The 271202-nt window shown below is 37.7% G+C and overlaps 40 protein-coding genes, 2 long non-coding RNA genes, 1 other non-coding gene and 1 pseudogene across 73 annotated transcripts; 19 read left to right on the top strand and 25 right to left on the bottom strand.

The window, feature by feature from the left end:
* The first annotated feature begins 5330 nt into the window (after window positions 1-5330).
* On the top strand, window positions 5331-14659 carry LOC140006797 (kinesin-like protein KIN-14F; annotated as a pseudogene).
* A 756-nt stretch (window positions 14660-15415) lies between these two features.
* On the top strand, window positions 15416-16550 carry LOC113688198 (uncharacterized). The gene has a single exon (XM_027205938.2). It carries the CDS (start codon window positions 15510-15512, stop codon window positions 16458-16460), a length of 951 nt encoding a protein of 316 aa, XP_027061739.2. The 5' UTR covers window positions 15416-15509; the 3' UTR covers window positions 16461-16550.
* Window positions 16551-16913: 363 nt separating this feature from the next.
* LOC140006796 (uncharacterized) lies at window positions 16914-19239 on the top strand. The gene is made up of 3 exons (XM_072049395.1): window positions 16914-17309; window positions 17497-18514; window positions 18635-19239. Exons 1-2 carry the CDS (start codon window positions 17206-17208, stop codon window positions 18458-18460), a joined length of 1068 nt encoding a protein of 355 aa, XP_071905496.1. The 5' UTR covers window positions 16914-17205; the 3' UTR covers window positions 18461-18514; window positions 18635-19239.
* Window positions 19240-22325: 3086 nt separating this feature from the next.
* On the top strand, window positions 22326-26961 carry LOC113688193 (uncharacterized). Of its 3 annotated transcripts, none has more exons than XR_003447884.2 (6): window positions 22326-23335; window positions 23523-24580; window positions 24668-24830; window positions 25245-25420; window positions 25570-25657; window positions 26357-26470. XR_003447884.2 is itself a non-coding variant. In XM_027205920.2 (6 exons), the coding sequence occupies exons 1-6, from the start codon at window positions 23232-23234 to the stop codon at window positions 26636-26638; spliced, it is 1788 nt and encodes a 595-aa protein (XP_027061721.2). In that variant the 5' UTR covers window positions 22329-23231; the 3' UTR covers window positions 26639-26961. The 3 variants fall into 3 exon arrangements, 1 of the variants encoding a protein (XP_027061721.2); XR_003447885.2 differs by having other exon boundaries at window positions 25544-25657; XM_027205920.2 differs by having other exon boundaries at window positions 22329-23335; window positions 25245-25337; window positions 26357-26961.
* A 1047-nt stretch (window positions 26962-28008) lies between these two features.
* LOC113688080 (uncharacterized) lies at window positions 28009-31829 on the bottom strand. Its single transcript, XM_027205727.2, has 2 exons — window positions 28812-31829; window positions 28009-28702 (listed from the first exon to the last, which is right to left on the bottom strand). The coding sequence occupies exons 1-2, from the start codon at window positions 31642-31644 to the stop codon at window positions 28248-28250; spliced, it is 3288 nt and encodes a 1095-aa protein (XP_027061528.2). The 5' UTR covers window positions 31645-31829; the 3' UTR covers window positions 28009-28247.
* Window positions 31830-39743: 7914 nt separating this feature from the next.
* Window positions 39744-44653, bottom strand: LOC140006795 (uncharacterized). Its single transcript, XM_072049394.1, has 4 exons — window positions 43635-44653; window positions 41023-41290; window positions 40816-40920; window positions 39744-40681 (listed from the first exon to the last, which is right to left on the bottom strand). The coding sequence occupies exons 1-4, from the start codon at window positions 43844-43846 to the stop codon at window positions 40571-40573; spliced, it is 696 nt and encodes a 231-aa protein (XP_071905495.1). The 5' UTR covers window positions 43847-44653; the 3' UTR covers window positions 39744-40570.
* A 151-nt stretch (window positions 44654-44804) lies between these two features.
* LOC113687915 (peptidyl-prolyl cis-trans isomerase FKBP16-1, chloroplastic-like) lies at window positions 44805-47555 on the bottom strand. Of its 3 annotated transcripts, none has more exons than XM_027205445.2 (8): window positions 47370-47555; window positions 46743-46931; window positions 46569-46603; window positions 45967-46060; window positions 45784-45844; window positions 45331-45376; window positions 45125-45195; window positions 44805-44996 (listed from the first exon to the last, which is right to left on the bottom strand). In XM_027205445.2, exons 1-8 carry the CDS (start codon window positions 47426-47428, stop codon window positions 44919-44921), a joined length of 633 nt encoding a protein of 210 aa, XP_027061246.1. In that variant the 5' UTR covers window positions 47429-47555; the 3' UTR covers window positions 44805-44918. The 3 variants fall into 3 exon arrangements, with proteins under 3 accessions (XP_027061246.1, XP_027061247.1, XP_027061248.1); XM_027205446.2 differs by having other exon boundaries at window positions 45967-46048; XM_027205447.2 differs by having other exon boundaries at window positions 46743-46912; window positions 47370-47529.
* Window positions 47556-49714: 2159 nt separating this feature from the next.
* On the top strand, window positions 49715-53189 carry LOC113687912 (heat shock cognate protein 80). Its single transcript, XM_027205439.2, has 3 exons — window positions 49715-49972; window positions 50785-50926; window positions 51021-53189. The coding sequence occupies exons 1-3, from the start codon at window positions 49850-49852 to the stop codon at window positions 52853-52855; spliced, it is 2100 nt and encodes a 699-aa protein (XP_027061240.1). The 5' UTR covers window positions 49715-49849; the 3' UTR covers window positions 52856-53189.
* A 1005-nt stretch (window positions 53190-54194) lies between these two features.
* On the top strand, window positions 54195-56828 carry LOC113687931 (GDSL esterase/lipase At5g03980-like). 2 transcript variants are annotated; one of them, XM_072049393.1, is made up of 6 exons: window positions 54195-54440; window positions 54678-54840; window positions 55439-55645; window positions 55774-55934; window positions 56036-56312; window positions 56430-56828. In XM_072049393.1, exons 2-6 carry the CDS (start codon window positions 54825-54827, stop codon window positions 56636-56638), a joined length of 870 nt encoding a protein of 289 aa, XP_071905494.1. In that variant the 5' UTR covers window positions 54195-54440; window positions 54678-54824; the 3' UTR covers window positions 56639-56828. The 2 variants fall into 2 exon arrangements, with proteins under 2 accessions (XP_071905494.1, XP_027061269.1); XM_027205468.2 differs by lacking the exon at window positions 54195-54440 and having other exon boundaries at window positions 54480-54840.
* Window positions 56829-56916: 88 nt separating this feature from the next.
* Window positions 56917-61516, bottom strand: LOC113687933 (calcineurin B-like protein 3). The gene is made up of 10 exons (XM_027205469.2): window positions 61304-61516; window positions 60461-60534; window positions 60218-60372; window positions 59474-59556; window positions 59259-59318; window positions 58811-58919; window positions 58665-58717; window positions 58392-58472; window positions 57561-57673; window positions 56917-57141 (listed from the first exon to the last, which is right to left on the bottom strand). Exons 3-10 carry the CDS (start codon window positions 60339-60341, stop codon window positions 57084-57086), a joined length of 681 nt encoding a protein of 226 aa, XP_027061270.1. The 5' UTR covers window positions 60342-60372; window positions 60461-60534; window positions 61304-61516; the 3' UTR covers window positions 56917-57083.
* A 1096-nt stretch (window positions 61517-62612) lies between these two features.
* Window positions 62613-70160, top strand: LOC140006793 (uncharacterized). 3 transcript variants are annotated; one of them, XM_072049390.1, is made up of 10 exons: window positions 62613-62839; window positions 63892-63984; window positions 64540-64661; window positions 66447-67168; window positions 67395-68698; window positions 68814-68893; window positions 68982-69074; window positions 69149-69222; window positions 69485-69617; window positions 69901-70160. In XM_072049390.1, exons 1-10 carry the CDS (start codon window positions 62755-62757, stop codon window positions 69982-69984), a joined length of 2790 nt encoding a protein of 929 aa, XP_071905491.1. In that variant the 5' UTR covers window positions 62613-62754; the 3' UTR covers window positions 69985-70160. The 3 variants fall into 3 exon arrangements, with proteins under 3 accessions (XP_071905491.1, XP_071905492.1, XP_071905493.1); XM_072049391.1 differs by lacking the exons at window positions 62613-62839; window positions 63892-63984 and adding an exon at window positions 64149-64286; XM_072049392.1 differs by lacking the exons at window positions 62613-62839; window positions 63892-63984 and adding an exon at window positions 64292-64428.
* Window positions 70161-71325: 1165 nt separating this feature from the next.
* On the bottom strand, window positions 71326-75189 carry LOC113743208 (farnesyl pyrophosphate synthase). The gene is made up of 12 exons (XM_027271163.2): window positions 74899-75189; window positions 74015-74039; window positions 73785-73900; window positions 73604-73690; window positions 73380-73496; window positions 73190-73278; window positions 73034-73085; window positions 72647-72742; window positions 72427-72471; window positions 72242-72331; window positions 72072-72143; window positions 71326-71912 (listed from the first exon to the last, which is right to left on the bottom strand). Exons 1-12 carry the CDS (start codon window positions 75007-75009, stop codon window positions 71784-71786), a joined length of 1029 nt encoding a protein of 342 aa, XP_027126964.1. The 5' UTR covers window positions 75010-75189; the 3' UTR covers window positions 71326-71783.
* A 1013-nt stretch (window positions 75190-76202) lies between these two features.
* LOC113687719 (E3 ubiquitin-protein ligase At4g11680) lies at window positions 76203-78894 on the bottom strand. The gene is made up of 3 exons (XM_027205261.2): window positions 77625-78894; window positions 76862-77228; window positions 76203-76776 (listed from the first exon to the last, which is right to left on the bottom strand). The coding sequence occupies exons 1-3, from the start codon at window positions 78137-78139 to the stop codon at window positions 76630-76632; spliced, it is 1029 nt and encodes a 342-aa protein (XP_027061062.1). The 5' UTR covers window positions 78140-78894; the 3' UTR covers window positions 76203-76629.
* Window positions 78895-81485: 2591 nt separating this feature from the next.
* Window positions 81486-84611, top strand: LOC113687925 (uncharacterized). The gene is made up of 8 exons (XM_072049389.1): window positions 81486-81715; window positions 81873-82028; window positions 82765-82856; window positions 82983-83024; window positions 83111-83198; window positions 83551-83647; window positions 84018-84118; window positions 84201-84611. The coding sequence occupies exons 2-8, from the start codon at window positions 81898-81900 to the stop codon at window positions 84322-84324; spliced, it is 675 nt and encodes a 224-aa protein (XP_071905490.1). The 5' UTR covers window positions 81486-81715; window positions 81873-81897; the 3' UTR covers window positions 84325-84611.
* A 90-nt stretch (window positions 84612-84701) lies between these two features.
* LOC113687923 (uncharacterized) lies at window positions 84702-88042 on the bottom strand. Its single transcript, XM_027205459.2, has 2 exons — window positions 85758-88042; window positions 84702-85079 (listed from the first exon to the last, which is right to left on the bottom strand). The coding sequence occupies exons 1-2, from the start codon at window positions 87603-87605 to the stop codon at window positions 84981-84983; spliced, it is 1947 nt and encodes a 648-aa protein (XP_027061260.1). The 5' UTR covers window positions 87606-88042; the 3' UTR covers window positions 84702-84980.
* Window positions 88043-89439: 1397 nt separating this feature from the next.
* On the bottom strand, window positions 89440-93120 carry LOC113689884 (ABC transporter G family member 26-like). Its single transcript, XM_027207683.2, has 9 exons — window positions 92941-93120; window positions 92370-92662; window positions 92120-92275; window positions 91813-91996; window positions 91188-91466; window positions 90792-91076; window positions 90410-90694; window positions 90211-90318; window positions 89440-89879 (listed from the first exon to the last, which is right to left on the bottom strand). The coding sequence occupies exons 1-9, from the start codon at window positions 93118-93120 to the stop codon at window positions 89610-89612; spliced, it is 2040 nt and encodes a 679-aa protein (XP_027063484.1). The 3' UTR covers window positions 89440-89609.
* Window positions 93121-95721: 2601 nt separating this feature from the next.
* LOC113743615 (non-specific lipid transfer protein GPI-anchored 30-like) lies at window positions 95722-96575 on the bottom strand. The gene is made up of 2 exons (XM_027271664.2): window positions 96207-96575; window positions 95722-95928 (listed from the first exon to the last, which is right to left on the bottom strand). The coding sequence occupies exons 1-2, from the start codon at window positions 96529-96531 to the stop codon at window positions 95825-95827; spliced, it is 429 nt and encodes a 142-aa protein (XP_027127465.1). The 5' UTR covers window positions 96532-96575; the 3' UTR covers window positions 95722-95824.
* Window positions 96576-97568: 993 nt separating this feature from the next.
* On the bottom strand, window positions 97569-100038 carry LOC113690908 (ER membrane protein complex subunit 8/9 homolog). The gene is made up of 5 exons (XM_027209033.2): window positions 99596-100038; window positions 99359-99505; window positions 99163-99222; window positions 98002-98159; window positions 97569-97887 (listed from the first exon to the last, which is right to left on the bottom strand). The coding sequence occupies exons 1-5, from the start codon at window positions 99797-99799 to the stop codon at window positions 97857-97859; spliced, it is 600 nt and encodes a 199-aa protein (XP_027064834.1). The 5' UTR covers window positions 99800-100038; the 3' UTR covers window positions 97569-97856.
* An 878-nt stretch (window positions 100039-100916) lies between these two features.
* LOC140006791 (uncharacterized) lies at window positions 100917-103294 on the bottom strand. The gene is made up of 3 exons (XM_072049388.1): window positions 103156-103294; window positions 101778-102150; window positions 100917-101184 (listed from the first exon to the last, which is right to left on the bottom strand). Exons 2-3 carry the CDS (start codon window positions 102058-102060, stop codon window positions 101105-101107), a joined length of 363 nt encoding a protein of 120 aa, XP_071905489.1. The 5' UTR covers window positions 102061-102150; window positions 103156-103294; the 3' UTR covers window positions 100917-101104.
* Window positions 103295-104410: 1116 nt separating this feature from the next.
* Window positions 104411-113468, top strand: LOC113690949 (GBF-interacting protein 1). Of its 6 annotated transcripts, none has more exons than XM_027209089.2 (11): window positions 104411-104609; window positions 104798-104974; window positions 107175-107218; window positions 107879-107984; window positions 108653-108782; window positions 108903-109144; window positions 109223-109558; window positions 110146-110452; window positions 110805-111066; window positions 111347-111820; window positions 112648-113468. In XM_027209089.2, exons 2-11 carry the CDS (start codon window positions 104806-104808, stop codon window positions 112948-112950), a joined length of 2373 nt encoding a protein of 790 aa, XP_027064890.2. In that variant the 5' UTR covers window positions 104411-104609; window positions 104798-104805; the 3' UTR covers window positions 112951-113468. The 6 variants fall into 6 exon arrangements, with proteins under 6 accessions (XP_027064890.2, XP_027064888.2, XP_071905487.1 ...); XM_027209088.2 differs by having other exon boundaries at window positions 104412-104609; window positions 109211-109558; XM_027209087.2 differs by having other exon boundaries at window positions 108903-109558.
* A 546-nt stretch (window positions 113469-114014) lies between these two features.
* On the bottom strand, window positions 114015-117076 carry LOC113690129 (nucleotide-sugar uncharacterized transporter 2-like). 2 transcript variants are annotated; one of them, XM_027207954.2, is made up of 8 exons: window positions 117038-117076; window positions 116832-116953; window positions 115826-115977; window positions 115448-115656; window positions 115247-115340; window positions 114969-115135; window positions 114702-114872; window positions 114015-114567 (listed from the first exon to the last, which is right to left on the bottom strand). In XM_027207954.2, the coding sequence occupies exons 2-8, from the start codon at window positions 116908-116910 to the stop codon at window positions 114279-114281; spliced, it is 1161 nt and encodes a 386-aa protein (XP_027063755.1). In that variant the 5' UTR covers window positions 116911-116953; window positions 117038-117076; the 3' UTR covers window positions 114015-114278. The 2 variants fall into 2 exon arrangements, with proteins under 2 accessions (XP_027063755.1, XP_027063756.1); XM_027207955.2 differs by having other exon boundaries at window positions 114341-114502.
* A 649-nt stretch (window positions 117077-117725) lies between these two features.
* LOC113688332 (uncharacterized) lies at window positions 117726-121145 on the bottom strand. Of its 2 annotated transcripts, none has more exons than XM_027206135.2 (6): window positions 120780-121145; window positions 119973-120356; window positions 119589-119770; window positions 119253-119399; window positions 118439-118663; window positions 117726-118332 (listed from the first exon to the last, which is right to left on the bottom strand). In XM_027206135.2, exons 1-6 carry the CDS (start codon window positions 121044-121046, stop codon window positions 118089-118091), a joined length of 1449 nt encoding a protein of 482 aa, XP_027061936.1. In that variant the 5' UTR covers window positions 121047-121145; the 3' UTR covers window positions 117726-118088. The 2 variants fall into 2 exon arrangements, with proteins under 2 accessions (XP_027061936.1, XP_071905486.1); XM_072049385.1 differs by having other exon boundaries at window positions 117879-118332; window positions 119973-120360; window positions 120780-120932.
* An 829-nt stretch (window positions 121146-121974) lies between these two features.
* On the bottom strand, window positions 121975-125314 carry LOC113687703 (oligopeptide transporter 1-like). The gene is made up of 7 exons (XM_027205247.1): window positions 125236-125314; window positions 124326-124771; window positions 124107-124204; window positions 123334-123906; window positions 122971-123238; window positions 122697-122879; window positions 121975-122607 (listed from the first exon to the last, which is right to left on the bottom strand). The coding sequence occupies exons 1-7, from the start codon at window positions 125312-125314 to the stop codon at window positions 121975-121977; spliced, it is 2280 nt and encodes a 759-aa protein (XP_027061048.1).
* Window positions 125315-131581: 6267 nt separating this feature from the next.
* LOC113689726 (uncharacterized) lies at window positions 131582-135104 on the top strand. 2 transcript variants are annotated; one of them, XM_027207480.2, is made up of 9 exons: window positions 131582-131908; window positions 132025-132210; window positions 132808-132937; window positions 133125-133205; window positions 133340-133539; window positions 133785-133880; window positions 134012-134105; window positions 134222-134338; window positions 134739-135104. In XM_027207480.2, the coding sequence occupies exons 1-9, from the start codon at window positions 131729-131731 to the stop codon at window positions 134840-134842; spliced, it is 1188 nt and encodes a 395-aa protein (XP_027063281.1). In that variant the 5' UTR covers window positions 131582-131728; the 3' UTR covers window positions 134843-135104. The 2 variants fall into 2 exon arrangements, with proteins under 2 accessions (XP_027063281.1, XP_027063282.1); XM_027207481.2 differs by having other exon boundaries at window positions 131772-131908; window positions 132029-132210.
* A 1433-nt stretch (window positions 135105-136537) lies between these two features.
* On the top strand, window positions 136538-141481 carry LOC113743424 (serine/threonine-protein kinase D6PK-like). 4 transcript variants are annotated; one of them, XM_072049384.1, is made up of 3 exons: window positions 136538-136850; window positions 137788-138817; window positions 140373-141481. In XM_072049384.1, exons 2-3 carry the CDS (start codon window positions 137868-137870, stop codon window positions 141244-141246), a joined length of 1824 nt encoding a protein of 607 aa, XP_071905485.1. In that variant the 5' UTR covers window positions 136538-136850; window positions 137788-137867; the 3' UTR covers window positions 141247-141481. The 4 variants fall into 4 exon arrangements, with proteins under 4 accessions (XP_071905485.1, XP_027127223.1, XP_071905484.1 ...); XM_027271422.2 differs by having other exon boundaries at window positions 136541-136850; window positions 137744-138817; XM_072049383.1 differs by lacking the exon at window positions 136538-136850 and adding an exon at window positions 137015-137164 and having other exon boundaries at window positions 137744-138817.
* A 347-nt stretch (window positions 141482-141828) lies between these two features.
* On the bottom strand, window positions 141829-141901 carry TRNAF-GAA (transfer RNA phenylalanine (anticodon GAA)). Its single transcript has one exon. It is a non-coding gene; the product is annotated as a tRNA-Phe (tRNA).
* A 5352-nt stretch (window positions 141902-147253) lies between these two features.
* Window positions 147254-152005, top strand: LOC113688281 (phosphatidylinositol/phosphatidylcholine transfer protein SFH9-like). Its single transcript, XM_027206070.2, has 11 exons — window positions 147254-147586; window positions 147687-147715; window positions 148281-148364; window positions 148467-148520; window positions 149121-149198; window positions 149398-149451; window positions 149543-149602; window positions 149833-149928; window positions 150448-150549; window positions 150673-150753; window positions 151424-152005. The coding sequence occupies exons 1-11, from the start codon at window positions 147532-147534 to the stop codon at window positions 151742-151744; spliced, it is 1014 nt and encodes a 337-aa protein (XP_027061871.1). The 5' UTR covers window positions 147254-147531; the 3' UTR covers window positions 151745-152005.
* A 971-nt stretch (window positions 152006-152976) lies between these two features.
* On the bottom strand, window positions 152977-156529 carry LOC113690935 (uncharacterized). The gene is made up of 6 exons (XM_072049382.1): window positions 155871-156529; window positions 154717-154802; window positions 154336-154641; window positions 154087-154170; window positions 153370-153777; window positions 152977-153269 (listed from the first exon to the last, which is right to left on the bottom strand). Exons 1-6 carry the CDS (start codon window positions 156249-156251, stop codon window positions 153263-153265), a joined length of 1272 nt encoding a protein of 423 aa, XP_071905483.1. The 5' UTR covers window positions 156252-156529; the 3' UTR covers window positions 152977-153262.
* Window positions 156530-157415: 886 nt separating this feature from the next.
* Window positions 157416-162461, bottom strand: LOC113688450 (WEB family protein At5g55860-like). Of its 2 annotated transcripts, XM_072049381.1 has the most exons (4): window positions 161933-162461; window positions 159770-159968; window positions 157648-159438; window positions 157416-157540 (listed from the first exon to the last, which is right to left on the bottom strand). In XM_072049381.1, exons 2-3 carry the CDS (start codon window positions 159962-159964, stop codon window positions 157654-157656), a joined length of 1980 nt encoding a protein of 659 aa, XP_071905482.1. In that variant the 5' UTR covers window positions 159965-159968; window positions 161933-162461; the 3' UTR covers window positions 157416-157540; window positions 157648-157653. The 2 variants fall into 2 exon arrangements, with proteins under 2 accessions (XP_071905482.1, XP_027062067.1); XM_027206266.2 differs by having other exon boundaries at window positions 157416-159438.
* Window positions 162462-170253: 7792 nt separating this feature from the next.
* On the bottom strand, window positions 170254-170670 carry LOC113687702 (protein STRICTOSIDINE SYNTHASE-LIKE 4-like). Its single transcript, XM_027205246.1, has one exon. The coding sequence runs from the start codon at window positions 170668-170670 to the stop codon at window positions 170254-170256; it is 417 nt and encodes a 138-aa protein (XP_027061047.1).
* Window positions 170671-177983: 7313 nt separating this feature from the next.
* On the top strand, window positions 177984-181501 carry LOC113687956 (cellulose synthase-like protein E6). The gene is made up of 8 exons (XM_027205508.2): window positions 177984-178381; window positions 178626-178947; window positions 179113-179253; window positions 179380-179511; window positions 179687-179899; window positions 179982-180206; window positions 180320-180667; window positions 180795-181501. Exons 1-8 carry the CDS (start codon window positions 178080-178082, stop codon window positions 181341-181343), a joined length of 2232 nt encoding a protein of 743 aa, XP_027061309.2. The 5' UTR covers window positions 177984-178079; the 3' UTR covers window positions 181344-181501.
* Window positions 181502-182388: 887 nt separating this feature from the next.
* LOC113743212 (uncharacterized protein At5g39865-like) lies at window positions 182389-183917 on the top strand. Its single transcript, XM_027271167.2, has one exon. It carries the CDS (start codon window positions 182734-182736, stop codon window positions 183571-183573), a length of 840 nt encoding a protein of 279 aa, XP_027126968.1. The 5' UTR covers window positions 182389-182733; the 3' UTR covers window positions 183574-183917.
* A 9313-nt stretch (window positions 183918-193230) lies between these two features.
* On the top strand, window positions 193231-201486 carry LOC113687880 (transmembrane emp24 domain-containing protein p24beta2-like). 2 transcript variants are annotated; one of them, XM_027205404.2, is made up of 12 exons: window positions 193231-193642; window positions 193804-194122; window positions 194974-195108; window positions 195310-195441; window positions 196213-196425; window positions 196617-196838; window positions 196926-197273; window positions 197390-197896; window positions 199096-199293; window positions 200613-200799; window positions 200892-200999; window positions 201170-201486. In XM_027205404.2, the coding sequence occupies exons 1-12, from the start codon at window positions 193356-193358 to the stop codon at window positions 201301-201303; spliced, it is 2790 nt and encodes a 929-aa protein (XP_027061205.2). In that variant the 5' UTR covers window positions 193231-193355; the 3' UTR covers window positions 201304-201486. The 2 variants fall into 2 exon arrangements, with proteins under 2 accessions (XP_027061205.2, XP_027061204.2); XM_027205403.2 differs by lacking the exons at window positions 193231-193642; window positions 193804-194122; window positions 194974-195108; ... (3 more) ...; window positions 196926-197273; window positions 197390-197896 and adding an exon at window positions 198807-199002 and having other exon boundaries at window positions 199093-199293.
* Window positions 201487-202303: 817 nt separating this feature from the next.
* LOC113743193 (protein NOI4-like) lies at window positions 202304-204839 on the bottom strand. Its single transcript, XM_027271145.2, has 3 exons — window positions 204661-204839; window positions 203296-203478; window positions 202304-202740 (listed from the first exon to the last, which is right to left on the bottom strand). Exons 1-3 carry the CDS (start codon window positions 204664-204666, stop codon window positions 202696-202698), a joined length of 234 nt encoding a protein of 77 aa, XP_027126946.2. The 5' UTR covers window positions 204667-204839; the 3' UTR covers window positions 202304-202695.
* Window positions 204840-205786: 947 nt separating this feature from the next.
* On the bottom strand, window positions 205787-211208 carry LOC113688382 (uncharacterized). 3 transcript variants are annotated; one of them, XM_072049372.1, is made up of 7 exons: window positions 211043-211208; window positions 207590-210935; window positions 207370-207475; window positions 206990-207172; window positions 206693-206797; window positions 206326-206547; window positions 205787-206228 (listed from the first exon to the last, which is right to left on the bottom strand). In XM_072049372.1, the coding sequence occupies exons 1-2, from the start codon at window positions 211206-211208 to the stop codon at window positions 207631-207633; spliced, it is 3471 nt and encodes a 1156-aa protein (XP_071905473.1). In that variant the 3' UTR covers window positions 205787-206228; window positions 206326-206547; window positions 206693-206797; window positions 206990-207172; window positions 207370-207475; window positions 207590-207630. The 3 variants fall into 3 exon arrangements, with proteins under 3 accessions (XP_071905473.1, XP_071905474.1, XP_071905472.1); XM_072049373.1 differs by having other exon boundaries at window positions 207061-207172; XM_072049371.1 differs by having other exon boundaries at window positions 206693-207172.
* On the top strand, window positions 206512-208026 carry LOC140006787 (uncharacterized). The gene is made up of 2 exons (XR_011814621.1): window positions 206512-206650; window positions 207805-208026. It is a non-coding gene; the product is annotated as an uncharacterized lncRNA (long non-coding RNA).
* A 935-nt stretch (window positions 211209-212143) lies between the features above and the next one.
* Window positions 212144-228394, bottom strand: LOC113690923 (E3 ubiquitin-protein ligase UPL1). Of its 2 annotated transcripts, none has more exons than XM_027209050.2 (16): window positions 227916-228394; window positions 227153-227248; window positions 226865-227071; window positions 217859-225838; window positions 217475-217792; window positions 217135-217336; window positions 216767-217056; window positions 216363-216655; window positions 214989-216120; window positions 214736-214882; window positions 214580-214660; window positions 214198-214423; window positions 213971-214110; window positions 213300-213406; window positions 213017-213180; window positions 212144-212503 (listed from the first exon to the last, which is right to left on the bottom strand). In XM_027209050.2, exons 1-15 carry the CDS (start codon window positions 227946-227948, stop codon window positions 213078-213080), a joined length of 11355 nt encoding a protein of 3784 aa, XP_027064851.2. In that variant the 5' UTR covers window positions 227949-228394; the 3' UTR covers window positions 212144-212503; window positions 213017-213077. The 2 variants fall into 2 exon arrangements, with proteins under 2 accessions (XP_027064851.2, XP_071905471.1); XM_072049370.1 differs by having other exon boundaries at window positions 213023-213180.
* A 2465-nt stretch (window positions 228395-230859) lies between these two features.
* LOC113688534 (uncharacterized) lies at window positions 230860-233481 on the bottom strand. Of its 3 annotated transcripts, none has more exons than XM_072049378.1 (4): window positions 233225-233481; window positions 232278-233092; window positions 232056-232173; window positions 230860-231976 (listed from the first exon to the last, which is right to left on the bottom strand). In XM_072049378.1, exons 2-4 carry the CDS (start codon window positions 232332-232334, stop codon window positions 231258-231260), a joined length of 894 nt encoding a protein of 297 aa, XP_071905479.1. In that variant the 5' UTR covers window positions 232335-233092; window positions 233225-233481; the 3' UTR covers window positions 230860-231257. The 3 variants fall into 3 exon arrangements, with proteins under 3 accessions (XP_071905479.1, XP_027062178.2, XP_027062179.2); XM_027206377.2 differs by having other exon boundaries at window positions 232278-232345; XM_027206378.2 differs by having other exon boundaries at window positions 230860-231964; window positions 232278-232345; window positions 233225-233480.
* Window positions 233482-233623: 142 nt separating this feature from the next.
* On the top strand, window positions 233624-240939 carry LOC113688037 (uncharacterized). Of its 5 annotated transcripts, none has more exons than XM_072049377.1 (19): window positions 233624-233852; window positions 234032-234094; window positions 234241-234395; window positions 234632-234745; window positions 235036-235101; window positions 235246-235329; window positions 235414-235500; window positions 235908-235999; window positions 236071-236131; window positions 236486-236545; window positions 236962-237022; window positions 237329-237436; window positions 238028-238146; window positions 238278-238349; window positions 238480-238565; window positions 239395-239491; window positions 239888-240103; window positions 240346-240400; window positions 240548-240939. In XM_072049377.1, the coding sequence occupies exons 1-17, from the start codon at window positions 233639-233641 to the stop codon at window positions 240017-240019; spliced, it is 1671 nt and encodes a 556-aa protein (XP_071905478.1). In that variant the 5' UTR covers window positions 233624-233638; the 3' UTR covers window positions 240020-240103; window positions 240346-240400; window positions 240548-240939. The 5 variants fall into 5 exon arrangements, with proteins under 5 accessions (XP_071905478.1, XP_027061430.2, XP_071905477.1 ...); XM_027205629.2 differs by having other exon boundaries at window positions 240264-240400; XM_072049376.1 differs by having other exon boundaries at window positions 239888-240135; window positions 240264-240400.
* A 994-nt stretch (window positions 240940-241933) lies between these two features.
* On the top strand, window positions 241934-246771 carry LOC140006784 (poly(A)-specific ribonuclease PARN-like). Of its 2 annotated transcripts, XM_072049374.1 has the most exons (7): window positions 241935-242684; window positions 243159-243289; window positions 243491-243819; window positions 244471-244581; window positions 244935-245061; window positions 245146-245416; window positions 245730-246771. In XM_072049374.1, the coding sequence occupies exons 1-7, from the start codon at window positions 242260-242262 to the stop codon at window positions 246544-246546; spliced, it is 2211 nt and encodes a 736-aa protein (XP_071905475.1). In that variant the 5' UTR covers window positions 241935-242259; the 3' UTR covers window positions 246547-246771. The 2 variants fall into 2 exon arrangements, with proteins under 2 accessions (XP_071905476.1, XP_071905475.1); XM_072049375.1 differs by lacking the exon at window positions 244471-244581 and having other exon boundaries at window positions 241934-242684.
* A 45-nt stretch (window positions 246772-246816) lies between these two features.
* Window positions 246817-248347, bottom strand: LOC140006786 (early nodulin-like protein 6). The gene is made up of 2 exons (XM_072049379.1): window positions 248124-248347; window positions 246817-247706 (listed from the first exon to the last, which is right to left on the bottom strand). The coding sequence occupies exons 1-2, from the start codon at window positions 248329-248331 to the stop codon at window positions 247309-247311; spliced, it is 606 nt and encodes a 201-aa protein (XP_071905480.1). The 5' UTR covers window positions 248332-248347; the 3' UTR covers window positions 246817-247308.
* A 1335-nt stretch (window positions 248348-249682) lies between these two features.
* On the top strand, window positions 249683-250936 carry LOC113743207 (uncharacterized). The gene is made up of 3 exons (XR_003461039.2): window positions 249683-249813; window positions 249904-250616; window positions 250708-250936. It is a non-coding gene; the product is annotated as an uncharacterized lncRNA (long non-coding RNA).
* A 708-nt stretch (window positions 250937-251644) lies between these two features.
* Window positions 251645-254096, bottom strand: LOC113743754 (probable L-type lectin-domain containing receptor kinase S.7). The gene has a single exon (XM_027271835.2). It carries the CDS (start codon window positions 253909-253911, stop codon window positions 251875-251877), a length of 2037 nt encoding a protein of 678 aa, XP_027127636.2. The 5' UTR covers window positions 253912-254096; the 3' UTR covers window positions 251645-251874.
* A 3475-nt stretch (window positions 254097-257571) lies between these two features.
* On the bottom strand, window positions 257572-266328 carry LOC113743521 (uncharacterized). Its single transcript, XM_027271565.2, has 9 exons — window positions 265862-266328; window positions 263507-265335; window positions 262108-262806; window positions 260431-261796; window positions 259453-259766; window positions 259142-259342; window positions 258444-258601; window positions 258034-258125; window positions 257572-257956 (listed from the first exon to the last, which is right to left on the bottom strand). The coding sequence occupies exons 1-9, from the start codon at window positions 266037-266039 to the stop codon at window positions 257904-257906; spliced, it is 4890 nt and encodes a 1629-aa protein (XP_027127366.2). The 5' UTR covers window positions 266040-266328; the 3' UTR covers window positions 257572-257903.
* Between the last annotated feature and the right edge of the window lie 4874 nt (window positions 266329-271202).

The raw sequence follows: 271202 nt of genomic DNA, 5'->3' as shown, positions 1-271202 counted from the left end.
GGCCACTCCGGACTGGATTGCCAAAAGGGCGCCCCCGTCCATGTGTGAAAATGGATGGTGCAAATGCTGATCAAGATTTTCATGCAGCAGCTTCTTTTTGAACGAAGACAGGACCTGTCTGTTTCCTCTTTGGCTGCTCACAAAAGAAATTTGCCCCGTCTCCCTTGAGTCAGCTGAAGCCTTTTTAAGCCATTAATCTGTTCCGGGACATGGAAAATATTCTCCAGCTGCCTGGCGCCTGCAAAGTAGCACCAATAAAGAAACTAATCAATCAGATCAGCATATAGAGACTCCTATCCTCAATTGAGTGCTCCTTAGAAAACGTCACGAGTTACGGGGAAGATAAAATGGTGAACCAAAAATTACAGATTTTTTTGGTCCAACAAAAACAGAAATGTTTGTCAAGATATCAGGGACATCCGAGTCAGCAACCTATTCCATGCCCAAAATCACGCATCCTAGAAAGACTATGACCCAGAGTTCCAGCGGCCCATCATATAGGTCGGCCCATTCAAGAGTCGTAAAGTTGGGCATTGAGTCAGAATATTTTCATTCAATTCTGCAGTATCTTTTGAAATTTGAAGCATGGCATACGTGTGTTTAATTGAGTTGAAATATTCATATCCTAACCGACTTCATCTGATGTTATGGTCTTTTTTTTTTTTTAATAAAAAAAACGTCATAATTCATTAATCTGTACTAGTGGCGGAAGTTACATCACACATCACACATATGCAGATGCAACAGATATGAAAGAATGTGTACTTATGTATTTGAAGAGTTGATAAGAAAAATTACCCTCGCTTGGCACATATATATATATATATATATATGTGTACTTACTATTCTTAATATATTTTGTAGTGCCGAATTGGTGATAGATAAACTCCATACAAGTTAGTGTAGGCGTAAATGTAAGATGTATGTCAAGAACAAAAATATAAGACGTATAATGTGGTGAACAACTCTTTCTTCGTTTTTCACTCCAAAAAAAAAATGTATATATATATATATATATATATATATATATATATATAAGAGCTGTGAACAAAAGAAATAAGAAGAAAGAAAAAGAAGAAATACCCGAGGCCGAGGGGACGGGAGGCATGCCTGGTAGACGGGCAAAAGAGGGCCCAACTAATAATTTTTGACATGCAAAGGTTAATCTTCTTGTCAAAAAGCTAAAGCAATAGATTTTAAGTAAAGCACACTCATTACCTGTTGGGGGTACTAGAATTAACACTTGTTTCTCAGCTTTTCCCTACGTGATTGAAGCCAAGATATGTTATTATTCCTTGCTTCCCCATAAAATATGAGATGAAGCTGAAAAGCAAAAGCTAGGGAGGAGTAAGTAACCCTTCATTTCCGGGCAACTTCAATTTCCTGTTTGTCATCTCATTCAAAGCCCATTTCTTTTGCCTGTTTGTTTGTTTGTTGCTAGCTAGTAGAATTACAGCCCGAAAATTACCTTTTGTAATCTTGACCATATCCCAATAATTGCATTCAACTCAAAGTTCAATACATTATTGATTCTTGAACTATGGGTACGTACCTCAAATTTGAAACCGATATTCTTCGACTTTATGAGGCTTCTAGTTCAAGTTAATGACACTCAATAGCCACCTCATTATTATAGTCTTCCATGCCAGAATGGATTAAGCTTTACAAAGCTCATACCAGTATATATAGTTGGATGTAAAGCATATATGATTGTGTCTAACAAATGCTGGTCACTTGCAAGAAACAGACGAGTCAATTCAGGTGCTTCTTTTGGTCACCAAATTGACTAGTAGTAGTATAATCTTAGGTCTACAAGGCAGCAATCATTCACTCAAACAATAGAGAGATAGCCACAAGAAAGAAAGGAAAAAAATAAGAGGAACCAGAAAATTTCTACAGTAAGTTGTAGAGAGATAGGTAAAAATTAAAGGAACCCAATATAATAGTGTAAACAAAAAAAAAGGGGGGGGGGGCGTTTTTGCTCGGTTGGTTTGGTCCAATTAATGGGGTACAGAACGTAAAAAAAGATGCAAGGAAAGCTTTTTAGCTCCAAAACCATTCAAAAGAAGTAGTAGTTGATGGGATCCAACGTCTTGAAAATTGACCTTAGAAGAATGGAAGCGAGACACTTTTGAATTTGGCTCTTTCTTCATTTTAAACCTCCAACGTACACTTTTTGCTGTTCAATTTTCACATGATTCCTGATTGATTTCTTTCCATCTTGTCAATGTTCAACCAGGCAACCGCATCGTTTACGGCCTTGACTGGATGAATTAATTAAGCTGACCCTATAAATTTCCAGCACTTTAATCGTGAAAGGGGACTGGGGTGACAATCATGCATTTAGCTTCTTAAAATAGATATATTATTGTTCAGGGTTTAAAAATTACTAGTTGGTTAGCATAAGAAAAGTCATTATTTTTGTTTCATGTTCGCAGGCTGATTCTGAGAGGACTGAGTCATTGTAAGTGACCAATAGAAAACTGGGAATTTGAGTCAAGATTTAAGGAAATCTTTGGGTATTTCAAAGCTCGCATCACTCTTACAGAAAAGCCAGGACAAAAAAAAAAAAAATACCTTTTTTACTTAAGATTTTTTTTTCTCAATTCCTCTTGTTGATAAGGTTAAGGGTAGAGGAAACACAATTTTTTTTTTTTTTATTCAGTGGTAGAAAATTTTTGTTGATTATGCCGAATACATGAGAGTACGTATCAATCAGTATAGATCAGAGACGTCATCAGAAGTTGAATATTGTTCAGTTAAATTTGATTCGTGTAATTTTAACTGTATTTGCTGTGAGCTCGTGTAGTCGTCAACTTAATTATCTAAATGCACATATTTAAATTCATATCCAGCGTATACGAATTTATATAAAGGAATTTGAAGAATTATACAAACGGATTTGAACTAGAGAGACGTCAATCTGTAATTGTAACGGAGTTCCGTCATTTATTGTTGGCCAGACCTTGCCGTCCAGCCCAACGTTCCAAGGGTCCTACGGGAGGTCCACTTGTCACGTACGTACTTAGACTCCATGCTTGCCACGTGGATGATGACCTCAATCCCCAAGTCAAAAGGCAATCTACTAATTCCTAGGACTTCTCTTCCTGAAAATCAGTCCCCTTCCCTGCTCAGCAACCGCCGACCCTCCAAAATCCCCAAGTATAGTTTTATTAGAATTCTAGTAATCATTGACAAAGCATCCTTTTGATCTAGTAAAATTTGTATATGTGTTAATCTTTAGGGATAATTTCAGAAACCTCCCCTGAGATTTCTGACATTTACACTAACATTCTCTGTGGTTTGAACAATTAAACTGACCTCCCCTGAGGTTACTAATCATTTACAAATTTAGTCCAAATGATTAAAATATTATTTTAGAGAGTGAAATTAGAATTTTGTACCTGATTTGTCCTTTGTGCTACATGTCCAATGAATGGCAAAGTATTACAAATTAATTAATAATTAATAAACTTTAAGGAGCGTAGTTTATAGGTAAATACGTATTACTTATTTAAAGTACCAATTCTTTACGAGTATTTTACTTTCAAACATTTACTTTATTATAAATATTTATTCTTAAATACAGATTTGTATTTACTCTCAAATATTTAATTTTTGTTAAATACAAAACCTACCAGTTTTTCTTCCATAGAAATATTAATATAACACTTTTTCAATTTTAGTTAAAAATATTTATGTATTTAACATAAATTAAATGATTCAGGATAAAATACTCATAAAGAGCTAATACTTTACTCATGTAATGGATGAAAATCATAAAAAATTAATATTTTATCGGCCATTTCTTTTTTTTAAAAATATTTAATTTATATTAAATAGATAACCTACTGATTTTCTTTTTGTGAGAATATTACTGTAACACTTTTTAATTTTTAATTACAAACGTTAATATATTTATCATAAATTAAATATTTGAAAATAAAATATCTGTAAAGAGTCGGTACTTTAAATAGGTTATGTGTATTTGCCTATAAACTATACTCTTTAAAGTAAGGAGTGTAGTTTATTGATTTAAGTAAGGAGTGTAGTTTATAAGCAAATACACATAACCTATTTAAAGTACCCGCTCTTTACAGATATTTTATTTTCAAATATTTAATTTATGATAAATATATTAACGTTTGTAATTAAAAATTAAAAAACGTTACAGTAATATTCTCGCAAAAAGAAAATCAGTAGGTTATCTATTTGATATAAATTAAATATTTTTAAAAAAAATAAATGGCCCATAAAACATTAATTTTTTATGATTTTCATCCATTACATGAGTAAAGTATTAGTTCTTTATGAGTATTTTATCCTGAATCATTTAATTTATGCTAAATACATAAATATTTATAACTAAAATTGAAAAAGTGTTATATTAATATTTCTACGGAAGAAAAACTGGTAGGTTTTTTATTTAACGAAAATTAAATATTTGAGAGTAAATACAAATTTGTATTTGAGAATAAATATTTGTAATAAAATAAATGTTTGAAAGTAAAATATCCGTAAAGAGCTGGTACTTTAAATAACTATTACGTATTTGCCTATAAACTACGCTCCTTAAGTTTATTAATTATTAATTAATTTGTAATACTTTGTCATTCATTGGACATGTAGCATAAATGGCAAATCAGGTACAAAATTCTAATTTCACTCTTTAAAACAATATTTTAATCATTTGGACTGAATTTGTAAAGGATTAGTAATCTCAGGGGAGGTCAGTGTAATTGTTCAAACCACAGGGGAGGTGAGTGTAAATGTCAGAAACCTCAGGGGAGGTTTCTGAAATTATCCCTAATCTTTAATACAAGTCTTTTTAATCTCCCCCTCCTTTGTAGTTTAGAATAAAATATATTATATAACTGTTATCATTTTTTTAAGAAAATAATAATATAGATCTAACTCTGAAAATTTACAAAATCACCGTAAAATTCTCCCAATCATTACTTTTCATAGCATGGGAATTCAAAGATTTACACGAGTGTCTAAACAATAGACATGCAAATACCTAAAATTTAAGAATATCGCCCCTTGATGAAATTGGAAATAACATACATAGACAATTATTTTTTTTTCAACAATAGGCATTTACAGGGAAAAAACTAAACTACACTCAGGGCACATCAAAGAGAGTCTCACTCAACCTAAATATAGACAATTATTCAATAACAAAAAGAATATCGCCCCTTGATATTAATACTCGTGGGGAAAAAGAAAAAGAAAAAAAAAAGAGAAGGTTATATTATATGACTCCGTTGATGTCCCCTTGGCTTAAAGTGAAATCTTTTTATTTGAAGATCCAAGAAAGCAAAGACGACCGGACGCATCTTTCTTTCTTTCAGCTTCACAACCTTTCATTTGATTTTAGTTTCATGCATCCATAGCTCTCTCTCTCTCTCTCTCTCTGTCTTTCTTCAAGAAGTACTGACAGCTCTGAGCTCTCTCTCCATCTTGTCTTGCAATAAATGAACCTCCCCTGATTTTAATTTTTTTCGATTGTTGCTTCACAAAGCACGAGAATCTCGTCTCATTTCATTTTCCCCTGTTTAATTACTTCCATCAGATCCACCAACATCGTCTCGATATTTTTATATACTCTCACTCCCACTCGCTGCTCTCTATTCTATTTAACTTCTCCACATTGCCTCCAATCCATACCGGAAATTCAAGAAACTCCCCAGCTGCCGGCAGACTACTCTTCCCCAAACACCAACAGGTAAACAGCACCTTCCTAACTCCTCCTCCTCCGTTTCACTTTTGATGGTCTGAAGCATGTCTTGAACCACATATAATAATGTCTCAGAGCTGATAACTTTTCTCTTAATGCTGCCGCATGTAATTCACAGTCGCACTCTACTCTTCCCCATTTCCAATTTAACAAAGTATGAACGATCACCAAATCGAAGGATTTTTTTTTCTTTCTAAATCTCTGGTTGTACGTATACGTTGTATTGCATATTTATTCTATTACTGCAATGCAAAGCTTTTCAATGTGTAGCCTGCATTCAAGATTTTGGGTAACTGAAGTTGGTTTGATCATTTCAAGGATTTGGGCGGCGCAGGAGAGTGGGAATAAGGAAACTTTAAGTAAAGATGCCCCAAGAAAGCAACTCCAGCGGCTCAATGTTCTTCTCACCAGGCAAGAACTTGAGAGGATTAAAGGGATTGATCTACAACAGTAGTAGTGATGATGCAGTGTATGCTGAGGAGATCATCAACGACCGTGAACTGGCTCAGAGGAAAGCCGGAGAAGCAGGTACACTTTCCAATCTCCATCCATCCTAATTCCTAAGCATGCATTAGTTTTGCCGCCTAGAAAATTATGGAATACGAAAAAGGTAGTAACCCGAAAAAAAAGAAGAAGAGAGGATTCTCCAATAGGGTCCAAAACAAAAGTAGTGATTGTGCCGTTGTACCCAGAAATTTAGTCCCCCCAACCCCACAAACACAAAAAAAGAAAAGAAAAGAAAAGAGAGGAATAAAATAACTAAGACCATGCTAAACAAAAACATCATGATGTATTCTGGTTGGGCCAAGTTGGCGGAATTGTGGTACTCAAGTGTCCTTAAAGTGAAGGGTGCCATTAGCCCTCCTCAGTCATCATACAGGCAAATTAACTGGACCGCCATTAAGAGCATTCGAGTGGAGGTGGGACTATCCTTGTCCGCCGCTGTCCACCCCAGCTTTTACACTAATTTAAACAACAACCACCATTTTAAGGAGTTAGTGAATGCTCTCAAGTCTCAACTCATCATCCCACCAAAGATTTGTATTGTTTCAATGACTCTGCAAGGCACTGCCAATAAAATAAAAGAAGAAGGAAAAAAAAAGCATTAGGGCCATTAGTATTTTCCTAGAGACGAGGAGGAAAAAAAAAGTTGTACTACACATTTGGGATAAGGGCTCAAATCTTCTCATTCGTTTCTACCACTAATCTATGTAGAATACTTGCAAGAAATTATTTAGGACAGATTTTGAATTCAGAATTACACTACTGTACGTTAGGGAAGTATTCAAAAAAATAAAAATAAAAAATCACAAGGGCATTAGATATATGAGATTCATTTATGAGAATATATATGGTTCCGCCTTTATGATTAACCATATTTGTTTAATTATACGCATTGCTAATCAATTTTTGTACGAATCTAAAAGTAGTGTATTTCTTCGTGATTGGTTTCTTTTCTTTTCTGAAAAAAAAAAAAACACCTAACTCACCTAAAATGGTGGCGACAGTGACTGAGAGTAACTGGCAAATGGGAAGGCCAGATGGCCCTCCTCCTCCTCCATTTTCACCGAAGATGTTTCGAATTTCGAATTCAAACCCCATTTATTGCACGCCACCTCCTCTATTTATTTATTCTCTCCATTTTGAGGGAAAAACTTGACCCAAGCCTAATAATTCCAAGTGCATGGTACTTGACAAATTAATCCTTCTGTTGAAGTCTACCCACGCACCCAACGCATTTCAGAGTCAACTGCATTTTCTTTTCTTTTTTCTATATTTCAGAAATAAGGTGGTGTTTGGATTAGAGTTTTCTACTAAAATTTTTCTGTGAATATATTTTTTAAATTTTATATACATCAAATTATTGAGTTACATATTTTTACAAAAACTTTAAAAAATAACAATGCAGACGGCACTTTTGGAAATGAAGGTTAAAAGTCTAAATCAAAAAAAAAAAAAAGAAAAAAGAATCGACCCGTTAAAGTTTGGAAATGACTAGAAAGAACTTTGTCTAAGGCCCCACGGAAAAATGCATGGACCCGACCCCACACGACAACATCCTTTTTCGGGTTTGGGATCCTAATGCTGACGTGGCCGACATTCTCGGCCAGCCGGAATCAGAGGTCCGGTCTGTAGCTAACTATCAAGGAGAGGAGGCATATCAGTTTAATTCTAATTAAATCTGGAAGCCATTTTTTTTTCCATTTTTCTAAAAAAAATTTGTGTACGTAGCAAACTAATGCAAGAAGAGGGTTTTTTTTTTTTTTAAAAAAAATTAAGTAAAAAATGTATATATTAAATAGAAGAAGAATCGAAGAGAAGGGAGCTGGTGATGGGTTTTGTGAAATTTGGAACTAACGGATCTTGATCACAGCTGCAAGGAGGTACCAGGCAGCAGCATGGCTAAGAGAGATGGACCAGGGTGCATCAGAGGTTCTACCAAAAGAACCCACCGAGCAGGAATTTTGCCTGGCCCTCCGCAATGGCTTAATTCTGTGCAATGTCCTCAACAAAGTCAACCCTGGCGCCGTTCACAAGGTACTAGCAGTCTTAGGTGGCATTTATGTGCATGTCACGTATTGCATGCAAAGTTATAGGAGTATTGCATGCAAAGTAAAAATTAAAGCGAGCTGAAACCAAGTCAACAAATTTTATTGACGATGAATTTCACTTCTCAAACAATTTTTCATTCTTGGTGTCCATGTTGAACTCGAGGGCCACCTCTGAAAGTGAGACATTATTGTGTTGTGTCTTATGTAGCCAGCGGTTGGACAGAAATGCTCGACTGTGGCACAATTAGCTTAAATTCTTTCACAAGCGAATGCTTGATGTTGCATTGTCTGTTCTCACGATGGAATAGGTGGTCGAAAATCGGGTGATTGATGTCCAGTTCACCGAGGGTGCAGCTCAGTCTGCTATTCAGTATTTTGAGAACACAAGGAACTTTCTAGTGGCCGTTGGCGAGATGAAGCTTTTGACATTTGAAGCCTCCGATTTGGAAAAGGTTGTCCACTCCTCCCTTAATGAACCCTTCTCTAGACCACTTCGCTTCAGTTCACATCTTTTGCAATTTGCGCAGCGTGAATGGTATTCAGGGTATTAGCCCACTATATTTACTTATAAACATCCTTCGAACCCTTCTTTTTTCATGTCATTTGGAAGAACTGAAATGTAGCCAACTTCTGAAAAAATATGGTAGTTATATACTGAACAAATGCAAGTGCATTTTTTATGTAAAAGAATTTCCACGAATTATCTCCTCCATGCCATGCAAATGCTATCTTCAGATACCTGTTTTAGGACAAAATTCAGTAAATGCACGCGCTTTGGGACTTTCATGAATTTCTATGCCCAGCCATGCAAATGCTGTCTTCAGATACATATTTTGACCCTCTGCATTTTAACTATTAAAGCTTTCATCATGCTCTATTAATCTTTTAAATTAGCAGGGAGGTTCGTCAGGTAAAGTTGTAGACTGCATCCTGTGTTTGAAAGGATATTACGAGTGGAAACAAGCTGGTGGAATTGGAGTTTGGAGATATGGTGGGACTGTAAAAATTGTATCCTTTCCCAAGGGATCTCCATCTTCTTTTGTCAGCAGTGAAAGTGCAGATGAGTCTCTCGATGATTCTGAATCATCACAATTTGAGCAGCTATTGGAATATCTACATTTGTCAAGTGAGGTCTCACTTGAGGAAACCAATGCAGCCAATGCTCTTACTTCACTCTTTGAACATTTTGGTCTTGCCCTTCTACAGGCATATCTCTCCGAAATTAGTGGAGTTGAAGACTTGCCTTTGAATTCAATGGTAGGTAAGATAGTCTGCATTTTTTTTTTTTTTTTGCAAGTGAAATCTTATCCTGGCCATGACAAAAAGAAGGAAAAAAATAGGGAGGAGAGTTAATTTATTCTGTTACTTGAAAAGCAAATCTTTTTGCCAAGATGACCATGAAGACTTCTTAGAGGATTTCAAAAGCTAGCTTAGAGAAACTATGGAGCTGCTACTTTTTCAGAACGAGTTATTTTATAATTATTATAGCCCATTTCTGTAACATTTTGGATTATTAACCGAATCATTAGAAATTTGCAGGTTATTGATATTCTGTTGAGGAAGGTGGTTAAGGATTTCTCCTCTATGCTTATTGCTAAGAGCAATCAGGTAGTAACCCAAGTTCCTGATTGCGGAGACCTTGTTGCAACTTCATTATACAGACTCATCATGTAACTTGCATAGAATTGGCACTATCAGTACTACTGCAACCTAATGCCTTGTTTTGCCACTTACAGGTTGGACTTATTCTGAAGAAAATTTTGAATGATGATGGCATTCCTCGATCAAAGTCTGAAGTTTTAGAAATGATACTGAAGTACCTTGGTCAAAGAAGTAGTCTGGCTTCAAGCAATCTCTCCAAATTTTGCATTTGTGGCCGGAAACGTGAAGACATAGCTCAAACAAACGTTTCCCCTGTGGGCAATGTAGAAGTTCTTGACGTTCAACAGAGGCAGCTAGAGGTGAAACCATCTTCTCATTAGTCTCTTCTATTCAATAGTTCCTCTGGAAATTACAAAAATTAGATTATGAGATCTGACCAAATTTTGTTGCTGCTTCAATATCCTTTGTTCAGGAACTCAAATCCTTTTCTAGGGAGACCAAGAAAGAATTTCAGCTATTTCAGAAAGTTCATGTGGAGGAATTGAAAAGGCTTGGTGAGAGGCTATCATATTATTTATCTTAAGCTTGCACAAGCTGTATTGAGAAAAATCCAGCTTGTGTAGTTACGTCTATTGGAAGCCTTGATCAAACTTTAACTTTACCAAAGCATTTTCTCCCCAGAGCATCATATTAAGGGCCTTGAAGTAGCAGCTTCTTCTTATCACAAAGTTTTGGAGGAAAATCGAATGCTTTACAATCAAGTTCAAGACTTAAAAGGCGAGTTATCCGAAAGTTCAGTCTTTTATTTCTTTCATTATGGCACCCTGGAATATCTGACATCTTATGGTGTCTATCAGGGACTATTAGAGTTTACTGTAGAGTGAGGCCCTTCCTACCTGGGCAGTCAGATGGACAGTCCACGGTTGACTATATTGGGGACAATGGAGATATCATGATTGTCAACCCTCATAAGCAGGGTAAAGATGCAAGGAGGATTTTCACTTTCAACAAGGTGTTTGGCACAAATGCAACTCAACGTATGATTTCTTTCACAATTGAGATTCTCTCCTGTTTTCCATCATTTAATTTCACTTTGGATAAAGAAAAGTTATTTGTAGGAGGAGAAGAGCAACATTGGCCTAAATGTCTCTTTTGCTCAATACATAAAAACAGATAGCCGACCCTTATAGCATGGGATGAAGGCTCTGTTGAGGGAGTAATGAACACCGTGCAACTGGGCTTTGTGATTATCTGACGACATACTATTACTTTCATCTTGCAGAACAAATATATATGGATACACAACCGTTGGTCCGATCGGTTCTTGATGGGTATAACGTTTGTATATTTGCTTATGGACAAACTGGCTCAGGGAAGACATACACAATGGTAATGTAAAGCATTAACTGGTTCAAGTTAGTCGTTTTAACTGTCCTAGTGCATTAACATAATGCAAATCCAAAAGCCTTAGGATTAGATAGGCTTGTGGTAGCATTAGGCGTTCCATCTTGATGACCTTTTCTTCCCCACACGAACTCTCTGACCATTTCATGTTTTTGAATTTTGCATCATCCCCTGCTATGTTGTTTGACAAGTTAATATGGCTTTGTGGAAGAGACCAGGCCAGATTTTTATATAAATTGATCAATAAGACCAGTGGTGTGTAACTATGAAACATTTTATACGCGACAGTGCTTCACATTGATATGCTATTAGAGTGGATGAAAACACCCTCCTTAAGTGTTATTCTAAGCTTAATTGAGATGGAGAAGGCAGCTATAAACTAAGGATGCATGTACTCATAATAACGTTTTTTATGTCTTCCTATGCATACAGAGCGGCCCAGACTTGACAGCAGAGGAGACATGGGGTGTAAATTATCGTGCTTTGCGTGACCTATTTCACATTTCAAAAGAAAGAATGGAATTTATAGAGTACGAAGTTGGAGTCCAAATGATCGAAATATACAATGAACAAGTTAGAGATCTCTTGGTCATTGATGGAACTAATAGGAGATATCCTTTCCAATTTGTTGCATTTCTAGTAGCATGACATCATGCTCGTAAATTTGGTAACTCAAGCTTGATATGTCAATGAGAATTTTTTCCTGTTGTCTAACCTTAACTATCAGCACATTGGATGTAAGAAACAATTCTCAACTCAACGGTCTCAATGTGCCTGATGCGTGTCTAATTCTGGTCAAATGTACCCAAGATGTTCTTGATTTGATGAGAATTGGACAACAAAATCGTGCCGTAGGCGCCACTGCTCTAAATGAAAGGAGTAGCAGATCGCATAGGTAAACTGCTTTTTGCTTTCTTTTTTTTTTAATTAATTTTCTTTTCCCTTTCTTCCGCTCTAGTCTAATGTTGTTTCTTAATGATTTTCGTAATAGACCTTAGTTTTATCACTTTTGGTGTGTGTGGTGTGTGTAGTATCTTAACAGTTCATGTCCGTGGGAAAGAGTTGGTTTCTGGATCCACATTAAAGGGCTGCCTTCACCTGGTGGATCTAGCTGGAAGTGAGAGAGTGGATAAATCTGAAGCCGTTGGCGAGAGACTGAAGGAAGCCCAACATATAAACAGATCTCTTTCTGCACTGGGAGATGTTATTTCCTCTCTTGCTCAGAAGACTTCACATATTCCTTACAGAAATAGCAAGCTCACCCAAGTGTTACAGGATTCTCTAGGTAATATCACGCACTTTGCTGATTTAATTAGTCAACAAATTCACCTCAGAAGTATGCCTAGTGCTACAGAGCTAGTTGTTAGTCAGTTATCTCTGAAGCATTACAGTTGACGGATCAATTTTCATCTTTGACTTAGGTGGCCATGCAAAGACGCTGATGTTTGTGCATATAAATCCCATGGTTAATGCTATAGGAGAGACAGTAAGTACCCTGAAGTTTGCCGAGAGAGTGGCCTCAATAGACCTTGGAGCTGCTCGATCTAATAAGGAAAGTGGGGAAATTCGAGAATTTAAAGATGAGGTTAGCTCTAGTTTGATAACTTATTTAGTTTCAGAGTCAATACGTTTTCTACTAGTGACCAAAACTTATTCTTTCCTTGTTTGTATAAGATCACAAACCTCAAGCTCACATTGGAGAAAAAGGATGCTGAACTACAGCAACTAAGAAGTGGAGCCAGTATAAGAGGTGCTATATCACCTCTTCGTATGCCAAAATCCAATGTTACTGCCAGCATGAAGCCTGAAAATAATCAGCGTAGTACCATTGACGACACTCGAAGCTCCGAGGTACATGACAGAAACCTTTATACCAATTACATACCATACAGAGAGTTGTAGGGTTATGATATTCTAAGGTATTACCTAACTAGCAGTGACCATTGAACATCCTTTTGGAAGTTGGAAGTCTGACTGACTAATGTGCACTTTTTATAATGCACGAAGTCTTAGCCCCCTAAGTCCTGGTTGAACTTAATTTCAGGTAAGAAGCTGTTCTTCAGGCAAGCAGAGGAGGTCCCGGTTCCCGGCTAAGTTCACCGACAAGGATATTGTACCAAAAATTCCTTTCCTTGCTGAAGAGAGATCTGTAGGTTTCAATAAGGCAAGATCACCATCCCCACCTGTTAGAAGATCAGTTTCAACGGATAGGAGTGCTGTCATCAGAAGTAGGATTAAGCCTGAGACACTTGATAACCCACCGGTCATGAGACTACCTTTTCCAGCAAGAGTCCCTACAAACAAATCCATGGTTGCTGTACCTTCAATTGTTCCCTCGACAGATAGTTACACAAGGTCATATCCGGCTTCTCAGGAGCCACCAGTTAAGCAGGATAACATTTCTGAGACACTGCACAGTCTCCAAAGAATTGTCTCCAGAAAAGTTAATGTAGAACATGATGATCAGGAGCAGTTTAAACAGGCACTTAATGTTCGACAAGGTGGTATTAGGAAAACTAAACTTGAGAGTAAGGTTAAGAGCAAGCATCAAAATATTACTAAAAACCAAAAGTCTGACATTGGAGTTACTCTGCTTACTAATGTGGACAACGGTAGAATGATGGAAGAGGCTCAGAAAAGCGAGTTCTTGGAAATAGAAAATGAGCACGGTGATGAACGTGTTGGATCACCAGTTTATGGTAATACCATGAGGTTGAAAAAGCTTCAGAGGAACTTCTCGAGGAACTCTCAAAATGTTGAACCTAGGTATGGATAAACATTTAATCATTGTAACTTTTGAGTATGAGCTCTGTCAACTTCTTAAAGGTTTTCTTTGTATCAGCAAATAAATCTAAAACGCTGCATCTTTTATTGCATTAACCATTGTAACTTACTATTAGATCTAAATGCAGAGAACTGATACAGCCAACGGAGTCTGTCTATGCTGGGAAACATGAAAATAAAATTTCCAATAGCACAATTCAAAATCTCAAGGAAGCAAGCAACTCGTCCACCTCGGAGTTCCGAAGAAGCAGATCTACACCTCGAGGGAAATTTTTTGTTGTTCCTTGAGAAAGGTGTCAGATAAGGTCGTCAGCCGCTAATAATTGTGAAGTCTTTGTACAGCTATTCTTATCTTATTTCGTGTCTACTGTCCTATACTCTCTATCAAGAAAACTATACGAGGATGAATCCCAGTTGGAGAATGTCTAGTTTGTAGGGAACAGAACACGCTGGTGTACCAGAACCATTTTCAGTTTGTTTTGACTATTATTTGTGGATAATCAAATTAAGTTCCTTGACATGTACACGGAAAGTTGCTAAATATAACTGGAGTATTTAGATGGAGTGTTATTTGAAATATTATTTAGAATAATTATTGAAATATTTTTTATAACGTGATATATGTAAAAATAAAAAGATAATTGATAAGATGGAAAAGACGGTGATAAAATGTATTCCCCCCTTCTCTCAGCTCCTACTTCCTACACCTCTGTTTAATCATGGTTTCTAATCCATTTTATTTTTCCCACCGTTCGCTAGGTGAGTCTCGTGTCATCTTACATGCTTTATTCGCAAAGACGTTAGATGGTATGATTATTTTATTCAAGGACACTTAAATTTGGCCACTTGGCATGCTGCCCATACGGATTGTACGTAAATGTTTAAAAATTTTTTTAAAAAAAAAACAAGAAACCGAGTTTTGAAGTATTTGTTACCAAATTATTTGCCAGGTTCGTAGCAGGACCTTCCACATTATCCAAAATCCCATCTTTGCGATCAATTTAGGCTCTGTTAGGGCAAATTGTTGCAGTCATTGGTCTTGGTGTGATGATATTGTATTGACAAAAGAAATGGTGCAAAAACATTGGTAAATCCTTTAACAAGTACGTGTATGTTGTATGGTTATAATCTTCATGCACATCAGCACATGTAGGCATCCACCGGAATTCAATCAGAATTTCCAGGCACGATTTTCATCTTGGAAGGTACAGGCAAATTCTTGCTCTTTTAGTTGGGCCATGGCTGAATATTTTCTTTCTCGGGGAAATTCAACCGCACCCATGAACAGATTTGTGTCTCTAGATGATTGAAGATGATATCAGATATAGAGAAGATTTTGTATTTCCAGAATGAAAATGGGATATGATATCATCCCTGCTTAAGGAACAATGCATGTTCTGTCGTTTTCACTGTCAAAATAGTGAGGGATGCAAATTTCATGCAAAATACTGAAAATGATTGCATTCCCTGTGGAAACTGCATCCTCTTTGGATCCTGAGCAACTTGAGCAGAGACGATTAACGGAGGCCGTGGCAAATGAAAGTATAGAGAATTTTGTAACCTGCATCCACAGGGCCAGACTTGCAGGATTGTCTCGGGACATCATGGTATCATGGTCCAAAAGTTTAATGGGCCACTCCCTTCACATCTTGGTTGAGAACCCTTCTGAGGAAAATCATTCAACATGCAAAATAGATCTCAAAACCTGGCAGTTTTGGGGCAAAAAAGGTCTAAAATCCTTCAAAGTTGGCGAAAGAAGAGTGGATGTCTTTTGGGATTTAAGGACAGCAAAATTTTCCAGCAGCCCGGAACCAGTCTCTGATTACTATGTTGCTTTGGTCTCTGAAAAAGAGCTTGTTTTATTGCTTGGTGATCAAAAGACAGAAGCATATAAAAGAACCAGGTCAAAACCGTCGCCGATGGATGCTGCATTAGTGCATAAGAAAGAGAGTGTTTTTGCCAAGAGGTGTTTTTGCACCAGAACCATGTTAGGCAAAGGTAAAAAGGAACATCACATCATAATCGAGTCTGCTCTATCAGGGCCTTATGATCCTGAAATGTGGATTAGTGTGGATGGCGTTGAGTCGCTACGAATTCCCAACTTGCATTGGAGATTCAGGGGAAATGAAACTCTATTAGTGGATGACGTGCCTGTACAGATTTTCTGGGATGTGCACGATTGGTTATACAATAGCAATGAATCAGGACCTGGGACATTCATTTTCATGCAAGGTACTCTTGAATGTGAATTTGATAACGACTATGGTAGAAGAAATTTAGACCATGATGCTCCAAGTGGTGAAAATTGTGATTTAAGACCGGAAGAATTATCCTGCACTGAATTCTGCCATTTCCTTTATGCTTGGATGACAGAATGAGTGGGATTATTATGGTCTGGAAATTTTTGTAACATGTACTGGTGATTTTCTCCTTGGTTATCAAATAAAGTGTGTCAGGATTTAGTTTTAGTGAAGTGTCATCAAACTGCATACATCTTGGGTAATCATCCAGCACTTTTTTTTAAAAAAAATCTTATTTTGGCTTTCTGATAACATATGATGGTTTATTTTGGAACTCCCCTGATGAAATCAGCAAATGAACTATCACAGAGTCTGAGGACCTTCAAGCATCCATGAATTAGTGGCCTGCTTGATTCTTTCTAGTAAATAAACAAAGAAATTCAACCCCCTAAATTTTGCCTGTTTCTCATCCAAAATTGAAGCCAAAAGTTTCAACACTTCTTTTTTTTATTATACTAGTAAAAGGATCAAGTGGGTGGTATATTACTGTCACGACACCTTTTTTTTTTTTTTTAATTCTTTTTGCCCCCGAAAGCCTTCCATATGTTTCATCAAATAAATTGGAGAACCTACTTTCACAGGTGAAGCAATTGGCATCAGGAAGATAACTGGGGTTCTTCCATGTTCTGCACAGTAGAAGTGGGAGTTCAGTCGTTGGGGTGATTATCACAACTGAAAAACGGCTGAAGCGTGCCCATTTCCGAGTGCTAGTGACACTTTGAGAAGCGGGTTCGCTTTTTGAGACTTCTCTTTAACGCTATCAGGCACGGATAAAACCTCATAATTCCCACAATTACGCTTTGTTGCCTAGGGTTTTAGTTTTATGATTCCACTCTCAAACTCGAAACCAATAATGGCGATTTCATCTGCAAATCTAATCCCCAGAACTGCAATTCAGCTACAGAGGCAAGTCCTTCTGATCCCCTGGTGAGTAATTCTCCCGTTTCCCTTTCTTTTTCTATCGAGAAAAAAAAATATATTAATCCTGGAAATTCTAGTACAAAGTTAAGAGTTTTTGTTCTTATATTTGGAATTGTGGAGAGAACGTAGGCGAAGGTTTTTTCGATGTACAAACTTGATTGTAGTGAAAAGGACTCGAACTTTTACTTGTTAGGGTGAAAAGGAAGATGAAGATAGGAATTATTAGCTGTTCAAGGAGGAGAGACTACAGCAATTCGGTTCCAGTAAGGTACATTCCTAAGAAATTGTTAGAAAATAAAGAACCAGAAGCTTCTTTTTATTCTCCCTCAAATGGATTAGGTGATGTGAAAATACATGGTACTAATAGTTCAGAATCAAATGGCAAAAGATTTGAACTTTCCAAAAGTGAGCAGACTTCATGCAGTACCAGGAGCTTTGTTTTAGGTTCCAAGCTTCGAAATCTAAATGAAAATGCAATTCACAACATAAGCAATGATGTGACATTGGATGGTGGTAGAGTTGTTGAGTCAAATGTACCAAGGATTGGAATTTCGGATAGTGCGCAGACATCTTGCAGTAGCAGGGGCTTTGTTGCTGACACGGAGTTTCAATACCAAAAAGAAAGAGAAAAGCCAGTTACTGGATTGGATACAAGTAAAGTTGTTCAATCAAATCTAGAGGGAATGGAACATTTTAAAGGTGCACAGACTTCTTGCAGTAGCACGAGCTTTGTTGTGGACATGGAGTTTCAAAGTCAAATCGAAAAGCCAACTAACAGTTTGAAAGCTGATGTTGGATTGGATACAATTACAGTTGCTGGATCAAATGAGGACAGACGTGAACTTTCCAAACGTGCTCAGACCTCATGCAGTGGCAGAAGCTTTGTTGTTGGTGCAGAGTTTCTGAATGAGAATGAAAAGCCAATTGATAACTTAGACTGTGATGTTGGCTCAGCTTCAAATAGAGCTGTTCGATCAAATATACAAAGAAGTGAACTTTCCAAGAGTGTGCAGACATCATGCAGCAGTAGGAGCTTTGCGGGGGACACTGAGTTTCAACATCAAAATGAAAACCCAGAGTTGTTCAATCAAATAAACAGAGACTTGAACTTTCCAAAAGTGAACAGACTTCAAGCAGTGGCCAGATTTGTATTGTAGATAACAAGTTTCAAAACCAATATGCAAAAATAATTGATTATGATGCTGGATTGGGTAGGATTTTTGATACACTTATCTCAAACAGATTTTTTAGATTGTTAGAGTTCAATCTTGCATTTTTAGGGACATCTTGCATTTTTGGGGATTGGAGAAGAACTTGATGATCATATGCAGGACGACAGCTACAAGGTCATGGAGGAACTTGAAGGTTTTTCGGAAGAGTAGAGCGATCAAGACCATAGGATTAAAGGATCTCGAATAAAGAAAGATGTTGAGAAGTTGGCCATTGAATTACTTGCTACGAGGTGGTAAAGCTTCACAGGTTTATTGATTTTCTGCTAAGTACGGGCAAACTTATGCACTTCTTATATGAGCAGGAGTAACTTCCGAGACAATTTTCGCCATATGTTAATACTTATTACATGTCCTGAAGTGGACGTTATGTTCGGTCCTGTCATTTGATTCCAGTGTACTATAATAATTCCACTGCAACATGCTACAATGGCCATGAGAATGTGTTCACTACTAGAAAATGAGTATGGCTTCCAATCTCCAATTTAGTTCATGTGGAGAATTTAAAAAGTTGTCTTTTTCTGTTTTTAAAAATATTGCAGTGGATTAGTCCATAGTTAATTTGTTTGGAAATTATAAGATATTCCAGCAATGCACAGTTGTCTTATACTTGATTCCACAAGAGATATTTTATCACCTTAGTGATTTGCTATTTATGGCTTCAATACATGTGCTAACTGGATGGGTGTTTTCGTTGCTTTACATCAGCTTTGCCTTAATGTGATAGTTTTATGCTATCCTCAGATTCAGTACTTAGTATTAAAATTTTAAGTCACTAAATAGTCAAACTCAATCATGCTGCACCATACATGCTGCTGATGAACTTTTGTTACTACTGTGCATTTATCCTTTAGAGCTTATACAGCTGTAGAGCTAAGAAGGAAACTGCTGGGGGAAGGAATTTCCAGTTGGGGTGGTTGATGCAGTGATGACTTTCAGGACAGGTGCATAACTTTAAATTCCTATCTGAAGCTGGATGGGACAACATGAGAGCAACTCATCACTCATTATCCTGTATTGGGTCACAAATCCACCGAATTAACTGCATAAAACATGACCCCACTGCTATAAAATATTACAAGAAAGATCGGGTCTTGTGCCTTCCCACTTAAACATACGCTAAGGGACATCACGGGCTCATTCCAAAACATGAAATAATAGAATTCTAAGAGACGTGCAATCAGGTAACATTTACTAAGAACTAGAGAAAAGAGCTAGAGATAAGAGCTAGTCTAACAAACTTGTTTGGGTTGAGGATTATTTGTCAAAATTTATTTGCTTACATCATCATTACAATTTCCAATACACCTTTTTACATTCTCAATTACTTTTTTATCTCACATACATCACATCACAAAAAGTGCTACAGTAAAAATATCTCAAATAATTTACAATCCAAATAGAGCATTAAAAGTAACGGTGATGTAAGCAAATATATTTGGACAAATAACTTACAATCCAAACACACTCTTTTCTTTTTTCTTGTTCAAGCAGCATAGAAGATATGTGCATTCGGTATTCAAAAAGACATGCATCCTGGTTTTCAGCATCAATTGCTATTGCCAAATTCCTCTTTTAGATTTTACAGGCTGCGCTTAATTTGTTGAGCTAAACTTCTCCGGTGGCTCTACATTTCGGCTGGGGGGTTTGGAAGCTCGGACCTGGACTTTGGCTTGGGCTTCTCCATTGGGCTGCTGCTCGGACCCTTTAATGTATCATCCTCTTTATATTCATAGTAAGAGGGCTCGAACGGAACACCTCCAAGTTCAATCTAATGATTACAAGCGTAAGAGTGAAGTCTTGATTTCTCAAACAGGTTCCCACATTTAGCGCACTCAGCCAATTTTTCCAAATTTTTCTTTGACCGTTTCTTTCCCGAACCGTAATGTTCGTCAAGAACTCGCATATGCCTCCTGGACAGATCAATGAAATAATGCCGTTTCAGTTTCTCCAGAGACGGAGAACACTGAAATCGACAATGATAACACTGAAATACCTGCAAAACAACAAATATTAAAAATTTATTAGAAATTTATTTTTCTATTATAAAAAAAATTAAAAACAATCAAATACAAGTTACCTTTTTTCCAGCTTCCTCTTTTTTTTCATTTTTGGATTCTTGTTCGCTTCTCTGAAGATCTGGGTTTGTTTGGATAGAGGATTATTTGCCAAAATTTATTTGTTTATATCATCATTACAATTTCCAACACACCTTTTTATCTCACATACATCACATCACAAAAAGTGCTACAGTAAAAATATCTCAAATAATTTACAATCCAAACAGAGCCTCAGCCTTCTTCAGCCTTTCCCTACAAATAACACAACAAAAAAGTAACGGTGATGTAAGCAAATATATTTGGACAAATAACTTACAATCCAAACACACTCTTTTCTTTTTTCTTGTTCAAGCAGCAGAGAAGATATGTGCATTCGGTATTCAAAAAGACATGCATCCTGGTTTTCAGCATCAATTGCTATTGCCAAATTCCTCTTTTAGATTTTACAGGCTGCGCTTAATTTGTTGAGCTAAACTTGCAAGTTATGTATAGTCCGCATCACAAAAAAAGTAGTAAGAAACCAAGGCCTAAAAGTAACTCAATATCGTTCTATTGATTTTATGTCTGCCCTGGATCATTCTGTTCCTCTTTTTTCTTGGTAAACTTTTCTTGCCCCCCAACAATAAAGAGGGGACATGACAGTATAATGATCAAGCACACTCATTAATATGTTGTTACCTTTCTTTTCTTTTTTCTTGTTCAAGCAGCAGAGAAGATATGTGCATTCGGTATTCAAAAAGACATGCATCCTGGTTTTCAGCATCAATTGCTTTTGCCAAATTCCTCTTTTAGATTTTACAGACTGCGCTTAATTTGTTGAGCTAAACTTGCAAGTTATGTATAGTCCGCATCATAAAAAAAGTAATAAGAAACCAAGGCCTAGAAGTAACTCAATATCGTTCTATTGATTTTATGTCCGCCCTCGATCATTCTGTTCCTCTTTTTTCTTGGTAAACTTTTCTTGGCCCCCAACAATAAAGAGGGGACATGACAGTATAATGATCAAGTATCTTAAAAAATGTGAATGACTTCAAAACCAAGAGCACCAGATAAGTCTAGCTATCTTTAGTTGTGCAAGTACCATCTTTATATTGTACCATATAATTTAATTTAAATAACATTAACGTACTAACCTGCCCTTCTTCAAATGCAGATTCTCCGTCCCCCCCTTATGCAGACGGCAAAATGGGGGGATAGCAGACCCTTGAAAAAAAATCAACAAATATTAAAACAAAAAAAATCAACAAATATTAAACCTAAAAAACTAAAAACTGAAAGGAATAAACCAATATTAGATCTCCATAAAAAAGAAATCACAATAAATTAAAAAAATTATTACAATCTCCTCCATAAAAATAAAATAAAAAAATAAATACCAATACCTTTAGCATCAGCATCAGGTGCAAGTGCAGATAACAACGGCAATCTGGGAAAACCTACACAGCAAAAAATGACATTAAAAATCCAAAAATGACATGAAAACATGAGAGGGAAAAAGGGCAAAAAGGAGGCGTACATAGCATAGTTAGACTTCTGCAGAGGATTCTATTTGGTCTCATTTCATATTTATAATGACGGATAGGGTTAACAATTTTTATAATGGGCTCAAAAACTTATTAATCTATGGGCCAAAGTTCCAGATCTGATCACAAAAATTGTAGGCAAGATGGTGGACAAATGTTACCATCCAAATGTTCTGAATTAGTACCATCCAAATGTTACCATCCAAAAAGAGAGAAAATGCAGTCTTCTGAATTAGTACATCCATCACAAAAAACTTGTATATTTTTTGGATCCAAATGTTACAGAGCCCAAAACAAATGATCACAAAAATAGTGGGCAAAAATGGTGGAAAAATGTTCGTCTTCTGACTTAGTACATCCATCACAAAAAACTTAAATATTTTTTGGGTCCAAAAGTGAGAGCCCAAAACAAATGTTTGTTTTGGGTTCTATCACGAATAGGCCCAAAACAATATTTCATTTTTTGGGCTCAAAAAATTAGGGTGAGTCAAAATAATTTTTAAACAAAACAATTTCAAAAAAAAATTCAAGAAAAAGGACAATCGCACTTACCACAAATTATCAAAAAAAATTACAGGCGAAATCCGTTTTGGGTAAAGATAGGAAAAATACAAGACAAGAAGATTTGTTAAAGATCAAATCTTGGATTGGTAAATAGAAGAGGTATCCGTTTTCGGTTAAAGATGGAATATTGAATCGGAATGGTAGACGGAAGAGGTATCTGGTTAAAAATAAAATCTTGATTCGTACACAAGTGCGAACCTTGTTCTCTGTGAGGGTGTTTGCCTGATTTGTGACCATCTTCCCCGTCTTCATACCAATTAAAGCCATCTGAAGGTGAAGATGTCACTGGAGCGACTAACACCCTCACAGAGCGACGGTTTTGGCATCAGGAAGATAACTGGGGTTCTTCCATGTTCTGCACAGTAGAAGTGGGAGTTCAGTCGTTGGGGTGATTATCACAACTGAAAAACGGCTGAAGCGTGCCCATTTCCGAGTGCTAGTGACACTTTGAGAAGCGGGTTCGCTTTTTGAGACTACTCTTTAACGCTATCAGGCACGGATAAAACCTCATAATTCCCACAATTACGCTTTGTTGCCTAGGGTTTTAGTTTTATGATTCCACTCTCAAACTCGAAACCAATAATGGCGATTTCATCTGCAAATCTAATCCCCAGAACTGCAATTCAGCTACAGAGGCAAGTCCTTCTGATCCCCTGGTGAGTAATTCTCCCGTTTCCCTTTCTTTTTCTATCGAGAAAAAAAAATATATTAATCCTGGAAATTCTAGTACAAAGTTAAGAGTTTTTGTTCTTATATTTGGAATTGTGGAGAGAACGTAGGCGAAGGTTTTTTCGATGTACAAACTTGATTGTAGTGAAAAGGACTCGAACTTTTACTTGTTAGGGTGAAAAGGAAGATGAAGATAGGAATTATTAGCTGTTCAAGGAGGAGAGACTACAGCAATTCGGTTCCAGTAAGGTACATTCCTAAGAAATTGTTAGAAAATAAAGAACCAGAAGCTTCTTTTTATTCTCCCTCAAATGGATTAGGTGATGTGAAAATACATGGTACTAATAGTTCAGAATCAAATGGCAAAAGATTTGAACTTTCCAAAAGTGAGCAGACTTCATGCAGTACCAGGAGCTTTGTTTTAGGTTCCAAGCTTCGAAATCTAAATGAAAATGCAATTCACAACATAAGCAATGATGTGACATTGGATGGTGGTAGAGTTGTTGAGTCAAATGTACCAAGGATTGGAATTTCGGATAGTGCGCAGACATCTTGCAGTAGCAGGGGCTTTGTTGCTGACACGGAGTTTCAATACCAAAAAGAAAGAGAAAAGCCAGTTACTGGATTGGATACCAGTAAAGTTGTTCAATCAAATCTAGAGGGAATGGAACATTTTAAAGGTGCACAGACTTCTTGCAGTAGCACGAGCTTTGTTGTGGACATGGAGTTTCAAAGTCAAATCGAAAAGCCAACTAACAGTTTGAAAGCTGATGTTGGATTGGATACAATTACAGTTGCTGGATCAAATGAGGACAGACGTGAACTTTCCAAACGTGCTCAGACCTCATGCAGTGGCAGAAGCTTTGTTGTTGGTGCAGAGTTTCTGAATGAGAATGAAAAGCCAATTGATAACTTAGACTGTGATGTTGGTTCAGCTTCAAATAGAGCTGTTCGATCAAATATGCAAAGAAGTGAACTTTCCAAGAGTGTGCAGACATCATGCAGCAGCAGGAGCTTTGTGGGGGACACTGAGTTTCAAGATCAAAATGAAAACCCAATTAACAGCATAAAAAATAATATTGGATTTGGTACAAGTAGAGTTGTTCAATCAAATGAACAGAGACGTGATCTTTCCAAAAGTGCACAGACTTCAAGCTGTGGCCAGATTTGTATTGTAGATAACAAGTTTCAAAGCCAATATGCAAAAAGAATTGATTATCATGCTGGATTGGGTAGGACTTTTGATACGCTTATCTCATATATATTTTTTAGATTGGTAGAGTTCAATTGAGATACGTAGCAACATCTTCCATTTTTAGGGATTGGAGAAGAACTTGATGATCATATGCAGTATGACAGCTACGAGGTCATGGAGGAACTCGAAGGTTTTTCGGAAGAGGAGAGCAATCAAGACCATAGGATTCAAGGATCTCGAATAAAGAAAGATGTTGAGAAGTTGGCCATTGAATTACTTGCTACGAGGTGGTAAAGCTTCACAGGTTTATTGATTTTCTGCTAAGTATGGGCAACCTTATGCATTTCTTATATGAGCAGGAGTAACTTCTGAGACAATTTTCGCCATGTTAATACTTATTACATGTCCTGAAGTGGACCTTATGTTTGGTCCTGTCATTTGATTCCAGCGTACTATAATAATTCCACTGCAACATGCTACAATGGCCATGAGAATGTGTTCACTACTCGAAAATGAGTATGGCTTCCAATTTAGTTCATGTGGAGAATTTAAAAAGTTTTGTCTTTTTCTGTTTTTATTCTATCCTCAGATTCATTACTTAGTAATAAAATTTTAAGTCACTAAATAGTCAAACTCGATCTTGCTACACAATATATGCCACTGATGAACTTTTGTTACTAAACTGTGCATTTATCCTTTAGAGCTTATACAGCTGTGGAGCTAAGAAAGAAACTGCTGGGGAAGGAATTTCCAGTTTGGGTTGTTGATGCAGTAATAACTGACTTTCAGACCAGGTGCATAACTTGAAATTCTCTGTCTGCTGCTTATCTGAGTACAAAAACGAACCAAAAAATCTTACATGGATGCACAATTTCTGGTAAAGAACCTTGATGGTCTTTATACTAGTTGCTGTAATGATTTCATGGCTTTTCGTTAGAAAATACCAACCATGCTACCCCAAATTTCACATAAATAACCTAAAGTTCATGTTTTCTGCAAGTCTTCAATGTTTGTAGCTTACTGCAGAGGCTTTATCAATGATGGCTTGTATGCGGAAACATTTTCCCGTTCTAGATGGTCGTCCTCAACTTGGGGTCCGAGGCGAATAAAAAAGGTAAATTGTGCTCTTCTTTAAATCACTTTTCCTGTTTAGATGTTGAGGCAAAATGCCATATTGATATGCTTTTGAAGTAATGTATTCAAGATTTTGCTAATATTACCCTTTTCCCATATTCAGACCTCTATTGCTGGAAAGTTGGCCACTAAAATTGCCATTCAAAATGTGAGAAACCTCCTATGGACCCTAATATCTAAACAGTGGATAGGCTTAAGAAGACTTCTTCATCCTGTTTATTGTTATTAATACACTGGGCATGATCTGTGGTCTCTAATGTTAAGGAGTGGATAGGCTCAAGAAGACTTCTTTATCCTGTTAATTTTTATCAAGCATTGGGCATGCTGTTTTGGTATTTCAGCATCTGCCGGTCTATCCACATAGGCCACTGACACCTCCGATAATCTGTTAAATCCCAAAGGACCCTTTCTTTTATCTAGTTATTAGAGAAGGTTTGGTTTAGAGGTAGCTTTATCTTTGTTCTTTAACCTTTTTTATTTGCTGCATACAAAAGAAAAAATGGTGGTATAAGAGATCAGATGTATGATGTTTATCATTTGACTGAGATGCTACCAATGTTGATGTGACTCAGAATTCCAGTCTATTCATATTTAGGAAAGGACCAAGTCATTAGTTTACTTGATGTGGAAGGAAAATAATTGCTTTGGCTTGCTCTCTTTTTCTTCTTCCCAATATCAGGCCCTCTACAGCAAGGGAGTCAGCATCATGGACACAGAGAAGGCGATAAAGTTAGTTTTCAATGATGCTTCAGCTTGTGAAGATGAAGAATCAGGTCTTGGTATATCAAAGCGTTCAATGGATCATTTATTTTCTCAGGCTTCAAAGCAATGGTTGCGAAGTTGTGGTGCGTCTACAGAGACAAGAAAATCCAGGATTGTTCGCTGGCTCCAATACCGTGGCTTCAATTGGAGCATTATCAATTCTGTGCTAAAGAAGTTAGAGTCGCACTATCCTTCCTAAAGTCCTTTACTTTGCTGCCTTGGAATAGATAGAATTGGGCATTTGTATTTCAGGTTATGGTTCTTCACAATCATTTAAGATATGTCGATTAGTATCTGCCATGGATTCCATACAGCTTGTTACGATTTTATCAAGTCTCTGGCGTCACAGTACATTTTGCATCAGGTAGACCTAAAGTCTGTGCTAAGTAGACCATGTAAGATATTTACCTTTTAACTAAATGACCGAATGGGATTGTCAGGAATATATTGTGAAAACTGATTGTATCTTGTATAATGCAAATGAAAGCATCCCAAGCAAAGACTTCTTATTGCTTGTGTCCATATCTTGATTGCTAGTAACTACTTTGCAATACCGACCACACAAGACTTTTGTGTTTGATGATTTTGATATGAAGCACATATTCATCTCATGATGGCAAGATAGGACCCCTACTGGTTGATTACATCATCTTGTCTGCGTAAATGCGTAACAGCTTTACCTGTTATCATCCACTGAAGTGTTGTCCTTTGACAGTAAGATTTCATGTAAAAACTATCTCCTTGTATAATATCTAGCGGACCATGCACTTTTTTTTTTCTTTGGATGAAAAGAATTATAGGTAACTTTTGGACAAAGTTTCCTTAGTTTGCTTTGGGAGGGTATGTTTCTTGAAAGTCTCTGCTAAAACGGTTTTAGAAGTATTTTTCTTGATGTTTCTCTCTGACATCACATGAGCATGTGATGTGGGATGTTGGCGAGCTGGAGCATGTGAACACCGCTGGAAAGACTAGACCTGTTTGGACTTTGGGCACAAACCCGCACATAGAAGAATCTCGGCCGCAGTAAATTTTGGTTGCATAAATCCAGGAGACCCAATCATTGCACCTGCAAGTGTACCGCTACTACTACTTTTGAATCCCCAAAACACTGGAAGAGAAAACCACCAGCCTCAGCCAAAATCTGGTGGCCAACACCAAGTCCTTAAGGCTCGGTGGCTGGGAGGTTAAGGGTTCAACCCTTGCCTCCCACTAATTGCTACAATACGTGACTTCTCTAAAAAATTCAGAATGGTATGTATAGTGTGTCCGTCTGTTTCGATGGTAATTCAGTCTCCATCGGTCTCTTGTAGGTCCAGTTGGACCTCCCACTTAGGTTAGGATAAAGTAAAATTATATAGATAAAGTGACGATTGATCCAAAAAAAAAAAATTGGAAGAGAAACTTGACCATTTCTACACCTTTCCCTTAAATTTAGCAGGAAATGGAAGAAACTACAGAGTCTCCACCATTTTCTTTCATAACCAAACCTGAAACCCCTTCCTCTCCATGCCAAATCTTTAAAAGAGTTGAAAACGCTAAACGGAAGAGTAAAGGAAAACAGCCACAAGCTTGCAATCGTGATTTTACACGGTACCATTTGAGATATACTTGCTTCTTGTTTGAAACTTTACGCTGATAAAAATAATCATTCCACTCTTACAGCAATTACTATACCTAGGAAAATACACACTACAGTAACAAAAATATGTGGCAGGAAAAATACAATCCACTCTACAGTATCTCTGCCAAGCTTTCGATGGATTTTCCTATGCAATAATATACACAGCATCATATCTTTCAAAGCTTGCTTAGATTGAATCATCAGAGAATGTGAAAGAGCAATTAGAAGACCCTTGTGAAATCACCTTCCGAGTGGGAGGCGATTTAGGAGAAGCCATTAAACCTCCCTTGAGCAAATCAGGCTCTGATCTTGTTGGATCTACATGTCGAATTTCTTTGAGCATGGCCACAACATCTTTCATAATTGGACGATCATCGGCGCGTGAGCTCACGCAGAGAAATGAAACAGCTAGCGTCTGTAGCATTTCATGCATCTGAGGGTCGGCTCTGCCTCTGAGCTTCGGATCAAGAATTTCAGCAGATTCCTTCTTGTTGTGTAAGTGGTCGCGAACCCACTGTACTAAATGAGCACCCCCTGGCAGTGTTGGATCTAATGGATGCCTCCCTGTCAAAACCTCTAACAGGACCACCCCAAAGCTGTATACATCACTCTTTTCAGTGATACGTTGCATCGAAGCATGTTCTGATTAACACATCAAAACAAATCTGTTCAGCTAACTATTACTGAAACAATTCAAATCTAAGAGGGAAATATTGCTAATTAGTTAACATTTTCCATCTTGATTAATTACCTGGGGCCATATATCCATAAGAACCAGCAAGTTGCGGCCTCTGGCTCTGCTGCCTTAACATGTCAGAATCACTCTGGCCATTGACTAGTCTAGCCAACCCAAAGTCAGCAAGATAGGGCTCCATTCGAGGACCTAACAACACGTTCATGGCTTTGACATCCCCATGCATAATGGGAGGCACACAATCATGGTGCAAATACGCAAGTGCGTGGGCAACTCCAAGGATGACTTCATATCTGGTCTCCCATTCGGCTGCTCCTTTCCCAGCACCATGAAGGAGTGAGCTCAAGCTGCCATTAGGAAGATAATCATAGAAAAGCAGTTTTAAGGTCTGATTTGAACCCCATCCCAGGAGGCGGACGATGTTCTTATGCCGGATCGAACCCAGTGTCTGAATTTCGGATGTGAATGCTCTTGATTCATCTGATGACCACATTTTCTTGACTGCTAAAGTTTCCCCATTTGGGATTGTGACTCTATACACAACTCCGGAGCTCCCAGTGCCAATGACATTGGCAGATGTTAAACTGCGTAGTATGTCATCCACTGAAAATTCCATCTTCTGATATAATGTCATTTCCCAAGTGTCAACTTCCATCTGCCTGCTGTCGGCGATACGGGTTCTCACTAACATGTACACTGCAAGAAGTACTAGCACCGCACTCGCACTGATGAGAATTGGCATCGCCAGTTTCATAGCCGATTTTGCATGTCCACCTGACCCCATGGCATCAGCTGGAGTTACAACTGCACCAGATATGTACAAATCTTGGTTTCCAGCAAGGTCGTTGAGGGGAAGTTTACGAAAGAAAGGGGTGTTAGGCAATTGACCGGAGAAGTCATTGAATGAGATGTTAAGGGAAACAAGGTTCTGAAGGTCAGTGAGGACATCTAATTTCCCAGCGAGCTGGTTGTGGGAGATGTCAAGGATGGCCAATTTGCTAAGGCCTGAAAATTCAGTTGGGATCTCACCAGTAAATTGGTTACAGCTGAGGTTTAGAGAGATTTCAAGTGATGAAATTTGACCCAGTTCTTTTGGTATATTACCAGAGAATCCGTTGTTTCCCAGATCAATCAACTGTAGCTTACTGCAAGAGAGGATTTCTGCCGGAATTCTGCCGGAAAATTGATTTTTTGCTAGATTAAGTTTGGTTAATTCAGTTAGCGTCCCAACTGAAGGGCTCAAAGGACCAGTAAACCTATTGTCTGAGATATCCAGGAACTGTAGGCTTTTGGGCAGAGTATCAGGCAAAGAACCAGAGAGTGCATTTGAATGGAGATCAAGAAACTCAAGGTTTTCACTTCCAGATATTGAGGGCGGGATTCCTCCCACAAAATGGTTCTTACTCATATCAAAAAAATTCAAACTTTTTAAATTTCCAATTTCTGATGGAATAGTACCCCCCAGCCTGTTGCTATTCACCCTAAATCTATACAAGTTTGTACAGTTTCCAATATCAGGTGGTAAGAAACCTGATAATTCATTGGAAAGAAGTAGCACTTTAGATAGATTTTGTAATGCAAAGATCTGTTTTGGAATTGAACCAAAGAGGAGGTTGTAAGAAAGATCAAGAGCCTGAAGGTTCTCACATTCTGATAAAGAATCTGGAATGTTGCCTGTTAACTTATTCTGCCAGGCAAAGAACAGAGTCAAGCTCTTTAATTGGCCAATTTGAGTTGGAATCTCTCCTGAAATACCATTGTTGTCGATTTCGAAATGAGTCAGAGCCGTACAGTTTGAGATTTCAGAAGGTATGGTACCTGTTAATTGATTAACACTCAACTGGAGCTCTTCAAGCATAGAAAGCCCTCCCAGACTTGTAGGCATGCTTCCTGTTAGGAGATTCTCAGAAAAATCGACAACTTTGAGATCCTTACAGTTTCCAAGCTCGTAAGGAATCAAACCGACGATGCTATTCTGCCAGAGTAACAGACTTTGAAGCTTTCTGAGGTTTCCTATTTGCCATGGTATCGAACCAGATAAGGAATTCTGGTATAGATAGAGGTTCTGCAGCTCAGTGCAATTTCCGATCTCTTCTGGTATGGGGCCAGACAACTGGGATGTATAAATGGCGATTGTTTGAATTCTTTTCAGCATCCCTATCGAGGATGGCAGCGTTCCTGAAATACTTGTTTCAGCAACGCCTAACACTATCAAGTTGTAGCAGTTTCCAATCTCTGAAGGCAGCCGGCCTTTAAGATTTTGATTCCCACCACCTCTGAACACCTCAAGATTCCGCAGCTGTCCTATGCTTGTTGGGATTTCACCACTAAGCTGATTGTCAAAGAGGGTAAGAACCTTGAGACTCGACAAATTTCCTATTTCTGAAGGTATGCTACCCTCGAGAAAATTTGTATTAAGATACAAAGTTTGAAGCTGGCTCAGTTTGCAGATTTCCAGTGGGATTTCTCCTGAGATTGAATTGTCACTGACATCGACGAAAGTCAGGTCCTGGTAATCTCCAAACTCTTTTGGAATTGCGCCTGTTAGATTGGCTGATGTAAGGATGAGAGTGTTTAAGAACTTGAGAGGTTGTAAGTTTGAAGGCAATGGGCCCTGCAAGTCTACTGATTTCAGGCTTAACTTGACAACTTGGCCATTTGAGTTGCATTGTATCCCAAACCAATTGCAGGGACTTTGGTCTGAAGGGTTCCAAGATTTCAGTGCGTATCTTGAGTTGTTTAAACTGTTCTTCCATGTCAGAAGAGCTTGGCCCTGCACATCAATGGAGTAGCAAGGAGAAAAGAATAGATAGTTTATTGAGAGAAGTGAGGTGAAGAAGAAGTAATTGAGGGGAGGAGAAAGTAAAGGATTTCTTAAGGGTGCAGGCATTGCTGACTGCTTTGCTGCTGGGAGCAAAGAACAGAGGATGATCAGTTCTTTGGGATTGTAGAGGGGGGAACCCCATGTTTTGTTTATAGAGAAAAAGCAGAAGATCTGGATCCAAGAGAACTTTCATTAATTATTATTATTGTATTTGGAGGAGTTGCTGTTAGCTAAGGGGTGGTGATGCAGATGGGCTCGTTTGGTTTTATTAGTACGACGCGGGTGTTTTTCTTATGGCAATTTGCTACTGCTGTACAAGTAGTTCTTGGATTTTTCCTTTCTTAGAGGGAAGTAGTGTCCATCTGTGATTTCTTTCTAATCAGAAGTTACTGTGGGAGATAAAATTGGTGGCTTCGAGTATGCGATGCAGACACTGCATTCTCAATCTCCTCTCTTACTCTTATTCTGGCGTTAAAAAAACTCTGTCTTGTTTCTGCATTTCGGGTCAGTTGTCTACATCCACATTTAAATTTTTCATGCAAATGTAATATACTCCATCCAGTGGAGAGAGAACGATTGCTGTAACTATTTTCCTAATTTCCGCTGATTCCTGATAAATTGACAATCAGTTAATCTGCTCAATCTCAGAGAGGTTGTTCTTGGAATTAATCAGAATGGACCCTCGATGATCACCTTCCTTCTGCATGGTATCTGGTTAGAGAGTTACCATTATTTTTTTTTTTCAACACAGGGAGTCTCTCAACTTTATCAGACTAATCTCTCTGCGTTTGTGCACTCCGTCCCTCAAGAACACACAAGTGATAGAGAGGTAGTTCGAACATACATACGACTTCAGGATCTAACTAGGCTGTCACGAGACCATCCGAGCCAACCCAAGAGGCGGTTAGAGAATTAGTAGCTTAATAAATTTCACCACCATTTTGATTGGTCTCTCAGTTGCAAGCTGCTGCAGTAGGCTATAGGCACGGTCCAGCCCCTATTAAGTGGCATGAAGGGGTGAGTCAGCCACATGTTGGTTGTGGAAGCCTCTCAAGACACTTTCCAAGAGAGTTTTTAACTGTATCGGCATTTTTCACCAAACATGTTTCATGAAGCAAACATTTGCAGGTCGCAAATGGAATTCACCAATGGTAATAACTAATAACAAAGGGCTCCGAGCGAAAAGGAGCTTAGAAATTTGAGCCACTTTAGATGGCTAATAAAAGATGGAAAATGCCATCTGACATTAGTTTTCAAATGACCCCTCCTCGTTTGTCTATAAGACTATGACCATCTCTTTACTTTTGCTGGACATTATTAAGAAACCGCAGTTCCTACTAATTTGCACTCATTTTAATCAGGTGCAAGATAAATTAAAAAAAGGGACTTGTTTTGTTTTCTTGAAGGCCGAGATAATGAAGCCGGCCATATCTAAATATCTAATTCAGTAGTTGATTAGTGGGAAACGGAATCTGATGGAGTAGTAGTGAGTGGTAAGTAGTGACTGGTGAAGTGCACATGGAAGTGAAAATCAACTATCACTAATTGGCAACTAAATTAGTTTCAAATCAGAACATGCTGTCGGGCGGCCTTTCTGTAAGGTCAGTTTTCAAAACAAGAAGAAAAAAAGAAAAAAAATTGGAGTCATTGGCCTGAAGTGGAGGGCTGAAGGGACAACATCACAGCAACTCAACACTTGTTAATCCTATATTTGGTCACAAATCCACCAAATCAACAACATAAAACCTGACAACACTGCTATAAAAATATTACTAGTAGTACTACAGGACAGATCGGCTCTCGTGCCTCCCCACTTCAACATATGCTGAGGGAAATCACGGGCTCATTCCAGAACGTGAAGCGTTAGAATTCGTATGCCATGCATCATTTGCTCTTTCCAAGAGACATGCCAACGCAATTATCCTTTGTTTTATTTCTGCCGTTCTTCCAAGAGATTTATAATCTACTCGAGAGATGTTTGGCCCCATTGGTTCGAATGCGAAAAGGTCAATAGCGGTAAAAAGTAAAAAACTTGTAATGTTTCTTTCGTCCTTCATGCATAGATTTGGGAACATATATAGAGCGATCAGGTAACATAAAGCCCAGTAAAACTTAATACATGATACATGCATCATCAATTGGACATTACTATAGTGTATGGATTAGACTGATCTTATTGCTACCAAAAGCAAGATCTTAACACTTTTCCTTGCAAGTTGGCGTCAAGATGTACTTGAAGAAAAAGATTAGACTTAATTAAGTCTAACAAAGTAGGAGGGTATGATTAGTTTTGGCTCTGGGAGCAATAAGATGGGGCCTTGATTTGATGAATAGCTAAGTATCATGCGCATTATTATTATTATCATTATTAAACCAAAATTTTTCATCCATTTGTTTTAAGCTATTTGAGGTGTTGTACAATTAAGATAAGGAATTGCTGGACCCATACAGAAAAAAGAAAGAAAAAAAAAACGAAAAAGGGGGTCGGCATAACCTTCCTTGTACATTTCTCCTGTACATTTTGGCCTGATACGGTTGATGGATACTCGGCACAACAAGAAGTACCTAGCGGCCAAAAATCCGTAATGCCTGTAAAGAGGAGGTGAACCCAATTGATGCAAGGTTTCTTTCTTGACCTCAGAAAATAAAATCCAAAACACAAAAAGACAAGAAAAACTTTAAAAGAAAAGACGCCCACCAAATCAATATTGAGGATGAAATTCACAATGATAAGCATTGTCTCCCATTCCAATTCTCAATCCTAATTCTGACCATAATTTTCCATAGAGATACTCTCCATGACAGGAGAAAAATGAAGCTGCCCTTTTCTTTCTAATTCATCATTAGAAATCAACAAATTTTTAGTTGTCCACTTTTTCGGATTTCTTTTCTTCCTGATGATGGGATCTAATCTAAATGCAAGGCACGTACATTTCCAATAATACTAAGATAGAATGAAGCTCGCTCTGGTGGTCACATGCGTGGCCATCGAATAAGTCAGCAGTGATTGCTAATTTGCTAGCCACATGATCGTGAGACTCCCAAGTGCTGTCAATTGGATTTGAAAGCTAACAAAGGAGATAAATGGCACGTGATAACATGGTATTACTGCCTTTCCATACCTCCCTTTGCATGTGTAACAGTTCGGAGTTGCGGCAAATTACAGCTGCATCCTTGATGTACATTACAGATACAACATGCACATATCCTAGCTTTTGGTGTTCCATTTTGATAGTACTAGTTTTTCTTTCACACAGTTTAAGAAAAAATAAATAAATTTTATTGAAAAAACAAAATTAGGTTACTATTTTTTAAAATACCCTTACATTAAATAAAGTACAACTTCATATTAATTATTCATGAAAACTTGAATTGATAGTATATGGGAACTTGAATTGATGGTCAAGAAACGTTTCACATTATTTCACATTAAATTTAAATGTATTAAATGGAGTAGGTTAACAATCTATATTAAATAAGGTAGTTTATACTAGTAACAACCTACATTGAATAAGGGTATATTAGAGAAATTAAAAGATAACTACATTATTCAATTGGAAAGTGGACTACAATTTGAAACAGACAAAAAAAAGAAAACAGCACTATTAAAGTGGGACGGAGGGAGTACATAGTATATCCTAGCTGGTATATGTATATTATATAGCTGTAAGGGTTGGTTATTTACCAATTCCCTATGGTTCAAACATAGCATTGACTTTTTCCCATCAGGTCTTTGAGTACTTGTGTTACTCCAAAACAGAAGCAGAACATGCGTTGTATAATACTGCAGAATGAGGCAAAGAAAAAGCTAGCCCCTAAAATTGTGTAGATGGGATCAATGATGGAGCCAAGGGGGGGCAGAGGGGGGCCATGGCCCCCCCTAAGTTTTGAAAAATTTAATTCATAATATGTAAATATATGTATAAGTCAAAGTTGGCCCCTCCTAATTTTTTACAATTTTAGTTTATATTATGAGAGTTTATATATATATATATATATATGTGTATATATATCTGTGTGTGTGTGTGTGAATTAGCCACCTTTTGATTTAATTTTTTCTTCAAAAAAAAGTTATTTATTTTTTATTGTAATAATTATTTAACATTCAAAAAATTACATAATTTGATGATCTATAGTAAATTGACCCAATTTGATGTATTATAATAAAAGACTTAATTCATAATTATCAATGGGCTACAATAAAAATAATTACTTTATTGGTCCATATACAAATATACACCTTAGCCTAATTGATAAAAAAATTTAAAATTAGTGATCTATCCTCTTGTTGACTCATATACAAATATACAAATAATTACTTGAAGGCTCGGTGAAGACAAGAAATTGAGTGATATATCCTGTTATTGGCAGATTGATGATATTTGTTCTCACTCTTTTTGTATCAATTGCAACTATAGAATGTACATTTTCAATTGTGAATATAATCAAAACAAAACTCTAAAACAAGATAAAAGATAATTTCTTGAATGATTGTCTAACAATGTATATAAAAAAAAAGGATGATCAAAATTTAACACTGATTCAATTATAGATGAATTTAGTTCTATGAAAGAACGTAAAACTCAATTTACTTTTAAAAAAAGAGGTTGAAATTTCAAGGTATGCTAACATAACTTTTATCTTTTATTAATTGAAAATAGTTATATTATATTGTATAGTTATATTTTTATTTTTGCACAAATGACATATTGAAGCATCTTCTCATAATGTACAATTTGGGTAGTTTGTTATGTTATAAGATATTTAATCAAAGGTTATTTTTTGTCCTAATTTTTGTTATGACTATGCTGCATATTTATGTAATAGACATACCTTTATAATTAAAATTAAAATTTGATATTTTAAGATATCATATATTTAAATAGATGAAAATTATTTTGAACATAACATATTAAGATAATTTTGTTCAAAAAAATTTTGGCCCCCCTCCCAAGGAAAAAATCCTGGCTCCGTTTTATAGTCTATAGAATGGACATTTTCAATTATGAAAATAATCAAAATAAAGCTCCAAAACAAGATAAAAGATCATTTCTTGAATGATTGCCTAACAATGTACATAAAAAAAGGAAGTTGTTCGAAAATTTGGCATTGATTCAATTAGAGATGAATTTAGTTCTATGAAAGAACGTAAAACTCAATTTATTTTTAATAAAAGAGGATGAAATTTCAAGGTATATTAACATAACTTTTATCTTTTTTTAATTGAAAATAATTATATTTATATTACATAGTCATATTTTTGTTTTTGCACAGGGAACATATTGGAGCATCTTCTCATAACGTGCAACTTAAGTGGTTTGTGATGTTATAAAATATTTAATCCAATGTTATTTCTTATCTTAATTTTAGTTATGACTATGCTACATATTTATGAAATAGACATACCTTTATAATTAAAATTAATATTTGATATTTTAAGATGTCATATATTTAAATAAATAAAAATTAGTTTGAACATAACATATTAAGATAATTTTGTTCGAAAAAATTTTGGCCCCCCCAAGGAAAAAATCCTGGCTCCGTCACTGGATGGGATCATCAGGAATTAATGAATGTTTATAGTAGTGCTACCTTTTTGCATGAACGTGCCATGATAGAGCCCTCCATTCTGGTGAAAGATGTTTATTGGATTAGTCGTGGAGTGGAATGAATGCCATGAGAGAATCCTCCAAGCTCGTACAAGTGGAAGAAAATGGATGACTTTCTCTCGTTTTACGTATAAAGGTGTATGTATGGATTATTATTGGGGTTGGTGAATGGTGACGTGAGTGTATGTACCGTGTGCTAGGAGCTGCCTCTTATAAGATGAAGATAAATATACTTTTCAACACCGAAGGGATACCTACATATTATTGTCTTCTTCTTTGTCTCCAACAATAACTATGCAGAAACTAAAAAAGAAGAATCCTGAAATGCCGGTCCAAAAGTTGACTACACTTTTGCATGCTATTCATCTTATTACGGCTTTCAAGAATTCTTCTCAATTGTCAAAGTCTCACCCGCTCGTGCAAGAGAGTGTGTGTTGATTAACGATAATTATACATTGGAATTGGACTTTGTTGTTGTTGATGATGATGATGATGATGGCCTACCACTTCATATGATATGATATGGGCTACAAAGAGCTGTGTGATCGATGCAACTCATAATTTCTTGTTGCATGTATTTTCCTGCCTCCCACCCCTCCTTTTGGCTTTGCTAATCCTACTCACTCATTCTTTGGAGTCCATTCTAATAGGATATAGATGGATGAGTCTCAGATACGGCTAAATGTGGCAACTGTTTGAGACAGTTTATTGCGTGATCATATGGATACTCGGAAGTTTCTGTAAATTTTTGTTTAATGTTAATTCTGTAGAAAAGAAAATTTCGTTGAAATACATCATAAAATACCTTTCTTTTGTTGTCCCAAAAAAGAAAAAAAAAATAAAATAAATGAAGTCTAAGACATTAATTAAGGTTTAAGTCTTTAAGCTAATCTTTACAAACAAGCGGCCTTCTTGCTTTGATTGCTTCTAAATGCCTAGCACACATGCATCAAGATTCAAGACTATACGATGAGGGCTGCAAATGAGTCGAGTCGAGTCGAGTTTTGGCCTAATCGATCCGAACCTTGACTTAATTTCATTGAACTCGAATTCGAGCTCGAACTCGAACTCGACGAGCTGACAATTTCAAGCTCGATTTCGAGCTCGACTTGATTCGAGCCGAGCTCGAGCTCGCAAAAAAATAAAAAATAATTATTTTATTTTTTAAAAAAAATCAAATAAAAAATAATATTTTTTTCTTAATAAATAATAAATATATTAAGATTATATATGTAATTTTACTATTAAAATAAAAAAAATAAAAAAAATATATATATACTTAAAATAAAAAATATATACATATATATATACTCGAGCTAATATTTTGAGCTCGAGTTCGAGCCCGATTTCGACTCGAGCCAGCTCGAACTCGACTCGAGCTCGATATTGATCAAGTTTGAGTCGAGTTTGACTCGAGTCTCGGTTCGTTTGCAGCCCTAAATACGATCAGACTTGAAAGGAAAAGCAAACCAGTGAAAGATAATACCACTAGATAAAACCGTAATGAAAATTTTTTCCCTTTTTTTATGTAATAATAATAATAATAATAAAAAGGTTGTTTTCACTTGGCTTTCGTTTTACTCGGTGATTGATTTGATCAGGCTTTGCGTGGTTTGCATCAGCCTCACAAATTTCAGTTTCTGCTCTTTGTTCTTGTCTTTATCACCAGAGGCATTCATCCTTTTTGCTTTCCGCAAATTTTTCCTTATAAAAACAAAGGTATAGTGGGTAATCTGGCCAAATGTCTATATTACTGGTCAAATCATTGTCTCTTATACCTTTTTTTTTGGCCGTTTATATATTTGTGGTAGAAATTATTGTTCCCTAATCTCTATGTTGCTTTCCTTAATTTCGGGATTTTGACTTCCTAAGAGAATCAAATAAAAGGTAATGGGTGGAAAAGCAGAGAGGAAGTTCTCACTCTTTGGCTTGGTTCTTTTTTTTCTTTTTTTTTTTTATCGACCTTTACCTAAAACCCGACTTTAAGGTCTATTTCTTTGATCTTGGTTAGTCAAAATCTGTGTGCTACACGGCTCTGTCTTTTACCACTGCTTAAACTTAAAAAAAAAAAAAAAAAACCGCATCACGGAAAGAATGAAAATGTTGTAAATATTACTCAACTAAGCTCTAACTAAGTAATAAGATTGTACCACTTTACACCAAATGTTATAAGAATTAGACTGAACAGAACAAGAGGTTTCAGTGGAAAGCCAGGATCCATTAGTGCTCTCCCACCACATACTTGAAGGGCCTTTTGGGAGGTGGCACAATAAAATGATTTTAACTTCGCTTGACGAGAAAGAGACAGAAGAAGACAATCGAAGTCCTCGTATGAAAGGAGGTAAAAAATGTACGCACAATTCTCTGCGTTTTTGGTACGAAGACAAGCATAATAACTCATGTCTAGCGGAAAATTGGTTTCCCCGAAAGGTGATATATCTCGCAATCACTTCCCATCAATACTTGGCCAAAGGGCATTGCTGATTTTAGTTTTCTTCCTTTTTTTCCCCCCCTCAAAAGAGCAATTCAATAAAGCACATAATTCTTTAGTAAATCTACAGGAAGAAGGTAAGGTAAATTGATTTCAAAACCAGAGCATTTCACCGACTCTATTAAACGCTTAACAGATTACTTTTCACTGAAAAATAGCAGAATTTAAAACTAAACTCTCTTAGGCAATTTGTACAAAGTTTCCAATCTACCGACCTTCCTTGACCAAACCCACAATATGAGCACTTGTACTGTTGTATTGAACTAGGACATGTTCCAACTGACTTTGCCTGCTGCCTCATGTCCTGCCACTACCTACTACTTCATGAGCATCCTTTTGGCATGGTAAATGCATCAATGGTTACAAAAAGAAGAAGGAAAGAAATGCAAATGTACGTAATATCCGCCCTTGTTTACTTCTCTAATTGTTGCAAAACAACTCCGCAAACCAAATCCTTTTGTGATGTTTGATATACTAAAGAAACAAAATAGGTTCACCCCAAAACAAGAACACTGAATGCCACACCAAAAGGCTCATGACCACAGCTTAACTATGTTACTGACGCTCCAATATTGATGATACTTTTTTTTTTTTTAAAGTGAGAGATCTTAAATCCAAGACCTCCTCCTTATACACCCTCCCCCTTCCCTCCCAACCCAAGATGATACTGTTCACTTGGAAGGAAAAGTAATCATTTGATAAACGTACATAGTTTAAGCCAAGTATCAGATTAATAATGGCTCCAAAACAAAATCACATCCTTTCGCTCTCTCTCTCAACCAGCCGAGTTTCCAGCCAAAGTATAGTACATATGCTGCATTCGGTTACCATCTTTGACTTGGAAAGTGTGTAACGACTGAGAATACCTGCATTTTGTTGTCATTAACTCCTATTATCTGCCGAAGCATTTTAATACTGAAGAGGTCAGGGATGATGAGATGAACTTTAGTCCAGTAGATCCACCAGGAAAGTAGGAAATAGCATAATATGATAACGCTAAAACCTGCAAGGATCCAAACCAAAAATTCATATCAACATCAACTAAAAAAAGGATTCAACAAAACTCATTTTTAGCACCCAAAAACTTGGTGGGGAGGAGGGAAAGAGCTGCAAGAATAAAAGAGCAAGGATTCATACTTGTAGCACAGAAAAGACAACAGAGAGGATATAGCTGTGAAGCACCATGGAAACATATATGGTACCCATCATGCTGCCTATGAACCCCAATGTGAAAGGAAGTCTCTGGTGAACATAATGTGAAATACAGATGAGAGGCGAGAAATATCAGATAACTTAGAATTAAAGATTTAAAAATAAAAAATAAAAAACTCATGAGAAAACTACCTCTTTTGATGACATGTGAGAAAACTGATTCTTTGGGCCTCTAAGGGCGAAGAAGGATCCAATTATAAGACCACATCCGAGAGTAAAGCAGATAGCAAATTTCTGGGGTACCAATACAATGACTGGAAGGAATAGCGTAAATGACATGAAAACAAAGAACACTCCAGTTGCCAGCAGTAAACTGAAATACAACAGAGATTTTCCAGATGGGATATTGCTAGTTGCTGTTTGAAAATTTCCAGGCAGTTCTCTAACTCCCTTTGAAACCCTGAAGAATGACAACATGAACATCTTTACACATCAGAAAAAGGAAATATCACCACACTTGGATACAGAAAGGGTTCAAATTCTTAGGACAGAGTTTATACAGTATAGACTTTTCAAATAGAAGAAACTTTAGGATAAACTAATCAAAAATACTTCAGAAATTATTCATCCTAAAGGTATAAAACTAACAAGCCATAATCAAAACTCTACCAATCAATGCTAGCAAAAGCAAAAACATGTTGCTGAATTTTGCAACCACTTGTCACAGCATCCAGCTATGACATGAACCAGAAACTGTAGAATATTACATATCATGTTCTCCAATTAGACACGATACTTTCTTCTAAAACTCAACAATATATAATCATGATAGAGTTCTCGGGGAGTGGGGAAATTCAAACTGGGCAATTTGTCCCTTGTAAAACAGACCCTTGAGATTAGCAACAATCTTCAATTACATTCCTCCAACAAAGATTTCTACAACATCCTCTTACAAGTGAGAGATGGAACTCTTTCGACACATCAGTGATATCCCCTTGTGCGTTCTTGTAATTAGTAAACTTTTAAGCTTTAAAGAAGGAGATCTATCTCTGCTACATGTATGCATCACTTCCAAAGACTTTTCATCTCCTTAAAAAATCAATGATCTATTTCAACCCCAATGTCTTCTACATGATTCATATTGATTATCAAATTAATATTGGCATAGGTTGTCAAAGGCAACCAGTGAAAAGTAACACCATGACAGTGGTAAATAGAAATTATAGGTAATAATGGTCCTAGGCAGTTTAAGGTAAAAGTGACAGAGGGATGCTGTGACATGAATGATTTATGGGAAGCTTTGTTATCCTTGGTAGCTAGCTCAAGGTAGCCATGTCGTGATATGAAATAACATCCAAAAAATGAAGTGACCATACAAGGGAAGTCAAAAATCTTAAAAAATTGTGTTTTCCATGTAGAAATTATTCCTGTAAAACTTTCCAAATTAATTGATTTTGCTATTCTGAGAAAGGCAGATGTCACGAACAATGAGCTCCAATACGATTTATATCTGAGTCAGCTAACATATGCATAAGACATTATCATCATCTACGCAAGTTCTTTAATCAATACTCAAAAGTAACGAAGACGCCAAATCCTTACCTGTTTCTAGTCAAATTGTTCTCCATAATAATAAATTCGCATCATTAACTGTTTTTACAGCTGAGTAGATAGAGCCTGACGAATAAGGTGCACGTGTGGATTACTAATTTGGTTTAAATTTTGATGATCTAAGACATTATTATCATCTCCGTTATGCAAAGTCTCTTAGATGAATCAACCACAACTAAATGCTAGCAAAAGCCCTGTTGTTTAAGGTACCTCTAGACTGTAATGAAGTGTAAGCCAAATCTCATAGTTTCTACACTGAATTTATTTCTACCACCCAATTTGTAGGGCTTCATAAGCTTATACTTATACCGGATGAACCAAAACTAAGAATCACAAAAAGTCAAAAAGTTCTCCATATGCACATTTTATTCTCAAGAAACTGACCCAACCTTTGCCTGGAAAATAAGATACGCGTCCAAAAACAAAAAGAACAGTTTAATACCAATTGTATGACACATGCATATATCACCGAACACAGACGTAAAATTCCTTTTCTGCATTCGTCCAATTCGAATATCAGCTCGAATATAAGCATACAAACTGATACAAGATTCAAACAAGGATGAATACGACACACATAATTGGATATGTCATTATTTGAAACTATATTGTGGTTGCATCACAAATACGTTTTTCAGTCACACTTATTACATTCCCAACCACATTTTTATCTCGCATACATTCTATCATAAAAAATGCTACAGTGATCATTTGAAATATATTTCGAATAGCACTCTATCCAAACACTCCTATTGTTTTTTCCCCTTGCAGTACCTAATTTCCTTCGATAGGCATAATGAGCAATGCATCACCAGCTCATACGGACAATTTAAGCAAGGAGCTAGCTAAATCAAATTAGAAGTTTGGTTACAATGAATTTCCTTCAGCAGGACTTAGAATTTGGTCTTAGTGCAGAATTGAACGTCAAAAACAAATCAATCCGAGAAAGATTCAGGAATTTGGTTAGATATTAACGATATAGACAGAGCATAACAAGTCAGCTTCACGAAATTAGTGATTAAAATAAGGAGAATTACTAAAAACTAACAATTCATTTCACCATTCTCACACCGGAATTTCTCTTCCACATTGACGCTCTTAGGAGAAAAACCATGGACACAGATAGAAGCTAGTTAAACACTCGAAATTACTGGGGGAAAGAAAGGAGAGTAGAGCGGGGAGCAGAATCTCACACGTTAAAAGTGCCGGAAACGGTGTCGTTGGCGGACCTGACGGCGGATTCGAGATCAAAACCAGGAAGGAGGGAGCTGCTATCTTCGGAGGCTCTAGCAGCTGCATATGAGTTCCAATCTGACAATAAAGACGGCGAAGACGACGACGACGACGCCGTTTGCTGATTATTGGCATTGGCGCCGACGGTAACCGCTGAAAACCACTGCTGCATCTTGCGAGTTTTCTCACGATCCAGTACCCGACCCAACTCTTCTTGAGAGGAGAAAAAATAGGAAATTTTTGGTGAATTTGGACAGGCAACGAGCAGAGGATGTGGACAGGGGACCCCAATTTCACCAATCTTGCCTTTACTCCTTAGTCTAAAAGTTTCAAAATTTGACGTGTTTTGTAGCTGCTGTTATTAGTGCGTATTTGCGGTCTTGGTAATTAAGCAAAGACGGAGCGGAGGCGCTGAAACATTTTCCCGTTTCAGCGGGATTGTCAAAGGCGTGGAGTCTGAATGCGTATCTATACTACGCCTTTGTGGCTGGGGTACATGCCGACTTCTGTCAAAGACTCAAAGGTGCGCTCTAAATTTCCCAAGACATGCACTCGATGGTTAACTAAATTCACGCAGAAACGATAAATGCCTCTCCAGTTGAACTGTCCAGCTCACTCTAGCTTATGTAACTGTTTTAGAACAGTTATACTACAAGTTTGACAAATTTTACGCAAATTTACATATGATCAGTTGACCGTTGTATCTCGTCAAAACTATCATCATCGCATTTGAAATACTGCACTTCACCTTCCCGTTTAGAATCAATTGTGTGCATTTTTTATGGATGGATCATATGCTACCACTAAATCTTTTTTTTTTTTTTGTCGATAGTTTCCTATACGATAGCAGACAGATGCACTACGCATTCGCTTGAATTTTTTAAATAAAGCCACATTTAATTGTGACAAGTTGGTGGAAGACAAGGTTTGAATCCTTGCTTCCCACCCTACCAAGCTTTAATGCATTGACGGTGGCCACCAGTCCAAAGGCGGGTGGTTTACTACTAAATCTTTCTCGTCTCGGCTTGACTTTGCTCGTGAACCCTCTGGCGCATTTGCTTTTTTCTTCAATCATATGCTACCCGTTAACTCCCTCCCCTAGTTTCCTTTCTGTTAGCACGTACTATCACTTAACAATTCCAGGATCAACATCATAAATAACCAATGGTTGTATTCGAGTATGCCTAGTGCTCCACATCAATTATATGCGAAATATATGTAAAGATAGGATCAAACTCCACAAGTCACAAAACCTTCAAAAGTTGCACTTCAAATATTAAAGGCTCTTTCGCGTGAGACAAAAGACTCCGCCTAGGCCCAAACTGCAAAATGAATGCACGGTCGTTTATTTGTTAGTGCGGCATGATCATCTTTCATTTACCAGTGCCAGCTGCCAAGAGCTAACTTGTAGAACAATGGGTTCTGGAGAAGGAAGTGAGGAAGTCATTACCTCTTCCGGGACAGGTGCTAAGTTTTCACTGATGTAACCGACAGAAGGAGGTATCAGTGCTCTTCTCTTTCCTGCGAAATATGATCAAGCTTTTCTCAAACATGTATTATTGACTTGAAGGGCTATTTTCAAACTATATGAACACGCTTCAATTGCGACTTTTGGCATACAAAACCCCTTCAGAAACTACGACAAGTAAAACAAACCTCCAGCTTTCATTCCAATCAAAACCTCCTTCAGACCTTTAATAATCTAGACAACCAGAAAAACCTTGATTAGCAACCTTTACAAGAAATTCGCAAATACTTCTGAAACGTGATTCTCAAGGATCTTTTTGTAGGTTCAAGTAGCAGATCCTGAATCCCAGAGGACGCAAGCAGGTAATGGTGTTATATAAACGGCAGGATGCAGGGAAAGCGCTAGTTACAAAGCAGATACTTGACTGAAAACGTTACGACCAGTCAGCATCTCCATTGCAAGACAAAATCATAACTCAATTTATTAGTTACGACAATGCATAACAAGAATCTAGCCCAGAAAGGAAATTCTGGAGTCATTAACCCAATGGCGAAAAGCTATGAGTGAGTAATGGTTCTGAGTAAATGCTTCCTACTTAATTTATCATTCTCACATCATGTAATAGAAGAAACAGAATTGACCTGCTTGTCATCCAGCGAGAGTATAACAGGAGCACTTTCTCCACTAAATTTATCGACCGTGCTGTATTCAAATGATGTATAAAGCATAATGGAAGTTACTTGTACAATCTCAGAAGGCAGAACCAGAAAATTCAAGGCATTAGAAATCCATCTGATCAAAGAAATAGAAGTTTGAAAGCTTACCTGTGGACAAAATATCCATTTGAACGCCGGCATACATAGTTTATTTCCACAAGATCACCCTCAGATGCTTCCCGTCCTTTGCCTTCAACAATTTCTTGCAGAGAGGTTTGACAAACAGACATTTAAGAAATAAACGGAAAAATGAACGTAGTATAGCTGAAATTCCCACTCCATAGTGTAAATTGAGAAATGTATCTGGTGTCTGCCCCTTTGACAGTTTTTTAAGTCGTAGTTCAAGTTCAAAAATCATGTACAGACAGAAGTCATAGATTATTTTTGTATGCAAATGTGTATATTAAGTACCGAATTTAGCCAAGTACATGTAATACATGAGTGCTTCTACTTCAAAGCTACTTCTGGTGGCATGTATGTGTGGAATGAGATGCATACCATCCTACATTTGTCCCACATTCCCATCAAAATTGGGAAGTAACTTGATTTGTAACAGATGACAGGCCAAAATGCGTCTCAATAGCTTATGTAGAAAGATAAAGGAATGAATGAAAAAGAAAAAAGAGTATCATAGTTCTAATGTCCTTAATAAACAGAATGAATCAAGTCATTCGTTTCAACAAGCATGTCAGCAGCAATGGATATCTTACCTTGTATCCTCACTCCACTGGGAAGCTTCAATGTCCTGGATGCTTCAAATGCCAAGCAGAGATTGTGTTTGAGAACAACTGACAATAACAAGTACTAATTCTAGGGACCTCTCTAGAATTTCACCTTACTCCAAACAAACTGTAAGTACTAATGACAGCATGAGCAATATTTACCTTACCACATCAGGTTCATTCATCTCCTGCATTGGTGCTGCTAAAATCGTATTGGCAGTTGCAAATATTGGAGCAAATACCATGAGCTGCAATATTGACCTCCTTGGTACCTTTTTAAATCCAATAGAAGTAACTTTCTCACCCAAATTCTCCGACAACACGACTCTAGGCTGCTTGAAAACCAGGCAACTGCTCAAACAAGTATCACACTCATGATGAAACTTTATCGTACACAGTTTAACACCTATTTCAAAAATTCATATCAAGCCTACAGGTAAGAATCCTGTTGCTCGCAGTGCTTAAAAAAAAAAATAAGAAGAAAATCCTAAATGGTTGTACTCTTATATTGCAGCTCCTGCACAAGATCAGTGATCAAGTGTGTCCCGGTAAGACAACAGCTAAGTATCAACCATTCCAAAATCAAATTTTAGTTAAAAATTTGCTCCAACGTTCATCGATTCAACGCGGGATGCTTTCTTCTCGGGCGAACAACTTAATTTCCTTATGAGGTTTAAGGATTCAGTAGTTAACATGCATCCCATTGGTCATTAAATAGCCATGATGAAGATACAAGCAAGCTTACTGGGAGATAATAAGGCTATCAGAAATGAAAGGAATAGTATTTACCTAGGAGAAGCCAAAGCAATTGGGAAACGGATGCGGGTTTGATAAGCTGGACCTCCCATTTCTGAATTTGACTCAAAAGAGAATGAGCCCAAGTGAAGGGAGACGCAGAGACCAGAGAGCTTGGCGGTGTGCAGTGGTAGGGCTGCGGAAGCCAGGAGAGCTGGTCGAAGGATAAGAATGTAGCTGAAATCTCAATACGTGAAAGATCTTCAAACGGCTTTTGGTTTTATTGTTGGGGAAAATGCCAACTTCGTCCCTAAACTTTGTTACTAGTGCTAATTTAATCCCTAATTTTTATTCCTATCTAATTTGATGTGTCCACTTAATTTGCGGTTCCAATTAAGAACCTTTTGTAATGGTACCACCTCCTTAAACCGATATGGTTTCTAATTAACCAACTAAATAAGGTTATTGTTGGAATGTCATCAAGTAAATTGTGTCAAAAAAGTACAAGATTAAAATTTTAAAAAGGTTTTTTTTTGTGATTTTTTACATAATTTAAAAGTTTTATATGGTGATTTTTTTACATAGTTTATTTATTTTATTATAGTCCGTGAGTGACATTCCCATAATATCTCTGTTTGGTTAGTCAATTATGAGCCTGATTAACTTTAGATAGTGGTGCTACCGCGGAGGTCTTTAATTGGAACTACAAAATAAGTTCAAGTATCAAATTGGTAAAAAAAAATTAATGACTAAATCGGCACTAATAAAAGAGTTTAAGGACGAAATTGGTCATTTTTCCTTCATATATCTACTTCCCCTTTTTGTTTAAATATTATAATAGTAAAATTATTTTGATTCTTGGTCGTATGTCCTTCCATTTTATTTATTTATTTATTTGGTGGTAGGCCAAAATTTTACATCAAATAAAATCATGATAGTTGTTTTCTTATACTCAAGGAAAAAAATCATATAATAATGTAAATTGAGATATAATAAAAAAAATCATATAATAATAGAAAAATATCACTCCATATCTATCTAGGATTCAAATTTCTAGCAAAATAGAGACTGTAGTCAATTTTTAGTTTTTGGGTAAACCAGTTACGAAACACTAAACTACATCAATTATCTCAAATTATCTCCTCATCTATTTTAAAGTTTTAAATTGGTCTTTGAATAATAAAAATTATCAAATTTTAATTCTTCATTCTATCTCTACCATTAAATATGTCCAATTTTCCCCTTGGATCCATCAATTTTAGTGATGGAGATGAATTGAAGGATCAAATTTGAATTTTTTTTATTATTAAAGGACAAATTTGATATTGCAAATAGTTGAGGGTCATTTTAAAATTAAAATAGTTTAAGAACTCTTTAAATAATTTACTCTTAGCTTTTTAAGCAAAATCGCAAGTGATATATAATTGCTAATAAACTATTAGCTCTTTTTGACAATTGGAAGGGTATTTAAACAATTATTCTTTATGTAGCATTTGCTTTTCAGAAAAGTAGTTTATATTCAAGCTCGAGAACCTGTAATTCTCAAAATGAAAAAAAAATTATTAAAATATGATTATAAAATCATTTTTGAAGGAAATGAAAACATAAAAATATTGATGCTTACCCAATTACACTAAAACATGGTTAATGTAGTATCATACTACAAACCTTCATATTTCCTTGTTTGCTATGGGATTATGGGTTTATTGGCTTTGGGATGGAGGAAGAAGCACATAAGATTATTGAGATTTCAAAATTTAGAGATTTTGTGTTTAAATTTACATTTTCCTTCACTGCTTCATAAATTTCATTCATTTGATATAAAAAAATAAAAACAAAAAGATGTTTGAACACTCATTTTAGTGTGTGCAGTGAGTTGATAAAAGAACAATCTTATGGCTCCTAGAGGCAAGTAAATTGAAGGGAAAATAAACTTTAACAGTACTACAAGTGAAAAAAGATTAATTTTTTGGGGTGGTATTGATATGGAAATTTTAGGAAGTCAAAACTGCAAGGAAAATTGGACATATTAATATTATTATTTGGCAATGAAAACCAAAACCCTCTAACCAAACACCCCGCTTAGAAGGATCGCGAAGGTCTTGCAACGCTTTAGTTGACCCAGTTGATTCATGATTAAGTAAGTGCCGTTTAATCCAAAGCCTTTTATGATTCGCTCACGAGCCAGGATTGCACCCATTGGATCTCAAGCTCAATTCTCATTGGTCAGGCCAACTAAACCCGCCCCAGTAATCCAACGCGTGTCACTATTCGAGTTTTGCACTGTTCTTTTATCTACTCCTCCGATTAATGAAAAGCAGCAAAAGAAAAGGAAAACTACACGAGAAAATATCGCTAATAGAAGGATCTAGAAACCCTAAAGGAAACCACCTATAAAATACCTTTGCTTCGCGGCCTTCAGTCTCTGCCTCCTTTGCTCCTCCTTACTCATAAACCCTAGCTTCTTCTGGTAAGCCTTGGCGATTTTTCTTTCTGTGATATATTATCGTTGCAGTAAAGAGAGATAATCGGCAATGGCGCAGACGGAGACGTTTGCCTTCCAAGCTGAGATCAACCAATTGTTGAGTCTTATTATCAACACTTTCTACAGCAACAAGGAGATCTTTCTCCGTGAACTTATTAGCAACGCTTCTGATGTAAGCCTTCGGTCTTATTCTCTGAAGAACTTTCTCCTTTGCGCTTTCAATTAGATTCGTTTTGTACGTTTTTTTTGGTTTTGATGCGACTGATCTGATTCAATTGTTAAATTCTTATACTGCATTCTTCTGTGATTTGCGGTTTTTTAAGCAACATTATGGTTTTTTTTTATTAATTTATGTTAATTTGATATTACCAGGTTTGGTTAGGAGGGATTAATCTATGATGCTCTGTTCTTCATGCCTTTTTTGTGTTCTGTTTCTGATCTATGTCTAGTATGGTATTGCTGTTAATTTGATGTGTGGACGGCGCAAGCAGCAAGTGATTCGTAGGTTAAGTCAGAGATTATATTTTTCTCCTACCAAAAAAAAGAGATTATATTTTTCCGAGATATTGAGTTTGTGGATGATGGAAAATGGACATCAAAATATGTTCGTTTAAATTGACGGACCTTGTGAATATGAACCCCCTAGGACTCGCGTATAGACTTAACTTCTATTTGTTTTGTGGGAGATGTTATGGGTACATTTTTTCCCCTGAATTTTGTTTTAGGTAAGTTTTGACGTGAGTTTCAAAAATTTTATGCTACGTACGTGTATCACTGGTACTGTTGCGAGGACATTATGTAAATTCTATGTTGTGCTTGTCAGTTTGTTCTTCTTTCCTACACTTGGGTAATTGTTTGGTTACATTAATATTGATTTAGCTATTTCTGATTAGAATACACTGCATTTATGTTTTTTTTATTTCCAGTCTAATGAGGCCTGTATTGGAATTTTAATACTGATTGGTTTATTGTCATTGATTGTAGGCTTTGGATAAAATCCGTTTTGAAAGCTTGACTGACAAGAGCAAGCTGGATGCTCAGCCGGAGTTCTTTATCCACATCATTCCAGACAAGACCAATAACACATTGTCCATTGTTGACAGTGGCATTGGCATGACAAAGGCTGGTTAGTATAAATAGACCATTAATTGTTGTGGGTAGTTGCCTTTTCTTGAAGTTTGATTGTATTGATAAAGTTTCACTTGATTATGCAAATGCAGATTTGGTGAACAACCTTGGTACAATTGCAAGGTCTGGGACTAAAGAGTTCATGGAAGCTCTTGCTGCTGGAGCTGATGTCAGTATGATTGGGCAGTTTGGTGTTGGTTTCTATTCAGCCTACTTGGTTGCTGAGAAGGTTATCGTGACAACCAAGCACAATGATGATGAGCAGTACGTGTGGGAGTCCCAGGCTGGTGGTTCTTTCACTGTTACCAGAGACGCATCTGGTGAGAATCTTGGCAGGGGAACCAAGATGACCCTCTTCCTTAAGGAGGACCAACTTGAGTACCTTGAGGAGAGGCGACTCAAGGATCTGATCAAGAAGCACTCTGAGTTCATCAGCTACCCAATTTCTTTGTGGGTGGAGAAGACCATTGAGAAGGAAATTTCTGATGATGAGGATGAGGAGGACAAGAAAGATGAGGAAGGAAAGGTTGAGGAAGTCGATGAAGAGAAAGAGAAAGATGAGAAGAAAAAGAAGAAGATCAAGGAAGTCTCTCATGAATGGTCTTTGGTCAACAAGCAGAAGCCAATCTGGATGAGGAAACCCGAAGAGATCACTAAGGAGGAGTATGCTGCTTTCTACAAAAGCCTTACTAATGACTGGGAGGAACATTTGGCTGTTAAGCATTTTTCTGTTGAGGGCCAGCTTGAATTCAAGGCTATTCTCTTTGTTCCTAAGAGGGCACCTTTTGATCTGTTTGATACCAGGAAGAAACCTAACAACATTAAGCTTTATGTCCGCCGTGTGTTCATTATGGACAACTGTGAGGAGTTGATTCCTGAATATTTGAGCTTCGTGAAGGGTATTGTAGATTCTGAGGATCTTCCTCTCAACATTTCTCGTGAGATGTTGCAGCAGAACAAAATCTTGAAGGTCATTCGCAAGAACTTGGTTAAGAAGTGCATTGAGCTTTTCTTTGAGATTGCCGAGAACAAGGAAGACTACAACAAATTCTATGAGGCATTCTCAAAGAACCTCAAGCTTGGCATCCATGAGGATTCTCAGAACAAGACTAAGCTTGCTGAACTTCTGCGTTATCACTCCACCAAGAGTGGTGACGAGCTGACTAGCTTGAAGGACTATGTTACCAGGATGAAGGAGGGACAGAATGATATTTACTATATTACTGGTGAGAGCAAGAAGGCTGTTGAGAACTCTCCCTTCCTTGAGAAGTTGAAGAAGAAGGGTTATGAGGTCCTGTTCATGGTTGACGCTATTGATGAGTATGCTGTTGGTCAACTTAAGGAATTTGAGGGAAAGAAGCTGGTTTCTGCCACCAAGGAAGGCCTCAAGCTTGATGAGAGTGAGGATGAGAAGAAGAAGAAGGAAACTTTGAAGGAGAAGTTTGAGGGTCTTTGCAAGGTGATCAAGGATGTTCTTGGTGACAAGGTTGAGAAGGTAATTGTTTCTGACCGTGTTGTGGACTCACCCTGCTGTTTGGTTACTGGAGAGTATGGCTGGACAGCCAACATGGAGAGGATTATGAAGGCACAAGCTCTGAGGGACTCAAGTATGGCTGGGTACATGTCCAGCAAGAAGACAATGGAGATTAACCCTGAAAACCCTATCATGGAAGAGCTCGGAAAAAGGGCTGATGCTGACAAAAATGACAAATCAGTGAAGGATTTGGTTCTCTTGTTGTTTGAGACTGCCCTTCTCACCTCAGGTTTCAGCCTTGATGAGCCCAACACCTTTGGCAACCGCATTCACAGGATGTTGAAGCTTGGCTTGAGCATTGATGATGATGCTGGTGACGCTGATGAAGACATGCCTGCACTGGAGGAAGGTGATGCAGATGCAGAGGGCAGCAAGATGGAGGAAGTTGACTGAAGTAACCCTTGAAAAGCACATCTCGAACGAACAGTGAATGTTTGTTATTTTAATTTTAGGCGTCAAAACTGAGATGAAACACCCGAGTAGTTATGTTACTACTGTCTTTTGAATGCTGTTTTTTTTTGGATATTGGTAGTTTTTGGTGGCTTTTATATAAATTTACCTAGGTTCATGTTTTTTTTTTTGCCTAGTGGATTGGTCTGTCCATGGAATCGATGTTATCTTTCTGGCCAACCAATAGCAATACAGAATTTTCTTCCGCCCTTCTGTGGTTGAGGTTGTTTCTGTTGAAGGGTTCGAGTCTATGCATATTATAATTAATTTGAGCGCACAGGTGGACACTTCTCTTGAGCACTGTAGATATATGTCTCTTTTCTCGTGGAAAACTGTATAATACAGAGACAGGAAACCAAGCTGGCCATTATAATCAGGCGGTTCAAGTCTCCGTTCTTTACTCTTTTGAAACAAATTCATGAAGAAGAGCGAGTGACATTGCAAGCGGAAGTTTGAGAAATTAATTGCCCAAAGAGGTCAAATGAACTTTGTCCTCTTTCTCATGCCTTAGCTAAGTTCAACAAAAAGAATAATAGTATAAAATGGCATAAAGGGGACCAAAAATGAAGATGAGACGAGAGAGGAAGTCCCAAACGAATCACGCCTCTCACATCTTTGCCCGCAGGATCTCCACCGCTATTCCCACCTCCAGCTTGAAATTGGAAGACCTGATAATAATCTCCTGAATCCAGTCCTGAATCAAACTAAAGCTTTAACTTCCGCTTGAAAATGAGTCAAAGTTTATGCGAACTTGGGTTAGCGTTCTAATTTCATTAACATCTCCGAAAAAATTATTCCAATGTACGGAGACTATGAAGTCCAGAATAAAAGAATTGCAACATCTGGAGCCGGAGGCGTTTTATATTTTACAATTTGATCTTTAAGTTCTCAAAGTGTCTCATACGCAGTTGAATTTGCAATTTGATCAGCAGCTCAAGCGAGCACTTGTTGGTTGGGTACAAAACTATTATTTAACCAATCTTTGAGCCAATAATATTCCGTTCTCTCTTTTCCAGAATGAACCAACATTGGACTCGCTTATCTTTTAGAGTTGTAGATAAAATGCGGACTCGTCGTCAGGATCAAGGGCATCTGGGTCAAAATGTACATCCATTTTAGCCTTGTTAAGAATTAAAAATTTGATTTTTTAGTAATTACGACATGTTGAGCTGGAAAAAAAAATAAAATCATATAGTATTATGTTGGTCAAACTTGAATTACAGGTGGTCTGGAATAAAATGTAGTTTAGTTTGTAAAGAAAAGGTGTTTGTCTCATCACAACTTCTATGTACTTCAATCCCTAGTGGAATTGCACCTCATGCTTGAATCCTAGTAGAATTGGGGCTAGAGCTGTAAGTTGATCGACAAAAGCAGGATCAGAGACCTTAATCTAAAAACAAGTCAATTCCGTCTAGAAAACTGCTTATTGTATTTTTGTGTAGTGCTACTTTGGTTGTTTTTTGCTTTGGTTTGACATCTGCAGAACAAATCCTGCTAGGATTCGAAGTTTTGATCCAAGTTCCAACAGGTTTGTAACACTTTGGTCTCAGTCCTATATAATCACCTAGCAAGCAACCTTGATAGTACCACTGAGCAGTAATATTACATAGTTAAACTTTTTTTGGCTGTTTTCTGAGCAATAATGGGAGTCAAGGGCACGAGCATTGGTGCTGTTTTCTTTGTTATTGCATCTGCTTTGCTGCTCCTTTCTCCCTCACCATCCGCTGATGCTAGTCCTCTCCTGAGTGCCTGCCGTTTTGATCAGGTGTACCAACTTGGGGACTCCATATCAGACACTGGGAATTTGATCAGGGAATCTCCACTTGGAGCCGCTTTACCTTTCGCCAGAAACCCCTACGGTCAGACCTTCTCCCACCACAAAGCCACCGGCCGTTGCTCTGATGGACTTCTTATGATTGACTACATTGGTATATATATATTAGCTATTTTATATTTGTGTGTGTGTGTGTGTGTGTGTTTCACAATTCAGGCTATTTTAATCTTTTCTTCGTATGGTTTATTCTTGTTTTGAACGCTTGATATAGAGCTTTGCTTTTTATCAACTCACTCTATATCTGATTTTCTTTTCCGCGACAAAATCTGGTAAAGGATTTCTTTCTTTCTTTCTTTTTTTATTTTGTAATAAATAATTTGCGTGGAGGACGTAGATGCCAATGAGTTGCATGCATGATGGAAAGAATTCGAACTATCGCCGTTTGGTGTGTTACAAGGAAATTTAGACTGTAAATTATCCAGAATATTATTATTCCAGTTCTTGGCTGCCTTAACTGAAAACAATGCACAATTCTTGCCCTAATTATCCATTTAGTCATACTGGTTAACCCTGCAGCATGATGTTTATCTGCAATCTTCCGCTGATGTTCCTAGTGGTGATTCATCATCGATGTTTACTTAGTTTTTATGTTTGGGCTACCAAACCAAAGTGTATTATGCCTTTTGTTTATGTAGGCTGTCATAATCACATCCGCTAACTGAATATTTGTTTGGATCGTTGTTTTAACACAGCCCAGGCGCTGGGTCTACCTCTTCTGAATCCGATCAAGGATACAAAGGCGAATTTTGAGCATGGAGCAAATTTTGCCGTAGCCGGTGCTACGACACTATCATCAGCTGTTCTCGCTCGTCATCATGTTAGAAATCCAGCGACCAACAGTTCCCTTGACGTACAGCTTCAGTGGATGAACGATCACTTTCACAAATTTTGTCACAACGGTATATTCAAATTTTATATATGCGTCACGCATTCGATCGTGACAGCCATTCAACTTTTCTCAACTTTTATTAACTTTTTTTTTTTTGGCATGACACTGAATTTTGTCCCTTTTCTTTTTGTTTAACAGATTGTGAAAGGAAGCTTCAAAAAGCTCTATTTATGGTGGGTGAAATCGGAGGCAACGATTATAATTATGCATTCCTTCAGTACTTTGATGAGGCTAGAGATACGCTTAGAATTCAAGAGTTGGTACCTCTAGTTGTTGCCAAAATTAAGCATGCTGTTGAGGTTAGCTTTTGCAGGCCCCTCCTCTTCTTATTAGCACTCTTGCTGCTTTGAGTTCTCTTGCTTCTAATTGCTTCTCCTTTTCTTTCAATGCTGTATTTCAGAAAGTCATTAGTTTTGGAGCAAGGACAATAGTGGTTCCTGGGAACTTTCCAATGGGATGTCTGCCAATTTATCTTACAAAGTTTGGGCTAGAAAGCGAGGTAGACGAGTTCGACGAGAATCATTGCATATGGCTATTGAACAGCTTTGCAACTTTCCACAATAATCACCTGAAGAAGGCGATTGCTGAGCTGCAAGACAAGTACCCTTATGTAACAATCGTCTATGGAGACTACTACGCTGCATATGAACAGCTTCTCAAACTAGGTGAAACTAAAGGTATGCTTAGTTGGCATTTACCATTTTGAATTCTTAAAAGAAATAAATTATTTCCAGTAGGAGAAAGGGGCATCTGAAGCATCCACATCTGGTCGTCTGATTTGTTTTGTCTTTTAGGTTTTGAGCTGCACAAAGCTTGTTGTGGAGTTGGAGGGCAGTACAACTTCAATGAGACGCGAATGTGTGGATTTCCAGGCGTTAAGGCTTGCCGTGATCCCGAAAGATACGTCAGCTGGGATGGAATTCATTTAACACAGGAGGCTTACCGCATGATAGTGGATTGGTTGCAAGCTGATCTTTTCTGGAAATTGCGTTGCCATCATTGAACAAGTCTTATCAACTTTATTATTATGTTCTTCAAGCTCCTGCAGTAGCAGTACTTTTGAGTCTGAGTTTGCTTTTTCAGTCCAGTAGCTTATAGTTTGGTTTTAGTTAATGGGAAGCTCTTGTGTGACTAATTTCGTCACCAAATGTTTGAGCACTTACTTTTATATGAAACTTTTTCAGTTTTTATCATACTGGGTTCAAGATTATGAAAATTTTATCTAGTTCTTGGCGAAAAGCTCTGTAAACTGCTACCAATCCAGGCATCAAGGCGTCTAACTTAAGGAGCAAAAGAATCAAACCCACGAATTTTATGTATCAAATGTCAATACTGAAACAAACGAGCCAATAAGCTGATTATCAAGGTCAGGGCAGGCACTGCGCATTTAATAACAAACCAAACTTTCTACATAACCGCCTAATAAACTCAAAAAACCCAATCTGCAATCAGGTGTCCTCAACTCTTGAATGAAACACAAAGCTCGGGAATGTGGTAGTGATGTCCCTGTTGAAAAGAGGAATGTGATGTCAACCACTAGGAAATAAACGAGGCTCTCTCATATAGCTCGACTACTCTCGAAGGCATGCAAAAATAGTTAAGCTCCTCTACTCTTCATCATGCAAAGAGAAAGATGTATCAGAAAGGAACACTTCTCCAACAGCAACAGTTCTAGGTCAAACTCTCCGGATAAAGGTGTTCGCATAAATTGAAGCCTTTGCAAGAAAAGTTTGTCCCTCAAGTTAATTTCAGAAACTCAAGACATGCAGACAAAGTATAGCAACAACCAATAGAATATGTCATGAGATAGTTAACACTTTTTGCATTAAACTTTTTGATTTTTTATGCAGATAGATCAGAAATATATTGGGCAAAACTTGACCAATTCGAAATGGAGAAATGCAGGCATAAGAGCGTGAACCTACTTGAGATATTGAAGGGTCATATTCTTGAGAAGAGAAGGATGCCGTAAGACAAGACTTCTCCATTCTTCCTTGTCAATCCTCCCATCATGCTTAGTATCAGCTTCCTCAAAGGTCTGAAAAAGAAAAGGTTAAAACGAGGAAAGGAATCTAAATTTCAATTACACATGTACAAGTATTCTTGGGGAATATAGCCTTCTAAAAGGCTGCCATCTTGTAAGCATTAATAAAATCATGTAGGAAATCACACATATAACAACATTGCAATCCTGAGAAGTTAGCTTCAGTCAGGATACTCTTTTTCAAGTAAAGCAAATGTTCAGCCTACAACGAAGAAAAGAAACTTAATAAATAGCATAACATGACACAGATCAGATGAATTTAATGTACTATAACATGTGAACGTCCACAAGCCAAACAGATACCAAACACTAGTCCACAATCTTGTAGGTTTGCCAATTTCTAATTGAAATATCAAGTTTTTGCAGACCTTATTCACTAAGAAGCATTAGCTACTTCATACGTTGTTCTCCCTAATAATGACTATTTCTTCTTGAGAAAGCATATTGCCAAATCCTAGGTAGAATGCATCATTTGCTTTTGGCACTTCCTTCCCACCCCCTCCTCCTCCTCCTCCTCCTCCTCCTCCTCTCTTTTTATGTTTCTTTCAATGTAGGTCGAGGTCTTGATCTTGGAACATGACAGGCGGACCAGATAATAGCCTTCGCAAGTATAAGCACTAAGATAATAATAAAAAGGGAAACCCACTTCCATCCCCAAGGATAGAAAAGGGCATTAAGTTTTGAAAGTCAATCAAGAAGAATGAGGAGGCACCTTATCGATTATACTCTCAATAACGTCATCCGAAAGGTTCATACCAGATTCAGCGAGGGTGGCAACAACCATTTGCTTCACCTACATATTCAGAAGTCAATTCAAAACTCATGGCACCTCAATTGTTCATGTTCATGTTAACGAGAAGTAAAAGCTTAAGAGGCAACAACCAAACTTTGAAACATAAAGTTTAAATCATTGTAAAAATTTCTTCCTCAGACATAAAATCAACATCCTTTTGGGAAGTGGAATTTAAAGTAGATTATTAACTACCTCTTGCCTCTCAATGAAACCTTGTTGTTTAAGATCATATAGTTGAAAGGAAACTGCAAAACAGAGAATATGATTGTAGCTAATGTTAGAACGCAAAGAATCAGAAATAGGTTTTTACCAATATAAAAACATATTAAGTGACATACAATCAATTTTATCATCAATTGGGGCATGGGGGTGAAACACAGAGAGCGCACGAGCAAACTCCTCAAACCCAAGGATTCCATTATGCTTCGTATCAAACAAATCAAACACCTGCAATTAATAAGGTATTGGAAGTTTAAACAGCTTTTGAGAAAAGTCTTCGAAATACTTAATTGGAAGAAAAACAAGAAAGTAGTAAAAAAAAAGTCAAATTGCAATCTAATATGCAGAACAGAGATAACTCATCACATTGTTCTCCTAGAAAATTCGAAGAGGTATAAAAGCATGCACATGTCTGCAGGAATTTCAACCCAGAAGCAATAAAACCGACACCAGCAATTAACACATTTTAAGCTTTCCCGAGCTAAAGAAGAAAAGTTTAACAAACTAAACGATTTTATTGAGAAAAGGAAATTTAGCAAACTATAATATTTGTTCTCAAGAAAATACCCTATCTGCAAACAGGCTTTCTTTTTTGTTTGTCTTGAATAATGCCAACTGAAACTCTTCCTGCAATATAGAATTTAAGAGATGGAATTAAGGTTAAATGAGCAGATACCGATTACAGTTCAATTACTATTAAAAAAAAAAAGAGTAAGTCGGTTGATGAGCAATTGGTTTGCCCAGCACAAGAAAATTTAACTTCAAGAGAGATGTTTTTGTACCTTGTTGATCAGCCCGTCATCAATCACAGCACTGCTGATCTTCTTAAAGAGCTCATATAGTGCTTCAATTTCGCTTACACTAACTACACATTAAAAAGAATGAATCATTAAAGAGCAGGGCTAGTGGTTATTCAATTGTAAGCAAGGAAAATAGCCAAGTAGACTCAATCTTTAGTTCCACCATCAGGTCATGTAATTTTCATTAAGCCCTACAGAGAAGTTATCATAAATAACAGGACAGCTTCACCACATAAGATTAGAAGAGAACTTATTCAAGATATAACACATTCCCAGTTCCCTAATTTCTGCATTCAAGCCCCACAAAGTTAAATTTGGAACTGGCGGAGACCAAGTGTTGAACGACAACTTTATCTCAGAAAGATTAAACAGGTTCTTGTAACCCATGAAAAAGAAAAAGAGACCCCAGAGTGGATTGGAAACATGAGACAGAGGAGAAAAAGAAACATGCGCCCATAACTGAAATGTAAAGTTTAGCCTTTTTTTTTTTTTTTAAAAAAAGGAAAGTCCAAGCCAGGATTAAATGGGAGTTGTAACAACAAAATAAGTCTAGAGGCCTAAAAAATGAATGAATAATCAGGGTAGAGGGAATTTTTTTTTTTTTTTTTTTTAAAAAGGCACCAGTAATAACATCAAGAATAACAGCTTCATAGCCTCCATTATCTCTTCATATTAGTTTTCACAATTAACGCAGGGATGAAGTCAAGATATAGGCTAAAAGCATACAGACAGTCTCTCTTGCAAGGATTTCAGGATCTTCAAGGCCTCTTGATTGCCTATTAAAGTCAAGATCACAACATCGCAGCAGGGAAGCACCTAAATGCTTAATCCCCTCTACGCACTGTGACATTGTATTTTGTGCACATCAAAATGCTCCATGCCTGTTAATTAAAAAATAAAAATAAAAGTTAATTCACGATAGTTAAAATGAGATACACATACATTGACAGAGACCGAGAGAAAATGAACCTTGTGACCATTCTCTGCTTCTTCTGGACTGAAAACAAATGCTTGAGCAATTATCGAGGCTATATCAAGATGATCTGTTTTCAGAAAATAATTTCAGAATGGCAACAGAATCCAGATATATGTAAAATTCAGAGGTATAAAGGAAACAACGAGAAATAGACAACTTTAAATTAGACTTCTTGGTGTCTAAACATCAAAAAAATGAAGAGGGATTTTGAAGTATGCTGTTAAAACTTCACCGAATCTCAATATGTGTTCACTTATAGAGTTAATGAAAATTATCAATACGGAAACACACAGAGGTCGATTCGGCAGCACGAAAGTATTGTGACAGAATTGCATATCAAACTTCATTTCCCCGTAAAGAAATGTACTCGAAATCAAACCAAGCCCGTACAAACAGATTACCTGACCCGTTACGAAGCAAAACTCTTAAATAGTCCACTCCATGAAACCACCCAAAGCACAAAAATTTCCAAGATTCATCATAAGCCCCGATATAAGCAACAGATTCACAATCTCGAAGCAGCAAAAAATAAGTTAAACAGATCATGGCAAAGCAATCCATTGAGAAAATCGAATCTTTTTGCAAGCATACATTAATATACCAGCAAAATTGTGCAGGGAAAACTAACCCGACGAAATGATTTTAAACCATTTAATTATCCAACAGGGGTTAACAAAACAATAATATTCCTATGCAGATCTAAGCCACGAGCAGCAATCCTGTTCACCCAAAGCTTTGATTTTGAAAGCTAAAACTTGCTAAAAATCATCCTAGAGATAACTACATAAGTGAAAAACAAATGGTTTCCCTTTTTTTCTTTTTCCTTTTTGTCTCACCTTACTATAAAGGTATCCTTAACAAAAGCCCAGGAACAAATTTCGAGTCCTTTAGTTGAGCTGCTGGATTTGCAGCTCTTCAATGGAGAGACAGAGAGAGATGTAACATCGCAGTCCTTCCTGTATTTGTTTATGTATTGTTTATCATATGTCAGGAGGAAGGAGGATGATACTGATAATTTTGACAGTTGGCACCACTATTGATTGCGATCGGGGTCACCGGTGAGTTAGTGATTCCATTTCTTTTTTTAAATTTTTTTTTTTTTTGCCAATTTCAGTTTACTAATAAATCGTTCGTTTATTTTTTTTTTATATAGAAATATTAAACACATTTAGAAAGCCAAAGAATATGAACATAATAGGTAGGAGATTATTTAGAATAAATATTATAATATTTTATGAAATAAAATAATATTTAAAACTATACTCGTGTTTTTATTTTTTAGTTTTTTAATGAGCACAAAAGATAATTTAGAACTAATTTTTTGTCGTTATATGTTGTGCAATAGAACGTTTAATTGAATAAAATTATATAATGACCAGACAAACAATGAAAATGCATTATAGATTCATAGTGCACGTATTCAAATATATTACCGATTTTGTATTTAAAAAAAAGGAAAAATTTTTGTTCAACATAATTGTCAAAAATGAATGTTATAAGGGACTAGTTTACGGAAGTATAGGAGAGTAAATAGGGGAGTAATAGTAACAAAACAAAGATGCGATATAATGGGCAAATGTGGCTTCACTTTAATTTCCAGAATTTTGCAAAATATTTGTCATAATATTCGTCAAACCATTTTCATCTAAATAAAAGAAGAAAAAAATAAAACATAAATCAGACTCTACTCTTCAATTAATGTTTTTTTCTTCCAAAAAAAAAATTCAATACTTTTAGAATTTCTAGAAATAGTGCAGTCCATCTTGATTTATAGATAAGAGGGAGCATGATTCATCATGATTGATAACTTTTTAATTTTTTATTCTTCTCCATTATTTAGTGTACTAGAAACAAAAATTTATTCCTGATGAACGTTTTTTCCGGACGCAGGTTAGAGAAGTTAGGAAGGTGTTGAGGGAAGCTTGACATTGTTGTTAACCGGACCATAACACTGGGCACATTTTATTGTTTACAAACCATGCCCTTAGCCCACAATAGAGCCCAATTATTTTAGCCTTTCCAATCTTTGGTTTGGATTTTCTTAGGAAGGGTTAGGCCCTCTAAAGTTAGGCTGTCAGTTAAATTTTCCTTTTAATGGGCCTTTGACAGGCAACCGAAGTCCAATGGGATCCTTTCTTAAGGTGGTATACAAGATCGAAATTATCGAATTTTGGTGTGTTCGTAGGCTAGGGTTTCCAAAGAGGATTCCGACAATAATTCTTTCTTTTTATCAGAAGATTATCTCGGGAATTTCAACATTCGATTATCTTGAAGTCTGTTAATTTCGATGGGGAGAAGAAAGGAGCGTCGACTCGCAGCGTTGAGTGCCGCCGGTCGGAGATTAAAGCTCGACCTTATCGCGGAACCCTCTGGTACAACATAAACTTTCTTTTGTAAAATGAAATTATTGTCCTGTTGGATTTTGAAATTTTAGAGCTTTTCGGTTTTTACGTTAATTAATGGTCTCTGAATTTTACGCTTTCCTTTGCGTCTGATTATCTTTGGCTGAACCAAGCTGTTTGCTGCTGCGTCCGATTATCTTTGGCTGAATCAAGCTGTTAGCTGCTGCTTAGTGAAGTTTGGGACAATTTTTGCCCTTTTCTACTTTCTTAGTATTTAGAAAGTGTTGTGAAACTCTTGTCAAAGTGAAAAGCCGACAATTGGATCTTATAAACCTCCTTCCCCCACCCCCCACCAAAAAAAATTGTCCACAAGAAGAAGAAGAAAAAAAGAAGTTTCTTTTTAAGCTTTAATAGGAGTTAAGAGCTTTGTGCTTATTATTGTTACATCTACTTTGCATTGTCTTCCCCACCTCGTGTAACTTTTTAGCTTTTGCTTATTAGTTTATCATGGTGAAGACTGGTCTGTTGCACCTGTACCAGCATGTGCATTTTGTCGAGGTTGTAAAATTTTTGACGGGAGTGATTGCGCAACTGCATGTTGCAATTTTGTGAAGCTTTTTTGTCATCAAATTATATATAGATGTTCCCAAGCTGCATATTGTAGTTTAGGCAATGTTGATTAAAGGTTTTTCTTTTCTTTTTTTTATAATTGATTTTTAGGATTTTACATGGTTGGAATTGTGTATGACCGATCTGCAAAAGTTAGCTTGCTAGGCCTGTGGGGACAGACGATACTATGATGGAATTTGATATCTGCTAGTGGGATCATCCTAGGTACATAAAAGCACATATGTGGGGTGGTCAACCACTTTCGTTAATCCCATGCAGAATCCTGTTTATAGACCCAAATAATGAAAAATTTTGACCAAAGAAAAGCTATTCATACCTTTAAAATGTTTGTGATTGCTTCTGACCCTTTGCAAGCTTTGTTTTTCAGTCCATTCCTTTATGTTGGTTACAAGTTATTTGATGTTCATGAGGCCAAGAGTCTTAACGCTGAGCTGTTTGATCTCACTTTTCAGGAGATTTGGGTGGCTCCTCTGTCCAAAAAGAAGTTGGAGGGGATGATAATACCAAAAATCATGCTGGGTTACCCAATTCACCATCTTCTTCAGGTGGGTTCCGTCAGTTTTCCTCAAAAGGACTGATCTTTGTAGAGAAGGAATGATGTGACCGCATAATTTTGGTGGAAAATTAATAAATATACTAGGTGCAAGACATGTTGTTTGTACCCCAAAAGAATTTGTTTTCAGACTGTAGAATGGCTGTGGTATTGGGACATTCAATTGGTCATCAGATTACACCAGGCCCCTGCCACAGTGATTTATTGAATGTACTTCTGAGTTCTGTCCTGTTATACCCATTTCTGGCGGCATCTTGGCAATGGAGAGTATGGCAAGGATATGATTCTCCCTCGGTTCGTATGCCTCTGGCTTTTTTTTTTTTCACTTTATGCCATGCTAACAAGTTTTCAATCTTTTACAGGTGATGATGGTGAAGAATTTTTGAAAATTTTCTGAATATTGGCTTTTTGATTTTTTATTTCTGTGATTTGGCTGGTATAAATGACCTCTAGGAAATGATAATTTAAGATTCTTTTTTTGAAAAATTGTTTCTAGTCGAAAATTTTGTATTTCTTTGGCATTGACACTCGGGTGTCTTGTATGCAGGTAAACGAGCAGAGAATCCTTTAGTTTTGCTTGGGCAATATAGTGATGACGAGTTAGACGATGGATCAAGTGGTGAACAAAACAAGGCTGAGGACTCCTGTGCTAGGGGAGTTGATGACCAGGTATAATTTTTTTGTTCTGCCAGCACTACTTCCATCAGGCAGACTATTTTGTATGCCTTACGTTGCAATTGGTTGTCTTCACTGTTTAATTACTTTCTTTGGATTATGGGGCAGGAAATGTTCACTGCCTGAGTGAGGATGTGCCCGTGTTAATTGGTCAAAGTTAATATTGTTTCGGTGGATGTTATATGACATCTAGTTTACAAGTTTACACGATTGACCAATATGATAGGTTGTCCTCCTCTGTTTGTCTTTTATATTTTTAAGCCTTAGACATCAGTGAGCTTTTTGTTGCAAGGTTTTAGTGATTGAGTGGGTGGTTCATATCTATGTTACACGGACTCGGTTGCGAGTGTTGGATATGGGTATGTGTAGAAGGATCGGATTCTCTATGTTGTGAAATTGAAGATTCACGGACACGGCTATATTAATTCACTTTGTATTGAGGATATGTATCACAAATAAGTTTTTTAGAATGATGGGAATATGCTAACAAATAAGTGATTATTTTCCAATTATAAAGACATAAGGGTTACAATATAATTTATTATCCATAAGTACAATAAAAAGGTTGTGGCAACTTTTATATTTTATTAAAGACTAGAGGGTTTAGTGTGCAAATATTAGCTTTGGTACAATAAGAAAACCCTACAAAACCTACTCCCCACCATCAACCCATTGTCTTCTATTCCAGAACCTTCCCAGAAAGCCGTGATCACCACACTTCTTCGCCTACGGCTAATCTCTCTTCAGGCAACCATTTCCAACGACCATTCTGAAGGCATTCTCTCTGTCTTCTGCTTAGATCTGCAAAAATGATGAGCTCTCGCTTCTCTCCCTCTACACTTGTCACGCCTCTGTCTTCTCCTCCCTTACTTCAGGCAACACCAGCCGTGTTGTACCAGTTTCCTGCACCCTTACCTGTGTCATTTCGTGTCGTGTCGACACGGGTACCTCGTTGAAATGGCAAGTCTGGGTAACATAGGTTCATATTTAGTGTCAAAGTGCATCTGCCCATATTATTTAGTAATGAGTGCAGCATGGTCAACATTAAGACTTCAATTTCCTAGATAGGGGGTCTGTATGGACAGGAAAATTGTTTTACTAGATTGTAGTTCACCATTTATGGATATTGTTTATGGATGGAAGTTTCCGAATGCAGATGAAAACAGAAATGGAAGACAGCAGAAGAGAAAGGAATTTTCCTTCTTAGACTGCAAGTTAGTTGTCGGTTATGTATTTATTGGTTTGAGTTTATAGACAGAAAATCTCAAAACTCAATGTAAAACACTTGGTTACCTCTGCATTTTTCTGGATTCTTGTTTTAATACTCCGTAGTATGTCATTGTTGTTGCTATTTTTGTGGCTCTTGAGTTTATTTCCATTATTTTGTATGTTTCAATTATCCCCTGTATCTTTGAAGATTGTGCCTTTTATTGCTTTTGTATTTGGGCTGCTTTTGTTTTACTCCTGCCTTATAAGTTGCAATGTTGTAAGTTTTCCGTGTCAGGATATTCTTTTTGTTTCTTAGCACCTTTCTTCTCTAAGACAATCATATATGCCACTCACTCAATCCGTCCATCTGGTGATTCTCTCGGATAGATGCTATACTGAGAGTGTAGGCTAAGGGAGAAATGATTGAGATATTTTGAGTTTGGCTCCTTCCCTTGCGACTGTCCCAGAATATGCAGAATAAAGTCCAGAAAAAGAATCTGTTCACACATGGAAGTCTGTATGAACTCTATTGCTTTAGCTAATCCATTGGTTTAATATCTCATTGGATAGGAAAAATTAGCTGCTGGCAGAGCAAGTGAAGATTTTGGAGTCAAAGAAGGGAATGGCTCTGCTGGTGACAAGCTTGGACAACTTGCAGTAGAAAATGGACCTGTCTTAATGGATTCCTTGGAGAATTTGGAAGGTGTTATTGCAGGGATCCATGCTACTGGCACGGATGTCCTGCATGATGCACATGGTTTGACGGAACAGGTAACTGCTGCTACAACTTCTGATACACAAGTTGTTGGGGATGTGAGTTCAGGCTGGAAGGTTGTCCTGCATGAAGAAAGCAATCAGTATTATTATTGGAATATTGCAACTGGTGAAACTTCATGGGAAGTTCCTGGTGTTTTAGCCCAGGCAACTGAACCGAAAGGCAATGCTTCTGAACAGAAAGAGAAAGATGTCTCCGAGGTCAAAAATCATAATTTGAAAACCATTGAAGGGAATATTGATGTGCCCATAACTAATACATTAGATGAAGGGTATGTAAGAGATACTTTAGATGACAAGAAAGGGGATCATGGAGGAGATGCTTTAGATGATATTAGAACTTTACGTGGAACCAATGTTTCACCTGGTCAGTCAGATAATGTTTTTCCAACTGATGGTAATGCAACAAGTATTCAGTTGTTGAAGCCAGGAGGACGCTATGAAACTGGGACGGACTTCCCTTCCCTTCTGATGAAACAGTCTGAAAATTTGTTGGGGCAATTGAATACTGTTAAAGGGTATGCATCTTCTTGCTTTTCCTTGTTCTTCATGTCTGTGGGAATTTCACAATTGCTGTTTTGTTCTATTTTTTTTTTCCTTCTTATAATGCGCATATTAGTAACCAGTGAAGGCATTTCTCCTGTGTACTCTGTGAATAATCTTCCAACACCCCTCCCTCACCCTCCCCCCTCTTCTTGCTTTGATCCATTAACCATCATATTGTTCTTGTCAATCATTTTTCAGGTTGAAAGGCTATTTTAAAGGAATTGACCATATAACAAAGTGCATTTTGGAGGTTGAGATGAGACTCTCTGATATCAAGTCCTTAGCGTGCCATGGATCCTTATTACTCCCCTTTTGGGAGCACTCTGAAAGGCGGCTTCTAGAGCTTGAAGCAGTCATTTATAATATAGTCCAGGAATTAAAATCTGAACAGGTGCATGAAGTTGACACGACCAGTATATTGCCTGAAAGCATTGGTGAGGACATTAAAGCAAATTCCAGTGAAGAGAAGGCAGTTGATGTTGCATCTGATGATTTTGGTGCTTCGGAATCTGCTGGAATAACGGAATTTCAGAAAAATAATCCAGAATTGGACAATGGCGGTGCTACTGGCTCTGAAAATGTTCCATCAGATCCAAGCCTCATAGAACGTCTTGTGAATGCTGGGGGTAAAGTTGAAGCTCGACATGCTGTGCATCAGGAGTTGACTCCCAAGGCTTTGCTTCATACTGGGGAAGAAGTGGATATGGATGTTGACATGGAAGTTGAGGACGTTGATCCTTCAAACAATTTAATTGTTTCAGTTCCGTCAGAGCAGCATAACGATCAAACTCTGCCTGCAGATCTTCAATCCTCAGTCCCATTGGAATTGTGTAGTATCCCACCTCCACCTGATGAAGATTGGATTCCACCACCACCTCCTGATAACGAACCTTTTCCTCCTCCTCCACCTGATGAGCCTCCTGAAATCTCAGGCCCTCAACCATCTGATTTGGTGTCGACAGAGTCTTTTCCTTATGTGGAACCATACAACATATATCCCAGTTCACACTTCCAGTATTATGCTCAAGGAAACACTAACATATCTGCCAGTAATATGTATGCCCCGACTGATGGATGTCAACCAACTGTTTCCCAGCCCCCATTATATTTTGAAGCATTGTCAGACACATATGCGCCAGCCACATTAGCAGTCAACCCTATTGAGCCTGGTTTGTACTATGGCCTTCAAGATGGGATTACACAACCTGTTTCCTTAGAGTCTTCTGTATTTCATGGTGATTCTGTCCAAAACTCCATCTCTGATCCCACTGGATCCCTGGAAGTCCAGGCAGCTGTGGGCTCTGCTTCATTGCTGAAAGGTGACATTGATGTTCCTGCCATTAGTGTGGATGCTAAAAAGGCATCTTTGGAACCTTCATCTTCTGAAGTTACATTAGCGCCAGCAACCATCTCAGAGCTAGAGGGTGTCTCTGAGCCATTGGTCCCTGCTACCACTTCCTCTATCACTGCTTCCACAACAGCTCCTAAGGCTCGATCTAAAGGTGATAATGCAAAAAATACTTCGAAGTTGTGATCAACTTTTTAAAATGCGGAAGGATTTGCATATAGTATGTGTTATAGAGTTTCCCTTATTTTGCTTTTTTTTTTTTTGGGCAGTACAACGTAACAAAAAGAGAACAGTGGCTGTTGTTTCCTCCCTGAGGTCCAACAAGAAGGTTTCCAGCTTGGTTGACAAGGTGCTTGCTTGTTCCCACCTTCTGCTAGTTGTATCCTTTGGCACATTTTTTTCCCAAGTTTTGAAATGTTTGTCATGCTGCTTAATAGTGGAAAGCTGCAAAAGAGGAACTTCAAGAGGATGAAAAAGAACCTGAAAATGCTTATGAGATATTAGAGAAGAAACGACAACGGCAAATCAAGGTTTGCCTGTGTTCTAGTGTCAGTTTGTTCATTTACATAGCTTGTTGATGTCGCTAATTCTCTTTTATTTTCAGGAATGGCATGCACAGCAGATTGCTAGTGGAGAGGCCAAAGAGAATGCTAATTTTCAGCCACTTGGTGGTGATTGGTAGACTCTTAGTCCTCTAAGCATTGGTGATATAGATCTTTATGCTAGTTAATTTGTACATAATGCATGCAAGTGCTCTTACTTTTAATATACATGGAAAATAGAGCTTTTACTTAGACAGACTAACATTGGTAGTATGTCTTTTGCATCCTCGTTGCCTTTCCTCTGGGTTGGCAGGGGATGGGTTCAAGACAAGTTCAGCATGATGATGATATATACTTCTTGGGTATTATTGTGACTTGTTCTTGTTGGTTTGGTTCAGGCGGGAGCGTGTGAAGCGCAAGCGAGCTCAATTAGCCAAGGAATCTGTTCAGACTCCTAAAGATGATGTTTTTGAAGGAAATCAGCAGCCTGATCTTGGTGAACTCTCCAAAGGTCTTCCACGTGGATGGCAGGTATTAACACTATGCACAATTAATTTCTGTGTCTCTTTTTTTTTTTTAAAGTTTTCAGAAGTTACACTAGCGATTTGAGAAACTATATCCCCTGGAACTAAGGAGTTAGCCAAGTTTGAGCCCACAAGTATTTGTATTAACTCCGGTCTTGGTTTATACAACAGAACCATTTTCCAAGCACGGATTGATTTGACAAATTTTTCAGTGATGTATAACGTAATTTACATCCAATTTTGGTTTCCCAGTATTCTTACTGCGTTGTTTTTCTGCTTCCTTGGATCAGGCTTACTGGGATGTCTCCTCAAAGCAAGTGTATTATGGAAATACTTTGACGACAGAAACAACATGGGTTCGACCAACAACCTGAGCAGAAAAAGGGCTCTTTTGACACGATCACTGACTAATTTTTGGTTCGTATAATGTAAATGAATGTTTTACTAGGAGTTGAGTGGATGATGATAGTCGTCATATTTACTCTGATGGACACACCATTTGTTTCTTCCACTTAGTCTTCAATAAAATAAAATTTAGAAGGCTTCAAAAGTGCAGTTAAACTTTATTATGACTATGCACAATGTACATAAATTCTCGTGCAAAAAATTCCTCGATTTGTATGTACAAGTAACAGGCGATTTAGACTGAAATCTTATGCAGCAAATAAACGTTGGCGTGATTAAGCGACCCATTCCTTTTCGTCGGTAGTTGCAAAGTTCCGGTGCTGGCGGCACCTAAAGGATCCGGCATGTGTAGTCGGGGAGCAGAGGCAACGAGTGAGTGCTGCTGCTTCCTTTGCCTGGTTTAGTCAACCAAAGAACTTCTTTATTGCCTGTATGTCGAGATTTTGCCCTGAGAACCTTCGCGGCTTTTTCTTGTCCATCTTCAAAGCTATCAAAAACTGCACTACTAGTTCCACGAGACATGCTTATTCTATAACCCAAACTGCAACTGCAGCACGTTAAAAGATGGCATGGTTTTCTCTGTCTGCAACAAACAAAACAAAATCCATTTCGTATGTTAAACCTGGCGCCTGAACGAGACATGTTAACAAGAAAAAAAAAAAAATTTCTTTCCATCTCTTGGATGATTTATTGTTTCATGTAAATATCAGACATGAAAATTACGCGCACGGCACGGCACACTCAAATTTAAGACAAGAAAATAGAGAGTACATAACAAGGAAGAAGCATTCATTCCACAATCTCAAGGAGTGGCGATGCGATGCATTCTTGAAATGCATAAATCACTGCGACAACTAGTGAGAATGTGTTCGTTTTTGTGGGGTTTTGGAGATTTTTTTTCTATCGTCCTTTTTCTTTCCAGTTGGGAGGCGAAGGAGGGGGGGAGTTGATGACAATAGAGGGTCGGTGTGTAATGAGGAGGCCACAGATAAAACGCCACAGAAACTTAAGCAGAGCAGGATATCTGCTTTGCCGAAGCCAGGCTCAGGCCACAGAAGTCACGCATCAGAGGAAGATGAAGGCTCCTGAATTACAGGGATGGAGTTGGAACCCGAGAATGGAGAAAGAAGTGCGTCTCAATAATGTTTCCTCAAGGTCAGCATAGCTCGATTGCATTTGCAACACAATCTCATATAATTGAAACGCCTCATTTCTGTTAATTTCTTATCCTGCAGCACGTAAAACAATCAACAATTTTTGGAAATCAAACATTGTTTGTTTGACTCTAACCATCACTAACATTTTAGACATACTAAAGATGCTCCGTATATTGGAAAGACTGTTAAAAAATTATAATGCTACATTAAACATTAGCACAATCTAATACCACTCTCTACTAGAATTATATGTCATCAACTCTATCTAGAATTTGAGAAGTTACGCGTTAACTTTATTCGTTTGCTTTAAAACTGTGAATAGGTAAAGAAACCGTAAATCTGACATGTGCGTACAAATAATCCACTAATTCCAAATTTCAGTGAAGAAACAGACAACTTTTTATTTTTATAATTATTTTGAACTCCTCTGCCCAATCTTCGTTGTTTCAATAACATCTGGCCTTCTGCTCCACAGATTATCTGGCCAATAGCCTTGTGCCAGAGGAGGAAGGAGACACTGTTGAGGTAGACATCCTTTTTCCGTGTGCAGAAGTACAACAATTTCTACAAAGGAGATTGAGTTCCTTCCATGTTGATGACAGATTATCTGGCTATTTTTGCCTCTTATATATCTTTGATAGGAATGATTTCAGCACCGCTTGCACGGCTTTGCTTGGATGAGCTTCAATGCCCTTATTGAGCTTCTCATAACTCTTCCTCTCGTATTCCAGAAACACATCCTGATAAGGATTGCAAGACAAAACAAGTAAATCAAAAGAGAGACCTGTGTCACATGCCAACCCCCTGCATTCAAAATCTCCAAACAACACAGCTCACACAAGCGCCAAGTTTTTGTATTCGGAACAAATCAGAAAACTCAAAATTGCTTGAATAGGAACCTGGATTTTGAGAGCCTCGTAAAGTTCTTTAACCTTAGCAACACAAGCTGGATCCTGCTTCCCATAGTTCTCCTGGTAATGTACCTCATCTGGTTAGCATGGCAAATTCCACACGGACTATAGGAGTTAGTAAAAATGAAGGGATGATGACTATGACTTTTCGAACTCACGTGTAGTAACTTCTTTTGTTCCTCGTTGCAGACTTCCAATGCTTTCACGACCATCCATGAGCATTTAAAATCTTCAATATCCGTCCCAATCTAAAAGAAAACGAATTTCACCATGAACTTACTAGTTCTTCTGTCAAAACGTAAACAAACCATAAATGATGTAAGATATTATACCTAAGGTTTACCTTGCCAATGACCTCTGGATCACCATAACAATCTAGATAGTCATCCTACAAGTGCATATTTAAGCCTTATCAGACAGTATAAATAGCAAACAATCAATATCTTGAACCCAGAAAGACAAAATTAGGAATGATGGCATGAAATCTCAACAAATTTGCAAAGGAAAAGATGCTTTGCCATCAAATAAGATGCATGGTTATCGTGATGCCTAAGGATGCTCACCTGCACCTGGAAGTAGATTCCCATTTCAATTAGTATTTCCTTGACATCAATATGATTGTCCAGATTCTCACCTGACATAAGGAGAGCACAGGCCACCTGAAAACGTTATTCATAAACAGATTATGTCAAAAGAAGAAACCAGCAAATATGAAAAATCAAACTCCAAAGGGTTCTCAACATCACAATATGTATTGCTGTGTAAAGATCATCAAGTTATGCTCAGATACTTAGATCAAGGAGAAAATATTAGACATCCAAGAATATAAACTAGATCTAGAACTATTTAAATGAGTTACAAGGATTTAAAAGAAAATATTCTTTTTGGAAGATAAAAAAAATTAATAGAGACAGCAATTGAAGCCAATAACAATCTGGAGATCCACTCACTGGAAGATAGAAAGAATAATAGGCAGTTTTGTACTGAACAATGCGGCGATGTCTGCATTAGAAAAGGGAAAAAAATATATTCAAGTATCACAAAGTGAATGGCCATACATTAAACGTGCGAACCACAACTACAGTGAAACAAAAGTTCTCACTTACAGAGGCAAAGAGTATTTGGATAGATCTTTCTCTCCCACAAGCGTGGTAATTAAATCAATCATTTGTCCAGAGGCTGTCTGGAATTCTACCTGATAAAACACGCAATAAAACAATAAAGCAAGAGGACTTCTCAGCAATATCTGATATTGATTCAGGGATCATACGTCCACAACTTCAGATATAACCCTACCTCATTGAATAAATCAAGCAGGTCCACATAATAAGGCTTGCCTCTGAAATGGTTTTTGAGAATTCGTGGGATGTGGTTGCGAAGGATTATGCCATCATTTGCAGCAATCATACCAACCTAGGACAAAACTCCAAGCAAAACAGTAATTATTAACTCGAATCAAGAAGTCAAACTGCTTCAGAACGAGACAAAGAGGAGAGAGTACAGAATTGATAAGACAATACCTTTGGCAATCTAAACCAACATGGTTGACCACGACGCGTGTGAGAGCCATCCATGATATCATCCATAACAAGAAAATAAGCTTGTAGCTGCAAAAGTTATGGGCACCCAAAGTAACCAACACGACATCACACAGAAAAATCAGAGTGAGCCACAAATAGGAGAGCACTAATGCAGCCATACCCATTCGATGCACCAACCAAGTGCACAAGCAAGAAAAGTTTCATCACTGGTTAATTCTCTTCCTTCTTTAAGCAGCTTGTAACTGTCAACAACCGAGAGCCCTCGATTTAGCTTTCCTGAAATCCATTAGCAGAAAAGGAAGAAAGAAATAAGACAGTCCAGAAAGACCAGGAGAAGGTAAAAGACAGAGATGATTATCCACTTTAGTAATTAAAGGATGTGCTTTTCACCTCCAGGAACATTATAGTCCAGCATCTGAAAAGTTAATGCCCAAAAAGAAAAAAATTAGACATGTCAAAGTGCTAGATAACCTATCAAATGCTACACAAGACAGAAACTTCAATGCTGATCAGTCCAGAAAGTCAAATCCTAATTTATTCAACTAAAGCATTCATGATCACAAGTTGCAAATCCATTCTAAAGCGAGATAAAGAAAAAATGGATCGCAAAAATCTTCTTTATCCTTTCACAAAGTCATGAAATCATGCCATAAAAGCTAAATAATGCAAATTGAGGTTCTACGGGGACTATAGAGGCTTAAGAGTGTTAAAAGAAGTAATCTGTGCCACCAAAGAAAATGGAAGGAATTAACATAATAGAATAGAAAATGGGACTTCCTCTACCTAGCTTGACTCTGTACTTGTGCAGCTTGATTTGGTCATCACTTTACAAACGGATTTACTGTAAAACTGCAAATTTTATGCATGCAAAATTGCTTGAGTCTCATGGTAATGGATTTTGTTAAACAATCTGTACAAGAAAACCAAAACCCAGATGAAAATACGATCTTGAAGGCCCGACTACTATACCATAAAGATTGTCTAACATAAAAAACTAGGAACATCAAAGTAACGATGAAGACTCAAATGAGTAAACGTAGAGCATGTTTCATTAACAAAAGGATACAAGCCAATTGAAATCAATCATTCGTAGCACGTAACACCCGAATTCTAGTACCACACAAATTAGCATTGAAGCCATATACGCAGAAGAAAAAGCCAAAAATCTCAGCAATACTCCATGACACGGCCAACCAAAAGAATTGAAGATGCAGCGCGTGCGTGGGTGTCACTGACTGTATGTAAAAGTAATAGTACTACTAGCAAAGGCATACCCGGTCGAGCCATTGCCGAGAATCATCAGTAAACTCAAAAGCAGGGTCATTGAGTAACTCTGATTTCAGGACAGAGTAAACTTCCAAGAATTTAGCTTTCAGATCGCTCATTCTTTGTGGGTTTTCTTTTTTTACCCTCGAGGATTTCAGAAAGTCAGAGTGAGATCCTCCTGAGTCCTGAAACCTGAGATGGAGAGGGATGAATATGGCTGGGTATTGGACGATATAAGTAGTAGAGCTAGCCGCTAGGTGCCAACCAAACTACCCCAGAGGTAAGGGGGAAGAAAGAGGACTTTCGTCTGTCGTGCGGGTGGCGGTAGTGGAAATATGGAAATAGAAAACAGTGACTGGCGTAGCTCAGCAAACAAATATCGGCGGCGTACTTTTCTGAACGCAATTTTTTATTTTACGCATTCATTTCCGCCCTATCCTTTATTATGGACTCCAAAATTGAAATCGTCCAATTTACACACAGTCACGCACTGACTTGGATGTTCAGAATTCCCTTCGTCGTAAGTAAAGATTGCAAGTAGAGCATTGAATAAACCAAATTTAAGAGCTTTATGCACATTAATTTTCTGCCAAATGCTTTCTTTTCTTCTTCTTCATCATTTTTTTCCTTTTTTGTTAAATCATTACTCGTACTAGTAAGTTTGCCAACTTATGTCACGCTGGTTTTTTTTTTCCTTTTGTGAATGTCACATTCGTCTTTTGTTCTTGCCAAATCTTCTTGTATGGTGAAAAACGTGTGGCAAAGCTGTTGAGTGTGAACAGATATGATTGTCAGAAGGTTGACTATGGAGCAGATTTTGAGATGCCCCCTGTTTACATCTCAATACAACTTTGATTGGGATGGTGGATGATCTTGTACGTGCATGCTATAGCATAATAATACCCCACTACGACCACTACTACTACTACTAATTGGCTGCTCTTTCTTCAAGTTTAACTGGAAAAAACAATTTACTTAATACGCAGAAAAAGAAAAAGAAAAAAACCCGTTTTGAGTAAAATGGGGTGTCTCTGTCTCAAGTGGTCCTCCACTTTAGTTGGGAGTTGCATCCAAGGCAACAACCCAACCTTTGGTTGAACGTACTAGTAATAGTTTGGCAGTTTGGTCCAGTGTTTCGTGTACCTAATTGTTGGCTCCTTTGGTTTGTGGTACCATTCAAGCTTTAGACGTCTACATTGCTCGGGGACTCACATCACATGCTATGCGGTATTGATTCCAAATTCTGTAAAACGTCTCCAAAAACTGAGGATGGATTTCTCTTCAATTTTATAACTGTGTGGGGGCAACAAAGTTGAAAAAAAATGTCAATGCATTGTATAAAATCTGTGCAACCGAATATTCTATACGAATTATTACAATTCTCTCTGTGGAGGCCTTCTTACTTGCAAGATATCCAATAGAGTCAGCTGTAGAATGCATCAAAATGAAGCATATACCCAGTATTAATTAGAGGGACAAAGCAAACTTTTAAATTGATTCCACTCCAAGAGCAGGTTTCTGTTAATCTCCACTCCAAGAGCAACTTTAGTAAATAGGAGCACCAGCCAATCATAAAGAAGAAGATGCTCAGTCTAGTGGTGGTGATGGGAACAAAACTCGTGCAAAATCACCATCTGCTTTGTTCTTAGTATTATGAACAAACATTATGTAGAAAGGAGGAATGTGCTGTTGACACATGACAGAGTGTTCATTGCTCCCGTCTCTTGCCCCTTTTTATTTTACCTCTCCAATTCTTGCTTACAAAGAGGACAGCAAGAAATTATTCTGAGCCAGTGATCTACGCACTTCAGATGAAATACATGGGAGCATGGTAATTGCCTCATCTCTTCCCTGTCTCTATATTTGGCCAAGCAAATACAACACTCCTGTTCAAATAAACGTAATCAGACCTCTTAGCTTCCCTGTACTTGTGGAAGTTATACTGACAAAGATTGTAATCAGACTACTTACTGGATTTTCATTGTTCAGGGCTGAATTTCCGAGCTCTAAGTTGTTGCCAACTTCCTTGTATTTCCAGCTAGGTAGCTTGGATAATTGTTCATCAGTTGCCCCTCGATCAATTGATCCCATATTCATATTGTATCCAAGGAGAGTACTCAGCAGCGGGACGCAGCAACATAGCAACACGAATAAAATGAAGGGAAAGGAGTAGCTGATGGCGTTCCAAGCGAGTAGAGAGATGCAGAGGACATGAAGCTTTGGAGCATGTCGAAAGGATCCGAAACGAGAATCAAAGACCCATACGTTTCCCATGACGAACCATATTGCAAAGAATAGCTCAAGAAAAGTCCGGTATTTGTTCATGCAGTGCAAGCTTCTGCAAAATTGAAAATGTTCAACACTTGCCTATTTGGAGAAGTAATCAGTCAAAAATTGAAAAATAAAAGAATACAAGTCCCTTCTATGTACTTTATTTGAGCGTTGTTCAATGCAATACAGCTACTCAAAACTTCCGCCAAAACTTAAACAGAAAGTAACTGATCATTGCTTTATATTAATTAGGAGTATATCACAGAACAGAGTACCAACTCTGAAGTGTAAAGTTCTAGTCATTTCCCAAGGACTGTTTAATGATAAGTTTAGGTCCAAAGTAGTAAATAGAACAGATCTTTGCATATATGACTAATGATTGTAACAGCTGTAGTAGAATACAAGTGCCACAGATAGATATTGAGTTGGAGAACACACGGGGGATGTAACATGTGCTGCATACCTTGAGTCATCATGGCTTCTCTGCTGTTCAACATCAGAGATGTTTGAACCTTCTCCTTGATTTTGAGTTAAACGAAGCACCCGATAGCGGCAGCAGAGTTGCATCAGACTGAGGATGCACCCACAAGCATAGCCCGAAACCCAAATCCTCATTGGCCAAACTGGCCTCTCCTCCTTGGAAATTGCCAATGTATATACAACCATAGCAATTTGGACAGCCAAGACTACAAACTCTGTCATCATCCAACTTCCCGTGTTGAATGGATTAGAGGCCAGGTCTGATCTTGGTCCATTTTGGTAATGGAACACTCTTCTTAAAAAGCTAAACCATCTTGATCTTGAGATTTTCATTGCCATTCTTATTAAGAATGATGACGGAGGAACGCGAGAAGATGGCCGACTTCGTGCGCTCACAACCATTCTATGATCATCTCCTAGTGGAGAAATTGATGAAATTGCATCCGCAAAGCCAGAGTTACAAACCAACTCAGGTGTAAAGAAGTACCGAGTATTCATTGCTAAGCTGACAGCTAACCTTTTTCCAGGCTACCAGTACCAATTCAGGCTTCAAACTGCAAATCTATACACACGAAAATTTTCACACACCTAAAATTTCAGTGTCCTAAATCTATAAAGGACCATTTCTTGAATTGATGAAGCACCACGCGTAAACTTCAATCATGATTGACAATGAATTTGGTGTCTGTTGAAAGCTTGATGCTACTTTTGCAACAACTAAACCACCCCTCTTCCATAATTCTCAAAAAGCTTCAATTTTGCAAAGAATTAGTGGCAAATTTGAAGCCTATATCAAGAGATACAGAGCTGAAGCTTGATGGGAATGTGTCGAAGCTGACATGGGAAACGAATACAAAGGCAGAGGGTGAGCCCCGAGGGGGGGAAATAAAGGGATGGAACAACAGAAACGGAAGACGATGGGATTGAATTAAGTGGAACCAAACAAGGAGAGGAAGGTGAGGATTGGGTTCAGATGGTGACCAAGAATCAAACCGCTGCCTTGCTTCGATTCCAAGTGAATCCGAGGGGATGTTGTGAGTTGTAACTATAACCGTTGGCCTAACGTCCTCTTGGCCTGTATTGTTTATTCAGTAAGCAAAGCTGAAAGGTACTACTGGTTTTGGTTCTTCAGAAACACATCACCCTCTCTTTTTTTTACCCTTTTCCGTTTTTTCAGAATTCAATAATACAAAAGAATTTAAGACAAGGATGTTTTCGTTCATCTGATGTTAACATTGATCTAATCCCAGCATGAATAACATTTAAAAGGATCTCAATATATGGGAAAAGGCTGCTAAAAAGAGTAGTTTGAATTGTGGCGGGTACAGGATATGGAGGTTATCGGCTCGAGCAGCTGGCCACCTACTTCAACCAGAAACGTCGTATGACGTTGAGGGCGCCAAGGGGTGGCCCTGGAGTCAGGTCGTCAGCTGCAGGGGGCTGCCAAGTGGCCACTGGTTATTGACATGCGGTTGCATTTCAATGGCTAGCCACTTTCTTTTCAAAGCTGCCTACGGCTTGGTTGAACATGATCCGTTGGGAACTTGGGATTAAGCCGTTCAAGGAGATCAAGTTAATCAAGGAATTAGGATGACTAGATAACTTCTGCTATTTGATGTAGACCATTTCTGATTTATCCAGAATCAATTTTATGCATACGTGTGCGAACAAGAAATTTATGCAAAAAAAAAGAAAAAAGAAAAAGGAACTTTGATGACATGATAAGGGAATTTCAAATGCCACCTTTCATACACATCGCATATATAAAATAAAGATGAAAAATCGTTGCAAAACATTCATCACATTTTATTAAATAAGTTTTTTCGTCCTTCACTTTTAAATATTAATTTCATGTTCATTACAAATTCAAATCCGTGAAATTTGGTCCTAACCTAAATTCCTGACCACTTTTTATCCTAAAATTACCACGTAACCTATAACAAAAATAAATATAAATCTGGTCATTTGTTTGACTACAAATGGAACCTAGCTTTTTTTTGCACCTAAGAAAATGACACGTATGTGTCATGTGATGGATTAACGGTAAAATTTATCAAAATTTTATCGATTTGATTTTGCAGGAGATGTAAAGTTGTCGTCATTTTAAAAGTGAATGACTAAAAAATCCATTTGATGAAATGTGATTGATGTTTTAAACTATTTTTCCTAAAATAAACTTTTACATGATTGTAATACAAGCATTGTATCTAAGATTTTAACAACACTGATGCTTATTGAAACCAAGAACTAGTATTATTAATACCTTGCCGTATAAGAATGTGCAATCAAGGATTATTCTTTTACCATTTGAAATATCAATGTAGCCATACCATATATTCTATACGTGATTCAAGGGAAAAAGAGGGGCAATCAATTTCAGTAAATGGCTTATAGCTATTACCATAGTCTTTAAGGCATGATGGGGTGGGAGATTAAGGGTTAAAACCTCACTTTTTACCACTCGCTATTATATGTGGTTTGCCACTTTAAGTAGCTTAAATCCATATAGATGCATAATGCACTCGTATGATTCGATGATAGTTCAGTTCCCGTCGATTTCCTAATAGATCCAGTTAGGTCCTACCTTTTAGAATAGGCTATAATAGAAGTAGGGTAGGTGTTGATGATTCATCCCTCATCGGATCCCTAATAGGCCTAATTAGGCCCTTCTCCTTATAAATAAAATAGACTAGAGTAGGAAGAAGAGCAGCAGTAGGTGTCGAGTAAACAAGTCACGTTTGATTTAAAAAAAATTCAATAAATATGGTAAGCTAATAGGCGATTTGTGTATGTTGCCAAGTGCCGACTTGGATTCACTAGAATATTGAACTAGTTCTATTCAACTACGTTTCATTGTGTGTACGTATATTGACAAGTGTGGTGTCTGGCATCGTAGACATGATGCACAAGTACCAATTAATTATAATTACTCTCCCAATGTACATCATTGTCGTGATTAAAAAACAAAAGAAAAGGGTAGGCCAAATTCAATCCATCTTGCAACATTGAGCCCATTGAGAGCTAAGCTACTCTTTGATGACGGGTATAAAAGTTAGCAAGCCCAAGTTTTAGCCAGTTAGGTTTACCCAATTTGGGCCTGAGCTTCAAGAGGATTGGTTTGATGGAGAACTACAGCGGGTTAAGATACAAGCCTGACAAAGAAATGGGCTAATTTGGGTCAACATATGCTTCGTTATTTGTTCATGACAGCCATTATTGTAGTTGGCATCTAATGACAACTTAAACTCCTCAAAACCTAGCTTAGTCGGTAGGAGCATTATTTGGTAGATAGCGAAGTTTTTGGTTCGACTTTCAAGTACTCTCCTTTCTTTTTTCATCAAACGTTACCATATATTTCTATGAACACTTAATAATACAAGAGCTAATTAGAAAAAAAAGGACAATTGCCCTCACATCTTTTTGTGTAGATTTCGATTAACCACATCAGGAAGTTCGTTTCCCATTCCACATCATTAACTAGCTTCCTAGTCAAGTTCTCTGCTTTTCCCTTTGTAAAATTTGGAGACTCTCTTTGAATTTAGACAGAGAGAGAGAGAGAGAGATTTAATTGAATGGGCTGGAGCAATATCGAATTTGTGAGATTTAAACCTTGCCCTTGAGCCGAAAATAAAAATGAACAGTTAAAAAGTTGGGCCATGCCAAACAAGAGAAGTAGATCATACTTCGGAATGCGGTGGAACGATATCAATATTGTAAGATTTGTAGCCTCCATGTGAACCCCGAAAAAAAAAATTAACAGCCCAAACTATTGGGCACCCAAACATGGGTAGTAGCCCACGATGGGGTGGACGGTATAAAAGTCGTGAAGACAAGAGGGCCAATTGTGGACCATGAATCTTTTAGATTTCGGTCAGGCATGAGGCCTATGGTAGGAACGATGTCGTTTGAAGAGAAACCGACAGCAAACTGCAAAGTTAAAAGGAGGTAAAGGAGTTGTTAGACAAATCCATTCCCCTAATATCAATCGAGTGCCCTCATTTCATTTGTCCCCGATTCCGATTCACAAACGTGGTATTTTTCCGTCGGGAATCATCTCCGTCGAATCCAATTGAAGTTAGTTAGATCCCTAACCGTTCTTCTTTATTCAATCAAGCGCTGATAACTGCTTCGATATATAATTTAGGGTTTTTCTTACCGGTTCGGATTAGTATTGTTTCCGCGTTAATTTCAGTGCTATTCGTAACCTGTAACTTGGTTCGATTGATTTTAGGTGAAGATTAAAGAGGATACAAAAGATGACGACGGCGGCTAGACCCACCTGGGCACCGGCTAAGGGTGGCAACGAGCAAGGTGGCACTCGAATTTTTGGCCCCTCTCAGAAGTACTCTTCCAGGGACCTCGCTTCTCACACAGCTTTAAAACCGAGGTAATATCAAAGAGAATAGTCTTTTTCTGAATTAGATTTTCTTTGCTTAGGGCTGAAATTGAATGACCATAGGTTATTGCTATTAATGAGTAGTCGGAAAGGAAATATCATTGATGGGGAAATTCTCTGTTAGAGTTATAATTTTAGTCTGAATGTGTATAGGATGGAAAAGTTGACAGGGAGGATGATTATTACTCAGTCTAGCGAAAAGCACGGAATTTTTCTGTAACCCAACCTAGGTGCCTGAAAATTCACTGATGCTATCCTGGGTATGTAAAATTTTCTGTTAGGAGTTTTTTTTTTTTTTTTTTTTAATAAAATCTTTGTGTTCCAAAGAGCACGAAACTTTGTGTTTAACCTTATTTTAGGTAGATTTTGAATTTAACTATTCTCTGGAGACTGGCTTGCTATTTGAAATGTTAACTTTTTTCTTCAAGTAATTGGTTCAGTAGGCCATGCTCTTAGGGTTGATGTTCCAAATTTAAGTGGATTGATTGTGTGAGTTCAGTTCGATGGAAACTGGGTGTTGCTCGTTATTGTACATAATGCCTTTTCTCTAGGAGTTGTTGGAACTTGGGTTAGTTTCTTGGTGACTGACTTGCAAATATTGTTAGCTATGAGAGTGTACTTTCCACTTTTGTTCTTCGACTCTATGTGTGTCTTTTTCTTGTTCCCTTTTTGTCATTTTCATTGCTGGGTTGCTAATCTTCTTTCTGATGTCTATGTGGTATTTTAGAAAGGAAGGACAAGACACTCAAGAAGAGCTGCAGAGGAGGAATCTCCGAGATGAACTGGAGGAGCGAGAGCGGAAGCACTTCTCAGCAAAAGGTAACTGATATATTGGTAATGACGTACTCAGATGCATAAAGCACTTATACTGTTTCGTACTTTGATTTTTCTGGATAAGGGTTTAGTATTTTGACATAGTTAACACCTAAATTTATATAATTACAGATGATAGAGATCGTCGTAGAGGCAGCCATCTACTTTTAGAAGGTTAGTGCTGTTTATTTGGTGGATGATTGTGCTGAAGTTGAAATTGGTGTCTGTGTTCTTTTTGCACTAAATATTTTTGCCTGCAGGTGCTAAGAGAGAAGCGGACGACCGCATCGTTCCACGCAGTGTAGATGCTGATGATGCCGATGTGGGTGCCAATAGCAGTGATGAGAGGTTGGTATTTCTTCTAGAACATTTTGGCCAATAAATACTTACCCCTGTTGGATTTCTGAATCACATGGCCCGATCATTTGTAATTGTACTGGGTAATCTCTCCCTTGTTCACCATATCATGTGCATGTTTACTTGTTGTTTTTGTTTGATTTCATTTGTATTTTTCTGATATTTCTTCCTTCCGAAAACACCATCTTTTAGATCATCTTCTTTTCCCCTTCCACAAATTTAGGAATAGTCTGTTCTCTCTATTTGTTTTTCTGCTAAAATTCCTGAGTCTTCATATTATTTATTGGGAGCTCATTTTGGTGTTCTTGTCATGCTTACTGAATTATTTATTATTACATGTAAGTGAGGATGATGATGACGATGATGAAGACGACACAGAAGCTCTTCTGGCTGAGCTTGAACAGATTAAGAAGGAAAGAGCCGAGGAAAAACTCCGGAAAGTAAGTTCCTGAATTAGAGGTGAATGTATGTGCATGCATTTCCTGAGAGAGGTGGATTTTAAATAAGATAAAGTGATCCAGCTCTTAAGAAGTTTTACTGTTCATGCTATTAGCATTTAGGAAGCATCCCGCTGCTACTATTATGCAGAATGTGAAACTCATGGTGATCATGCTTCTTCTATTATTTTAGATAACTAGTCTGACAAATGACTCGTTGAAGTGATATTTCTTGGGCGCCTGATGTTTGCTATGGAGCATTTTTTTTGGGTTTTTTTGGGGGGGGGGGGGGTGTGGGTTTTAAGGTTGATTTGGTTTGTGACTTGCTGTATGTATGTATGTATTATTAATTTATGCATTATGTTTCTGGCAGGAAAGACAAATGCAAGAAGAAGATATTAAAGCTAAAGAAGCAGAGTTGTTGAGAGGAAATCCTCTGCTAAATAACCCAACATCCTTCAATGTGAAGAGAAGGTTTGTTGTCCTATATTCCCTCTTTTTTTCTGCTGATGCTCTAGATCAGTTTCCATTTAACTGTACGTTTTTTTTGGTCCAGGTGGGATGATGACGTGGTCTTTAAGAACCAGGCACGGGGTGAAATTAAGACAGCCAAGCGGTTTATTAATGACACAATCAGGAATGATTTTCACCGAAAATTCCTTCAAAAATACATGAAGTAGCGGTGATTGAAAAGTTTTTGGAGATTGAAAACCTTTCAATCGGTTATGAAATCAAGAGAGTTGCTGGGTCTTTGTCACTGGATTGGCTATGTTTTTGGACTCGAAAGTGTCCTGTAATGAATCTCGAACTGGAATTGACTAGCGATCATCTGCATTTAGAATTTGTAATGCGTAACGTCACATTATTTCGTGCAGAACGACCGTAAGTCGTTTTCTTCTGTCGCATTTTAATGCTACTTCTTAAGTTGTAACCTCAAGACTTAATCTCACGGATGAGGTTTATCGTATATCCATGGTCCAATTTTAAATCCTTCCGATACGAAATTGCCGGAGAAGTTGTATCTCAAAACAATTAACTACATGCAACTGAAGAAAAGTGAGAGCAAGTGTAAATCAAGCCTCCATTGCCAAAAATCAACTCTCCTTCCGAAAACACACAGTATGTACGATCTGCCTCAGAAAAAGGGCAGGCAATGCACATTGACGACTACAATTTTACACGCCCATTGACTAAAGTCCCCAGGCAAAATGAAAAATTTTGCTATCAATTCACCTGCTGTCTCGGTTGGGTCGCATAATGGCACAATGGACAAGGAAATACTCGCCGGTTCAAAGCAGCAAACAGATATGCTGAAGAAAGCCTTGGAAGTCTCCTCCTATTCGTCACCCTCCTTTGGTTCGTCGAAGACGAACTCCACATACAAATCTTTAATACCAATAACAACAGTAGTTATCAGCGGCCCCATGATGGCTCCCTGCATAATGATGGACAAATCTCCAATAATCAGTTTTGTTCCCCAAAGTTCCAATCACGTGCTTAATTCTGAACAGGTATACAAGTCAGAACTCGCAACTTAATATTCCAAAATAATGAATACATGCATATTGAATCCAGACCTATTTTCTCCCTTCACAAGAAATACCAACGCTAGTAACCTATTTTAAACCCAAATCTATGGTCTACTCTTTAGAGGTCGAACTACCACTCCTTTCCCTTTTGCTTGTGCAGCACAGAACAGAAAGTTTGACTGCCGGTAGGTTTTGTACGTAGTCTATGCACTAACTAATACAGCACCTTGCCGTGCTATGGTTGTAAGTTCCCAAAAATATGGAGCAATAAAAGTTTGCGTGAAATCCAAAAACCCTGGATTTCACATATTTGTACAATGTGACCTATTCATGAGGCATTCAGTTTCATGGTTCTAGACTATCCTAATGCACAAGGCGACAAAAAAGAAGCAACCATATTCGAGTACGCCGGTGGCATGCAAAACTTACTTTCTTAGTTGGTAGCATTGATTTCAATGATCAAGTGCTGAGAGTTTGCTGTATTTGTGTAGACTTTTTGAGAAAAATGCATTGCAAACAAAATTATCCAGGGTGATAATGAAGCAAATTCTGCTTAAAAATTTGAGAGGACCTTCGTTTCGTACCTCAATTGCAGATGGAAACAATGTCATCCCACCGATTATGCTAAGACCAGTAAGATATGCATTGTGACCTGGGATATCCTCTTGAATTTCAGACGTACCATAATCCATAAGAAAGAGATGAATAATGGAGAAACCGATAGCTATTATGTATCTGCCTTCTAGCACCAACTGTAGAGCCGCAGGAATTGTTGCAAGCCATGATGGGAAGATTGGGAACAAGGGGCTGATAAAAGCAAGTATGGTTGACATATACAAGAAATGTATAGAGGAGAATCTGAACAAAAGCCAAGTCAGGCATCCTTGGAAGAAAGCAATTTCAGCAGTTGCCAACAGGACCCCAGAAATAGCTTTATCAAGAACCTCTATACATCGAGTCCTTGCTGAATGTGAAATGGGAACCATACACATTACTTGTTCTGTTACGCCACCAGACTCTGATGTGATGAGGTAATACAAGACCCAGAGGAAAACCATGGACTGAGATATAAAATATAAAAGACCTGCAGCTCCAGAAACAATGGAATTTCCAATCAAGAACATGATATTTGCACTGACCCCCAGAACAGATTTTCCACTAATAAGAATTCGTTGCATCACATCCACTCCTTGAAGAGCGAATGCTTTTGCCTTCTCAACAATATCCTCTCTACTAATCAGCACTTCCCTGAAAAGTGCATCCAACTCTGTGTATATTAGGCCCCATTCACGATCCTTGACCCTCCTTTTCAGGCTCAAGATTTTCTCAGCAAAAGGAGAAGGGCTACTCAGGGCCGTGGAGTGAGAGTTCACTCGTTGGTTTATCAGAAACTGCTTCATCTCTGTTACAAACTGAGTCATATTATACTGCATTGCCAAACCATCAATCTGGTCAGACACAGTTTCATAGAACGTGGTAGTATACCTATCCACCATCCCGGGCACATCATTTTCATCCATCCATTTCCTAACACCAATTCTCTCAGTATAATTGCTCTCCTCTACATGGCATTTCAGCGCAATAACTGCATCTTTCCCCTCAACTCCAATTTTATAAGAAAAGAAAATTACGCCGGCCAAAGTCCCTACACCGATTCCAACAATTAATGCAATTGCCACAATGGTTTTCAATCTCTTCAGTATCCCTCTAGTGAAAAATGCAGTGACTGGACTTCGACGAAAGCTATGAGTCCTCAAGGATGTCACAGCATCCATAGTTGACTCCACACCAGTAGATGAAAACATAAAGCCCATTGCAAGCAAAGCCATGGATCCAACGCCCCCAAGTTGCTCGTAAGCCATCACAAACACCCCAAAGGAGACAAGCAACCTCAATAATTTATAAAAGCCACTTCTGTGAGTCCTAACAACACCAGCTTTCTTTTTCCTGAGAACAGTTCTCAAAATCATATCTTTCATCTCAACCAGGGTTCCAACAAAGATCCTGAAAATGGCTACAGGGACAGCCAAGATGGTTTCAGTAAGGCCTAATTTCAGAGGTTCAGACCAGAACCCAACAAGGGTCTGCTGAATTCTCCTCAAGGGAATTGAACAAAGTACAGCCCAAAGTATAGGTCTCAGATATTCTTCAAGCAATTTGCAGACAGCGTAAAGAATGAAAATGGTCAAGGCCAGGCCAGCATGAGCCATTGCTATGTACAGAGCTAGGCGTACCTGAGGGTCCCCAGAGGGAAAATTGTTGGGATTTTCTTGGCTTGTAGAAGCAGAGGGCATCTGGGGTTCCGCTGAAGCCTGGTGATTCTGAGGTGATGCGTCAGGTTTTCTGATTGAAGCTGATCGGAACATTTCTTGCCATGGTAAACTGGAGCTACTGGATTCTGATTTCGGATCAGAATACGGTACCAGCTCCATCAATTCTCTCTTCTTGACAGATAAAAAGAGAGAGAAAGCACTCGCCTTTACTCCCTCTCAATCAATAATCCTTCTTATTTACCTGCTCCCTACCTCTAAGTGTGTGTGTGGACTGAGGAAATAAGGGAGAGAGAAAGTCTGCGGCTTGACCCTGATTTGTGGGACTCAAACCAGAGAGAAGAATCTCGTGCGATTGTGTGTGCTTTTCTTTTGAGGTGGGAGAGGCGGTGATTGGTGAATTGGCCTAATTGGGGTGATCAGAGGTTTGGATTTTCGGAAGTTTTGTTGAAGGGTGAACTTTGGGAAAGATGTACACTTTGGAAATTGTTGCAGTTAAAAATTCTCTGTTTGCAGGGATTTTTGTGGCTCAGCAGCTTGTCATAACTCGTCCGGAGCGCATGTTATCCATATGCTGTTGAGGTGTTTCTGATTTCTCAGTTATTTGACTGAGCCACGTTAAGAATTCAGATGCGTGTCTGTGAACAGTGTCAGAAAAGGCAAAAAAGGATATTCACAATCATTTGAAGCTTTTAAGGAGCATGTGAGAATTTGCGACGTAATGACGTCTTTGCCCCGTTTTGGTTTCAGACGCACTGTGGCTTGTTGTCACTTCACTTGTGGGAACCGCGAAACGGACGGCAAGGGTCTCAGTTTGACCTGGACGTGAGAGCTGAGATTATAAAAATCCGCTCTAACTTAGCCATGCACACAAGTGCATGTTTATTGACTCCAGATTCCTTCATTTGTCGGCCGGGCGCAGTAATCTCACGTCACAACTCACAACCTTTTCTTTTTCTTCTTTTGGCAATATATTATTTTGCATATGAAAAATAAGTATTCATTGTACTCTCCCACGACTTATGTGATCACTCTTGATTCCTAACTAGGCTGCAATCGGCTCGAGCATATCGTTAATATATACGAGTTGGGTTCGAGCAGCCATTTGTTATAGGATTGATAGTTCGATGAGCCGCTCAAAAAGTTAGAGTTGATGTGAAATTACAAAAATGCCCTTACATCAATTAAAATCGAGCTAATTTTGAACTTCTCGCAAAGCAGAATGTCGAGCGAAACTCGAGGTGACGTCTCGAGCTGCTTGTGAGTTAGAAATCGAGCTAAACTCGCGAGTTAAAAACGAGTGGAGATCGAACTTCCCTTTTCTTAAGTCGAGTCGAGTTTGAATTTCATTTTTTTGACTCGACGAGACCGAGCTCACACATTAACAAGTTCAGCTCAGCTCGATAAGTTCAAAACTCAGACTCGATTCGAATCATTTGTAGCCAATAGCCACGTTACAGAAAAAAATCCGGCTGCACGGCTAGTAATTAATTGGAATAGTTGCTTTGCTTCTTTTCTACATTTGTTGAATATCACAGTTAGTATCAAATTGGAAATAAGGCAGAAATTATGACTGGGAGGGGTTGATTGTACTAATCTTTTTCAAGTCAAATACTGCACAGAGATGACAGAACCATCTACTTATTTAAGTGGTCCGATTCCGATAGGGTACTATATCTCTAGTGTGGGCAAAAATCGCTGAGATTTATGGTACAAGTACGAGATTGGGCTGAGCTGAAGATGGTGAAGGCCAATAGTGAACAACCTTTACCAAGATGAACTTGATGACTGCATTAGAGTTACAACAGCACTGAGGAAACACAGTTAAAGCCCACATGAAGTTAAGAATCTGAACTCTGCGGTTTAAACATTCAAAGGAAGACAAAAAAGAAAAGAGAACCATTTCAACCATAACTACTACTACTAGTGACAGACAGTTATCAACAACTAGTCAAATTTTACACAAATCAATTCATTTCTCGTATTATATAAGCAACTTGTTCCCAGTAGTTAGTGAATGCCTGTGTTGAGTTTGTCTGTTATAGGGTATGGAGACACTTTTATACAAGAAAGGCATATAGATCATGACATTACATTCCGGATTGTTTCTCTATTCTATTATGTTGCTCCATGACAAAAAAAATTGCTGAGGCTATAATGTACGATTCACAAATTGGCAGCATTAATTTTTCTGTTGAGGAAAATGTAGGCACCTACTCGATAAGCAAGAGCCATGGCCAACATAATCCAAACTTCTTCTAGGCCACCATCCAAATTCACTGTGTCAAATGAAGGTGAACTTTGCAGTGTCCTGCAACCAACCTTGCTCTCACACTCGTATAACTCATTTCCATCATACTGCACTTTCAGCAGAAGCCTAAACCCATGGTACATGAATGATACATACTTCAGCCATTTCATAAATTTTGGTATGTGCTGCAATCAAACACCAAATTGAAATAGTTAATCTCTTAAAGTGTGGTTTTGAAGTTCTATACATACCTCTACTATTTTCAAACAAGTAGAGACTTGAGGATCTGCTTCCACAGGTCATCTTTGAAACCCTTTTTTATTAGTACAAGGTCTGTCGAGGCCATGACATAGTTTACATCCATGGTAAACTAGTTTGTCTATTCTACTTATATTATAGTACTAGATGTAAACACTCGTTAATTTTGTACTGGGTGCTAAATCTCCTCTTTAGAACCCTGACCATAAAATCTGGTATGTGAGTGATTGAAACTTTTATTTGCAGGAATATGGGTACCTGAACATAGTAACCTCCAGTGAGAAGAAATAACATCAGTACCAAAGAAGCAATCATGCCTGCTCTTTTCATACTCATAGCTGCAGCTCCAAAAAGCTCTCCTGCTCCCTGACAATAAAACAGCACAGAAGATATTTGCAAGTGCCACACGTCTCAGTAACAGATGTGATTTCAAACCTTAAAAAGGCTTTATACTTACTTGGCTGGTAACAGCTATTAGTAGTATTGTGGATAAAGTTAAGAAGAAGCAGTCAATAGTCCGCTTAAAGCCAGCCATGAAGTACAGAATCGACATGAAAAAGGTAGGATATAGAATATGCGCCACCATGTCGCATAATGTGCTACAGACATAGTATACACTTAATCTGTACATGTCTGCTTTCCTTTCTTTCACCAGAAAGATCTTCTCAAATGGAAAAACATATACTGCTCCAAATATTGATGATGAAGTCCAGAAAATACAGATGTAGAACAATAATCCAATCTGCAAATAAAAGACAACGATTTCTTTTAGATATGTAAATGTGGTTCAATGCTGGAAAAAAAAAGACAGATAAGAATATTGGCAATTTTGCTATTACCTGGTCTCTAAGTTGAGCTTCGGTTGTATAGTTGGATTTCCACCAAAGCAGGCCTAGCAAGACTGCAATTGCGAGTGCTTGGACTAGCCTTATTGTATCAAAGTAATCTCTACATCTTTCTCTATACGTTCTCTTCAATAATATCATGAATTGATCCATCCAAGTCAGTGTCCAATCCTTCTTGATCTGAATGGCTACTCGGAGCTGCTCTGATACCTTCGACATGTTATGGTTCTCATTCTTTTCTTTTGGCTCCAGTTGGACTTTGAATTTGTGGCGCAGAAACTACACAGTGTGCACAAGTTAATGTGGGAAATCATTACCCATACAGAACTCGTCTTAAAATACCATAAAGCCGAACCAGGAAATGTTTAATAAGCAAAAACAGAAGCTTACTCTGATAACAATCCTCTCATATTCGGCAGTTCCTTGAGGTGCAGGTAAATCTTCAGGAACACTGATATCATCCAATTGACCAGCTGCCAACTCTAGCAAAAATTCTGCAGGATTCATAGCCATTTCTGGGATGAATCTCAAAGATGAAAAATACTCTACTGCTTCTCTTGCCTTTCCACAATAGAGAGGATAGCCTTGTGCTATTAACAAAACCTTGTCAAACATGTGGAATATCCTGCTTGAGGGCTGGTGGATGGTTGTAACGATTGTCCTGCCAGCCTGTGGGCCAAACCAATGAATGACAGACTTTAAAAATCTCCATTTACGCACAGATTGAAAAGTCTGATTTTTATCCCTAGTAACTCAATGAAAAACAGTTACAAATAAAACACAAATTCAAAAGGAAATGATAAGGAAATATGATCTCTTGTTGCTCCAAGATATTTTGAGGACCAAAATCTGCAACATTCCATGGTTCCACAGTTGCTCGCCAGAAAAAGAATTTGAGACAGTTGCTCACTATCAACATTTAATGGTTGTTGCTCGCTAGAAAAAGAATTTAAGACAAGTGCTATAATGAATTGAACATATAGGCATAACAGGAGTACATAGATTAGTTCTATACCTTGGCCAGTCGTTGAAGGATCTGAAGAATTCTGTTTGCAGAGGTGGAATCAAGACCTGAAGTTGGTTCATCAAGTAATAGAAGTGAGGGATCTACGAGTATCTCATATCCTATACTGGTCCGCTTTCTTTCTCCCCCCGATATGCCTCTGACAAATCCTCCTCCTATTCGTGTGTGACGGCACCTGTATCATTTTTATTAAATAATCGTACTAGTATACAAGTAAAGATCAGTGGTTCAGGAAAGTAATAGTCATTATAAAAAAATGACAATGCTGGAGAAAGGTGGATCCAATATCAGAAGAAACCTTTCAAGACCTAATTCCTTCACAATCATATCCACTCTTTCATACTTCTGATTTCGGCTCATGCTGCTTGGAAGTCTTAAAAAAGCAGAAAAAACTAAGGTTTCTTCCACCGTCAATTGAGGAAAAAGTACATCATCTTGTGTAACAAAACCGACCCTGTCATTTCATTACAAACATCAAAGACAGAATACGGTAGTAAACAGAAACTAAGGCAACCAAAGCAACATGCTAAGCAGTGCAGCTAGCCTACCTCTTCTTAAGAGCCGGACTGTACGGAACGTCATTGTACGTGATGGTTCCTTTTACACGTTCCCGTAATCTTCCTCCTATTACCTTTAGCAAAGTTGTCTTTCCGCTCCCAGAAGGCCCCATCAAGGCTAGTATCTCACCAGGAGCAACGCTTCCCGATATACCATTCAAGATGTGCTTGTAATTATCTTGATCAAAGCTCAGTTGTGACGCTACCTTTGACGCTACTGTTGTAACAATGTTAATGTTGGAAGAAGCCCGGCTAAATTTTACCTTATACTCAACATCTGCAAACTGCATGACCAAAGTGGATAAATTTTAACTTTTCTTCAAAAACAGGATTCACTTATATCTATGAAATTCTAGTAAGAACACCCAGATGCATTCTTAGGATGACATGACTTAATTTGATAAAGTTATCCCGCATCTTAGATTTAGAGTGAATATTCTTCAAGAAGCTACATTTTTCACATGAACAAAAAGATTCCAACATCTGTACATTGTAATGGGCAACTTGAATCAGATAACTGAGTAATGAAACAAATTCATGCAGGAAGATGAAAGTGGTATACCTTGAGATATACAGGTAGAGGGCAGTCTTTTTTCTCAAATGAAGATGCATCCTCTATGTCAATGTGGGAGCTATTTATTGAGTAAGCTTGAGACATGAACTCTGGGCTCCCTGCAATTTGCAAGGAGCCCAGAGTTGGAGGTGACGAATCTTCAATCTCATCCGGTCTTCCAATTTCCATGGTTCTCAGAGGCAAATAACGCAACTCAAGCCCCCCTTTAATTAATGTGTTGTTGAATCAACCAAACCATAGCAGAAACCTGCCTATAAAGGAAATGCACGAAGGTTAATTGTTAGAACACATCCTTTCTATGGGACAAGTAGAGACACATTAGGTGACTTGTTTCTCAACACATCATTTAGTTATTACACGCCCTTTGCACGCTCAATTCACTTGTATCTCCAGAAAAGTTAAGTCCAAGTTTAGGACTTCATAAATAATCAATCTTTTTGTCAAATTTTCCGTTAAGTAATGATAGTATTTGACTTGCAGAAATTAGGCGCGCGGCTAATATACATAAACAATATCCATCTCCAACAAAGTAGTCAAATATATGGGACGAAGAATAGCTCTTTTAAAAGGACCAAAAAAAGAATGGTATCAGAAGATTCTCAGAGCATAAAGAATGAAGATTCTCAAGCTCAGGCCAGTATGGCGATGGCTTAATATACATAGCTAGGCTTACCCGAAGTTGTTGGCTTGTATTGGGTGGTAGTAGCGAAGGACATATGGGATTGTGTAGAAATGTGATGGTTTCTGGGTTTTCTAACGAAAGCTGATAGGAACTCACTGTATCCATGGCAGACTGGAGGTTCTTGATACAAATGCTCATGACGCACATTATGATAGAAATGCTGATAAATCTAGCATAACTTTCTGTAACACAAGAGGGAAACACGAAGATTACTTTTAAGTTTGACCGAGCTACATATAGATTAACAACATCAGCCGGATCTAAAAGATGGAAAAAGTGATTGTTGGAGGATAAAGCTGCCAGGGCAACATATACATAGATATATGTATATATACTTATATACTTCAGTCAGAGGGGGGCTGGGTCGGTTTCTGTTGTTGAGGCATGAATCGTTCAACCTACATAATCAACAGCCCGCAAGAAAATTGTTATTGTGCTGGTTTTGATTGCAAAAAATCAACAACGATTCCAATCCAAGCAGGGCAGTTTATCATCTCAGGATTATACCAAATATGGCATGTAGGAGGTGGTTTGCACCAAATATAGCATTCCAGTTTATCATCTCAGGATTATCATGTAGGAGGATTATACCAAATATGGCATATATGTCACATCTCCCATTTCAAAACTGCCCAAAAAAAAGAAAGAAAAAAAAAATCTACCAAAACGGAAAGTATTATACAACTCTCTCAGGATGCACCACTAAGAAGCACAAACAAATGTCTCAAATGAGGCACAAATGAAAAAGAAAAAAGGGCTGTGAACAAAGGGAAAAAAAATTGAGATGCAAAGTAAATTGTGGTTTTAGCATTGTGTCCATCAGTTACTGCATTCTGGAAACGTGTCTGTCGAAGTTCAGTAAAACCTGTATAAATTAGTAACATTAGAACCATATGAATTTTATTAATTTAAAGAGATATTAATTAATCGATAAATTAATAATTTATGAATTTATCGAAGGTACTTACAATCCAAAGAAACACTAATTTAATCAACTAAAGTTCTATTTTATTTTATAAAATATGAACTATTCTATTAATATAAAAGGAGGCTAAAAGTTTAGAAAATATAAAGCAATCTATATCTATTTGATTTGCAAGTATAATTTAACTCTATTAATATTTTCCATATATGTACGTAACTGATATCATTTTTTGAGATAAAAAATGATTTAAAAATACTAAACGATAGATGTCTATCTCCATTTTATTAAATGCAGACAATGAATCAGATTAAAAAAGACAGCACCTTGAGCAAGCGAGTAAGAGTTGCCCAAGTTTAACTTTAGCTTTTTAGTTCTGTGACTTCTGTCCAATGTACCCAGCTCTCAGTTCCGATTTTGATTATGTTTACCATTTGGAGTTCGAAATCAGTTGACATAGATGTAAAATTGTTTGTAGATGAATATGACACCTCGGTTTTCTAGGGTGTTTGTATAATACTACTCAGTACTTGTTTTTCCCTTATTTTAGTTACAGAAACCTTCTAAAAACATCTAAAATTTTTAATAAATACATCTTAAGAACACACAACTTTTTTTTTCCCTTCCTTCTGTCACGAGCTGCTTGTTTTCCTACAAGCTAGAGGTGCGATCCGTGTCACTTCTTCCTTGCCCCTTCAACCACCATTGTCGACTGGCACCTCCGCTGGTCCCGGCGCCCTATCTCTCTCTCTCTCTCTATCTTCCTCCCAAGTGGCCATTGTACAATTGGCATCCAAATATACCAGAACAACAAAAATTGAACAATTTGATTCCCATATTCTTGATTAATCCTTGTGGAACAGTGCAATTTCCGGGCGTCTATGTACATAAATAAACTTATGTGATGAGGTATAAGAAACTAATGCTTAACCTTTGACATTCAATTTGCGTCCGTTTTTTGCTGCATTGCAATTTCATTTCTTCTTTTTATCCTTTCTGTGGTCTACACACATTCGACATTAGTCTCCTTATTATGTTTCCAATCTATTGCAAAACGTTCTACTGTTTCCTGGGGGAAAAAACTCAAGAAAGAATTCGCCGATAAACTGCATATTTTCCTCCATGTAAAGATTTAGACTTCTTGAAAGATTCGAAAACAGGAGCAGCCAAACAAACATATTTTTAACTACTAACATTACTATCAGTCAGTACAAGAATTTTTCTTCAAATCGAAAATTGTTGCTAGACTATTTCTCCTATCCAATGCATTACAACGTGCTAAAGATAATTGATACCATCATCCATGAACCAGCAACCGCAGCCATGCTTGGAACCCGGAATGAGAAGCTAGCAGAACTTGAAGTGGGAGCACCTGAAACAATGACGAAACATGTATAAAGTCGAAATCTGATTCTAACCATTTATTGCAGCTTAAAGTTTCTTAAACTGTTTGCTCGTTCCAATGTTTTGTTAACCTTGAAAATTTTTAACAAAAGCACACCCGAGAAAGTACTTTCAGCTTCTGTTCTCCAAAATTTTCACGACCAAAAAAAGGAAAAGGCCCTTTCCAATTTCTGGCAAAAAAATTTTAAAACCCCACTAGAATAAGCCAAATTATATGTCAGTCGGGGAGAAAATTAAGCAGCATACCAAGAATGCAGCCAAGAGGATTAATATGCACCCCACACCTGCCGGGCAATTGTTGAGCCTGAGTTATGTTAATTCCAGCCCTCTCAGCTTGATTAGCTCCCCTGATGCTGATCATACTACACAGGCATTCCGGCTCTGATCTGATTACAACTTTTAGGGGGTCGCAACAACTGCTAGGTGGATCCCTGTTCCCATTCAGGTAGTCCATGCAAGGCTGAAGTCGTTGTATGCAAGATTGGTCTTGAGCACGGATTTCCTCCACCCTCGAGGAGAAAGACAAGATGAACACCAAGGCTATACTGCAGTACCTGGGCACGAGTTTCATTTTTCCTATTCAATGGACGATGATAGTTAATTTGATAGCTGTTGTAGGTGGTATGCTTATATATTGACGCTGGAAGAAATGTTACAGTACGGGTTGGTGATCAAACTCCGGTTCGAAATTTGACTCTGATGTCATATTAGCTTTAGAGGAAAGTTCAAAGGCGCAGAGACAGATAAATAGGTTGAGCTACTTCTGAAACAAACTAGCAAATCTAACCCGTAAAAGAAAGGAATGAAATTTAATTAATCAAGCAATAGCAGCATCTCAGCAGATTGATGGATGCAATCCAATCTTACTTGTCCTCTTTCGTACGCTTGCACAGGATGATTCAATAATGGTCATATTATTTACTTTAACAGATTATCGTTTGTTTTCCAATTTCGCCTACACACCGAGGAAGCATCATCAGACATGCGTCTCCATCCTTTAAATGTCCAGAAATATCATGCCAACTTTTCAAATTGGTACTATTTTTCCCCCCTACTTGGCCAGAAAAAGAGCATCAGCCCAGGCCCCAGGTAAACACCTAAATTTCACATGCTGCTTCACAAGCATGCCGCAGTTGAATTTGTTATCATGTGAAGCACCAGAGTAGAAGCTCAAAGACTTTTCACTTGCGCTCGAGGCAGGGGATGCAAGCATATCAAACATGCAACAATTGCTTTATTTGTAAAATGCAGTTATTCCAGCAGGAACAAGAATCTGATGATGACGACGGAAGAAATTGACAACCCCATCCGTGTTGCACTGAAACATAGACCCAAACACTTTTGTAACAATAAAACACCGAGCCATAAAAATGAAAACTTTTCCTTCACTTTCAATTATATGAAAGCAAAGTTTAACAACCTAAAGCTATATATGCCAATTCTCATCATAAAAAAAATCCAGCATTCATTAACTCCATTAATTGAATTGGTCAGCGCATGATAAGAAAAGGGGTATTATCCATTTCACCTCCATAACAACACAAAACACCACAGAAAATAGGAGGTATCTTCCCAATGAAGACACCGCGATCTGCTGCACTGCAAACAGAATCTTCAAATTCTTCTAAGATAAATATTTTTAAGGTATCAGATACACAAGCTATTCTTCAAAGGTAAATATCCAGTTTCTATTTGAAAGTTATACTACCAAAGAACCATTGACAATCAAATACACCATGAAAAATGTTTCTTCTACGCCAGCTTAAAGTATTGATCTTCATCATATTAGGTCTTTCAGAGAGCAATTGGTGTTGCAATCTCTTATCAATGCCACTGAGAAAAATAATTAAGAATTGCCAGCAGTTGCAGAGAACAAAATGACTCTGAAATCGAACTTTAGTTGAAAAGGTCTGAGTTTAGCCAGTCCCTGCAATAGAAAGGGAAATAGTAAATTCAGCTAACACGCTCAAAACTTTAGAGACAGCTTTAATATTTGATATTTCTATTTGGTTTAAAAGAAGACAATAGAGACAGTTATTACTTGCTAATATCATCAAGGTGGTCATCGAAATCTGTGATATCCTTCCATTTCTTAGATGATATAAAATCCAAAAGGATCACATTGGCTGAAGGCTCCTTGACAGTCAGCCTATCTGATCCAACTAGCTTCCAACTCCTAGATGTATCCTTTGTGTAAAGCTGAGAAGGCAAAGAAGACAAGTAGAGCGGACAACTAAATAAGTTAATCTTACGAATCTCGAATAATGTTAAGCTCACAGAATGGGGAAAATCACATTATAATCATCCAGCTCTATAAGATGCCATTTTCCACAAATGGACAACCAATATGTTATAAACAACATGGATAACTAAAAATATTGTTTATAAGGAATAAGAAGGTCATCACCAAAAGAGGAAAATATATATCTGCATTGCTGTATGATGAAGATTGGAACAGGTTCCACCTCAAAACACCCAATGAAAATAGAGGACAAAAGATTCAAGCTTAGTATGCACATAGCTAAAGTAGCATTGCAACAGTATGCCGGGTCTCCCTTGATGGTAAAGAATTTAATGCATGATTAATTCATTATAAGCTCATGAAATGACCAGTAAAATCAAAACATGTATAACCTTCTGTGAAGGCGATCTTAGTAAAATAGTTTGGTCCAAAAAAATTAAGAAAATCATGTAAATATCAGTAAAGATGAACAGAACATCAAGCCATCAGGAGAAATTCGTGTTTTATTCGACATCAAAGAAAGGAATACAAGAAAGGAGATGAAGTCAAGCTAATTATAGCTTCTAAAATTCACAAAAACCACAAAAGGTCAAGCCATCCATTAAAAACATCAGAGTTTCTAATTTCTCATACAGTAACCAGTTTCATGACATATTACATGTATGGAGAATAAAAAAGGATTTGTAGGAGCTAGTTGTTTATGTGCAAGGAGTGACTGAAAATTGTTTTTCATGCATAATCAATTGGAGCAATCACAGTTATTTGTCTAATATAACACAATAAAGCAGAGCATAGATGCTTTCTTCAGGAAATCGTCATCAATTCTAGCAAAGGAAGCTTCTTTTGCCATTCCGTCAATTTCAAGTTAACAACCAACTAAAAACCTCAGTTCCAACTAAACATAGTGAAAACAGAGATCCCAATAACCATAAAATACATGAAACATTGCAGAAAACTGACCTGCATCACAGGATTCCCATCTTTCCCTTTCGGCAGAGCTTCAAGCTTTTTGTTATCCAGCTGCAATGCCATACATTACCATTCACTCAAAGTTTCAAATATTTCTCATTACTTTACAAATTCTAATACTTCTCATATCTACAAAAAGCTAGAGTTCGAGTAACTGAACGGTTATAACTAAATAAAGTATACATACCAAAAGCAAAGCAGCTCCAGGAGAATATTTGCTAATGTGATCACCAATATTCTTCGCCACATTGCTTAGCTCAAAATCATCAAATCTTTCGTTCGCATGAAAATAGCCCACAATGCTCAACCCTTTATCGTTATAATACTCTTCGATCTGAAATTCCAATTAGAAAGTTCAAATTTTAACAGAAAAACCAGAAAAATAAAATCCCAAGATTGAGTCTTTCCTGCAAAACAAACTGACCATAATAAGAGCGATTTCCAGGGGAGGGAGAAGACCGATCTGGGAATGGAAAAGAGGGACTGAGTCGACGATTTCGACGGTGTCATCGCCGGAGAGCCGGCCCAGGAGGACTCCGTTGACGGCGGAGGTCTTGTGCTTTAGGGCGTGGAGGACCAGCTTTATGTAAGCGTTTTGATGGATCTCGTACTTCGTCTCGCCGCCCATAACTCGGTGAGTCCGATCGAGTTTCTGTTGAGATTTGGTATCGGGAGCGGCCGACGAAAAGGTTGGATAAGTCCCTGTTGTACTTGCTCGTGTGTCTTTACTCCCAGTCTGTGACTGGCTGGGAGACTATGCTTCAGTATTGTTGTTAACTAATTACTCTGGTACAGGTTTCACAGGACAGATGGACAAACCGAAAAATTAAAAATAAAAAAGACAATTATGTTAGGTCCCTCGCTCGCCGCAGGTTAGGGGCTAGGGGTCGAACCCCTTTTTCCTCTCTAGAATTTTCTAAAATAGAATCGAAGGTTATTTAACTTCTTCTGTGCCTCTCAAAAAATTGGATTGATTCATCCGCCTTTCCTTTCCTTTAATATAGAATCATTTGTAACAATCGTACTATATACTTCAAAAATATAATAACAAAATAGAAAAAACAAATAACAAAACAGGGAGGAATGTACAAAAAAAAGGAACATAGAAAAAAAAAAAGAAAAAAGGAAACAAGGAGATTATAATGCATTAGTAGGGAAAACACCTTTTTTTCAAAGAAAAAAAAAGAGTTTTACTCTTATGCTTTTAATTCTTGATTTTTTAATTCTGATTTTGTCATTGATCATATTTGTTTATCTTAATAAATTTAAAATTGTGTTTAAATTTGATTTATTTATTTATTGAACCGAGTGTGGTTCTGAGTCTTTCACACATTAATTCCCAATTTTATGATCATGGCTTAAACTTAAACCACCAAAATAGTGTTCATATTCGTCGATTTGATTATTAGGTAATTTGGTTTGTCTTCACCTCTATTCCAGAGAAATTTTCTTATTATTCTTTGAAAATAGTCGTTTTTGCACAATGACCCCATTTATAAGCTATGCGTTACTTAAGCTTATTTAGGAAAACAAGAATGTTCATAGATTGAAGCATCGGTGTAAGGAATGACACTTGATGTCTGCTCCGATTTCAAGTTCTTGATTGCACGCGTCTCTATCCTTTAATTTTTCAAACTCAAGCAAAAATCTAAGCTCATAGGCAAAAGAATCCAGTCATTTAACATATAATCTCCTGATTGATCCAAAGATATCAAGAGTAACTGTAATGCTACGAACACTGACACTCAGTTCAAAGCTGCAGATCTTTCCCTTATCTGTGCAACATCAATACTTCAAGCAGAGGAATACAGTGAAGTCACTTTGTGAGTTTACATGAGCTTGTTTTACATCACATGGAGAAATAACAACCCAAAAAGAAAAGGTGACGCTATATAGGCACAAGCACAATGGGATGTAAATGAAAACAGGTTCCTCAGTAATCAGGGATTGAGCCAAATCGATAACCTTGAGCACCCCTCCAGGCGTAATATGCAATTCTTGTCTCATAAAAACCTGCAGGTGTTGATCATAATCAGCATTGGCAAATATAAAAGGCTGGGAGCATAGTCAGCTGTTTGTCAAAACACAGGCGCACTAAAAAGGGAATTGGCGTTAAGGACACGAGATAATAACATGTTTGGCTTATCATTCTACTTTGCCGGACCTGTTGATTGTAAATCCGGCTTTGAGATATTCAGGGGGGGTTGGGGGAGGGGGGGCGGAGGTTTCTCCTTCTCTTATCTTGCCAGAGATATACAAATCACTTTGGCCTTTAAAGAAGGAAAATCACATGCTGCAGCCTGACAGCAGCATCATTTTTAAGTTCTAATGCTCAATCAAAACAGAAACTACTTATCCAATGGATGAACCCGTCCAAGACACCATTTGGTTTGCTTTTAGAAACCAAATGGAGAACTGATAAGGCTGATGCTGCAGAAATGCTATTCATAATCTCAAATGTCCTTCTATTTCTTTATGCCCCAAAATGGTCCAAGCAGATATGCTATTCATCCAAAATATTTAGTGCTTCTCCTCTTTTTATTTGGACCACTCCACCAAATTAGATAAAATAACTACATTTATATTGATGCGTACTTTTGACATACCAGGAAGGAAAGTAAGGAGTCCAAGTCCTAGAAGACCATATGCTTGGGAAGTATCTCCTCCCATGTGACCTGTGAAGATGAAGAACGATAACAAGAGAAGCAGACAGCCCAGAAACAGCAAAAATACTGCCAAGGTAATGGATTTCCAAGGGATTTTATCATAAGATTTTGGTGAAAAATCATATCGAGGGTCATTCCGCCTTCTCCCACTGCCATCATAATCATCATCCTCATCATCATAGGCAGGTAGACGAGTGTACTGAGTGTTCCTCCTAGAAGCCATGCAAGTATAATTCAAATCTTTATCTTCTCAGAGATATGTTCAATAATACTACCTTCAGTATCAGCACAAGTGAAGCGACCTAGAGACCAACTGCAGGACATATGTCAATGGATGTAAGTACATATTCATGAGTCTCACAAGAACACTTTTATCACTAATATCTACTTGCAGAAACTGATTATCCAATTGGAGAGATGAATATAAGGAAAACGCCTTTATCACTGGTAGGATGTATCCCAAAGTAGTACCTTTTCATGATATTCTGACACAATTCTAATGATATGTCTCAAAGATTATTATTCCTAAATAAACTCCTTTTTTCTGGATAAAACTGGCACATAAAGAAGTATGAACGATAAAGAATTACTGGCTCAGACCAAACCTGGATCTAGTCAATTCAACTACATCTGTCTTGGAAATTAAGCATAAGGACCAGGCGCATAATTTTTAAGTAACTAAAAGCCACAAAGCTGAGATCAATTTCTGCCATCAAATGGACATATTGGTAGTTCGCACAAAAAAAATTGCGGATGATCATTAACCTAACGATGGTAACCTTTCTGAATCAGCATGGTGCAGTTAGCAAATAAGAAATAATACATGTATTGATACACAAGTAAAGTTGAAGCATTTGGTTAAGCAGCAGTCAAAGCCATCATATTTTGCTACCAACAATAGATTCATCAGTTATAATCTCGTTATAGCATTCTCTCTTCCTCCCACCGCAACCTGTAGTTATCGGGATTTTGTAGTTCCAAGATCCTAACTTAGCAGTTAGTTTGCTCATGATAAACTAAAATACAGCAAAATAGAAGTAAAAACCAATTAATTTTGGCGAATATGGCAATCAATTTTACATCTTCTCATGATTCCTAGTCAATTCTACACTTTCACCAAGATTACTATATTTGCACTAGTCTTTTTCTGGCTAATGGATGATTTCTCACTGAAATTTTCACAAGTAAACGAACGTCATCAAAAGGCATTACCGGTGAACTTGCTTCAAGTTTTACATAACTAGAAATGCATCCAAATTTCTCGTTATATTTGCAGAGAAAAAGCGTAGGGCTAAAAAGCCAAGAGAATAATACTTACCAAGAGAAAAGGTAGTGAATTACGGATGAATCAAACTGTGGAGACGACCTTCCTGGTATCGAACGGGAGCTAACTTTTTATTCCTGCCAACAACGTAAGAAACTTCCACCCAGAAAAATTCAATATTGACGAAAATGGTTTGTAAATTGCCCTGAATTCAATCATCAATGTTGCGGTTCCGGGTCCAGTTCCAGCTCGGCGGGTATCGGGTCAACGTGGATTGGGCTCGACCTATAAATCGGTGGGCCCGTCGTGTGTGACTATGAGTGCCGTGGATTAGCCCAACTCATGACCTTCCTTGTTCAGTCGTTGATTTTTGTATATACTTCTTTTCTTTTTTTTTGTCAACACAAGAAATATCCTAACTCTGCCGGATTAATATCCCTGTGCTTGTAAATCCCGTCCCTCAAGGATACACAAGTGTTAACAGGGGTCGAACCGTGACCTCGGAACCAAAATAAGCTACCTCGAGACCATCGAACCAACCTCGAGGGGTTTTGGATTTTGTATATACACTCCTTGACTTTTGATGCTATTCAATGGTAGTATTGATAACGAGCCTAATTGAACTTATTTACCTAAACTCAAAAGTTCGATGAACCTTTTAACTTTGATGCTTAAACTCGACCTATATAAAATATAAGGAGGTCAAGATTGAACTTGAACTAGAACTGATCACATTCAAAATTGTAAGACGAGTAATTTATGTCAGGAGCATCAATTTTTAGATAAGTTAATAATTGCAAAAATATAAAAATATATCTATAAAGTTAAAAAGAAAAACTTAATGAGTTGTCGAATAAAATATTTAAGAGCTGGAATTCGATTCAATAATATATTTGAATAGTTTGAACTGGATTGAAGCTTCTAATCAAATTGCACTAGATTTATCTGACACCCCTATTAATTCAATAGTTGCTCACGATCTATTGAATTTGTTGACGGTGGAGAGAGAGAGAGAGAGGTGGAGACGGCGGTGACCTGAAATCCATGTACTTTTTCACGTTTAAGAATTGCCAATGTGCAAATCAGTAACACAATCAATAATGTGGTAGCAAAAAAGTTGGAGGATGAATTTTGAGCAGCCACGTTGCCTATTCTCGGTCAGTCACGCTCACACCATGAGATGGCCTGAGAATAAATCAAAATTGTTACTCATGGCCTATTGTTTTAGGGGGAAATCATGGATGAGAGGGAAAGATGGGCCCCCCACTTTTCATCTTAAGCCCCAGGCCCGCCTTTACACGTAACCCCACATTTTCAATTTCCATTTTTATTTTCATTTCGTTTGCTCCAAACAAGCATACTTAAGCTGCTTATATTGAATTGTTTCTTCACCTCAGTTTTAAGTTCCCCCTCTTTCCCAGACACACACACACACACACACACACACCAATCCAACCCAAACTCAAAATCTTTCTTTCAAAATCTCTCTTCGAAGAAGTTTTATAAAGGTCTCTGTTTTAATTCTTCACAAACATTTGTTCGGAAATCTCCCATTCTCATTTCTTCCTCCCCCCCCCCCCTTCTGCATGCACAAATGTCTAAAAGTACTAACTAGTGTTTGATTAAAGAAAATTTAGGATTTTTTTGTGACTTTTATTTATTTTTTTGAAAATTTTTAACCTGTTTCTCTTCGTAGACGGAAGAATGAACAGCAACGCCAGCGATGTTCATAGGGTTGCGGCCGGAAATCTTGAGAAAACGATCCAAGACATCAAGGAGATCGCCGGCAAACACAGCGATGATGACATCTATGCAATGCTCAAAGAATGCAACATGGATCCCAATGAAACCGCTCAGAGGCTGCTTTATCTCGGTAAAACATTTCTGTCTTTTTCTATTTCTTTTGTTCTTCCTTTAGAACTAACTTTTGCTGTATATGGTTGTGTTTGAGTTGGCGCTTAATTATGTGTTTATTTTTTCTTGTGTTCGTTGTTGCGTTTCTATATGGAATTCTTGATTCTCTTGTGAGGTAAAAGTGTTGTGGTCGTGTAACATTATTGTTATCGAAATGCTGTTGATCTATGGACTTGTTTGGCTGATTTTTATTGTTGGGCATCTGGAAATTCGGGCTGAGGATAAAAGAGGGTGCAATCAAAAGATCCTTTTTCTCTTTCTTTTCTTTTAGTTCTTTCTTGTAAATTTTAAATTGATTGAATTGCTTCGGTTTGTGCATTTTTGAGTTTCTGAAATAGACGATACTCCGAAAAAATGTCTGCAGTCTTTTGCTTACAATTTACTTTCTCTGTTCTCTCTCTGGTTTTAGTAAATAGTCTAGTGGTGATTTCTCTAGGAATTCCTTTACTCAAACCATGCCTTTCTTTTCCCTTTTTTCTTTATTTTGTCCTTTCCATTTTCCATTTTGGTGATAAAATGTGATGTTTGATTCATATCAGTGGCACTCAGATTGCCAAGAAGAGGAAGTGGTAAAGTAGACCATGACATACTCATATGTGATTTTTTTTTCCTTTTGTTCTTTGCCGTGGCTTCTTTTTCTCTCATTTTTATATAATTGAAAATTTGTGAATTGCTCTGCATTCAGTGTATGTACTGGTATGCAATGTGAAGGGACAGGTAGGATACTAGTCAATGGGATTCTTTATTACTTGTTATCCTTTGCAGGAGAAATTAAGCCGAGTTGGTGCCAACCTTGGTTTTCATACTTATCTGTAACAATTTTATCTTTTCTTTTTCTTTTTTCTCTCCCATTTTACTGAACGGTTACGAGTCACTTAATAAAGATGACGAAAGACTTAGAAAAGCAATTTGTGAGGATTTTTTATCGCTTGTCCAATGTCATTTCTATGTTAAATAAGATAGGTTACGTGGCCTCTGCATTGGATGTATTCATGACAGAAGTGTATCTTGTTAAGAAAAGTGAGAAAGGAAATTGTATTACGCGAGCATCCACGTGAATGTGGGCCATGTAAATGCAAATTGAAAGGCGAGTAAACAAAAAATGTGTGACGTGGCCATTTGCATGTACATTGACCAGGTAAATGCAAAGTGAAGTTGAGTAAGGAAGAAGTATAATGTGGGCATTTACTTGTGTGCAGTCCTAGTTAACACAAAGTGAAATTGTGAGTCAAGGGAAACGTTTGAGCTGGGCATTTAGGCATATGTACTCCAAGTATAAGGTGAGTAGATGAGAATTTATAGCAAGGACAATTTACAAGAACATGGTCCAAGTAAATGCGAACCCTGCTCCCACGGTCATTGTTGGCTCTTTGCAAATTCTAATGATCCTGTTTATTGTTTATTTCCTTTTCTATTTGCAAAATACTCAATGCTATTATGACCTTCAATTATGCACAAGTACTACTCAAAGTTTGACTGCATTGGCAATAAATACATTTTGTGACTGTCCCTTTTGGTGCTAATTTTCTTTTACAAAATTTACAAGCTACTTATGAATTGTTAATGGCTATGCTTTTATGTATTTTTGTATGTGCATATACTAGAATGTCTCCATACTTTTACATGGTCGAGATAGGAAGATCAAAAAGTCAGTTTTGGCATGTTCTACTTTGCAATGACTGCTTGAACTACATTTTTGTGTTTGCACATAAAGTTCATGGGAAGTTGTGTTATATGGTGACTATACTGAGCAGCTTGAGATTGTTGGGGTCAGTCTCTGTCTCCATCTTACTTTTATAGTGATGCACCAAACACAGAATAAACTTCTTGTGTTCCTGGGTGTTGGTGACCTCATCTTCTCTACTTTGTTAGATTAGTCTTCGAAAGCTTTGTTTGTTTCTAATCTACTATCTTCTTCTTCTTTAAAAAAATCATCCCAACTTAGTCAAGGTGATTCTGCTAGCCCTTTTAGAATAACTCTTTTTTCTTCATTATCTGTTCTGATATGGTTTTACATGATTTAATACTTTTTTCTTCATTTTCTGTTCTGAATGTTTTATTACTTTTTTCGTTGTTTTCTGTTCTAATATTGGTTTTTATGTTTTATTATACATTTATTTTTTTAAAAAAGGGATGAGCTCTTCCACTTGTTTGTGCAGATACATTTCATGAGGTCAAAAAGAAGCGTGATAAGAGGAAATCTGTAAGTATTACTATCTCGCTGTTTTCTCCTTATGTTCATATGCAAGCATAGTTCGTTAAATTTTGTCCTGGACCAAATTTAGTTTTATAACATGGTAGAGCACTACAAGATGCACTGTTATCTAGTTTCTTGTTGGAATACCTGGTTGGACTTTTCTAGGTTTAAATAATGATCCATTGTGCTTTCATTTGTTGCTTATCTTATCATTTGTTATGTGTCTGAGATTATGCAATGCATCGCACTAAGCCACTGGTCAACGTGAAAGATTAAACTGTTACTGGATCTGTCGAAATTTCTTGCATGACCTAGTGAAGTCACTTTTGATCTCCCCTTTTATTCCAGATTTTGTGGGAATTTACAGAGAAGATAGGCATCAGATGTCCTTTTTTCAAACAGCTGCTTTTTTTAAAGTAATCAGGTGCATATGAACTGGAACCTGGTTGATGTTTAACTAGTTTAACCTGTATATCTTGTCTAAAGTTAAAATTAATCAGTTGGCCAATGGTTAAGAATAAAGTTTACAATTTGTCTGTGTATGTATCCATGGGCTACATTTACACTTACAAATTACAGTTCTGCTCTTTCCTTTCTGAATACTATGCAAGTTCATTAAATTTTAAAATACTAAAAGCTAGCATTATCTGTTCAATTTCCTTTCAGAATGTAAGCATCCAAGCCAATGAACGACCTAGATGGACATCTGGCATGCAGCGGCGAGGGGCTAGGGGTGGTCGTGGGAACGATTATTATACAAATATTCCTAATGGTATACTGTCAAGTTTGACCATTAATGGGGATTCTTTTGCATTAATATCTTTTGACTTGTATACGGATTATTTTGTATTAACGTCTTCTGATTTGTATGCTACCCGTCTCACTTAGTTGATTGTTTCTGATAATATTACATTGGGCTGCATTTTTTTTACATGGAAGTAATGTACTTAGTAGGAAGATAAGCATTTCCAGAAACCTGATATTATTATTTTTTGCATATGCAAATTCATTTATGCATTGTCTTTCTTGTACAAAGTCTTAAAGGATTGATTAATTATGTTTAAATGCTTCTTGTTGTAGTGAATGCTGTTAAGCTGTATATTTTGCCCTTCTGTACATTGTTGAGCCTGTGAATTGTATATGTAATTCTCATGAGCATGACTAAAGTTCTGACTGTATATCCCCACAGGGTGACCCGGATTGTTTTATGCTAAAAGACTTGCTCATAGATGGTGTCTTAGGATCCTGGATGTGACTAATTCTATGTTCTCTATTAGTGTGATAAGGATTGAGAAGACTCTCTTACTTCCCTTTTTTTCTCAGCCAACTCTTTGCAGTACACTGAGGGAATCTTTTGTTTTTGCCTGGATCACATAAATTCAGATTAGATGTTGGTCTTCTGCTACCATGTATTTACCATTTGGTGCCATCTTTTTTCAGATGCTGGATGCAGAAGACAAGTGAATGCCAGGCAGGAAAATAGTGGCCCTAGCCATGCAGAGAGAAGTGCCAAGCTTTTGCTGCCAGTTCAGCCTAGAACTGCAAGCAATGCAGCACCTCATAGTACTAAGTAAGCATTTGCATCATAAGTTCTTCCATTGCCTCTGCTAAAATGAGCTTCAGTGCTTTAGGAGTTTGAATTGAAGTCACCTATGCAAAAGCTTACTGGCATAACGATGATTGTTCACAGTTCTTCAGTTACCCCTGTTTATGGACCCAGAAGTGTATCTAATGGGGGCTCAAGCAATGAACATATTCCCCGAGCATCTGCAGTTAATATTATGGACCTCGGTCGGGGTACTTCTGTTGCTGATGTCAATAAATTGATAAAAAGGCCAGCTCTGCCAGCTCTTGCTGTGAAGCAGCTTTCAAATTTAAATCCTGGCCCCACTCCTACCTCTACACCGACTACTGCCTCCAATAGTTCATCAGGTGCAAGATTTGACGGAAGAAATTCGGAATCTAGATCCAGTCATTTACTAACTTCCATGAATTCAGCTCCTGTCTCAGGTGTCTATTCATCTGCTTCAGATCCAGTGCTACTACCATCTCTCAACCCCCGAAACCCAGGAGCAGTGGGCACCATAAAACGTGAGACAGGAAATCAGCGATGTGCTGTTGAGATTATTGGTTCTTCATCAGAAAGCAGGTTGACTGCCGGTCAAGATGTCAGAAACCGCAGTCAAGCTGGTACTGAAACCAACAACAGAGCATCCCAAGAAGTTGAGAAGAGTCAGTATCCTGAACCTTCAAGGACATCATCTTTGTTGAACCATGACAAGTCATCCACTGTGAATAACAAGCAGGATGGTTGGCCCACCCAACAAGTTAATGGTCCTTCAAAAGGTACATCTACAGTTTTTAAGTCCTAGGCTTCCTATTTTGTCTTAGAGATGATGTAGTTTTTTTTTTCCCAAAAAAATTCTGGAGAGATTTGTTATCACTTGAAGATGAGAATGCCTTACTTGCCTGCAATTACATCAATATCCTGTTATTTTAGGTCTCTTCATTCATGGGTTTCATTAGAAAAACAATAAAAATTTCTTTTGTTATGTTCCTTTTTTTTTGGGGGGGGGGGGGGGAGGGTGTTCCAAGGAGATGGATCTTGTATCGTTTGTGGATATTAATGTTTTGTTAGTCCTGCAACATGTAATCATTACAATTACAATGCTCCACCATCTTGTAGAAGCAAGAAAGAACAGTATTTGCTCTATGTTAGTGTATCCAATAAAGTTGTTCTTTTACCTTGCAAATAATGATAATGCATCATAATCTCTGAACAAAACTATGCCTTCTGATGTCAATCATCTGGGTTTTCCTTTCATTATGTGTCTCCTTAATTATACAAAGGGATAATAAGAAATATGTCTCTCATTTTCAATTTTTTTATTTTATTTTTTGGTGATCTTACTCTTCTCCTGATTTTGGCCCAGTGATGAAATCTCAGGGTGAAACTGTAGCACTTGGAGCCAATATGCAATCACTTCCTGAGCTGAATAGCTCTGTTCTGGAGCAAGCAACACCACAGCTTGAGATGAAGTTAGAGAAACTAAATATCTCCAACCGTCAACCAGTTATTTTTCCTGATCATATTCAAGTGCCTGAAGCTTTTCGGAATGGGCTGACATTTGGTAGTCTGGATGATGCTTCAGGATTGAGCAAAAATGGAATCAAGGACTCCAAGTGTGTGGAACGAACTGTACTGATGAACCATGATGCTGCTAGGGAACCACCTATTCGGTAAGGCAACATAATTTTCTTCTTTCAGCTTTTAGATCCTTTTTTTTTTCTGCTTCTTGTTAAGTTTAAAATTTATGCTGAGAGTGAAATAATGAGACACACTTTTTTTTTAATATAGCTAATATGCATTTTTTAAATCTTTAAGTATCTACAAGAAAAATGGTGACTTTTCAGCCTACTGAAGATAATTTACTTTTTTTTAGCAGTAGATTTTTTTCCCCTTTTTTCAACTTCACTATACCTTTTTCTTTTAGTTTTTTTGCTGATAGAGGAACTATGATTTGTTTTTGCTCATCTTTTTTTTTTTTTTTTTTTTTATCTCTCATTTATTTGGTATGACATTTGTATCCAGTCATCATGTTGCATCCTCGGCTGCCCTTGAGGATGACTGCCCTGGCCATTCACAAACTCATTCAAATGCACCTGAAAACTTATCACCTTTAGAAGTAGATGCCTCATCTGCTGCAGCTGTCAAGTCTGACCACTTGAAGCCAGAGATGCCACCGCTTACAGGAGGATCTCAGTACCCTCATCTGCAGACTGCCTCTGAGTATAGTTTTGGTTTTGTGCCACCAATGCTAGGGCCCCATGTTGTGCAGGTTGAAGCAACTGAGGTAGAGTTTTCTGTTTTCTGAAGGTTGAAAGAAATCATAACCGACTTAAAATATTGCTATAGATGGAAGTTGTTGAGTGCATGTGCTTTTTCATGTTGCACTGAACTATACATGTTATCAGTGTTTGTTGGGCTAGGAGCCTTCTACTTCATGACTTGCTATTCTCTCATATTAATTTCAACACAAAAGAGATTTTTAATGTTTTTGAAAGTTGTCATTCCTTTACTTATTTTGGTTTAGTAAATGATGATGACACTTGCATATACATGTCAACTTACAGGTAGGGAATTCTCCAGTTCCATCAACGTCAGGTTCATCTCAACCTGCAACTCAGCCTTTCGGAGTTGGACAGAATTCTGTTGCTATTTCACCGCAATTGATTCCTTTGCTCCGGCAGCCATATCCGTCTAACTATATTTATAACCCTTATTTCCCTCAGCTTTATTTGTCCCATAGCGCCCACCAATTTCTGGGCCACAGTGGGTTCGCCCAACAAGCTTCAACTGGCAACATATATATGCCACCACCAGCAGCGGCCACAGGGGTTAAATTCCCTGTTCCATCAATGTACAAGCCTGGAGCCATTGCTGGAAATATGGGCCAGTTTGGTATTCCATCCGGATATGGTTCGTACGGGTCTTCTGCTGTTGGTTATGGTCTTGGTGCAGCCATGACGCCTGGTAGTTCTGCTGGTAACGAAGATCTTGCTGCAGCTGAGCTGAAGGAAAAGAACATTTATTCAACGCTTAAGCAGGTTTTTGATATTGTTTAAGCACCTTAACCTCTTTCTTGTTTTACTGCATCATTGGAGGAGTAGTTTTACTTGGTCACTAGACCAGTAAACATATGTTATTTGGTCTTCTTTTCGAATTAGTTGGAGTTTATGTTACGATTATATTTTTCTCATTTGACTTGTAGACATGTATTATTTTGTTTTCTTTTCAAGCATGTAGTTGGAGTTTATTTAGTGATCTAGTATTCTCTCATTTAACATCCATGTCGCAATTTCTTATTGTCATGGTGTTGCAATGAAAAACTTTGATGCCAGCATTGCAGAAGATTCATGATTTGCTGTTATTTTAGAAATTTCAAGCCTCTTGTTTGTATGGTTTTGACAGGCCATATGAATTTTATTGGCGCTTATCAAGACTGTTTATGTGTAAAATCTTAGTTGTTCTGCGCTTGAAACATCTCCCCCTTCCACTTAGAATAGTTCAATTCTTGCTATTGGCCACAATGTTTTGGGTATAACACATAATGTGATGCTTAAGTTACGTAAATACTGAACCTAATGAAGCAAAGCAATCATACTTTGCATTCCTTTCCTTCCCTTCACAATCTCTTTAAAAATCATGTGAATCAAATTGACTTCCTCCGGATTTTGATTATCTGCAACTACCTCTCGGAACTCTTCAATTTACATAAATCTCTACTGTTTTCCTTTGTTTCAAAGGACTCGTGTGTATGCATGGAGTACCATTGCTGGAGTAGCAGAATGATGGTGCACAGCAGAACTTTCTCTCCATTAGATGTAGCTGTTTGATGAGACTAGAGCTAACAACTTCTAATCTGTATGTGCAGAGTGAGGAGCCACATGTCTGGACATCTGCTCCTGGACGAGATATGTCAACTTTGCAAGCAAATATTTTCTACAACTTTCCTCAGGGACAGCACCTTGCTTATTCCCCTGGTCAGGGCCCTTTATCTGGAGTGTATCATTTTGCTCAAACAACGGGGGCGCCAACAACTGTTCAGTCACTTGCCCAACAACCCCAGGCAGTTGCAGGATCAGTTGAATCTGTGGTTGATCCAACAGGCACATATCAACAACCTCACTCAATGATCAATTGGAACACCAAATTTCTGAACAGAGAGAATGTGTGAGGAACAAGGGTGCAAACATGCTATTTGGTGGTGCTATGCTTGTAGGCATGGCTGGAGTGCAATGGATTGGCCTGATCCTAGTGTAAATAGAAACATCTGCCATAAAGTTACAGGTCTGGAGGGGGAAGTATATAAGGACGATTTGCCTTGTTATACAAGAGTGTAGGGCTTTTTGTGACACTTTGCAGGTGTCAGCTTTACTTTTCTTTTGCCCTTTTGGTTTTTAGATGTACTTGCGGCCTCATCAAATTGATCTATGCAGTATACTGACAGCTTCTTCGAGAAATATATATATATATATATATATTTATATCCATTAGACATTTGCGGGTCAGAGGAATATGGTAGACTAGATTAGGACAGGTGGGATAGTTTGGTAATTCCATATCCCCTGTATTTCACCTGTACATGAAATTTTGATAGCTAATTGATATGATATACTGTATAATTTGCCGCTTAGATGAATGGCAACCATGTATTATGTATTATCTGATAATTTGACTTTATTATTTTTTCAATTTGTTTACGGAGCAAGTTTTTTTTTTTTTTTTTTTTTCTTCTGACACCAGTGTATTACTGGATGCAGATTGCAACAGAGAAGACAGTTTGGGAGCAAACAAACAAAAAGAAAAATTAAAATACATTGAAAGTTAGCTAACCAAACACCAATGGGTGGTTGTTAATTCGCACATAACCCCGAAAGAAAGTGTCGATTAATTGATTTATGCTCTCAAAGTGGGAACAAGGCAACTGATAAAATGCACGAGATATTTAGTATTTGAGCGGTCAAAGTTCTATTATAAAAATAGTAGCTTCTCATAATCATCCTAGTCACACTGGTACATGAATCGACTAGTGTATTGATTCCTTAAAAAAAAAAAAAAAAAAGGAATCGACTAGTGTATTGATTAATGTGGAAACGGAGAGAGAGCCAATAGGGTATATAAGTTCTATGAAAAATAGAGCCGCACAGATTTAAAGATCAGAAGGGGCGGCGCATATCTGCTGCAAGCAAAAGCAAGCACCTCTGTTTAAGAACCTAGTAATGCATATATTAGAAGTGATGCAAGTGCAATCAGGTTCGTCGTGTCTTCATCTGCGTAAAACTTTGATTACCTCTCTGTACATGGCTACATTGTCCAGTTTTTTAGCTCATAGCAATCGCACTCTTTTAAGTTGCATGGACTGCTTAGGAAAAAAAAAAAAAAGTTGCATGGACTGTGGATGGTAACATTGCCTCAGCAAAATGAACTGGATATCATACGGTAGTTTCACTGAATCTCTTTCGAGGGCAGAACCAAAAGCTATTCTGTTTAGATAATTCTCGTTCAGACAGAATTGGAGCCGGAGGTAGTGCCTGCATTTGCCTCATTCATGTCTTCCTCAACTGTTTTGGGTTTTTGAGAAGGAAGATTTTGCTTTTGAAGTAAACTACCCTCTTTCTCATGTGATTCCCTTAGATTAAGCAAGGTGTAGACTGACATTCCAGCAAGAGCAGCTACGGCACCACAAAGACTAAGTGGCCCTGGATCCGAACCGAATACTACGTACCCTGCTAAAAGAATGACACAAGTTTTGAATTGCCCTAAAACGACATGTGAGGTTGCAGAAGTCGCACTGCATGGTTAGGGCAAAAAGAAAAAATGGTTCAGAGTCCTATCCTTGAAAGCATAAATATTTTAGATCTGTGGACTCCTGCACGGACACATAAAATGACTAGTCTAAAGTCTTCTATTTAAAGAGTTTCGTACCCAAGTGCCAAAGCTCCAGAAAGTTGCAGGAGAAAGCCAAGCAAAGCCGATATAAGAATGGCAGTCGCGTTATGGACATTCCATTTGAAGGACAAAACTCCAGGCGGATCCAACCATGGCATAAGAGTTAGTAAGAAGAGCACTGTGACCGGGGTGGTCTTCCACATTAACCTACATGTGATTTTTGTCTCCTTAAAGTCCATTGGTGACTATTTTGATGTCTCATTTCTACAAACAAACAAACAAAAAAAAAAGGGACAAACTTACGCTAGAGCAGTCCAGTTGCCTTGCTGCTGGAGGTTAGACCAGAGGATCTTATTTATAGCACTTGGAACAATCCAAGCTATTGCAACAACAGCGCCAAACAAATTGAATTCCACGTCCGTTACAGTTGCAACTGCTACACCTACTGAGACAAGAACTAGAGCGAGAACCTGCATCAATATGTGAACTCAATATTAGTGGTGGTTTCCAAATTTCAGAGACACAATTGACATAATAGACATAAAAAGTTTCTGTTGAAGCAAGACTAATTTTTAGATCACCTTCTTAAAAGATATTGCTTTTCTGAAAAGAATGAACTCCGCTATCACAATAGTTGGAGTGACGGCAATTTTAGCCATCTGATAAAATCCAACACTGTGCATGAGCTGAACTTAATCAGGGAACAAGACATTGTTGTCGCTTGCAAGTGGCGACAAGTAAGAATAGAACTGTAAGTAGGAGAAAGAGACTCAGATAAGAACCTGTTATGCTTTAGGCTAATATTGGCAAGGCCAGAAGCAAAAGCCATGACTGCACCCAAAGAGAAAAGTGAAGAGAATGGAGTAGATCGAGAAGGAGGAGAAACCGGAAGCAAGGAAAGTGCCTTGAAAATGGCTAGTAAAATCCAGGCAGTAGAGTAGTGAATCAAAGTAAGGAATATTGGGTAGTTAAATCCAACTCTGCCCATAACCTGTGACCAGACGATCAAGACCAAATAATCAGCCTAATATAGCACATTGATACAATACAAAAAACTTGCATATTTGTAACGTCTCAATCTCGTTTCAATGTTCTTCTCTAAGTTGCTACAATTGCAAACAAAAAAATACTACGAGAGGGAAAGAGAAGGAAAAACAGACTAATTTGTTCCCCAGAATTATCGACACAGCAACCGTAAAGTTGAAGGTCATTGCTGCACTAGGTCCACAGTATCGTTCCTGTTGACGTTTGGCGCCCTCTGAAGTCCGAAACTCGTTGTAGAGGGAACTTCTGAGTTCTTCCAATGCACGGCCTGGTATCAAGAGAAAGACAAAACTGATGGATGTCAAGAATAAAGATAATCAAGTTACTACAACTCGCTTTAAGTGGATTTTAATTCTCAACTCTTGGACTCGAGATCCAGGTCTTAGTCTTAATCAGTTTCATGAGACTGAAGCTGTGAATGTGATGATATCAAGATGAAGTTTCAGAAAAGAGCAAGGCAAAGTAGCAATTTGTGAAGTGCCACACTTAACATTGATACAAGAAATACAAACAGAAATCTAAGGTGCGAACTTTAGTTTCTATAAGATAACTATGTTGATTAGCATTGAGAGCAGTAGAAGCCATTCTAGAGTGCTTGTATTTTCATGTAAAAGAAAAAAGACGCTTTATACATAGAACATGCTTGGAACAATCCTGCTAAGAAATGAGAATCAACAATACATTTGCAGTATGTCTAACTCAATACTAGAACATGAATTCTCTCCGTCTTTGCCAAGTAATTGCAACTAAAATTGATCAACATTTTTTTCCCACTTAATTTCTACAATGTATTTTGTTATGCAAGTGGAAAAAAAAAAAAAAAAAAACATGCACCCAGAATTCTTGATCGTTGATCGTTGATGCATTTTATAATTTTAAAAGGATTCAAAACCACTCAACTAGAACAGATAAAAAAATAGTGTTATTCTTGATCTGATGTAACTAGGAGAAATAAAGCTAAAAACATGCAGCCAGAATTCTCGTAGAAGCCAATGGGTGAAAATGGTTTCCGGTTGTCGAATGCGCAGAATCTATTAGTATATCGAAGCATTATAATCCAAACGCGTGCTTAAGCTTTTCTCAGAAAACAGCAAATGAAAATTTATTGGAAATAGGAGAAACCTGCTTCGCCTGCATCACTATCCTTTCGTTTGATAAATCTTTTGACGTCATTTCCCGGCGAAGAACCGAAGAAGTCCATATGCACCCGCCAAAATGCATGTGTAAACCTTGAAGCAATATGCCTGTCAAGTAGTATACATATCATTCAACGATAAAGGAATCATAAGAGTATTAGTAATAAATTTGCACGAAAGACAAATTCATACTGTCTGGTGAGATCGTGAATAATGAGATAGATGGTCGAGAACAGAAGTGTTTTGAAGTTGAAAATTTGTTTCAGATTTTTATGAAATGGGTAAATTAGGCCTTTGACTGATGCATTGATTTGTGTTTGCAGATTTTATGATCCAATGGTGAATTTGGATGACCACCAACCACAAACGAGAATCCAATGGTGTCACTACTATTTGATGATTATTACATTACGAGAATAATAAAATTAATGAAAGTACAGCAACTATATATATACATATGGTTATTATCACTGTTAGAGGAACATTCAATCATAACATGCCCTACCCATGATGATGTTCAAGAAGCTGTCAAAACTTCTCAGTGAAAGTACCTAGAATTTCGCGGATCTCACCCTTTTATTTAGTTCAAATTAACAGAGCATCTGATCATTTTCACATCTCCAACCACTTAAACTTGGGATCTTTCATTTAAAATTTATTTTGCCCCGATTTCAATGTTTTCATAGATTTGTAAAAATAAATCCTGCCGCTTACATGATTTTTGCTTGAGAGATGATTGAGAACAAACATACATTTTACTCGTCCTTTTTCTTTCCTTCTTTCTTCTTTGTTTTTTTATTTTTTCGGCAATAATAAGCAGATGGGAAGTTGAATGGAGGACAGATATCGGCACTCGCCGCCGCAAAAGCTACACTATCACTGACTGAAATTACCAGTTTTGCCATTGTGTCATTTGAGAGATAATTTGGTTCATCTTTTTCTTTCAGAGATAATTTGGTTCTTATTTACAGTGACCAATTGGTATTGATATACAAAACACATGATAGAAACGAAAAGAAAATAAACCAAAACAGAAGCCCCATGAAGCTCATCTCTTCTGTGAATAAGAAAATTTCATCTGCCTAAATCTAAGTACCAATCCTCCATACTTGAATGAAGCACCAATATCAAACCATGCATTTATGATGCCCCGCCTATTAAGGCGCCCTTGGGCAGAAGTAGAAATTTGCTCCCACGACTGCACAGAGTTCAAATGCTACAATGAAACCACTGATATCTGTGCTCAACTATTTTGAAGGTTCATCTCAAGCATATCATTTTCCTTCCTGATAGCATCAAGATCAGCTCGTAGCTTGTCAATATTCAGGCTTCTGGAAGCCATGCTTGTGAGCTTTGCTTCATATTCTGCCAATTCCCTGCGAGTTCGATCAGTCGACAAAACTTTTTCAGCTGTCTGTTCAAAGCAATCGTGGATTCTTGTCAGCAATCTATAAGCTTGCCGGGCTACTGTATCTTTTCTTGCTTCCCTGACAGAATGATGTCTTTCATTGAGCATAAATGAAATTTAAGAAAAAATTACTCGCACAATTCTGGACTAAAGGCACAAACTCAACTCCCTATATTATGTCCTACCTGAATATAGTTTCATCCACCACTGCATAAGTTCGATTAAGGCGTTCTTGGATAGAATTGCTCTCCAACTGTAGCTCCCTAGTGTCTCTTAAGATTCGCTCGATGTCAACCTCTTGCTTGCAGCTATTCTTTGTGATCTCCTTAATCCGTAAGACAAAAGATCCTCGTGATGCTACCTTGGGTTGTTTTTCTAGTTCCATGGAAAGTACAGAAAGTTCGTCCTCCCTTAACCACCAATTAAAAAAAGAAAAGGTATCTTGATGAGACGGGTGATTCATGGTGCAATCAGTAAATAGAAAGAGCCATCTACTCAACATCTTTATTTGCAGCTCTATGCTATCAATCTATAAGAATTAATTCCATCATCTGAACCCAAGATATCGTTGGTGACAAAACCTAACTTTAGGAATCCATCATGTTTAATGCACAGGTTTGATATTGATCTAGTTCAGGCGAAAATTGTTAGATATCAAACAATCATACTAAAACAAGAAGCTAAGATCAGCTGGCTTTGTCCTTGTTGATTTCCCAATGACTTGGTTAGGAATAGCTCATCATCTTGTCATTAGCCTAAGCCTAGATGTTTGAAACTGAATTAGCACCAAGTAACAAAAAGATCATGCTGACAAGAAAAAGCAAATGCCTGCAGCTGAGTTAGGAGTAAACATATAAACTTAAATTTGAGTGCAGAAGTGGAGGGTAGATTTTTCCCCTCAGAGACGGCATCTCGGAATTTGGCATAAAACAGCAACGAGATTTCACTCAGATGTGTCTCCTAATTAACAGGCAATGCACTTGAGCATCAGAGAGTTACCTGCTTTTCATTTCTGCTGAAATGGACACAATTTCTCTCCCGATCTCTTTCTTTTTTTGAAGCTTTTCATGGGCATCTGGTTTTGTCAAACAGACAGCCTCCACAAGATTAGTCCTTGTCTCTTCTATAGAACTTCTCAGGGCACCCCTGAAGTAATACAGACTTTCTACATCAATAATCAGTTTCATCTGTGTGCCAGTACTTAAGGGAGCACACATATTCAATTTATAGCATTAATATTGACCACTATTACTGCAAAGTCATCCATGAACACATGAAGACGAAACATATGAAACAATAATTTTGATGATGTTTAAAAAGCAAAGAGTATCCCACCACTGAAACTCAAGTTTCACAAGCTTGTCCTTTCTTGCCTCTATTTGGTCTATGAGCTGTTGGACACAAAATTGAACTGGAATCTGGCATTGTAATGCTTCTGCAGCCTTCAGCAACTCACGCTCATCTTGCATCTGTTGTAATTTTGAAGTCTTGGCAATCCAATCCAAGAGCATTCTTTTCTGAAAAAGTATGCATTTAATCTTAGACACGATGAGAAAAATAGCAAGATAAATGCAAAAAGAACCATCTTTCCCGTGATAAGCTCAGTCAGAAAACTTCATTCCCAATTTTGGAACCTTATCATTGAGATTATACCTCTAATACAGTTATAATACCAGCTATAAGCAAATGGAAAATCAACCAGTATAAAGACAAGTTCACCTCAGTTGAAAGCTCCTCAAGAGAATTCACCCCAGGCTTCTCAAAATGTTCATGGAACCCAAGAGCAATAGTTTGCTCATCTCCACAGGCATTTGATTCTGCAACATGAATCTTATGCACTGAAGATTCTCCGGCTCCCCTAGTCATCCATCCTTCTTCATTTGAGGCTCTTGTGTCAGCTCTCCATTTTCCAACTGCACCATCCTCATCGGTTACCGAATTTCCACAGACTAAATTAGATTCGTTGGACTCTCCACGCAACGTATCTCCAGAATTGAAATTTCCGGACTCATTACTAGCTTTTTGCACATCAGAAGATTCAGCTAGCCTGCCCACTAAGAACCTCACCAACTTATACAAATCCTCTACAGAAGGATAAAGAAACTGCCTAACAAAACACACACATCATATGTCAGACAATCATGCCACATGATATCAATATTTAGCCAAAATACTGAGAGAAGTCTCAATTGAGAGTAAACACAAGTGTCTGTTTGATTTTTATGCGCGTAGTTATTTCCCAAAAGAAGTAAATAAGGAATAAAGACTCTTCCTTTATGGACCCAGAGAAAGAAAAAAAGAAAAAGAAAAGTAATCCTTAGTTTCCATTTTGTACCACCATTCCATTCTCAAAGTTGTAAACAGCACTTTCTGCAATTTTTCACTTGCAATAAAAAAAAAAGGGAAAATGAGAAAAAAAAAAAAAAAAAGAAAGAGGGAAAAGAAACAGCTTCAATAATCGAAAATTCTTCTAAACACCAACCCAAAAAAAAATCCATAAAATTGGAGAAGCAAAAACTAAGGTACCTCGTGGAAGTTAATATCATCGATAAAACCTAGGTTTTTGAATGCAGAGGCGAGGTCGGAGCAGATATTGAAGCGGTCGGCCATGGAGTCCTCCGGCAAACATGTAGGAAACGACAGGGTTTTATCAATGAGGCAGAGCGATCGAGAGCAGATGAAGAAAAGCGTTGCTGGCGTGAGGTCTTCAATCGCCGATACTCCGGGTGGAATCGGAACCCCCGAGCTACGCAGCGAGTTAAGAAGAATCCCTTGCGAATCATCATCCTCCATTGTTTTACTTCTGCAGCTGCTGAGAACGCGAGGGAGATGCCCTTGGTTCCGGAAGTATTCAATGTATGAGCGTTTTGGGAAGAGAGTTAAATTAAATTTCATTTTTGACCCTATATAAAATTTATTACTATTAAATAGTAAACGAATTATACACTCATTGTGTGTGGATTAGTGAATCTTAATGAACTGAAACGCAACATTAATAAATTTTTTGTTTTGTGTCACAGCAATGTAACTATTTCTGGACTAATATCACAGTAGTAACAACAAAATTTTATATCCAAATTCAAATTAACTATCACGCATTCAACAGTAATAACATATATATTACTAATTTATTAAATATATAAAAAATTAATATAAACTATATATCCTTCTATTATATTTGTAGAAAAATGCACCTTAGTTATGAAATCTTTAACTCGTATGAAATTGGAGTTGCTTAAAATTTATTCCCCCTAACATGTATCTTGATTCTCAATTTTTGCCTCAATCTTTTTTTTTTCCGGTCACTTACCACCTCAGATGACCAAACTGCCCTCTATTATATTCATTTTTTTTCTTTTTTGTTAAAAGTCTCATTCCTAAGCAAATAAAAAAATTTCTCTATGCGTTAGTTTCCTGTTTTAAAATTTTTATTCACTCAAATTTTAGTGGAATTTATGTTCTATTATTTTTTGCATATACGTTTTTTTTGTATTAATTTGTGTCTCTTTTGTTTGACATCATTCATAGATATTTTTTTGAGTTCCTCATCAAATTGGAGTCATTGGGTTTCACCAGAAATGGTAATTGTTGATCAGAACATTAAAAAAAAAAAACACAAATTTATGTACATTCTAATTCTTGATAAGTAGCTTTGGCCTAGAAAATTATACTACCGCCTATCCTCACTGTTTCTTCCTTGAATTGTACAGTCTGACCATAATCACTGATACCTCAAAAAAACAGGACAACCTTCAACTTTCACACCAGGTTCGGTTGGACATGTAGCCAAGGGACAATAGTCGTCGGTTTGAAGACCCCACCATTGTGGACCTGCAATCCCGTTGGCCTGAAGAGTGAAGTAAAGGAGTATTGCCATGAATGCAACCCCAGCATTGAGCGCAGCTGCCATGATGTAAGCGTACTTAGCCCACCATCCCTTGAACCTTCTGTAGATGTAGAAGTTGAAGAAGATTCCCACCGCTCCCCATGAAATATAATTTATAGATCTTGCAGGTGGCATGCTGGATGTTGCTCCCAGAATAAGTGGCAGGTTGATAAGCTTGATCCATTCCTTCTCTGGATATTTTCGCGAAAGAAGCCAGACGGGGACAGGAGCCAATAGACCAACGAGAAAGAACCAGTTTACCTCCGGGTATACGCCCTCCTTGGTAAACATTTTCTTTGGGCCGATCACTCCCCATATGATTGAAGCATTGTAGAATACTTCGTCACCAGGACAAGTCCAGGGACTTCCTTCTGGCAGTAGAGAGGTGTTGCAGATGTTTTCGATCGATGTGAGCAGCCACCAAGCTGTGCCAAACTGGACTGATGCAGAGACTAGGGTTCCAATTAACTGATCACAAATAAAGATACAGGAAACTCAAATCATTTTAAACGTTTCAATAACTTCTGGGGATTTGTTTCGAAGAATGAATGATTTACCTGGACAAGAAACATGGATCTGGGAGGGACCTTCATGTAGTGACCTACTTTAAAATCACTAAGGAAGGTGAGGGCTTGAGTCATGCTAACATAGCCGTATGTCTTGAAAGTCACGTTTGCAAGGGGTCTTCCCGGATATAGATACCCAATGACCATCTCGGTGACAACATTTAGACCCACTTGCTGCACATGAAACAAGCAGAGAAATAAGCAGACATTCTCCCATATTCAAGCATCTCATCTACTATGAAAACAAATAGCTCTTCATTTCTACCTGGTTTGTAGTGGCTTGAATAATCCCAATTGGCAAGGTAAAAAACCAGGCTATGCCACATGCTAATATGAGTCCCCACCAGGGAAGTTGAAGTTGCTTGCCAAAACCTTCGCAAGTAAGAAGGGAAAGTCCAAATACTACAATCAAGATAGCGTGAAACCACCAGTTAGGAACTGCTTTGTAGTTCTTCTTCATAAGTCTGGTGTGCACATCCCCCAGTTTTCCTTTCAATGTTGTTGCTGTCTTGGTCGTTAATTCCCTTATTGTCCTGAAGCCATTTTTACCAATATATACTCGAGTAAGGTGGATAAATTGATACTGACCATAATAAAAATCAGGGAAAGGTTAAGAACGTTAACATACCCTGAATAGAATAGTGCAACATGTGACACTGTAGCTGTTAATGTTGCGAAGCTAATCCCGTAACTAAGGGCAAAAAATACACTCATGTAAAGTTTGCTGTAGCTGTTGTACCCAGCTAAATCAAAGGTGAATGTTTCATCATTCAGAATGCGGGAAATATTGTACTTGTGGCCAGTCGCATCAAAGGTCTTCGAGGAGTAGAAAGGGAATTTCTTGGCATCATAAATATTAGACCAATATGCTGCTGGAATAACCACATAGACAAACAAGAAAAAACCGACTAACGTATTGACAATGGCAAAGAGTGGAGTAGAGATGGGAGTCTTCAAGAAACTGACAACGGTATTCCAGTCCAACGCGAATGAGCCGATTCCCATGCCATGCAAACCTGAACCTAATTGTTGGGCAAGTACACTGTTTTTCCAGATGAAACAGGCGACAGAAATGCAAGATATGGCGGGGAAGAAATAGCCCGGCACGAGGTAATAAGCGAAACTGGTTGTGAACAGCAACAAGAAGAATTGGAGCCTGGTAAGTCCTCCCCTAGATCTCTTCTCCTTCTCATGTAAAGTTCTGCAATACAATCAACCAGAGCAAAAGCATTGTTTTACATATCACAGAGTAGTTTCTGATGGAAAAAATTGGAAGAGAGAGAGAGAGATAAACTATTCTATCACAGTTTAACTAACTACCATTGATGAGAAGAAAATAACAATTCGTCTCATTACTAAAAGGGGAAAATAATTCATTGATTTTTATTATTTTTTGGGTACCTGAACAACGAGACTTGAACTAGATTTTCAGGCCACCACATGTACGGAGAGTCAACTAGGACATTTCTATGCATTCCGGCCCAACCATATCCAAGCAACTATTTAGCAGAAACAGAGAATTAATAGTAAAAGATTCAATTAAAGTCCATCCAAAGTTAGTTCCTCCTAATAAATTTAAATGATAATCTTGAAACAAGATGCATCACAATCGTGTCTTACCATAGTAGTTTGCGAGAGCAAAAACGCTGCCAAAGGATTCAGCTTCCTGCGGTAGAAGGCTTTGACGATGTCGATAATGCTTATAGCATATACACCATTGGCACCACAAGCAGCGAAAATGGTGATCAAAACATGTTCTTTAAGATTGAAAGGTCCCGGGTTTAATGAGAAGGACCATTTTGTGAATGGCAAACCGATGCTTTTGTCTGGAAAGGTGGCTGCCATAAATTTCCCAAGTGGGAGCGTTACAATTTGTGCGGCCACAGCGCCAATCCAAAGACTGTTTTGGCGATAGGAGAAAAATGTGTTGACAAAAGCTAGAAGTGCGCATGAGAGGATTCCCAGAATCCACATACGAAGGGTTAAAACTGGCAAATTTGGGTTATCGGTGGCCGGAACCGTCAGCCTCACTTCTTCGATGGGTGAATCGTTCTCTTCTTCCCCATCTACGTCAACAATATGGACGTCAAAAATTGGAAACCAGTTTGTTAAATAAATACAACTGAAAAAATACTGGATATGTTCTAAGGTACAAACTGTCAGAATCCAAAAATTACTACCAGTTAACCACGAACATATACGAGTACCACACACACGAAATATGAAGAAGCTTTTGTCTCCACTAAATTATAGAGAAAAAAAAAAGTTTTTTTTCCCTTGCTGCAGGCAAAGTTACTAAATTCTTAGATTAAAGCGTATGAATAAATTTATTTTTTTTTGGGGCGGGGTGAATCCTTGAGTTCATCTACATAATGGGCTTGCTGTACACTAGATAATGGCAGACTGGGCAGAAAAATTTCGGAATGAAAAGACACATGCACACGTAGAACTGATATGATAGGCACAGAAGGATGAATAATTTAGAGGATGCAGAAGGGATGGAGGCATTGATGAATGATGATATGATCACCAGTTATTTCAAGAGTTGAGTGGTGCTTCGTTTCCTGCTGTGGCTGAGATAGAGGGACTGCATTAACATGCTCGGCCATTACTTCCTTGTTCAACCCGACCCTGCTGCTTTGGGGTTAGGGTTAAATTAAGCGTAAATAAGTTGAAGAAAATGTACACTTTCCAAGGCTATAATACCATATTTATAGCTGCCGGTTCAGTTTCTTTGGATGCAGTTTCCTTGATGAATTCCTGTTGTCATTAAATTATATATTTGCTAAATTCCCCGATTTCTTCTTACCACAAAATCAGTTGGTTTGAACTTTGAAGTGGGCAGTAGGCTAATTAAGTTACACTGAATTTGGTTGAATTTACGTGGTATGTTCAGTTATAGCATGTTTCTTGTCGTGAATTCGATCCCATTTATGTCGGAAGCTCTCTCCTTGTAGTTGTAGGAGTCACCAACTTGGCCATTAAGTTCGGAGATTCCGATCACTACTTTGGTTATATATTGGATTCTCACAGTCAACTAATCTCGAGTTGTGTTCTTGAACCCAGTTTTTTCCTTTTATCGGGAAAGAAAAAAGCTAATTATTTAAACAAATTAGTGTTTCGTTAATTTGGTTCATTAATATTAGGGTCTGTTTGATAACATAAAAAAGTGTTGAATTTGAACTTTTTCAGACATTTAGATGTTTTGAATGTTTGATAAATGAAAATTCATTTGCTGAACTTGTTAAGTAGTGCTGAACTTTTGTATATTTTTTTCAACATAAGAATCCTAACTGAATACTTAATTCTGATAAGAATCAATAGAATTACTTCAACTACCTTATCTTATCTACCAAATCTACCATTATTTATTAATTATGTTCAAAATTCATATATAATTAAACAATCTAATATTTGTTATAAAACTAATCAAATAAACTACTATAATATCAAGTGAAATATTGGAGAAAGAAGTAGAGAAAGAACTAGAGAAATGGAGAGTGATATTCTTATATTCCAATAAGATATACCAAAGTCCTCACAAAGGGTGTCAATGTACCTCTATATATAGGTACTACAAGATTAAAGGTACATCAATTCTATTAAACACCCACTACTACAAGAATATGAAGAAACCTATGAAACGGTTTCTCCACTACATGAATAGATTTATGGATTGTAACTTCTATACATAATGTATCCATAAATCAAGAATTAATTCTCTTGGGAATACAAAGGGACATCCATACTTTTAATTGTTTCATAAAACTCCCCCTTGGATGTCCATTACACAAAGAATATGCCTCGTTAAAACCTTACCAGGGAAAAACCCATCGGGACAAAAACCCTAGTGAAGGAAAAAGAGTACACTATTCTTGTGTATTAATTTCTCCCCCTGATGCAAACATCATTTGAGATCTTTTAATTGTCGCATTCAAATATTCTTCAATTTCACTGAGATATGGTACTTCAGAACCAAGTGTCTCTTCATCTTCCTATCGCGGTCTAAAAGGATCCTTATTAGGATCTAATGATCTGACAACTGTTGGAGTACTTAATGTATATGTGCCTTATCCATATAAAATCGCTTTAATACCTTCCGGGTATATGCAGTTTAGTGGACAAAAATTTCATTTTTTAAATGCTCAATTTGTAAATCAAGGTAGAATTTTGTTTTTCCAAAATCTTTGATCTCAAATTCTTTTTTCAAATATTCAACACTATTTTGAATCTCTTCAGGAGTTCCAATTAAATTTAGATCATCCACATATACCGCAATTATCACAAAATTTGATCCATTTTTCTTGATAAAAACACATGGACATATTGGATCATTGGTATAACCTTCTTTTGTCAGACATTCATTGAGACGGTTATACCACATACGTCCAGATTGTTTGAGCCCATACAGAGACCTTTGTAATTTAATAAAATAAATATTTTTAGGATTTGATTTGCATGCTTCAGGCATGTTGAATCTTTCGGGAATTCTTATATAAATATCATTTTCAAGATTCCCATATAAATATGCAGTAACGACGTCCATTAGACGCATATCTAATTTTTCATGTACTGCAAAACTCACAATATATCTAAATGTGATAGCATCCACTACTGGTGAATATGTTTCATCATAATCAAATCCAGACCTTTGTGAAAATCCTTGGGCTACAAGTCTTACTTTATACTTCACAATTTCATTTTTCTCATTTCTTTTTCTCACAAATACCCATTTATCTTCTACGGGCTTTACACCTTCAAGTGTTTGGACTACAGGTCCAAAAACTTTTCTTTTAACTAATAAATCCAATTCAGATTAGATCGCATCTTTCCACTTTCCCAATCATTTCTATACCGACATTCATCAACCGATCTAGATTCAAGATCTTCATTAACTTCTATAATATCAAGTGCTACATTTCATTAGACTCCAATTAAATTTTTTATGATTTCATTCTCTTCAGGAGTTAGCTCTTCAGGAGCAACCTCTTCAAGAGGTTGAATTTTGTCATGACATTTATTTAATCTCCGAAGTTATTCGAAATCAATTTATACCTTATTTAGGTAGGCCGGCCTTAAATTTATTTTGTAGCACTTGTGCATGTCCTTCAGGGACATCAATTTTAATCGGAGTATTTCCTGCAGGAATAGTTGATTTAATGACTCTTCTGGAGTCGATAAATATAACTTTCTACAAATGAAGAATTTCTTGAACTTTTAGTTCACATTATTTTGTATGAGGATCGAGGAAATTCAATTTTTCAGATGATTTCCTTTCGGTTGATTTCTTCCTCCCCCTAATGTCGGGAATCGTAACTCATCAGAATAAATAAATCATTTAATAGATCACCCATCAAATATTTTACGATATTTAATCGTAAAAAGTGATTCATACCCGACATAAATTCTAAATTTTTTTTTGGAGCCATATATAATATAAAGGGGGTATGTATAAATATTTGTCGGCTCTCAAATATTTTCACTTTCGTCAAATCATATATCTATTGGGATCAGTAAACTACTGGTTTACTGCAGGTGATGATTATAAATCAAATGAGAATGAAAACAACTATATCGATAACCATTTCTCTCTCGAATGGTTATTATGATATAATTAACCTTTATCTCATTTGATTTCTAAACATGATCTCGATTATTGTCTCATTTAGTGTCTCAATTTGATATCCATTTCAACGGATATTCAAATTCAATAAATTTTTCGAGACATGGTAAAAAGTAGTACTTTATTCATGATAAACTTTTCTCCTACAGGGAGAAATATAGTAGTGGCTCTTCTGGAGCTTTCAATCACTTGAGCACTACCACTGATTGTGTATGTTTCTCTTATTAGAATATAGTGTATATCGTAGCACTTATCAACGAGACACATATCATTGTCACCATAATCCTTTGATCCCAAATATTTAACATTCATTTCTTCTCCAGGAAGAAAAGTTAATTACTATCATAAATTAAATCAAGCATCATACACCTTCAGGGTGTTTAAAGAAATTGGTCATGTGAAGATGATATTATAATTTTGATTCGTCAAATGTACTTCGGGACATTTATCTTCAGAATTCTTATTTTCTTGTCCTTATCATTATTATCCCACTTCAAGTGGTAGCTTTTTCTCTTGTCATGATAAAATATATATTTACCAAAATCATAGTCATGGCAGCAACCATAACTAATAAATTGAAATTTAGTCACATTCACTTCTGGCAATGGACTAGAACTAGCATACAATAAGTACAGAATACTTCTCAAATTTTCTCTCAATATTGTCACTACAGGAGCATATTCGAGAAATCAATTGTGGAGAATATCATTTTCAATATATCTTATGAGTAAAATTCTCTCGACACAATTTCAACTGAGAAGTAATTCTGAAGATTGCATAATTATGTTCTTGTAGCCACAGGTAAATTTATCATACCAGGCTTTTGAAATAATGACCATCTTCTAGTGGCCAAATATTTTCGTTAAACAACGACCATCTTCAGGTGGTCGAATCTTTTTCTTTAAATATTTCAAAGGACAAGTAGATCCTCAAATATAATTGATTTTCTATAATAGCATCTCCAAAACTCAATGTATCAGAATATAAGTATTTATAACAAATAATTATAAAGATAAATAAGTAGAATTAAAAGGAAAAATATTACCTCAAAGATGTCAAACAATATATGTTTGTGTTTAGTGGTTGCTCAACAGCAGGTACTTGTATTTTGCGATAATTCAAATATTAGCCATAAGAAATTGAAATAAGTTTTGGGTCAGAAATTTACCTCAGAAGTTACTTGAAGAAATACGGGCAGAATTTTGGCAGAATCTTGTGTTTCACTTTTGTTCAAGGTAGAGCCTCCGTTTTCACCTTTTGCTCAAAAGTAGAGACTCGTGCTGATAACGTGTTATAAAACTAATCAAATAAGCTACTATAATATCAAGTGAAATATTGGAGAAAGAAGTAGAGAAATGGAGAGTGATATTCTTATATTCCAATAAGATACCAAAGTCCTCACAAAGGGTGTCAATGTACCTCTATATATAGGTACTACAAGATTAAAGGTACATCAATTCTATTAAACACCCACTACTACAAGAATATGAAGAAACCTATGAAACGGTTTCTCCACTACATGAATAGATTTATGGATTGTAACTTCTATACATAATGTATCCATAAATCAAGAATTAATTCTTTTGGGAATACAAAGGGACATCCATACTTTTAATTGTTTCATAATAATATTCTCTATCTAATGATTTTCTATTTCTCCTTTCTCCCTTTTGAATGACTTTCACTTCTTCTTCATACTCCTCATATAATATAATTCATTTTTTATATTGATTTGATTTAAAAATAAATATTGTCATTTTCATATCTAACATTTTTAGCTAATTAAATCATAGGTTCTATTTCTTTTTTGGATAAAAAGATATAAGGGCAAAATTGTCAAATTTAACTTATTAAATATTCAGTTATAAATGTTTATCAAACAGTATAAATAAGTTTAGCACTAAAATTCAGACATTCATATATTTCTTTTTAATGCTTAAAATTCAGCAAATTAATTATTTTAATATTTAAATTTCAAAATTCAGACTTCAGAATTCAGATTCAATTTTATCAAACGGAACCTTAGAGTGTTTCGTTATTAGTGTTTTCCATTTATTAGTCTTTCGTTAATATGGTTCATTCGAAAAATCTGACTACTAGGAACAGCAGTCAACACATAATATATAGTCTCACCGCACTGTGACATCTGACGAGCATTCAATTCCTGTACGTCCCTACCGTACGCCCCAAACAAAAGTAAAGTAAAGAAAACTCGCGTGCCTACAATTTTCTGGATGATAGTTTTCCGTCTTTATTTTTAAAATGATAATTTCGCTTTTCTTACAAAATCAAGTAAATAAATTTTGATCGTAATCTAAATTTTTAACCATCTTTTATTCTGAATTCATCATATAACACAAACATGATCATTTTTTTAGAGACAAAAAGATTACATGTTATATGTAATTAAAAAAATAACTTGATTGATATTCATTTTTTGCCCTAAAATGGTAGGATCTCACACAAATTATATTCATTTTTTCTTAAAAAATAAGATTGCACTGGTTTTTATCACTGAAAAGGTGAGATCTAACTTTTTTTTTGTATAAAAATATGACTGCATGTTGGTCATATGGTAATTTTTAGATTAAAAAGTGGTCCGAAACTTAAATTAAGACAAATTTGCTAATTTGAATTTGTAAAGGACGTAAAATTAATATTTTAAAAGTGAAGGATGAAAAAATTAATTTGACAAAATGTGAAAGATATTTTAAATGATTTTCTCAAAATTGAAACTGCTGAAAAACCAAACTAGAGGAAAGCCGTTTAAGGTTTTTTTTTTCTTGAAAATAAAAGTTGTTTAATTAGTTATATGTGAAAAGGACATATTCTAGTAGAAACTTAATCACAATATAAAAGAGATTTCACAGTCAATTAAGACCACTGTGTTTGTGTTAGTATAAACTTAAGCTACACCATTATTTGTGTGTTATTATAAATCTTCAATGCTCGGTTATTCTTAGCAAAAATCAAGGACCACTAACACTAGTCAAATTTTGATTGTACTTCCAAAATTACCTTTTTTTTTATTCTCTTGAAACGATTGTTCGATTCATGACAAAAAAGAGTTTATTGTAGAAAAATTAATTTAGACAGAAGGTCCTGAGAAATACATAACAAGTTCAGACGGAAAATTTTTCCTGATTGCCAATAAAAGAAAGTCGTGTTGGCCAGCAGCGGTTTCAGTTGCACTTGCACAGAAACGATCCAAATCCCATGAGTTGGACAAAATTAGTTCCCGAGCAGTACTACTTGGTCTAAAACCCTAAAGCCCTAAACCCTTTGCAGTATTCCAACGAAAATCTCCCAATCATTCTTCTTCTTCTTCTACTCAATCTGCCAAATTGACTGCTGAAGAAAAGAGAATCCCTCCCATTTTTTTGAGCTTGCAATATTTCGCATGACGTCCTCTGAATCGAACACAGAAGTTGATAGTAGCTGGAGTGGGAGTGAATATGAGAAAGAGCGAACTCCAAAGATTCCAGTTTGGGATTTGCCGGATGTCCCCAAAGGGAATCTGCCATCCCATCTTCAGCTTCAGAGAACCCGTGTTGTCTGCAATAAAGAAGCCCCAACTCATGTAGTACTCTGTACATTTAGTAATATATTATTGTTGATTATCTGATTAATTAGGAGATTTCTCCATCTTTTTTTAAAAAGGAAAAAAATTTGATTGGTTTTTTATGGGTTTTGAAGACAGAGAATATACAATATTCGGGTGCATATGCGGCCATGGGAGTTGATAACAGCTTACGGCTTGATGACTTCAGAAAGAATTTAAGAGTGGAAGTTGTTAGACTTACGGAGGATGATATCGAGTTTGATTTGATTGGTATTGATGCTTCACTTGCCAACGCTTTTCGCAGAATTCTCATAGCTGAGGTAAGTTCTATAAAGTTTTCTTCTTTTTTTTTTTCCCGAAGTTCCTATTCAGACAAGATGGGATGATATGTTCTCTAGGCGTTGTTCAATTTATTACTTGCTTACATTTGTTGGCTGGAATTGGTGCTTTGAGTTTAGATGATTGAAGCCTGAATCTTCTAGTGAAATCCCTTTTGGGATAATCAATCTGTTTGCGTATCTGAGAAATTAGGGGTTAGCTTTGCCGAACTTTTGTGAAGCTGGTAGTTTTGATTTTTAATAGCTACCTGAGGTTTGTAACAGCTACTTAAGATGACATTTTTGGGCATGATGGAGAGAAGGGAGGAAAAAAAAGATACAGAAGAGATGAACAATGGGTAGCATTCATTATAATTTAACAGTTGTTGGCTGTAATAGTTGCTATTCTTTTTAGGCCTTTGTGAAATGAAATGTAAAGCAACATCTTTTCCTGCTTAAGATGAAATCATAATCAATACCGAAATATACAGGCTGTTGCTCGTTTTCGTGGGTCAAAATAATTAAGCATGCATTACACGGTTGTCTTGAAGGTGAATCTGCCCTTACATTTCTTCCCTTGATCTTTGGTTTCTATTGCAGCTTCCAACGATAGCTATTGAAAAGGTGCTTATTGCTAACAACACATCTGTCATTCAAGATGAGGTGCTTGCCCACAGACTGGGTCTTATACCACTCCAGGTTGACCCAAGGCTGTTTGAGTATATTTCAGGTCTTATATCTGCATTGTTGTTTGTTTGCATTTGTACAGTAATCCATCCTGAATGCAAGGGGAAAAAAATGTATTAAGATAGAGGAAAACCATTTACCGCCTGCCGCTCCCCCTCCCCCCCTTCCTACCAAAAAAATCGAACTCCTTTGGCATTTTGCTGATGCAAGTCATTTTCGGTGCTTTCCAGAAAATGATATCCCAAATGAGAAGAACACCATTGTCTTCAAACTCCATGCTCGGTGTGAAAAAGGTGGTCCAAGGAGTACAGGTAATATTCATGCAGTCTAATCTTCTAGATTAATCTTTTAGTTTTTCTTTTCTTTTTTCAAGTCAATTTATCTGGAAAATGCATGGCTTTGAGATGCTACTTCTGGGTCTATCATCCTTGTCACTATTTTGCAGTTAAATCAGATGAGCTGAAGTGGTTACCAAATGGGAGTGAATTTCTACTGGCCACAGAAAATTCAGCTTCAAATACAGCATCAAAACAAAAAACTTATACTTCTTTTAGTTCGAGCCAAGACTCTCTACCAGAATTTTCCAACAATCCTATTGCGCCCAAGTATCCGGATATTATTATTGCAAAACTTGGACCTGGCCAGGTAAGGAAGGCTTTGGTTTTGCACTTGTATATGCTATTGATTTGCTGTTGATGCAAGGTATTCATTATTGGATCTGTTCATTTTCAGTCAGGCTGTTTAACTTAAACCATGATATTATTGATTCTGGTTTATGAACAAGGTCGAAAGCAGCTTTATACTTTGCAATGAAAACTTGAGAATTGATTTTGCATGATCTGAGAAATTTGGCTTCCTTCTTATTGAAATCTTAATGCTGGCTTTTATAGGAAATTGAGCTAGAAGCACATGCTGTCAAAGGCATGGGTAAGACCCATGCAAAGTGGTCCCCAGTGGCAACTGCTTGGTATAGGATGCTCCCTGAGGTACTTCAAAACGTTTGTTTATTTCATTCATTTCTCTTTTCTTTAGCAGGAGTTGTACCTTTGTATTCATACCTCAAAACGTCAATTTGTATTAGAACATGTATTCATAGTTCTTAGTTCTTGATTTGTAGGTAGTGTTGTTGCAAGAAGTTAAAGGGGTCAAAGCAGAAGAACTAGTGAACAAATGTCCTGTTAAAGTCTTTGACATTGAAGACATTGGAAAAGGTTAGTTGACCTGCAGCAAGTTGATGAACATGCAGTATTCTTGACTGCATGCAGTATTCTTTCTGAAATAAGCAGATTTAATTGAAAATTTTTATTCATGTATGATTGCCGCGTAGGTGGCAAAAGGGCAAATGTGGCGCGACCACGAAGTTGCACACTTTGTAGAGAATGTATAAGAGGAGATGGATGGGAGAAGTTTGTGGCTCTGCGACGTGTGAAGGATCATTTCATCTGTAAGTAAATTGTTAGTTGTGCTGTTAAAGCTAAAGTGCAATATCAACCCTGGAAGCCTGACTTCTGAAGTAACAGCTTCAAACCCTTTATTTGAAATGACTGAAGAGCAAAAGTATTTATGAAATATGATTCTTTATCAATGTTCCCGGATTTTTCTTCTGGCACAAAAAGATGTGCTTTTGTCTTTTCCTGGCACTTCATTAGAGTAATAAATTGTCTAAAACCCTGTGCTCTTAAATGTTCGAATATTAAGATTGACCAGTAAAAACCGTTCCTAAATAATCTTCAAATGCAGAAATTTATGTTTTTAAGTTTTATGAGTAGAATTAATTTACATAATTTGTACGTGACAATCTGTATGCAAATCCTTATTGATTTGTTAATTAATTTTTTTGGTAGTTACCGTAGAGTCAACCGGAGCACTGCCTCCTGAAGTGTTGTTTACTGAAGCTGTGAAGATCTTGGAGGACAAATGTGAACGGGTGATTACCGAGCTCTCATAGTTTGTTGAAAGCCAATCTCCTGTTGCTGGGAAGATAAGGATGTTGATTTATGTTTCTCATTATTCAGATATTGCAAGACCCCTTCTCCCTCCCTCCTCCCCCAAAAACAACAACAAAAAAAAAAAGGAGAAGAAGAAAGAAAGGAAGAAGAATCTGATTTGCCATCTGAGTATATGGGGAAGAAATACGATTGTACTGTACTTCAGCAAACACACATATTTCTTCCTGTTGAATGAGAAAAGAATAATATCATTTCAGTTTTTGCGCATGAGAGAACAGTAGTGTTTTAGCTACTCAATAGTCTTATGAATGAATACCAAAACAGGAGGGTGGTGACATTCTTCCTAGCGCAAATCATTGGAGTAGACTTGCTTTGATGAGGCTTCTTGCTCATCATCTTTGGTTTTATGCTTTCTGTCTGACAAGAAAGGTTTTGCGCTGCAAAATCTGTTCGCAAAACCTGTAATTGATTTTTGTAAAGTCACGCCGTAATTGTATGGGGTTGAATGTAGTAACAGATAATTACCTATTGCCTTGATTTAAGGGCGTCTTGAAGTTCCTTTAGAATCATTTCATGTGTCACACTGCCCAATTTTTGTTGGCAAATGTGCCATACTAACTTACTTACTTACTGTTTTTTTTATTATTATTTCCAATATTAATTACCGTTATCTTGCTGCTTTTGACAGTTCATTAGCTGACATACTGTCCTGTACCGAAATGCCCCAACTCTTTTAACTTTCTATTATGGTTGATTACGTGTTTTGAGGCCTTTTTTTACCACACACGACAAGTTTTTACGTACGCTGAAGTTTCGATTTTTCAATCAACGTTCTGAGTTAATGCAAAACAAGTTGAACTACAGAAATATCAATAACAAAAAAAAAATCGTAATAATTTTGTTTACATGAAAAATTAAACTTGTGTTGGATTTATTTTTCCATATACTAAATGTGTTTGGTGAATCAAGAACTGGTGGTTGGGAAACAAGAATTACAGTTGCAAATATATACACATGTGCTTCAATGGTCTTGCTGCAAATGTTTTCCCTTTTATGAATGAATGTACGTACCAAAGGCATTTTTATTTTACGTCTGAGTAAAAATTTAGGGAGCCCTTAACTATATTCCCGTTGTCTCCTTATTCAAATTTTTTTTTTTTAAAAAAAGGGATTTTTATGTCTAAAAAATGAACTTATTATTGTCAGACTCAGACCATGTGGAGGATAGAATGAAATTGGCCTGGACAATAATTAATGCTTTCTTAATAAATTGTTGGTTTAATTACTAGTAATTATTAGTAGAGTAATAGCGCTAGTCTATATGATAGTACCCTACACAGTAGCCCAACTCAGCCAAGATGAAGATGCGCTGATTTGAGCTGGAGTCAGTGGGGGACCACATTATGATATGCACTGATGCTGGCAAGTAAGGACATAAGAGGTCATTACCCAAGTAAATCATGCCTCAAATGGGGAAATGAAGAAAAAATTCGAAAGTGGGCCCCGAGCATGAGGGACAGGTTGGAGCCTGTGGAGGCCCATATGTTGATTCAGAGCCTAGTGTTTGGGACAAAATACAATGAAATAATTGAACATGAAAAGCTTCACTTTAGCTTTGTGTCTTTGACCCCCCATCACCATGTTCTCACTTCCTCTCTCTCTCTCTCACACACACACACACATTTCTAATGTGTGCATTGGTAATTTGGACCGAAAGAAAAATATAATAGTAATATATTAGTAGAGCAGACAGCAGAGAGACTGAATGAAAAATACACCTCACACAGTTTTACCAAATACCAAACTCAACTTTCTACAATCTCAAAGGCCTAAGCTTTCTTTTCTTTTCATTTCTTTTTCAATCTCTCTCCACGCATTTTAGGCAGGAGGAAGAAGGGTCGCTCTCTCTTTTATCTTTCTCAACAGTGATTGCTCTTTCTCCACCATTGCTAATCGTTAAAGTAAGGGGCAAGAAAAACCCTAAAGTTGGGATCTTTGTGACTTCAGGTATCTTTTTTGGACTTCTTTTTCATTACTTTTGAACTGTTCCAGTGTGATTTGCTTGGTGGATTTGCTTCTCTATGTTCTCAACTTTGTTTTCTTTTTTTTTTTTTATTTTCCCTTTTTTTAACCATCTGGGACTTTGTGGGGTTTTTGGATTTTTCTTGGTAGGGTTCTCTTTCAAAGAGGTGGGTCTTTGTTCAAGATCTGTGTGCTTTTTTCTTTGACCATTTTCTTGTTTTTTTTTATTTCTCTTTGTATAGCTTCATTATTTCGTTCTTATCCTTTGCTTTGTGGTGGCTGATGACTCAGGAGAGCTGGTAAGGAACCCCCATTTTAATGTAGGAGATTAATCACACTTTCTTCAAATTTGGTTTTAGTAAAAGCATTCGACTTTGCTTTTTAAGGTTTAGCTTTTTTCAGCTCAAGAAAAGGATGGCCTTTGGAGGTAGATAGATGACCATGTTGTACTTAGATTGGGATATTTTCTTGTTAGAAATGTTCTTTCTTATCCCTTTTCAGCATTGATCTGCACTTGCATGTAATTTAACTGGCATGCAACTTTTGATCATATCTGGTAACATGTCGTTTGCTCACTACTTTTCAACTTCTTTTGTGTTTTGATTGAGTTTGGACTGTTTGTTGAATTTATTTATGTCCTGTTATCTGTTTACGTTTGCAGAATGCAATTAATTGCTCAGAGATCAGCTCCTTAGGATCCATATTATCAAATTTTTGCTGATTTTGTGTTGACAATATTATTTTAATCTTTTCGCTATGGTTAAGGGGAGAAGCTCAACTCTGAAAAAATTAATTGCTAGCGTTCTTCATGTTTGTCTCAGAAAAGTTAAGATCTATATTTACTTTTTCTTTTTCCAATTTTGGTATATATCTTGCAGCTGTTGATGGAGAGTGAGATGATAAGCTTTGATTTTGATAACAGAGGGGGTCATGTGCTGAACCTGGGGGCCAAGTGATGGGTCTGTTTAGTTCGATCAATTTAAGAAGTCTGTACTCCTTTCAATGGCCTCGAGATCTGGTACTAAGGGTTCCTTGGATAAGCAGAACAAAGCATTTGGAATTGAAACATTAGAAGGAATTTCCCGAAAGCCTTCACCTTTGCTAGCCTCAAAGACAAGCAAATCAGGTACTGCTTCAGTTGCTCAAGAAGTTCCACCCAAGCAGCTTAATATAGAAACAACAGCGAACAAGAAGTTGCATAATGCTGGCCAGAATGGGTTACTAGATAGTTTAGCTGGTAAACTAGATACGAGCTTGCGTTTGGGAAACACTAAGCAAACACAAGCAAGCTTGAGTCCTCCAGCTACTGAAACAAAGGGCTCGGTTGAGAACATAGCTGATCAGGAAAAGAAAACATCTGAACGTGGAACAGTCAAGGATGGAGTGAGTTCTGCTAAAGTGAGTGATGGAGCCAGTAGTCTTGCAAAAACAAGTGGAAGTGCCAAAATTAGTGATCGAGCTGATTTTGTTGAGAGTGGCAAGAGCAGCATTTGTAGGGGTAGCACTAGTAGTAATGTAAGTGATGAAAGTACTTGTAGCAGCTTGAGCAGTAGCATTAATAAGCCTCATAAAGCAAATGACTCGAGATGGGAAGCCATCCAAGCTGTCCGATCAAAGGAAGGGGTCTTAGATTTGAGGCATTTCAGATTGCTAAAGAAGTTGGGTTGTGGTGATATTGGAAGTGTTTATCTCTCGGAGTTGTGCGGTACAAAGTGTTATTTTGCCATGAAGGTTATGGATAAAGCATCACTAGCCAGCCGTAAGAAATTGCTTCGCGCTCAGACAGAAAGAGAAATATTGCAGTGTTTGGACCATCCTTTCCTTCCGACATTGTATACCCATTTTGAGACTGAAAAGTTTTCATGTTTGGTGATGGAGTTCTGTCCAGGTGGTGACTTGCACACACTTCGGCAGAGGCAACCAGGAAAGCATTTCCCAGAACAAGCTGTGAAGTATGCAACTTGACCCTCCTCATAGCGTTTAGTTGGTTGGCATATATACAATTATATGTCCTTTCAACTAAATGTGCTTGTTTTTTCTTTGGTTGACAGTGTATTTGGAAGTCTTTTGCTTGCATTCATTTGATATTTACCAGTTTTTGTGTGGTTTTAATTGGCTAATTACTTTCTACTGCGTTTGCTGGTGAAGAAAATCAGAAAATATCTTTTGATGGAATTGTTGAATACTTTTTTTCCTTTCTTCATTGGGTTGTGGATGTTAAGTTCCTGCAAAGGTCATACAAGGCTTGAAAGAGCGATTTTTAGAGAGCTTGAAATTTCTTTTGATGGTGACCAATGCCACATCACCTCATCACTTTCTATGCAATGTTGTTCCTGAGCATGAGTGGTTTCTTCTAGTTACTTTTTGCCGCGCCTTAGCTTCTATGTAAGACCTGATATGACAAATAATGACAGTGTGATTAACTGGCAATTCCTAACTATGAGTCCAATTGTTATTTGACTTGCGAAGTATCTTCTCAGTGTATTTAGCATGCTTGCATGGCACCCCAAAAAAGCATACTAGCACTGCTAAGCCCTTCCTAGTGTGTATGTGGTTGGAAAGTGGACTGGTGTAATCAAGCTTCGTTACAATATGACTTCCTGCAAGAAACCTGTTTGAAGATAATTTATAACTATAAGATTTCTAAGCCAGAGAACTTAAAAATTGCATTTCCCTTCATTCTTCAATATGTTGAAAAACAATAGTTTTAGTTAATTTCTAGCCAAGTAAATTGTCATGTTGAAAACTTCACTATGCATCTATGAGACCATTTTGGCTGTAGACGGGGGTTAAGTTTTCCGTGAAATATGGAGAAGCTTTTGTTGTGTGGGGAAAAAGCAGAATGATTTTTTTTTTTAAATGTTGAATTGATTAAAAGCATGTGAGGCGATTGAGATACAGTATGAAAACCTTTATAAAACCTGTTCACAAGTCTATATTTCCTTTTCATTATGGTTTGGCTAGATCTTTTTGTATGCTCAGATTATATCCCATATATATACCTTCTTTAAGTGGATGATGACAGATAATAGTTTGAGTAGGCAACGGTTAAGGCCAATCTTGTAATTTGGTGGAAAAAGAGGAAAGTTTTGGTTTAGCATTTTTTTAGCTAGGAACTCTTGTCATGACAATTTGTCTCCTGTCTTGCCTAGATAACAGATTATTACACAGTCCAAGTTGATCCTAGGTATCTGCTTCTTGTTCATCTTTTTTCCATGTTAGATATCCCATTTACTTGACTTTTTTGAATTCTGCTAATAATTTTGATGCTTGTCGTTATCCTGAAATTCTTTACATTTATGTTTTTAGTTTCTAAATATGGAACGTGCAATGGATAATGTCGTTTGGTTGATCTGAATGTTGAACATGTAAATCTTCGATGCTGAACTTGGTTACGCATGATTAGCTGTTACTTGGGTTGATTAAGACCTAATAGAATGGCATACTATTATTGTTTTTGGTTCCTCATTGCATTTGCATTAATCTTAGTCTTCTTCTGCCATGCAGGTTTTACGTTGCAGAAGTGCTCCTTGCTTTGGAGTATCTTCATATGCTTGGCATTGTTTACCGTGATCTCAAGCCAGAAAATGTTCTTGTAAGGGAAGATGGACACATAATGCTATCCGACTTTGACCTCTCGCTTCGCTGTACCGTCAGCCCGACACTTGTCAAATCATCATCCCTCGAAACTGAGCCTCTCCGGAAGAATCCTGTTTATTGTGTCCAACCTGCATGCATTGAGCCATCTTGTATCCAACCATCATGCGTGGTTCCCACAACATGTTTTACTCCTAGAATCTTTTCAAGTAAATCGAAGAAAGAAAGGAAACCGAAAAACGAAATTGGTAACCAAGTCAGCCCACTGCCAGAGCTCATTGCAGAGCCAACTGGAGCACGATCAATGTCATTTGTTGGAACCCACGAGTATCTAGCACCTGAAATCATCAAAGGAGAAGGGCACGGCAGTGCTGTGGACTGGTGGACCTTTGGAATTTTCCTTTACGAGTTATTGTTTGGTAAGACTCCCTTCAAGGGATCCGGGAATCGAGCGACCTTATTCAATGTTGTCGGGCAGCCCCTTCGATTTCCAGAGTCTCCTGTCGTCAGTTTTTCGGCTAGAGATCTTATAAGAGGGTTGCTAGTAAAAGAGCCACAACATAGGTTGGCATACAAACGTGGGGCAACTGAAATTAAGCAACATCCCTTCTTTGAAGGTGTAAATTGGGCTCTGATTCGCTGTGCAAGCCCTCCAGAGATCCCAAGGCCATTCGAGATTGAGAAGATTCCCGTCCCAACAGCATCAACCGGTGAAAAGCCTGCTCCTGGAGCTATGCCCTTTCAGCAAAATTCTGATAATTACCTCGAATTTGATTTCTTTTAATGGCTTTCAAAGCTGGTTGGCTATTTGTTTCCGCCAAGGGAAATACGTAGCACCTACCTGGACATAGCAAAGCTGTTGGAAGTCAGGGTTCTCTTATGTTGGAGAAGTTGTTGATCATATTATTGCTTGATGTTGTTAAAGAACAGTTCCATTTGTTGTATTGCAAATACTGAAAAGTGTTTTAACGCTTATCAGTCCATAATGTGAATTTTGACACTTAAAAATCTCTTTTTAATGATGTGAGCCTTCATGGAGCAACAACACGTACACCAACGTATTTGTCAGAAGCGAACATCATCTCCATTTTCAGGCACTCCTACCCTTCTTTCTTGGGGATGCTCCTTCCCTTGTTTGTAAAAATGCTTGTGGGCCATGAAGCGATCCCAATCAAGAGTCATTTAACTGCAATTTCGAGTTACTGAAGCATGTACTTTTACTCGCCCAATTTTTACCAAGTTGGATGTAGGCCGAAGGGTGGTGGTAACCTTGGCTGAAGGCAGAAGTTCCCATTATAGAATTCGAATAAATGTGTCCTTTTGCAAGGGGACAAAATACCACTACCCAGGGGGAAAAAAGGTAAAATGCGGTGAGCGTGGATCGAACACGCAACCTTCAGATCTTCAGTCTGACGCTCTCCCAACTGAGCTATCCCCGCATGTTTTGAAAAAGGACATAAATATCACACACCATTCTGCTCAATTTTTGAAAGAGCCCCTTAGCAGCGATTGTAATCAGCCATGGAAGATGACGTGCCATTCTCGACAATCCTTTTCCTTTTTTTTTTTTTTTCTTTCACTTAAAGAAATGACGGATAAAATTTAAGAAGCAAAAAAAGAAAAGGAAATTTGGGTTCAAAACAAAACTTCCAACTTCTGAAATTTCAGTATTAACTACTGGGCTAAATTCTCGAGGATGCCAATAGCATATTCCAGTACAAAAATGCTGGTTGGGATGATGATAAGATGCAGCCTCCACATATAAAGACTATAGTCCACACTTAAAATGTTCTTTACCACTTTATATTTAGTACTCCTTGTAGTCATGATGAAATTTGGGGTATCCTCCTTTCCATTCATTGGTCGACATATCGTTCTCATTCTTTTCTAAAGTTTATATTATGACTTATGAGAGAGCCGGACGGACAGATAATTCACATATACAACGACAGACATACGCGTAGGACATAATATAGAATAGAGCTGGAGAAAGTCTCTCAATCTCTTCAATAATCCAATGTGGTAGTAACATTTAGTGCTGGTGGAATTGTGGTCCTTGCATTTCCTTCCTCCACCTCCTCCTTGCTGCGCTTCTATTTCTTTCGGCTGTCATCTTCCATGTCCTCAAATGGAAAGATTTGCATTATTTATTGGCTTTTTACTTACCAAAAATTCAGTAACATATTTAAGTGGGGAGCAAATATTGGGCTGCTCGGATGTTCGTTGTTTTGTGACTTCTCTTTTGTCCCAAGCACAATTATCAACCACAAACTGTCCAGCATGGTCTTTGCATTAAGCTACAGATATGGTCCTCACTCACGTCCATGGAAATTCATCTTTTCACAAACGGCAACGAGAGAGATAAAAATTGAACCTAGTTGATCTTGGTAGCAAATCTTTCCCATATGGCCAGGCTTGATGCAGGAGAAATTTTTCTTTTTTAATGCTGAAAAAGGAACATATATGGTTCAAAAGGAGAAGGATTAGCTCACCTTCAAAACAAAAAAAAAAAAAAAAGAAAAGAAGGGAGAAGGACTGGCTTAGGATGTAGTTTTATCTGATTTTGGTACTTGATGTGAAAAATGTTTAATTGCCAACATCAACCGCGCGTCCAAATTTTTTCCCTATTTTCATAAAAATTATCGCATGAAACATAACCATTGGATATGATAAGGTTACAGACCACAGTACGTAGTCGGGCCTGAAAAGCAAAAGACAGGACAGGAGCATGCGTAATTGTGGATGCTTAGATTCTAAAGTGGATTCATAAGTTTTTGACTCCTGCACGCTATTACTACATTGGATTAGCTGGCTGCTTCGTGCGAGCTTCCACGTACATTGATTCATATTCTGAAGAGATTGGCATTATGTTCGAACAGTTTACCATGCATGCACGTTCCTTCTGAATATTTTACGACTGCTCTGTTTGTTTGTTCGTTCGGGTCAATTACGTTAGTTGAATTTTTTCATGTGTACTCCAAAAGAAGCAATGGTCAGAGGTCCATCGACCAAGATAAAGCACCATCAATACTTGAGAATTTGAAAGAGTGAGATTCTTTTCCTTTTTCTTGTTTTTAGCTCAATGCTTAAAGAATCCAACAATACGATCGGAAGCATCGATCGATGGATGAGTGGCAAGAGACTCAAGGGGTGCCGTCTTTCTGTGGAAAAGCGAAATGCAGCGAAAATAAAAGATGGCATCAATTCCGATAATGATATTGAATGAGACAAGTCAAAATGCTGCAGCATGCACTTACGTTTCTCTGTTTTCAGTTTTTTTTTTTTTTTTTCCTCCTTTGTGGTTTCTTTTTTGATGATAGGCAGAGTTTGGAATGGAATATGGAAGCGGATGGAAAACACGATACTATGGTACGGTGGAAAATCATCTTTTGATTATGTAGAGAATGAAGGAGAGGTTGCCGAACGATCCATAAAGAGTGAAGGACAAACCCAGATCGATTGACGAGATTGGCAATTTTTGAATGTGAATCTCAAGGACAAAACCCACTAGACGAGAGTGTAAGCGTGAGGTTTGAAGTTCGAACCTCCGACATATACTAGTATTAAAAGAAAAAAGTCTTGATTGAATTAGTAGGAATAATCATAGTGGTTAGGTGGCCTTTACCAACATATGAAGTTGGCTGTTTGTGAATGATGGCATATGTGGTCACATGGACATGTGCATATTTTGGTGGAAAAGGTCCCGCACGTATATTTTGATTGAGGGAATTTTATTTTTTTTTTGGTGCAACTGCTTTTTTGTTTTTACGATCTGTTTCAAGGGTGTTCTATTAAAATATTATATGAGATGTTATATTTTTAGAAATGTAAAATGGATTAAAGAAAGTAAATAAATACAAGAAAAGGCAAGGTAAGTAAGATTAAACAGGGCAAGTATATAAATACAACAGATGATAATAATTATTAATATATATATATAGATTCCCACTTATTTGACTACGAGAAATGATTTTTTTTTTTAATGGAACACACGTGATTATAGATTTTTTTTTTCAAATTAGTTACGTTTTTAAAAAAAAAAAAATTTTAACACCTGACTCCTTCTTGGTGAGCGCCAACCATGTAAGGAATGGCAGAAAAAATATAGGGGAAACTGTTGCCAAGTAGCTTCCCCTCCAAATTGGAAAAATAAAAAAAACTATAAGAAACTTCAAACTTCACCATTTAAAAATCGACCCCTAGGCGGCACTTGTATTACTAGCTTTCTCAAAGAAGGATATTAAATTGCTAATTCTCTCTTATTAGTTTTATCCTTTTCTTTTCCCTACACCTCGTTTACCACACTTTACAATTCAATGGCTTTAGCATGACAACTTTGAATTGAAATGGTATAAACTGGTGAAGCAGGAAAAAGGGAAACATTTCAAAAGCAGACTCTCGAGAGCAATTTCAAAACATTTCAAGGTTTACTCGACTTTTATTCCTGAAAACAAGAGCCAGTTCACAGGGGCAATTTGGCCCAACCATCTCAGAGCTTTGTCAAATTATTCTGTTCTTTGAACGCTAGTCAATATAATTATTACGTATAAAAGTCTGTCGTATATTCTCCGTTCTACCGAGCAGAAACGGAAAAGGTCAGTGCGCTGACAGCGAAAAGGGCAGGAAGCGCGTTACAGTAGCTGTAGCGCAACCACCTTTTCATATTTTTAATAATTTTTTTATCTCAAATATATCACATCACAAAAAATACTAAAATAATTATTTTAAATAATAATCTATCCAAACAAACCCAATAAAAGGTGTCGCCTATAGTTTGGCTTGACCTCTCTCTCGAGATTTTTCATGCTTGAAAATTAGACTGAAAATCAGACTTCACTCTAAGAGTAAGATTTAAGATTTAAGAAACGGAAAGAGAAAAAGAAATTTGATAAATCAAGCTATACATTCTCATACTTAAATTTAATATCCTATTTTTTGTATAATAAGAATATTTTTAAAATCTGTAAATATTTTCTCGTTTATTCGTTTCAAAATAATAATAGGAGGTTCGTGTAATTCAAATAAGATTCACGATTGAATATACAACATATAGACAAAATTTGATTTTTAAATTCAAATTCGAATTATGCGCCATGTATCTAATGGTGAAAGTATATATATTATCAGTGTACAGAAGATTAATCCTAATTTTATATGCAAACTTTGCATATACTGATGGATGATAGCCAGCCCTTGAGTGTGACATTTTAGCAACCTGTACGTCCTAAACTAATAATATATAATGTCTTAATCGAATTAGCCCTAAAGTTGGTTGAGGCCATGATTTAGTCGAATTATTTAAATAATGTCAAACCTATTTATCGTCAACTCTCACAAGCAGGGAAAAAAAAAACTAGGCCCTAAAAGTAAATGCACCGCTTTGTGTATTCCTATTTCTTTATTTTTTTCTGCATTTCATTTATATTTGGCCGTAATCAGCCGCATCATTTGTAGGCATCACCGACAATCGTCACAACTTCATTCTTCGTATGAGCCACATTGCTAAATACGACATACCTTATTATACGGTAGACGCCTTTATAAGTGGCTTGTACTTTTGCTCCTATTTTAGAAGAAAATTTTCATATCTCCACCATACCTTCATTTATTTCTTTTTTTGCATCAAATCCGTGATCATATTATACACTGCAAAGAATTTATACCCTCTCGAAATTTGGGGTTACAAATTTGATCAATCATACCTTTTATATCTTAGATGCAGCAAATCATATCTTTTTTTTTTATTACGTTTTCGGATTTACTTATCAAAGTACCTATAGAAGCATAAAAATAAAAGGAGTTCCTCTATGCAGAAGTGAGTCCGGTGTTATTATTAAATTTTTTCCTTTTTTCTTTGAGAAATATTATTTGCACTTCCATTTTTGTTAATTACACTTTCTTTGTCATTCCAATCATATAGATTTTATTTATTAGACTATTTGATTAAAAAAACGGTGGAAGTATAAATAACAAAAAATAAATTAATATTTTATCTTTTTTTCCCAGAAGGATATTATGATTTAGGGGTTGGTGGTAACTTTAATGATCTAATAATGAGCACACTAAACCTTGCCCACCACAAAGCCTATAAGGTTTGGTGGCGTAGGAGGTCAAGAGTTTAAATATTGTCTTCCATCAGTTGTCGCAATATGTGGTTTCTTAAAAAATTCATAGGGGTGCAGAGCGTACCCGTCTGGTTCAATGGTAGTTTAGTTCTCATCGAGCACTTTTATGTGTGCTTATTTAGGTTCTATTTCATGACCTAATTCATCTTTTAAATTTCTCATATTCAAATCTTAATAAAACATTTCATAATAACAATAAAATATATAAACTTATTTTTAATTAATTAAGTGACATTGAATTTTTTTGAATAAAACTTCCAAAATAATAAATGATAAACTATTCACTATTCATTTATCAAATGTATGACTTTGCACTTATTATTTAATGTGATGTGTCATATACTCAAATATATCATATTTATTCCTTAATAATTCAATCACTTAACGAATTTATATTTCAGATTTATATTTCAATTTCATCAAACATACCTTAGTGTCCTAAACAATAAAAAAAAAAACCAAATAAGAAACTTAGTGCTGAAATAAATTGACATAATCAAGCACATATTTTTTGGGTGATAACAACAAATTTGCTGCATAAATTAGTCAAATCTGTCGTACTGCTCAAAATAGTTGACCGGTATTGCAAGTCAAGCCAAAAAAAAAAAGAGAATTAAAGAAGAATACTACAAAATTTTGTGTAAATTTCAATTCATGCATCATACTTTAATGCCAACAGCATTAAAAAGCTGTATAGAAATGAGCAGAGAAGGCAGAGGCAGGCTCGTACTTCCACAAGGGCCACAACAATTCACCACAGACATTAATTGTCTGAAACCAATACCTCACCTCTAGAAAATTACCCACAAAAAAAGTTATTGCGCAAAATACAAATTAAGGATACTATACAAGGCTAGCAAGGAGAAAGGCCAGAAAATTCAAAACAAAAGTCTGAATCTACTCATTAAATTTTTTGAAGTGCAAGATTACCAGAAAAGCAGAAAATGGTGTTCATCACTGAAGAAAGTATCAAGGAATTTCAAACTCTGATGGAAGAAAGTCAGCTCCTTTACAATTTTTACACCCCATATTTCATTGACTTGATAGTCTTTCTTCCCTGGATCTGTTGTTTACACTTTCTTTTTCGCCTATTTTGCAGTTGCTGAGCCGCTCAAGAAGACTTTTCAGGTTAGCCCTTTAGCCCATTCGTAATTTTTTTGTATGGTTGTACACTTGAAAGTGTGAAAAGTGTGATTGATCTGTTGTAAAAGAGCAAACTTGATCTGGGTTTTTGCTGGAAATTTTTGTTCCTTGTTTTTGCCCCTTTTTATTTTTTTTTGGGGTTTTGTTTCCGTGTATATTTATTAATTCCTGTTGCTGGTGAATTTTTGGTCTCTGTGATGGTCAATGCCAAGTCAAAACTCCCTTTTATGTCATCCATTATCGGTTATGATGCAGCAATGCAACTCAATGCTGTTGTTGATTGCTTGAAGCTTTTAGTTTGTTGCTTGGGTATGTTTGCAATCAAGATTGAATTTTCCTGAAATGAAGCAAGCACCAGTAAGGGTTTCGTGACATCATGCATTAGGGCACAGATCAAGTAAACAAATAGGAAGTTAAATTGAAATATCTTGGTATGGTCTCTGCATGAGTGAATTTCTTAGATTATTGAGTTTAACCAGGAATGGTTAGTATAAGTCTCTGTGCAGAAAATTTATAATAATTATCTAATGTTTTTTTACCTTGACTGCAGAATGTGCATCAAGGATACCCATCTGGGACCCTCATCAGGTTTCTAAAAGCAAGGGATGGGAATGTCTCCAAAGCTCATAAAATGGTTTGATTTAATTTGAGTAGAATTTTGAAATAAATCGTTGCATTTGCCATGATATTTGTAGTTGTCATCTTTTCTCAATTTTTTTTTTTTTGTTTTTGGCAGCTTGTTGACAGTTTAAACTGGAGGATCCAAAATGAAATTGATGATATATTGACGGTGAGTTTGATCATCATGTCAAAATTTACTCATTTTCCAAGTTGTAGTGATGTAATATTGTTGCCTCTGATAATTTTATTAATATTGATTGGATCGATGATTGATTTGCGTTCAGTCTGCTTAAATGCATGAATTTTCTGTGTATACACCTTTTAAGGTTTTAAGATGAAGTGCAATAGTATAAAAAATAATCATTTTTTGGAAGATATAACATGCTGTACAAACAGATCAACATATGTTGTTGATGTGGTTATGATGCCTCCTTTTAGTGTTTGTCATTTCATGGAGGACAAGTGTAGTTATTTTTCCATTTCTGGCTGTGATTCAGTGTTACGGTATTGCAGACGACATATGGAGTTAATTGTCTTTTATGCTAAAAAAAGCTTAGAATCTCCTATGCTTAGCCTACTCATTGAAGATATTGCCCCATTAAGACTAGCATGAATTTCAACTTCCAAAATTTCTTAAACTATTATAGTTGCAGGTATTGCAATTGCATTACACTTTTAGGGGCTTTAGGATGTTAAATGAATCAAAGATTGAATTGGAAGTTGGCAGATGAAGTTCGTCCTTCCTAATAATATTATATGTTCTCTGCAGAAACCTATTATCCCCACTGATTTGTACAGAGGACTGAGAGATTCCTATCTTATGGGAATGTCAGGATACTCAAAGGAGGTAACATGATGTATGCTTATCCTGATTATTTTCATGTATTGCTGTTTTATAATGATGTTTATCAACTGTATATCTATTGCGTTAGATCACTTTTCCCTTAGCTCATTTTCAACAAATAGTGACTGCTTTTAGTGTTCCAACAGTGATGTTTTAGTTGACTCTCTGCTCATGGTTTTCTTGTTGCTTTTTAAATGTTTAGGGTCTTCCTGTCATTGCTATTGGTGTGGGGCTCAGCATGTTTGACAAAGCATCTGTAAGATACCATAGTTTTATCTTGATTAACAACTGTGTACTGTGGTATTATCTGCAAGTGAACTTGCTAAGTAGAACTGTTCCTTGTACAGATTCACTACTATATTCAGTCTCACATCCAAATGAATGAATATAGAGACCGTGTGATATTGGTATGTTTTGTTCTCTACATATAACTGATGGATTAGTCTTTCCTACGCTAACAGTGTATACAATGTCAGCCTTGGACGAATGATGACTATGTAAAATTTGAATTTAAAATCCAACTTTTGCACATGTCATGGATCCAATGCTGATAGTGTATACACTGTCAATGTATATGAAATTTACTCATAACTTATCTGGTGATTATCTATCAAACTAACCACTTATAGTGTTATAGCCTTCTGCAACAAAGAAATTTGGGCGACATATCAGCACTTGTATAAAGGTCTTGGACATGACTGGTTTGAAGCTTTCTGCATTGAACCACATCAAGGTATTTCAGATGATTGATTTTTGTGTTCAGAGCAGAAGTGTTCTGTTGTTATCTGTAGGAATCAGTGATGAATTAGCTTCCTTTGCCTGGTCAAAACGCTTTCCCACCCCGTTCTCCCCCTCACCCCCAACTCCCCCCCTCCAAAATAAAGAGTTATGGATTTTAGAACCTCTATTTGACTTCTTTTTAAATACAATTCTTTACCAGCAAAGTTCGTCACCCTAGATCCAGTATCTTCTGGCAGTAATCAGTACTTTTGTTTTTAACTTTGTTTAAGTGCAAGTCATGAACTAATGTAGCTTATACTTCATGAAGATTGCTGAACTTTTAGTAACTTGTGGTATTTTGTAACCTTCTACCACTATAATGTTGACTGTAACTTTCTTTTCATTTTCTTAATTTCAAGACATTGATGCATGCATTGTTTTGTCTTTTTATCTTTTTAATGGGAGAGATAATAACTCAATTCTGAAATTCCTTCTTGGGACTGATCTGTATTTGTGTTTTTTGTTTTGGCAGATAACGACTGTTCTATCTACAATAGATGACCAGAATTACCCAGAGAAGACAGACACTTATTTCATTGTAAATGCCCCATACATATTTTCAGCGTGTTGGAAGGTGAGCATGTGTATATTTATACTTGTTAATGTGTATAAAAACGATGTCAGAAAACATGGAGGAGAAAGGATAACTGAATGCTTGCATGGTAATGTTTCTTAAGAAAGTTTGTGTTGTTTACAGGTAGTGAGACCTCTTTTGCAAGAAAGAACAAGGAAGAAAGTTCAAGTGCTCTCAGGGAGTGGAAGAGATGAGTTATTGAAGGTGAGGCAGCCATTGGATGGTAAAGTTCATCTTGAGAATAATGTTGCTTTATACTGATATTAGCGATTGTCCAAAGCAGTCTTTGCTTTTATGGTTTGACTGTTTTTGCAACTAGCTTAGGAGTTTCCTCAACCAGACTTAAAGTTGATCTTTGCAACAACCAATCTTATGCTTTCCATTTTGTCTTGAATTTTCACTCATGCTACTGATTATTAATCAATTTCACTAAGAATGGTCCCTTTTCAATTTGGCCTAAGAGATAGTCCAAACGAAGTGAACATAATATGGTGTTGCTGAAGATGAATACCTGACGCCATAGATATCATTTGCATCTATATCCACTTGGACAGACACTTGAAAAGCAAAAGTTGCATATCAAATTCTGTCAACACTTGTATAAATAAGAAAAGTTGTGTGTAGATGGCTCTTAGAATGTTTAAGAGATCGCCTCTTGTTTACTACGGTTCAAGTTCCTGAGTTTGTTGATCGGGTGCTCTCCCTCATTCTGCGTGTTTCTCAAAAAGGCACACACACACACACTTCACTATAGGTCTAAGTGATGGCTTGATCACCTGGGTGGCGGGTGGATTAGGTACTCAAACTAATTGCAAATGTTTCGCATGTCTTGTTTGGTTAATAGAATGCTAACTCATTCATTACTCACTTGCAGATTATGGATTATGCATCTCTCCCACATTTTTGTAAAAAGGAAGGCTCTAGCTCATCTCGGTATTCTAGAAATGGAACATATGATGACTGTTTCTCCTTGGACCATAGTTTCCATGAACAGCTGTACAACTACACAAAGGAGCAAGCTAAGCTCCTAGAGGCTGATGCACTCATCAAACAGGGTTCATTCCATGTGGATTTCCCGGAGCCAGATCCAGAGGGTGCCAAGATTGCTCAAACTATAGAGACAGAGTTCCAGAGGCTTGGGAATCAAAATGGGGTTTCAAATTCATTACGTGGCATCAAGATCAATGCTGACTGAGCTGGAGATCATCTGGTAGTATAAATCTAAGGTGATTGCATTTTGGGACAGCTCTGAAGCGAGCAGATTTAATTATAGAAAACAGTTTTAAACGCCTGCACCATCTCATTCGCAGGTTCTGGATTAAGCTAAGCTAAGTCGCAAGTAGATAGTGCCAGTCTCTGGGTATATAATCCTACCATTATTCATAAACGTTGTAGAAATCCTGATCCAGTGTTCCAAAAGAATTCCAATTACATGGCAATACTGCTGATTCTGCCAGGCCTATGGTGCCTCATTCTCAGATTCTTATGCTGTTTACTTGTAATGGATCCAATCAACATCTAACCTGAATGCGCATGCACGGGACGCTAAAAGAGCACTTAAAATGGTGGATCTGCTGTTCTGCTTCGCCTGACGCCCTGTGAGTTATTGCGTTGTGCTGCTGAAGAAATCTTCAAATATGAAATGCCATAAAGGCGTAGATAAAAAAAGTAATCGTCGAGAAAGCAGTTGAAAATTCTTGATAAAGGTCGGTAATTTCTCAATAGGATGTTTTTTTTCCTTTTGTTTAAGTGGAAGGTCCCTATCACGTGTACTCCTTGTATACGTATCGTACCGCTTGTGGAATACTTGCCACTCAATTCATCGCTCGTTCCACAGAACCTGTTTAAATCCCGGGAGTCAAGATTGAAAAGTCAAAGGAGCTCCGAAGCGTAAGTAAGTCGTTGAAATGTAAGAACTTTTAAAATTGGAAGGATACATAACCTAAAAGTAGAATGAAACTTACGCTGAAAGTGAGTGTAAATTACAAAGAAAAAATGGAACCTCGTATTAAAACAAATCTTTGCCTTTGTTCCAATTTTTAACAAATTTTTACTTCGAAATGAAATACAGGCGACTCCAACCCATATTTTACAACCCACACCTGATTCTTATACTTTTGCCATGAAGAGGTCCAACTCGAGAACATATAATCTAGATTACTTTTCATATTCACGCCTTCAACGCAGTTGATTCGTAGAGTGTCCAGGTTTTACCACATCCCTATGTTTCTGCCCCAGTTGTTCGGCGCTACTTTGCAAGAATTGAACGAGTTGGAAGTCCGTGTGGACACAAGTATCTATCCTCTCTTTTCTTGCATCCGCTTTGCCTAATAGAATTTACTTGAATTGCCAAAAATAACATGCAATGATCAGCTCCTATCTTACATGAAGAAATGATCTGCTTCCTAAGGATTTGAAGCCAGGATCTTGATTTGAAACAGGCCAGGTTCATAATTTCATAATTTTCAGATTGGAGCATACAAGACACAGGTACCTTTACATGGAATTGATAAATATTCACAAAGAAATTAGGATTACAAAAGGCTGTTAATATGACAGTTACAGATTCCGAATTTACATATATCAGCATTCCGAGCGGCGCAAACAAGAAGCACAATACACCAATCTTATATCATTTGCATTCTCCAATTTTAAATTTCTACATCTGATGGTGTTTCCTTTCCCCTTCTAACCCAAACTTTTTGATCTTCCTTCAGAAACTTCAAAATAAGCAACCGGTGAATGGAAGATGAGAACCAAGAGTTTTGTAATACAAAGTCACAGCAGCAAGCAACTTAAAAGGAATTTTTAAGATTTCACCTTAACTGTTTGAAGCAATTATAGGCAAAGGCCACTGATAGGACAGCACCAATAACAGCGAGTGTTGCGTATGTGTCTTCACGTTCCCAGCTTTCAAACCAAGTAGGCATAGAACAGACCTTGCGACAGGAAGCCCCTTTGCCACTATTCCGTCGAGAAATTTGTTTCTTAAGGCTCTTGTTCTTTTCAGCTGTAAACTTTCCTGCCTCTTCTTTCAGTTCAGGAGTCTCTCTCTTTTCTGGTAATGGAGGGTTCTGGCAACAAAGGGAGTTTCCATTTGCCTGGCAACATCCCTCTGCTTGAGAACCACATGTATTGGAACTCTTATCATTGGTTTGCATCAAGTTCATTGTGAGCCGTAGTTCCTGAGAGTTTATTTGTTCATCTTCTGATAATCCCATCCGTCCCCTGAAGAAATGACATAATACTCAACCTAACTCCCTGTCCAGTAACTCTCTACCAGTCCTTATATTACCAGGCACTTGCCTTAGAAATATAAGACTTCTTCTCCAAAAAACTTTTACTGAATAGATGAAACTGCATCCCATTACTTAACAGCTTAAGTAAGGTAAGGCTTACATTAACTGCTTGAAGAGCCAGAAAATGTCCTTATATATTATATCAAGAAATGCAGGCACGTGCTTGTTGTAGCCAGAGCAATGCTAAAATAAAACACGAAGTAAAACCAAAAGTACATGAACTAAAAGGAAAAATTACCTCCATAACCAATCTACAATTTCTCCTTTCCTTATATGCTGCTCAAGCAAAATTGGTACATCATCTGGTGTCACGTACCCATACCTATGTGCACATTCTAATCAAATCAGTTATCAAAGAACGTAAGGGCAGCTGCAAAAGTTTTACATCAACAACAAAGCATGTACTAAGCAGAAAGCTTAAGGATGATATCAACTACCCCGGGTATTTTTTGTTTGGGGGGGCAAAACATTAAGCGGTTTTCATTACCAGTGACCAGTGATTTCTTTATGGATATTTGGCCCAAATATGATCACGTTTCCAGCATACTTGTGTCCCCCAACATGCGAGCACGGACTAACAGATACCTTATGTTGAAGACCATGTAATTCGATGTCTTCATTGAACTTATTAACAAGAGCAGGCCCACAAACACCACACCGTCTATCCCTAGTACCATGACAACACACAAATATGTACCAGCCCCTTAGAGCTTCTGGTGTTCCAGGCAACCATTCACCATCCTTCACAAGTACTTCCTCAACAAACGTGTCCACGTCAAAATGAGTTAACCTCCTACATTAATTGCTCAATATCAACACATGCTACGAAAAAATCGTCATAATCCACAACGGATATGCATTACTTCACCTGTATCTGACCATGTCTGGAAATATTAGGACATCACCATTTGATGTCTCAGTTCCATCATGCCCCTCACATATTGCTAACCGAATCTTAAAAGAAAAGGATTAAAGAGAAAGTTAGAGATTCTGAATATCCAAGGCTGTGAAATGAAAGTACACCCACATAAAATGGAACATAAGTTTATAAAGCTAGACTTCACACAGCCACCCCTGCACGGATGAGCAGCCACCTCCTTATCCAATGGCTAGCAGCATTGGGCATTACAAGACTTGGCAAGCTAAAGAGGATAGAGGTTGTGGAACATTTCTCTATATAGGTAACTCATTCCTAATATATGAGGAATAACCACTATATTACTTCCAGAAATATTCCTGTAGAATCCGCGCACAAATCAAAACGCACGCTTCAGCACAAACATTTGCTAATAAAAAGTACAAAACATACTCTGCTGACAGAGCAATACGATTCATGGTGTCATATCCTCTCAAAATACATCAACCAGAAGTCGGGAAAGAGTAAAAAAGACACCTCTTAAAATCCAATATCACGCTGGTCCTAACTCTAGTGATAAAATGCAGCCTAAGGTCCAGTTCAGGAGAAGAGTAAAAAAGACGCTTCTCAAAATCCAATATCACATTGGCCCTAATTCTACTAGTAAAATGCAGCTCAAGATCCAGTTTTGAGGAAGACATTGGTCAACAAACACATAATATATTGATGACAGAGCATACTACTAATCAGCAAGAATTTTGATTATCATTTGTCATACCAACTGAAAATAAATTGATCATAAATTACACTAACAAATGCATGTTTCAAGATTCAAAATTCTTGCAGGTAACGAAATTGATGAAATAACTGTCCACACAAATTAAGATGGTCGTAACAGCATACAAGATAAAAAAGGCAACATCCTGTTAGCGTAATGCTCAAAAAAGACTAGTCTTTCGGTCTTTTTAGTTTAACGAAGCAACAACATACACTAAATGCCAACCTCAACCCCAAGAACCCACCCAAAAATCTGCCAGAAATCAACACAAATAACCATTAATCAACAAATTACTAAAAGCCCACTATAAATTAAGATAAAAAAAAAATTTTAAATCCAGATCAACTAAAACCTCAAAGAGAAAAACTGGGGGAAAAAAACCACCAACCTGTCTCTTCATATCAGCCTTCCTAGCACATAGAGCGGCAGAAAGAAGCCTGGGCAAGCGATCAAACTCAGCAGCCTCAATCCGAGGAGGCCAAACCTGCGGATTCTTGTAACAAAGGAACACGTGGCGCTCATAGAACTCGACTGTTCCGACCAACGGGCTCTGCCTAAAATCAGGCCTAGAGAATCCAAACTCAGCATCAATATTTACAGCTGCAGCAGTAGCATCAAGGCCTCCAAGAAATCCCTCGTTTTGGAAGCTTCCGGAGGCGCTACCGATTTGGGAGCTGTCGAGCAGAAAGCTGTCAGCGTCGGAGACTGTGACTGGAGAAGAAGTAGAAGGGTTCAAGAACGAGAGAGCATCCTCTCGAGTGCTAGCCATGAAAGTGTTCGACGTTGTCCTCAAAGAAAGAAAGAAAGAGAAAGAATGGCGGTTTAAACCTTAATGTTGGTGTTGAATGAGACTAATGGTAATAATTGGTTCGGGTGTGGAGAAAGGGCCACTTTGGCATTTGACTTCGCCGGAGATCGGAGGAAGAGATCGGATATAGATTTACTGCCTCATTCGGGAGTGATGGTTACAGACGTAGTAGCAGTATTAGTAGTTGTCAATTTGTCATGGTCAGTTTTGGTCCTCTGAGGAGTCAAGGGCACCAGTGAAACTTAACCCCCTTTTATTCTCATTTTTTTTATTTTCCAAACTTCTCTCATATTCATTTTTAACAATAATTACACAGTTGATGAAACTAGAAAAAAAAAAAAAAAAAAAGGAAGGAAAGGAAAACAATAATTAGTTTTGTTATTCACTTTCCATTTTACTCCCTCTTTAACATGTGTTTTGTGCTTGTGGGGTTAAGAAGAAAATCTGAGTTAAGGGTGAATTTGATAAAATTAAGGTCTGTAAATTACATTCTGAATTCATTAAATCAAATATGATACATTGAGTACATATCATATCAAATAATAAGTGAATAGCGCATCACTTTTTTTTAAAATAAATTTTATTTAAAAAATACTATATTATATGAAATGATAAGTGGATAACATATCACTTATATTTTGAAATAAATTTTATTTAAAAAAATTTAATATTATTTAATTCATTCATTCAAATATTTCATTTTATGCTATCAATCGCAAAAGAAGAACTATAGCTTATGTCACGTTCCAACTTGTGATCGTGCGAACCATCACCATACTACATTCTGCGATTGCAAGATTATTGCTTTAGTGCCCTGCCCTCGAAAGCAAACTAACTACTGCAAGATCAGAATGTAGGGAGGAGGGTGGCAGCATCTGATTTTTCAGTGGAACATATCAATTAATGTTATCCGTAGACTCTGCTGATAGATTATTGACTTCAACATTGTGAGACCAACCCTACAAAATATATATATTGTGAGACCAATACCATCATCATTTGCCGTGTCATATCAGAACTAATGACTCAATTTGGGACTCTTTGCAGAATTTACTTCAGGCTTCTGTGCCTAACACTTGGATTAGACCAATTCAAACTCATGTTGTGAATCGTATGAATCTCCACTGACAGCACATTCACTTCCCAGCATTTATTTTCATATGCTGCACACAGGCAACGATCACACAAAATATGTAATAATATTTCCAGCCAATTATCTAAATCTGAAAGGCATCCAATCCTCCTCCAAACTGTTTTCAGCAAAATAGACCCCGTCAGGAAAGTGAAACAAAAACAGGAAAAATGTTTGCACGTCTCTAAAATATACACAGATAAACTACTTCGGCTTTAACCATACCCTTTATCACACAGGCTCCTCTCCGGGCAGATAAGAAGGAGAACCACCTTCAACTTGGTTTCTCTTCCTGTGGAATATACCAGTGATACTAGGCATAAGTACTTTCCTTGAAACAGAGGTTTTTGCTCTATCCAGCTTTCGGAATTCCATCCTTTTCTCTGGAGGATTCTGCTTTTGAATTCGGTAATTATTTGGAGAAGCAGTGAAGGACATATCTGTTTCGGCAAGAATTCTTGATGCTGCTTCTGCCGCCTTCTTTTGCTCACGCTCATGCCACCTCCTTAGTTCTCCCTCCACGGCTTTCTTGGCAGCCTCAGCCATCTCTGCCCTTTTCAATGCCTCCTGAGTTGCAGCTTTAATTTCATCAATCTCCTTCTGAGTGGCCTCTAACTTCTTCAGGGCCTCATTTTCGCTTGCTTTCACAGCTTCCACCTGAGCTATTGCAGCAGCCACTTTCATTTCTGCCAACTTGTCAGATTCTTCAACTTTTTTGCTTAATGACTCGAATTCATCTCTCGATATGGTGATCTGGGCACCTGTTTCAGAGGTAGATGCACGTGCAGCATTGGTTCGCTCGGACATAACTTTAATCTGATCGAGGGCGCTAGCCTCAGCTACTTTGGCTTCTTCAGCATCTTGCAATCCAACTTTTAACCTTTCTTCTGCTTCTTCTAGAAGAATTCTGGTGGCTTCAGATTCTTTCTTCAACTCCTCAGCTTGCTTCTTCATCTCCTCTGCCTCATTTCTTGCAATTTCATTCTCCGATGACAGCTGCTCGAGGGTAGAGAGCATATCATCAGAAGCACCTTCTATTTTCGACTTTTCTCCAAGGGCTGCTTCCAGCTCAGACTTGGTTTTGCGAAGCTTGACATGCAGATTTCCAGCTATTGATTCTGTGTCCGCTTCCTTTTCTTTCAACTCTGAATGCTCCTTTTTTACATTCTCAAGCTCAAGTTTAAGTTTTTCCACCAAGCTCCGCATTGAGCTCTCCTCTTCTGCTACCTTTTGCAATGATTCCTTAGCATCATCCAGCTCTGTAGTAACCATCTTCACAGAATCAAGATCTGAAGCCTTTGTGCTGTCCATCTCTTTTCTTAGCTGTTCAATTTGCAACATGGTTTCAGCCAACTGTGTTTCCAGATTTCGAGTCAGTTCAGGATCAATCTCCTTCTTCAAGGCATTCAGTTTATTTGCAGACTCCTCCAGTCTGGTTTTGTAAGACTGCTTCAGGACATCCTTATCAGCATATAACTTCGCTTCTTCATCCTGTGATTGCATACTGGCAAGCTTCACCTGTTCAATTGACTCCTGAAGAACAGCAATTTCTTTGGATAGTTCACCAGCTTTCTCCATATTTGCTTTAGCAGCAACCTCAGCTTCTGCTACCTGCTTGATTGCTGCAGCTTTGGCTTCCCCAGATGCATCATAATCCTGACGGATCTTCCTCAGATCTTGTTTTGTAGCATCAAGTTCGGCACTCACAGCCATATAATGTTCTCTCGCACTTTCAAGATTCTCTCTCCGAGAACCATCAACACCATTGGAATTGCACCTTTCTGCTTCTTCCATCTTATCCATGTGATTCTTTGCCACTTCTGTTGCTTTAATCGCCAAATTCTTCGACTCACCAACAGTATTGAGTTTGGCAGTCAAACCCTCAACGGCTCGTTTAGCCTTTTCAAGGTCTGAAAGTGCTTGGGCTCTTGTACTTTCAGCATTCTTCAATTGATCTTTCAACTTATTGAGCTCTTTCTGAACCAAGTGAAGCTGTGTCTCCTTTGCTAATACTCTCTGAAATAACAAAGAAGCAGAGAAAGCATAAGCTACAGGGTATAATAAGCAAGCTGCAAGTTCAGACTATAAAATGTTGACAGTAGATGCACAGACCAACTGTAACATGTATGGGATCCACAGTTTTATTGGTCTAAAAAACATTTATACTAACAAATCACAAATTCAAATGCACAACCAAATCTTGACTAAGGACATAATTTTCATTTATTAAACCTTAAAACTGTATAGCCCCACAAGTCATCAGTGACATATTGCTAAGACTAGAGAAAAGCATCAGCAATCAGGGCCAAGGATGACAATAATCTAAGAAAAGGGGTAGTAGATGTACCTCTGCAGAATATGCCTTTACTTTTCTAGTGGCAGGTTTTTCCCCTGAGAAAGCACCCTCGCCAAATAAATTGACGGCATCTTTAACTGACTGAAAAGGTGCACTAGTGTCTATCTCTCCCACTACAACTTTAGGAGATCCTGTGTTCTTTTGACGATCTTTTGCAACCATCTCACTTGAATCTCCTATGAACATTCACCTGTCAAAAACACCCAAACAGGAAAGACTATTATGAGAGAGTAAACCTGGAAAGGGCTCTACAAACTAACTAGAGAGTATAACTCAAGGCAAGGTAAAAAAAAGTTCATTCATGCAAAGCTCATAATGCACAAGAAGCTTCAGATACAAAAAAGTCACGTATCACTAAATTTAAGCTGTTTAAGACCAAAGGGGAACAAGTCACAAAGAAAAGCATCTGAAGGAACTTTGTCAGTTATCGACAGCTTCAACTTGGAGACATACAGATGTCTGTCTGTGTCCAGCCATACACAGAGAGAGAGTACTTAGGTTATACTAAAATTCTCACATGTTGTGTGTCGTGTATAACATTACCCTTTCTTCTTCTTCTTCTTCTTCTTCTTCTTTTTTCTTGGGGGTTTTTTTTTGGGGGGGCGGGGGGTGTGGGAGTCAATCATAAAAAAGATCTACGCCTTAACATTTAAGTAGACTACAAGCTTGAGATAGAAGTATAAACTTCTTAAGCATATCATGTCCCCATGAAACGGAAAGCTCAATATTTCATTTTTACTAATAAAATTGAAAACTGGATGTATAAAAAAACAATATAAACAATAAGAAAGATGAGTAAAAAGGTAACAAAGGATATAACTGATACATACAATTAAAAGGTGGTCACTGATAAAGAGGGGGAGGGGGCAGGGAGTGGAGGGAAGCATCCCAACAAAAAGAAGGTCCATTCTTGCTTAAAAATCATAACTAAACCATAAAGCAAAAGGTGGACACAACAAAAACAAAGCCTAACTTGAAAGGTTGAAAGAAACTTAAATGATAGACACCAAATTTCGGGTTGCAAATTGTTAGCTTTCAAATATAAAAGTCTACACATGTTTCTCTTGAAGTTGTTTCAGCAATCCTTCAGTAATCACCTTATTTGGACTCTTTTTGAAAAACCTTTCAATTAAATACTTTATGTAAGTGAACGCCGTATTGCAAAAGAAGTAAATGAAGTAAAATGCTTCCGACAGTAGCACATTCAAAGACCTGGCTTTAATTAAGGCAATAACATTTAAAGAGATATCAACAAACCTCCAAATGAAGTAACGTTAGCTTAAGAATGCAACGATTATTCATCTTTCAAATAATATAAACAGAGAACATACAAAGGACTGGACATGTTTGTCTGAAACTGTCTTTTCTGAGGAGACCTTCTCAAAAAAGATTCCCCTGTTTCCAGTTTCTTAACTTTGCAAGACATGGAAGAGAATTATTAGGGAAATATCATAAGACTTGAATTTGTGCGGTCATGAAAAAGAGTTCTTTAACAAAATCCCATACAGCATTGCCGGGGAAACCTTGAAGAACATGCCGATAGACTGATCTAGCATTTCAAAAACTTCGAAGTTTAAAAAGGACCCAAAAAGAAAAAGGGCAAGAAAACCTATTCAACAGGGTGCCTCAAAGAGCAAACTGGTTCACTGGAATTTAGCCGGACGATATTAGCTCATCAGTATTGCTGAGAATATTCCGTGCCGACAAGAGTTCGAACCACGCCATTCTATTTTACATAAACAAGAACTCACGAAACTAAGTACCAAATCTACGCATAAACCAACATAAATTACCTGATAAATGTGGTTAAAAACCACAATCACGAATTCTTCCTAAATCACACATATGCAACAACACAATTGTAACTTCTTCGCAATTTTTAATCTTGACGATTTACATATTATTAAGCTGAAAACTTGAAGCCAAACTAGATCAAAGGATCATCAAAATTACTATAAAGAAAAGAAAAAAAATCGAAAAACCAAAAGAGTGCATCGTACTGGGAAAAAAAAACAGGCTTAGTGATAACTCGCTCAAGAAAAACCCCAGTACACATTAAGGGAAGAAAGAAAAGAGGCTAAAGGCACCATTAAACCTAAAACTCGTTCTAGTAAAACTTAAAAAAAAAAATCCCAAAAAGGGTTTTAATCTTACTGCAGCAGTAAGTTCTTGAAAGCAGCTGCCAGAGCAATAATTCTATCTTGATCACTTCACCAATCTTCAGTCTTCAACAATAGTCAAAACGTTCATCAAAACTCTCAGTACAGACACAAACAACCACCAAGAAAAGTACAAGGCTTCAAAATTTCCTCAACAACAAATATTCCGGTCCCCCAAAAAAGTTTAAACCCTCGTGAGAAAACAAACAAAACACACAAAACCTAACTTTATTTCTTTTTGAACAAACAAAAAATACGGAGTAAAATTGACTGCAAAAGATGAGTTCTTTTTTTTTTTTTTGTTTGGGCCAACAGGAGAGAGAAGGAAGAGAGAGTCTTGAGTATATGAAGGTGAAAGATTTGATTTTTGAAAACTCTAAAAGATAGATTTTTCTTTCTTTTTTTTCTTTACATGGTTGATGACGGGCAAATCAGAGGGAAGAGAAGACGGGATGCCAGGTCAGCAAATGGCAGCGTCCGTGCTGACTATATCGAAAAGTAGATAGAGAAATGTGTAATGTAATTGGATTGTATTTGTGGGAGCTTTGTTAATAATTGTTAGGTTTTGGATGGTTTCGGCTTTGTTGGTTTGGTGGTTCGCTTTCACGAGTCTTCGGGGCTACGGTCACGTCTTATATTACGTGCATCATGTGCGAACACTTGTCGGTCTAAAAGTTAATGGCAGAAATAGGATAGGAAGAAAAATACCATACTCTCAAGTGTAGTGGGAAGGGGTGATTTTTTTTTTGTTCTAATTATAGGATTTCTATAATCTAAACTAGCCTAATATACGAGAATAGGGAAGGGATGATGATAGATTCTTTTTTGTTGGGGGGGGGGGGGGGGTGGGGGATGATTCCTGCAATAGGGATGTTGAATATATGTGTAGATCCGCTCAATTATGCTGCTGGTCTATTTGAGTTTTAGACTGGGCTCGAATATGTGCACCATTCGGTCACCTTTGGAATGTACCTTTTGTGCAAAGAAATAAATTAGTTGTGGTTTTATTGAAAAGATTGAGAATGGGGGGTGTTTTCCTTTTGAACTATATTTCAATTCAATTTTACCTTCCTAAAAGGGGTTTAAAACCTAGTCGAATTTACTATTGTTACTTTATATAAATTAGAAGCCAATATTATTAATGTACTAACCAGAAATCGTCCAACACGATTTTTTTAACAAAAAAATCTGCACTAATAGTCAAAAATATATAGAATGTGTCATAGATATATCTGATATAAAAAATAATTAAATTTAACAAAGTTACAAAATCAAAAAAGATTACACTGTGACTGGCATATGAGTAATAAGGCATTTTTTTTCATTACAAAATTATGGCCAACAATATTTTATTAATTTGTAAAATTTTTCTAAAAATAGTTGCTAGCAGATTACCTGATTGCGGTAGATATTGATAAAAATAAGTCATTAGGGCTAAATATGCATAAAAAATGAAATTTTTTGGAACTATATTTGCTTTCATCCAAACTTTAGTACTCATATCCAAAATATTTAAGATCAAAACTGTAATTCTCTCTTTAAACAAATTTTTAAAATGAGTCCTCATAACTTAACGTTAGTAAGAATATTAATCAGAACTTTCAAGTCATTTCCATTTTCCTTATAAAGCTTAGAAATTCTCTTGAACAAAAAAAAAAATCCAAAAGACGTCTTATTGAATTATAGTTTAATAGTTTTATTCATGACACATATGATTACGTTTAGAGTGAGTCTTGATACTATAGTAAACTGATAACTTGGAATTGTAATGATTGTTGAGATAACATATATTTGAGATTTTTTTTTTTTTTAAAAAAAGAGAGTTCACAAATAAATAGGTGAAAAAACGTTCTAAAAAAAAAATTTACGTTGAATTTCTCATCCTAATCTTATTTCAAAGTCTAAGGATCAGTATCATAAATCTACCCTCACCACGAAAAGGAAGTCATGATGCCATAACAAGTATCGGTCTTTGTCGCACTCCAAAGGATGAGGACAATCATTGACCAACTTAAATGTCATGTAAGGTATGTATTGAATGTATAGACTTTACAATTACAACTTAAACGTCATGATATTTTTGTGTGATACATGCAAACTAGGAATTCTAATAGCGAGGAGGTGAGTTATCCATTAGTCTATTTACGAGACTCAAAATTCTGTCGCACGTTGAGATTTATACCTTGCAATTAATCTCGTTCATCTGATTTTAAATCAAGCACAAATGAACCATCAATGATACCCATGGCGCTAACCTTATTTTTGACCATTGCGGGTCATATATTTGCTATAAAAAAAATGTTTTTTAATATGTAATTCGTCAAGCACAACTACATTCTACCAAATTTATTATGTATATACATATATTAATAATTACTATTTTTTGTGCGTTTATCATTTTTCCTATTTAATTTTATATTCTTAAAAATTAAACACTTGAAATACATGTTAATGAGTGTTCACAGGGTACATGTTAGATAAACCGGAAAACAAAAACTAGAAGTTCTTTAGTAAATAGTTTGATTTTACAAGAAATTTGAGAAATCTGTGCATTAATTACAATAATTTTGTACAAGAAAATCAAAGAATGCATATTTAGATCCACCAACCACAAAAACCTTTCTAAGAATATGAAGCCATTGTCTTGTCTTATCATGCAACTAGGACACTTACCACCCAGCCACATAAAAGCAGGCAACCATAATTTAGGAGACAAGACTTTTGGAAAATTAATCCGTATAGTTTGGGCTATGGCAGAGTTTGTTCAAGTTTGGGATTAAATCGACCAAGCAGAGCTGCTAGACCGGGCCCCGCGTTCTGATAAGGCACGTCTTCCGGTTCCGGCCCCCAGAAATTTCCTCAAAACGCGTTATATCGTTGTTTTTTTCCATTTTTTTTGGAAACGATAGGACGTGATATCGTTGTTGTGTCTCATTTGATTTAACTTGTTCTCGGCTCCAGCACTTTCCATTTCTGCAGCGGGCCCCCGCCAATGGCATTCGCGCACGGGTCACACCCAAAACGAAACTAACAAGGTGGAGTTGGATCTTAAGCCCAAAGACTACTTGTTTGCTCTTGAAAGGGCCCAAGTTTTTGCGCCATGATTTTGTTTGGTTTCTCAACAAGCATCAAAAACCCTTTTGTCTCCTTAAATTTATCGCTTATTGAAATTTGCGCCCAACAACTGTTTCGATACGTTTCTTGTTGTTTTAGTTTGCACATTTGTGGTTTTAGTGCTGATTGACTGAAGATGTAATCGAATCAAGTTAATCTCGAGTATCGCTATACTCGAGCTCAACTTGACATGCAGAAAAGATACTCGAGCTCGAACAAATAGTATTATTGGAATTCGAATTCGACTCGCATGGATTCAAGTCAATATGAATCTTATCAAATTCGAGTCAAAAAGACTTACGAATTTCAATTCTTTTAGTAATTTTGATTGAAAAGACATTATTACCCGTTAAAAACTTTCATATGACTTGAAACATTTCAAAAATTCAACCACTTGTTTGGATACAAGGATAATTCCATAATAATAATATATTAAAGAATTAAAATTGAAAAATTCGATAAGACTTGACGAACCTTCGATCCTTATTATTTGATACTCGAATTCGATTTGCTAGACTTGTCGAACTACTCAAACTCGATTCAATTTTGGTCAATTAGAATCTGAATTGAGTTTTTGATTGAGTTGATTATGAGCAGTTTAGTTCAATTACAGCCCAAAATATTGAGAATGGCAATTGTAGAGCTATGATCCATTGGAGCCGGCTAATTCCTTCATATATTGCTAAAATAATAATAATAATCATACCTGATGGCAACCGGGCTGACATCATCAAAAGAAAAAAATAATGTCGGCGGTCATGACTATACCTGGCAATTGGGCCGGTTGGGAGGGTTTTGGGCGGGTTAATATTGGATTTTCATTTAAATAGGTTACACCCAACCCGCCCAACTTTAGATTGGGTTAATTTTGGGTTGGGTCATATTGGGTCATCTCAAACCCATGACCCAATATATTAATTAATAGATTTTGATATATAAACTCTCTCAAATATATTTTCACATACAAAAAAAAAAATTTAAATGGGTGTCCAACACAAATACCCAAATCGCCTAAAAAAAGATTTTATGCTAATATTTTCACAAAGAAAGTATGGTAATTTTGGATTTATGTAGTTTTTACATATTGAGAATACAGTTTACAAAAACAAAAATCTTTTAGCATGAATGAGTTATGTGGTAGTTATTAAGCACCGAGGACATGAGTAGTTGTAAGTTAACATTAATGTCTCAAAATTAATTTCGAATTTAATAATGTTCAAATTCTTCATACTGAACATTTTGATGACGATAATATAAATGAAAAAAGGTCACATTGTAGCTAAATATCTAACTCATAAATGCAAATTAATTTTTTTGTCACGATGAATCTGGCAACTATTCTAACACATCTGGCCTTGTCCATATATAGGGTAATACCCTATTAAGTATGTAGCCAAGGAATTAAAAATATGCCAAGTAAAAAAATTTTAACTTGCTTGGCGAATTATGTTATAATCACAAAAGATGTTTATAGCAAAAAATAATTTAAAAAAAGTCTATAGTTGATGCTTTTGAGTAACTATTCACCCTTTTAAGATTGTGTTGATTATTCACTTGATTCAATTAGCAAAAGTTGGGTAATGGGTGCCTAACACAAATACCCAAACCGTCCAAATATATATGTGGGTTTTTATTACTCAACTCAAAATTGACCCAATACCCAACTTACCCAACCCAACCTCTCAAATTAGTGGGTGGGTTGGGTGGGTTGTTAGGTTTTGAATATGATTGTCAGGTCTAGTCATGACCAGGTTGGTATTCAAACTTTTCCTCAAGAAATGGTTGTTCAGTTTCAATAAGTTCCTTGGTAGAATCGTTAGGCAAAGCATTGAAGGAGAGAAGAATTAATTGGTAAGGGATAATATCAAAAACCTCCTCTGAGATTTTTCTTAATATCGCATGGCACCTTTAAGGTTTTAAAATATCACTTACCTCCCTTATTTTTGTTATTTGTATAACAAAACTTTTAAAAGTTTTAAACTGCCCATTCATTTGCTAAATACAAATACTCCTAAACCACTTTGTTCACTTCAAGAGAATCATCACCTAAAAAAAATCTTTTGTAGTACTATCACATCATAATGCTATACTTCATAAAAATATAGACTTAAAAAATAAAAAATATATTTGAAAAGAAATAGATTTGCACCAATTTAACTCTATATGTTTAAAACCGCTCTACATTTTTTTTAACATTTTCTCAACCCTTGCACAAACTATTAAATTGTACCAATCATTATAAAAGTTAACTCAAAATAAGCAAATAAATCATATTCTATTTTATAACAATTATAAAAAATAAAAGATAAACAAAATTTAATTTATTATAATTTACAAATAAAATATTGCATAGTCATCCAAACAATGAGTAAGAGAAAATGATGGAGAAAAAGGAAAGAGAAGAAAGTGACTTTTATTTTTTTAAAAAAAAAATTTTTTTGAACTCGATTTATTTGATATATGAATTAAGTGTCAAGTGAAAATTAATATAAACTTTTTACAAGTATTAGGGGAGGTAAGTGATATTTCAAAAACTTCAAGAGTGTCAAGTGATATTAAAAAAAAACCTCAAGGAGGTTTCTGATATTATCCCAATTGGTAAAGAAGCAATATCAACTACGTCGAATTTTTTATTTTTTTTGTAGAATTTTGGGCAGCACTAAGTATTCAAACTTGTCGAGGATGTACAGAAACAAATAGCATATCAAAGATGCATGAAATAAACCACCAGGTGATAAGCACCAATGGCCATAATATCTGCAGAATCTTGTCAAAAAACATGATAACATATTAAAAGACAAAACATACCATAATATCTACAGAATCTTGTCATGACCACTGACGTTTTTTTCTTTCCTTTTGATGATGGCTACCAAAGTTTTTTTTTTTCAAAAAAAATTCCAGTGGCTGCCGGGCCCAGCAATTTTGGAAAAAAAAGAAGTTCGCAGCCTGTCGGGCTTATTAATACCTTTCCTCTGTCAGATCAACACTTACCCAATTTTTTTTTACAAGCAATAAACGAAGGAATTAACCGTTGGAGCGTTGGTTGTACTTCATTTATTTATTTATTTAAAAAGCTTGTACATTAAACAGGAAAAAGGAAGGAAGAATGCGTCTTCAGGGGAGTCAGTGGATGATGCTGTATTCCAACACTTGTCAAGCACCGGAACAATTAAGATCAGTAAACTCCTACTTAGGATTAAGGATTAGGATGCAGTGTGGCTGTCTTCTATGGAAAGCACACATCAGTTATTTACCGCCTAGCATCGTACATATATATAATATAAGTACACTACACAACAATGGGGATAGACGTAGCAGCTAGCTAGGAAAATTATCATTATCGATCGGCCGGCAGCAATAATACTAGTAGTATATTAATCAGCAGCTAGCGTCATATATGGCCACCGAAAAAGTAGAGTGGCATCAGCAACATGGGACTATGGGAGGAGGGAATTAGCCAAAGAAGAAGAAGAACAGGTCCAGACTCCAGAGAGAGATTGATGTGAATGAATGCCCCCTCAAAGCTGTGCGAAGGATGGAGTTCCAGCAATAGCAGCATGCATCCCAAGGCATAAGCAAGAGAGAACCCACCATCAGCTGAGCCAATTTTGATGATGGTTCTTCTGGCAACGTGACAGAGAAATGTCCTGCTGTAACCCAGCAGGCTCATAATTCCAAGTGTGTCCCCGATTTGATTAGGCAGTGATCCGTGATCAATTTTTGATGTTGTTCGTGTGACTGTTATGTAAAGGGCCCAGAAAATGTTGGATGCTCCTGGACTTGGTTATTTACGCAAGAAACGTTCTTTGCCCAAGTAGCAGTATTAATTAGTACTAGCTAATTTAGATTATATGTATTTTACATGCATGTAATCTATTGCTCTTTTAGTAATTTCCACCCTTTTTATTGAGGTTTAAAACTATTATGATTGTTTAAATTTTCTTTGTACGTTGGGCATATACGATTGTCTTTATTAATAACGATAAACACACATGCCTCGCTCTATTGTTGGTGAGGATTAAATAATGATGTGGTTTCTGAACCTCTAATCAAGAATTTTCATTCGGGTCACACAAGTTTTCTTTATCGGGCAGTTAAAAGGACGAGGTAAATCTAAACTATTCTGCATCAAACCTGCATGAACTTTTTGGAGTATCCGAAGACTGATGTGTCGTGATCTTGCCAATTCAAGATGTACTCGTACACTTGAGTCGGTGGAATAATTGGACGAGTTGGTTCAAAGGGTCTTGTAGGGCTCGATCAAAATTTTTGTTTATTGACTACTTTAATCAAAACTACAACATCAAGAATGAAGCAGGAGAACAGCGAGGGAATATGAAAGTCGACAATGGTGATGATCTAACTCACGTGTGAATCAACAAAGAGTTTTCACCTTCAAGCTTCTAAAATTGAAAATCGATCTTGAGGGTGCGGGAAATCGATCTTGACTAGCTTTCAAATTTCAAATTAATGATCTTTTTCTACCGGGTGACTGCATCCTTTCTTTGTTCTAAACAAAATGAGGATTGTTGATCAGTTAAAATGCACTAATATAGAAGAAATCGTTTGGGATGATATACTCGATGTCTAGTCAATTATTTTGTGGATATCCAATTGTGACTGTGGTATAGCATGGGAGTGAATAAGAACATGGACAAAGTGAGCTCACATTTCTCTTGTAAATCTTGCTTACCATTGTTATTTTCTTTGTAATATTTGGAATCATATTACTGTTTCTTTAAAATCTCATATCATGCAAACTATTCATTGTTTAATAAAGGGTTAACAACATAAAAGTCTCCTGTGGTATAGCCATCATACAGAAAAATTTCCTGTGATTTCATATAATACGTGTCGGTACCCGTGATTTGAATTATTCTGAAAAGTCGACGGAAATCATCAAATTTACTGTGTTTGTATTAAACGCACCGGAAAGGCGTGTGTTTCTTGCGGAAAATAGATTTCTATCACAAATTTTCACCTGATATGCCTACTTTACCCTTCACACTTTAATACAAAAGACAATGTTCTGGTCTTCGGCTTCGGCCAAAATTGAAGGACACAGCATTTCGATTGTTATTCAGCTAACGTTTTTCGACTTACGTCAGACCATGTACCAGCATGCTTTTAATCCAATAAATAAATACGGGAAGAGCGTTCCAGATACAAATCAATGACCAACTATTTTCGATTGTTAGTTCAGCTATGGTGCCCACAAACAACTCCAAGAGGCCGGCCGCCAGTGTTTATCCAGTCCGCCACAATCGAGTCGGCCGCTGAATCGTTTATCCATCCATCCTCACAACCAGTATAGATAACTCCGGACTTCGGATCGTAAGCTATGTCTTCAGGCCCTAGCAGTTTTCCGACCCCAATAATCCCTGCTCCTTTAAGCATGCGAGGGTTGCTCTTAGGCACTATCAGGGGTTTCTTCTGAGTCAACTCGTGGGCTGGGTAAGGAGCAGGGTCGAAGGAGTCCAGTTGGTAGACTAAAACTCCTACAACAACTGGTAGAACTGATGCGAGAAAAGCAAAGGGCCACCAGCTCTTTTTGGTTCTTTCACCGGATGTTCCGCCTGACGATGAGGGAGATGGGATGCGAGTTGATTCGGCCATCGGTGCTGGTCAAACTTATACTGTTACGTACACAAATAATGACCATGGGTATTTTGGGCATTTCTAGTCACTTTGTTATCTTCTTCTGCATTTGTTTTTCTGTTTAGCGGGTATGTAACCAATTAACAAAATTAGAAAGGTCATGCATGGGAAGCCTACGTGCGGAGCACATGCATGGCTCCAAAAATAGCAAGGAATGGCAAATGAAGTTAGTTATAACTAACTCCACTTGCTCTGCCTCTCTACTAGTATAAAGGATCAGTAGTGTTCAGGGAATATCATCGAACAGATTGTAACAAATTCCTTTCCCAAATCTCTTGTCTAAACTCTGATCATCAATAATATTCACTCCCTCGCCACCAAGAGGTGTTCTCCAATCTTTTTTCATCTCTTCTGGTAGGGAGTTTTCGGTCCCTCTCTGTCCTCTGTATCAGTGGTATCAGAGCTGGGTCATCCCAGCTCAGTCAAAAATCCAGTGATAATGGCAGAAGGCACAAGGGGCTAAGAGAACAGGAAGTTCGAGGAAACCATTCGGAATCTGCTGAAGGAACAGAGGGAGCAGTTCGAACGAGAGCTGGAAGCAATCAAAAGCCTGGTGTTGGAAGTTTGTAGCCAAAGGAGTTCTGGGCAGCAAGAATCATCACGCAATTCTAAGGATGAATATCCAGGAAGCCGCGGAGGCAGCTATCAGACTCCGACCAGATTCTCTCGCATCGAGTTTCCCAAATTCGGAGGGGAAGACTTCAAGAGCTGGTTATATAAGTGTGACCAATTCTTTGAAATCGATGAAACTCCTTCAGAAACCAAGGTCAGAATAGCTGCGATGCATTTGGAGGATAAGGCTCTGCAGTGGCATCAAGTTTTCATGAAGGCTAGGATCTCTAGAGATCCACCTTCATGGGAAGAGTACGTGAGAGCCTTGGGCGCCAGATTTGGGGATTGTCTTTATGATGATCCCATGGGAGATCTGAAGAGCTTGAAGCAGACCAGGACCGTGAAAGAATACCAGGATTCATTCGAAGAGCTGCTGAATCGAGTAGCTCTTCCTGAGCAGTATGCGGTGAGCTGTTTCATAAGGGGATTGAGGGAAGAAATCCAGTTGTCAGTCAGGATGTTCATGCCTCGCGACCTACAACACGCGGTGGGCCTAGCTAAAATTGAGGAGGCCAAAATTCTGAATACTTGGAAAAACAACAAACACCCAGGACCTTCAAGAATGCCTACCCCTTACTCACCAAATGTTGGCCCGAGTAACAGCTTCGCCAGGCAGAGTAATCTGAACAGCACCTCTATATTACCCAAACCAGGGGAACAATGGGGGAGAAATGTGGGGAAACAGAGGCGGAACTCCCGGTTCTTGAGCACTGCTGAAATGGATGAAAAGAGAGCTAAGGGGCTATGCTACTGGTGCAATGAACGTTACAGTCCCGGTCATCAGTGCAGGAGGAGGCAACTTTTCAGGATTGAATGTGTTGAAGAGGAGACTGAGGAACAGGAACCAGAATGCTTGGAGGAGGATGAACAAGAAGAGGTGACAGAAGGTAATCTAGCTCAAATTTCTACTAGTGCCATGTGTAGCTTATTGGTTCCTAATTTCAGGACTATGAGGGTACATGGCCAAGTCGAAAGAAAAACCTTCAGTATCCTTATAGATTGTGGCAGTTCCCACAACTTCCTACATCCCAACATGGTAAGAAAGTTTGGCCTGAGAACAGTGCAAGTTGCTCCTGTTAAAGTAGTAGTGGCAGATGGAAGCTCTCTCACCACGACCACTCTATGCCCTGGGTTCCAGTGGAGAATGCAAGGTCAAGTATTTGAGGGAGATGTATTGGTCCTACCTGTAGGCGGTTGTGAAGTAGTACTTGGAATGCAGTGGTTATCTACTTTAGGGGATGTTAAGTGGAATTTCTCTGAGCTACGCATGGAGTTTGTTCAGAAGGGCAAGAAGGCGGTATTAAGGGGGATCAAACAACAACCAGTCCAAGTAGTTTCAAAAAAGCAAATGCAGAAGCTCCTGAGCAAATTGAAACAGCTCAGCTGTGCTTGGTGACGGCAGAAAATGACTACAAAGAAGCGGAAGTGATAGCAGACTGTGCTTCCATGGAACGTGAAGTAAAGGTAACTCCCTACAAACACCAACTTGAGTTACTTTTAGCAAATTACAATAAGGTATTTGAAAAACCTATGCTATTACCCCCTGCTAGAATGCATGACCACAGGATCTATCTCAAGGAGGGCACACAACCAATAAATGTTAGACCTTATAGATACCCTGCATTTCAGAAAGGCGAAATTGAAAGGTTGGTGACTGAAATGTTGGATAATGGTGTTGTTAGACCCAGTAATAGCCCTTATTCCTCTCCCGTAGTCTTGGTAAAAAAGAAAGACGGTACTTGGCGAATGTGTGTGGACTATAGGGAGCTCAACAAGGCTACGGTAAAGGATAAATTCCCTATTCCATTGATCGAAGAGCTCTTTGATGAGCTGTTTGGAGCTGTTGTTTTTACTAAGTTAGATCTAAGGTCGGGGTATCACCAGATTCGAATGCATTCGGATGATATTGCTAAAACGGCATTTCGGACTCACGATGGACACTATGAATTTTTAGTTATGCCATTTGGCCTAACCAACGCACCATCAACCTTCCAGAGTTTAATGAATGACATCTTCAGGCCTTTTCTAAGGAAGTTCCTGCTGGTTTTCTTTGACGATATCTTAATATACAGTAAGTCCGAGGATGAGCACTTACAGCACTTGACAACAGTGTTTGAGACGTTACTCAAACACCAACTCAAGGTCAAGAGGAACAAGTGTTCGTTTGCGGCTGACCAGATTGAATACTTGGGTCATGTGATTTCAGCAGAGGGAGTTAGCGCAGATCCTCAGAAACTTGTAAGCATTCAGCAGTGGCCTACACCTGTTACCATCAAGGAGTTGAGGGGTTTTTTGGGTTTGACAGGCTATTACCGCAGGTTTATTAAAGGATATGGGATGATAGCAAGGCCCTTAACAGATTTGCTCAAGAAAAATGCCTTTGCATGGCATGATGGAGCTACCACAGCATTCGATCAATTGAAGCTTGCTATGACTTCCCCTCCAGTACTAACCTTACCAGATTTTTCCCAGGAGTTTGTAGTAGAAACAGATGCTTCCAACTTTGGCATTGGAGCTGTCTTGCTACAGCAGGGGAGGCCACTAGCATTCTTTAGCAAGGCCTTAGCACCTAAGCACCAGGGCCTGTCAGTTTATGAAAAGGAAATGCTAGCCATTGTGAATGCCATACAGAAATGGAGACCATACCTGTTAGGAGGACATTTCATCATCAAAACTGATCATCAGAGCCTCAAATATCTGATGGAACAAAAAATTTCAACACCAAGCCAGCAGAAGTGGTTATCCAAATTGATGGGGTATGACTATGTGGTGCAGTTCAAGAAGGGTAGTGAAAATGTCACAGCTGATGCTCTATCCAGGATACCTCATGCAACCGCCACCTCTTGGTCAATCCATGGTATTACTACGGATTTGCTATCTGAGATACAGCAATCATGGCAGTCAGATCCTAAGGTACAGGAAACCATTCAGCAGCTGATCTCGGGTGACACTTCCAGGGCCAAGCATTATAGTTGGGACAACCAGGTGTTGAGGAGAAAGGGAAAACTGGTGGTAGGAGCTGACAAAATGCTCAGGGACAAAATAATAAAATTTTGGCACACAAGCTCCTTCGGAGGACACTCTGGGATCCTGGTGACATTCCAGAAGTTAAAGGGGACTTTTTATTGGAAACACATGCATGAGGATGTCTACAAATTCGTTACTGCTTGTGACGTCTGCCAAAGGCATAAGGCAGATTTGGCAGCTTATCCGGGGCTCTTACAGTCGTTGCCAATACCAACAAAAATATGGACAGACGTCTCGATGGATTTTATTGAAGGCCTCCCAAAATCTCAAGGAAGACAAGTCATTATGGTGGTAGTAGATCGTTTGAGCAAATATGCACACTTCTGCGCCTTATCTCACCCTTACACCGCGATGGAGGTTGCTCAATCCTTCATGGATCACATTTTTAAGTTACATGGACTTCCTCAAACCATCGTCAGTGATAGGGATTCGATCTTTCTCAGCCAATTTTGGACGGAACTGTTCAAGCTCTTGAAGGTCCAGCTACACTTTTCTAGTTCTTACCATCCTCAGTCAGACGGGTAAACGGAGGTGGTAAATAGATGCTTGGAAGGGTATCTGCGATGTATGACAAGTGAACAGCCTCGTACGTGGTATTCCTGGCTGCCCCTAGCTGAATTCTGGTACAATACGAACTATCACTCAGCTACACAAATCACTCCCTTTCAAGTGGTTTATGGCCAGCTATCCCCTCTCCATGTCCCTTATCTTCCTGGTTCATCTGTAGTAGAGGCTGTGGATAGAAGCTTGGCTGCAAGGGAAAAAGTACTGCACCTCCTTAAGCACAACCTTCAGAAGGCTCAAAATCGCATGAAGCAAATTGCTGATGGCCGTAGGTCTGACCGAGAATTCACAGTTGGGGACATGGTTTATGTCAAATTGCATCCATATAAACAACATTCCCTCAAATCATCCAGCTGTCAGAAGCTTGCTCCAAGGTATTTTGGGCCTTTTCCAGTCATAGAAAGAATAGGGAAAGTGGCCTACAAACTGCAACTCCCTGATCATGCACGCATCCATCCAACCTTCCATGTATCACTATTGAAAAAGAAGATAGGATCTCAGCCTGTCGCACCCCATTTACCAGCTGCAATCAACGATCAAGGTCAACTGCTGGTCGAACCAGTTGTAATTTTAGACAGACGCATTGCGAAGAAAGGCAACCAGGCAGCAACTCAGGTTTTGGTCCAATGGAGTAATTCATTTCCAGAGGATGCAACGTGGGAGTTCTTGCACGACTTAAAACAGAAGTTTCCTGCCTTTAGTCCTTGAGGACAAGGACTTTCTCCGAGAGGGAGCATCTGTTACGTACACAAATAATGACCATGGGTATTTTGGGCATTTCTAGTCACTTTGTTATCTTCTTCTGCATTTGTTTTTCTGTTTAGCGGGTATGTAACCAATTAACAAAATTAGAAAGGTCATGCATGGGAAGTCTACGTGCGGAGCACATGCATGGCTCCAAAAATAGCAAGGAATGGCAAATGAAGTTAGTTATAACTAACTCCACTTGCTCTGCCTCTCTACTAGTATAAAGGATCAGTAGTGTTCAGGGAATATCATCGAACAGATTGTAACAAATTCCTTTCCCAAATCTCTTGTATAAACTCTGATCATCAATAATATTCACTCCCTCGCCACCAAGAGGTGTTCTCCAATCTTTTTTCATCTCTTCTGGTAGGGAGTTTTCGGTCCCTCTCTGTCCTCTGTATCATATACTCAGAGGCTATGCTATTTTTAGTACTTGTTTAGCGGCTTGTAGCCTGTAGGAGAAGAGGTGTTGTACTTGTATGATGAATGATGTATGGTTTATGTAGTTATCAAATATCAAAATAAAAAAAGAGAGGACAAAATTACTTCTGCAATTCTCTCTCTCTTTGTTGGTTTTGACAGAATGAAAGTGCAAAATTACTTCTGCAATTTTCGCTTATATCATTAGGGTATTTTCGTCTTTTCACTCAACTCCATCTATTTTTACGATTTCCGTCCATTTTTCAGAATAATTCAAATCACGAGATATCGACGCGTATCATATGAAACCACATGGGCCTTTTTGGTATGATAGCTATATCACAGGGGCTTTACGTTGTTAACCCTTTAATAAATGCTCATATCAGTCCGAAAAAGGAAAATAAAAAAAAAGACAACTGAGTTGTCACTAAGACTATCTGTCTCACATGGTTTGTGTGTGAGTTCTTCAACCTAAACTTAAATTTCATGGAAGCCTCGTCCTGTCACCAATTGGTTGGATGTGGGTTCTTTGTGGGTCTCGTTTAGGTTTAATGGACATTAATTTTCGAGTGTTTCTAATCTAATTGTGTGTGTGTTTATTCCGTTTTCGGAAAAAAGTGTTGTCACTAAGACTAGCCTTTGGGGGGGGGGGGGTGAAGCAATCACTAAAACTAGCCTTATCCCTTCCGTATATATTTAATTCCATACTACCATTCAATTATCATCAACCCTGAACTGAAGGGATGACCGTAATCCTCAAAAAGACTGGCGCAAGAGAGTCAACCCAACCTTCCAAACACCAGTAGTGGACAAAACTAGCAGACTTTGATTCTGGAGTCGGCTCCGTTATACTTATTACCCGTTTGGTTGGGGGAAATCGCCACAATCTATGGATTTCATATCTCAAATCTCGCACATGATATTTGGTTGGCATCTATTGGTGCGACTCCATCAGTATGAAGTGGCCAACAATGGTCATTACTCATTTCCGACCAAATTAGACACTTTCAAATGGATTTCGAAAGGTTAAGTGTGAAACAATTTTACATAACCCAAAAAAAAAAAAAAAGTAGAGCAAAAGCATCGCAAATTTTCCTATATTCTCATATGCATCTTGGCCTTTCTTGTATTCTTCATAACTAATTAATTTCCCTCTGCTCCCTTCACTTCTCACACTATCATTTACGGAGTTTTCTATTCTATCAAATTTAACATCAAAACCAGAGAATCAAGTACCACTACCTCATGGAATATTTTTTAGTTTTTGTCATTCACACTCAAATTTTGTAAGATTTAGAGCACTTGGTGACCAACCAACGAGTGTTTTTATGTACAGATCTTGTAATTTCCCTGTAAAGTGTGATTCATACGGGATAATGTTTATATTTGATTGGCTGTGAATTTAGATCATTATACAAAGAATATCTTAAATTCTTATCCTGATTTGATTGAAAGAACCATGGGTCCGCCATGGATTGGTGATGGTTTTAACCCTCTTTTGTTGGGTTTTTGTTGAAACATGATGAATCACAAGGAGAACTTGGATTTTTTTATTCATTTTATTGAATCAAGAAACCATAGTGGAAACTTGAGGTGGAGAACTGGCGGCTGCGGAGATTTGAGGTATAATAATTGATGTTTTGGAGGGTAGTCCACCAGAGGCATTTGGTCAAGGGCTGTTGAAGACGATGCAAAAATAAATAAATAAACTAAAAAATATGTTTATTTCCACAACAGTGCAAGCATTACCAAACAACCCTTTTCGGCAAAAGGAATCCCACACAAACCCATTACCATTTACTTCAAGTGTGAGCCAAACCGGTGGTTATTATTATTGGCTGGAATGCCTGCCCAGTGAATGACAAAGGACCTGCGGGTGGCAAACGCCAACGAATATTTAATAATATCAACAAAATCTGAACACGTTATATATGCAAGTTTCACAATAAAACGAGGTCTGGGATAAGATTCGTGGTCTGTGGAGTGGAAGGAGCAAGATGAGCACTGAAAATGGAGCAAGAGAAGAAAACAGTGGTCGTTCTTTGTTCGAGACAAAAGCAGCAGAAGGAGGTTCAGTTGCTGCAGCTTACAAAGTTTTTGCTTTCACAGTACTTGTCAGCATAGTGCTGATATGGTTGTACAGATTAACGTACATCCCTGGAGTTGGAGAACCTGGAAGATGGGTTTGGATTGGCATGTTCGTCTCAGAGCTCTTGTTTGGTTTTTACTGGATCATTACTCAGTCTGTTCGCTGGAACGTTGTCCAAAGGATTCCATTCAAAGACAGGCTTTCACTCAGGTGACAGGTCCTCTCTACTGATTTTTAAAGCTAACCAATTAGAGGAATTCATTTCACTGGTGTTGGTTAATGAGCCTTAAATTTGAAGTATACAGGGCATGGAATTGATTGTAATGAGGCCGAAAAGAAATCTTACAAAAAAATGGCTACGTGGGGGCGTGGAAGAAAGAACTTTTTTTTTTTTTTAAAAATGCACAAGAAAAAAATGTTTGTTAGCGTTTTGATCAATGATTCCATGTTGCAGATACGAAGACAAATTGCCAGATGTTGATATCTTTATTTGCACAGCGGATCATGTAGTTGAGCCGCCAATTATGGTGATTGACACTGTATTGTCGGCCATGTCATATAACTATCCTCCTGAAAAATTGAGCATTTACCTTTCCGATGATGGAGGATCAGAATTCACATTCTATGCTCTTTTGGAGGTCTCTGACTTCGCAAAGTATTGGCTGCCCTTCTGCAAGAAGTTCAAGCTGGAACCAAGGGCTCCTGCAGTCTACTTTAAGAGAAATATTCTTGACTCGCACGACCTTGTTCTCGCTCAAGAGTCGTCGAAAGTTAAGGTAAGGTTGGATTTATTATGCTTGACTTGTTCAAGTAGTGATTGTCATGGAATCTTTGTGAAGAAAACTAATGAAATGATGGTAAAGGAGGGGGGGAAAATGTTGCTAGCCTCCTTTGTTTTCTAGATTGATTGAAATTTTCTTTCTTTTTTGTTTTTTCTTCAGAAATTATATGAAGACATGAAGAGTAGGATTGAAACAGTTGTTGAAAAGGGAGGCATCCCAAAAGAGATTAAGGAAAAACACAAGGGGTTCTCAGAGTGGAATTCCTTAATTGCAAGGAATGATCATCAGTCTATTGTTCAGGTACTCATGAAGTAGATCAGAATAATTATCATAGTAATATGTACCACTATTAGCTTTGATATAATTCTTCTCTCTCTAAAAGGTACGCAATGAAATTAGGATTTAAGATCTTTGTTACGTTTTCAGATATTAATTGACAGAAGAAATCCCAACTCTGTTGACATTGATGGACATCAGTTGCCTACTCTGGTGTACTTGTCCAGGGAGAAAAGGCCACAACGGCCACACCACTTCAAGGCCGGATCTATGAATGCATTGGTATATTACTAAAACCCTCCTGCTTCCGAAGATTGTTTTTGCACACTTCGCACATTCAGATTTCGCAGCTAATCTTAGACCTTGTTTGAGAGCTTCTGTGACTTACATATAGAAAATGGAGCTGTTTAAAGTTTAGCATCGTCTCAGCCAAACATTCTTTCGAACTTTCGTGCAGATAAGAGTTTCATCAAAAATAAGTAATGCACCGATCATCCTCAATTTGGACTGTGATATGTACTCGAATGATTCAGATGCAATTCGAGATTCATTATGCTTCTTTATGGATGAAAAACAAGGGCATAGAACCTCCTACGTGCAATATCCACAAAGATACCATAACATCACTGAACATGATATCTATTCAAGTGTGGCCAGAGTTGTTCACCAGGTAAACCTTCAATCCTCATTCATTTCTGTGTCAGCATTTTCGGACATCTAGTAGACTAAAACCTTAAATTTCCCATGAGAAGATTGAGCTGGCTGGAATCGATGGTAACGGTGGTGCCCTTTACTGTGGTACTGGATGCTTTCACAGGAGAGCAAGTCTTTGCGGAATGAAATTCTCCGAGGATAACAGAAGTGAACTGAAGAGCGTGAAACATGAAATCGAAGGTAGGCCTATTGAAGAGTTGGAAGAAGCATCTAAACAAGTTGCAAACTGTAGCTATGAAGATGGAACTCAATGGGGAAAAGAGGTCTCTTTCCAACACACATCACTTGACCACAATGCACTTTCATAGAAATGTATACACAGAAAAGAGGCCACAATTAAGACAAGTTAATAATGACAACTTTGTTGAATTTGCAGATGGGATTGGTCTATGGATGTCCAGTGGAAGATATAGTCACAGGCCTAACGATTCAGTGCAGGGGATGGAGACCAATTTATCACAATCCAAGTAGATATGCCTTTCTGGGAATTGCTGCTACAACTTTAGATCAATCTCTTGTTCAGAATAAGAGGTGGTCCGAGGGCATGTTCCAGATTTTCTTATCCAAGTATTGTCCTTTCATATATGGGCATGGCAAGATCAAATTGGGTGCCCAAATGGGATATTGTGTCTACCTTTTATGGGCCCCCATTTCCCTTGGCACGCTTTGTTATGCAGTTGCTCCTAGTCTTTGCTTACTTCATGGCATTCGAATATTTCCGGAGGTGCGTAGATGCTGAACCTTCAAATTCTTGCATTTTTCATTAAATTCCAGCAAAACTCCCGTTTCTAAGTACGTGTTCTATGGAGCATCGATAAAAATCTTCGATAAACTGTCCTGTTGATTTGCAGGTTTCAAGCCTATGGTTTCTTCCATTTGCATATGTTTTTGTTGCGAAATACGCATTCGGCTTAGCTGAAGCTCTTAGCTGCGGGGATACATTGAAAGCATGGTGGAACTCGCAAAGAATATGGTTGTTTCGTAGAACCACTGCATACTTTCTTGCCTTCATAGACACAGTCATTAGGCAACTAGGCTTCTCCCAAACAACATTCGTTCTCACACCCAAGGTGGTTGACGATGATGTAATGAAGAGACATGAGAATGAAATCTTGGAATTTGGAAGCTCATCGATCATGTTTACTATCATAGCAACAATTGCACTCCTGAACCTTTTCAGTTTCCTTTTGGGTATCCGGAGAGTTGTTTTGGCTACAGAATCATCAAGGGCTTTCCAGCAGTTTATCCCACCAATCATCCTTTCTGGATTACTGATAATGATCAACATACCTGTGTACCAAGCACTCTTCTTCCGCACTGACAAGGGTCGCATGCCATCTTCTGTCTTGTGGAAATCTGTTCTGATCGTCTCACTTGCATCTTTGATGCCTATTTACTAGCTCAAGTTTGTAATAATTAGAGGCCTCTGTGGAATTGAACATTCCGCAGAGAATGAATTCAGCCTTTGGTGGTAACTCAGCTGCGAAATTTCTTGATGAATCAATTATTGAGCCTAAATTCTCTATGGCTGCTGAATACAATTAGGTAGTTGATCGTAGATGCTTATTCAGTTCTTCGTCTCCCTCTCTCTCTCCTTTTTTTTTTTTTTTTTTGAGTTTATAAGAAAATGTTTTGTATTATTCTCTGATATCGAAAAACAAAGGATAGAAAAACATTTCCAAAGCTGTATTCTTTTTCAATTTCTCTAAAGCTGTACTCCTTTTTCTCTTTATTTTTTCTCGGTCTGGTCATTGTGGGGATTTAATGGGGGAACTTATCTTAAGAACATCATGAAGCCAAATACTTGATTTTTTTTTTTTTTTTTTTTTTTGTATTCGCGCGGAACAAAAGTTTGTCACTGAAAATTTCATTAGAAAATCTTCAAACTCCTCTAATAAAACGTAAAAAATATTGGTTGTGTTTCTTGCCAATTTGGTGAAGATCTATAGCAGTACTAATTGTACTGATGAAAGAAGAAGCTATTTTGCTTTACCTAAAAAATAAATCCCTTCACAAATTTGCCTGTTTCCAATTCGAGTTTGTGTTTCCCCTTGGTCTTTCTCGCATTGACATTTATTTTTGTAATCCTAATCTGAAATTGTCTCCATCTGAAATAATCCTACTTTTTGTGAGCTTGGACTGTACTCAACCGTTGCGAGTCTTGATGGGATACATTGGGCTCATAAATCTTACGGGCGACTCTCCCTATGTGGTTTTTTTTTTTTAAAAGGTCAAGTACTAAATGGGCCGAGTTCGGACTTGTTAAAGCCAACTCACCAACAGCCTCCTTATTACCGGACTTGTCTGCACGAGACGATTCGGATACATAATGCATGTGGCCCGAATGGGTCAATTGTCTGCAGTGGAATGTATTATGTTTCCATCTTGGAAAAGTAATCGATTTTTTCATTTTTATTTTAATTTCTGTATCTATAGAATTACTTTGTTTCCACGCCTCTTTCAGAAAAGTACACCTTTTCTCTACCTTCCATCATTTCACCAACAAATAGACCGAAAGCTGAAAAAACATCAAACACCGCCCATCTCCGCCACCTCTCACCTCTCACCTCCTCCTCCGCCTTTCTCCAGCAACAATCCGACCTTGGTTGGTCTTATATCATTCTTTTGTTTTTTTCTTTCTTTCTTTCTTAAATTTTCTCGATTAGCGATCGATATCATCGATCTTTGCCCTTTTTTTTTTTTATTTTTGGGGTAAAATTTAGTAAAGAAGAACCCTAATATCTTTTGAGGCCCAAAAAAAAAAAGGAGCATCATTTCCAATCGGTAGTTATGGCCTTTCTCAACAATGATGATCAGAAATATGATTTCTCTGAAAATCCTAAAGCTACCTCCAGATTCAACCGATCCTTAACGCTGCACAACCCAAACCCAGCGTACGAATTTACCAAAACCCCCCTCCTCCCTCTCGAACGCACCGGCTCCGTCAAGAAGTTGTATAGTTCCCCTTTTGGCTCAATGGCTTCGGCGGGAAACTCGTTGAGGGGTAAGGTTCAGAAGCTTCGTTCCCTCTTCGAAAAACCCCCGTCGCAATCTTCCCCTAGTTTATCACCCCAGCCATCATCCTTATCCTCATCATCATTGTCCTCCTCTTCCAGACCCGCGAAAAGCTTAAGTTTGGATCCCCCCCATTTCCGGCTGCCTGGTACCGAGGACAGAGTTGTCATTTACTTCACCAGCCTCCGGGGAATCCGCAGAACCTACGCCGATTGCTGCGCTGTTCGGATGATCTTCAAGGGCTTTCGCATAAATTTAGACGAGAGGGATATTTCCATGGACAACGCGTACAGGAAGGAATTACAGAGCGTTTTGGGGGAGAAAACCGTGAGTTTACCTCAGGTGTTTGTCAAGGGGAAGTATATTGGTGGAGCTGATGTTGTGAGGCAGCTGAATGAGGCGGGCGAGCTCGCCAAAATGCTCAAAGGATTGCCTATTCGAGCAGTAAAGCCTGGGTTAGGGTATATTTGCGAAGGCTGTGGGGATGCCAGGTTCGTGCCCTGCTCAAATTGTAGCGGAAGTCGTAAAATATTTGACGAGGATGATGAGCAACTTAAGCGGTGCCCGGAGTGCAATGAGAACGGCTTGATTCGTTGCCCTGAGTGCTGCTATTGAATTATCTGAAATAGAAAATGAATAATAAAAAAAGAGAGAAGAATTTCATGCTGGTTTAGTTCAGACTTCAGATAGTGATAACCTGTTTGTGTTTGGTGTTTTGTTCCTTGAATTGGGGTTATACCAAATTTCCAGTTTGTTGTACATAAGAGTGTGAAAGATGGTGCATTCTCAAGGCGAAGTATGGTCTTCGCCTGGGTCGTATTGTACTGTAAAAATTGTGGTTGCTTCCCTTGTGTATGTATAAGGGGGTCTTTAATGTAAGGATTGGTAGCTGATATTGTGCTGCGTATTTCATGCAGCTTATGGTAAACATTAATGGAAATTGCCATTATTGTTAGTAATGGGGATCATCTTTCAACTTTTTTCGTATTTAGTAGTACCATTTTATTTTTGCTTGTTGGTTATCTGTAAGCAAGTCCATTGGCACCAGATTTTGGTTCTCTTACAAAATATTATTGTGCCTTATATGTCATCAGGATGATGGTTGTTTAGATTGATTAATGCATTCATGTGTATCATTTTTATGGGTCCTTTATATCTTACAACACAAATTCCTTATAGGAGTATGTGTGTTGGTTCATTAGTGATTAAATTTCATGCTTGAGATTTGTTGGGGAAAGCTGTTCATATAGTTTCCTTGGTTTAATATTGCAAAGGGCAAGAACAGACTGCTCTGCTTGACGGACATGGCTCTTCTTTGCCTGTATGTGCTGAAATGATCTTACTTGAGGGTTGATCAATCGGGCTATCCCTTACACTTTGGAATTGAACGCATATCTGGTTGTCAAATTATGCTCAAGGGAGGGGACCAGAAGGCTAGAGGTAAAATCTAGGAACTATATGTTTGTGTTGTGGATGCTGCTAATCTAATTAGGCCCATGGTCTGTGCTTGCCTGTTAACGATGTTGTAGTCTTAGCTAATTTTGCCTGTTCTTAGTTTGTGTTAGCCTGAAGATCATCGTTGTTTTCTTAATACTAGTAGTAGTTAAGCTGCTATTTTGCTTGCATCACAAACACTGCTGTTATTATCCAGCTGATTAGCATAGCAGACAGTGAAGATAATTGATACTAAATATGACACAAGAGAGTGATTATAGAAACAGACTCAAAAGCTGCAACTATGCTTCTGGACAAGACACCTGAATTGAGCCCTTACTCTAATATGCTAAAACAAATTGATTAGTGGAGACACAAGGAATGGGAGGTAAGTGGTTCGCATATTTGGCGAGAAGGAAACAATAGTGCGGATTTCTTAGCTAAAGATAGCCTCAATAAAGAGCCAGGGTTGTATTGTTTACAGAATCCACCGAATGTAGTTTGGAGATGGATGAATTTGGATATCATGGGGGTTACCACCCCGCATAGTATCTATGTATTGAGCTGCTTAGCTCTCCTTGGTAACCAAAAAAAAAATTGATACTAAATATGTATGGATATGAAAATTTTGAATAATCACCTATCTAGCACAATGGGTGTATCATGTATACTTCCAAATCAATGTAAGCCGTGAAAATTCTTACAAAAAAAAAATTGATACTAAATATGTATGGATATGAAAATTTTGAATAATCACCTATCTAGCACAATGGGTGTATCATGTATACTTCCAAATCAATGTAAGACGTGAAAATTCTTTCCCCATGTGTATCAGAGTAGGGCTGTTCACGAATTGATATGCTCGTGATCGAGATCGGTCAATATCGAACTCAAGTTGAGCTTGAGCTAATTAGGTCGAGCTCAAAAACATTAAACTCCTTAGCTCGTTAGCTTGATTATATATATATTTTTTATTTTAATAATGAAATTACATATATATATTTTTAATATTTTACTATTTATTAAAAAAATTATTATTTTATTTATTTTTAAAAATAAAATAATCATTTTTTATTTTTAAAAATAAAAGTAATAATTATTTTTTTATTTTCGAGCTCGAGTTTGAGCTTGACATTTTGAGCTCGTAAAGAATGTTTATTCTTGGAATGTAACGTAGTAAAATGAACATGGAGAAACTGTAACATGCAGAAGGCAGCCTGACAACCGATCGAGTTGCCAATGTTGAATTTGTTTAGTGGGTTATGAGTTTCAGCCGACCCAAAAAAAAAAAAAAAAAAAAATCATTGTCAACTGCCCCACGGGAGGATGTCATGGTCAAAAGTTGCACGCTGCGTTTGGTTTCGCACTTTATTTATTTTTGAATAATAAAAAGTTTGATAGGTACGGTTTGAATCATCATTATTGATCAAGATATATTTGCCGAGACCATGCGTCGCTTGTAAGGGTTTTAACGGATAGATTACTAACACAACACCCTTATTCTCACGTTGACAGTAAAATTCGAATACATGATATTTGGGTTAATTTCACTTTGTCCCCTCAAACTATACACGGAATTTCACTTGAATCCCTGAACTTTAAAATGGGACATTTAAGTCCCTAAACTACAAAATCTAACCCACTTAAATAAAATCCGTGACGGAATCCAAAAAATTGACGGTAGCTTAAGGATGTGGGGGGGGGGACGCTCCATCAGTGTCTACGTGTAATTGTTATAAACCAAAAAAATAGGGACATAAAGGTAATTTTACTCCCTTTCTCCCTTCTCCCTCATCTTTCCTTTTTTTTTTTTTCTTTTTTTTCTTTTTCCTATTCTTCTTCTTCCCTCATCTGCCACCACTGACGGCTCCAATCCTATTGCTACTATTATCAAGATATCTCCAAAAGACAAAACTTTAACAATCTTCAAAAGCTTCTATTCTTATATGTCTATGCTTACGGCATGATACTGATGCTATTAGGCTTTTGGTTCCAGTTCTACTTGTACAAAAGCCATGGCTGCAGCTTTAGAATGTTGGACTAGGTGAGCTAGTCTGCTAGTGCAGATAAGGACATGGTGGAGCAAGTTTTGATGAGAACCCAGGACAGATCCGAATCTCCTCCAGGAAACTCCAATCCTGCAACCTCCAGTGGAGGTGTTTTTAGAGACTCTTCCACAATTCTTCTTGCTTAACAATTCTGCTGTAGGTTCACCAGAAACCTTTTCTTCATCCCCTTGAAAAGCTGCTCTAGCTACCAAGAGATCATCATCTTCGTTACCCATCACCAACCCAATATTGCTTGTACCTTATCAGACTAGCCCTCCTCATCCCAAATCCAAATTATGGCAGCTTAAGAAGTGGCTCATACCAGTATTTGATGGCTGCCTTTCCATCCGAAAAGTTTTTGACACTAAATCCCTTAATTATCTTGACATCAACTAGCTCACCGCCACCAGCACCAATAAGCCCACTGTGAGGACTCGCAAATTCCTCGTATTTTTCCTCAAAATACCCTTTTATTTGAAAATTAGTATTTATCAAAGGCCACTACCCAAATATTTCACTCTAAGTGTAAGTAAACCTAGAAAATAGGGTTTTACGCTTCGGTTTCAAGTTTGGAGCGAAATTAGGGTTTTCGCGAATTTTAACCGGATGAATTTTCGGTACAGAGTAAGAATTAATTTGGGGATTAAAAGTGACTTTTAAGTGAGAAATAAGATGTGACTAGTGGCAATGGTATAAGGTTAGTGAATGGGAAGTGAAAAACCTAGTACGTGAGTTTTTAAGAAAAACGGCGCGATCCGGCGGGTCCCGCGTATTACCGATTGAACGCACTGCTTGACCACCATTTTTCTTACCCAACAAGTTTGTTGACTTTTGTACATAATATCTTCTTAAATTGCAGCAAGGTTGACCGAAATTAGTGGCCAAGAAAGGCAAGAAAGAAAGAGAAAAAAAAAGAGGTGGTGGTGGTGACACTTGTCACCACCTCATGGCTTCTTACCCAAGACAAACCCCAACCATTTAACTCCAACACTTAGCATTTTTCTTCTTCATTTTGGGTGCTGCTGGCCTAGAACAACAAGAAGAGAAACTCCAAGGGAAAATCTTTCATTTCATCTCTAAATCCAACAAATAAGTGAGGAATCGAGCGAAGTGAACCGATTAAACTTGTTTTCTAGTGACTAGCTAGTGAGTTGTGGTGTGATTCTTGAAGGGGAGAGCTTGTGCTACTCTTGGTGACTTTTATTCAAGGTAAGAGAGTTTATCTCTCCAAGTTTCACTTCTAATCTTGTTTAATTAAGCTTAGTAACTTGATTTTATGGTGAGATTATGAATGATGAGCATGTTTTAGTAGTTTTCCCCAATTTATTTGATGAACTAGGGCTTGTGGAAATTCTGCCCCAATTTATTATATGATGCTTATATGTTGCAATTGAGGTGTTATATGGTGTTTTGGTAGTGATTGGACCAAGAAATTAAGGAAAGTTGCAATAGAAACTCAAAAATTCCAAAATCTGGAAAATTGTCTCAACATTCTGTCCGAATTTTTATCTGTATGTTAGAGGCTGATTTGGCCTTAGGTCAAAGAAGAAAAGTTGTATAGAATGGCATTTTATAGGTGCCTACAAAATTTTAGCTCAATCGGAGCAACGCAGAACGTGAAAAGTCCAAAATACCCCTACTGTTTTAAGTATTTCCCAGCAGTCCGTTTCTTCAGTTCAGTCTAGTTTATCACGATTTTTGACCAGGATCCATTCTGATTTAGCTCTGGGCCAAAACATGAAAGTTGTAGTGTTCTGAATTATCTTTAAAATGCCTCTAAGAACACCTGATTCGGATTTGTGTACACTGAGTTATGACCATTACAGTGTTCTGCGTTTAAACAGCCGACGAATTGGTTTCTGGTTTAGTAATTCGAGAATTTGACCAAGTTACATTAGAAACTGGACTAAGTGACCTTCATGAACATTGTAGCTCTGTATCTTAGGTTCGAAACGGCATAGGTTGCGTCTTAATCCGATAAGCGTAGCCTCGGATAAGTTATTTCCGCATTCGTACGTCAAATCTGTCTTGTGCTAAGTTGAATTTCTGCATTTGTTATCATTGTAATTCTTGTTATTACGATATTGTGAGCCTATGGAACGGCTCTTGACATAAATTGCTAATATGTATGATGTTGGGTTGTGTTTGAGAAAAACAATGAAGCCTAAATGGCTGGAAAATTAGGTAAACACAAAGGGCATGCTGCCCGAATTTTTACTCGAGGGCTAGAATGCTATATTTTCGACTTGGGTGAAGGTTAAGTACTTAATACTTGAACTAGCGAGGACTTTGGCTATTATGTTTCTTGAGTGTTAAACGTTAGGACTTGACTAAACTTGTACCCTTGGGAAATGAAATAATGATTGCTCGAAGTACGTTTTCCTTGTACTCTCGACTCACATGACAATTTCAAGTATAAATGTTACAAAGTTTTATCGTTTAAAAAGCGAGCAAGTGTTTCATGACTACTGTCCGAGTGAATTTCAATTTCTTGATTCTTATTGAACGAAACGTCTAAGTTTCGAACTCTAGTCATGTTTCAAAGTTCTCAAATTGAGTTTTATCGCAGATTTGGACTCCGAACTCGGAGTATAACCTGAAAGTGACCAGTAAAAGCACTATATCTTTTGGTGAGTGCTTTCAAATACTGAATTGAACTTGATACTTGTACTTGATACGTGCCAATATGATTACATGTCACATGCGTGAATTGTTAGGGCAAGAGTGTACTTTATCGCACTTGCCCTTACATGATATACACTTGTTTATTGTTGCAATTGACTTGACATACTTGTTATGATGCGCGCACTTCCTGGAATTCCAGACACCCTGTGGCGAGTTACTCTAGTCGGGCCGGCAAGGGCTTGGTCGATTGGGTAACGAGCCCTGGGTCTCTTGCTTTGTCGAGTGGAGTGATATCTCCTCGACTAAACGGTATACTCGAGTATTACCACCCGTGTTTATTGAGGATTTTGGGCCCAGTAGGGGGTGTGAATGGTGGACGGAGAGTAGTGTAAGTGGTGTTCTACTGGATTGGTTCCTTTACTTGAAAGTTGACGGAGTGTCAACTACTATGTGATCAAGCTCCTGATGATGAATGGAAGTTGGCTCCTGAGAGCCATCTGTATCCTTATGCTTTGGAATGATTATTGTTTATTGGATTATAGTGTCTTCTGAAAACTTTTACACTCGCTCATTTTGAGATTGCTCATTTTTATGAATTCTTCATGCTCGTTACTTTCCTATATCGAAAACTTGTACTTATAAATAATGGTCAATTTGCTATTTGGAACCTCACTGGGCTTTTAGCTCATACCACGCTATTTGTTTTCCTTACAGGGGGTACGAGTGACGCGTGAGACTTGTAAAAGACTAGCGTAGCCTTTTGTTTTGACTTTTGACTTTTGGTCTTGTACTCGCGCTATTCCTCGAATGGAACATGTTGTACTTGGATTGTATACGTTTTGAACTAGTTTGGTGTATTGAGACTTTGTACCTCGATTTCTATCAATGTAAATTATAAGCTTGAATTGTGAATGTTATTTATAGTTTATGGATGTGTGTACATGACTCGATTGAGATAGTGAGTGAGTCCTGGCGAGAGCTGGGCAGGCGGTCCGCCGAACCCTTTGGTACGCCTTAGGGGGAGGTGGGGTCGTTACACCCACCTTGCTTCTTGGAGTCTTTGACCACAACATTTTCGTGGGATTCTGGTAAGAAATGAAGCAGGGTTCTTGTAAATAGCAGGATGACGCTAGCAAATGCTAAGTCTATCTTCCACTTCACCACCAGTCCCTTAGGAGTACTACTGCAGATCTCGCAGAAATCACAGCCGCCCCAAGAACAATTCGAATTCAACAAAAAGGAATTTCATGGAAGTGAATTTGACAAGAAATTTAGTGGTCAGATTAGACACGTTTTTTGTGAGACTTCGACGATTTTTAGAATACGGTTGAAGATTTGGAATATGAAGTGGGATTTGACTGAAACAGTTTTGGATTGGTAAATGAAAGATGAAAAATGCTTGGAGGCCATTGAACAAAAGCATAGGACTGGAGATGTCAGTGGCGGCAGATAAGGGATGAAGAAGAATAGGAAAAAGAAAAAATGAAAAAAAAAGTGTGAAAATACCTTTATATCCCTACTTTTTTGGTTTATGACAATTACACATACACACTAATGGAGCGTGCCCCCCACATCCTTGAGCTACTGTCAATTTTTTGGATTCCGTCACGGATTTTATTTAAGTGGGTTAGATTTTGTAGTTTAGGGACTTAAATATCCAATTTTAAAGTTCAGGGATTCAAGTGAGATTCCGTGTATAGTTTGAGGGGACAAAATGGAATTACCCAATGATGTTTTGTTAAGTAGTGATCTATTTTTACTAGTTGAATTAAAGTGTATTAGCGGATACTATGTATTCGAATACCTCAATTTTATAAAATAATATTTCGTTTGCATCATAAATATATTTTATAATTTATATATTTTATATTTTTAATATTTTTTTTATTTTACATATGTTACATTATAAAAAAAAATATTATATTAATTATTTCAAATAATACTCTGTTTAAACACCCCACTTCAGTTGTTAGGATTTGACGAAAGGGGCAAGGTTGAGCAATTTGCATTGAAACGGGAAAATTTTGAGCATGACGCCATCCTCCAAAAATGCATACCGAGACCTGAGCCTGAGGAATAAGTCATTGGTTGGACTTTCGGCCTCACTTCAATAGTCTATGATGAAAAGTAACAAAAAAAAAAAAAAAAAAAAAAAAGTGGACTGCGACGCTCTGTTAGACAAAGACTAGTCAACTGGGGCCTCTGTGGTAGATATAATCCAAATACGTTTGGGCCTTTGAGATGGGGAATGCAGATGATGTGATGTGCAACGCAAATAATTCTTGCATTGGTTTATTATGGTAAGAATAAAAAATTTTGTTCTAATAAAAATGTGATATCGTAAGAACTGCGTGTGTATCGGCTGTAGCAAAAAAGACGAGAAAAAGTCATCAACTTTGCGATTTGTATCATGGCTTGTCAAGCGATAGTATATACAGGTCGTGAACGTAGGTCTACCAAAAGGATGCAGAGGGAATTTGTGGCGGAAATATATGCGACGGATAAACGTTTTTAAGGATGGAAGGAATTATGAAGCAGATCGTTAATTCGAATCCGGAACAAGTGCTTATCTGATAAAAACCTCGAAGAAGATATTTTAAGAACACTTGCAAAAAGGGGTAGAAAACTCCGTGTTTAGAAAATGGAGAAAGGAAAAGATAAAAAAGGTAACAGAAAATTTCACACTACTGAGTTTATAGTAGGATGTGTGCCTGCGAATTTGATGATGTGTATAAGTTAGTGTGAAGCAAAGTAACCATGAGGTGATTCATCACAGCGTCCTGACATTGGGCAGTAAATGAGTCCAGCAATCTCAAAGATTACTCAAATCAGAATAAATCGAACAAATACTCCACACTTAATAATTTTAAAGGTTTTCAAAAAATTTTAAAGAAGAATAGGAATTAAACTCGTTATCTTGATGTTTTTGTACCTTTGTCTAAACGTTAAAATTTAGTACATTAAAAGGATCCACTTGCTTTCTCTTCGGATAACTTACATAGGAGTATTTGATTATAACAATACTTATCAAAATTTAAATTATGGTTCGGCTAACCTGCGCCCATAAGGCACTCCGATAAGAGAAAGTTAATTCGAGAAAGTGTCACAATTTAAGCGCTCCATTATTTTTCTCTCCATTTATCTATATACATTTTTTTTTTATATTTATACAATTGAATTTTTCACAATAACCTGTTTGTGTTAGTAATTTTATTTCCACAATTAAATCAACATACTCAAAAATCAAATTCTTTTATGAATGTTTTGCTTTTCAATTTGCACAAAACATTTTGACGGGGCAAAACAGGTTAAAGTTACGATGAAAGTTGTAAAATTTGATCCAACATAAAATTTAACTAACTTAATTTCAATTTTTGTACATACTTTAGACAGCTAGAGAAGTATAATATGGATGTTCTTAATTTTTAAAAATAATAAAATGATTATATTTATTTGGGTATAACGGAGAGGAACCTAACTTAGTCTGGAGTGTGTGTTTACATATGGGAATTTAAATGTCATACAAGTATCTGAAAGAGTGCTCATCAACACTCGTTATAAAAACCCTTAATTTAAAATACTGTACTCCTATAACAAAATTGTTTGTGCCTGTTGATACTGATAATTTCACAATAAATCATACCAACAATTTTGTTTAATCAGGGAGTCAGGTCTCCACACGGGATCTTCAGTGTCACTTTTCCGGTGATAATTCAATGTCACTTCTATATTTATGTCAAGTATCTTATTTATTTAATTTGTCATGTGCTGTTTATTTAAATTTCTTCTACTATCACGTGATAAATGAGATTGACACCGAACAGTGGCACAGAGGATCGGTCTCAGGCCATGCAGGTTTTTATCCACTCGTGTCCTAACTCCTAATCCAATCAAATTCATTCTCTCCCCAGTCGTGTACACTAGTGATTTATATGTGGCAGGCACCGGCAGCCATCCCCAAGCCCAAGCTCTTATAGCGCATTCCATTACGTAACGTACACTGCAATAATTGCTGGCAATGGGTCCCCTAAAGTAGGCTACAGTAGGAGTGGAACCCACCAGCAGCCTTCGTCAACTGTGTGCGGTTGTTCCTGTCTTATAAAACTGCGTAATATAAATAGTAGTTCCATATAATGGCAAAGAATTCAAATGGCTCTCTGCGCTTTAATTAAATATTTGAAAACTCCCGGCCTGCCCAATACTGCGGTATTAGAAACTTAATGTATGCTACATATATAGAGCTGAAAGTTCGAAAAACCAGTGAAGAAAGAGATATTGAAAACAACAGAAATGGGAAGTGGCGGTACTGGTAAAAGTGAGTATATTCCTCTTTTTGAGACGGAGAAGGCGAAGGGTAGGATAGTTCATAGACTGTTTGCTACTTCCATATTTGTTGGGATTATCTTGATTTGGATTTATAGAGCAAGTCACATCCCAAGATCCCAAGAAGATGGGAGATGGGCTTGGATTGGAATGTTTGGAGCTGAAATTTGGTTTGGCCTTTACTGGTTCATCACTCAATCCGTCCGCTGGAGTCTTGTATATCGTCGTACCTTTACCGACAGGCTATCCCGTAGGTGATGGCTCCTTCCTCTATGCTTTTGGTTTGGCTTCTTGTTCCCATTGTTCTTCAAACTCTTATGATTGTCGATTCGTCAATGATCACATACCGCTAAAATTTAGAGTCTTGAATGTTCTGTCTTGTGGGATTTCAGAGTTTTTTCTATGTGCTTTGCAGGTTCGAGAATGAGCTGCCTAAAGTGGACATATTTGTTTGCACAGCTGATCCTGCTGTTGAGCCACCAATCATGGTGATCAATACTGTTTTGTCTGTAATGGCATATGATTATCCAACAGAGAAACTCAGCGTTTATCTCTCTGATGATGGTGGCTCGGAGCTTACCTTCCATGCACTCCTGGAGGCTTCCTATTTCTCTAAGCATTGGCTACCATATTGCAAGAAATACAAGGTGGAGCCAAGGTCTCCTGCAGCTTACTTTGAATCAGATCCCCGAATTTTGGATGCAAACCATACCAAAGACTTTGCATCAATCAAGGTAAATGCACCAAACTAGTTCTGACTTCTGAGGAAAACTATTTGGCCGCTCTGCATTGAAACCATGTCTCTCTCACCTAGAAATAGAAAAGCTAAGTTTCATATCGATTTTCAATTGATTAGTTTGGGTCAATTAAGTACGGCAGTGGACAAGTTGAGGATAATATATCCTGAAATACTGCAGTTTTCTTGATGCTGAAAAGAAAGTTCAACTTTTTCATAAATATATAAAGCAAGCGAGCTAGCTACCAAGATTGTTTGTCCTAATAAATTTTATAATGAAAGAAGTCCAAAAAAGATTTGAATTTGGTAAGAAACATATTCGTCCTTGAACCATTGACAATGACTACCTGGAAAATCAAGTCCACAGGGCTCATATAATTTACTTTCAACTGCAATAATGCAATTAGGCCTGCCTCATATTTATTTCCTTAGGAGCTTCGACACATCAATTTCATTGTTGGAGTATTAGGCAGCCACAGCATATATAATGATCTAACCACAGGAAAAAAAAATGATAATCCTATCATATATAGGGGTACCTTGGATCATATGGAAGTCCAGATGGAAGTTATACTCAATCACAACCAACTTAGTTCCCTTAGTTATGATATTGATGACATGATATAGCTATTAAAGAGCCAATTGATAACAAAACATAAGACACAAGATGCAGATGTAAGCCCCGTCCAAAAAAAAAAAAAAATCTCTAGTTGTGTCTCATGGTTGCCATGAGACTGTTCATGCAGTTATGCTGCATTACCGATATATTGCTCTTCAGCATGCCTGACACTATTAATTTGGAACTCATCAGTTAATTAGCCTTCTTATTTTGTGCTGATGAAATTGCAGAAATTATATGAACAACTGGAGAACAAGGTTCTGCTTGCAAACAAACTAGGACAAATACCCGATAAATCAGAACACAAAGGCTTTGCTATGTGGGATTCATCTTCATCTCGGGGGAATCATGATACCATCCTGCAGGTATGTAGAACTCATACTAACCGTCCCAATTAAAATGATCAGATTACAAAGGAGACATTTGCATTTTTTTCCCTCTTTTTGGTTTTCCAGCCAGGACAACCTCGGTTCTACGTTATACGACTACACAGTCTACTCAGATCAATAAAGCAACACATTTTCTACTTCTTATTTGGCTGAGAGGTGCTTATTTTGTTTCATCAGATTCTCGTTAATGGAAGCGACCCAGAAGCAAGGGATGTTGCAGGATGTAAATTGCCTACACTAGTGTACTTGGCTAGGGAGAAGCGACCCGAGCATTTTCACAACTTCAAAGCTGGAGCAATGAATGCTTTGGTAACTCGATTACTTGATACACTTCTTGGTCTTAATGAACGAATCAAATCTATTAGACATATAGTTATTAAACCAGCCCGGAAGTTGAACCGATCAAACCGGTGAACCGATCATGGAACCGTTCCGGTTTAGCAACTGGATCATGGTTGCAGATGACTCGTTTTAAACCGTTTTGTGCGAACGATCGAACTTGTGATCCGTTATACCCGGCGGGTTTTAAAAATTTTTATGAAATTATCTTTTATCTAATTATTTAATTTGACCAGTCACATCAACATAGTCATTGTCGTCTTTTTGACAGTTAGATGAGAAAAACTGAAAAGGGATTTGGGAATTAGGGTTTCTTTCTTTTTTTGACACTTAGATTTATCATTTATGTTTGTATATAATATCAATATGAATTCATGAACTAAGAAACACATATGAGTATGGCTTGTGTGTATGAACTATGAAATATGAATAGGTTATGACTTGTTAATATTTAAGAATTTTTGTAATTTTATTATAATTTATGTGTTTATTTAATTATATTGTATATTGTTTTATTATATAGTTTGATCCGACGGTTCAATCAATGACCTGCCAGTTGAACCACTGATCCGCCAACCCGGTCCTTCTGCTGGGTTGGTTTCAATAACTATTTTAGACTTGAAAATCCTTCTCCATAAGTTTTCTAATTTTTTACCCTCATGTCTCCTATGAGATACCCAAAAGATTTTTAGAATATTAATCCCGTGTGAGATATTTATAGACACTTTGTGCTTAATGCAGATAAGGGTGTCGTCCGAGATCAGCAATGGACCAGTGATCCTAAATGTGGACTGTGATATGTACTCAAATGATTCACAATCAATACGAGATGCTCTTTGTTTCTTGATGGATGAGGAAAAAGGCCACGAGTTTGCTTACGTCCAGTTTCCACAGATCTTCAAGAACATTACTAAGAATGATTTGTACGCTAACTCAATGACAGCGGGTAGAGAGGTGAGTAGAATAACATAGAAGTTCTTGCTTGTGTACATTAACCTTGCCTATTGTTTCATTACCCCATTGCGTGAATTCTTAAGCTACTATAGAGGTAGATAATTTACTTATAAACTCTGTCATACTTGACCAGTATAGTCAGTCCATGTTATGCTTCAATATCTTAAAAAGACCCTGGTTCTGTAATTAAGGTGGAATTCCACGGTTTGGATGCCTTTGGAGGTCCACCATATATTGGAAGTGGATGCTTTCAGAGAAGAGAAATCCTGAGTGGAAGAAAGTACAGCAAGTGTTATAAGATTGATTTGAAGACACAGAATGAGTGCAAGATGGGCAATGTGCATGAACTGGAAGAAAGACTTAAGAGCCTGGCAAGCTGTACATACGAGCAAAATACTGAATGGGGGCATGAGGTCTTGTTCTTACACATATCCACATTATTAATTTTGTTGTGTTGTCAAATTCATTATTATGACACTAGCAACTATTTTGGCATACAGATGGGTTTAAAGTATGGGTGTCCAGTTGAAGACGTGATAACTGGTTTGTCCATTCAATGCCAAGGATGGAAATCAGTCTATCCTAATCCAGAAAGGCCAGCATTTTTGGGTGTTGCAGGGACGACATTGGATCAGATACTTGTGCAGCAAAAGAGATGGTCTGAGGGTGATCTACAAATTCTGCTTTCAAAGTACAGTCCAGCATGGTATGGACTGGGAAGGATTCACATTGGCCTTACAATGGGGTACTTAATTTACTGTTTATGGTCTCCTAATTGCGTGGCGGTATTGTATTACTCCATCATCCCTTCCCTTCATCTACTCAAAGGCATTCCCTTATTTCCACAGGTACATAGTTCTCTAATTTTTACACGTACTATTATAGTCAACCGGCCCCTTACCCTTTTTTTCCTTAATTTGTATCAAATATCAATCGATGGTTGATATGTTTCTTTCGAATCCAGGTCTCAAGCGTATGGTTTCTTCCATTTGCTTATGTTATCATCGCGGAGCACATATACAGTGCTGTTGAGTTTCTTTTGTCAGGCGGAACATTTCTGGGCTGGTGGAATGAACAGAGAATGTGGCTTTACAAAAGAACCAGCTCTTACCTGTTAGCCTTTGTGGATACAATCTTAAAGTTGCTAGGCTTTTCTGACCTGAAATTTGTCATCTCAAGCAAAGTCTCTGATGAGGATGCCTCCAAGAGATACGGGGAAGAGATATTGGAGTTTGGAACCACGTCACCAATGTTTATCATTATATCGACATTGGCACTGCTCAACCTGTTTTGCTTGACAGGAATACTAATGAAACTGAAGGCCAATTTATCTCTCAGCTTTCTTTGGGAAACCATGGCTTTGCAGATTCTTCTTTGCGGGGCTTTCATTGTAATCAATTTACCTTTGTTTGATGCTCTTTTCTTTAGAAAGGACAACGGCAGAATGCCAAGCTCTGTAACTAGCAAATCTGTTTTCTTGGCACTTCTTGCTTGTACTTCTTTCACACTTCTGTACTGAATTTTTTTGCTTTCAAGCATGAGAGTTTAGACTCTCTCGTACTTTCATATGGGTCAGGGGTAACATATTTTTGTTGATCGTCTGCTATCTTCCTTTGCCTGAGTTTTTTTTTATAGCCATACACTTTATTAATCGCTTATTACACTCGTCAATTCCATGTTCTATCAGCGCTCCTCCAATCAACAACACCCCCCCCCCCCCCGCCCCCCCAAAAAAAAAAAAAACCCAAAGAAACAAAAAAAAAAAAAAGAATTCTTGCTTCTCGCTGTGAGTTGACGACGTCATTCTAGTTTGGCAAATCAAGAAAAGAACAAAAAAACACGTCACACTGAAATAAGTCTTCAATGTAAAACAAATCAAACAAAAAGTCAAAAGCCGCTAAGTGATATTATTATTATCTGAACAAGTCTTCAACGTGTGAAGTAGCATAAAGTGAGAATTCATTATGACGTAAAAGCCGCTAAGAATTCATTATGAATTCATTAAGGGTTTGTTTGGATACCTCAATTATCCCAAATAATATTTCGCTTGCATCATAGACACATTTTCCAACCTATCTTTTTATATTTCCAACCACCTTTTTATCTCACATACATCACATCACAAAAAGTGCTACAGTAATTATTTCAAATAATATTCCAAATAATACACTATCCAAACACTCCCATTATTATTATTATTTCTATTTTGCAATTAATTCCTTCTCTCTATCTTTATTGTAAGAGTAATGTATTACTTACTAATATTATCCTTTTCCACGTGGAAAAATCTGATTGGTAGTCTCTGCAAAAACCACGTATCCCGAGTAACCATCGTACTTATGGTGCATCCTAAGCATAACATCAAATCTCCTTCAGCCTAGATCACCAAACCGAAGTACATTTCACAAAGTCCAAGTCCCAAGTCCCAAGTCCCAACCCCCAACTCCAAGCCTCCGCCCAGAAAAAAGGTTGAAACAGTGGAAAAGAAAATAAAACACCAAAGAAAAAAAAAAGTCTTAATCTTGTTAAAACAGCAGCTGCAATTGGTTAATCTGTATCACTAAGATTCCAAACACGGTAATATTCTGTCCCCTTTGTTTGATTTCTTCTTCGGGTAGGTATTATTGATAGGAATTAAAAGATTGGATTTTGATGAACTGAATGCAGAAGATGATGAAAATCTGGTGGTGGGTCGTGACGGTGGTGCTTGTATCGAGCTTAGGTAGTTGTTTTGGGATTAGATTTGTGATAGACAGAGAAGAATGCATATCCCATAAGGTTGAATATGGAGCCACCGTTCACTATTCTTTTGTGGTGATTAAGTCAGATGGTTCGTGGCATTTCAGTCATGAGGGCGTTGATCTTGTGGTATTTCTCATCTTCCTTTATTCGTTTTAAATTTCTAATTTGTATCCTAGCAGAGATGTTTATGTTTTTGAGGTTAAAAATTCTATCTTTCCTATTTTCATTTTAGCTCTTACTTCTCTGTTCCCCCCCCCCCCCCTCGTTTAAGGGAGGCAATTTAATCGAAAACCTAGTGTTTCCTAGGTTAAATTTATGCTAATAAGTTAACCACTTGGCTGTTGTACGCGTGGTCTAAATGTTGATTCTTTATTAGAAGTATTTATCAAAGTTTGAACTTGGTTATCTGAAAATAGACTAATTGTTGCTACTAAAAAATTTGTCCTGAGATAGAATGGTTTGTGTTAATGGAGGACGGTCTGTGCAGGCGTCCTGGAGAAATATTCTTTGGTGGTAGGGAAATGTGAATTAATATTTTACGTCTTTCTTGTAGTTGTAATGCTGCTCATTCTCCAAGTTGTTGGAGTATTGATTAAGAAAATGGAGCACATAAGAGGAAGCAATGAAACATTTCCCTTGAAATTCCCCTAGTGAAAGAGTTGAAAGTATCTAACTTCTCGTTTACTTTTAGATATGTTAAAATTCGAGAACATTATTTGCTATCCAAGTCCAACACACAGACAGTTCTTATGAGGTTATATGCTTCTGCACCATATAGATTGTGGTGATAGCTATCTGCAGCTGGTTGCATGTGCAAGCATGAGGGCCAGAGAGATGTATATTCTCCTACTTGTTTGGACCACAGATAGATATCAGTTAGTATTTTGACATGCTTTTCTATATGATAAACTCTGTTAACAGCATACAACATAAACACCTTCTTGCTTATGTAAATGTGCATGCCTGTCTGTAATCGATTAACATCATCTTCTCAGGTTAGTGTTCAAGATTGAACAAAATTGTCCGTGTAGAGTCTTTGGTTAGAAAGTCAATAATAGCAGAGAAGTGTTGCTAGAAGATTGGCAAATAATTGTTAGTTTAAACCCCAAAAGCTCTTGCCACTGGGATTCAGAACAGGATACTGTAAGCAAAAAGGTTCTTTTATCTGAGAATTCTCATTTCTTGAGATGAAGCCATTCAAGTTTATTCTTGCCACTAGGCTAGTCCTTTAGGGCTCTTACGAGAATACATCTAACAGTTGCTGATGGTGCGCCCAAAACTTTTGTCACAAAACTAGCCATCGATATCACGTTAGTTGATTGATTAATGTGAGGGAACAATGTGGTGGGTTCTTTTGTTGAATATGTCGTGATGAAAGCAAGATCAAGTTTCACTGGTTTTGTTTCAATGCAAATTTGGTTTTCTCTCCTTTCTGGAAATATCAGGTAAAGGGACCAACTGGCGAACAAGTTCATGACTTTCGGGACAAGACAAGTGAGAAGGATGAGTTTGTGGCTTACCATGAAGGAGTTTACAAGTTCTGTTTTACCAACAAGTCTCCTTATCATGAAACCATAGACTTTGACGTGCAAGCTGGTCATTTTGTATTTCATGATGAGCATGCAAAAGATGGTGAGCATATTCTGTAATCATTCTTAACTTCTGTTTGTTCTTCAATCCAAATTGGGAGAGTCAACTTACTGCATCTGTTGTGAATTTCACAGAGCATTTCAAACCATTGTTTGAGCATATTAGCAAGCTAGAGGAGGCTTTATATAACATTCAATTCGAACAGCATTGGCTAGAAGCTCAAACTGAACGCCAGGCAATAGGTACTGCAAATCTCTTGTTCTCAATTTTTTTTTTTTTTATAGTTTTCTTCCATAGAATAGTCATATGCCGTTGTTGAATAGTTTCTTTAATGTGCCTTTCCAACTTGTATGCCAATACAAATGGACACTTGGTATAAAGCATAGGCTTGATATCTTCCGTGGACATGCAGTGAATGAAGGAATGGGCAAAAGAGTTATGCACAAAGCTATGTATGAATCATTGGCTCTGATTGCTGCGAGTGTTTTACAAGTTTACCTCTTGCGTCGATTATTTGACCGGAAGCTTGGAATCTCCAGAGTTTAGCTGTTTCAGAGTTTTGTCAGGATGCTCGTTAGCATCAGTGTAATAGCATAGTCATCGACTTCTTTTACCCATTTTGAGAATTATGCGGACGCCATAGAAGTTATGCATGTTGTTCTGAAGTATATATAGTTACAAGAATTTGTTAGCCAATAATAGCCCCCCTATTTTTGCCTTTGCTTTTCATTCGTTTCGTACTTAAAGATCAATTTTGGAAATATGGCTTGCAACTAAATTAGGGATGTGAAACAAGGGTTATTAACAATAATTCCTACCTTTTAAACTGCTGCTATAGTTGCTATACTTTTCTCGGTTGCGAAGTGATTAACTCCTATTACGTTTATGTGAAACCGTGAGTGTTCTTCAATCTCGCGAACCCTGCAATTGTTCCTCATGCATGCTACAGTCCACACAGTTTAATTTATTTTGTTTGTGGTAGCTAGTTGAGTAGCAAATTATACCACGAATCGACGATGCTCTGTGCCCAAGTCAATGGAAATTGTAGGCAGATTTAGACACTTTTTGGTCAGGGAAGACGATCAAACGAAATGACAGAAAGTGGCCCCAATTTTTACGGGCTTGGACCATTCAGCAGGCTCATTTACGGGAAACTTGAACAGCTATCAGGCTTGTCTTTTGAGCAAAGAGCCCATATGAAGGGCAGAATCAAGTCCGCTTAACACAGGATCATTTATGTTTTGGCTGGAGGCCGAGAGGAAGAACATGAATTTGCCAGAATGCTGAACTGAGGAACAGAAAAAGGATCCGTGAGGGGCTTATCATGCATAGCCACGTTATAGACCCGTCAAAAATGGTAAAGAATCTGCCAACGTCTTCCAGCCTGACATGGTGATATTTCCATTATCAAAAAATTCAACAAACTGATGAGTGACGCGAGGGAGGGGGCGGATAACCATAAAGCTCAAACCCAGCGCTCTACAATTTGTGCGGCCAACAAGGAAATTAAAGAGAGGCTAAAGAAAACGAAGAGTACAAGAGTCTGTTTCGTAAAAGGTTCATATACAGCATATTGCTTAAAGCTCACCACATCCCACAATACAAACAGCGCAAAAAGACCCAGCAAGTAATAAAATGGTGAATGTTAAGAAAAACGATCGATGATCAACAACAGCTCTACAAACCACATAATAAAGAAACTAAAGTTAACAGAAAACCTAACTCCCAACAATAATCCAACAAGATATAACATATAGATATATTGAGAATTCAGTGTATTTGATCTTCTTTTCCCCTACACCAACAAAGTTTGCAGCACAGAAAATGGACTCTAGCAGTGACTGCTACCACCCTGCAACTCCTATGTAGAGGGAGATAAAATGTGGGATTGATTATGCACATGACGCCTCTATTTAGCTGATACAGGGATCAATCTCGTCAAGATTCTGCATGTGGGCTTTGCATGCAGCAAAACCATTTTTTCTGCAAGCAAACACAACATCAACACCAGTACAATAACTAGAGCGCAATTTTATAATGCTAACAAACCAAAATCTTTTGAAATAAATCAAAAGCTACAACATCAAGCAATGGTCTTGATGTAGCTGAAATGCACACTAGCAGGCACACAGTATACTGGACTCTCCACCAATTTTGACCAGTCTAATTAGTTGGAGCAACCAGCCAAGCAAGTTAGATATCAAAAGACAGATATGAGTATGATAAAAAGAATATTGAAACTTTTAAGACAAAAAGATGCTTCCAAGTACGATAGAAGTGTTTGCAATTATTTTGTAGGATAAGTACAGAAAGCTAGAGTATGTTAAATGAATTTATCCCAATTGAAAGAAGTAAAAAAGATTCAGAACTTTGGTTTTCCATTTGCTAAGGCAAAAAGAACGCTAATGCTATCACAAAAATCTCAGCATTTGTAACAAATTGATGCAAAGATGCCCACTGCAAGGGGAATTTCCGTTACCAGTCACACCCTCTCATGTCCATGAAAATAGTTTTAGAGAAAAACTCAAGGCAACTTACACCCTGAGGTTTCACTGGATCCACTCCTTGTTTAGCTGCAGCATCTGCCTTTGATGGTGACTCAGGCTTTCCGCCAGTTTTTTTCTCATCCCTGGCCTTGTTGAAAATCACAGTAAATCCTTCTGCAGAAGCTGGGTCATTAACGTCCCATTCACCAAACTTTGGCAATGGTCGACCCTTCTCCTACCAGAAGCACAATGCATTAAGATTTTGGTCAGCCATACCCTTGTTCCCATATCAGAAAAGGCCAAATGCTTTGCAAAACAAAGGCTTCACAAATTCCTAACTATACAAAGTTACAAGCACAGTACCAGGAAAGGTAAACCAATTTGCAAATTTTGGTTAGGAGCACAAATCGTTCTTTTTCAACTAAAATGCAGGTGATATTTGAGACAATAGTAATTACTTAAACTACATCTATCCTTGCGCTACTGAAAATAAATCAAACATCTTTCATGTGCCTTCATAACTTCTAGAGTTTTATTACCTAAGGGACCTAAAGAAACACAAGCCAATTTCCACCAACTTGTTAACATTTTGAAGCACCAAATTGTAGAGGAGAAAGATCTCCATAAGAATAAGCAGTGAATTCAACATTCTGGTTTCAAAGAAATTCCATTCCATTATTGTGTGCAAACTAAGGGAAGAAAACCACTGAAGACCAGATGAGTAGGCTTTGTTCTGAAAAGAATAAGCTTTAGTCACCAAAACAATACAATCAAGATTGACTCTTCAAATGCTTAATGCATCAAATCAGACATTTTGAGTCCATAAGTTAGGTCAGGCTACATCAACTTCACCAATTATAGTATGTCTAGCTATATCTTTCCACTGAACTTAATTAATATGTTTAAGTACATAAGGATTGATAGAAATTTCCAGTTGATTGCATGATAAGAAGTAAACAGCAGAAGCTAACATAACAGGTTTACCTAATAAAATAGATGAAGGAAGCAACTTTTTCTTCCGTTCATCCTTGTATTGAGTAAATTTACAAGTACTTCCATCACCAATGGCAAAAATCATGACCAAAAAACGGATTTTTTTTTGAAAAAAAGGGACATTTACTGAAACTAGAAACTCAATTAATACTAGTTATTTTACAGTTTCCCTTCAAGTTAATCAGCGAATACAATAAACAAACAAACAAAAAAGAAAAGAAGAACAAATACAATCAAAGAATAAAACTAAAAAAAAAAAAAAAATTGATCCAAACATCAAAATCGAATACCCACCAAAAGAGTTGAAGGAACACAGAAAGAGAATCTAGGGCAATCCGGTTTCTTTCTTTTCTAGTCAAAAGCAAGATTACAAATTTTTTTCCCGTTTATGGCAAAAAGAAATTACACACAGAAGAATACATACCGACATGAATCCACAAACAGGAGAGATATTTTCGTTAAGGCGAAAATGACTAATCAAATCGCACTGGCGGAGCTGAGAAAAGAGAGAGAAATAGAGAGAGATGACAGAGAGAAATAAAAAGAGAAAGAAAGAGAAATGGAATTGCAATTCTTCCGCAGTTGGGTGTGAGCGTATATGTATACAGACATATGTATGTATATATATATATATATATATGTGCATAAAGTAGCAGAGTATTATTGTAGCAGTGGTAATAATGGATTGGATTTGGGGGATCCGTGTTTTTATTATTATCATTATTATTATTTTCTGTCCGGACAATTTTCCTTGCCTTAGTTTAAGGTTTATCTCTATGTAAAGTTCCAGACTCCGGAAATATCCCTTGAATATGTAAAAAAAAAAAAAAAAAAAAAAGGAAAAATATCATATGAAGCTAAATACATATTTGATCTTTTCACTAAATAGTAGCAGTAGTAGCGTTTGAATTAAAAGATTATTATTAATTACCGTATCTGAAATTGAACATTTTCCAAATTTAAGAGTTTTTACTCCTTCAAGAACTGGAGAACTTTTCTAATAAAAATGATCTATAGTAATAAGTATTTACTAAGCTAACTCATACGGTCAAAAAAAATAAAATAATAAGTAGATTTTGCATTAATAATTATGTTCTTTGTTTATTGTTTAATTATTCAGTTCCATTTTTATAACTTAAGCACAAAGTTTTTTTCTTTATTTTCTTAAGCACTAGAAAATATTTTATAATTAATATTTGGAATCGAGAGAGAGAGAGAGATAGAGATTCCATCTGCACAGTAATTAGTAATAATAGCATGTTAAAATCGCATCTAATCTAACCGAGCAGCATGACTCGTTTACAATAATAAAATAATAATATAATAATATAATTACCAGTTAGCAGTACAAGTACAACCCCACAAACGGGCCCACAATCATTTTGTCATCTTCTCTTCAGTTCTTCTTCTGCGTGTTTTAGTGATTCTCCTCCAAGACTGACTGACTTTTGAATTTTCTTTCACATTCACATTCACATTCACATAATAATAAAACGACAACAACAAAAGCATGACAAAGATAAAAAAAAAAAAAAAAAAAATTAAACACCTTTGAAGAAGTCAGCATTCACACATTTTCTCAGTTCTAGAAAGTGTATCAGTTAAAAGTTCCATAATCCCCGAACATTAATTACAACAGAGAATACGGAGATCATTGGTCATGGTAAAAAAAAAAAAAAAAAGAAAAAGAATACGGAGGAGAAAGGAATAAATAAATTAGAGAATTGAGTAAAGAAATAAGGACGGTACACCATCTTCATCACAAGCCACTGTATAATGAAGTCAACTGAGGGAGCTTACGCTTCATCACAAGTCACAACCTTCTGCCCACCAAATTATTGCCCCCTCCTCAATCATTGAAAGACCATATGTCATATTGCGTACGATCCATTCCACTTGCCTCCCCTCCAGTAGAAAGTGCAGATTGATGAAGTTTCACACAACACAACACACCCCGCACTTGCGCACTCCATAACACATATCTGTTCCTGCCTGCATCGCGAAAACAGATGTATTCCATTATTGTACCTGGAGAGGAGGAGACCAACCTAAAATTATCACAATAATCACAGGTTGTTACCAATCTGACCTTTTTTTTTCCAGCTCTTGACCATAATCAGGCAATCGAGTCCAGCAAGCAGACCTTGATAAGCTTTATGATCACCTTCTTGTTCATGCCTCTTGACCATCTCTGTTAAGAACAGCAATAAAAGCCGAGATTTCAGCAGGCAGGCAGGCATGGATGCCATTCAAGTATTTTGCATAGCTACTTCAGCACGGAACTATTAGGAGGAGGTACTCTGCAAAGAAGCTGCCAAGAACAGTGACACAGAGAGTTAGCCAGTGGCTGCTTTTACAAGGAATTAAACGCTTTCACACCTTAATGGCTACTTGATACCAATTCCGCATTACTGGTATAGTCACATTACTTCTAAATTGACTTGTATGTTATCTACCTTTACGCTCCTTGCCAGGAGAATTTGAAGAATTCTTCACGCCTGGATTTCTCCAAATGAGCCCAAAATTTGAGAGTTGGAAAGCAGATTACCACTTCAAAAATCCTTCCAATGAGAGAGATAAACATGACCATGCATGTCATCAAACAATTTAGACACGTACATATATCAAGTCAAAAAACACTTGCGAGAAATCGTGGAAGCTGAAAGACAAGAGTCATGTGACAAAATATTTCTAAGAACCTGCTCCAAGGTCCATAATGCAGCATAAGAATAACTGTTTACTTAAAAACTTACAGAAAAATTTAACCTTCCATAAATCGCAAACAAGTTTAACTCATTTTCTTCCTCCACAAGTTTTTACTTGCCTTATTCTCCTTGGTTTCTGGAAATTTTACATCTGAAGAGCAGGATCAAGTGAGAGGTCAGAGGAGCACACATAGCTGATAACTTCTCAAGGGTCCGATTCCAATTCAAATCCTGTGAATTAAGAAAAGCACAAATCAGTTTACAACATGTCAAATATAAGCCAATACTCCTGAGTTGGAAGAAGGCATTGTTGAAAGGCAATGTTACAAACCGCTTAAAAAGACCAATCTTAGTTATGAGGATACCAACTCAACCTCATTCTGGGCATCCTAGACAAGTTTTAAAGCAGTGAAATTGAACAAAATTACCTTATTGAGATGGTCCACAAGCGTCTGCTCTGACCATAAAAAATGCAAAATCTAGTCATCCTTTTTGGCACCCAAGGAGTTGATTCTGATGATAACTACTCAAAGGCTGAAATAACATTAAAATTAAAAAAAATCTCATTCATACCAAGAACATAAAACAAACATCTGTACATACAGATAATTACTCGAGAACTCAAAAGTTTTGGTATAGGAAATAGACCTAGTGTGGAGTGAGATGGCAGTTTAAATCATCTGAAACAATCATAAACTTGCAGAAGTGCCGAATGATGAATATTCCCAATGGCTATACTCCTTTTCGTGGCTGCAGCTACTCTTTCTTTTGATCAAGAAGTCTAACTTCTCCATTGCAACCACTGATGTCTTGCGCCAAAGTTGGGCATCCAAATCTTGACTTATCAGTCCTCTTTCTTGCAGATCCACTAGAAGGGTTTTGCCCTTAACAGAATCATTTTCAGAAGAAACTGCATGAAGGAGCACCCTAAAGGTTGTGACAGTGGGGCAGAGACCCCTCTGCTTCATTTCCTTGTACAAATCAAATGCTTGAAGTTTGTCACCGCTGACACAAAGGCCTGATATAAGAACATTGTATGTAACAGCATCTGGCTTTCTTCCATGAAGTTCCATTATAGTTTTTAACTCCAATGCCTCAGAAAATTTAGATTCATTGCAAAACTGATGCATGAGAGTTGTAAAAGTTGCAACAGTTGGCACAAGTTTTCCCCTTAGCATGCAATCAAGAAAAAACATTGCTTCCTCTGTCTTTCCACGTCGCACAAGGCCTCTAACCATGGCACTGTCAGCTACATTTTGGGAGCTCAGGCCTAGTGTCTCCATCTCATCTTTTAACCTGAATGCTCCGCGTATGTCTCCCACTCTACACAAACCAGTGATTACGCTACAGTATTGTCTTTCTGTAGGTATAAAGCCTTTTCCTGACATTCCATGCAACACAATACGAGATGCTTGGAAATTAGATGTTCTTCCAAGTCCCATAAGTATGGAGCTGTAAGTATCTCCATCCTCTGAAACTCCAATAGACCTCATTATGTTCAAAAGGTCAAAGACCTTCTCCATTTCGTCCCTCTCAGAATATTTGGTAATTAGCATGTTAAACATCATGGTGTCAGCCATAGTCCCCTCCAAAATCATCTTTTTAAGAAATTTGACACCAATATCCAGCATCCCTGACTCGCAGAGTCCGAGAATTATAGAATGGTATGTTATTTTATCAGGAAGAAGATCTTTCCTCACCATAGTGGCATACAAGGAAAAGCATTCTGATATGCGTTGTTGCTTGGAGTGCCCATGTAAAAGAATATTATACGTAGCCAAATTAGGGCACAAATTTCTACCACTCATCATTGAGAAAAGACTCTTGGCCTTTGCTAGTTGTCCAATTCTTGAATAACCATCCAGCATAGCATTGAATGCCATTGTATCAACGTTCAAACCATTTTTTAACATCTCATCATAAAAATAAGTAGCAATCTTTGGATGGCCACTCTTGAAAAGCCCATTGATGATACAGGTATACAGTACCTGGTTTGGAAAGAAGGTTCCTCTTTCCAATGCTCTTCCAAACAGTAAAATTGCAGTAACCATCCTGCCTTTTCTACATAACCCATCAAAAAGACTAGTATATGTGCAATTATCAGGAAGCACATTATTTGAAACCATTTCGTCTAAAAGGCTTAATGTCATCTGGAACTTTCCTGATTTACAAGTCTCAGCCAGTAAGATGTTGTATGCAGCAGCATTGACAGCATAAGGGATGTGCCGAAGTTGATCAAAAAATTTCACTCCTATTAAAAGATTCCCTGCTGTGCATAGTGATTTTAAAAGACTCGCATATGTGTAAGAGCTTGGGTGATTACCCAATTGAATCATATCATCAAACAAAGAAAATGCCTTTAGCCCATCACCTTTGTTTCTACAGCCACCAATTACACTATTAAAAGTAAATGAATTGGGAGTAATACCAATTCTATGCATGTGATGCATGAAATCTTCTGCTTCACCTATCTTCCCACACCTACAAAGGGAGGATACCAATAAGTTGCAAACAAAAAGATCAGGAACATGGCCACTTTTATGCATTAATGCATAGGTTCTCATTGCTTCAGCAATGTTTCCCTGCTGGCAAAAATGATACAGTAATGTACAATATACAGTATAATTCACTACCAGTCCAGATCTATACATCTTACAGATTATCTCCTTTGAACTATTCATCCTTCCAGCTCTACAGAATCCATTTACAAGTACTGAATATGTGATTAAATCAGGATTTACACCATCCTCAAACATTGCGCCAAGCACTTGTATACTCTCCTCGAGCATTCCATTCTTACATAGCCCATCCATCAGCATGGTATAGGAATTTGGACTAATAACCATACCCTTAATCCTCATTCTCTCGAAAAGATTTCTTGCCAAATCTACCTTATTATGCTTGCATAACCCATTCACAACAGCACCATAACTGACTTCATTAGGTTGTAGTCCTCCTTCTTCCATTTTGTTGAGAAGTTCTGAAGCTTCTTCAAAGTTTCCTTCCAGAGAAAGCCCATTAATCAAGGCATTGTAAGTGATATGGTTCGGTGAAAGGTGAAAACTCAACATCTCTTCATAAAGCTGAGTAGCAACCCCAATTTTTGCCTCTCTGACAAACCCACTAATGAGTGTATTATATGTCACTTGATTTGGGAATACCCTCCTCTTCCGCATCGTTCTCAGCAATAAATAACCTTTTGCACTCCTATTATTTCTACAAAGTTCATTCATAAACATGTTATAAGTACACACGTCAGCTTCAATACCCTTAGAACTCATGCGATCCATCAGCCCAAAAGCGGATTTGTATCTTCCGTTCTTGCAATACCAGTTGAGCAACGTGTTATAGGTAACAATGTTTGGAGCATAACCACTTTCTTCCATCTTATTTAGTAGATAACCCGCATTCTTAAGCTTTCCCTCCAAACAAAGAGCATTCAACAGTATATTAAATGTTCCTACATTAGGGCATACATTATTTGCCAGCATTTCCTTGAAAAATGACCATACTGAATCCGCACGCCTGCCCTTCATCATCGCAGCTAGGATCATATTACAAGAATCCGCTGAGGGCCTAAACTTCCGACAACCCATTAAAGAAAATATCTCCAAAGCATCCTCAACCATCCCTCTTCTTACATAAACCCTTATCAAAATGTCAAAAACTGAAGGGTTTGATTTGCAAAGACGATATGTATTCATAAGAGCATCAAAAACATAACTTGACCCAAAGCGCATCTCAGATAAATGCATCAAAATTGACTTAGCAGAGTCATACATTTTTGCTCTAATAAGTATGTGGGCCGTTATACAGTACATATGAATTATGTGACTGAGCTCCAAACCTGGTTGCTTTATGACCCAATTGAGAATTTTCAAAGATAATCTTCCGTGGACTGGCCTCAATGATGCCATCCTGTATTCCATCCGGTTCAGTGACTCCCAACGATCTATTGTCAAAATTGTATGAATACTTCTTTCCCGCTTATCACCTATTACCATAAAGCACAAGACTTTATGCACTCAAACACGGCCACACACACACACACACACAGAAAGTAAAGAGAATAGAAATTCAGACATGATAGAAACAAAGTACCAGGTGACTCTGTATCTGCTGCTCTTCTGCTTTTGGGAGTACCTTTCAGTTGTTCTGGGAAATCTTTAGAAATTCTGCCCATTTTGGAAAAAGCTCGGATTTTTACTCCATTTTGGGGAAAAAGAAAAAAGTCTCTGGCTGTTGCAGAGCCCAAACAAGAACGCATGACATCTGTATTAATTCAATTGTATTTCTTTTTTGTTGGTACCAGGGATTTGGGAGGGTGTATTTGCCGCCTCTTAAGCAAACGAGACATCTTGCTAGAAGTCGGTGCCAGAGTATCCACCAAGAACCGTACTTGTGTACGGGCAAGAAAATGTGAAGAAGAGACAAGGGTAGTCTCGTCAACGAAATTTTTAGTTGTTGGACTGAGGTGAAAATATTGTACTTATTTTTGGGCCTATGATGGGCCATTCTTCAATGAAAGGCAACATCTTTTAATGTGTTCACTTTCACCTCAAAATCATATAGGGCCCTGGGGAAACAGGCTTTAAGACCCTTTAACTGAGGTATCCAATGAGATTTCTTAGACGCCCTAAAAGCGTTCGCTCACCGTACCAGGCCCAGGCGAAAAGAGGCTTTAGGGGAATTGATAGGAAGAGCTCATTATAATCTTCTTAATATAACTACAAAGCAAAGTTTTTACTAGTGATTTACAGTACACCGGCTGTATTTGCATCGAGGATTTTTAAGGGGACAAAAATGGTACTCCCATTAATTAGCTTGACCAAATATAGATTATTCACATAGGTAGCATTTTACTACATGGGCATTTAATTTAGCAACCAATGGCCAGTTGAAGATGAACCATATGGCTAAAAATAAAAGTTTGGGGACGGGTCAGTCATGGGGGTTAAAATTTAATCATTTCCATAATTGCCTCGATACCTTTAACCTCCCGTCTAAGTTCTGCATTGAAATTCCCTGCCAAGGATGCACTAGCTCAACAGCAAGAGAGACCCATACAACAAGGATGCAATGTATAGGCTTCCACCATAAAAACATCACAGGAAGTCAGTCTCCTCTATGACGTGATAGAAGAGTACACATCTTCCTTGCAGATACCAAGATAATAACAGAAGGCAAAAATTGATGATGATATCTTAGAAAGCTTCATCCACGAATATTTATTTAGATATAGGAGTCTCAAGGCCATCATGCACAAAAAGGAAAAACTTCTCCCCAGCAGATATTAATATATAAAAACAAAAAAGAATGTATATACAAATGAGTCTTCATTAATTATGCGTCTCCTGATCCATAGATGTGGCAAGGAGCCATAAATAACCAATTTCCTAGCCACGGGATCAAAGACACAAAAATTTGCTTCAGAAAAGGGCGACGGTGCCTGAAATTACCCCCATCTCAAACTTCGAAAATCTGATGCATCCCCGTTAAGTCGAAAATTCAATTTGACTTGTATGCTACGAATATCTGATTTGAGCTTTAATGCTTCATGATCTGCAAAATAAATAAATGTCAGAGCCTCGGGGGAAAAAAGACACACTAGACAAAATACACAAAACTCTTCAGTAACATCCAAATGCCAAAATGAACTTAACATTGGCTCCAAATCCTATGTCAACAAACTTGTCCAAATTTGGAAATTTGGTCTTAATAACCATTTCAAACAACTAGTATCAACAAAGCTTAAAGCATCAAACATCGGTTCTAATAGGACGCAAGCAGAAACTCTGAAAATGCTGCTGGCTAAGAAACCTATTCATAAGAACTACAGGAAGAAAAAGGATTCAATGGACAGCTTATCTTCTGGTTTTTCAATCAAGAAGGTTGAAATTAGGATTTTTCATTTAAAAAAAAAAAAAACAAAATGGGCATGCTGAATGGACTGGCAAGAAGCAAATAGCTATGCAAGACCTGCATTTTTCTTCTGAAGAGAAAAATGGAGGAAGAACACCGTGAAAAGTGAACACAAAACGAGAAGAGTTGCACTCATTTCACAAGGGCACTAACATGTACATGAAATTGCAGTATCAAATTCCACCAACTTCTAGGCAGACACTTCTGAGATATTTTATCCAAAGCCAAATCCTTCACTAGCTTCATGGATAGCCAGTAGCAAGCGCTCTTGAAGCTGTTCCTTCGACGTATATTCGGGGAGGTCCAGTTGGTTGAAACTGGAAAAAAAAAAGGATTTGAAAGTTAAAAATATGACACAAATCTGAGCAACCAGCAGATATTAAAAGCTAGGGACAAGTGAACTAGTAATCCTGTCTACGTACGTTACTAAACTTACCATGTATGAGCTGATGGCAGTCTTTCAGGAGCTCCATATGCCTTGTGAATTTGAAACCTCTGAGCACCAGAAATACCTTGCAATGCCTTAAAGCCCTCCAAAGGAACCTAAGAAAATAAAAGCGGAGCTAAGAAATGACTTCTGAAATCTCATTGAACCAAAATTACATCATGTATTACTGAGTAAACATCTGTCTCACTCATGCTGTACCAATCTCATTTTTTGTTACAGTTTATTTCAGTGAAGACAACAAAGGTCATTGTTACAAGAATAATATCCCATGTTTAGTTGTTGAGATAACAAACATTTCTATTTACATAGTGATATTGTGTACTTTATTTATCTAACACTCCAAAAGAAGTATTTCAATACTTCTCAATATTTACGTAAATAATTTTTATTCACCTATTTTATTCCACCAAAATAAACTGAAGCATTTTCCCAATTTGTCAACTTTCTCAAAGCCAATTATAGCCATGACTCCAAATCCCTCTTCTAGTAAATAAAATATCCAAGAAACTTAAGCTATCACTTTCAGATTTTTCTGAGAACTCCTTCACTAGTTATACCTCCACAATAACTAAGTTATCAATCTATAAGCAGCATGCAAGCTATTAAAAGTTATTAATAACAAATGTCGGATCAAAATTACTTAAGGGACACCAGATTACCTTAGATGTACCAGTAACAAATTGCAATAATCTTGCCATATCTTCCTTATTGAAGCCTTTGACAACTTCCCAAAACCACTGAACAACACAAGATGCAGCTGTGTATCCTGTGTACTCGGTGTTGGCCTTTAAATCATCCACTACAAAGGAAATCACCATTAAGATACTTAAAAGGACAAAGTAATAATTTCATACAAATATAAAGCATTGGAAGCCAACAAACTCACAATCTATTTCTGGAAGACCACTTATTAGCAGCTCAAGCTCTTTATCATTAAAGATAGATATAAGTTCCTTTGGCACTAATTCATTGAAGCCCTCCATGAAGGAATTAATTTGAGGCCGTATTGCATTTGTCAGAATATGGTCAGCCACAAGATCCACATATTCATGCTTTGTTTCCTCTGTGACTCTTATGTTGCTTCCGCCAGGTTTAAGCTCATAACCAGTTACCTATTTATCAGAAAAATAAAGAAGAATTAGATTCTTAGCGACTTCACCCTAATGAGCACCCATTAAATAGTAGAAGAAACTTAAAGAGATCTGAATCTTCAAACTATGTTCAATATGTAATGCACACCATAAACAGAAAAACTGTGACTTGAATACCTCTGTTTTCTCATACAGAATGTGCTTTTCTTCATCAGCATCCATGCAGAATGTGAGATCAGGTACATCGCTCACATCATTCTGAAGGCATTAAATAAACCATCAGCCACTCAAAAAGTATTAATAATAAACCAATGCAAACATTATGCAACTCACCTCCAGCATCCATTTCAGGTTTTTATAATAATCTGGATCAACAGCCTCTATATCATGATAAGTCACCTTCACACCAAGGATATGCTTGTAGAATGATCGCGTAAAGTACACATCTAACAGTTGCCCATCAAACAGTGCCTTAGCAACCTACAAAAGGTGTTTACTAGACATGATTACAGCTGCAAGTTCGAGGAAGAATACAAAAGACACTAAGGATTCAAAAAATAAGGAACAAAAAATCCTCAAGCATTACCACGCGGCCTACAAATTTAAAATAAGAGAGATGTTCAGTCTGATAGACAGAATTTGGGTTTGGCTGGAAAGTAGCATTGTTTCCCACAGTGGTGAATAGCAAAGCCCCTTTGTCAAATACAACCCTGGAGAGCAGTTGGTACCATTCTCGTGTCAACCCACCGGCATCAATACCCTCTTCACCTTGAAAATGGACGTTTAGTCGGCCCTTCAGGTCCTGAGTTGGTCGCATCCGCAACTGATTGTATGAATCCTCTAATACATATGCTCGCCGGACACTTATTCGTAAAGGCCCTGAGAGGTGTTGCTCATGCTGTTGCCGTATTCTTGAGCGGAAATAAGCTCGCTTGTTGTCAAAATCAATAAGCCGTGGCGCTTTCAGCAACATAGAAAGAGACTTTTCCAACAGCCCAGGATTCTGCCTGACAAAGGCATTTAGAAGGCGACGATGCTTCTCAGAAAACCGAGTAAATGTCAAAGTCCCATCAATTCTCCTGTGAGAATCCAAACTGTATTTGCTAGAAAACAAAACTGGACTCCCTGCAGACTCTTTCACCTCTCTTGCAGTAGCATCAGCATAATCTTGGTGAATGAAAGAATTGTGTGCCTGTAGTTTCTCACACAAGACAAAGAAGGCCTCAATAAATGGCAAAAGTCTTTGAGTTCCAGGAGGAAGAGGCGGAGACACAGATGAAGAACCCTGTATATGCTCCCCAATGTTAACATTGGGCATAACAGAAGACAAACAGCTTTGTGTAAGCTCTGACTCCATAGCGCTAATGCATTCACTCAGTTCTTGCCACAGTGGTTCCAGAGCCACATTTAGCTTCCACGTATTAGCATGCTCTTCCTGTTCCTCAATAGTCATTGTGTCCCTGTTACTATCATTGCTCACAGAAGTGAATGTACTTAATGTTTGCAGCACCCGAAGAACAGCAGCACCAGCCATGGATCCAGCACTCAAACCCAACATGTGTGTATTTCTAAGAGTGATAAGCTCATTAACAGCTGAGCTGCTCAATTCTTGAGCTAAGCCTGAAAGCTCTGAAATGAAGAATTTGCGATGAGGAGCAGCAACAGAGGCCAACTTCTTCAGCACCTCACCAGCAAGCATGTAAATCTTGTCTGAAAGCCTGATGAACAAAAGATTAATTATGACGAAGTTGATTACATGTCAATACATTTAACTCTTTTTTCTCCTTTTGTTTCTCTTATAAAGGGTGCCAGCAGCCAAAAGGGAAGAGTTTGTGAACAAAATTTAGCGAAAACATTAAATGAAAGTTACAATTCAATAGATAATCTACAGGAAACACAATCCACAGGCAAACAAATAACTACCCAACACCATAGCTACAGCATAGTGGGAAAGAATTACCCCTCATGGCCAAGAATGCTGCAGAGATTGTGCAGATCAGATTGTGGAAGCTGCAAGAATATATGATAGATGTTCATGTTCTTCTCACAGTGTGGGGTGGATTTCCTAGCAGGGTTGCTTTCATCATCTTGATGATTTGATTCAACTGGTAACAAAGAACTGTCTTTCTCAACATCACCAATATTCCCACCACTGGATGGATTTTGAATGTGAGCTGCTGCTTCTTCAGAATGAGATTGACATTCTAATTTGGATACTGCAGTGTGTACCACCACTTGAATGAGACCCATGACCTGCATAATTAAAATTAAGAAACATACACAGGTAAACTAGGCGAAAAAACATAGACAAGAATTTATGAAACCATAAAGAGAGTATCACTGCCACAAATATATTGAGCACACCTGCTCAAGATGAGCAATGCTGCGTAAGAACAGAGGTTGACTCAAGAGTTTGAGAAACAATATCAAAGAGATATCGCCCTTTTCAGAGCATCCCAAACTGTTTGATTGGTTGTCTCCTTCCAACATTTTCTCCTTGCCTTTATCCTTCTTGGTTTCTGAAGTGTCTGCATTTAGGGCCTCTGGAACAAGAGAAGAATCAAAAAAGAACAGAAGACTGGCAACAGCTGAATGATTGTTGGCAAGGTAAGTCAAAATCTCAAGAATCCGACGCAACACCAGTGGAGGAAGGCCTGCAAAGGAATGAAATCATCCATAAGATCAAATTTTGGAACCACAAACTACTTACATTCAGCAGAAAGGAGAAATACCATCAAACAACTGAGATCGGCCATAAACAACATTGGACTGACACCCGTAAAGCCTTAGTGAATTCGATGTTGTCAGTCCACCAACTGATCCTTCGTTTACAGGCTTGAGGGCATCAAGCAGAAGACGAACAAGAATGGCTCTTGTACTACTGTGCGCACATAAGTTCAACAAGAGTCGTTGCAGAAGACCTTTACCAAGAGGCTGAAAGCATGAAAAGTATGAGTACCACCTTAACTCACAAATACACAGATAACTACATGGAGTTAGAAAAAACAAAGTAACAAAATGTATCAAGGTTCTCAAAGAACTACTAGTAGTAGTCAATGAGATATATCTTACTTGTGCTAATCGCAAGAGACGAATCAATGCCTTCAAGGAGTCTGCATCCAAGAGTGGCTCCCCTTCAAGTTCCTTCAACTTCAAACTCTCTGTAATAGAAGACGACGCCCTCCTGCCAATTGTAACCCCAACACCTCGGTCCATCACCGCATGCCTATCAAAGCCCAAGCCATTTCTCCGATGGTTAAACCTGTGGCTACCTCCAAACAAGCTGCGAGCTTGATAATGACTCATTGCTCTGTCCCTCAGCATTTGTGCTTCAGCAAGCAGAGGAGAGGGCAAAGCAGATAAAACTGCTTCTGAAGATGTTAAAAGCACCTGGAACAAGCAGCATAAGTTATCACCAGAATTAAAGGACAAAAGAAAACAGTTGAAAGTGCAAACCTCTTCACGCAAATCAGCCGGGAAAGTGGCAATAATTGAGGCATTATCCATTTCAACAGGCTGCCCAGCAGCCTGCTGTGCAACCCTTTGTGCTCTTTGTTGTGCCAGAACTTCTGCTTGTATATCTGGAGGAAGAGCTGCTAAAAACTCTGGATCTATGTCTTCAGCTGCTGGTGGAGTATAAGTTGGAGGCTGAGTGGACTGGGCTTGCTGTGAGGCAAGAACTTCTGCTCGCAGATCTTCAGGAAGTGCTTCCAAAAAGGTTGGATCAATACCATTGCCATTAGAAGCGTCATTATTCACATTAGTTTCATCAGTCTGACTAGCCTCTTGGACAACCTCAATCTGCCTATAGGATGGCTCCTCTCCGTTGACGTCCGAAGTAGATAGCAATTGATAAGACTGGTCTCCTTCCATAAACACTGCATTCATATCAACATCAGCATTGACAGAAGAAGCATGACTAAGAGTAGCATCCGGCATATCTGACCCAGTAATTATAAGTGCATGATTACTAGACTGACTATCAGCTGCTGAAGGGCTATGATGGCCTAAATTTTGCAGGTGCAAATAATGGGGACTACCAAGTCCATCAGAACTCCTAGAACCAACTGGATCAGCCTGTGAGTACATTGATGGGGCAACTGAACCCTGCATAACACTTAATTGCTCCATGGCACTGCCATTTTCTTCCCCAGTTTCCATGATATCCTGTGCTTCTGGAGTGTTCTCCGAAATTAAATTGGCTGCAGGTTCACTCAGTTGATGGGGATCACCTGCTTGTTCAGTAACAACCTCCCGATCAACTGCTTCCTGAGAACACTGACCTTCACCTAATCGATCAATTCCAGGATCATTCTCCTGAATTTGTACATCATGCTGTTGAGCAACAGTGCTATCACCATCTAGTGGCACTTGACTATCAGCAACCAAGAGGGTATCTGCCTGCTGTTTCGCAGACGTGTTTTCTGACAGCCTTTCATTCAGATGATTGGGAGCATTGTTGCTCATTTGAGATATGAACAGTTCTTCAATTGCCTGAGCAACAGTTGCAGCTTGACCACCAGCTTGGGGTTGGCCATCATCTGTCCACCGGCCATCACCAGACACCCTTCGCCCAGGCACTCGAAGAGACTCCAAACCAACAGAAAAATCTGCCAATGGTGGCGGTGCTGAACCACCTACTCGATCACCAAAGAGACTAGATGGTGCATTGTCATAGGGAAGAACTGGAGCATCAAACATGTAAAAATGAGATGCATCAAGATTTCCGGTAGAGAAACCTTCAACATCCCTGGCTGCATTTCCAGTTGCAGACCACATTGAAACCAAATCAGAAGATGGTGATGGCCTCGAGAGGAGAGGATGTCGAAGACCAGTCCTATCTGTGGCAGATCGCTCAAACGAATTTCTGTTTATCTGACGGCGACGTTCAAATCCAAAAGTTCTACGAAGGCCAAAAAGGTCATCCACATTCACTCCTTCAAAGGGCTCCGCAGCAACATCAATGAGTCCACCCCCAGTTCCTGGTTGCCCAAGTACTTGTAAATGATCCAGCCCATCTAGGGCTTCCCTCCACCTAACCTCAATAACACGATTCTCATGGAAATCATCATCCTCTTCATCAACCATATCCTCGTTATATTCATCCCCACCAGCTTCATCATGATCCTCCACATCAGTATCAGCTAGAGACATCAGTGCAGTGCCATCTTCTCCAATATCTTCATCCTCTTCGTCCCCGTCATCATCATCCTCATCATCCTCGCCATCATCGCCCATGTCATCATCTTCATCACCCATATCATCAACTACCCTATTCTCAGCATGAAAGGCCATACCAATTTGATCTCTGTTTTCCATGACACCAGCTTCTTCCATATCCTCACGCACATAATCCAACCCAAGTTCCAAAGGTGGATTTCCATTTGCAGACTCCTCTATCCTCATTTCATGCTCCATAGACTGGATTGAATCTCTACCCCCATCACCTCCATTTTGGGAGCTTTCTGGAGGCTGTTGTTCTGAACTTGCAGCACCCGTGGCTTCCTGTTGGCAGTTTCCATGACCATTAGACTCTGCTGTTCGAGAGGCTGAGGTTACATTTACATTCTCATCAGATCTTCCACTGACGCCAACAGCTTTTTTCTTGTTCAAACAGTCAGACTTTGCTAGTTGCTCACTAGCATTAGCAGCTCTTGTTAGGCTTTCCAAAGACTTGAGTATGAGATTCACAATTTTTGGAGCATCAGGGTGGTCCAAATCGAGTTTCTGCAGAATGCCAGACAAACACCGAGCCATCCCCTCTTCTATCATGCTTTTGGCCACATCAGGAGAGCAACCAGAGCCAGGTAAATTACTGGAAGATGAGTTCTTAGATAAAATAGCATATACCAAATCAACAAAAGCAAGGACCTTTTTATCTGGCAAAAAGCTACAACTGGATGAATTACTTTCTGAATTTGAAAATGGAGATAATGCTTTTGCAAGTTCGTTAATCACTCGCCTACGCCCTTCACCTGAGCGGCTGGAAAGAACTACCAAAAAGTAGGAAGCCTTTTCAGAAAGCTTATTTTTCCATTCGTCTGGACCTGCAGTTTTATCAATTGGAAGGGGAAGAAGCCGATGTAAAACATGATGGATGATTCCACCCTGTCCAGAGCAGTCTAATTGATTAGATCCCCGAAGTTGAGACAGTTCAATACCCCGTCTCAAAATTACTCCAGCAGTATGTACATACATCAAAAGAATATCACTCAGTAACTTGAGAACAAATGTCACCTTAGCCAGACCTGCAGATTTCTCTGAAAAACTATTTGTCTCAGCATTCCTCGTCTCATCAACCTTGGACTTTCCCTTTATCTTGGTTGTGGATTCATCTACCTCCATAGCATTCTCATAAGCAGCGAAATCTTCATCACTTTTCTTCAATGGAAATGTCAATACAATTTCAAGAAGTTGATCCACCACCTGAGTGAGATTCACAGGAACCTTCTTGTGGGCTTTAGAGCACTTTGCAGGTCCATCATGCATTTTATTATCAGATATTCGAACAGAATCATTGGAAGCTATCCCAGCTTCAACACCAGAAGCTTTTTGTTTCTCTTTCTCCTTCTCTCGATCTTTTTCTTTTGATAACACAATTGTGGTCCTTCCTCCAGATGATTCCAACTGACAAACAGCAGTTGCTGCTTTCATAAAGACCCCTGGATCTCTAGATATAACAGGTGCCATTGATGTCAAAAATGTTCTAACAGAGACACGACCAGCATGACGATTTCCACTTAGAGTTTGTCGTATCTCCAATTCCATAGCTGTTTGCAGTGTCTGAGGGTCTTCAATAAGATGTCGAATAATTGCAGATGCCAAGGTATCATACCCTGGAAAAAAGCAACTCCTTGGAAGACCAAATAGAGCTGCCAAGCCACCATTTTCAAGAAATTGCAAAGCCAGAGCATGTTGTTTTGTCAAGCGAGCACATAACTGAAGAACGGCCTGCATAACCAAAGCTGGTACATGCTGGTTTATCAAGTCACAAGCAATAATCAATACATTACCACAATCTTCCATCGTCAAAAAGCCTGTAGGTTTTCCAAATGTTTTCTCAAAGATGGTGCTACTTTCTTTATCCTGCAAAAGAGGAGTGGATTTTTTCTCAGCAACATCTTCCAGAACTGGAGATGCAACATGTTCCTCTGATGAGTCAGGTATTGGTCCTGCTGCAGTCTCTTCTGTACTTTCACGAGAGATTCTGGGCCTGGATTGCAACAAATTATCCAGGATTAGAAGTAAAGCACTAATACATTTCGGGCTCAAAATCTCATTTCCTGAAGTAGTCCTTGCTTTGAAGTTCATCAAGATATCAATTGCCAATGGGACAATGCCACTCTGCACAGCAATTTGTCGAGCATTTTCATCTTCAGATAAAATCAATGCTAAAGTATGTGAAACCATGCACAATGCACTATTATCCTTTGAGAATTCCATGGGGCACTGCTTTAGCTGCTTTACAAGATAAGGAATCACCTGATCACGGTCTTCTCCTTTGTTCCTATTGCAAAGAGTCACAAGCAAATCTGTCAACTGGAAAGCCATTGAATCACTACTGTGAAACAACTTCATTGTTGCAGCAAGGATGTCATCAACAGAAGGGGTCTTAATTTGTTCCTCTTCTGCCAAAACATCCACTGATTTTTCTGTGTTATCGACTTTAGATGCTTCTGAGGAATTTCCTAGAGATAAAGCAAGTGCACGAGCCAATTCATCATCCTCCAGCACAGGATCTTCAGCATGACTAAATAACCATTCCATAGCCATTTCGACACTATTAGTTTCCACTCTTCTTAATGCCTCCTCAGCTCTTGCTCTTGAGAACCCCATCTCAACAATGGTAGCAATGGTAGCTTCATCAGGTGGTGGAGCCACCAAACGTTGGTTTGTATTCCCTAACAACCCACTACGATTTTGTTTAACATCACCAACACCAGAATATACATGAGTGATTAGTGAAATAATAGAAGTTATAAAAACTGGATTACAATTTGGAAACAAAGGGTGATTCCAGATGGGAACTATAGCATCCAGAACCTGAGACTGCAGCATACGAACAAACACTTCAGGGTCCTTAGGAACAGGAAACAATCCAATAGACAGACCAACTGCCACAGGTTGCACAAGCAGCTGTGCCTGGGATGCTGAGGTTGGAGACAACAGCAAAGAAGAATTGATAAAATATTCAAGAAGGCGACAATAACTCTGCAATGTATCAAGCAGCCACGAACTGTGAGACAATTTGCCTTCCTCAGCATTCTTTTCATGATCAAGACCAGAAGCTGGAAGCGAATAAGGTAGTGTCCACAGCAACGCACTTGTAGCTTCAAATGTTCTTAGAACCTCCTTAAAAGTTCCATGAACATAAAAATTGTTGATCATCACTGTGTAACAGGTCCGACGCCTACCATCAAATGTAAGAGCCACCATATCATCAACCAACTTCCCAAGATAGCGACACTTGACTGACAGTGAAATTTCATGCCCAGAAGAGTAAGAATATCCTGAAAACCCAAAAGCCTCTTGAAAAACTTTAGATAAGGCACTTCCAATGATTTTTGAAGCTGAACTCAAAGATCCTGTCTCAGTCCTTCGACGGTTTGGAGATGTAAATCCCTTGACAAGAGCAGTGAAGAAAGTACGTATGCTGGAAGCAAGTTTTGTAAGTGTCTCTAAAACAAGAACCTCAGGACTTTTCTTCTTCAAATCCTGGGTAGCAGGCTCTGTGCCATTAGCTGCACTTTCAGGATCTATTTGCAAAGATTCCAAATGCCTGCCAGCCCTTGCTCCCCTTAAACGTGCCAAACCATGTCGACTACGACGATTAAAACCTTCACTTGAACGAACAACAGAAATAAACTCCCGTTCCAGACCCCAAGGGGAGTGAGAACTCGTCCTGACAGTAACTGGATTTGTATACCTGTACGAGACAATGTTTGCATCATCGTCACTCTCTCTTCCAGCTGCATTAGAAACACCACCCTCAGCACTTTCAGGCTCTGCTTCAACATTCCGCTTCTCGTCAGCCTTTGTGTCACAACACAAAGATACTTGCCATAGTGTATCCCTATAAACCCTGCCAAGATCCTTAAACACATCAGAATCTGCCGAACCGAGTTCAGAAATAATGGTAGTTGTACCCTTCAACAAAGAATTGGCAAGAGACAGTATCCCTTCAAGACTGGAAAGGCATCTCAAGAATTTCGATCTCTGTGCAACTTCCAGCTGAGCAAGTGGCATGCCTTCCACTGAAACTAAAAGTTCAACTGTCGCCTTCAAATGGTCTCTCAAGAAGGAACATACTGCACGAGCTAGAGAAACAGAGTGCTGCGGGGAGAAGTTCTTAAATGCAACAGATATGCTTTGACCAACAGAAACGGAAAGAGGCATGGAAGGCAACACAAACAACTGCAAGACAGCCTCAATTCCCTTTTTCTCAACAAAGATACGGCAGGCATCAGAATTCTGTAGGATTGTTTCAAGAAGACGAGCAGCATTGCCTATACAATCAGGAAGAAAAGATTCAATATTTACTATTGAGGCATCCAAAGATGTTTCAACTGCTTGCTCCGAGCTTTCAACCTTGCACAAATCCCTACCATCTGCTACAGCCATGCACTTATCCTCAACATCAGTTTCCATGGGGACATGTCCAGTAGAGCCTGGCGAATCAGTAGAGGAAGCAGATTCAGGGCCAGAACCAAGTTTTGTAATGTTGTTCAGTATTTCAATCAACATATCCACTCCAGGTCCACGCAATTGTGAAGCATGACGCATTAGTTCATCCAGACCACTAGACAAGGAACCTGGAGTGTCACCAGTAAGGGCACGCAAGTATGTCCTAGATGTAAAAATTTTCACAAAGCACCTTAAAGCATTGTGATCTTTCACAGCCTGAAGGCCATTGTTATTCAAACACAAGGCATCGAGGCACTGCGGTATGCAACTAATAGCTTCAGAAGAACATAATACACCGTCCATAATAGCATCCATAAACGTGGCAGGAAGACCTGCCTCTTCTAGAGCACCAAAGCAGGTAGGATCTTTGTGAATGAGATCACTCATCACAGTTGCAGCAAGAGAGAACAACCCACCACCAAAATCTTTTGCTCTCCTGAAAATTATGGATAAGCAACGTGGCAACAAGCTCTCTTCTGAACCAGAAATACGAGCAGTGGCTCCAGGAGCATAGGTTCCCAAGGATATTGCACGCAACAAGGCTTTCATCAGTAACCGTCGATGATATGCAACCAATGCTTCTGAATAAAGAGGCTGCATGTTATCTAGATCAGAAGAAGACTCCGTGACTGCTTGTGAACTGCTAGATTCAGAACTGTCAAGGTCAACAATGGAAGAGCTTAGCTGCTTTGAGCCATTTTCTATATGAGACACTTCTACCTTTAGACGTGATATGGTATCATCCAAACCACCCAAGTCCCTGAAAAGTGCAGCAGCAGGGTTGCTATAATCCATGAAGGCTTCTAGCACATGTACAGCCATGCTGACCAAATGCAAATGCTGAGGGTCCATATCTTTAAGTAGAGGCAAAAGAGTAGGTATAAATCCTGCTTCGCGCATGGCTGAGCAGCCTGATGATGATGAGACCAAAACAGTGACGAGAGATAACAAAGCCTCCGCAAAAACAACAGACCATTTTGATGAACTATTCACAATGGAATCAATGGCTTTTTGCATAAGGCTAGATAGAATACCACGGTGCCCACCAGATGTTACAGCAGTCAATACAGTAGGCTGACGTGCTCGATCCTGACAAATGGCAACCAAGGAAAGAATACTCAAAATCCGAATCTTCTCAGGGATCGCAGCTTCATAGCTTAACAAGGTAACCAATTCATTGATGAATTCCGGCTCAGCATTAAAGAAAGAGACCAAGTCATCAGCATCAGTACATGCTTGAACAAGAACTACAAAGGCATACAGGCGAATGCATGTATATTGTTGTCGCATGGCAAGGGAGCTAAAAGCCCTCGCAAATCGCAATCTTGTCAAAAGAGAAAATCTCAAACTAGGGGGAACTCTGTACTCTACAACTAATTTATTCAACAGCTCCAAATCAGACTCCTTTCTGGTATCAACATTGGGCAAATGAATGATTTGTAGCCCTTGGGGATGTTGCTCTGCAGTACCTAACTCATTTAAAGATTCATTTACAGCATAGAACTCAAAGTGTAAGGTGCAACCCAACTGACGAGCAACTGCATCAGAACCATTCTGCACAGCACAAGCAACTAATCCGAGGCCTTCTTCTTTTCCTCCCCAACCTTGTGCAAAAGCAAACAATTTTGACCTGAGAGAAGTATCTCTTATGATATACTTCCCAATTGTTTTCTTTAAAAAAGCAGCCAAAGTTTGCAAGCATGCCTCAACTACATCTGCATCAGTGGAAGTAAGCAGAGACGACAAATGATGCTGCACCAATATTACAAGTACGTGGTTAAACTGCAGGTAAAGGCAGTAAAAATTTTGAAAGAAAATTGATAAGGTAACAAAAACTAGATAAAACAAATTACTTGCACTAATAAAAACTCACTCTTGTAGTCATACAATGATAATCTTCGCTTAACTAAACAAACTTAGAACATGAATTTACTTCACAAATCCAATTCACGACAGGGCTTACGAAACTAAATGGGAGTTTGAAAACAATTCCAAACAGAACTCCGAAAAATGTTAGTTCATTTGCAGAGATCTAATATAGTCAGCTAAAAATTTTTCTCTGTGTTTTCCCCGAAAGCCAAGCTTTCCTGTGTAAATTCTGTACCTTACTTCCAACTGATGTTCAATGAGTTCAGTTGCCCAATTAAGAGTCAAAAGTTAAATTTATATCTCGCCTAACTTTTGACAGGTAAGTCCGTAAGCAGAAAAATACTTTCATATCCATAAGCACTTCTAAAATGTATATTTACAAACTGTTCATCTTATTGTAGATCCGCATGCCTATTACAACTAACCAACTCCACATTTCCTCTGCTTCAACAGCAGCTAATCCATGTATCCGATTCTTTTGAAATAGATCAATTAAACTCATCCAAGGTACATAGTCTCAACTTACTTTGTGGCTTCCTAGTTCCACAGCATCTAGTCCTATTCCACAGCATATTAGAATGCATGTTCTCCCTTTTCCCGAAACTTTATAAAACTGCTGCTACATTAAGCAATATTTGGATTCAGAATAACTGAAAACTTTCATAATCTTGTGGGCTTCCATGAAAAACACATCATAACAACTAATAGGATTTCAAAGATTACTATCTTAAACATTATCCCAGTGCACTGCTTTCTCAATCATGTAGTTAGAGGTTAACACTTTTTAATATTACTGGCATCTTACACTGCAGCTGAATAGCAAAACACATTTTACGGCCATCCCAAGCAAATCGGAGTCAAGACAATTCGATGCTTGATCAAATCCAGTTTTCATGAGAAGATGTATACCTCGTATGAGCTATAGAAGTGCTTATTTGTGCAGTTCTCCAAGATTACCCTTATAACACGCAGAATCTGAATAATAGCCTCCCTAGGGAAGGAAGGATCAGACTCCAAAAAGTTGTCATCAAGCTGCAAATCCTTCCTTGGTTTTATGTATTTCTCAAAAAAGGTATCAAAATGATTAAAAAGATCGACCCAGTGATGAAAATCTCCCTGCATCAATTAGAAATTCAGTAACTCTGAAAGAAAATGCATTGCAAAGGAACTAGAATTAATGACACTCATAAAGTGCACCTTTTCAAACTCCCAAACAAAACTTTTCAGCGGTTCCTCAATATTTTCAAGAGGAGTAGAAGTAACATTGTTGATGAAATATTTAATCCTTGGAGGCTGCAATAAGGCGGAAAGGACAACGATTAGCAAAAGTCACGTACATGACCCAGTGAATTAGCCTAATCCATCGACATCCCAAAAATAATAGAAATGTAGATGAAAATTGGAATAGCATAGATCAGAAAAATCACAGCTTAATAATCCAAACAGAACAACAGAACATATCCATGGAAAAAACTAGAATACGCTGTACACTGTTTTGTAAAACTGATGCTTTTTTTCCAAGTAGATATCAAGTTCTAAAAAACAAATAAGAAAAATAAAAATTGAAGAGCTGATACGAGCAGCATTCAGAAAAATATCCCAAGAGTATCACTTGTTCCTTTCCAGCATTTTCAAAATTGGTAAATGACAACTGAGAAGCTCAATTGTGTAGAAAGGATTGAGTTTTACAGAACGACATTACCCCTACTTCAACAAAAACAGGTGAAAATTCCTAAAAAGAATAAGCTTTACAATTCTCGTGCATGAGTTTCACAAATAAAACAATCTTCTCCCAGTTCAAATCACTTCAACTATACAGTAACAAGTACAAACTATAATTCAGCATTAAAAAAAAAAAAGAACAAAACTTTAGCATAAAATTCAACAAATACTCAATCAACTAAGTAGTTCAACAAGCAATAAACTAAGTAGTTTAATAAGCAAGGTTAAGGTTACGAACCACTTCAACGGCTCTCCTCCGTTTCAACTTCATATTGAAATCAACCAAATGAAACCATTGCCTGATTGGAATAACAAACTACAAAGTCGACCGATTCTATAGCCTAGAATCGATCGGATATGAGTTCTATCAGCAAACTGAAAAGAAAAATAGTAGATAAAATCAATGAGGCGGATCGGGCGCTGGAGAAATGAGATTAAGATATGAAGAGGCGATAAAACGAATTGAAGAGATGAATTTTCTGCTTTTTTAGCCGATCGTGAATTTCTAGGGTTTTTTTGGAGAAGGGTTTTGGGATACGATTGGTGAATGTTGATCGCACGGAGATAATTATACAGAGAGAAAAATAGGTCTGCAGCGAGAAATACAAATTAAAACCACTCAGCAAAGGCCTCCTCTTTCTTTGTGTGGGCTATTTATACAGAGACAGACGCAGAGGAGAAGGGAAGTAGTAGTAAAATTTCAAAAGTACACAGAAATTAAAGGATAAAAAAAATGTAATTCTGCTCTGGGGATAACACGTAGTATTATAGAGATAATTTGTGTCCAAAAATATCCATGGGTGTCTAAACAAGTCTAGCTAGTTCCACACCAAAATGCTCTCTAATTGGTTTTAATTTTTTAATAATTATATTAAATTTATGATTGGACTGGGCTCAATTGTTAATGTGAATTGAGTTTGAACAAGATTTTACCAAAGACACAATTTCAACTGCTTGAATTTTTACATGCAAACTTTAGGTGTTATATTTGTCAAAAACAAAGATCTGAATCTAGTTAAAAAGTTATGAAACACTACAATCATATCATATGAGGGTTTTAAAAGTTTTTTGGTTAGTTGATGAATCAAATTTGGGCAAGCTCAAATTCAATCAACGAGGTTAAACAAATGACTAGCGATATGATTTTCTTAATTATAATCTTGTATTTAAAAATTTCTTCGTTATAACAAAAAAAAAATAAAGGAACTCTACTTATTAGAAACGAACAGCAAACAGGAACTTTGATTAGCAAAGTAACCTTTCTAATTAATCTTACTCATTGCGAATGGTGTATTGCACATGTGTGTGCGTATATATATTGGCTCAAAAGGTTTTTGGAAGTGATTCAAGAACTCTTGACCGTAAAATGTAACTATAATTGTTGGTAATAGCAAATTACTACAATAGCAACTAAACTTTTTTCAGCAGTGAAGATTTGGCCACTCAATCATGATAGTAGTATGTTTTTACCCACTGAACTATCAAAAGTTTTAATTTTGAATCATTTCGTCTGATTCAACCACTCTGTCCGATCTAAAAGCCCACACGATTCACGGAATATATTATCAATAGTTAGATTGACAGAATTAATGGTGAAGTCAAATGAAATGGCAAAACATTTACACTTTTGATAGTTTTATGCGCAAAAAAACATACTATTAATAGTTTAATGGCAAAAACTCATCAGACTACTTTGAAAAAGTTTAATGGTTACCTGATCAGTAATTTGTTCATAGTAATCATCACTCTATCTATCAAAAGAGTAGCAAAATGGATAAAAAATCCCCATTTAGAATGTCATTAATTAGCAAGGGAGTAATCCAGTTGAACAACAGAATATCTCTCAACCTTGATTTTATTTATTGATTATATCTCCAAACGAATTTGATGTTGTTATTTAACTTGCATTTGCAAACACTACTAACTAACTATTATTGAGTTGCATTAGAGTTCAAGCAACTTTTGAATTGAACGTGGTATAGGAGCATATGATTGTTTTAAAAACTTAAAATAAAATAAAATTGGATGGGAAATTGACATGTTGGCGAACAATAAAATAATCACGGTTGAAAATTTTTTTAACTCCCTACATCTATATGTATTCCATTTTTGAGTACCATAGTATCTGTTAAAAGCATTAATTATCATCAATCAATAAAGGATGCATTAGTAAGCAAGTTTTTTTTTGCGTACACGGTACAAGCGAGGGAGAGACTTGATGGGGCGACATTGGCTACTTGACTTTCGACCAATCGACAGTCATCCATTTCTTACCAACGAAGTACACGGTTCTGTAGCAGTAGTAGTGCTACAGTGAAGATTTCCGAACAAAAGCTAGAGCCTAGACAGACAGATCGTGTCCATTATTTCCAAAAAAAAAAAAAAAAAACTTTTTCACACTAGCTTTGGGTAAGGGACTCGAATTTCAGTCCTCGTTCCTTTTCCCCAAACCATACAGTGGCATCTCTTTTTCCCGTACATATGTTTCATTGTATGCTGATGGGTCATGGCTCACTCTCTGAATCATAAATATTATTATTTATTGTTATCTTTCAGCTTGACAGTGCATATCTTTACAGATTTTATATACTTTAAGATGCTTAGAACCCGTTTCCCAAAGGAAAAAGTTTGTTTGTTTGTGTGGCTGGGTGGTGGGGGGAAGATGCTTAGAACCAATGGCTAGCTCATTGCCATGCAAATATCTCGAAACACCCTTTAACAAAGTCATGAATAAGTCTTTCCCAAGAATCCCTAAAGCCAATTATGCCTAAGTTTCTTGCTCCTCTGGGAAATTGATTCCTCAAAAGCCTTTCCTGCTCTTTCCGCAAGGCGTAATGCAAAAGTAAGCAAGTAAAGCAAGGTGTAATGGAAAAGTCGGCAGCAAAAGCAAATTCTTCCTTTCCTTTCTTGAGGTACATTTTTTTTTTTCGCATCTACACCAACAGGCGCTCTGTTTTACAACTCGCAGGTGTTTCCACTCTTTAACTTCAGCACGGCTAGGTGCCAATGCAAAACTCTCACCCTATATGATTCTTATCTGCAAACAAAATTAATCTCAACTATTTCTAACCAAGAGGATTTCATTGATTGGAGCTGTAATGCCCAACTATTGCCGAAAAAAGAAAACCTAAACCAAGAAACCAAGATCAAGGCTGATTCAAAAGAACCAAGAGAACAGGGGATTCCGCTGACAAAATGAAGCATATTACACACAATACAGGATGCAAGGTAATTGCAGTATACCTAAGCACAAACCAGTTCACACATATATAAGGGATCCGTGATAACATAAAGGAAAAAGAAAAAAGCATATAAGCCTACAGATTCCACCTGCAAAACAGATTAACAAAAACAAATATACACCGAGATCTTTAGCCTCCAGTCCATATAAAAAAACTACATGGCCCACAAAAAGCTATTAAAATTGGAGTATGCAAGTGAAAAGGATAAAGTCGTAAGATTCCACCAAGCTGGTATCCCCCAGCCAAGTTGTTACTACCCGATTATGAGAGTTCCTTCTGCACAGGCCCTCATCATCATTTCCAGAGTTCTTCAATTTCAGCAGGATGACAAATGGTATTCAGTCATCCTCATCAGTTATCTCAAACACCAAAGTTCTGATGGGATTATTAGCAGACAAAGATAGCCCTGATCTTCCATCCACATCCTTGCAGAGAGACAGTGCAGGATTTTGCTTGGTTTTAGAGAGCCCAAGATTGACGGAAGCTTCTACCAGATGCATTCCTACTTTTTCTCTAGGTGCATCTCTCGAAGCTCTTGAATTAGGTGCCAACACTGACAAAGAATGTCTTTGTGGAGGTGTTTTGGGTACAAGACTCGATGGTATACCAACTTGTATATTCTGAGAGCCAATGGCAAATTGAGCCTTCATGTTTTCCTTATTGTTCTGTTGGAGTTCCATGCAAGAGAAGGCTAAGTTTGAGGTCACCTCATCATAACCCGAGAAATATCTATTTATTATGCCTGAAATTGATACTGTTCCGGATATTGTTTCACTGGGGCATTCTATTGCTGAACTGAGATCTCCCTGTCTATCAGCTCTAGGTGCAAAAGGAAGAATGCTCTCCTGGGACGAAAGATGCCTTTGCTTGATTCTGTTTGTTGGGCACTTCGCAGTGATATTTTTCATTAATCTGTTGCAGTTCTTCTTTTCCCTCTTTGAAAAATAGACTGTTCTCGGAATATCCAAGCACGCAGCTTTGAAGCAGGACAGTTTTTTCATTTTCAATTTTTTTCTTCTGAGCTTTCTGCTATTCTTTTTAGCAGCTGCAACAAAAACTAGGCTTTTGCAGTATAAGAAACTTCACTAAACCAGGAGAGAAAATGCAAATATTTGATGCTACATATTCAGCTGAACCTGTTTGGTCTTGTATATGACACACTGCAATATAGAGAAACCAGCCATTTGCACCCTGAAAAGCATGCTTCAGGACAAATGATTCAGATAGGTAGTAGAAGCATGATTTTTTCCTCACCTGTTATGATCAAAGGAAAATAAAAGGAATTTACATAAATAGTATTTGATAATAGGCACAAATAGAACATAAAGCAGCAGGAAGAAAGTAATATTACAACTTACCTTTAATCCACATACACGGACCTTCCCATGTTCAGGGAAACAATTCAAATGCGCCATCTCAAATTTTCCTGCAAAAGGATGATGATACTGATCCTCGTTAAAACCTTTTATTAGTCCCAGTCTCCCAGCAGATCATCAACAAGGTCCCCCTCTCCCCATTTTGCACTCCCACATCAATTCTACAGTATGAGGAATGTTCATTCTTTTCCCTCTTGCTTTTGGTTTGAAGGATTGGCTCTTCCACTGAGGAAAGCCATTTAGAGTTGCTTCCAAAAACAAGAACTTAGAGAATGAAGCCAATCCTAGCACAACACCTAAGAACAGCCACAAAGCAACAGGAGACGTACATCCACTACTTTCAATGGGATCTCCCTTCCAATATTCATCTGGGAACATGCCATATTAGCTCTATGCAATGTTTCATATATGAGATGGCCAGAAAAGTGAAAAATGCAAACTTGATTGTCTTTGTCACGTCAATATCCTTCTCAGTTCCAGCCATATCTAGAAGTAAAGAGTTATGCAACGATAGTTGCTCATGTTTACAGCATTTGTGGTGAAAGTAACACCGAATTACATCTAGCCAAATGAATGTTTTTGTTTCCCCTCATTCAATAGCCAAAGAGTACTTTTACGATCCCAACGAGTCAAAAGTAATTTAAAACACGAAGTTCCTGCCTCCTCACACCTAGCTCTTACATAAAAGCAAAACTTTGAAAATGCTGCAGAACTAGACCATGAGGAGCATTGCACACATATTGATCCACCCCAAGATTCCGCAAAATGAGTGACCTTGTTAATTAACCTTTGGATCCCTGGGAACCCACAACGAAAAAGTTCACATTTTTGTCGTACTAGTCAAAATTGAAAACTTGCAATACATGCAGAAAATTAAAGAATGTAAATGAAGATGACGAGACAAAAGCAATTATATTAGAAAGACTCACTCTTGAAATCCCCTACTGTGGATTCTTGGGAAACAGCCACGGCAATGCGCGTCCCCAGATTTGTGACAGCAAAAACTAGTTTTTCCTGTAATTTCAGATGAGCCATTGAAATCTGAAGGCATGACCCAACGGCCCACCATGGATATGGATTCCCTGACAGCAAAGACAGGCTGGCTTTTCACATCTTTGTGGAACTTCGCTTGGAGTTCAGGATGAAAGATTTCTTTGGGATATTCTGCTAAACCTCACAGGATGCATCTACATCAAATGTAATTTGTCTAAATTACAGTTATACCCCTTAAACCTCAAGAGGGGTCAGCGTATAATTTTTTTTTTAAAAAAAAAGGGATAGCTAAGAAATGTGCTCCCAAAACGACGTCGTTTATTCCGTGGAAGTAATTATAATCACGCGGGATGAAGGTACAGCAGCATCCTCACCCTCGGAATTACCTCGCAAACAGGAGCAAGATTGAATTTTCAATGCTGCCACAAGCGCTTTCAGTCCCAGTACTCAATTCTTCACAACTTCTCTCAGCTTCTGCATTAATTGGTACGACTACTAAGAGAGTGATGTTAGCCAAAAAAACTCGACAATCCAACTCAGCAACAACTTCTACTCGCAAAACTGGTAGTAACTCCTAATTTCCATATCTGAAATCAAAGCTTTGTGTATATGCAAATGAGTATGTGTTGACAGGCATATGATATGATGTTCAGCTATGTAAGAAAGATTCCTCCTTTTTGGGCACGATGTTTGAACTTCTTTTTTTTTTTTGTGTTTGATTAGCTTTGGAATGCCAATTTTAGGTCCTTTCAATCCTACAAGCAAGACCCAGAAGCTAAATGTGGAAGTTTCACCTCACAGAGCTGGTAAACGAAAGCTGCATGCATGATATTGGATTTCTCAATTTGGTTTAACTATACTGTAGCCAGTATGGAGAGCCACGTGATGACTTTTATCTGTGCCATGCGTAGTTATTACCCACGTATATGTGTGCGTTTGTTTGCTTTTCCAGTGTCTGCTGTTAGGTTGATGCGAATAGAGCTTGGTGGTGCTTTTGCTGACCTATTGAATGAGCAAGGAAAGGGTTCGGGGGATAATGAGATGCGGTATGTTGAAAGGACTCTTGGATTTCGCACTCGAGACTTGGATGATAGGGATTTGAGACTGGTATTCTTCCTTCCTCATGTTTCTTTGAAATTAGTTTTTTTTTTCTGAATTGCGAATGGAGAGGTCAAAATTGTGTTTGCCTAGCTGGAATCCAGTTAAATATGCCGTTTTCCTTTCTATTTGGCTGAGTTTCAGGATGTTTGAAAATTAATCATCCAGCTCTTGGAGGTAGGAACAATGAAGTGGTGGAATTAAATCTCGTAATGTGTTTGGAAACTATTACTTGCAATTTGTAGGTTACCGACATTGTGGGAGGCACCATTCGCTGGAGAAGATATCTTGATCATCTGATTCTTTCATTATGCCATGATGAAGACACATTTAGAGGCATGGAGCCTCTTCTTTTACAGGTTAAAAGAGCTTCTATTTATGAGCTTGTTTTCTAGTAATGATGGTCTGGATTTTTGTTTCTTGAATACCGGCTTTGACCTAGCATAAAAATGGAGTTTGGTTATGTATCAAGTCACTGTTTGCTCCTTGTGCAAAGATGCAGGGTGAGAGTTCTGATTATGATAGCATTGCACTGACCTGTTTCTTTGTCCTTTAAGCATTGTTCAATGTCATCAAAAGCATTTAAGTTTTAAGGTATTTGTCTCAAAATTGTAAGATGTATGTGTGATTGTTCCATCTTTTTCATCAGATTCTTCGAATTGGTTTCTATGAAATCGTGAAGTTAGAAATGCCCCCATATGCTGTTGTGGATGAGGTAAACCCTGATCATCTTGGTTTTTTCAACTGAATTCCCTTTTTGTTAAACATAATCTATAGCTTTTTTAAATTTGAATAGTCCGACAAAGTAAATGCCATAGCGTTTGCATATTTTTGATTCAAAATGTTCTGTTTATCACAGAATGTGAGACTGGCCAAGGTCGCCCTCAGACCTGGTGCTGGTAACTTGGTCAATGGAATTCTGAGAAAGCTAGTTTTACTCAAGGTACGCTTTGTTATGAATTAGAGAATCAAAGTTTGTCTAGTCAAACTTCTCAGTGGATCATGGATCTTTCATTTGGTTATGCAGGAAAGTAACACCCTTCCTTCACCAAAAGTGGAGGGTGATGATCGTCAGCAAGCACGTGCTCTTGCGACTATTTATTCTCATCCAGTTGTAGGTTCAACACCTTTTTCTCTAGTTGTATAAATATTGATGATTTACTTGGAGTTTAGGGCAACTGGATCACTGAGTTTGTTTGGATAAGAGTTTATTTGGATGATTTATTTGAGATAATTACTGTAGCACTTTTTGTGAGGTGATGTATGTGAGATAAAAAAGTGATTGGGATTTGTGAGGCAAATTATTTTTTTTCAAATTATCTCTATCCAAACACACTCACTATCTTTTTTCATGCAGATATGGATTGACTCCGTCAATACATATGATAAAGCTTTATTATTCTTTCTTAAACATCAGCCTTAAGAAATTGATTGAAAGTGTTAAATGTGCATCCAAAAGTAAGAACCTTATCTCTTGTCATCTCAATCTAACTTGACCTCATTGTGACCTACTATATCTAGTGGATGGTCAGACGCTGGATAAAATTTCTTGGGCATGAAGAAGCAATTAGATTAATGATATGGAACAACAGAGATCCTACTTTCAATCTGAGGTTTGTATTCTTTCAGTGATGTTTGAATCATAAGGTCAATGGCTTTGTCATTCCATGACACTAAATTTCAGGGCAAACATTAGTAAAGGTTTTCGAAGGGCTGACCTTATAGAACAGCTTGAAAAGTTGAAGGTGATTACTCAACCCTATTGCTTTCTTACATCATGTATCCTGATTTGATGTATATTGTCTTCTTGGAATTCTGAATAGATGGAACTGATGTGGGAGGATTTCTAGATCTCTTTTATCAGAAATTGTGATAGTTACAACTGGAAGTTAAATTTACATAATTTTGGGTCTTATGCCAAATGTTATTGGTGTGCAGTCTTGTTGGATGTTCTTGAGGAATTGCTTGACAATGCTCACATTTAGTGTTTAATGTTCATAATCATGGAATTGTTGATCTTCTTCAGTGTTGACATGCTTATATTTCAGAACAGGACAATCTTAATAATTACATCTTCCTGCCCATTTCTAAAACTTTAGGTTCCACATGACATTTCTCCACACTTGGATGATTTTGTCCGCATCAAAACTGGGATGCAGGTATAAGTTCTTCAAATTGGCTTTAGGTGCATTTAATTGTGTTTTATAGTTTACAGCATCTTTCACTCTTTATTTTTGATACCTCGCACTTAAACTTAGGACTACAATTTCTTGTTGATTGCTTATAGGATGGGAAAAAAAGATTTTATTTCTTTTATTTCTTGAATTCTCTGTAAGGATTTGACATATCTAATAATCTAAGAATTTCTGTTTGTGGGTGGTAAAGACCAAGCTGTAAGGTTCTGATGTCTTTTGTAAATCAAGCTATTGTTATTGCTTTGTCTTATGACTAGAATATGCCTAAAGTTCATACTGAAATTACAGATTCTAGGGCTTTTAAAGTTCAAAATTATATGTTATTGGTGTATCATGTATATCTTTCGGATTCCTGATTGTTTGGCATTTTCTCCTCTCAGATTGTTATACAAGCTGGATTGCTTAAAGATGGTTTTTGTTCTGTCCAAGATGAGAGTGCTGGTAATTTTTACTGCCATATGACTATGTAGAACCTCTGGACCTCATTGAAACATTGAACAGGAGGTATCAAAGTAATGTGGAATTTCAACAGGGTCAATTTTCATATAGTGAAGTTCTCTGTCTCTTCTTCTCTTGCCCTCTTATTTCAAATGAGTGGTGTTCATTATTTGCCTTTTCTCAAATATAATGAAGTTGGCTACAGATTTTAATATTTTTCCAATCTAGCAGCTGGTAGTTTAAGCATTATAGATACGTGATTTGTTTCACATGGTTCACATATAATACCTTTTAGACATCTTGGGGCAGGACTGGTTGTCTCCATTGTCGATCCACAACCTGGTGAGAGCATTCTAGATTGTTGTGCTGCTCCAGGAGGAAAAACACTTTTCTTGGCATCCTGTTTATATGGAAAAGGTAATACTTCTAGGTCTGGGTGCTTTGACAGGTGAGATTTCTATAGCCTAGGAATTGACTGAGCATGTTACGTCAAATTTCGGAAGTGAAGAGTGGAAGCTTTACTATCTATGAATGTGAAGCATCTAAACATGCATAAATGCACATGTATGAAACTTCGTAGACAATAAAATAAACGTTACATTTGTTCTTTCAATTTTAGCTGTCAAGTGTCATTTCTTTTATTGATAATAAATTTTGCATGATTATCAATTTTTTTAAGAATTCACCATGTACAGTTTGTTGTAAAATTGGTGTCAGAACCCACTATATAGAGTTTATTGTAAAGTTGGTGTCAGAGCTCACAATGTGGAGTTTGTTGTAAAGTTGGTGTCTTCTTTTGGGAGTGTTTCTGCTACAGATAAACGTGAGAAATACTAGAGCTGAGTGTAACTTTTCACACATCCCCTATCCTACTTGAATACTACAGTACTTTATATAACAATTATGGAGGGGGAAGGCAGTGGAAGTTACTATCCACATATAATATTTGATTTGGAAAAAGCATTATTCAGATTTAATGATGCTTGTAATTCTTTGCTACTTTTTCAGGTATGGTAACTGCAGTTGACATAAATAAGGGGCGTCTGCGAATCCTTAAAGAGACTGCAAAAAAGCATCAAGTTCAGAATGTTGTTACTGCTGTTCATGCTGATCTCCGAACATTTGCTGTGAGAATCATCCTCTTCTTCTTCTTCTTTTCTCATTTCACTTAACGGTGATGGTAGAAAGTCTCGAAGACTGAATTATTTTGTGTCTGGCTTCTTGCTGGTTGATTGCTCTTATTTTCATTATATCTCAGGAGAATAACCATGTCATGTATGACAAAGTTCTTCTGGATGCACCTTGTTCCGGATTGGGTGTGCTCTCTAAGGTGTCCAAAGAGTCCCTTATCTTTTTCCTTGAAATTTTTCTTTGAATATTAAGAGATTTCTCTTTGGTTAGACTTCTGCTTTCTTCTTTAATTGTTTAGACTTTTATTTTCTTCCCTTTTTTTGCTGAAGAGAGCGGATTTGCGCTGGAATAGGCGGTTGGAAGACATGGAACAACTTAAAGCTTTGCAAGATGAACTTCTTGATTCAGCTTCAGTGTGAGATTAAAAGTTTCATTTTTACTGTCTGAGTATGATATTTCATATTAGACCAGTAAGATTGCATTTTTGTACTAATAGTTCATTGTTTTCTTTGAGAAAGCAGTAACTCATAAATTGTGAGTTCCATCCCTCTTCGAGAATCGAGACTTCCACTTCTTAAGCTGCAATTTTGCCCTGTTAAATGGATTTTTTTTTAAATCCATCTTTATCTTGTGAGGTTTTAAAATTCAATATAAATTTCTGAGAGAAGCCAGAACTAATTAGTTTTCAACCTGTTGTTAAACCGTTCTTGCATCGAATTCCTTTGGATTTCAACTCAGAAGACTGATCCTTGTTGTCACAATTTATCAACTGTGGCAAGCCAGGAATGGCAAGTTGTTCCAGGCAAAGCAAGTGCCATCTTTAGGAATTATGCAAACTATTACTGATACAGTACAATATGTGGTAAAGTCTTGGGGCAATTTCTCAAGGAATAGAGATAATTGTAATCTTACAATGGAGGGGCATATCTCTGAATCAGTTCTGCTAAGAGATACTGATTTGGTTGTTCATTTGTATATAATGTATAGTTTTAGAGTTTTGTATTCATGTAGTAAGGGCATACCCTGAAGTGTAAATTTCTTGGCCTTATTCAATAAAAGTTTCACATTTACTCAAAAAAAAAAAAAAACCTTCTAGTGTTATACGGGTGTGTAAGCAATTATTACTAGTTTTAGATGGTAATTAATTGATTTTATTTTTCTATTGGTGTATGTATGTAACTGTATAGCTAGTGTTGTAAAAGTATTTGAATTTCTGTAACCCTTCATGCTTGTGGCATCTCTAGGTTGGTGAAACCTGGTGGACTTCTAATATACAGCACCTGTTCCATTGATCTGGAAGAGAATGAGCAGAGAGTTGCTTCGTTTCTTCTCAGGCATCCAGTAATGACATTTGCGCTTTGTCCTGCTACTGTTTTTTCTGTTTTCAAAATTGTGCCATGTTCCTTGCTTAGTGCTCACAGATTGTTTCCTGGGATTAGCTAAGAACTTAATTGAAATTTTGGGGGAATCTTGCTTACTATATGTAACTGCTGATATTCTAAATTAGAAACATATTATACAAAATTTGCTCGTAAGCCCCTCATTTTGATTTTAGAACCTAATTTTATGAACATGATGCAGATGAAACCTTGCATATTCTGATTTTTAGCGTATAATTCATAGAATTACTTCTTCTTGGGAATTGAAAAGACCAAATTAATTGTGTATTGAGCATTTTGGTGTTTTACTGCCTCAGTTGTTAAACACTAAAATTTGAAGCATTATTTGCTGATGCAGGAATTTGTTGTAGATACAGCTGACGGATATGTACCTCATGAGTTTGTCGCTGAAAATGGCTTTTATCACTGTAATCCTGTAAAGCATTCACTTGATGGAGCATTTGCAGCTCGTCTTATTCGATCTTATTGACTGAAGACTGGATGGCACACTATTAAGTTTCCTTATTGCCTATTGAATCCTGCATAAATGGATCATCATCATTTGTTCCTTTAGGTAGCTAACATTCTTCTTCGGCAAAGTAAAAAGTATGCTTACTTTTTGTTCATAAAATTTTGAACCAAAGTGTACTAGTCAAAGCATCTTAATAGCAGTACATATTTGTTGACGCTTGGAATATTTCTTGTGTTGTACTTCATTTGTCATACTTATGCAGGGGCTTAATGCTTCACTTGTTGACAAACATGCAACCCCATTTTTCGACTGAACTTCATTTCTGTCCTTGTAATTTGGTGAAGCATTCACTTTCGATGGAGCCTTTGCTGATTGTCATCCATGATCAATATATGATGAGTAAGTTAATAGTACTTTTAACTGTCTATAACCTGAGATTTCTCCCCAGCATAGCTAGTATTTTTTTAGCAAACTAGTCCTGACATAATTTATCAAGTTTGACTGCTTTGCTAAACATGGACCAATTGTTACTTCGTTTTCTTGAAGTTGCATTAAAGTTCTTAAATTTCATTGGGGAGTGATTGCTGGAGATGGCTGAGCTGAGACATGGTACATGTAGTACAAGGGACACGCAAGTAGGAAATTGTTAAGAATACTGCAGCAACAGAGTAGAAGCACAGAACTGGCTCGCTTGGAAAGCAATGAGTTGCAGTGCAGAGTCTACAGACTGCAGAAATGGTATGCACATAGTAGGACGCAAAACTGAGGTTTCTCTCAAATATACTGCTTTGGTTTTTAGGAGAATTGCTTTAGCTTTAACACTGGAGAAAACCATTTATCACAGTTTGCAGGCATTGGTTGGGTGTAAAATATATGGACTATCTTGTAATTTAAATGACTCAGTTCATTTATTAGCATTTGGTTGTTGAGGTACCAAATGCGAGTGCTGTAGCTCATCTGTTTCAGCTTTAGTCAAGTTTGGTAAGTGTTCAGTGTTTGCAGCATCCAAGCGTAGAGAGTTTGCTTCCTGCCAGCAGCTACCCCTGATGTGGCAATGGAATGTTATTCTCCTGCTTTTGTATATCGATTCCCTCGTTAATTAAACCAGCATATCCCATATGAGCAAGATATAGTACTGACAAGACTCAGAAACTGGGATAGGAAGTCATCTGAGGGGGAAAATTTTCTTTTTTCGTTGCATCATTAATATGTTTTACAATCAATTTTTTATATTTTTAACTATCTTTTTATCAGACGTATATTGCATCACTCACAAAAAAAATGGAATATATTTTTGTTCTAAAAAAGAAATTCAAATAATCTTCAATTCAATTCAAACGGACCCAATTTATTTCTCAGGCTTCAGAAAGAGCTAAAGCGTGATATTCAACACTTCACATAAAATCAGGGCTTTACTCCAAATGCCCTCAAAGGCGGGCTTTTTTGGCCCGATACAATGTTGAGCCTTGAAGTCTAAATCAGTTTAAATGTTCTTGCCTCCGTAGTCCGGTGTTAACCAACCGTCAAAACAGTCCACAGAGCAAGAGAGGAGTGGTTGGAGTATCAGGAGAACTAGGAGCAGTTTCGACATCAACAAAATCAGAAAAAGAACTCGAGAGTCTGCGAGCAACCTCCCATTACCAGATTTACCGACAATTCATACAGATGCAGCATGGAGGAAAACTAGTGGTAAAGCTGGGCTAGGAATTGTTGCAAGAGGAAGTGCAAAAATATAACAGTTGAGAAGTGTGCAAATGCTGCATTGGGGGAAGAACTCGCAATCATAGAAGCAATGGTGAGAGCTAAAAAGGAGGAAGGCTTTGGGGGGGGGGGGGGGAGATCGTGATACAGTCGGATTGTATAGGCATCATAGACAGAATCAATGGTGGAGGGAACTATGAAGATGCCATTATGGGGACGATCCTGGAGGATATAGGATTTGCCTAAAGAACAGTTTCTCTGAATGTTAGTAGTACTTCACTTTCATCAGAAGGCAATGCAACTCTGTTAGTTGGCTATAGACTTGAAACGTGACGTTTGCTGGAGGGACTCCATTCAAGCAGCCCAGGAAGATTGCTGGGCCGTTGTCTAATCATCATATTCATATTATGGTTGGTTATATGAAATAGTACAATTTCTGTCGTTTGGGAAAAGAAGAAGAAGAAGAAAAATAGCATAAAATCAAATAGCCCAATAAGCTTTGAACACGTAGTACTCTGCCCCAGCCCCAGCCCCAGTGGTAAAATAAATCATCAGTTATGAATGGTAGTAGTAAATTCTATAGAACTAAAATCCCAGTAGTAAGAATGGTAGTAGTAATGAAGAATCTCTTCACGATTAGGGCTTTTCATAAAAGCCTAATCTCTCTCTCCTCATCAACCCGCCATTTCTTCTGCTCTTCTTCTTCATCAGCTTCTACATTCGCTATTAAAAATGTTACAAAATCCAACTTTGAGTCCGCGCTCAACGACCTCCGGCTCTACGTTAAAGACGCCGACTTTGTCGCCGTCGATTTGGAAATGACCGGCGTCACCAGCGCTCCCTGGAGAGAGTCCTTCGAGCTCGACCGCTTTGATATTCAGTACCTCAAAGTTAAAGACTCCGCTGAGAAATTCGCCGCTGTCCAGTTCGGCGTTTGCCCTTTTCGATGGGAGCCGCACAGACAGTCCTTCGTTGCTCATCCGTAAGAGCTTGGCTGACCATTCTTTTTTTTTTGGAAGTTAAATTGCATTGTGTTGAAGGATTGGGTTAACTTCCTTTTCCCTGATTTGTCCTGTTTGGTTGTTCAATATGGCAGCTATGATGGAGGATATGACATGTTTTAGTTAGTTTAATGCTAAAAGATTGAATTTTTGGAGGCAAAAACAAGGATTTCACCATTGTTTCTTATGGGAAAGAGAACATCAGTTGCTTTTATCTTGCAAAGCTGATTAAGAAAATGAAACTCGGTTTGGGGTACCTGGGTTTCTTAATTAGGCATTTAGGCCTTTGAATGCTGGTATTGCTGTTGAACTGGAGGAACAATAGGAGTTTAGTGTTCCACTCTCACCGCTGTCATTGCATTTGAGCTTTGTGAATAATATGTAGATTTGAAGTTTCATTTGCTGCTAACATCGTATTGGGAAGTGTTGCTCATGTTGTGATGTTGAATTGACAGGCATAACTTCTACTTATTCCCGCGCCAAGAAATTAAGGGGGATGATACATCATATGAATTTCTTTGCCAGACAACCTCTATCGATTTCTTGGCTAAATACCAGTTTGATTTCAATTTGTGTATACGTGAAGGTATCTTCTTTAATTTCTCCATCGTCTTTGTTTTTCTTAGAACCATCTTTTTTTATTCTTTACCACAGAAAGAAGAACTAAGAAGAAGGACGAAGAATAGAGGATAAAAACACCAAATTGCCAATTAAATTCTTATTACTAATTATAAGACATTAAATGGTTGCTTTTGTTTTGAGATTTTACACTTCTTTGTAATCTCAGGAGTGTCTTATTTATCCAGAAGCCAAGAAAAGGAAGCATTGGGGCGGTTAAATGCGAGGTACAAGGACCGTCTACTTGATTCTTCTTCATGCTGGAGAGAAGGTGTAGACACTAAATTAGTAAGAGTTGCTGACATTCTGTTTTCTGAGAGACTCAAGAACAAAATCGCTGAATGGCATGATGGGTTGTTAGGAGATAGAAATGGAGCATCACAAACTTGGAAGACATCAAATGATTCCAAACAACAATTAAAAACCATTTTCTTCAAGATGCGTCCAGCCCTTGATCTCACTGGCTTTACATCTCATCAACTAAGGTTGATTCAGTTGGTAATGTGTAATTGTTGTTTTTAGTAATCCTTGACATTTTGTTCCTTCTTATTTCTATGATTGGTTCATGCTTTACCTAAATCTTATGGGGTGCCTTTATACTTCTCGTGATGCCTTCGAGACCATGGCTTTGATAGGCTTATATCCTTTGCAATCTCTGACCTCCAGTTCTCTATGAGCACCTTACTGCCCATTGTAGGTTTTGGTTGTGTCAAGTACCAAACTTTGATGTGTATCTGTTGGCCTTTCTTCTGAGACCACTTGGATATGAGTTGTTTCAGCCCTAGGCCACAGAAAAAAGCAACTTGTCCTATTTGCAGTAAATACAATGGATGCGATAGAAGATTCCACACTGTTCCAGTGGGGTAGTTAGTGAATAGTCAGATATTTATGGAAATCCATGTATGCCAAAAGTCATGTTTTATTCGAATTTTCATTGAAATTGTTTTTTTTTTGCCCAGGAAAACTCCCCTTGGGTTGGATACCTGAAGCACTTATGCCACAATGACACCATTACTTTAAGCTGCTTACTGTTTATCTGCACTTGCTCCTGCATTGCTATTTTGTAAAGCTGACAACAATAGTCATTTTTCATTATTTTGGTGTATATCTTGTTTACTTTTGATGTATCTATAAACTTGAAATATGTAGGTCGTAAAGAATCATTTTGAAGATCTTGTATATGCCTGTGTGGCTGGTGAAAGTTCCTCACAGCAGTTAATTGTCTACACAGATTCAGCAAGTGGTAGGGACTTACTTATGGTAAGCTGTAGGGTAATCCTGGGAAAAAAATTTTCCCCTAGTGCTTGAAGTTTTCAGGCAGGGAAAGCAACTTTTTTTTTTCTTTTTGGGTAAAGAAATCAATATAAATTTTTTTTGTGCTATTTATAGTGGTTTGTGACCTGCACTTTTCAATGGGCATTCTATTTGCATTGGACATTTTCTGCATCTTGGTGAATTAGCTATTTGATAGATTTGCAGTAATTGAGCTAAAGATTATCCATTAGCTTAAAGTGGTTAAAAGAACACAGTGGAAAAACCAATATGTTATTGCCTCGTTTAGTATTAATTGCTACTCGTGTGGATTTGATCTCTTATTCCCCAATCTTTTGCAGAAAGAATTGAAGGATTGCCTTTGCAAAGAAGCAGAAATGAAGATCAAAGCTGCTATTGGATTTCGACATGTTATTGATCTCCTCTCTTCTGAAAAAAAGTTGATTGTGGGTCACAATAGCTTTCTCGGTATGACAAAACAGGAAATTTGTCCAAGTATAATCTCTGTATGCATTTTTGGTTTCGCTTAAAAGCTTTGTCAATCTGGTACAGATATTGCACATATATACCGAAAATTCATTGGTCCTCTTCCTTCGACTGCCAAAGAGTATGTTATCTCTATCCAGAAGTTCTTCCCCTACATAGTAGATACAAAGGTGCTGCTGAATGCAAGCACTGTCTGTCAAAAAATTTCGAAGAAGAGTAGCACTTCATTATCGAAAGCATTTGCCTTACTATGTCCACAAATTGCTTCGGGTGTTAAAACCTCTGGTTTGGCTGATAAACGACTTGTTAAAGTGGAGGTTCAAGTTGATAATAAGAGGTTTGCTTTCTCTATTGCTTTTATTTGCTTCTATTTCTGCTAGTAAAATGACAAAATTCTCGAGCATGGCTTAATTCATTTCTATCTTAGTATCTTTGGCCTGAATGGTAGATCACATGGTAACATCTGAGTCTCTACGTGAACTATCTTTTGGATTGTGCATATGTATCATAAATACCGCAACAGTCACAACTGAAGCATTTGGAAGAAAAATAATCTGTAGATTTCTAAATTCTACATGCATCACTCCCTACATCCAACAGATGATTATTTTCCATTGTGCCTTATGGTTCTGAAATTATGTCATCTGCAGGTCCTTAAACTGGAACTCTGGAGCCAAGCATGAAGCTGGATATGATGCATTTATGACAGGTTGTGTTTTTGCCCAGGCATGCAGTCACCTTGGTGTTGATTTCACACTTAATCCATCATCGGTAGATTTGTCTCACCATGAGAAGCTTCAGGAGTACATCAATCTTCTCTATCTTAGCTGGATTAATGGAGATATCATTGACCTAAAAACTGGGGAACGTAAGGCGGACTCTATTTGTTCTAAAGGCTTCAAAGCCCATCACTCGAAGATTTTGTTTTCAAACACAGTTCTGTTGTGGGCATTTCCGGCTAAGCTCAAGGCAAGTGAGATTAGAGAATGTTTTTGTAAAGTTTTTGGTTCATCTTCTATTACCTTCATCTACCACGTGGACAAAACTGCTGTCTTTATCCAGTTCAGCAAACAAGAACTGGTATCAGATTTTCTGGTATTGAAGGAAACTTTAGAAAGAAGTAATGATCCAATCTCAGTTTTGCATCCCCTCTCAAAGGTATTGCAAGGGGGACGCACTCGTGCTGCCAGTTATGAGGTTTATAAACAGATATGCAGTTCAACTATTTCAAAAGTTTTCTTTGCAGATCAGGCTGAGGCCGTTGGTATTGAATGGAACGCCAAATTATCAAAACCTGTTTTAGAGGTGGAAAGACAGGTTGACTTTGAGGCCAGTGAAAATCAGCTTTACACTGATACTCGCAATGAAACAGAGATAGTCTCTGGGATAGATCCTCCACTTTATATGCATAGCCCGACTGATGAACTGGATTCTTTGTGCCCCGCTGAAGCTCAGATGAGCAAATAATGTAGGAAAATCTTATATCTGTCCAAGAGGCCTCGTCTGATGTCTTCTAATTGAATTGATTGGACTATAATCAAGAGAAAGTATTCATACTTCATACGGAACGATCTCCATATAGTTGATGAAATTGTTCGCTGAATCAATCAGTTAGATGTATAGTGTAAGTTGTTCGCTGGTTGAATCAGTAGATGTATAGTAACCCTTGAAACAGACAACCAATTTTGTTTAGCTGGGGCCTGGGAGTCTATCGAATCATCTTTTCATGATTTCCCTCCCTTTTCACTTATTCTTAATCTGCTGTAATGCTGTTGCCGAAATCACAGTATGACACTTCAGGAATTGCTTTTCCAGTCTATCCATCAAAACAGTGATAAAGAACTCGAGCGGATATGCTGTGGTCGGTAGCTTGGATGGCGGCATCTGCCCATAAAATCGATCGATCTGCCAACCGCTATTGCTTTAATGTCCGATTGGGGTGAGCAAAATTACGCAAGAGTAGAACTAAAACCAATATTACCGACATTTGAAGGTTGTTTGGGAGGTAATAAAGTGCACGCAGTCATAACCCAAAAAATATATAAATATATATCAATGACTTCATCGAGAAAATCGTTTTGCCATTGCAAACTGGAAGAGATCATGCAAAAGATCTACGTAGGCAAATTTCAAGCAGTAGCAACCTATCCTGGAAAGAGATCGTTCAACAATTAAGGATTGAAATCCAATACAAAATAAAAATCTTTTGATGCCACATAAAAATGCTTCCTACATCAACCAATAGAGAAAAACGATGACGCCTCCAAGAAACGTCATGAAGTACGATGCAACAGTGAGCTTGTCAGTAGAATTAAGCGCGGGCGGCCCCCAGTTGTTGGAGTTGTCCCAAATATCTTCTCCTCCGCCGCCATTAGGATTGGGTGCAGCCGGTGATGGAGCAGCTTGAGGGGACTCAACTTCTTCGGAGGGGTGCATCACTCGAATGACGAGCCTTTGGCCGGATTTGCAGTGGCCTGGCTGCCCGCTGATGAAATAGAAGAGCCCAGATCGTTCAAATTGGAAGACGGTGTTCCCGTCGTCAAACTTGGAAATTGGATGCGATGTTCTGCAGTTTTCATAGTCACTGGAGCTGACTACCAGCACCGAGTCCTCTTCATACCTGAAGTCTGCAATGAGAGACCACAAAATTGATTGACTTGTAGATATTAATATCGCAACTAATCATTGGAGATTCTTTTCTACAATATTTAGTATTTCATTTTCAGGGGAATCTTTCTTGTTTCTAATCGACCGTGTACAACACTAGCTACCAGGAAAATGACAAAAGAATGATCAAATCGACTTCGTAGCTAGTTCATCAATTTACAATGGGCCCCAGTATATCCCCATGCATGCATGTGCATGTAGTAGATTAAAACAACAACAGCAACAACAACATTTTCACTCATCCATCAAGAATGTAAGAACAGAAGTAAAATGGAGTGCAAAACTGGTAATTAAGGAAGGTTAGAGCAGCAGAAGGATGAACAGTGTGGAGAAGACGATGGATGATGTTGAATTGTAAAAGCTAGCTAGGAACTCACAAACAGAATCTCCAATGTGGAATCTGTGTCTGGTAGCCCAGTGGCTATATGTTTCAGTCTGGTTTCCAGTCGGTTTGACCCAGCCTTCCTCACCCCCGACTTGGAACTGGAACGAAGATACCAAGACAGCCATTATGGAGGCAACAGATAGGGGCCATAATATGGCATTTTTCAAGACTTGGGCGGTAGTTATTGCTGAAGAAGCCATTACTTGGTTACTTCCTAATGATGGCAACGGATTGCTGGAAAAGAGAGCAAAAACTAGAGCAGAAATGAGATTTATTGCTATAATTCCAGCAGTGACATTATTATTTATATTTATTATAGGCAACAAATACACAGAAGCATGGCAGTTAAAAGGTGGTGACGAGGAGTCGTGGGAAGTGGGGTTGTTCAGTTTAGCTTACGTGACTTCCTAATGTCGCTAGTGGTGGGCTGTTGTGGACAACGTGAAATTTTATTGGGCTTAGAGTCCAATTTCCCAAATGCCCGTTGGAGCTTGTTCATCGCTTCCCAGGGCCCAATCCTCCTCGACGGAAAAATTCTTGCGCTTTTACTACTCTTCATTCAGAATTCGAAGTAATTCCTATAGGGCAGATTCCTAAAGAAAACCACTAATTCATAGTTAAGGTGCTAGGAATGGAAGCTGAGCAACACGCATCAAGATTAAGATGTGCAGAAAAAACAGAACTCTCAGCTTTCACAATGCATTCGAAAAAAAAAAACTACAAAAGCCTTCCTCAGTATTCAGAATGCATGTGGTAGATCTTTATCAAGAAGTCCAAAAAAGGGTCTAAATTCACACGTGATATGAAGATGACCAGTCCCCAAGTTGTTCATTGGTTTTCAATTCAATGTGATTAGGATGTTACAGTGATTCTTGATTGTAATACTAGTAGATGTACAGCACTTTCCTGTGATCAATTTTGGGATTTCGACAAGTGAGAGGAGCAAAAAGAAGGAAGTTACACTCTTCCCACAGTGCCTTGCGCACATCTTCAATTTGAAAATGAGAACCCAAAAAACAACCACCCGGGATGTCTCCAAGTTGCAAGAGCAAGTCATTATCTTTCTAGTTTTGGCTTCACATAACATTTATTGGTGCTTAGTCTGTTCATTGTCAAACTGCAAAATTTGGGTCGGAAGCGTTACAACAAATTCTCGGTTCAATCAATTCGTAATTGCACTTGCTTCTTAGTTCATGGATTAAAAACTCTCATACTCCTCTACATGCTAATCCGCCACTGACTTTAGTCTTTCATGTAAAACGATATGTTGTGGTTGTATCTCGCTCCTATTGTACTGGTGGTCAAGAGAAGCGGTGAGGAAGGAGGTCTCTGATCCCTATAAATTACCTTCTCTTCTTCATGTCCCTCGGTCACTGTTTTATTGCTGCAACAGTTGATGACCAATACGTCTCTATTTTATCTCCACTTTCTTCTTCACAGATTTCTTTTTCCTCGTAAATCATGCATTAACACATGCTTACATGTTCTGTAGTGCCCTAAAGGATTATCATTTCATGTGGGGTTCCTAAAGTCTCTTTTAGCAGCCAATTTGTGCACGTATATATGTATGTCCTTATTCTCTTTACTTTAATGACCACATGCAGTGTTTTCATGGTTGCTACTTGCTACTGAATTCATCAGTTTGTTTAACTTTCTCTAATAGATTCTTCCAATCTTTAAAGGTGCACTATTTTCTGTCTCTTTACCACCAGGATTTGCATGTTTGTCTTACTCTTTGCTGATTTTGATCACCATTTTCTCTATTTTTGCAGGAGATTTGCTCCCCTGAATGAAGTTAGATTGAGGGTTGAGAAGAGCTGTTGACAGAAGAGAGAGAGCACAGCCCGCCATTACTGAGAATGTCGTCACTTTTTGCGGGATTGTGCTCCCTCTTCTTCTGCCAAACACAGCGCCAACTTTTCTCGACGTGGCAATCCCAGATCCCAGATCACCCTGCGCCTGCGGTTTGCTCTGAATTCCTCATCTTTGGGCATGTCTTTTTCTATCTTTGTATTGAGTCCTGACTCGAAGCAAGATCAAAATTACGCATTACTGTAGGTCTTCTAGAGAAGTTACAGAAACTAAAAGGTTCTGCAAATGTTTGACAGCTATAAAAGAAGTGAATGACTTGGAGGATCTAATAGTTTTTCTTGTGGAGAATGATATGGTTGAAAAGTTGATGCTATATCTTTTGTATTTGAATGATAAATTAGTGAATATGAAACAGAAATTTAGCATTATTTCCCCCCTCTCACTAAAACTGAGAATCAAGTTCGGCAAATGTGTCCATAAGAACCTTTTCAGGTAACTAACTCAGTTGGATCAGTGACATTACAACGGCATGGATTTGAAAAACGTTGCATAATCTGATAATGCTTTGGTGGTGGAACCAGCAACTCTGGACTCCAACAAGTAATCAGCTGTCAATGGAGTATTAAACATAGAGATGCTGCCAAACAAAGTAAAAAAAAAGGGGCTTCTGCTGGTTAGTTCTTGTTTTTCTTGATTGATGCAAGCCAAGAATCTTGTTACAAGACATGATCTGAATCCTATGGAGGTCTTATTTCTCCTTACAGGGAAAACAAAAGTGTCATCAGAAAAGCGGTCTCTCAAAAGAAGTTTCATACCAACCATGTTCGAGTTACCCAAGATGAACAAGAAGGAAAGCTTCTGCAGAAAAAGAGTGAGTTGGTTTGAAAAAGAATGCAGCTTTGTGCTACCATGTAGTGGAGTACCTCAAATCTTTGTGCGTGTATTCTTTAATTATGACTAAATTCAAGTGGATTCCAGCTTATTCCTTGTGAATGGATGAATTAAGATTTACTTCTTATGGTCTTAAATTTTTACCTATTCAAACATTCTTTTGAATGGACGATATCAACCTAGACAGAAGCTGGGATAAAAGGAATGAGTGAACAATTGCTAGCCAGCCAAGTGTGGGTTACTTACTTCAATATCGAGGTTTTTGTTCAAGAAAAAAAAAATTGCTACTCTTATTCGGTTTCGGCTTATGAAAATTGAAAAGTTCGTAATGAAGTTACATGACCCAAAATGTTCGCCAAGCAGATGAGAAACAAGAAATCAAACAGCACAAATTGTTGAATTAATTGGAAATTAAGCGTGCAATGGACGCAGAAGGTGCTCTTTAGTGTCTGAATTAGCAAGAAATCAAACAGCATAAATTGCTGAATTAGTGTCTGAACCCTTTGGTATTCAAAGTGGGGTTCCTTCAGGAAGCCCAATCCCAAAGATTCTTTACGTTCGAAACAAGCATTAGCAAAAAAAACATTCGTTGAATTTCCCCTCAAATTCAACGTTTCCAACAGTTTATCACGTGGGAACATAACCAAGCCCTCAGCTTCAACAGGCACCTGAGTACTATCTGCAGCACCCAGACTATTCCATGCACATTATTGCATGAAAACCGGACATACTAAAAAAAAAAAAAAAAAGGCATTTTCTTAACATATAAAAAAAACAGCAAAGAAACAATCACAGGACGAAAGACACGGGTATCTGAGTTATGTCTATATTGGGCAAGTGTCTTCGCATGCAATTCTAATATCTTCGGGAGACTGCACAACATAGCAGAGTTCAATGGAATGACTTTGAACTCGAAATTTTACTTCAGAGTGCTAAAAAGAAACATTGGACTAAGAATACAAGTGAGCCTAACAGGTGTGGGGGGAAAGAAAGAATCAAAGAATCCAAGACGCAAATCCTCAAGAATATGACCTCTGGCTTCAGTCAACTACTATCTCAAATTGAGAGTCAGGGGTATTGCCTCCATCATCATCTGAAATAATATCATCTATGCTCAGTGGCAAGCTATTACAGAAAGTGAGGCTAGGTTTCACCCTTGGCACTGAAATAGGCTCTGCTTCATTGTTGAGAATCTGGAAGACCCTCCTCATGGTAGGCCTTTCTGCACTATCTGGATTTGCACAGCTCAAACCAATAAGCAGCAGTTTCCTCATTTCCTCATCTCTGAATTCACCATTTAATCTTTTATCTGCTGCTTCTGTAAGCTTTCCTTCAGAGTACAGCTTCCAAACCCAATCAATCAGATTGATCATTTTGTTGGCACTACCTTCTTTCTCAATTGGCCTTTTTCCGCAAGCTAGTTCAAGTATAACCACACCATAACTGAATACATCAGTTTTATCAGTTGCTTTTCCGTATTGAAGGTACTCAGGAGCAAGGTATCCCATGGTTCCGGCAGTAAGTGTTGAAAGAGGACTCTTATCATGATCCATGAGTCTTGCCAATCCGAAATCCCCAAGCCTTGCATTATAGCTCCCATCAAGCATTATGTTACTGGTTTTTATGTCCCTATGGATCACTTGCTGCTCGCATTCTTGATGCAAATAGGTGAGAACAGATGCCAGTCCAACGGCAATATTGTACCTGTATGGCCATTTCAGTGGATTGCCATTGTCGGTTTCTTGGTGCAACACTTTATCAAGACTTCCATTGGCCATAAACTCATATACGAGAAGTAATTCTCCCTTCTCAACGCACCATCCCTGCAGCTGAACCAGGTTCTTATGCCTCAAACAAGCAATGATTGACAATTCAGCAAGAAATTCAGATTTACCTTCATGGGTATGTTTTGATCTTTTAACGGCAAAAACGGCACCGGAATTTACGAAAAAGGCCTTGTAAACGGTACCAAAGGAACCATGCCCAATGACCCTATTGGCATGAAATCCTTTTGTGGCTGACTTGAGTTCTTGATAGCTGAATTGCCTTGGTCCTGTCACAAGCTCTGCTTTCAGGGTCTTCTCTGTTTTGTTCTCCTTCCATTTGTTGACAGAAATCCACCCAAATACTACAAGAACAGCACAAAAGAAAGCAGGACCAGCAATCCCAAAGCCCAATCCAAGCCTCCTGTGATGCCTATTGCCAGGATCAGAAACTGGGATTGGGGGATTTAAAGGCACAGAATTTTCAGTGACGTTATGAGGATGAATTCTTGGTCGTACAGGCCTAAAGCCCCGAGTCCGAAAGCTCCAATTTTCAATAAAGTGCAGCTCGGTACTGCCCTCAGTGGAACCAGAAAATCCCAAATACATAAAGTCCTTGAGATAACCAGACAGGTCAATATCAACCTTCAGGAGCGGCACCCCAGGCTTGAAACTTGAATAACTCAAGAACACATATAGCTTATTTTCCTCATTCTTGTAATCAATCCAAGTAAAAATCAAGTTCCCACTTTTCAACGAAATACCCAGAGAAGCTGGATTGGCAGTCTTTATTGAGATCAGGCTATCGATATCCAAACCCACGTGATTATCATCAGGATCGTCAAAATGAGAATCTAGTTTTGTATCAAACTCGATGGCAATGAACCTGTTCTTCGTCAACTGTGTTGAATTCACAAGCCCCAGATACCCTCCTGGGCTCCCTAAAGTCTGATTATCAGGAGACAGAAAGAAGGTTAATCCATCTCCAGACGAAGAGGGATTGATGTTTTGAATCGAAAAAGCAAATCTTGTGGAGAAAGAGGCAGTGATGTTGGTTTCTGGATCAAAGAAGGCAATTGGGTTATTGTAGATTACAGAACCAGAGCTTGAAGATGGGACGCCAAGCTCTTTTGTCAGCCCTACAACACCATTTCTGAGATAAGAATCTCCAAGAAGAGTGAGATTTCTGAGAGCTAAAGATTGGAAGTCGAAATTCAGAGTAGTCCCGGAAGATGATGACGGTAGCGGTTGAATGTATTCGAAGTTGAAGAACAGAAAGAAAATTGAGAAAATAAGAAGCTTTCTTGAATACATTGTTGGATATCAATCTCATGTTCTGGAAAAATGGATTCTTGAAGGTTTGTTTGAGCTCATGAGGGCGGAGAATGGAGTTTCTTGAAGAGGTAAAGGTTGGATTTTTCTTCAAATTTTTATGAGGGAAAGGTAAGGAGAAAACTGAAAAGGAAGGGGAGCTGTGGCGTGGTGGTGGTGGTGGTGGTGGTGGTGGTGGTGGGAAATGGGGGAATCTTGGCTTGGGTGGGAAAATGGGGTTTAAACGGTTATGAAAAGTGGGCGCGTGGGTCCGACTTTAAAGAAGAAGGGAAAAAAAAACAATTTCACTAAAAAAAATATAAAGAAAAGGTGGGAGGGATTAAAATTTAAAAGTCTTTTATCCAAATCTTTAAAGTCTTGATGGGCCGAATCTGTAACGGTAATATAGGAAGGCTGGCTTTGGGAGCGGACAGATAAACGACCACTTCATTTGGACTTCAGTACTGATCACAGTTGTCGGTTAAGTAAGTTGCTGAGCTGCTGATGGTGATTGATAAAATACCAGTAAAGCACACCAGGCACTATCCCCCCCCCCCCCACCCCCCAAAAATGCTTATACTATATATGAATTAATTGCGGTCAAAGAGGGATTTGAACTTCAATCGCATGGATATAGACTTTATAAAATTATGAAATATTGTGCAATTTTTTTAAATTTTTAGTACAACTAAAGGTAGCATGTGTTGAGATATATTTACTAAAATGCCTTCATTTTGGTACATTTAAAACTTTAATTAATGGAGACATCTGAGTATTTTTAGAATATGAAAGTATTTTGCAACTGTTTTTGTACAAAGTATAACTGATATAAGTTTATATATTGGTGTAATTACCGAAATGATGTTATAGACATATTTAATTGAAATGTGGCTTTTGTTGTACAATTAATACAAAGACATATTAACACATTGTGCAATTAACTCATTGCTATAACTAACCGTTGGAGGGTATTCTTTTATTTGAAACAACTTATGTATACTCTTGGGTAATTTTCAATTGACATCTGTAGGGGTCTTTTGAAAATAGTAAAATTGTAAAAACATTGATAAAGCAAAATGTAAAAGTTTATGCTGCAATTAGAATGTACTGTTATTAGTTTTGTCATATTCGATAACTATCTCTTTTCAAAATGTGCTATTATTTATCTAATTAAAAATTTTCTTTAACCACAGGGATCATATAAGTTTTCAACTAAAGCTAATAGGTAGACGTATTTCTTAGTGACTCCGGTTTGATAAGACCTCCCAGGCCCCTTGTCCTCCTCATTGTGCTTCTGTTATTATTCTATTTCAGGTTATCTGAAGAGCTTGGGTATCTGACCTAATCTCCATTGCTTAATCGGATTCCATTTCTGATTTTTCAAGTAATCCCAAGCATAAGGTGAAAATTCCTTTATGGGCAACCTCGCTCGCTCCCTCCCTGTCTCGGAGTCAATCTAGGGCGCATGATTTGGTGGATATATATTAAGTGCCTTTGATTGGATTTAGCTCGTACGCATTCTCATGTGATATTTTAACAAGTCCCAAAAGCGTAAAAATCTGTCCCTGCAATTTCAATTCAACCATGGCAGGAAACAGGACAGCCGGCCACTGCCTCTCTTTGGAATCAAGTCATCAACTATGGAGTTGGATTCGGAACTGGGTCCACTCCGTTTATGTCAATATGACATTGAGGGCGCGCCCACAAAATTTTCAATTAAGCCGTTATTCAGTGGGCCCTGGTTTGACCACTGGGTCATTTGACTAACTAGATGGTCATGGTCGTTAAAAAAAAAAACTCAAAATTGGAAAACTGCAGTACATTAATTGGTTGACAGGAAATACACTACTAAAGTTTCTTTCTGACTCAAGTACAGGGCGTGCATCTTCGTCATCCGCATGAAACTCTAGACAAAAAGAAACTTGCAACTTCCAGTTTGTTAAAATTAGTATGTAAAGTAATGCATATTCTCCTGAGAACGAAATAACTAGCAACATTTGCAGAAAAATGTTAGGCCACTCAAGCGTCCTTCAGTGTAAACTAATATGTGCGTTTATGGAGAAATAGACTGCATCTACATCAGGCTCACTAGAGACATTATTATTAAATTTGAACCAAAATCTGTGTCATTCCTAGAGGTGGCAAAATGGGCGGGATGGGCGGGATTTGCTTGGGTTTGTGATGGAACCGAGTCATATGGGTTTGGGCCCAACCTTACTTATATGTATTTTGGGACTAATTTGGGCGGGATCACTTTGGGATGAGTTTAGATTGATCCCGCCCAATACCCAAATCTATTTTCTACATATTTTTTTCCTTTAATTCATTTTTATTTTTTATATAATTTTAATATTTTTGATTTATTAAATTTTTTTTAGTTTTATTAAATAAACATGCAAGTGCTTTATACTCAGGATTCCCATCAAAAATTGGATTAACAAATAAAGGAAAAAATAGATATACAGTCATATTCCAACATATATCAAGATAGCCAAGGTACTTAAGGTGTTGAATATTTATTCTCATCATTGTCCAAAGATGACAGGTCTAAATTGACTGAAATGTTGAAAATTCTTGTGGATAATGACTAGGAAAACTACTAGATTATATTCTCTAGTATGACTATAAAAATTGTTAAAGATAATTTTTGAATCTAAGACTCCGTTTGGATTGGCTATTTTTTCAAAAAATAAGTTTTTCAAATACAATGTTACAGTAATATACAATAACTCAAAAAACATCCCATCCATATTAGTATATCAAATATTTCAAAAAAATTTTATAGTAAAAATTTTTCATATACACTGCTATAATAAAATATTTCAAAAATACCCCCCAAAAATAGCTAAACCAAACAGAGCCCTTGTTAATTGAGCCCAATGGGTACCCAAGTATTTCCCAAGTATTCCCATCAATTAATGGGTACAATTGGGATTTGTCCCATTTTAAACCCAATATCAAAATCCAATACCCATCCCGCCCAAAGTCCCCATGGGCATGGGTAACCCATTGGAACTTGGGACAAATTGCCACCTCTAGTCATTCCACTTAGCTCACAAACAATACTAAACAATCTAATAATCTTATTAAAGAGAGGAAAGATTCTCGAGAAAGGATACTTAGCCTACTTTTTTATACTTCCAAATTCGCATTGGAATTGCTCACTGTCACGAGCTTTGGAAATTGAAATATAAGTGACACTAGAAAAGAGCGCATACAACTGGTTCAAGATCATAAAGAAAATTGATATTTTTTTTAACCAAGGCCCCACAGAAGAATTGAATCTTAGCACCGAAAACCATGTGATTACTGGCCCAAACTCCAGTTGTACCTTTTTAGGCCGTTAGATGATTAAGCTAAACTCTTCGGGAAAAGTAACTCGACAAAAACTTTTACTAATTGAGAAAAAGAACCAACTGCGAAGTGCGAAGTATGCAACACAGACACGAAGTACTACGCCATACTTTCCCTTAGTTAAATTCCAAATAAATAGATGAAATAAACTCAGAGCAGCCTAGGTTCTCTCAGGAGCTGCCATGATTTTCCTCAAATTTTAATCACCCCTGAAGTTGGGTGCCCATGTTAAAGACCCGTTAATGGGCTCATTTCTTAATGGGTTTGGTCACTATTCAGTCCTTCCTACATTCTCCATTTGCGCTAACATGCGACAAGATAAGTCCTTTATCAGGCTTAACATGAAACGTGTATGTACGTTTGTCCTTCTCTTCATTACATCTTAAACGTAATTTCGTTTTTTTTTTTTCTAAAGAAAGGGGTGCCGTCCACGTAAATTAAATTGGACGGCCATCATGCATTTTTGCACATCTACGTAAGGATAGTGGAATTATGTAACTGCTGATACTACATTTTATCTATGAAAAGGAGGGGAGTCTAAATTAAGTCAGACTAAATCCTGATAGTTGAAGATGTTCTTAGTCCTCCGTTGGCATCAAAGAACAATACAAGAAACAGCAGCAGCCAACGTCGAATGTCTGTTACCTTGGCCCTTTCTTTGTCATGACTCTTATAGCTTTTGGTGAAGGATAGACTGCAAAAGGCAAAACACTTCTTCAGATAAAAAAGAGTAATACCGTTCTGTCATCACGTTGCCTAAAGTAAACATACCTTCATCAATTGTGCAAAAGCTTTCTAAAGGAAAAATTACATCAGGATCAATTCTCTGCTGCATTGGGAGGACGAAAGCCACACATTTTTTACTGCAGAGGGCGAACAAAACTTAGTAGGATTTCAAATGTTATAGAACAATGGTCCAAATCGTATACAAACTTTAAGAAAAGCTAATTGCACAGTCATTACGGACTTAAATGAAGTAACTAAATAGGCTTGGTTCATTGCCAAATGAATATGTAAATCACAAAAGCAAGACCTAGAAAGAATGAACAGTAAAAAGATTCCTGCAGAGAACAATAAGTCAACTTCAACTAGTATCCCAACAGCAGCATTCGGAGATTCATAATATCACATGCTATCAAGACCATTCAGCTTGTAAGAAGTATCGTGGGATAGATTGTTACCTGGCCCAGGACGGGATATATTTGTTGTTGGATATGTTTTCTTCTTCTTCATCTTCATCGTCTGAGCACTGATACGGTGAAATGTCATATGATTTCTCTGGAATTTTCTGGACAACTGAATTTTCCTTTGCTGCAGACTCATCCAAAGCGGGCATTGTCTGAATAAGTAAGAAGCAGACGTAAGCACATGGACTAGGGAAACAATCCTCGAGTATGTTAGGCAAATAGACATTAAACGACACAGATTAAAAGCACAAAACACTGAACGCTGGAGTCCACGAGCAATTTACTACATGTGACTCCAGAAAGGCAAAGGGATATTCCTACAACATTAATGCACAAAACTGGAATGTCGAAGCACATTTTTATGCTCTTTTCCTCACTCTGTAACATGATGAAGTTGTTCATTTGGAGATTTTTTAAACCAAAAAAGGCTACTAGAATGATGGTTAAGTTATCATTACAGGTGCAGGGCATATTACAGGGAATCCATCAGTTCCTTTCTCCTCTGAAATATACTGGTCCTGATGCAATGTGGACAGCAGCTGACTGTGAAAAGCAATATATCCTCTTTTTCTTTCCTTTTTCTTTTTTTGTACTTTTTATAACAAGAAAGGTAGCTGTGTCCCTATTATAATTAGCATAAATCCAAATAAAGACTCAGCTGAATTGAAACTTTCCAGGATAAGAGCTTCAACCTTCTGATGTTGACAGGAATCACCAGAAGTACCACATGCTTCAGTACAGATGGCAGCTTGCTGGAAATCGACCGTTAATTCTTCTGGCCTCATGTTATTGTCTGGCTTCTCCAACATAACGTCATATCTGCTCTCCTGCACCATGCTCTGACTCTTCTTTAACAGATTGTCTGATTTCTTCATTATATCATCTTTCCCACCCTAACAAGAAATTTCATGTATTCAGTGATGCTGAACTTAAAGCAAAAAGAAAATGCTTGCAGACAATTGAAATAATGAGTCATACATCACACAGCAATATTTCTCTTTACCTTCTGAGAGCACAATGTAATCTCTTCTTTCTGCAGTCGCCGTGCTTCTTCAGTTTGTCTCTTCTTCCTCTCCTTTTCCTTTTTTTCTTCTTCCCTCAACCTTTTCTTTGCTATAATATCAGCATCTCGTTTCTTTCTTTCTTCATCTTTCTTTTTATTGTTTAACTCCATTTGTCTCAAATTTTCTTGCTCTATCCTAGCTCTTTCAAGTTTCAGCGCTTCTTTCCGCATCTTCCGTTCATCCTGTCTTTTCTGCTCAAGGCGCTTTGCAACTTCAGCAGCCTCTAGAGCTTTCACTTTGACGTCTCTCTTTCCTGAAAGGTAATAGAAGCCAAACCTCTTAAATCAAGCAAACAGTTGATTCGAGAAACACCTCTTAACAATAATAGAACCTTAAAACCGCAGAAAGAGAAACATTCATCAAGACAACCAAAGAGAGGTTCAATTAGCCAGGCTACTTCAAAGTGCTTTATCTTTGGTAACTACTAGCATGTAGACATTCAGTAGCCAGAATATTTCAGAATTTAATGAGATGAAAACTATAAAAATGCTATTGATATGTGAGCAGTATGTATCTAGTTTCACATTGTTGAACTAAATTCAGGAAAAAGTTGGAATGAGTAAGAAGATTGAAGTTCAGCTCAGACACATTTGAATCAAGTGACACAGATTCTAAGGTAAAATAATAAAAATTATTATATACACCACATCCACGAGAATATCAGACAGGGTAATTGCAAAAATTGAGTGAGAATTCGTCTTGCCACAGTAACTTTATCTTGCTAAAGTAAACAAATACCAATAATAGTGCTTTCACATTGAAATTGGATGCATATAGCTTAGGCTGATAATGATGATTGACGTCTTATCCAGAAAAATTTGCAGAAGGAGATCCACTAAAAAAATTTCTAAGAAACTTTCGTTAACCAAGAAAAATTGATGCCAAATATATATTCGTCCAGTAAGAAGATAAATTACCTGTACAAACTGCAGCAGCTTGTTTTTGTTGGACCAGGGGAACAAAAGAAGTTACATTGGAGACAATGTTGTTGTACTTGGGATTCTTTTCTGAGAGCTTCTGCCTCTCTGTCTTCAAAGTGGTTTTGGATAATGCATCTGCCTTACTGAACTTTCTGCTTGTTGATTCCTTGGCTTTCTTAATCCCATTACTTGCAATTGATAACACATCATTCTCCTTCTCCACGCTCTTATTTCTACTATAGTTCTGTAGCTTTGGCTTCACCTTTTTATGAACCCCCTTGAAGCTGACTTCTGTACTCACAAAATCTGCAGTAGCTCTATTTACAAACTTCTCTGCTGCAGAGAATGATGTTGCAGCATTTGCTTCTGTTATGTCAGCAAGAACTTCTCTTTTTGCACAAGTATCATTCAGCAAACCATTGTCTTCCTGAATTTTCTCTGTTACGCCACTTGTATTCTCTTTTTCTTCGCTAGTACTGGGATCTTCCTCAATTGGAAAGCATGTAAGCTCTGGATTTGAACCCAATAGCTTCTCTGAGCTGCCAGTTTGTTGAGACATTCTCTCCCAGAGCTTTCCAACGGGAGATCTGTAATGATTTCTGGAATCCCAACAAAATCGAGCTTCCGTATAAGAAAGACGATCAGAATATGACATCTTTTGCAAATTACAGTCAGAGTTATTCCCATAAATGACCCTAAGTTGGTTATGGGCATCTTCATTTAAAGACAAAATGCTCCTCAGATCCATGCACTCAAGAAGACCATTGGGTACAGAGTGGCAAAATTTCTGAGATCCATGCACTTTGAGAGCAGATGAGAACTGCGTCAGAGGTGTTTGCATAACAGTCGACTTGCATATCTGTTCCAGGATGCTAGCACGTTCTATTGAAGTTCTCGAAAATTCAAACTTGTCAAAGTCGATTTCACGTCGAGAAATGTTCACATCTGCATTCTCTGTTTGTGGCTCTATGATGAAACTTTCAAGCACAGGCAGCATCTCACCAGGATGGGTCAAATTCGGGTCTTTTTTGGTTGAAGACGAAACTAAACCACAAGAAGGTTGGCTTTTGTCTCCCAAATAAGATTTGCCTTCTAAGAGGCTTCTCTCCATTGTCAAACCTTCGCTATATGCCAAATTATCTCCCCCTTCATGATGCAGCAAGTATTGGCCATCCCCTTCATCACCTTCTCTCCTTGCACTACTACTTGTACCTGCCAAATTCATTTCCTCAAATAAACATCCTTGGGAAGCTCTAGCAGAATCTTCCATCGAATTTGAGGCAATTGGTTCCCCTAATTGTTTAAGTGCAGAAGAGGAGGAAATTTCTGTAAGTTCACCGTGGCCTTTGGAGTTCAACGCATTCTGCAGGTAGAGTGGCAACGTACAACTATGTCAGACAACATATATTTTAATTGAGAGAGCCGTTTGCGAGAACATGCAGTCTTGCAAACAAAAAAGATTGACATTTCTTTGTGTTTAGTGAGAGTGAAGGGCCGATATGGGACCCTAAATATGTCTCAAATTTGAGTTCCAGGGATGACCTGACAGTTTGGCCCATTACTTTTGATTCATATAGAATTTGACATTCCATACTGAGCAGACGATTAGTCTAACATACATGTTTGTTGTCTCTGTATACACGTGTGTATTTTAACGAAAATGTAGAAGAGTACCTTTTCGCTTTGCACTTTAGGTGAAGGCTCTATCTCTTCAATCAATTGGCAGGCCATCTTCTCGTATACTTCTTTTTCAGTACTGTCATTCGCTAGAGATGCATGCCCTGGTACACTAACGACATTGTCTCCAGCTTTCTTTAGATTCATAATTGTGGAATTCAAGTCACTAGGATAATGCTTTTTTACCCTGAAGCTTGGGGAAGCAGAAAAACTATCTGCTTCTTGATCTTGAATCTTTCTCCTCTTACTCTTAGGCCATGAAGCCACCTGAAGTAATCTAAGATCTCTTTGAACCACTGACTTCTTTGCAATTTTCGGTTCCTCTGATTTTGAGAGATCAAGACTCTCATGGTCATCAAGTGGAAATCCAACTGAACCAGGTGTAAGCAAGTCATTACCTCCCAGACTAGAACTTCCCAAAACTTTCGGGCTACCATACTCATTATTCAAATTTCCAGAGTAGAGTTTAGCCCCAGCGGATGATAAATTCAGATTCTCTCCTGGACAATGTTGTCCCGTTGCATCAATTATAATGTCTGTTGGAGCAGGGGCTTCCACTTCCTTGATTGAACAATCTTCTGACAGTCCAATAGCCTTAGTTGCTGGGCATGACAGATCAGATTTGCTAAAATGTTTGCTTCCATAAGAGTGGGAGGAACGTGGGCTTCTCTCCTTTGTCTTATAACTGAAGTTACCCTATTAGACAAGAAAAAGAAAACACAGCCTGAGTCACCAAAATTTCAATAGTAGAAAGAAATTTCATAATTAAAGAAGAAATAAGCCAAGTCACTAAATGGTGATGTAACTAATATCAGTCTAATAAAAATAAATACGATCAGACAAATGGCCTCCAAATGTTCCACAGCTTTTCTCAAACAAAAACAATGCTATTAGAGAAAGCGAAGGTGATCCACAGACTAAAGAAAAAAGAAATCTCAAAAATCAGGAAATAAGATATTTTTCAAGACTGCCTTCCAAACCTCAAAAATAGTAAATGCCTGTTAAACCAGAAGTGAACACCTGATTGAAGGTTAGCCTAGAAAATAAGAGTGGCCTTTACTGCCAAAAATATCAATTTTCTCATGAACAAGCTTCATATTACAATCTGATTATGTCAGAACTTTTACCGTTTAAATGTTATGGCTACTAAAAAATATCACCCAATGTTTTGGATTTATCCACCTACCACTTAATTTGATAATGTCATGAAATAGATGCCAGAAAGAAGATTGGTATCCAGCCATCAGGAAGATAGAAGTCAGAAATCCAATATAAAAAAAAAAAAAAAGATTGACCTACTTGTGAATGATAATTGCAAGCTCGTCTAAAAATTAACAACACAACGCTCAAAGTGTATATGGATCAAAATCAAACAAGCAAGAAATTAGGCACTTACTTCTTTATGCAGCTCTGGTTCACAGACTTCTTCAGCATAAATATTCACATGATTCTCTAAACAAGGGTTCTCTACCTCATTTGGCTCCATAGCCAGACATGTATACTTAACACCCGGAATATGTAGCATCTTCTCTGAATCAACTGCAATTGTGTTCAGACTGATTTCCTCATATTCATCAGATTCCTTTTGTTTCATCTGTACATCAACATTCTCATTGTTGGATTCAGAAAAGCCTTGACGAATTTCATCTTCTTTTGTAACATCTGGCTGAATTGTTGACGGCTTATTAGAAATCATATCACCAGAAATTACTTGGTAATCGACCGATGAAGCAGAGTGTAGTGAATTATAAAACTTTTTATGTGGTGATCTTTCCAGGATTTCATATTCCATGGTGGGCCAAAACTTGTCTTTCAAGTTACACTCTTCTTTGTCATCGAAGACAAGTTGCTTCGGTTCCATAACCACCACACAATCAGAGGGGTTGGTGAGTAAACTTTCTAAGGCAGCATCATCTATATTTGATCTGGGATTTGCAGATTGGTTGTTGACTGGGTCATCAACAATAACAATTCCAAAGTTCCCCATCTGGTTAGCATCACGACTATCAAGAAGAGGCAGTATACCATCTGAGCTATTTTCGACTGCATATTTTGTAGCTTGAGACTTTTCAATAGCACCAGAGTTGGACCTTGTATCTCCATGATGATCACTAGTGAATGTATCAAGAAGCATGGGCATCCCTCTGTCACCTGCAGGAGTTCCAGACCTTGTTCTTTTATGGCTTAATTCAAGAAAGTTAGTAGCATCATTAAACTGTTGAACTGACTTGAGATTACGCTTTGCTGATATACCAGCTTCAACCATCACAGGGTGCATAGAGATATCCACTTCTGGAGCCTCATCCAGAAGACGAGGCTTTTGGCTAGAAAAACTTGTTCTTGAAATCCTGTCAACACGAGTATCACTGCCTTTTCCCTTATGTTCCAAGTGATCTTCTGTCCTTGCTTCAATGAAGCTACCACTTTCACCATTGACAGCAGAGTTGATAACTCCCACCGACACATTAACCACATTGGGACAGTTTTGGAAATCATGCAGATCTTTTCTTAGAGAATTTCCACTCTTCTGCAAATTACAAGTAAAACTATCACCATTATCTAAGTCTTTCATAGAGCTTGGTTGTTCGCCAGAGCTTATTGATCTTCTTACCGTACCAGTACAAAAAGTGGTCCTCTTTTCCTTGTTCATATTTTCAGTATCTCGTTCATTTGATTCCCAATCTCCACAACTTTCACGGGCCATGACACAAGGTTCTCCAAATTCTTCAGAGCCTGTAACCTGACCCTGTTCAGAGCTGAACATAGGTAGTCTAGTTCTTGAAGGAGAACCAACAGTATCGTATTTCTGATTTAAAAGGCTCCTGCCTGATGCTTTTGCGCTATTGCGAAGCTCCAAAGCCTTTTGTCTAGACTTGGATCTCTGAATTCTAGCAACTGATTGATCCGGGGCACTACAAATGTTTGAGATTCTCGCCTCGGCATCATCCTGAGGAGATGTAATGCTAACTGCTAACTCAGATACCATGTTCATTGTGCAACCAGTGTTATTTTCAAGACAGCCAGCTGCAGTAGCTTGCTTATCTCCACTGCCAAAACATTTGCTGTAGGAAGAAGTTTCCCTAAAGAATCCATCCACTAGCTCTCCATTATCTCCTGCAGCAGCAACTGGCTCGTTGTAGAGAGAGCAACAAGCACTTGGAAAGCGGATTGTAGGTCTTTGATGTGGCAATAATATTTCAAAAATTAAATCTTCTTTGTTCAGCTCTGCAATGAAAAGCTTTCTTCGTATTATAGCTATCCAACACAAAAATGTATATGTATATATTTTATTTCAAAGGTGCAGGCATCAACAACAAAATTTATGGAAACAAAAGGTCAAAACAGTTCCAGTAAATCCCTGCAGATTTAATTTCTTCACCATTTCCAGGCGATCATTTTCATTCTTTTGTTACCCAATTGTCAAGGACGATTCATATGCTTCACGAGCTACTATATTCAAAAACTGGTTTTTTTTTTTTTAAAAAAAAAAAAAAAGAAGAAGAAGAAAAAAGAAAGGCTAAACTTAATTGAAAAAATCAAATCATTTCTCAAGTTCCACACAATTAAAGCCATAAGTCAGCAAAATTAGGTTTCCTGAGGTCCTAAATCCAGGGCAATCTCCTCAAGTCCGTTCTTCAATTCACAACCACAGCTCATTTACCAATCCAAAACCTAGAACAAATAATTACAACTAAAACATCAAATAATTTTAAAAAAAAATAATGTAGAAGAAGAAAGACAAATGGAGTGCCTTTAGGAACATCGGAAGATTGATTGTCGTAGCAAAGCCAAGGAGGAGGGGTAATTCCGTCAACTAAGCATTTCGAAGCAAGATGTTGAGTGTAGTTATCTGTCTGTTGCTTGACTTGTCGAATAATCCGATTCTTCCTCTCGAAGATCTGTGCTAACAGCTTCTCCACCGTCTCCATCGTCAATCCGAACGAGTCATCAATCGGAGTTTTGATTTCGTTGGGAATTTGGTATTTTTAATAGGTGGAGATGAAGAATAAGAGCGCGGTCTGAAATTTTCAAATTCTCGGGTCAGCTAGGACTGTAAGTGTACGAGGGACTATCGATGGGCCTCCTGCAACAGCCTTTGGGCAAATAATCTTGCGGGTTCAAAAGTGCAACCCAAAACAAATGCACGCCGCATCCGTCCGGCTATATAAACAGGCTCTTTGTTAGTAATTGGACTTTGGGCACAGATGCTTACAAACGCTGGTGTTTTCTTTTCGAACTACCAATTGGCCCAACCAAAAGCCCAAACTAGACCATGCTTCGGACTAGAAGGCCGAACTGGGGGCACAATTGCAGAAAAAAGAGGTCCACCCTTGGATGGAACTCATACGCTACGCAAGGATCCCAGAATTGTTGATGTGATTTGTTGTTTAACCATGCATGAATAGCGAACAACAAATCACTATTGAACGTGGCTGCAATCTAGATTCATGTACCAACAGGGGTTGGTCCGAGTGATAAGCGGTTCGGATTCGATTAAACAGGTCTCGTGTTCGAATCCTAGTGTGCGCAGACACTCCTGTTGGAAGACTCACCCACCATAGTCAGGTGCGCGACGCGGGGCGAGTCCGGATTAGTCGGGACAAAGTTTCGGATACCGAGCGGGCAACAAAAAAAAAAATCTAGATTCATGTATATCTAGATTCAAACAAAAAAAAAAGATGCAACGCATCTATCACCCCTAAAAAAAAATAAAATAATAAAGTGATTTGGTTCAACGCATGGATTCTTGACCTTACATATCTTTTTAGTTTGCAAGATGTAACACGTTGCAGCCCACACCATCATTGAAGTGAGTGACAGTGAGTGATCATCTGCCTACTTTTTGTACTGGTGATATAACTGTCTGTAATTGTGTCAATCAGAAACTCTACATAATTGAAAAAACATGCCATCGGTTCTTTCAGTAAAATTTGTGGGAATTGTGTAAGTACAACGAAACATCCAATCCAATGTTAGTTGTTTGCATTTCGATTTTTTGCAAAAAACTTTTGCGCTTTATGAATATATTTTTCGATTACCTTTTTATTTTGAATATATCAAATCGTTACGGTATATTTTTCTATAAGAAAAAAAAGTCCTAAAATGACGAACCAAACGGGAAGAAGCTTCTTTTTGAATGATCTCTGCTTCTTTTCGCTTTGTTCGGGAGCAAAACAAAAAACAAAAAAAAAAAAAGCCACAGAACATCTCTTTCTTTCTCAGTTTATTTTAATCATGGTCAAAACGCGTAGAATTGAAAAGTGTCCCCTCAATTTCATGTCCCCTGATGTATCTTTTGCGCTTGGAGGAGGCCATGCAATGAACCAACAATCGCTAATGTTAAATGAGAAAAGGACTTGGCCATGATTTGATCAAACAGACTTATGAAATACATGCTTGTAAAGATGCAAACCCAAACTCTTGACTCGGATGGATATCTTAATCAGTTTTCCCTCTTTGTTTCTTTTTTCCTTTTCCCCTTTGGTGGTGAGAAGGACATCTGACTTCTAGTTAGAATAATGGTCGCAGAATAATGCTATATTTCTAGTTATTCGAAATATCAATCGACTTACTAGAAAAAATATGAAGTCATATATAGAATATAAAGAGTTAAAAAATAAAAGATGGTGAAATACTGAGAATTGAACATTTGTGTTATGGAATAAAAAAGAATTTAGATTTTTTTCAAAATTTCTACACTTATCTTTCTTCCTTTTAAATCGTAAATGGATTGGTTTTGATAATTTTCGCTTACCTTATAATTTTCACAAGATTCTTACGAGTCAATAAAAAAAAAATTGTCAAATAATTTTCTTTTGGAATGCGCTAATTAATTTTATTTCATCTAAAGTAAGTTTGCTATAAGTATTCATTTGAACACACCGAGTTGCTTAGGTTTTTTTTCTTATATGTAGATTTTCTAATTCTTTTTTATTGCTAAAATGCTAGATGCACGGCGTAATTGTGTCTAAATAGATTTAACAGCTATTGAAGAAGTAGTTATTTATTATTTTATAATTGTTTTGTGTGTTCAATAATTAATTAGGCATGAAAAATATAACTTCACTTTATATTTGGTCGAGAAGTTAATCACAAGGGATAAAGCTTATATATTTAGAATTTAGAGGAACAAAGTGTTACTAAAGATCAATTTAGGGGGCAAAGTGTAAATAATCGTGCTGCTGATTTGCGCCAACGTGAAAGCGACTTCATGAGATATCTTGAACAGTTAAAGCCATGATTGAATGTCAAACATCACTCTCTATTCGATTCAACTGTAACCATCTTGACTTGATTAATGCCTCTATTGAATTCAAATGTTATATATTTCCACGGTCCACGCAATTATGGCCAGTAGTCCATTCAAGTCGAAGGTTTTGACGAAACGCATTAGTGTTGTCTTGAGCATAACTAAGACTAGGACTTTTTTGAAGGCACCAAGTAGAGCGTAAAACGAGTCATTCGGGGTATGAAAATCGAAAAGTGAAAATCAAGACCAACTTAACAAGCAGTCATTTGATCAGGTGATATAGGTAAAATCTACAGCCAACCTTTTTTTTTTTTTTTTTGTTGGACAAAGTGTTTTTTGGAAGCTTTTGAGTTGTTCATTACCTTCTTTCGTTTTATACTATAATAATAAAAGGTGATCGAATTTGATAACACTACATAATCACTTGTGGCAACATCTCGGTATATCTATTAAAAGATTAATACAAAAAATAAGTAACATCCATACGCACAAAATAAATAAAAAGGGAACTAATCTCCTATCACGGCGCATTTCTTTTTCACTTTACATGTTTGGATAGAGTTGATGATGCTCACCTCGGCCACCCCGCATGTCCGAGATGAACCCACCTCGTCCCTCATCGGAGCTCATCCGTGTCTTGGGCATATCCCCCAAACTCGGCCGGATCCCTAGTCTGCCGTGTAGGTGACCTCGGCACCTCCACCTCAGCTGCACGTTGATGATGTCAAGCCACCTGACATCACCCGGGACCAGTGCTTTATCTGAAAAGCACTGTCGCACTTAATGACTACTGCGTAAGACTCTTCGTCACCCTGCCCAGGCGACTACAGCGTCAGAGTCAGACCGCCTGACAGAGAGCAGAGCCGTAATGGCAGGACATGGGTCCCACCGGCATAAGACCTCCGTCCTGCCCTCCACTCTCGCTCTATAAATACCCCTCATGTACTCCTAACAAGTAAGCATACTGTTCATTTGACAATACTACTGCTTTTCTCTCGTTCTCATACTAACTTGATCGTCGAAGTGATTCCAGGGGAGAAGCCCCGCCATTCACTTCGGACACGAGGATACACCTCACTTCATCTCAAAGGAGCCTGATTCTGGTCGGTTCAACTACCCACCAAAAATCACCTCTTCAAGAGTATTATTTGAAATATTATTTGGAATAATTACTATAGCGCTTTTTGTGATGTGATGTATGTGAGATAAAAATGTGGTTAGAAATATAAAAAGGTGGGTTGAAAATGTGTTTATGATGCAAGTGAAATATTATTTTGAGAAATCTGTTATCAAACACTGTAATTACATAGAACACATACAAATCAAATCACTGTATTCTTAAGTGGGTTAAACTAGTCAAAACTTTTCTTCTCCATATAATCTAAAGTGCAATGATTTTTGCATAATTATTTTGTAGACCAATGCAAGTAGTAAAATGCACGTACTACCAAACAAGTATAGTGAAAAATTCATCAAAACATGAAACAAATAACTTTTTGGCTACAAGTCATACATTTTATATTCTATGCCAGTCAATTTTACCGAATGTTTTACGGAACACAACATCAAAAGATTGAATTAGTTCCAATACTCGAAAGTCAAGAATACTTAAAAACGCAGGGGAATTATGCAAAAGAATTTCCATACATGTTCTTGAAATTTTACTACTTGCTGCAATATATTATGTCTATTCTTGAGAATGTCGAAGCTTTGAAAATGTATTTGCTCGAATATTTTTCCGGTGCTTCCTGAAACCAAAGTGTTGACCGGGGGTCACTGTCTTCGCGTCTATTGTGTGGTGGCGTGCTCGCTTTAAAGTTTGAATTTTTATTTGTGTTTACACCTTTTCGACAAAAGGCATCTGAATTGATTGTGGCCAATACAAGGAATGCTTAAAAATTGTCTTTACACAACTTTGAAGGGTGTAATATTATATAACCCTTTACTGTTTTTTTTTTTTAATTTTATCGATACTGGAGGTATCCAAGTCTACACCCAACTAATCACACGACGCCCAGACTAGGGCCGCAAACGAATCAAGCCGCTCGAGTTGAAAATATTAAGCTCGTTGAGTATATATATATATATATATATATTTTTTATTTTTTATTTTAAGTATATATATATTTTTTATTTTAAGTATATATATATTTTTTATTTTAAGTATATATATATATTTTTATTTTTTTAATTTTAATAGTAAAATTACATATATATCTTTAATATTTTATTATTTATTAAGAAAAAAATATTATTTTATTTATTTTTTAAAAAATAAAATAATTATTTTTTATTTTTTTCGAACTCGAGCTTGAAATTGTCAGATCGTTGAGCTCGAGCTCGAGTTCGAGTTCAATGAAATTATGTCGAGTCTCCATTCGATTAGGTCAAAACTCGATTCGACTCGACTCGTTTGCAGTCCTAACCCAGGCAGAGCGGATCTGACTATTGTCTGGGACTCGTACCAAAGATTTTGATATAAGGATCCCGAGTAATAGCCAGCCGAACTATCTCAGCGCGGACGTAAGGGTGTACGCTTGTTTAACAAATGGCTCTTATCAAAATGTAACCAAAAACTTTTCAGAGTACGTTAGCAATCAAATTTGGGCTCCCATATCAAAACTAAAGTGGCGATCAATAGTAGGGATGGACCACGACCTGACTTGGTAAGGTTGACCCAAGACTCGTGAAAACGTTGTTAAGAAGTGATGGGTTTGATTGAAGTAGGGTACTGGCGAACCAAGTCCTAACACCTTCAAAGTTCAAACCCTGTGTTGAGAGTACCGAGTCACGGTTGGAATTATAAAGTGAAGAGCTAACGGGCTCGAGGGGAGACGCGGGG

This window comes from Coffea arabica, chromosome 5e, assembly GCF_036785885.1.
Source record: "Coffea arabica cultivar ET-39 chromosome 5e, Coffea Arabica ET-39 HiFi, whole genome shotgun sequence".
NCBI lineage: Eukaryota > Viridiplantae > Streptophyta > Magnoliopsida > Gentianales > Rubiaceae > Coffea > Coffea arabica.
The sequence above is the reverse complement of the archived record's forward strand: the minus strand, read 5'-3'. Positions and strand labels throughout refer to the sequence as shown.

Excerpts from the sequence above, each read along its gene's own strand:
- LOC113688382 (XM_072049371.1), bottom strand. The coding sequence starts at position 211,208 with ATGCGTTCTTGTTTGGGCTCTGCAACAGCCAGAGACTTTTTTCTTTTT. Across the intron at positions 210,936-211,042 it reads AGCAGATACAGAGTCACCTG|GTGATAAGCGGGAAAGAAGT; the intron begins GTACTTTGTTTC and ends TTATGGTAATAG.
- LOC113688332 (XM_027206135.2), bottom strand. The coding sequence starts at position 121,046 with ATGGAGGATGATGATTCGCAAGGGATTCTTCTTAACTCGCTGCGTAGC. Across the intron at positions 118,664-119,252 it reads TCAGCAGAAATGAAAAGCAG|GGAGGACGAACTTTCTGTAC; the intron begins GTAACTCTCTGA and ends TTGGTGGTTAAG. Across the intron at positions 118,333-118,438 it reads GTGGATGAAACTATATTCAG|GGAAGCAAGAAAAGATACAG; the intron begins GTAGGACATAAT and ends TCATTCTGTCAG.
- LOC113687719 (XM_027205261.2), bottom strand. The coding sequence starts at position 78,139 with ATGAATACTCGGTACTTCTTTACACCTGAGTTGGTTTGTAACTCTGGC. Across the intron at positions 77,229-77,624 it reads AGAAGCCATGATGACTCAAG|AAGCTTGCACTGCATGAACA; the intron begins GTATGCAGCACA and ends TCAATTTTGCAG. Across the intron at positions 76,777-76,861 it reads CCCTGAACAATGAAAATCCA|GAGTGTTGTATTTGCTTGGC; the intron begins GTAAGTAGTCTG and ends TTATTTGAACAG.
- LOC113743521 (XM_027271565.2), bottom strand. The coding sequence starts at position 266,039 with ATGGAGACGGTGGAGAAGCTGTTAGCACAGATCTTCGAGAGGAAGAAT. Across the intron at positions 262,807-263,506 it reads AACCAGAGCTGCATAAAGAA|GGTAACTTCAGTTATAAGAC; the intron begins GTAAGTGCCTAA and ends CTTGTCTAATAG. Across the intron at positions 261,797-262,107 it reads CTAAAGTGCAAAGCGAAAAG|AATGCGTTGAACTCCAAAGG; the intron begins GTACTCTTCTAC and ends CTCTACCTGCAG.
- LOC140006793 (XM_072049390.1), top strand. The coding sequence starts at position 62,755 with ATGGGGAGAAGAAAGGAGCGTCGACTCGCAGCGTTGAGTGCCGCCGGT. Across the intron at positions 67,169-67,394 it reads CAATTGAATACTGTTAAAGG|GTTGAAAGGCTATTTTAAAG; the intron begins GTATGCATCTTC and ends ATCATTTTTCAG. Across the intron at positions 69,075-69,148 it reads AACGACAACGGCAAATCAAG|GAATGGCATGCACAGCAGAT; the intron begins GTTTGCCTGTGT and ends TTTTATTTTCAG.
- LOC113743208 (XM_027271163.2), bottom strand. The coding sequence starts at position 75,009 with ATGAGCGATCTGAAAGCTAAATTCTTGGAAGTTTACTCTGTCCTGAAA. Across the intron at positions 74,040-74,898 it reads CTCGGCAATGGCTCGACCGG|ATGCTGGACTATAATGTTCC; the intron begins GTATGCCTTTGC and ends TTAACTTTTCAG. Across the intron at positions 73,086-73,189 it reads TCCAAATACTCTTTGCCTCT|ACATCGCCGCATTGTTCAGT; the intron begins GTAAGTGAGAAC and ends TTTCTAATGCAG.
- LOC113688193 (XM_027205920.2), top strand. The coding sequence starts at position 23,232 with ATGATTCCACTCTCAAACTCGAAACCAATAATGGCGATTTCATCTGCA. Across the intron at positions 24,831-25,244 it reads ATTGAATTACTTGCTACGAG|AGCTTATACAGCTGTGGAGC; the intron begins GTGGTAAAGCTT and ends TTTATCCTTTAG. Across the intron at positions 25,658-26,356 it reads GTCCGAGGCGAATAAAAAAG|GCCCTCTACAGCAAGGGAGT; the intron begins GTAAATTGTGCT and ends TCCCAATATCAG.
- LOC140006784 (XM_072049374.1), top strand. The coding sequence starts at position 242,260 with ATGAATGGTAGTAGTAAATTCTATAGAACTAAAATCCCAGTAGTAAGA. Across the intron at positions 242,685-243,158 it reads CAGTCCTTCGTTGCTCATCC|GCATAACTTCTACTTATTCC; the intron begins GTAAGAGCTTGG and ends TTGAATTGACAG. Across the intron at positions 244,582-244,934 it reads GTGGTAGGGACTTACTTATG|AAAGAATTGAAGGATTGCCT; the intron begins GTAAGCTGTAGG and ends AATCTTTTGCAG.
- LOC113688534 (XM_027206377.2), bottom strand. The coding sequence starts at position 233,330 with ATGGCTCATCTGAAATTACAGGAAAAACTAGTTTTTGCTGTCACAAAT. Across the intron at positions 232,174-232,277 it reads TCCGTGTATGTGGATTAAAG|GTGAGGAAAAAATCATGCTT; the intron begins GTAAGTTGTAAT and ends TGATCATAACAG. Across the intron at positions 231,977-232,055 it reads TCATATACAAGACCAAACAG|TTTTTGTTGCAGCTGCTAAA; the intron begins GTTCAGCTGAAT and ends GCAAAAGCCTAG.
- LOC113687925 (XM_072049389.1), top strand. The coding sequence starts at position 81,898 with ATGACGACGGCGGCTAGACCCACCTGGGCACCGGCTAAGGGTGGCAAC. Across the intron at positions 82,857-82,982 it reads GAAGCACTTCTCAGCAAAAG|ATGATAGAGATCGTCGTAGA; the intron begins GTAACTGATATA and ends ATATAATTACAG. Across the intron at positions 83,648-84,017 it reads CCGAGGAAAAACTCCGGAAA|GAAAGACAAATGCAAGAAGA; the intron begins GTAAGTTCCTGA and ends TGTTTCTGGCAG.
- LOC113688450 (XM_027206266.2), bottom strand. The coding sequence starts at position 159,964 with ATGTTCATAGGAGATTCAAGTGAGATGGTTGCAAAAGATCGTCAAAAG. Across the intron at positions 159,439-159,769 it reads TAAAGGCATATTCTGCAGAG|AGAGTATTAGCAAAGGAGAC; the intron begins GTACATCTACTA and ends TTGTTATTTCAG.
- LOC140006796 (XM_072049395.1), top strand. The coding sequence starts at position 17,206 with ATGATTCCACTCTCAAACTCGAAACCAATAATGGCGATTTCATCTGCA. Across the intron at positions 17,310-17,496 it reads CAAGTCCTTCTGATCCCCTG|GGTGAAAAGGAAGATGAAGA; the intron begins GTGAGTAATTCT and ends TTTACTTGTTAG.
- LOC113689726 (XM_027207480.2), top strand. The coding sequence starts at position 131,729 with ATGACGTCCTCTGAATCGAACACAGAAGTTGATAGTAGCTGGAGTGGG. Across the intron at positions 131,909-132,024 it reads ATAAAGAAGCCCCAACTCAT|ACAGAGAATATACAATATTC; the intron begins GTAGTACTCTGT and ends TGGGTTTTGAAG. Across the intron at positions 132,938-133,124 it reads GCTGTTTGAGTATATTTCAG|AAAATGATATCCCAAATGAG; the intron begins GTCTTATATCTG and ends GGTGCTTTCCAG.
- LOC113690129 (XM_027207954.2), bottom strand. The coding sequence starts at position 116,910 with ATGGACTTCTTCGGTTCTTCGCCGGGAAATGACGTCAAAAGATTTATC. Across the intron at positions 115,657-115,825 it reads TAATTCTGGGGAACAAATTA|GTTATGGGCAGAGTTGGATT; the intron begins GTCTGTTTTTCC and ends GTCTGGTCACAG. Across the intron at positions 115,341-115,447 it reads ATTAGCCTAAAGCATAACAG|TGTTGGATTTTATCAGATGG; the intron begins GTTCTTATCTGA and ends GCTCATGCACAG.
- LOC113687923 (XM_027205459.2), bottom strand. The coding sequence starts at position 87,605 with ATGGAGCTGGTACCGTATTCTGATCCGAAATCAGAATCCAGTAGCTCC. Across the intron at positions 85,080-85,757 it reads TGTTTCCATCTGCAATTGAG|GGAGCCATCATGGGGCCGCT; the intron begins GTACGAAACGAA and ends ATCATTATGCAG.
- LOC113687702 (XM_027205246.1), bottom strand. The coding sequence starts at position 170,670 with ATGGCCGAATCAACTCGCATCCCATCTCCCTCATCGTCAGGCGGAACA.
- LOC113743615 (XM_027271664.2), bottom strand. The coding sequence starts at position 96,531 with ATGAAACTCGTGCCCAGGTACTGCAGTATAGCCTTGGTGTTCATCTTG. Across the intron at positions 95,929-96,206 it reads TCCTCTTGGCTGCATTCTTG|GTGCTCCCACTTCAAGTTCT; the intron begins GTATGCTGCTTA and ends TCATTGTTTCAG.
- LOC113743212 (XM_027271167.2), top strand. The coding sequence starts at position 182,734 with ATGGCCTTTCTCAACAATGATGATCAGAAATATGATTTCTCTGAAAAT.
- LOC113687933 (XM_027205469.2), bottom strand. The coding sequence starts at position 60,341 with ATGTCACAGTGCGTAGAGGGGATTAAGCATTTAGGTGCTTCCCTGCTG. Across the intron at positions 59,557-60,217 it reads CCTTGCAAGAGAGACTGTCT|TTAGTGTAAGCGAAATTGAA; the intron begins GTATGCTTTTAG and ends TTTAATGTGTAG. Across the intron at positions 58,718-58,810 it reads AATTGATGATAAAATTGATT|TTTCCTTTCAACTATATGAT; the intron begins GTATGTCACTTA and ends TCTGTTTTGCAG.
- LOC140006786 (XM_072049379.1), bottom strand. The coding sequence starts at position 248,331 with ATGGCTTCTTCAGCAATAACTACCGCCCAAGTCTTGAAAAATGCCATA. Across the intron at positions 247,707-248,123 it reads CCACATTGGAGATTCTGTTT|ACTTCAGGTATGAAGAGGAC; the intron begins GTGAGTTCCTAG and ends CTCTCATTGCAG.
- LOC113743193 (XM_027271145.2), bottom strand. Across the intron at positions 202,741-203,295 it reads ATCCAGTGAAACCTCAGGGT|AAAAAATGGTTTTGCTGCAT; the intron begins GTAAGTTGCCTT and ends GTTTGCTTGCAG.
- LOC113690908 (XM_027209033.2), bottom strand. The coding sequence starts at position 99,799 with ATGGGCGGCGAGACGAAGTACGAGATCCATCAAAACGCTTACATAAAG. Across the intron at positions 99,506-99,595 it reads TGGAAATCGCTCTTATTATG|ATCGAAGAGTATTATAACGA; the intron begins GTCAGTTTGTTT and ends TTGGAATTTCAG. Across the intron at positions 97,888-98,001 it reads CACCTTGATGATATTAGCAA|GGACTGGCTAAACTCAGACC; the intron begins GTAATAACTGTC and ends TTTCTATTGCAG.
- LOC113687703 (XM_027205247.1), bottom strand. The coding sequence starts at position 125,314 with ATGGCCGAGCATGTTAATGCAGTCCCTCTATCTCAGCCACAGCAGGAA. Across the intron at positions 124,772-125,235 it reads CTCAACTCTTGAAATAACTG|ATGGGGAAGAAGAGAACGAT; the intron begins GTGATCATATCA and ends TTGTTGACGTAG. Across the intron at positions 122,880-122,970 it reads TTCAAGCCACTACAAACCAG|CAAGTGGGTCTAAATGTTGT; the intron begins GTAGAAATGAAG and ends TTTCATGTGCAG.
- LOC113690923 (XM_027209050.2), bottom strand. The coding sequence starts at position 227,948 with ATGAAGTTGAAACGGAGGAGAGCCGTTGAAGTG. Across the intron at positions 216,656-216,766 it reads GCATTGCTCATCTTGAGCAG|GTCATGGGTCTCATTCAAGT; the intron begins GTGTGCTCAATA and ends TTAATTATGCAG. Across the intron at positions 216,121-216,362 it reads AGCATTCTTGGCCATGAGGG|GCTTTCAGACAAGATTTACA; the intron begins GTAATTCTTTCC and ends TTTGTTCATCAG.
- LOC113687912 (XM_027205439.2), top strand. The coding sequence starts at position 49,850 with ATGGCGCAGACGGAGACGTTTGCCTTCCAAGCTGAGATCAACCAATTG. Across the intron at positions 49,973-50,784 it reads TTATTAGCAACGCTTCTGAT|GCTTTGGATAAAATCCGTTT; the intron begins GTAAGCCTTCGG and ends CATTGATTGTAG. Across the intron at positions 50,927-51,020 it reads CATTGGCATGACAAAGGCTG|ATTTGGTGAACAACCTTGGT; the intron begins GTTAGTATAAAT and ends ATGCAAATGCAG.
- LOC113743424 (XM_072049384.1), top strand. The coding sequence starts at position 137,868 with ATGGCCTCGAGATCTGGTACTAAGGGTTCCTTGGATAAGCAGAACAAA. Across the intron at positions 138,818-140,372 it reads TTCCCAGAACAAGCTGTGAA|GTTTTACGTTGCAGAAGTGC; the intron begins GTATGCAACTTG and ends TCTGCCATGCAG.
- LOC140006795 (XM_072049394.1), bottom strand. The coding sequence starts at position 43,846 with ATGCAGCAGTGGTTTTCAGCGGTTACCGTCGGCGCCAATGCCAATAAT. Across the intron at positions 40,921-41,022 it reads CTCACATGTCATCAAAAGAG|AGACTTCCTTTCACATTGGG; the intron begins GTAGTTTTCTCA and ends TATGTTCACCAG. Across the intron at positions 40,682-40,815 it reads TTGTCTTTTCTGTGCTACAA|GTTTTAGCGTTATCATATTA; the intron begins GTATGAATCCTT and ends GGATCCTTGCAG.
- LOC113687956 (XM_027205508.2), top strand. The coding sequence starts at position 178,080 with ATGAGCACTGAAAATGGAGCAAGAGAAGAAAACAGTGGTCGTTCTTTG. Across the intron at positions 178,382-178,625 it reads AAAGACAGGCTTTCACTCAG|ATACGAAGACAAATTGCCAG; the intron begins GTGACAGGTCCT and ends TCCATGTTGCAG. Across the intron at positions 179,254-179,379 it reads ATCATCAGTCTATTGTTCAG|ATATTAATTGACAGAAGAAA; the intron begins GTACTCATGAAG and ends TTACGTTTTCAG.
- LOC113688037 (XM_072049377.1), top strand. The coding sequence starts at position 233,639 with ATGAAGGTACAGCAGCATCCTCACCCTCGGAATTACCTCGCAAACAGG. Across the intron at positions 235,102-235,245 it reads CATATGCTGTTGTGGATGAG|AATGTGAGACTGGCCAAGGT; the intron begins GTAAACCCTGAT and ends TGTTTATCACAG. Across the intron at positions 238,147-238,277 it reads CTGATCTCCGAACATTTGCT|GAGAATAACCATGTCATGTA; the intron begins GTGAGAATCATC and ends ATTATATCTCAG.
- LOC113743754 (XM_027271835.2), bottom strand. The coding sequence starts at position 253,911 with ATGTATTCAAGAAAGCTTCTTATTTTCTCAATTTTCTTTCTGTTCTTC.
- LOC113687931 (XM_027205468.2), top strand. The coding sequence starts at position 54,555 with ATGGGAGTCAAGGGCACGAGCATTGGTGCTGTTTTCTTTGTTATTGCA. Across the intron at positions 54,841-55,438 it reads TCTTATGATTGACTACATTG|CCCAGGCGCTGGGTCTACCT; the intron begins GTATATATATAT and ends GTTTTAACACAG. Across the intron at positions 56,313-56,429 it reads CAAACTAGGTGAAACTAAAG|GTTTTGAGCTGCACAAAGCT; the intron begins GTATGCTTAGTT and ends TTTGTCTTTTAG.
- LOC113688080 (XM_027205727.2), bottom strand. The coding sequence starts at position 31,644 with ATGCCTGCACCCTTAAGAAATCCTTTACTTTCTCCTCCCCTCAATTAC. Across the intron at positions 28,703-28,811 it reads TTATGGATATATGGCCCCAG|AACATGCTTCGATGCAACGT; the intron begins GTAATTAATCAA and ends TGTGTTAATCAG.
- LOC113688198 (XM_027205938.2), top strand. The coding sequence starts at position 15,510 with ATGCAAATTTCATGCAAAATACTGAAAATGATTGCATTCCCTGTGGAA.
- LOC113687880 (XM_027205404.2), top strand. The coding sequence starts at position 193,356 with ATGGGAAGTGGCGGTACTGGTAAAAGTGAGTATATTCCTCTTTTTGAG. Across the intron at positions 195,109-195,309 it reads ATCATGATACCATCCTGCAG|ATTCTCGTTAATGGAAGCGA; the intron begins GTATGTAGAACT and ends TTGTTTCATCAG. Across the intron at positions 200,800-200,891 it reads TGATGAGCATGCAAAAGATG|AGCATTTCAAACCATTGTTT; the intron begins GTGAGCATATTC and ends TGAATTTCACAG.
- LOC113687915 (XM_027205445.2), bottom strand. The coding sequence starts at position 47,428 with ATGGGAGGTCCAGCTTATCAAACCCGCATCCGTTTCCCAATTGCTTTG. Across the intron at positions 45,196-45,330 it reads GATTGGAATGAAAGCTGGAG|GAAAGAGAAGAGCACTGATA; the intron begins GTTTGTTTTACT and ends CATATTTCGCAG. Across the intron at positions 44,997-45,124 it reads TAGCACCTGTCCCGGAAGAG|TTTGGGCCTAGGCGGAGTCT; the intron begins GTAATGACTTCC and ends TTCATTTTGCAG.
- LOC140006791 (XM_072049388.1), bottom strand. The coding sequence starts at position 102,060 with ATGGCTTCTAGGAGGAACACTCAGTACACTCGTCTACCTGCCTATGAT. Across the intron at positions 101,185-101,777 it reads ACTCCTTACTTTCCTTCCTG|GTTTTTATGAGACAAGAATT; the intron begins GTATGTCAAAAG and ends CAACACCTGCAG.
- LOC113689884 (XM_027207683.2), bottom strand. The coding sequence starts at position 93,120 with ATGGAAATTGGAAGACCGGATGAGATTGAAGATTCGTCACCTCCAACT. Across the intron at positions 92,276-92,369 it reads AGTCCGGCTCTTAAGAAGAG|GGTCGGTTTTGTTACACAAG; the intron begins GTAGGCTAGCTG and ends ATGAAATGACAG. Across the intron at positions 90,695-90,791 it reads AAGCTCAACTTAGAGACCAG|ATTGGATTATTGTTCTACAT; the intron begins GTAATAGCAAAA and ends TTTTATTTGCAG.
- LOC113688281 (XM_027206070.2), top strand. The coding sequence starts at position 147,532 with ATGGTGTTCATCACTGAAGAAAGTATCAAGGAATTTCAAACTCTGATG. Across the intron at positions 148,521-149,120 it reads AAATTGATGATATATTGACG|AAACCTATTATCCCCACTGA; the intron begins GTGAGTTTGATC and ends TGTTCTCTGCAG. Across the intron at positions 149,603-149,832 it reads ATAGAGACCGTGTGATATTG|CCTTCTGCAACAAAGAAATT; the intron begins GTATGTTTTGTT and ends ATAGTGTTATAG.
- LOC113690935 (XM_072049382.1), bottom strand. The coding sequence starts at position 156,251 with ATGGCTAGCACTCGAGAGGATGCTCTCTCGTTCTTGAACCCTTCTACT. Across the intron at positions 154,803-155,870 it reads AGGCTGATATGAAGAGACAG|ATTCGGTTAGCAATATGTGA; the intron begins GTTGGTGGTTTT and ends TTTTCTTTTAAG. Across the intron at positions 154,642-154,716 it reads CCAGACATGGTCAGATACAG|GAGGTTAACTCATTTTGACG; the intron begins GTGAAGTAATGC and ends CAATTAATGTAG.
- LOC113690949 (XM_027209087.2), top strand. The coding sequence starts at position 104,806 with ATGAACAGCAACGCCAGCGATGTTCATAGGGTTGCGGCCGGAAATCTT. Across the intron at positions 104,975-107,174 it reads TCAGAGGCTGCTTTATCTCG|ATACATTTCATGAGGTCAAA; the intron begins GTAAAACATTTC and ends TTGTTTGTGCAG. Across the intron at positions 108,783-108,902 it reads GCAGCACCTCATAGTACTAA|TTCTTCAGTTACCCCTGTTT; the intron begins GTAAGCATTTGC and ends GATTGTTCACAG.